Here is a 269511-nt window from a genome sequence, read left to right as displayed (position 1 = left end):
TGTTTTCGTTTAAAAAAAGTATCTTTCTTGTCACAAATAGAATTTTAAAAACAGTATTAGTGGCCTGAATCAGGTTGAGCAATCAATCTGAGTGATGGATCTGTGTGTGAGATCAACAAAATAGACACTTTGTCCTCTACCACCCAGACTCTAGGATGCTCCCCTCTCCTGTATTTCAAGAATTATTGTGAAGACCATGAAATTGGGTGGCAAAGTGTTTAAAATACACAAAAGGTGAAAACAAACAAACAAAACCCAGTAATTTATTTTAAAAGCTAATATTCCATAAAAGTTAAATTAAATCCCGCTGTAAATAAATCTTAATCTCCAACTTCTTTAAAATATGAATACAAATAAATATTCTTGGTATTTACAATGGATGAGAAGCCTAGATGCTGTATCTATCTATATAGATGTATGTGGTATTAGACTGGATGATGGTTACATAAATGTGGTCCACCTTATGAAAATTCATTGAATTGTATACTATGGTGCATTTTTCTGAATGTATATTTTATTAAGAAGCAAAAAACAAAAAAAATTCAGTATATTTAGGTCACTTGCCACAGCTTTCACTTTTTAGCTTATCCTAGATAGACATTCAACTCTAAACTCTTAAAAAGCTATATAATATATATATTTTACAAAATAATAATCAAAATGATTTAATACTTTAAACATGCAAATCTTTTTTTAAAGGTTTTATTATTAAGATCGCACAAAGCTTTGCTTTGTTTTATGAAAGATGTTTGTTTGCTTGTCTGTTTCATCATTTAAATAAGTTGCCCTATTTTTTTCACACCCACATAGCCCACCCTCTATTGTGGGGAAACATTTTCCCTAGAATATTGTGATCAATTATCTACTTCCTTTTGCCTAATTCACTCTTAAGAAACCCTATTTTTTCAATGAAATGGAGGATTAACCAAGATGTGAGTTCTAATTAGGCCAATGAAATTAATCCAAACTAAATTTCCTTATAAGATGGAAAACTGTTGTGTTTTAGGAACACATTCTACCTGGGGGGTTCATCAGTGAGAGTAAACAGTTATAAAGGCTCTTCTACAATTATAAAGGCTCTTCTGTTTCTTCCTTTAAATTGCCTTAAAACAACAACAACCCCCCAAAACAAAAACAAAAGCAGGTTAAGTGTTCTTTCAACCTAAATTGAGAGGAGGAAATTTCTCACTCTTCTTTGCATTGAGAGCCTAGTTGACAAGGGAGGCCATTGATTAGAGAAGATATACAGTAAATTTTGCACATCAAAATATGTAAATACAATTTTTTTGAAGTGACAAAAGCTAAACCTTGACGTACAGTGTTATTTTTGCTATCATTACTTCTTTTCCTTGAGAAACAACAGTGTGTTTCTTTTTATTTCTTCTGCGAATTCATATTTCAAACATCAAAGGGGTACTCTATAGCTCCAGTCTTTCAGGATTTGCTAAATCCATCTATATTTACCTTACTCAGAACCTTTCATGATTTGCTAGTTAATATAATCTTAGCCTCATCTGGGATTCTTATAATCCCCTGATCAGGTTACACACTTCCCTCTGAAATTTTTCCAGTTCCATTACAATATCCTTGAAGCATGTCAACCAAAACTGCAGGAAGTATGCATTAAAGTCTCTTTATAAGGGTGGGATAGCCTATCCTGTTTCCAATGCTTCCAATGGGACTTGGTGTTTTAACAGCCTTTTTATCACAGCTAACAAATTATGTTAATGAATACACAAAAAGTCCACAGAAATCCCTACATTCTATTTATAGGTTATTACACAAAGGTTAGAATGTATCAACTAACAAGCGTACGCCAAGATAATGTCCCCCCAAATTGCCTTTTTCTTGCCTTATTACAGCTTATCTGCTATTATTCAGCCAACTCACAGTTTTACTAACAGCTCTGGTTGTTAATCCCTCGAGTGTATAGTTTAACTGTGGGACTATTTAATGTCACCTGAAAAAAAAAGTACATTTCTCTGTGTGTTACCTCTTTCCAGGGAATTTATACAAATGCTAAGGATTAATGCCAACATCTAACTCTGAGGAAACGATTCATTTATAATTCTTCAGCATTTATCCCATTGACCCTGCTCTCTGGTCTGTATTTCTAAACCAATCTCTTACCCAGTTATCCTGGTACATTCTCAACAACCGGTTTGGTCTGGGGGTGCGGGACAAGACTGGTGTGTGATTTGTGTTTGCTGGTTTCTGTGATGTAAATACTCCTACAATGACCGATTCAACAAGTGGTCAACTGGCTTGCAAAATTTATGTCAACTGGTGTGCCAAAGTTCTGGAAATTTAACAACTGGCCTGTATGAGCTGCCTCCAGCATAACACCACTTCTATCTTTTACAACATGCTGTCCGACTCATATCATACCATGACAGAATGTGAGCATTCGTTTATGTTAAACCTTCATAAAATACAGACTGACAGCATCTACTGATTTTTTCCACTATACAGTCTAAATATTTTTCAACCCTGGAAAGACCTTCTGTGATTTATTCCCTTACTTCCAAAAGAAATTAAACTGAGTGGATTCCTTAGATAGAACTTCCCCTCCCTGAAACAGGTTTGCCTTTTGAAGAAGAGGTTGTACTCACTGCGAGTTTCAAGCATCTGCCCTATAACACAGATTGCACTGGCTTGTCCAGTGTAGAAGTTATTAAGTTCATCCATCTGGGTACCCAAAGTGACAGTTGCACTTTTCATGGGCGGAAATCACTAGATCTATTAGATAAAAGTTAAAAGCAGACATAAACCTAAACTTCAGCAATTTGTGGGAAGGTCCATTCCTACTAGGTTAGGAGACATACAATGTGGTGGCTAGAGAAGACTGTTTACAATTAGTACACTTACCATTACCAAATCCTGTCACTTAGGTCACCGACAGGCTTTTCTAGTGGCCAAATCTAAGCTTGGAGTAGGAGAAAGAGTGAGATCTTCCTCCCTCAAAGCACAGATCTTATGAATACTCAGCCTGGATGTCTGCTTTCCTATATTCTGCTGGCTCTACTAGGACCCCATTTGGACACACCAGCCATTGGGATGGGGGACGGGGAAGAAGGGTTAGGCAGAGTTCCAGGAGATGAGATGGTGGATCAGAGCAGTGGTGGCCCTTAGCAACAGTGGCTGCTGGTGGCCATGTACAAGTAGATGAAGATTCTCTTAATTGGCACCCTTATTCCTGAACTTGGCCATGAAGATCTAGTGAATTACTGACATATGCCTGAGTAATGGGAATTATGGTCTTAGAAAACCCTCTCCTAGTGTGAAGGAAATGAAACTTAGTAATTAAGACTTAGTAACTTTCCAAATAGGATTTTTAAAAAATGTATTAGTTTGTTTTCTAGATACAATGGTCAGAAGAAACACAAATTCACAGATATCCAGAAGTGTTGTTTTAGCCATTTATTTTCTTTCTACTTATTATCAGATTCATTAAAAAGCAGAAAACTGTCTTTTCTTCCTTTCTCTGATGGAGGTGCTAGAGGGCAATTTTTTTAAATTAGAAGGCTATTTTAACACAAGAGGTTCTAATAATCTGGTAAAAGAATATATAACTCAGAAACTAATAACTGCTGTGCAAAATTTTTTAAGTATCAAGGTAGTTTTTTTTTTCACTAGACTGCCAGTTTTTTAAAACTTACTATCACTCCAAAACTTGGCTATATTTTGTGAAAGTCAGCTTACTTAGAAACATACAACTACTAAAAAGCAAATAGAATCTTACAATTTCAGGTGAAACTTTGTATATATAAATACTGTTTGCTTTTTAAAATGTTACTGTATAGGAATTGCCACCAAATGCTTCCTATGCCTTTCATTTGGACAATTCTGAGAGAGTTTAGCTTTAACTTGTTAATATGCACAAAGGAGAACTTTGGTTAAGAAAAGATTTACAACTTTAGATATTCTAGTTATATTCAGCATCAGTCGGAGAAAAAAATAAACCACATTCCACAAGTATTAGAACAGGAAACAAACCTGTAAGACAGGCTTTTCTTTCCTATTGTTCTCATATTTTTATGTGATTTATTTCCTGAGTCTTTCTTCTACTGCTTACTCGAGCTAAAAGGATTAACAAGATGCCTTGCCCCTGTTTTACCCTGCGTGAGGCTCTGCGGAGGGCGTGGTCTTTTACACGTGTGCTTACTTAGTGACTGAGCTGCATGGCTGGAAGATTTACTCTGGAAAATAAAGACCTCAAGGGGTGGTGCTGGAATTTCCTTTTCCAGAAACTTCCCCCCACCCCAGGAAAAAGAAAGTGTGTAATTGGCTGCTTTTTGTTTTACAGGAAAAATGAATTACTCATCCACAGTATTTAAAATTCTGACAACTGCTATAAAATTAATAATCTTTAATTTACTAACTGCAATCTATCAAGAACATTCCTTAAAGACATCTTTAATAATTACTGCCCAATTTACAGAAAGTGATTGCTTAAAGTAAGGTCCGTATCATTGCTTTATTAACCATTATATCCATCCCTAGAGCCTAACAAAATGTCTGACACACAGAGGACACTCAGTTCACGTGTGATAAACAAAAGAATAGCATTTACATGATTTCTTTAATTATAGCAGCTTGAAGCGTAAATGAAAAAAAATCCACCTAGGAATAAATGTATGAGTTTGGTAATAGTCTGTGGACGCCACACAAGATGACATCAAGTCTGTCAGTGACTGTAAATTTCCTTTTATATGTCATCCTATTAATAATCGCCCAGTCATTTAGCTAGAATTAACTGAGGAAATCCCATGGGCCCAGCACCTCTAGCCCATGGGACACGAGAGTAAGCGAGGTACACACCACCCCCTGGAGGAGTTCATAGTTTATATACGGTGGAGGGCAGGTGTTGTGGCTTACAGGGAAATGATCATAGTAGTGAGTGCTACGTCAGAGGTTTGTTCGACCAAGCGTTAAGGATGAACAGGGATGGCTCTGAACTGTATTAATTGCTAAATCCGTTATCTTTCCAATATAGAGCCAGCAACTCATTCTGAAGATGACTCAAGATTGTGAAATGCTTCCTAAATCAAAGAAAGATTAAATTCTGCGAGTATGCAGTTAGTATTAACCATATTTGTTTATAATTTGTGTACAGCTTTTTGAGGAATAAGTTACAAACCCTAAATTCTACCTATTTTAAGTAAACAATTAAATGAGTTAATATGTGAGCAACCACTACCACAGTCAGGTTTTAGAAACCTTTGAGAACCTTAACGAGTTCCATCATATCCCACAGTTAATCCTGTTCCCTCCCCCTGGCATCAGGCTACTACTGACCTGATTCCCATCTCCAGAGTTTAGATTCTTCTAAAATTTCATATAAATTGAATAACAGCATATGCAGTTTTTATATCTGGCTTTATTCCCTTAATGTTTTAGATATTCACCCATGTTGTGTGTATTGGTTTTTTATTCCTTTTTGTTCTGAGTGGTGTTCCATTGTACAGCTATACCAAAGTTTATCTGTTTACCCGTTAATGGGCATGTAGGTTGTAACTGTATTTTACTGTATTCCTATTCTGTGAAAATACATAAGCTCTATTAATATATATGCATACACATATATATGATAGTTCTATATAAATAAGAATTAATTTATTGGTTCATCAGTCATCCAACAAATACTTATCATGCATCTCCTTTGTACCAGGTTCTGTTCTAGGTATTTGAGATATAGAATTAGATAGAAAGTAAAAATACTTGCACTCAGAGAATTTACATTTTAATGAAAGGACAGAAAATAAGCAATGAACATAATAAATCAGTAAATTTTATAGCAATTTAGAAGAAGAAAAGTGCTACGAAATGAATAGGGAAGGATAAGGGAGAGAGATTAGCATGTGATGGTCACAGTAGTCCTCACTGAAAAGGTAATAACTGAGCACAGACTCGAAGGACATGATGGCGTTAGCCATGTGGCTCTCTGGAGGAAGGGCAATTCCAAGCAGAAAGTCCCGTTAATGTAAAGACAAGAGCATGCTGTATGTTCAAGCACCACCAAGGGGCCAGTGTGAATGGGGTATAGTAAGGGAGGGGGGTGATGAGAAGGGGACTGTAAGCCATGTAGGGCCTTGTAGTTGACCATAAAGACTTTGGCTTTTACTACAAGTGAGATGGGAAAACAATGACAGTTTTGAGCAAAGGAATGACAGGATCCTGAGTAGAGGACAGAGGAGACAAGGTTGGAAGCAGAGAGACCAGGAGAGATTAAAGAGTATGCCTGACAGGAAATGATAGGGGCTTGGACCAGTTTGGTAGCAGTGGAAATGGTGTAACGTACCTGGATTCTGGATATATTTTTATGGTAGAGTCAAATTTCTTCATGGGTTGAAGGTAGAGGATAGGAGAAAAGAGATGAATTTTGATCACTTCAAAACTGTCTCAGCAACTGGAAGGATGGAGTTGCCATTAATTAATCTGAGGCAACACTGAGTGAAGCAGGTTTGGAGTAGAAAATTAGAAGTTCAACTGTGAGATTAGACATCCAACTATAGAATGAAAACAATCCTAGGTGTTGACAAGGAAAAAAAAAATCTACACCTAGATATATCCTAGGGAAATTAAGAATCAAGAATAAAGAGAAAAAAATTTAGAGTAGGTTGTAGAAGAGACAGATGCCATCAACAAGGGCTCACAATAAATCCAAGAAGACAACAGAATTATGTATTCTTGGTGCTATGGGGAAATAACTGTCTACTTAGAACTCCATACCCAGATAATCATTCACTAAATCAAACAATCACCCACTAAGTGGTTAACCACTAAAGGAACTTATATAGAATATTTCTGAGCAAGAAAGAAAATGAGCCCAGAGTAAGGGTGGGGTGCAAGAAATAAGAGTCAGTACCGAAACTGATAAAATTATGGTGAGTTTAATAAACTATTGGCTGTGCAAAATGGAGAGGTAGTCAGTGAATTTTTTTTATTTTACTTTTTTTTAAATTGAAGTATAAATCAGTGAATTTTTAATATAGATTAAGGTTATGATTTTGACCAGAAGGATGGACAAACTAAATATTTTTGACATCATTAGAAAATTTTATTTTTTCAAATAAATAAGAAAAATACAAGTTTCCAATCAGCAAATAAAAGGAGAATTTCTAAATGTTTCACTAATCCAAATAATAAGAAAATCAAATGAGAGAAAATTTTGAAAAGAGCAAGCTGAAAAAGATGACACAAATTAAGATGGTCAAGTTCAGTCCAAAACAGTAACTGCAATAAATGTGAAAGGAGTATTCGTAAGCAGTGACAGAGAGGAAAAGATTGGAGGGAGCAGAAATACAATGCATCTCCCTATCTGCCAATTTAAGGAGGTCCATCCAAAACAGCAAAAGCTGAAAAAAAAAGCATGAAAAATACACATTTAAGCAAATACTTACCAAGGGAGAATTGGCATATCAATATTAGTAACAGATGAATTAAAATTGAAGTCAAAACAATAAATAGCACAGAGGGGCTGATTATATAATGAAAAACAGAATAATCTAACAAGAAAATAGATGTATAAATTATCAGCTAGTACATCCCTACCATCAGAACTTTGAAATACAAAAAGCAAAAACAGAATTAGAAGGATAAATCGACCAATCCACAATAAAATGGAAAGATTTTAACATATACCATCGAAAAGTAATAGGATCAAGCAGACAAAAATATGTTTAAGGTTATGGATTTGAGCAATCCAATTGACAAGCTTGGTGTTACATATATTTTTAGAGACCAGGACTCAAGAAATAGCAACACTATACTGAGTACACATTGGATCTCAATACATTTTAAAGAATACCTATCACATCACCCACAACCTCTGACCATAATGTCATGAAATCTGCTGATTTCCTAGAAATCAATAAGAAAAACAGTTAAAAGCAGAAACAGAAATCCCCTCCTACACTTTTTTGGAAACCAAAAAAAAAAAAAAACAAAAAAACGCTCCTAAGAACACAAGGAAATCAAATTGTGACTTATAAAATGTTCAGGACAAAACAACAGAAGTACTACAGACGACATGTGATGGTGGTGATGTGGTAATCAGAGGTGTACTTAGTTGCAATTCAAGTCTTAATTGAATTTTTAGAAAGAGGTTTATTCAGTGAGAAATAATATACTTACACAAATAAATTAGGTCAGTATTAAACTGATGAAGCCAAAAAGGGAAAGAAAAAACAAGAAAAGGAACAGAGTACGAAAAGAAATAATAAAAATAAGGGCGCAAATGAAATAACTAAAAATCAAGAGAGGTGATTTACTGCTTTGGTACATTCAGAACCTTCATTCATCCATTTGAAAAGCAGGAGTTGACTTAATAAATTATGAGAATGCTTTGCATTTCTGAATGGGAAAAAAAAGATAATCGGAATGCAGGTGAAGACAAATTCAAGATGAAAAGCAGAACTATCTGGTAGTTATAAGAACTTAAACATCGTTGGTAGAAAGGTGAATTTAAAACGTACCATTTTGTATCCAGGGAAAAATACAGGTGCATATTTAGTGTTATTTAAACCACTTCCATTATTAAATAGCTCAGTATTCTATAACTAAAAACAGATGAAGAACTCCTATCTACTGCTTATTTTTGTTTCCTGTAGAGTAAATATCTCTCTGTAGTATTTTTTATTTACAGTACAATGGTAACTTTAAAACTCCAAATGACATCTTAAGGGAGTCTCAAACAAAGTAAGTAGTTTCTCATATTTACCAGGCTTAACTTCAACTGTTCTTTACTTTCATGCTTCCGGTATTTTGAAACAGAAAAAAAAAAAAGCTATGTAAGGTTGGTTTCTAAACACATATTTAGTTTTATTAGATCTTAAACCTAAACCTGAGATGCCTCCAAGTAAAACAACCCTCTAGGGAAAGCTGTATATACTGAAGAAACTTTCGAACATAAAATGGATTTTAGTAACTGCAAATTACTTCTCAATTAAGAAAAGTTGACACATTCTCCAAACAGGTGATAAAAATGGGAGCCATGAAGGGGGATGAGGCAGCTTGCAGGTGTTCAGACTTAATCTTTCATCAAAACAAGATTTATTCAGGGAGAAATCATATAATCACACAATTAAGAAGTAGACACACAGAATGGGCTTGGAATATTGCCATTTTAAATCCATACACCACTCACCAAAGCAATGAGGTTCTTTCACTGGAAGGTTTTCATTCCCCAACTTCTCTAAGCAGAGGGCTTTCAATTATGAGAAGGCACAAGGGAAATTTTTACTAGGGAGAAAGAGGCCCAATATACAATAAGAAGCAATCTTTACATGAAAGATTTATTCTTATACTTTAAAACAATATTGTTGTTCTCTCTCTTCCCCTATTTATTTAGCAGGAGAAAATGCTGTGGATTTTGCTTTGCTATAAATATTCTAAAACCCACATAAAGCTCCAAAGATTTCACTGTTTCTACAGATTATTTTATTTCTTCTTTCTAGGTATGTATGCTATATTGTTTTGTGAACCAATGACACACCCAATAATTTGTTTCTGTGAACCAGTGCTGAATACAATATTCAGCTATATTTATTAATAAAATAGTCAATATTAACATACATTTCTCACTTGAGTCTGTGATTTTAGGGTGATAATTCTTGCTTTGCTTCTAAGTTAATATTAGCCTATTTCAACTAAAGTAATAAAACTTTCATTTTATGCAAAAGCATTATGAGTATTTAGTTATATTCCATTATTTCTGTCAATATAGGAATTTCTAGAAACTTATTCTGAAAACTGTTATTACTGTTTGAAGAATGAGACTTTATAGCCTGCCAAAACTGCCATTACTAAAAATTCATGGCTTATTGTTTTCCCATCTTCTACCTACATTTACCTAAAACCTTGGTTCTCAAACCTCTTTTCATCTCCCTCTTTTATTACTAGAGGACTCATCCTTCCTCAGGTTTTATTTTCTACATCTACATGGATTGATTGATTCTCAGTATCTGGCCTCCAATTCTCCTGTTTTTTTTTTTAATTAAAGTATAGTTGATTTACAATGTTGTGTTAGTTTCAGGTGTATAGCAAAGTGATTCAATTATATATATATACATACACATTCTTTTTCAGATTCTTTTCTATTATAGGTTATTACAAGGTATTGAATATAATTCCCTGTGGTATACAGTAGGTTCCTGTTGTTTCTGTCTATTTTATTTACAGTAGTCTGTATCTGTTAATCCCAGACTCTTAATTTATCCCTTTCCCATCCCACTCTCCACTTTGGTACCGCAAGTTTGTTTTCTATGCTGGGCTGAACCCACTGACACCTTGATTGCAGCTTTGTGAGATCCTAAGACTCTAAGCAGACTTAAGCAGCACCCTAACTCCTGACACACAACAACTGAGATATATGTGGTTTCAAGCTGCTAAGTTTGTGGTAATATTGTTACGCGGCAATAGCTAGCTAATCCAGGTGGGAATATAGATTACTTGAAAGGAAGATCTCCTCTGTCTAAATGAAAGACACGAGGAAGTAAGACACAGGAGAAGTTGAACTTGCACCAAGGGAGGGGTGTAGTGTGAAATAGGAAGAGGTCTTAGCAATGAAGGAAGAGAGCCAGGTAGTTAAGCTAACACTTTCCTTTCTGAAGAGTGTGGAGAGAGCCAGCCAGAAAAACAAGACTATAGACATTAGCTGGGGAGAAGTGTAGTTTGTATATCAAAAAGTTTGGCATTTATGAACCAATGTAATATTTCATTCAAAAATATTACACTGGCATAGCCAATTGTCCACCCCAACCTAGCATACGTGAATGCAGAAACAATTCTTAGAAGTCACTGAAATCGGTTAAAGCCTGAAGTGTGAGTCCAGTGACTGTGATGTGTGATCCATGCTCAACCCTCAAATTATTATCTGGACTCATATCTGCAACTGTTAGACAGCCAGCTGCAGGTGCCTGTTGTGCAGCATAATGTCTAGCATTACAATAGTATGTTGTACTGTAGCTGCTATACATTCTAGCATTCTCCCTTTCTAATTACTGTCCCAAATAGAAAATACGGACTGAAAGCCCACGAAGAGTAAAACTGCTCATATTATTTATCTCTCGCCTACTCTTGGAATGTAAGCTCCGTAAGGAAAACGCGTTTCTTTGTTTAATACCTTGGCTCCTTGCAATCAGTGGCAATCAATAAATATTTGTTGAATGGATAAAGCGTCTCCATCTTTCCCTATCCTTCCCTCATTTGTAAAATGGGGATGAGAATAACAGTACCTCTCTGAATCATGTGTAAGGATTAACTCCCGTAACACGTGAGATGATTAGAACATAGCTTTGCATGTAGTACCTGACCAGTAAAACTTAGCCAGTATTAAGGCATAATATCTAAATATACTGCATTGAAGGAAACTGTCAGGGGAAAGATCCCGAGTGCTGTGACTCATTTTCCAACACAGGAGAATCTTACCACAAAGGATGTTGAACTGCAGGTTAAGTTTTAAGTTCACATTAAGTTTAACCTGAACTTCAGAAATTTAAAATAACTTTGAAATAGTGTTGGATATGGCAGTCCACCTTGAAAATGACAAAGGACTTGAAGTGAACAGGTTAAATGTGATTTCTGCTATAGAAATGCATATGAAATTGTGCTTATTGAATATCATACATTCAGAATCTGTCTAGTCCAAACTCTAAAGCAGGAATCCCTTCTGATACTCCCATGTAAGTGACCGGGATACTTTTTAAGTCTTTCCTATAATTAAAAAGATTGACTATACCAAGTGTTGGCAAGAACATATAGCAACTGGGACTTTCATATGTTGTTGGTGGGAGTGTAAAGTGACAACGTGGAATTTGGAAATATGGTCTGGCAGTTTCTATAAAGTTAAACATACACCTATCCCATGAGACAGAAATTCTACTCCTAGGCATTTATCCAAGAGAAATGAAAACATATATCCGTAAAAAGACCTGTTTAAGAATGTTCATAGCAGCTTTATTCATAACAGTTCCAAACTGGAAGAGATCAAATGTCCATCAACAGGAGAAGAGGTAAATATATTTTGGTACATCCATCAGTAGAATACTACTCACCAATAAAACACTGTGATGTGCTGCCCAGAACCCCCTCGGAAATGAAGGACTTATTTCCCCACCTACTACGAGTGCTCTTGGAACACAGCCCTCAGCAGTCAGCCCTTTTGAGGTGGGGAGCAGATTTTCTCGCTGAAACAAACAGCCTTACCCAAAGTACCACCCTCTTTTTAGAGAAGCAGCCCACATCCAATGTCCGATTAACACGGGAGTGAGACCAGGCAGCTCCTGAGATCCCACTGGCAGATGAGAATTCTACCACCGACCCGCCCATGCGCCCATGGCAGCTGTTACCGAGAGCTCCCCACGGGATTGGCTGGGGCTGCTGTCAGGGCTGCCTGGCAGCTTCACTTCTCCCTCTGCTCAGTCCTGCCTCTTTCCCTCCCTTCCAAAGCCGTAGATCCCAAGAGGCCTCCTTACTAAATGCCCTGCATGCTAATCTTTGTCTCTTTCCAGGGAATCCAACCTGTGAGAAACCACTGATAAACTCAACTAAATGGATGACCCTCAAAACCAGTTTACTGAGTGAAAAAAACCAGACACAAAAGGGTATATGGATGATTCCACTGATAAGAGTTCTAAGACTGGAAAAACTGATGAAGGGAGAAAGTAATCAGTGTTTGCCCCTGGGGAGGGGTTGACTGTGAGGGCCCGTGAAGGATATTTCTGTGGGGTTGAGAATATTCTATATCCTGATAGTGGCATGGGCTGCAGAGATGTATACAATTGTCAAAACTCACTGAATTGTTCTCTTAAAATCTGTGCGTTACACTCTATGTAAATTTTACCCCAAGCCAAAAAGAAAAAAAAAAGTGAAAAAAAAAAGTAACCACATCAAACTTGGTTCAAAAACTGAACTTGTCTTCCAACACTCAATATATTTTAAGCTTCACTAAAGTCAATCAAGTCTCTATTCATTTGGAGCCTGGCAGCTAGTTTTTGAAACCTAAGTTTAGAAATTGATACGTCCATTGTGCTCATCTTTTTGTGGACTGCAAAACTAATAGGCATGCTCTTTCTGTTTGAGTTACTAATTTAAAATGCTACACTAGTCAGTTATAGCTCCAGAGGTCTGTGAAAAGTCAAGAGATTGCTTCTTTTATGACACTTATTCATTACTTGAAATATTGGGTACCAATATTCTTTCAGCTACAGATTCATCTATCTGTAAGCTCATTTAGCATTGATCTTGCAGAGAATTCCAGATCAGATTATGAAATCATAAAATCTAGATTTTTAGGGCTCGGAAAGACGAGATCCCTCAGTTCCAGGACAGAGAAGCTTAGTTCACAGGAGATAACTGAGTTGCCAAGGTCAGTTGCCCATATCTAGGTGGGAGCAGACTGGCATCGCAGGGCACAGCCCACAAGGCAGCCCAGCCAGATTCTCTGTGTCTGTGTTCCCCTCCATAGCTCAGCTTAGAGAATAAAACCAAAGGATATATTTTATCTCACGATTTCCTCTTCCCTCCACTGATGCTCCTGCTTTATAATTGCTCCCCAGCTTAGGATAAGAAGTTCGGTTGATGGAATAAAGGACTCTTCTTTGATCTTGAAAGAGACCTAATTTTTACTATAAGAAGGAGAAACAGCCTAACTGTTGCCTCTCTGCTTTCTTCTACCTCTCATATGGCAATTTTGGGGAAGCAAGTTTGGTGAAAAGTAAACTATATTTGATTTTCAGGAAACAGGTTTCACCAAGAAACTGAGGACATTTCATCAAAAATTCCGAATACCTTCCTGCTCTATGGAGAAAGAAGAGCTACTATGTGGTAACAGGTGCAAAGTTAAGAACTAAGTCTGAAACGTGAACAAAAAGTAAATCATAAATGTAAACACTGTATTCCAATCATCTCTATTTCAAATTTTTTCTCACAAATTCTGTGGTTTCCATACAATGAATTATAAATCTTTGCTTCAGATGGTTTCTAAGAAATATCTGGAAAAGCAGAGGAGGACCAAGAAAGGAGAATGAAAAATAGAGAAAAACCTACAATTAATGATAGAATCTGTCCTCTCTTCCCATCTACTTCTAATGGTTGTTTTATTATAACATCTTAATTGAGATATAATTCCAATAGCATACAACTCACCCATTTAAAGTGTACAACTGAGTGGTTTTTAGTATTCACAGAGTTGTGTGGCCATCACTGCAATCAATTTTAGAATATTTTCATCACCCCAAGGAACTCTGTACCATTAGCATCACTCCACATCTCCCCACAATACCCCCAGCCCCAGGCTGTATTAGTATAACCACTAATGTACTTTCTGTGTCTAGGAATGTGCCTATTCTGGACTGTGGCCTTCTTTCACTAAGTATAATGTTTTCAAGGTCCACCCATGTCGTCGTGTCTACCAGTACTTCATTTCTTTTTACTGCCAAAGAATATTCCACTGTATGTAGATATTGCATTTTATTTATCCATCTATCAGTTGGATGGACATTTGTATTGTTTCCACTGTAAGGCTATTATGAATAATGCTGCTATGAAATTCACGGACAAGTTTTTTGTGAAACATGCTTTCATTTCTTTTGTGCATTACCTAGGAGTGAGCTGCTCGACATAGTATAACTCTACGATTAATTAGCTGAGGAACTACCAGATACTGTCTTCAAGATATCGTTTGAAGCACAGAAGTTTTTAATCTGATGATGTCCAAACTAGCTATTTCTTCTTTGGTTTCTTATGCTTTTGGTATCATATTTCAGAAACAATTGCCTAATCCAAGATCGTGAAGATTTACACCTATGTTTTCTTTAAGAGTGTTACAGTTTTAGCTCTTACATTTAGCTCTAATTTTAAGTTAATTTTTTTGCACATGGTGTGAGATTTGAGTTCCCATTTCTTTCTTTTGTATGTGGATATCCAGTTGCCCTAGTAACTTTTGCTGAAAAGATGGTTCTTTCCCCTATTGAATTATCTTCGCAATCAATTTATCCTTGTTGAAAAATCAATTTCCCATAGGTGTGAAGGTTTATTTCCAGACTCTCAATATTCTTCCATTTGTTGCGTGTATAAACTACTCCCCTTCAAATAAATTTGGCATGTGGAAAGCTGCATTAATTCTTTCAGACCATTAGTAATCTAGTAGTCCTCAAAGCACTCTAACAAACAGCTTGGAGATTTTAGCTTCACCATCTCCACAGGCTATTAAGGTAAGCGGTTTAGCAATGGTGTGGAAGCATCCCATTAACTCATTTCAGGCAAGAACGTGGAATTCACAGACAAAGGGGTCAAAGCAGCCTTCATTAAATGCAGGTGGAAACACCAACTCACTTTGTGATAGCTTTACCAAAACCCAGAGTGAAATCTCAAAGCAGCACGAGTGTCTAAGCACGAGTCAGCTTCCTGATGTGCCCTGTGACTGGCCTTGTCTCCAAAGGACCAAAGCTGAATTACACGGGACACCTCTGAGACAGCTGGGGGCAGAGGTGTCCAGGGCAAATGCTCCTGTGGTGAGGCGACAGCCACACCGTGTGCAACCAAGAGTGACTCTCCTGTTTTGGGATACTTGCCAAACACAACTTTTAAGGGAGAAAAAGGAGGCTGCTGCGAACACCTGGTGCTTTTCTATTGTCTGCCAGGCGCTTCCGGCCTAAATCTTGCCGGAAATAACAAGGATGTTCCTGAGATGGGACTGGATGCTGTGCCTGCACAGGGCTCGGGAATTATCCCACTTAGAGCAGCTGCCAAAAAGCAACGGAGTTTCACATGTGGTGAACTATTACAACACAACACACACACGCACAGAGTCTACCAGTGGACAGTCCAGGTGTGCCAGCCGAGGCTTAGTTCCAGGTGGTGCCCAACATTTCAGCCCTGGGTGTGCATGTCACTGCTTCTGGGAATACCACCCCCGGCTTGATTGACCACACAGGTTACTCAGGAATTGTGAGGGCTGCTCACCCTCATCAACAGGAATTAGCAGCGCAGTTGGATGCTCGAAACTCTGAGCTTTGTAACAAGGACTGAAAACTGACCCAGCTTAGAGGGGATCTCTCTGATCGGGAAACAAAAGCCACACACACACACACACGTATACTCCCAATATGCACGGGTAATTCATGTATCCCACAGGGGAAAAAGCGGCCTGAGTCACTTGGAAGAGATTTTCATTTGAGAAATGATGGCTTGAATGCCCCCCTGCTGAAACAACCCAGCACATAAAGGAAAGAAGCCAGCGCTGAAGTATCCTTGCTGAGCTCAAGGCTGGAACCCGATGCTGTTAGGTGAGATTTCTTTTCTCAGAAGAACTTAAAGTACTTTTAACTGAGGATTTTACATTTAATCACCGAAAAAAAAAACAAACAAACCCCAAACTCACCTGTGCTTAAAAAATACATTTCAAAAAATGCATTTCATTTTGTGATCATTTTGTAATATACAGAAATATCAAATCACTATACTGTGCACCTGGAATTAATCTATTGTTGTAAGTCAGTTATACTTCAATTTTTTTTTTTTAATGGGAAGGAAAAGACACATTTCAAGACTTGAATGCATCAGGAAGTGGCTTTCATTCCTTTTTGGTCAAACATCCTAAAGTTCTCTAGTAAACTCTTGGCTCCCAAAACACACACACACACACACACACACACACACACACACACACCCCTTTTTAAGTACGAATGAGAATCAACAAAGCTGACTGACATTTTAAAACCGAGGCAACACGGAAGCAACCTAAATGTCCACTGACAGATGAATGGATAAAGAACAGTACTTATATACAATGGAATACTATTCAGCCATAAAAAGAATGAACTAATGCCATTTGCACCAACATGGATGGAACTAGAGATTACCATACTAAGTGAAGTAAGTCAGACAAAGACAAATACCATATGATATTACTTATATGTGGAATCTAAAAAAAATACACATAAACTTATTTACAAAACAGAAACAGACTCACAGACATAGAAAACAAACTTATGGTTACCAAAGGGGAAAGAGGAGGGAGGGATAAATAAGGAGTTTGGGATTTGCAGATACAAACTACTATATATATATATAATAGATAAACAATAAGTTCCTACTATATAGCACAGGGAACTATATCCCATATTGTAATAACCTATAATGAAAAAGAATAGGAAAGAGAATGTGTGTATGTGTGTGTATATGTGTGTGTGTGTATATATATATATATATATATATAAATGTATAACTGAATCACTATTTTTGTACACCAGAAACTAACACAACACTGTAAATCAACTATCCTTCAATGAAAAATAAATAAATAAAAATAAAACCAAGGCAAAAAACATCATTCGTGTACTTCTTAAATTTCCTTGATTCAGGCTCATTTCACATTCTCCTTACCCCTTGGAGCTGAATGTCACTGTTTATAAACAAACACACAAAAAGAAAGGTAAAAATAGTTGACTGAAACAAAATGCACAAGCTAAAAACGTTGAGAATTACATTTTATTGGGCAGATATTTTTGAGGACTTAAGCCTGGGACGACAGCCCCTCAGATCACTGAGGGAGCAGTCCAAAGTGGCAAAGCAGAAGCCAGGATACATGAGTTTTTGCCACAAAGACCAGGTGGTTGGAACATCAAAAGATTACTGTTAATTAAAGAAAATCAGACATCTTAAGGAATTTAGCACCTTTCTGTGCATGGGAAGGTGCAAAGGTCTGGGTTCATTGAAATCATTCTTTTGATGTGCACCTAGCTCTCTAGGGCCAGTACCCTGTGATTTCCCATCCTGAGTCCCCTCAGGGGGCACCGTTGAGGGTGGCTGCCTGCTTGTCTGCAGCCTGAGTTCCCTCCACTTGCTGTCAGGCGGTGGGGTGGAGGTGGCGGGAGCGCCTGATGACTCCATGGCCACAGCATTCTTTGTTTACTGATACGGCTTGTAATATTTTTCATTCACAAAAGGAAGGAAAAGCTGTTGACTGTGGTTGGTGAGGTACAGGATAGTTGGAAGCCAGGAGGGGAGGCAAGATCTGGTCAGCTTTATTTAGCTGACACGTACCCACGTGCACACGCACACACACACACACGCACGTGTTCTGGGGAGGAGAAGCAGTTGCAGGAAACAGGCTCCCCAGTCCGCTCAGGGAAGTGAGGCACTGGCTTACCCCTTCCACCACGCCAGCACCCCCCAGTTAGAGTGTTAGTGCCTCAGAGCCTTTCAACACCCACCCGCTCTTCACGCCTTCCTACCTCAGGCTACAGCCCCACAACTGACTTCAGATTTCTGTACCCCTCAGAGTCTCCTGTCTTTCCTTCCCTGCCCCACTGATGGCAGCCTTCGCTCTAAATCAGCCCTGCTTTGCTTTTTCTGTGCCTCACTTCCTCCTCTTCCAGTTACTCCCAATTTATAGACAATCAGACCCATTTACTAACCTTTTGTCCTTTGGATTTCATTCTTCTGAGAAATCTATCTAGAATTATGATGAACTCTTACTAATTAATAAGGTAAACTGATGACTAAATGAGCTCTTGGGGAAATGCAAACGAGGCTATAACAACCTTCCCCCATCTCAGAATACCCACCACTGTGGCCAGTCCTGCCTTCTCCAAACAACAGGCAGGAGGTACGTGGGGGAATTTGCAGCTAACAATGCAGTTCTTCATCGGGCACTGTCTTTATTGTTCCACTACTTTGTTATGAGTTTCATTCATATTCCCAGAGGAATAATGAAGCCCCTGAATTCTCAAAATAGACCCGAAATGCAACCACTCGTCGGTATCCACATCCTGCTCCCCACCTCCGACTGCTGCAGTATCTCAGCCACCACCTCTCCCTCACAGCACAGCAGCATCCTTCTAATCGTACTCTTTCCACATGGCTCCTCCACAATCCATTCTCCACGTAGCCAGGGTTAACGAAACTAACCTGCACTGGGTTCCTGTTGCACATTTTAAAAACATTGCAAATCCTCACTAAAGCCTATAAAGCTTCTGTGATCTGGCCCCAGTAGGCTCTCTGTCCTCATTTCTGCTCATATTTCTTTCACCCTCCCCTCCCCAGCCACACTGACCATCCTAATGGTCTTCACACACCAGCATATTCCTGCCTCAGGGCCTTTGCACTTGCTGAACAGCACTTGCTGTTCCTTCTGTGTCAAATGCTCCTGTCCCCAAATATCTGCATGGCTTCATCCTCTCTCACTTCATCCAAGGTCTCCCTTCAGCTAACGAATTGTCAAGGAGGCCTTCCTTGCCTCTAGATAAAGTTGTCTTTCTATGACTGTCTATTTCCCTTTATTCCCCGCTCCCTATACCATTTAACTAATAGTAAGGGTTTATACATTTCAAACAACTACATGTTTGAAAACATGGACCTCATGTGAGTGCAGGGACCTAGCCTGTCTTTACCATTTTATTCCTAGAGACAGCCCAGGGCCTAACACACTGAAGATGTGAATGAATGGACACATGTTACATTGTTGCCATTAATCACAGGAATTTTGAGATGATCATTGCTTAGGAGTACAGTTTGGAGTTAGGTTGTTCTGAGCTTGAAACTTGTTATTTATTAGCTGTGGGACCTTAGCAAATTTTTTCGCCCCTCTGAATCTTGCTTTCTTGTCTGCAAAATGGAGATTACACTGCCTATGTGACAAAAAAGATGTAAAGTTTATATTGTGACATATGACTTCATACTGGTTCAATAATTTGTAATGTTTCCAATTATCAATATAGGTCACCAGCAACTGGTCACGATAGAATGTTCTACATTTTAATGGAGACCTAGAATATTCTGCTCTTTTTACCCCTAAAAAAATGTAACTGTTGATATCATGGTAAAAACTCAATCTTTAGAGCTTTGCTAAAAACACCTTTTTAAATTTCTTAGCAGCAAGCCTTGCCCCACTGTAGGCGCTTAAGAACTGTTGACTATAGAGAATAATGATAATAATCACAAGACTGTTATTTTAGCACAAACATTACAAAGACTGGGAAAATGTTGTTCTTTGCTGTTCTGAAGCTAAGCCCTGGCCTTATGGTTAGCATGCTGAGCATAACTTCACGTCAGGAGAGACGAAAGCTTTTCTTGCATATTTTTTCAAGCTATTCAGATATTAGTGCTCGGGGGGAAATTCCTTGCGAAGCACGTTGAGCAGCCTCAAATCCTTCCATGTTCTTGGTTAAATTTAAAGCTGAGGTTAGAGTCCATCTGCCCCTCTTGACATTTTAAGAAAAGTGGAATTCGAATTATCTCCTCTATTTACTCCATGAACACAGAAAAGGGGGCTGTGGTTCAGTGATGAATCACGCAAAGTGGGTCACCTTCTCAGTTGTACTGGGAGGATGAAGTTACACCTACGAAGTGATCACACTGCATTAAAATACACATATATGTGTCTGTGTGTGGCTGCTGAATAAAGGTGAAAAGATCCTAGAGGTCTGTCACTCATATCACAGATACTTGGAAGCTACTTAATTTAGTTATTTTAAAAAGTCCTTAGTCTTTAAAGAGCTATGTTATGACACTGATGTTGGATAATACCTGCTCTATTTAAAGGTTTTAAAGTGGGATATAGTTTTATAATTTAAAAATAATCACTTATTGGGGGGAGGGTATAGCTTCAGCGGTAGAGAATATGCTTAGCATGCACAGGGTCATGGGTTTGATCCCCAGTAACTCCATTAAATAAAAAATAAAAATAAAAAATAAACCTAATTGCCTCCCACCTCAAAGAAAAAAATTTTTTTTTAAATTACCATTTATTGACAGACCCTCACAATGGAAATGAAACTCTAGGTTTGGGGCCCTTTGAAGGACCCACTTGAGTCTAATCTGTGTCTCTCGATGCCAGTCTATGACTTCAGACATTTTAGATGATTATTTACATACTTGTTAAAGGACTGAAGAACATGTATTTTAATATAAAAGGTTTAAAAAAGTATGCCATTGTTTCTGACACGTTTATCTCTGCATAAATATTTTCCCCTGGTTTATTTTAAATTTGTATTTTCTATAGAGCATTGTTTTACATTTTTAAATACTCAGACCTTTCAATCATTTATTTTATGGTTTCTGCATTAGTGTTTTATTAAGGAATGACTTTCATATCTCATGGTATATAAAAACACTTTTTTCATATTTTCTTCTGGTACTTTTTATTTTTTACATGTACACCTTTCTTTCATCTGTAATTTATTTTTGTGTGTTGGGTGAGATGAGATACATATAATCTCCTCCAAAATGTTCATTAATAATGCCAAACACTACTAGTTAAAATTTTTGTTTTTCTACTGATTTAAAAGACATTACCATGAAACAAAAATTATGTCATGTCCTGTATCTATATTCTCAAAAATGGGAGAGGTGGAGAATTATAAATGCCAGCACAATCATTCTTAGTATATTCACCAGAAGTTTTTCCTTCCTGTGACAAATTCACCCCTCAGTAAAACAAATTTGAAAGATGCTTTCACTACATTCACACTTTTCTTTCAGCTGGGGGATACTGGACCTATAACATAAACTCAGAAAACACACCCTCTAACACTGAATCTAACTTTAAATAAACAACCCATATCTTCTATTATGAAAACAAGAGGAGACTAAAATATTCAAGAGTCCAAGTGAATGTCATTAAAAGTCATTTGGGTCTAAATATGTTATAATAACACAGACTGATTACAGTACTAGAGTGCAAAATTTCAGTTTATTTTAAGCATCTTTCTACAAATAAGTTGACTTTTACTTTCAGTACAATGGAAAAAGTATAAATCTTTAATAGCTTGACGTTTCAGCTGTTAAACATTTAAGGAACATTACTTAGTTCCTTAAATTTGCATTTTACTTAGAATTCTGCTGAGTTACTTTTCTTTAACGAGACGGAAAAAAATTTAATTGAAAACCCTAGGGTAGGCAGATGCTTATTCTTTCATCTGAAATCATGCTGCCTCTAATCTACCTGATACCCAGCAAACAACATGAAGTGTGTGTAGGGGCTTGTACAAAGGAGAAACAAGTTGCAATACATTATTTCTTTCCAGTGCTTTATTTTAATGTCAATGCATCATGGAACATTAAATTGCTGCTTGTAAACTCAATGTGCATTTCAAGTAAAACATTTAACATTCTAAACAGCTAGATTAAAGATACTTAGAGGTCTGATTTCAAATGGTAAGTAAAGGTGAAAATTAAATGTCATTATCTAGATCTGAATATTTATGAGCCCTATACATAGTGAGGTTAATATTTTTACCTCTGTTTATCTCTAGGGATTTGTGGAACTAAATTTCAAAATTCACTGTAGGTACATTATCCTGCCTTAGTGTCCGTGACTTAAATATAGATGAATGATACAACTCATTATAATCAATTGTTATGATCAGTTGATAATTAGAAATTGTTATGGTCACTAACTTGACTCCACACTCAAAAAGGTTACCAAAATTTATTGAATTCCAAACTGAGTTAAACCCAAACATTAATTATTCTTGAGCTATAAATCAAAATATTTCTAAATTGGGCCATTAAAATAGTCTCCAAATAGAAGCAAAGTTAAATTTGGTTTGAGATTATATCTAATCGAATACAATTCTGAAGCCATTCAAGGAGTCAGTGGGTAGATTATCTGCGCAATATTTTGCTCTTAAAAAAGACCTGTTTAAGCAGACATTTATATAAGTCGTGTGCCAATGATGTTTCTGCAAAATAATGACATATTCAGTTTATTATTATACATGCAATATATATTAATACAGTTAATTCTAAAGTAATTTAGAATGAAGTAATCTGAAATATAATATAAAAGTTTTTCCCTTCTGTTGTCATGAGCTGTCTTGATGCTCATGTATAATTATCAAGCAAATTAATATGGAACAGACCAAGTGCACTAGTTTACTGGGGATGCTGTACCACAACGTATCACAAACCGGCAGCTCACACAACCTAAATGTACTGTCTCACAGTTCTGGAGCCTGGAAGTCTTAGAATAAGGGCTCCTAAGAAAGAGAGAATCTGTTCCCAGCCTCTCACTTAGCTTTTGGTAGTTTGCTGGCAATGTTTGACATTTTTTGGCTTGTAGAAACATCGCTTGATCTCTCTTCACCTTTACATGGTATTCCTCCCTGTGTGCCCTTCTCTGTGTCCAAATTTCCTCTTTTTATAAGAACATCAGTCACATCAAATTGGGGCCCACCCTAATGACCCACCTTCACTAACTCCATATGCAAGAACCCTACCCAAATAAAGACAGATTCTAAGCAGGCGTTAGGACTTCACCCTATGAACGTGAGAGGGACACAAGTCAATCCATAACACAGACACTCAAACAAGTCATGCGCAAATCAGAACCCCGGGTTGCAGGTTTAATGAGAGTTGACGATAGGAGGGTTCAAGCCCTTGACTCAAATGAAATGTTTGTTTTATTCATGAATTTTATTTACCTGTGTTAACATAGTTCTTCATTGCTCTGGCCAATTGATCATTATTTTAAGGTTTTTAAGTGCTTCCAAAAGCAAGCCTGTTTGCAATTCAGACAATAAAGAACTGCCTCCTAATAAAAAAGTTTTATAGAAACTAGTATTTAAAAATAATAGGACCTTAATGTGATCCATATCAAATTACCCATGACATTTTTCACAGAACTAGAACAAATAATCATAAAATTTATATGGAAGCACAGAAGACCCAGAATTGCCAAAGCAATACTGAAGAAAAAGAATGAAGCTGGAGGAATAACCCTCCCAGACTTCAGACAATACTACAGAGCTAAGGTAATCAAAACAGTGTGGTATAGGTGCACACACACACACACACACACAAACCAGGCATGGATCAATGGAACAGAATAGAGAGCCCAGAAATAAACCCACAGACTTATGGTCAATTAATCTTGACCAAGGAGGCAAGACTATACAATGGAGAAAGACAGTCTCTTCAGCAAGTGTTGGGAAAATTGGACAGCAGCACATAAATCAAGGAAGTTAGAACACTCCCTCACACCATAGACAAAAATAAACTCAAAATGGCTTAAAGACTTAAAATATAAGACAAAATATGATAAACCTCTTAGAAGAAAACATAGGCAAAACATTCTCTGACATAAATCTTAGCAATGTCCTCCTAGGGCAGTTTACCCAGGCAATAGACATAAAAGCAAAAATTAACAAATGGGACCTAATTAAACTTACAAGTTTTTGCACAGCAAAGGAAACTATAAACAAAACACAATGATGACTTACAGAATGGGAGAGAATATTTTCAAATGATGTGACAAAGGCTTAATCTCCAGATTATGTAAATATTCATAATAAGAAAAAAACAAACAATCCAATCCAAAAATGGGCAGAAGACCTAAACAAGCAATTCTCCAGTGAAGACATGCAAATGGCCAACAGACACATGAAAAAATGCTCAATATCACTAATTATCAGAGAAACGTAAATCAGAGCTACAGTGAGGTATCACCTCACACCAGTTAGAATGGCCATCGTTCAAAATTCCACAAATGATAAATGCTGGAGAGGGTGTGGAGAAAAGGGAACCCTCCTACATTGCTGGTGGGAATGTAGTTTGGTACAGCCATTATGGAGAACAGTATCGAGATTTTTCAAAAAACTTACCATATGATAAGCAATCCCACTCCTGGGCATATATCCAGAGGGAACTCTAATTCGAAAAGATACATGCACCCCAATGTTCACAGCAGCACTATGTACAATAGCCAAGACATGGAAGCAACCTAAATGCCCATCGACAGATGAGTGGATAAAGAAGTTGTGGTATATTTATATAATGGAATACTACTTAGCCATAAAAATAATAAAATAATGCCATTTGCAGCAACATGGATGGACCTGAAGATCGTCATTCTAAGTGAAGTAAACCAGAAAGAGAAAGAAAAATACCATAAGATATCACTCATATGTGGAATCTAAAAAAAAGGAAAAAGAAGACACTAATGAACTCATCTATGAAACAAAAACAGATTCATAGACATAGTAAACAAACATATGGTTACCTGGGGGAAAGGGCATGGAAAGGGATAAATTTGGGAGTTTGAGATTTGCAAATATTAACTACTTTATATAAAAATAGAGAAAAAACAAATTTCTTCTGTACAGCACAGAGAACTATATTCAATATTTTGTAATAACCTTTAGTGAAAAAGAATATGAAAATGAAGGTATGTATGTATATGTATGGCTGAGACATCATGCTGTACACCAGAGACTGACACATTGAAACTGACTGTACTTTAATAAAAATAAATAAATAAATAAATAAATAAATATTTAAAAAAAAATAGGACCTTGATTGAAACACTGTTTATGGTATAACTGAACCAGTACAATGCCAGTGTGTCTGACCTCTTCCAGGGTTTGGGGATACAGTATGTGAAATAGAAAGGACGTTCTGAATCAAGGATCCTGTGGCAATCAGAACAGTGCCACAGTGCCCCTGACTCTGGAGCTGATATACACAACTTGCCTTTATATGGCTTTGGCCACACATGGGTGGGAAAAACACTATTTCTTAGTCACATACATAAAGATCTAGAGTGTGCTTAGTGTTGTAAGGAGAAAATATAGAACTAAATTTCATTTAAATAACTTGTATTTCGTTTCCTGTGGCTGTTGTAACAAATGATCACAAGCTTGGTGACTTAATACAGCAGAAATTTATTCTCTCACAGTTCTGGAGGCCAGAAGTTCAAAATCAAGGTGCTTGCATGGCAGTGCTCCTTCCGAAGGCTCCAGGGGAAAACCCTTCCTTGGAGCTTCCAGCTTCTGGTGGCTCCCGGAGTTCCTTGGCATGTGGTCACATAATTCTAATCTCTGTCTTGGTCTTCACATGTCCTCTCCTCTGTGTGTCTGTAGCTTCTCCTCTTCTGTCTCATAAGGACATTTATTATTGGATATAGGGCCCATCTGGGTAATCCAGGGGGATCTCATCTCAAGATCCTTAACTTAATCACATCTGCAATGACAGTTTTTCCACATTCACAGGTTCTTGGGGTTAGGATGTGAACATGCATTTTGGGGGCCACCTTTCAACTCACTACATAACTGTCCAAGAATGCCCCTTGTATTTTAAAAATATCTTTAATATTTTTCCAACTAAGTAGTGGTATAATAGCATATTAGAAGTAGTGTATTAGCTGACAGAAGAATAAAGGGAAGTGTTCATTTTAGGGCTAAATCAGGAGAAATAGAAAATCCAGTAAGCTTTTACTGGCTTTGACGAGTCCGGCTAGGTCTGCCTCATCTTTTGGCTCATCTCTCTTCCATCTGTGCACTTCAGCCAGACAGCAAGCCGCTCTCTGGTGTCTCTCTTCAGGGTTTTTGCCTGAGGATCTTATTCTGTTCTGTTGGACTCTGAGTCTCCTGGTTAATTTTGCTCATCTGTCCATCCTTTGGGTTTCAGCCCAAGGGTTACTTTTCTAGGAAGAGCTCCTGACCTGGATGTCCTTCCTATGGGAATTCATGGCACCATGTACCAATCTACCCATAGAGACAAATATAAAGTAAGAATCAACGGAGTAAAGTGAAGGTGTTAATAACAAGTTCTCATTCAGTCTAGAAACCAGAACACACTATCTGTATGGTCGCCATATTGGCTTCTAATTTAATTGCACTGTGGTCACAAAATGTTTTATGCATCAAGTCAGTCTTCCAAAGTTCTTAAAATTTCTTTTGTGATTTAGTAAATAATCAATATTTATATATGTTCCATGTGTGCCAAAAGGAATTTATGTAGACCTATTTAAACAATTAGATCAAGCCTGTCAATCATGTTACTCAAATCCTCTCCATCCTTATTCATGTTGGATTCTCCATCTATTACATGGTGGAGATTTAGTCATCTCTCTCACTATGATTCAGGTTTTATCACCCCAAAACTCAAAGATCTTTTCCCCAGAACAATTTGATTATTTTTGAAAGGACCAAATATTATTTAGATAGGAAAAGTAAAAGTAGGTTAGCTACATGGACATAAAACAAAGTGTGAATTCAAGACAATAATTCTCTTTTCCTTTTGTCACTTATGAAGTGGTAATGAATACATTTTTAACTTAGTAGTTTTTGGAAATATTTTGCATTAACAGTAGCCTTGTTGGCATAAATATAAACTCCCAGTGTGATGAGGCTAAAGATCAGAGCTCTTTTGACTATATAAAGTTCTGTTATGTTTGTTTTACAATGTCACATTACTATAGGCACATCTCATCCATTAGTTTATTTTGAAAAGACATACTGTACTTCAGAGTACTTTGCAGCCATAGTCATTTGATGAGGCACAGCACTGATGGCTCATAGAATTAGAAAAATAAAATGATTCAAAAATCATTCAGTTAAAAAGGGACACTATTTTAAAAGCCATTCATAATCATGTACATTTAACAGACCCTATCAACCCTTGGCTGAGGTTTTTTTATGCTACACAGAATAAATGTATTTCTTGACACCTTGGTAAAGAGAAAATTATAATGAAAGAGATGGTGTCATTCATAGTTGAATTTTGGAACAGAATAAATTATGTAAACTACTGATTATTAAAAACAAATATGCAGTTGAACAAGAAAATGGAAAGAGGAGGACAAAGGGATTTATTCAAGCTCCTACAAAGAGCAATGCACAATAGATACTTACACTTATGTGCAAAAACATTGTGGGTTAGAGATTCTTAATGTTTGAATGAAAAGTGTGGCGAATCTGCCTGCTAAGTAAACTCGTCTTTTAATTTGTCTGTTCTTTTTTTAAAGCATGTACAGATGGCCCCCAACTTAAAATGGTTTGACTTATGATTTTTCAACTTTATGATGGTGTGAAAGCTATATGCATTCAGTATAGAAACTATACTTTGAATTTTGAATTTTGATCTTTTCCCAGGCTAGTGATACGAGTTCCCACCCTCGTGTGCCAGACAGCAGCAGCCACCGCAGTTCCATTTGGCCGTGTGATCACAAGGGTAAACGACCAATGTATTTACAACCATTCTGTATCCAGACAATCATTCTGTGTTTCACTTTCAGTACAGTGTTCAATGGATTACATGATATATTCAACACTTTATGGGAAAACAGGCTTTGTGTTAGATGATTTTGCCCAACTGTAGGCTGAGATAAGTGTTCTGAGTACATTTAAGTTAGACTAAGCTATGATATTTGGCAGGTTAAGTGTATTAAATGCACTTTAGACTTATGCTATTTTCAACTTACGATGGGTTTATTGGGAGGTAACCCTATCATAAGTTGAGGAAGATCTGTATGTTGTATTTTTTCTGAAGTTAATATATATTTGAGAGGATTACTACTTAATATATTCTAAAAATTAACTCAAAATTAGTATAATTATATTAATTAAAGTTTTATTTCTAGAATTTGAGACAGGGACCAAAGATATATGTCCTACATACCCTGGTGCATATTCTATTAGTTTTATGTAAGAATCTATTATAAATATACACTACAATTTAGGAGTCTTTTTGTTTGTTTGTTTGTTTCTGTCATTTATTATTGCCAGAACTCTTAGAGAAACACCTTATCAAAACATTGCAATGACTTTCCATTCTACTCAGAGGAAAAGTCAAAGACTTCCCGGTGACCTGCAAGGCCTTCCATGAACCCCCAGCCCTCTATCTTTTAATTCTCATCCTCACATCTTTGTTCCAGCATTGGAGGCCTCTTTGCTGTTCCTCAAAGAACAGATCCTTCCTTCAGAGACTTTCTACTTGTTATATTCTCTATCTGGAATGCTCTTCAAGTTAATAAACCACCATCACCACCATCACCATCATCATCATCATCAGTGACAGGAGCGATCTTTTTGCAAATTTTCACCTTCATCAGTATAACAAGACTGTTATATTTGAGCAGTTGGTCAGGGTACACATTCAGGAGTTTCCTTAATTTCTGTTTCTACTTGGTCTGCAAGCTCACAAAGGTAGATCAGGCAAGTCTTTGGGCGATCTTCCAGATGGTACTAGATACTGAAAACAACCAGAGAGCCAGGAATTTTGAGATTTCAACCTCTCCACCAAAGCACTGTCACTTGATAATTTTGATAAAGGAATTTTTAAATTAGCTTTTCCTGCTTTTCTTGATTTACCATGTAAATGTTCATTATTTAACGATCCTTTTTATAGCACCAACTATATGCAAATTATTTTTCCTAGTATTTTTCCTCTGCTTCTTTTCAAGCCATAATAGTGATTACTGAATTTGTGACTAGCTCTTAGAAACATTAGAAACCATGTCTCTTTCTGCTACAAAGAGGACCATTGTCAATATTTGTGTTTTTTCCTCCATCTTTACTGAAATAATTCATCAGCTATATACTGAAAATATTATTTTGACCTTGTTCTGGAAGCATTTGATTGTTTCACCAGAAATGTCACTGATTTCATTTGAAATTGACAGCCAAACTTTGCTGGCTTGAGACTCCTTGTACTGGACAAATGCTAAGGGGTTCCCCATGATGGCTGCCTCCTGGTGTTCACACCTTGGTATAATGCCCTCCCCTTGAATAAGGGTGGGACCAGTGACTTGTTTCTAATCAACAGAACATGGCAAAGATGTGTGACATGGGATGTCACTCCCAAGACCATGTGATCTAACACCACAAAGCTGATGGAATGTTTCTCCTATGGTTATGTTATGTGGTATAAGACTCCTGCCTTGACAGCATATTTGCTTTAGAGTCTCGCTCTCCTTGCTGGCTTTGCAGAGCAAGCTGTCATGTGTCCTAGAGCTGCAGAGAACTGGAATTTGGCCAAAAACCTGAGTGAGCTTGGGAGCAGACCCCTCCCCATGGGAGCCTCCAGATACAAACCCAGCTCTGACGGACACCTTAATTGTAGCCTTGCAAAAGACCCAACTAAGGTATGCCTGGACTCCTGATGTAGAAAAACTGTGAGACAGTTAATGTGTGCTGTTTTAAGTTGCTAAGTTTGTGGTCATTTGTTACGCAGTATAGAAAACAAATACTGTACTATTTTGCAAAAATTTATCACTGAGAACACTTTGAGGGCTAGGAATAGACAGACTACCAGCCCAAGAAAATCTAAGTATCATTATTATGTGTCCTACCCCCTTTTCTTTATTTTTCCTTCTTTTGTCCCATAGATATTTTTAAGTGAAGAACGATCTCTGAATATGTGTGCTTTGTGTGGCATTTTTGTAACAGAAAACACACACACACACACACACACACACACACAGGAAGAGACATCCTAAATTACCCCCCAAAATGAACTGGCTAAATACTTTTGGGTACGTTAAAACAATGGAACAGTATTTAAAATATTCATACATATCAATATAGATAAATAGCCAAGAAATATCGTTAAGTTAACAATTAATGACACATAACAATAAGTATAATCCAAATTGAGCTAAAAAAAGTTATACTCTATGTAAGTGAGATAACATTTGCTCTCTGCAAACAACAAGAAGGTAGACAGGGTAGAGATCATACGTTTGAATATAAGACCATCTTAATGTGAATCTAACAGTGAATCTAAGAAAGGTTTGATTTCCTTATATTAGGTAAATGTGCTGTACACATAAATTACTTCAGTTCCTAGGATTATCTAAATTAGCTTGTCCTTCTTAAAACAATGACAAAATTTAAATATTGGTGCTGATTTTTAAATTGGTAATGGCCCTAATTTGTGGCTAAGAGATCCTAAGGGGACAAAGCCATGTTTGCTATCTGCCGCAATTCCTGTTTCCTTTGCCAGCCAGATCCAATGAGCCAATATTTGTGGCATGCAAATTACCCAGGATTTGCCTGCAGCAATCTGCACATGCCCAGCTGCACAGTCATCAGCTTGACACCTTATAGCATAGATGTTGTTGGCTTTTATCATCTTTGGCGTGAATCCAAGGCCCATTCTCCAATGGAACAGACAAGAGATGCATCATCTAACTGACTCGGCCTCACTAGCATCAGACTCCTTTGTTGTGAACACTTACCGCACAATGAACACAAACTGATCAGTAGCATGAGTCCCAGCTGGCCCCAAGACTTCAATTTAAAAATTGGACCAGCTCTTCTTCAATAGCCTCTGAGTGTATAAATACCATCTTCAAATATATAGAATACTGCATGTCAAAATGAAAAAATGCAAGTTTCATTTTCAGCAAAACTGCTCTCTCAGAGAATGAACAAGACTAAGTACTCCTATTCTGGCGAGATCAGACAGCAGGAAAATTTATTTGTTTAATTAACCCTTTGAAGAGAATGGTACATCCTTATGCTGCAACTTTCTAGAAGAGAATGTAGCATGTGCATCAGAACCTTCCCTGAAAGGGGTTTTAATTCAATAGCAGGTGGCAACTTTCTGCAAGAGAACTTAGAACATATACTAAGACCTGTCCTGAAAGAGGTTGCAGCTCAATAATTATATTGTTATTGTTGGATTATCTGCAAGGAAAAAAGTAGTATTATTCCAAATTATCACATAGAATAAGGTGAATATGGAAGCCGGAACTTTAAATTTTCTAGGCCATTTTCTACATGAGATCATTTTACTTTCCTAGTGAAGACTCGTTGTAGTAAAAATAAGGTGTGTAGACACATTTGCACTGACTAGTGTTTTCTAAAAGTAAAATGAAATGTAATTGTCAGAGTCATTTCATGATACTGCCTTGACAGGTAAAATATTTGCTTCTAAACCAAGACTGTTTCTATTTCAATCTTAAACCAATATTTTAAAAATAACTGGATACCTGTATGCAAAAAGAATGAATCTAGACACAGATCTTATCACAAATATTAACTCAAATGGATCATGGACCTAAATGTAAAACACAAAACTATAAAATTCCTAAACATAACACAGGAGAAAATCTAGGCGACCTTGAGTAAGGCGATGATTTTTTAGATACAGCACCAAAGGTCTGATATGCAAAATAAATGATAAGCTAGACTTCATTGAAATCAACACCTTCCGCTTCACAATGTCAAGAGAATACGAACACAAGCCTTAGCCTGGGAGAAAACATTTGCAAAAGGCACATCTGGTAAAGGACTGTTATCCGAAATATACAAAGAACATTTAAAATTCAATAATAAAATGAACAACCCGATTAAAAAATGGGCAAAAGAGCTGAACAGACACTTCTCCAAAGAATGTATGTAGGTGGCCGAAGAAGTAAGCATATGAAACGATGTCCAACATCATATGTCATTAGGGAAATGCAAATTAAAACGATGAGACACCCTACACACCTATTAGAATGGCCACAACCCAAAGCACCAACCAAATGCTGGTAAAGATGAAGAACGGCAGGCACTCTCATTCACTGCTAGTGGGAAGGCAAAGTGGTGCCACCACTGGAAGATAGTTTGGCAATTTCTTACAAAACTGAACATACGCTAACCACACAATGCAGCAACCATGCTCCTAGGTATTCACCTAAATGAATTGAAAACTTATACCCACATAAAACCCCATACCTCGATGGTCTACAGCAGCTTTATTCACAGTTGCCAAAACTTGGAAGCAACCAAGATGTCCTTCAGTAGGCAAATGGATAAACAAACTGTGGTACATCCAGACAATAGAATATTATTTGGTGCTAAAAAGAAATAAGAAATCAGCTGTCAAGCCATGAAAAGACATGGAGGAAACTTAGTTACTAAATGAAAGAAGCCAATCTGAAATGACTACATACTGTATGGTTTGAACTATATGACATTCTAGAAAAGGCAAAACTATCAAATTAACTACACTTCAACTTAAAAAAAAAAGGAAAACAAAAACTATGGTTGCCAGCAGTTAGAGCAGGGAGAAGGAATACTAGGCAGAGCACAGAGGATTTTTAGGGCAGTAAAACTATTCTATATGATACTACAATGGTGGTACACGTTTGTCAAAACTCAAGAGAATGCACAACATCAAAAGTGAACCCTAATGTAGACTATAGACTTCAGATGGTAATGATGGGTTAACATAGGTTCAATGATTGTAGCAAATTTACCACTCTGGTGGGGAGCGTTGACTGCAGGGTAACTGTACATCTCTACCATCTACTCCTGTGGAGACGGGAGTATGTGGGAGCTCTGTTTCCTGCTCAGTTTTGCCTCTAAAATCACTCTAAAAAAATTCATTAACTAATAAAGTCGAACATTCAAAATTATTTATTTGCCAATATTTATAAATACTAGCTTAAATCAATTCTACTAAGCTGAGGGGGCTCTAAATAGTTTTTTTTTAATATAACAAATATTTAGGTAAAATGTAGGTACCTAGGATAAGGTATAAAAACATACTGATTGTCTCCAAAGTAGAAGCAGTCTGAAGAACAGTATCACCTAGACCAGAGAGAAGCAGCCGTCTCTGGGTGAGTTTTAGCCAGTGCTTGAGGTGGGGAAAGGAAACAGCTTAAGTTTCCCCACTTGGTGGTTAAGGGACTTTTGCTTCTGCAGTTCCGGAAGGATGCACACTGCGCGTCAGCGTAGCATCGGATGGAGGCAGGGTCAGGCTGAAGTGGTTTTGGGGGTGGGAGCAGGCCTGGGAAGTGAACCACCCCAGTTCCTTTCCTGGGCTTCTGTGTCCAACTATGCCAGTATGTTTCTGGCTTAGTTCCACCATTACTTATTTTCACACTTTAGTTTCAATTTTCCAGAGTAAAGGGCATTGTACCATAATTGAGAGAGATTCATAACCCTAGAAATGGAACAGATTTGACCAAAAACAGCCCTACGGAATGAGAAAGAATCTTAAGGCTTCCATCATTTTTGTTCTTATCTGTCTCTTAATGATAATTTTCAGAGTACATGCCCTTTATGAGAAGCTCACCATTTCTCAGATGTAGACAGAGTTCCAAGCAGCAGGCTCTAAACTTGCCTTTGCTGATGAGACCCAGTCCGTGGGGTTTGGCAATGAAGCTAGACACTGTAGGTCAAGAACCCAGCTAGATTCATGGCCTTGTCTCTTCCCTATCAGAGTGAGAAAGTCTTCAATTCAATTCAGTACGTACTCAGTGGGTTGTCCAGACAGAGGACCACTGTAGGCCACACAGATAGAGCCAGCAAGGGTTCTGAAAACTCCTTCCCTTAAAGAAACTTAAATCTTGACGTGACACCATCGTGAGGGTTAGATACCACAAAAACAAACGAACTGCCCTTTTATTAAAGCCTAATGTGGTTGCTCAATTTTTGTGTGAAGTTCTTTATTTTTCTGCCTCATGACTTTCAACAAGGAAGGCTAAGTTGAAGAGAGAGAAGAAAGGATTTGTGCTACAAGGCGTTCCTGTGGGTTGTGCTGCTTCAAGGAACCATTAAAAGCACGATGCGCAGGATGCACTGGCTGTTAGGAAGACCTGTGAGTAACTTACTGTGAGAGACACTTAGAGTAAAAAGATCCCCTCGTTGCCACTCCAAGTGAATTAAGTGTGACCCAGACCTGCTCTCTTAAGTTCCGTTAAACAGAGGAATTCACCTTGTCCTACCAAGAGTGTTGCACAAGCGGAATTCATTCTCATGATCTTCATTCACTTTACAAATAACATGTCAGGAGTGGCGCGTCACTAATGTTAACTCACTTGACCTATGTAACAAGCCCATGAAGGGGTTATGATAGTCGTCAACTGAGCCAGCATCAGTTGTTACAAAACTTTTAATTTTGAGCTATAATAAGGGGACAGATGTTTAGCTTAAAAAATTGGGTAAAATTAGTTGGAACTGGATATACAGTGTTTAAAGAGACCCTACCATTATAATTAACTTAAATATGTCACCAAATTAAGGATTTGATATATTAACACGTATTTCTTCAATTTCCTTTAAAAGTATATAGAGTTGATGTGATTGTGGCTTCCTAGACATACCTCATTTCCTGAATGTTTGCATCCATTCAAGCCAAGGAGATTTTTTTAAATGATAGTAAGATAAAGATTTTTAATTATTTGGGCTTAAATAACGAATATTTATAAACACTCATCTAAATATCGTAAGAAAGGATTCAGATCCCGTGACTGAAGTTATTCTGGTCTTGTGTCCAGGATTTTCTCCCTCCCCTTATCACAGAGATCACCTTAACCGAAAACACAAACCACAAGCAGGTGGAAGTGCCCCTGAGGAGCAATACCGTCGATCATCTCCAGGGCTCAGCCGGGGTCACGCTGTCTGCTCGCTGTCGAGGTCTGCGACGCCACATATGACAGATAGCGCATTTTCCAGGTTGTTCCCAGCAATGAATAACACATTGCAGAGAACACTCCAGATGAATCTGAGCAGCAGCCTGAACACTCCTGTAATTTGCATTTCATTATCTCAGGGCTGAGAGTTCTCATCCTGGAAGAGCAAACTGCTCTGTTTTGGGCTTCCTTTCAGTAAGTGTCTCCTTGGAATTTTTTCCTCCCCTTGGCTGCACATTGAACAGTCAACAGCTCCACAGGGCTGCCACGACATGACACAACGCCACGAGCTCAAGGCCACCTGCCCGGTGGGGCCTGTTCACGCCCCATAAAGTGGCCGGTAAAACCTTCAGCCTCTGCATGGCCACGGCTCTCACTGGTTTGTGTCACCTTCCATCCCAACACTCAAGGTCATTTTGTGGAGGTACCATCAGGAGGCCAAAATGTATTTCTCCATCACAGAGAGGTACTGGTTACTTTGGAATAAAGCCCAAATTACCTAATTTAATATTTAGCTGACTCCTTGCCAAAAGTGGGGCTTGACATAAATTCAAATGCTGAAACTTCACTTGTTTTTAAAAATACCACTGAAAGGAAAATTTAGACTGGGTACCAGAAATATGTTCTTCTCTTTCTGAGATCATAAAATTCTGTCCTTTCAGCACATGCGGATGGCCACTCTCTTAACTGTTTTTTCCCCCAGAGAGCTGGAATGTATGATCCATATGATTTTCATATAATAGATCTGTATTCATTCTTGGTATTGGAGAATCTTATTATTTCTATGGGCATCCTTAAGAAAACTACAAAATGACAGCCTCCCTCATTTCATAATGTAACCATCACCACCACCTTCTGTACTGATTGAACATGTCCTTTGACCTCTATTAGGCACTGAGATTAAAGAGATAGCAAAGACCATCTTTGCCCTCACACATCTGCAGTCCAACAAAATTCTAACGCATTTAAACTTTTATCTCCTTCCCCATTGGCCAGAAAGTGAAGGGAAAGAACCTGAAAAAGTGAGATCTTCAGTAATGAAAACACAACCTGGCGAGGCTTGAGACCAGCACTGCGAAGGAAATCAGACTTAGCTCAAGCAAGAGAGACTACAGTGACAGGCTGAATAACGCTCTCCCATCCACCACCCTGCCCCCAGGCATCCACATCATAATCCCTGGAATCTATGAAGCTGTTACTTTACATGGCAGAGGAGACTTGGCGTGATTAAATTAGACCTTGAGATGAGATTATCCTACATTATCTGGGTGGGCCCAGTCTAACTATGAGACCCCACAAGAGGAAGAGAAGAGGGTCTGAATCAGAGGGAGAAGACGGAAGGACAGGAGCAGATGTTGGAGATGAGAAGACACTAAACTGCTGGCTTTGAAGAGGGAGAAAGGGGCCCCGTGACAAGGAGTGTGGGTGGACTCTACACACCAGTAATGGCAAGGAAACTGATTCTCCCCTAGAGCTTCAGAAGGAAGGCAGCCCTGCTGGCACATTTTAGATGTCTGACCTCCAGGACTATAAGATAATAAATTTGTGTTACTTAAACCACTAAGTTTGTAGCAATTTGTTATAGCAACAACAGGAAACTAACACGGACACTCTTTACCCCACCAGCAGCTAGGACACAGGGACAGATACACTTGGGCATCTTTAAGAAAACCATAAAACTTGATCCTTGCATTTCCAAGTAAATCTTCAGCACAGGCCTGTTTTGTTTTGTTTTTTAATTGAAGTGTAGTTGATTTACAACGTTAGTTTCAGTTGTACAGCAAAGTGATTCATTTATACATATACATACACATGTATTTTCTTTTTAGATTCTTTTCCTTTATACGTTATGACAAGAAATTGAACATAGTGCCCTGTGCTACACAGCAGATCCTTGTTGTTCATCCATTTTATACATAGTCATGTGTGTCTGTCAGTCCCCAGCCCATCATTTATCCCTCCCGCCCTTCCCCCACCCACCAGCAACCATAGCTGCTCTCCATGTCCGTGAGTCTGTTTCTCGTTTGTAAACAGAATTTACATCATTTCTTTTTTTTGGTTCCACATATATGTGACATAGCACAGGTCTATTCTGGACTGGCTACTTCTTTGAACTTGTTTTTCTACCACTCTCCTTGGAAATCATGTCACTTCAGCCATACTGACCTCCAAGCTATCCTTCAATGGGTGAAGCCCCCCAGCCCCTGTCACATGTTCTTCCCTCCTCCCGACAGTCACAGTTTCCTCCCATGTCTGCACTTCCTCAGAGGTCTCCCTGGACCATTCTTTCTTCAAGCAGCCCTATCATGCCCCTGACACCTTGTTCTATTTTGCTTCACAACTCTTACAGCGACCTCATTTCCTTGCTCATGTTTTCAACTCCCACAATAGAATGTATGCTCTGTTTTGTTCACTGCTATATTCCCAGAGCCTGGACAATGCCTGCAATATTGTGGGTGCTCAATGCAAAATTTCTGAATACACAAAATTACTATGGGAGGTATTGATGGGCTCAGCCAATAGTGTTGGGGTATCTTTCTTTCTCTGGATAAAGAACATTAACTCTAGGACTTCCCTTGTGCTGAGTATCCAATCTTTGTATACTTATGGAGTTAATGAGGAATAATGAGTGGTAAATTCCCTTGGAAATACTAAGAAAAATGTCTTTCACTTTCTAGAGTTTTATTTCTGGTGAGGCAATAGAATAAACTCATTATATTAAAATAATTAGTACAATATCCCTCCTAGTCCTAAGATACACACTCTCGCTCTCTCTCCTCTTGTATATACTTAATATACACTTTATATGGCAAAAATATGTATTTGGATAGTATAGAATTTATGATACTTTATCCCCAAAGCAAAATCTGTACCAACATCTCAAAAGGCTATGAAGAATGGGTAGATCATAGATCCGCCTCAAACTGAGTAATCTTCTATAAGACCTAAACTATTGCATAAGATAAGCTAATGTTTATGACTGAGAAGACACCCACAAGTTCATATTATAACCAATATAACAACAGTGGTGTGTAATATAATTATAAATATGATAAATATAAAATAAGATTGGTTTTTAAATAATCACACCATAATTTACAGAGCCAAGTGACTATTTTCCACCTAAAATCAGTCTTTTTGTGAGGTAGTTCACTTATTCTAACAAGGCTATCATTGTCCAGGTTATTTTTATAACTTCTTTTGTTTGGAACTGTGGAAATGCAAATCAAAGCCACAGTGAGACAATACTTCACATTCACTAGAATGGCTACCACTAAAAAAATGGAAAGTAATGAGTGTTGGTGAGGATGTGCATAAACTGGAACCTCCATAAATTCCTGATAGGAATGTAAAATGGTGCAGTCACTGTGGAAAACAGCCTGGCAGTTCCTCAGAAGTTAAACACAGAATAACCACATGACCTAGCAATTCTGCTTCTAGGTATACACCACAGAGAATTGGAAACAGATGCTCTAATACCTGTACACAAATGTTAACAACATTTAGCATCATTCACAGTAGCTAAATGGTGGAAACAACATAAATGTTCATCAGTTGATGAAAGGATAAACAAAAAGTGGTATAGCCATACAATGGAATATTATTTGGCCATAAACAGGAGTGAAATACGATACATTTTAGTGTGGATGAACCTTGAAAACCTGATACTAGTAAAAGAAGTCAGACACAAAAGGGCATATATTGCATGATTCAATTTATATGAAATATTCAGAATAGGCAAATCCATAGAGATGCAAAGCAAATTGGCATTTATAAGGGGTTGGGAAAGGATTATATAATGGGTACAGAGTTTCCTTTTGTGTGATAAAAATATTTTAGAACTACAAAGAGGTGGTAGTCATACAACATTGTGAATGTACTAAATGCCACTGAATTGTACACTTTAAAATAGTTAATTTCATGCTAAAATGTCAATTTCACAACAATAAAAACATTTTTTTAAGATGGGAAGACTTTCTTGAATTCTCCAAGGCTACCTACGTAGTAACATAGCACCTGGCGTGTGGTTAGGTGCTCAGCAAATACTTAAGAAATTGAATGGTAGAAAATATTCATGTCCTGCAAGTAAATTTATTTTTTAGAATTGGTCAAGATCATTCTAGGTCAAGTCAGCTGAATAAGACAGGTCATCAAACTGAATCATGCCATCTTAGTTGTGAAAATAATAACGTGTAACTCCAAAGTCAGAGACTGCTGCCAGAAACTCACATGTCCCTATGGCGAGCAAACCCAGCCCACATGTCACCTCCCCCCGGGGCTTCCCCTCCTTGTATGCAGAATTTCCCTCCTGGACCTTCCACCTTACAGTGTTCAGAGCTACCTAAACACTTCCAGTTCTAGAACTCAGCTGGTTCCCACAGCAATGTCAGCTCGAAGGAAAGCAGTAGCTGTATTTTATGGACATAGAGCAAGAAGCACCATGTTGGCAGATAGAAGGCTTCACAAATGTTTGTCTAAGGACAGACAGAATTAACTGGTGAACAAATGAGTCAACAAAGTTCAGTCTGATTTGCATTAGAACTGACTCAAAAATCAGAATTTCCCATTTGTTTTGAGTCCTATCAACATTCTGAAATTAATGTATATCCAACCAACGTGATTGTTGAAAGAAATTCTCTTTGGCTGTTTAAATTCTAATGCCTTTGCTACAATCCATCCCTGTCTTAATTGACAGGCATTCTACATTTTCTCCGGGGTGACTGGTGTGAACAGCATAGTCAGGCAGATGCTCTGAAGTCCAAGTTTTTCAGAATAAACATGTGCTAACTTGCTCTCATAAAAGTAAACAACAAGTCTTTGTCATTAAGGAAGAAATGTTTTAATATTTTTGTAATCAAGCTGCCACTGCAATTCTGCTAGGCCTTTCTTATCTCATGGGAACATCCTCTGATAACAATGCAGTTTTGTGCTAAATTTCAAACAAATCTGGGCCACTGCAGGTTTGCAGGGGTGGGGATGGTCATGTAATTATGTGCCTTTATTCTGCTGTCGCACAAAACAAGATGAAATTCCTAGCATTTTTCTTTGACCTTGGGACACTTCTTGAAACCTGAAACAGCATGAAACTTAAAGGGTTCAAGCAAACTGAAATAAGAATAAAACAGGGTTCACCTGAAACCACACCAAGCTGATAACAAAAGATTTTACAAAGCGAGGCTTACCAATCTCCCAGGTTGTATCCCAGCCCCATTTAAAGCGCCAGTCACTGGGGTGAGGTTCACATTACCCAAAACAGCACGTCCATCAGCCCTGTACAACCACTCATGGTTCTGATCTCCACCTGGCATCACAGCATACATTTATTTGCTTATCTCTTCATTGTCCGTCTGTCCCCATAGCATGTAAGTTCTGTGGAGCAGGGACTGGATGTGTCTTTTCAGTACTGTGTTCTCTGCAGCCAAAAGAGTACACAGTGGGTTCTCAGTTCATTAATTGTTGAACATACCTTTCATCTAAATTATATTCTAAAGTTGTGATAGTGAAAGGAAATAAGAAAGAGGTCTTTTGAAGCAATTCAAAACAGTAAGTTTCACCCAGTCATTTTTAACAATTGCAAAATCCACACACTTGCTAGTGGAATTAAATCATGGGGATGTGTTGCTGTGATACAGAGAGACATAAAACAAAGTGCCTATACCTCCTTGCTCAGGTGAAGCTGAAATTAATATGTAGCACAGACTTAATCTGATAAGTTATCAAGTATCATTTGAATGAACTGTCCAGGTAGCATAGTTTAAACTGGGAGTCACCAAGTAAAACTTTGCTATATATCAAAATAAATACAATTCAGGCACAGAAATTATCACACTGTATTGTGTGTATGTGACCATATTTCTAACACGAAACAAATAATGCACTCAGCAAGTATTTTCAACAGGAGATCAGGGTAATAGGAATAGATCTGCTCCCAACAAGTTCCTTGACTCCTGTTCATCATGGTACTTTTTTCAATTCTTGACTGTGGTCTCCATCTCACAACAAATCCAATGCACTCAACCCTTAGACCCAGTGGTAAACTCAGCGTCACCTCCCCAGCTGGGCCTTTACACACTCACCCTCTGGCTTCCTGGCTCAGCCCTTCTAGGAGGCACCTCACCTGATCCAGCGCACCCCTGGGGTCCTACCTACTGGCCCGGAGCCCCTCAAAGGCAGTCTGAACACAACGCCCCCACCTGGCAGACACAGGGAGGAGTTTCCCCATCTGAACACGACCACATGCTGTGAAAACAAACTGCTTCCCTGCAGCATGGAAACGGACGGATGATGTATTTCCAAACTGCCTATTTTACTCCGAAACCTCAAGCCCACTCTCAACATAGGAAGATAGAAGAAAATCTAATTTCAGTGTTCTCGTGGTAAAGTGACATGCAAATTAATCACGATGGCCGAGTCTTGGTGGTAAGAATTAACAAGATTTCACAGCTAGTTCTGATTAATGAAAGAACAAATTCAATAACAGCTTGTGTCGGGGCAGTGTGGGGAGCGGTGGGGAGACAGAACCTTCAAGCCATTCATCCCAGGTTACTGTGGGGTAGGGATCCGCATCACTGGCACCCAAGGTGTACCCAGGATATTGTGTCCCACAGGACAAGGCAGCATAATACAATGCTGCTTTCCAGTTAACTGATTAAAGCATAATTTATTGGCTTTTAAACATTTCTAAAAGTAGTATATGCTTGTTGTAAAGACAAAACTCAAAAGACTTAAAACAAAATAGAAAAATATAAAGTAAAATATAAATGTTCCCCTTTTATTCCCCAGGGATTGAAAATTGCTAATACTTTGGGATATACTCTTGCCAGACATCGCTTCTGCACACACATAATGTTTCACAAAACTGGTTTTACATGCAATAATCACATTAACTTATTTTTAACAACAGTTCAGAATTATTTGTCTCTCATCTGGGTATCACAACCAAGTTTTTTTTTCCCCTCCACATATTAAGAGCAAGTGATAATTTAAGCATACTGATACATTTAAGGTATTTTGGAAAAAGCATTTCTCTGGCAATTGGAAATGTTCAAGGAAAATGGATAAAAAGTATCACCAGACTGAGTCTTTTCCCATTGAAGGCCAGTTCCTTTTTACTCCTCACTTAACAGCCAAGTTTTACATACCTCATTCTTTTGATATAATCAAATCCTCCTTGAGAAAAAAATTTTTCTTTAGGTATATGGTACTTCCTTCTTGATGAGATAGCAAATTCAACACACAACACTGCAGTTATTACGTATCTTCCCCTGCAAGGAATCCCTACAAAAATATACGTTTAAAAATTCTAGGCTTGGTTTAATGGCAGCCAAACAGAAAAACAAAACAAAACAAAAGAACAAAACAGGACAAAAACCCCAAGATTCCCAGGAACTCTGTCCGGAAGTATAAGGATGTTACCAACATCATCAAGCAGGCAGCCGTGTCTTGCATTTTTGCCAACTGTACTTCCTCCCAGCCACTCTTTTCTCCTTAAACTTTTAAAATTTATATAATAAGAATGTATAAACACACTGTGCTACATAGAACATTTTGCAGCTTGGTAACAATGGCATAAGCAGTGAGTCAGCCAGCATATATTAAGCACCTACTGTGTCCTACATATGATGCTAGGTCTTGATGAAACCAAGGACAAGGTAACTTTGCCCTTAAGAAGTTTCCTGGCCGGTGGGGACCATGGATGTGAAGGACCAATGATCACACAACGGTATGTTGGCCAGGGGAGCGCAGGGAGTAAGCCACCCTGCACTGGGGTGGAGAAGGACTTCCAGATGGAGACAGGTGAGCCACATGTCCTGAAAGACAAATAGGGATCCACCGGGTGCAGAACAGGGAAGGAGGAGGGGACCAGGAGAAGAGCATGTAGCAAAGCAGAGAAGTAAGAAGACATTGTCTTGGGGATGAGTTGAAGGGTCTGAGGTGCCGGGCACTAGGGCTGTGAGACCAGAGATGGGTGATACAGTTGGTGACTCAGATAGGGCGCCAAGCAGACAAAAGCTTTGTGTGAGATCTTCAGTTTTCATTTTACCCTGAGAGCTTGGGCACAATCACTGAAGATTTTGTCAAGAATCAGAAAAAAAAACCAAACCCAAAACCTGAACTGCCACTTAAAGTAAGTGTGAAAAATTCATGAACTCCAGCCCATACACGTAAATCACGGGAAAACCACTCAGGCCCTCACTGGGGTCTGCGTACTATTAATTGGTACGAAAGGATAACAGTCTCAGTTGTATGGTTTTCCAGACCATAAAAGATAAGAAACAGCACATGTAAACACTTTTTTTTTGGTATCTATGTGAGATGATGATATTAACTAAAATTATTGTGGTAATCCTTTCACAAGATACGTAAGCCCGTCATGAGACTGCACACCTTAAAGTTAGTGCTGAATGTCAATTCTGTCTCCGTAGAACTGAAAGAAAAAAAGGAAAGAACGAGCACATAAGAAGGGAGGGAAATCAGAGCCTCCAGAAGCAAGCGCAGGGAAGAGATCAGAAAGGGAGAGCTGAGGGTCTGAAGACACAAGGTCAGAAGGGAGGCACAGCAGGTTTAGGGGGAGGCCTCACCACCACCTGAGAGGTAGCTGTGATGATCAAATGAGTTAGTATTTGTAAAGATTTAAAATGCATGTAGGCGCTAAATGAGTCTGCTGTGATGTTCTGCTCCGACTAGAGAAAAGTGTAACCAGTCCTATATTTAGATGAGAAAAGTGAGGCCCGTGGATGTGCCCAAGGCGCCACGCCAGCCCATGGAAAAGGCTGAGTCAGGAAATGTATCCTCCTTTTCTGACTCTGAGTTTTGTTTCTTTGCAAGATTCCAAGCATGAGAGTATGTTCAGTTGGAGAAGGCAGGTAAATGCAACTAGATATAACCATTTAAGAATGATTCTCATGCGAAACACAAATTCAAGAGTCGGTGGTGGAAGGGTGAGCTTTCTCGTAGCTGCTGGCCTCCTGGGGCCTGTGTGGTCCAGAGAGGCTGGAACTATGGCAACAAGATGCCCTTCTGCCCTGAGGGGGCCCGAGGGGGCTGGAGGTGCCTGGGAACTCATCCCCGAGCTCCTAAATAAGCCAGGCTAAAACCCGTGCCGTCCTCCCAGCACCGTCTGTCCACCTGTTTCATAAACTAGCCTCTCCTTTGCTCTCTCTCTCTCTAATTTGTCCAAATCCCCGACCCAGGACTCCAGTCCCTACTCTGGAGCCGGATCCCTACATTCAGTCTCTGTGTGAAAATGTTAGGGCTGCCCTAGTTTTCTTACTCTCGTCCTGCCCCTGGGGGTTTGTTCTGCCCCCACCCATCTGCTCCCCACCTGCCATATAAACTCATGCCCTTTGTGTGCTTGGACCCCTCATTAATGAACTTGTACTGGACTTTCCAGCTGATTTCCAGTCTCCGGTCACCTGATTACATATCCAAGTACAGACAGCTTCCAGATAACAGATTGGGACAGTTGTGTTTCATGAACACTGTGACCAAAGCCATTTGGCTGTCCTCCCCGGAGACAGCCTTTGTGGCCAGGACAAATATAACCACATTTCCCTGAAAACCAATACTGCATGCAACCTGAAGGGTAGATTGTGTTTGGCTTTCCTTCTGCAGAATAGTCAATGGGAATCAGATTTGGCCCAGCCCATGCCTCACGAGTTGGCAAATGGCCAAGCATGTCCTCACGCAGACATGCTTTTTATACGTCAGGGCAACATTTCCCATGTGCACAAGGCTGCTCTCTGAAAATAAATCAATAAACACACTTTGCCTTGGTTTTATATCTGTAAAAGTAGAACCGATTGTTTGAAATGTTTACATAACTCACTGAAGAACTGAGAGAAATGAACTATATTTATAAGCATTTTTGAAGATGAAAGGGATATTACTGAAGTATGTCCAGTACTCTAAAAAAAATCACGTATTTCTCGTTCTGCATTTAAGACATAGTTTTGTGGGGCTCGATTTTCTTTTCAAATACCCCAGGCACCAAACATTAGAGGAGTTTTTGTAGTTTTGAGGCTCCGTGAAAACCTTCCCTGAAACTGCTGGTGACAAAGCCCGTGTCTGTTAGCCTAGGAGACACCTTTGTTTGTAGAAGTTTAGCGTTGTGACAAAAACGGACACAAGCCAGGAAATTTAAAAGTCAACGGTGGTGCTTCATTCTACAGGGCTCCTGGTTTGCTCCAATGTCTGGATTTTGAAGACAAAGTTGGCTTTAATTTTCTACCCTCTGGCTTTTTTCAACTAGAGTCATAGTCACATAGTTATTTAAACAAATGTCTTTGAACTTCCTTCATTTAAAGAAGTGACCCTTAGGTTAATGAATGTTGTAAAATGCTTATTGTTTGAGCAAATGGGTTGGCTGGCTCCACCTGCTGACGCCAGCTCTGTAAGCACTGTAAGCCAGCAAGTAGGATGGGTGCCATGAAGACTGAAGTTTCGCAGGGGAAACCTAAGGTATTTTCACTAGAGCACCACGTGGGCTGTTCTCAGAGGTCAGGATTGATCAGCTTGCCTTTCATCCCCTTATTTAAAACGTCCTAAGTTAAGCTGCTTGTAAAAATGGCTGGTTGCCAAATTTCCATTACTAAGAAGACAACACCCAAATATATGAAACGCAAACAGAGGTAGGCAGCAGGTGATACACTAAAGGCGAGTTGGGTGGATGAAGTTTTAAGCAAGTCTCAGTGAAACTACAGAACCTAGTGAGTGCTCTCCACAGTAAGAGGGTGAAGAGAGTACAGAATTCACATCCACTCCCAGACAGCAGGCCCCCCGAGAGCTGCTTCTTCGTTCATTTACAGATCGACACAGGCCTTCACCAGGATGTATCAGAGCACGTTCGTAAATGGCACGAGATCTTTATGATTCCAGTAATAATCTGATATCATAACGGCAACAGTCAATTACCTTAAGAACACACAAAGCCATGGAAACTTGCTCTGTCTGAGCAGCTTTCTGTGTCCCTTAGACCGACAATGAGTCTCACCAGGGTGTGCAGTGGAATCACCCAGCTGTATTTTTTTTAAATACAGCTATCCCCTTTCCCTGTGGGAGATTCTAAATTAGTAGGTCTGAATGGGAGCTGGGATGGTGATAGATAGATAGATAGATAGATAGATAGATAGATAGATAGATAGACAGATAGATAGATTTTAATCCCATAAGTGATTCTGATGGCTCCCCACTGCTTGTCCTAAGTGGTAAATGGCCACATCATTCAACTGTCAGTAAAAACGAATTCACAGTGTCTGTATAAGTACTAACACACCTCAGGCTTTATTTCAGCCAGCTAACTCCTTTGCCATCTTATTGAACACATATCTTTTGCCAGGTGCTACACTAGGGAATGAACTTACAAAGAGGATGTGGCCCTGTCCTTAGGCGCAGGTGGCCTAGTCAAAGAGGCAGACACCCAGACTAGCACAACACTGCCCCTGACACGTGTTGGAAAGGGGTAGAAGAGTGTTCCTGGGAGCAGGGGAGAAAGAACACTAATTCGATCCCGAGGCACTGCAGAAGGATCCCCAGAGGAGGGACTCTTGAGCTGGGTCTTATTCAATGAGGAGGCTTTTCAGGGTGGTGATGGGAGATGCAGAGGCCTTGACCAGAGCCTTCCACATAGAAGGATCTGCATGTGTAAACTGTGTGCTTCTGGGGTGTAGTGGGAATTGCAGAGTGGCCAGGCCACAGCATGTGAGAGTGCAGGGAGGTGCAGAGAGGGGGCGGGAGGTAGAGCAGGGGGGGCAGTTGGGGGGCGGGTATGAGGACCACGATGATGCAGGGGTGATGCCAGAGGCAAAACAGGGATGAGGGGCCCCTTGAAGCCTCCAAGTGGCTTCATGTGCAAAAACATTTAGAGTTTAAAACCCTCTGCCACAGTTTTCCACAACCACATGAGATAATTAAATCAAATATTATGAAAGATGGTTTTAATGAATTTTGATGTTTCCATTAAAAGTTCTATATTAAGTCTATATTAGTGTAAAAAGCACCATTTATTAACCAAAATACTCAGAAAAGCAAGTTCCCAAGTCATCTCTATGCTTTAATATATAAGGTCACTGTCAGATTAAAATGATCTGAAACTCATTCTGAGGTGTGTGTGTGTGTGTGTGTGTGTAGGGCAGGGGCGAAGTATAAGGTGAAAGAGGACCTATTTCTCTACCACTGAAAAGCAGGACGCCTGTGGTAAGTCACATGATACAGCAAATATAGCATCGGTGTCTAACAGCGGCTCTGACCCAGCCGCTCGGCACAGATACACGTTAGTGATGATTAAATCACAGCAGTGCTGTTTGGGGTCTAATAATGTAACTTTTCCATTAGACAAAACTAGACAAGGGACACTTAACATTTCTTATTAGTTAAAACTCACATGTAAAGTCTCACCAGAGAACATTTTTTGCTGCTACGGTGAGACTTTACTCAATACTTAATTGCTTGGGAGACACGGGAGGAGAAAACAAGGTTCCCGATTAGGAAGTAGGTGATTAAGTCTCTCCATAACCGCCATCCTTGATCAGGTCCATAAACTCCAAAAGGATGGATCGCAGAAAGCCTGGACCCAGCTTCCTGTGCTCCTCGCCTGATGTGTGGTCCAGAAGCATCCTTTTGTCTCTGCTCTGCTCTCTCAGCTGTGTCTTTGGAGGTCTCATTCACTCTCACAGCCTCACATTCCATATGGAAGCAGATAATTTGCAAACACAAATTCTCAGCTAGACTGGAGCACTCCTTGTAGGAGAAAAGAGGGAGATGGGGAGGAAGTGAGAAAGGGAGAGGAAGGGGACAAGGAGCTGACTGCTTACTTCTGCAAGGTAGGTACTTCCAAGTGTCTGTAATGTTAGTTCTCATCCTGGTTGCCCATTAGAATATCCTGGGGAGCTTTTGAATAAATACCAATGTCCTGACCCCACTCCAGGGACTCTGACCCAACCTGTCTAGGGTGAGACCCAGAGAATGGTATATTTTAAAAGCCCTCCAGACGGTTCTACTGGATGGCCAGAGTTAAGAACTATAACTCTCTGGAGGACACGACAGACGTCTGTGATGCGTCAGCTGCACTTGAGATGCCTAAAGACTGGGAGGAAAGGCTGAGGTAGAGGGTCAGCTCAGACAGACTGCCATTAAGTACAAAGCTGTGTTGGGAAGTTGTGTTAGTGCCCTGGGAAAAGGCAGGGCTTTGAGACCCGTCACGAAGATCTCCTGAGGATGGGATGCATGCTGGGCTTTGAAAAAGAGCCGGGTTTTAGTCAAGTTCTCTCTCCCCATGTCCCCACTGCCACAGCCCAATCTAGAGCCTTCTGGATGGATTTCATTCTTAGGAGCTTCCCTTTCTGCCTCCCTCCCGTCTGTTCTTCCCATGGTTATGCCTTGAAGTCATCGGTCCAGTCGCATCACAACTCTGCCCAAAAGGCACTGAAGTTCTCCCGGGAGCTCAGAGGCTAAAAGCCAGGCCACGGGCTCTTCCTGATCGGCCTGAGGCTCCTTCATGAACTTCGCAGCCCTCATCACAACCCGAGTGCTTCATCTATCCATGATTAACGTTGGCTTTCTCTGCTGGAATAAACCTGCATGTTGACAAACTCTGTCTCATTCACTCATATCCACGCTGACTAGCACAGCTCCTGGCAAGAGCGAGTGATGAGGAAACACATCCTGGATGCACGGAAGAGAGAAAGACTGAATGGAGAGGAGGAAGAACAGCAAGAACAGGGTGAGAAAGGGGAACACGCACATGTGTCTGTGCCTGTAGGACAGCGAGTCCAACGGACCAGCAGGAGCAGAGGATGCCCGGGAAATACCGACAACAAGGGCGAGCACCTCATGTACAGTCAGGTCCTAAGAGCAACGTGTCAAGACTTGAGTTCACACCTGTTAAGGTGTAAAAACTGCCCCAGGACTGAATGACTCAGGACTCAGAAAGGAAATCATTTCTAATGCCCAAAAAGTAATGAGGCATACTTTTACTTACTGTACATAATTAGAAGATTAAATATTTGAAAAAAATTGGTTGATGAGAGGAAATGCAAACTATAATTTTGGGGGGATAGAGAGCTGGTTGTTAGGGAATTATCTTTTATAAAAGAACTATTCAGAGCTACTTATTTAGAAAAATTTCAGATATTTCATACCAAACAGCAGGAAAGCCTGCTAACCTCTCTTTAAAACTATGGCTTCTCTTGACACATATATCAAAATTTAAATAAAGGAGAATATTATCTCACAGCATGTTTTTCAAACCTTGAAGTGGTTCACAGAGAAGTATAGTTTGAAAAGAGGTTAATGTGAAACGTGAGCATTAGCAGTAAAGGCCTCGTCATACACAGGTGTTATGAAACGTGACGAAGCCACCACTATTCTGTGATCTTCCCTCTCTAACCCGATCTCTCTGAAAGAAAATGAACGGCAAAATTTCCCCATATTCCAGAAAAATGCCTCTGCATTTTACATAAACATCATTTAAAACTTCTTTTGTGCCTCTTTCCATAATTTCTGTTAATGATTCTACTATTATCACACCCTTCAAGTGAACATTTTGAATAATTTTTTATAGTGATCACGAATTTCACAGGTGGACTGTATCAAAAAGCATTCTGTTTTACAAATTGTCATAAAATGTATGAATGTTTATGAAAAAACACTTCAACTATCTTTTCTCACTCGTGTACTGACTGGTCTCTAATAGAGTGTTCAGACATATGACCATATTTGACCCTGATATTTAAAAAAGAATTTCCTTTTGGAAAAATTGCTCTGAACTAATTAAATGACATTGGACTTAATGTTAAAATATTTATTATATGCTTCCTGCATCCAAGACACTGTACTCAATGCCATGGAAGATAAAAAGATGAAGAATTCTCACTCTCAAAGCGAGATGACAATATGAAAAATGCTGGGTTGAATTTTGCTAATGTCAAAAAGAGCTGGCCTCGAGTTTACAAATCACCTACTTATTGAGTGAGCTCTTACTTAGCCTCAGCTTCTTCATGAGTAACTTGGAGAAAATAATATTTACCTACAGAGTGGTTGCTAGCATTAATGATGTAGCATATAAAATACTTAAGTTGGTGCCTAGCACATAATAGGCATTCAAAAAAAGTAAGCTCCCTTCCTCTCAAGACATTTAACATTTAGTTAAATAAGATTTGCCTTTGTTATAATGGATGGACCTGGAGATTGTCATACTAAGTGAAGTAAGCCAGAAATAGAAAGAAAAATACCATATGATATCACTCATATGTGGAATCTAAAAAAAAAAGACAAATGAACGTATTTACAAAACAGAAATAGACTCACAGACATGGAAAACAAACTTATGGTTACCACGGGGAAAGGGGAGGGTGGAGAGATAAATTGGGAGTTCGAGATTTACAGATACTAACTACTATATATAAAACAGATAAACAACAAAGTCTTACTGTATAGCACAGGAAATTATATTCAATATCTTGTAACAGTTTATAATGAAAATGAAAAGGAATGTATATCTGTATAACTGAATCACTATGCTGTACACCAGAAACTAACACAATATTGTAAACCGACTATACTTCGATTAAAAAGACTAGAAAAAAATTTGCCTTTGTTATATGTGTTCCTGATGCCTGACTTACAAAATAGAATTTTGAAATTAACTTTTTACGTCAATCTCATCATCATTGTTTAATAATTCATGTGTAATGTTCATTTGGATAAACAAAATCTGCACATTACTCCTAATCTCATAGATGTAATTGAATTCCACTCATTTCCAAAGCAGGTTTAAGTCCTGACTCCCTTTCCTTTTTCATTTCATCTGATGGTGATGCTAATGGCCAGTGAAATGCCCCAAAGCTTAGAAATGAAAAACAAGAGGAGAAATCCTGGACACAGCTGACACAAACACTTAATTTCTAAAGAACCAAGTACTGATATTTATACAAGTGAATAGTGTGCTAGTTCCCCAGATGATGTCCATGTTAGGAAACAGGAGGTTGAGAAGAATTCAGGAGAGAAAGAAGAAGGTGAAAATAAAATGCAAAAACAAGAATGCAAAAACAAATTTGAGTTGTACACCCTGTAACTAGGACCCCCGGGAGGACAGAGAGTTAATATGACTAGGAAACGCTGCCTTTTATGTTCCATCTTGGGAGCTCACAATAAATATGAGCACAGGCTAAGATTTACATGCTATTCTATCAGCATGTTAAAAAAAAAAACAAACCTGTTTAACACTGTTAAACTCAGCAATTCCCAAAATCGCCCAAATACTACATTTTCTCTGGGTGTGTGTTTATGTGCACAGTGTGTGAGCATGTATGTCGGGAATGGGGGGAGGGACTGGGACTTAATTAATATCCTATGGAATTAATATGCAATGTCATATAATTAAGAAAATGGTTGGGTTATTGACTTCCCTTCTCTGCCACTAAAGTGCATTTTTACCAGTTCTTCATATCTTTTCTTCACCCAAAAAAGCCATTTGACAAGAGTTCCTATCTTATCTTAAGGATGTAGAAATACCAGAATTGGTTTTGCCTTTGGAAGGATGAGTGGTTGCAAAGGCAAAAACTCTCAGAACTAATTCCGATGATCTGAGGGAAAAAAACAAACTCCAAAACATTGTCTTAGAAACAAAGACTTTGTTTTGCTTCTGCCAAGACACTCCTAAGCCAAGTCTGCCAGTTTATTCTCAGGAGGTCAATGTTATTCTACAATTAGGGCAAAAACTACCAAGAAAATTTACTGCCGCTTTTAGAGGACTTTTATGGTTTAATATGAACTTATTTTTCCTTTTGGCATTTTCGTTTTAAAGGACAGCGATTTCTATAATGATATTGGCATTTTGAAAACAGATGTTCCAGAAAGCAGATTACTTATCATATTTTAATCTCTCCTTTAGAAATATATCTTTACATGAATCCCAGGTGCTCTTAGAAATACTTATTCGATAAACTACGAAATGCTACAGTAGGACAATCAACTTCACAATAAATACAAAGGAAAATGCTGTAATTATTTATTTTACAGCTAATAAAATGTTCAATAATAACTTTTTTTTCAATATAAAGGGCATTTCAGAGAATAAGAATGAATTTCTTTTTTAATTAAAGGGGAAATCTATTCTAAATTTTTATTAACTTCGTTATCTTACATCAAGGTTGATAATCCCCCACTCAAAGAATCCACACACAAGTACATGATACAGTGTATATTATATGCATGCAAATATATGCATATATATTATATATGTATGGGTATGTATTATATTTCTATAATATAATAGAAACGGTTAACAAAATTATAGATACTAAGATATCATGAAAGTAGGGGTCTAGACGGAAACATACAAACTGCGCCAAATAAAGTTTTCAGTCAAATGTCCTAGAAAGCGTTCATTTTTAAAACAAATTAATTCACATTAAATATCTGCTCCATTAGGTAACCATTCTCCTGAATCACCATCTTCAGCTATTCAGGAACTTTGCTATGGCAGCCTGAGCTGCTAAGGTAAATTCTCCTCTGAAACTTTGGAACCAGTTTGAAATGACATGTCTTTGCGCTTACATTTTCTTATATAACAGCCTGGCCTTTGCTCAAATTACTTCAGTGCTTAGGGGCATGTTTCTCTGGGCCTGGTCTTATCTCCATCTGTGTTGAAAAGATTTTTAAGAAGCATTTGAAAGTGTCCTGTCTCTCCACCACACCATGGAATCTCCCACAGGCTGGCGGGAGAAAGGGCAGGGAAGCGTTCACTGCTGTTGGGTTTACTGGGCTGAACTAAACAAAGCATATGTAAAATAGAAAAGATTTTAAGTTAGTGGTTTAAAAAAAACAAGCAAGCAAACAATCCTGCTTGACCTTAGATCCACGGTTAATAAGGACTTTGTGTGCATGTGTGTGTATGTACATACCTTTCAGTGGATTAAAAGCTCATCAGCAAACAGCTAACTGAGGCAGGTGGGGAGCACAAAAATGTTTCAAATCCAACAATTCCAGATGGAACTCACGATTTTTCCCTTAAAACTCCTCTTTTTGTTCTGTTCTGCAGGACTGTTATTTTAGATTCTCAAACTGGAAACCTCAAAGGACTGCTTTGACCCTGCCCCTTATCCGCTCACCATGCTCTACCGATGCATTTCCAAGGCATTCTTCAATCCCACCCCCACCGCACCACCCACATCAATTTCCAGTCACACTCTTGGGACAGCCACCCGACTGGCCCCGCTGATAACTGCTACCTTTCCACACCATCACTGCACTGCCAGAGCCATCCTGCTAGAGCATGTATTTGTTCATGAAGCAATTCTGCTTCAGTTTTTGGATGGTTCTTTAAACAGTCAACATGCCTTCAGTATTACCATATGCCAGCCATTTGCAACAACAGCTCTGCAGGTATTATCTTATTTGCTCTTCACGATAACCCTGTGAGATGGGTATGATTATTATTGGCACTTATGGATGAGAAAATAAATGCACATAGAATTTATATAGCTTGTTCATGGTCACTGGGGTGGCAGAAGGCAGAGCCAGCGTTCATCTTGGACTGTCAGATGCTCTTGAGTGCTCCATTATAAACCTCTGTTCAATCTGGGTCCCAAATAACCCTCCAGTCTCTTCTGCAAGGAGCTTGTAGACTGTGCACTTCTCACATCTCATGACTGTACGTCAAGGATCAAAAGCCCTTAAGGCCCTGGGATAGAACGTAAGGTGAGGGCTCAGGGCTCTCAGAGCTGCCACCTCCCCTCCAAATGAGTGTGCCTCTTATGACCCACATGGTAAGTGAAATTTCTTGATCTCAAGCAAGGAAAAATTAGCCCATCGAGTGCTGCAGAACTTCACATAATACTCTGTGCCTGTAGGACATGGAATGACATTTCCAAACATTGCTTTTCTGGGATTAATCACACACTACCAATCAACTGTACCTTAGCATCTCTCCCACAACTCATTCATAAGAAGCACTTGATGATGGCCAGGCAGAGAAGGAGCAAAGGGACACAAGGGCAGGGACAGAATAACGTGGACTGCAGATGTAGCCACAGACTTGTTTTTATAAAGGACCATCCACCTGGGTTGTTAAAGAACTTATAAGAAGAGATAATCATATCTTTAAAAAAGAAAAGCTTAGCTGTTGCTAAAACTGCTCTGACATATTCCACATACACTGTTTGATAAATATTTTATTGTTATTCCAGGAAAAGCTCTTAAAGGCATACATAAGCCAGCAATTATGGGGAAGGGATGTCTCCTTCTCAGAGGAGGAATGTCAGCGCTTTGCTGCCAGGGAGAGGGTGGACAGACTCACAATGGCACACTTGCTGAAATGCACATATAGACATTGAAAGAGCCCAAGTCCCAGGCAGCAACCTTTCCTCGTTTATTAATAACAGAAAATACACACAAATGTCTCTGATGCAGCTCTGTGTGATTTGAACACAAATCGGCTTATGCGTACCCACTGTTGTATTTCCGTCTAACAATTACCCAAACCCCAACACAGAAAGCCCTGCTGGAAGGTCTGGCTACGCAACTGATGGTTCGATCGTGAGGACTGGTACCCAGCTCTTAACTGCTAGCCTCTGACATCAGGCCTGAACCTATTTCTGACTGGAAAAATTCAGGCAGGTATTCAACCTCATTATCTTGTTTAAATTAAGCTGGAGAAATTGCAGTACACCAAGTTAATTGGGTGTTTGGGAATAATGTTAAAGATGTTTTGAGGGTTTTTTTTTTTTGGCCACTTACCAGTACTATCTTAAATATCTTCCTTATAGTCAGTACAATTTACTGAAAGGGGGTGTGTGTGTGTGTGTGTGTGTGTGTGTGCGTGTGTGTGGTGTTTACATTGCCCTGCTATACATCAAACATTACCATAAAAAGTGATCACTGACAGCCAATTAACCATTATAAGAAAGATCTTATTTCTGACATATTAAAAAAATGTCATTTAAAAGCTCATTATTCCCTCATAGGTTTACATACCTATATTTGGGATCCCACCTAAAATTTGAAATGATATAGAAATTGTTGCTTTAAAAGCCACTTGATGCAGTGCAGAAATGTTCTTAAACATGTCCAGAGCAGAGGTATTTTATTAATGGCATTTAAAAGCATAAACAAATATAAGTAAAATTATGAAAGCACTTACCCCCTAAGCTACAGTTAACCAAAAAGAAAATCATAACCCTTAGCATTTTTTGAAAACCTACAAAAATACAAAAAGGCTGTTACAGTAGTTTCTCTCCTTTTTCTTAAATGGCCTTTAAATAAATATATGAGTCAGTCAAGAGAGGCATTTACTTGAATTAAAGTGATAATTCTGCCAGGCTGTCAGTATAATTAATTGTGGGTGGCAGAAGTTTTAAATGAGGCTAAATTAGGGATTCCAGTTTATTTATTTATTTTTTACTCACTCTACTGCTGTAATTAGAGAAGCTTTTGGTCGATCTCGAAATTGTGCCTTGTCATGGAATATCATACCTGCGTGCTTTTATGACAAGCCCTATGGCATATTTTTTTAATGATCAAGATGGGGCTATAATGCATATGCATCAATCCAGCCTCTTTCTCTTCCTCCTACTACACACACACACACACACACACACACACACACACACACACACACACACATCCTAAGACTTGTTTTGTTTCTTTCACAATCCTCAGTGTTCATCCCAAATATTATACCGTTCCAATTTATTTCAATGACATCAGTGTCGAATACAAAATTATTTTAGTCACAGAGTTTTACTCCTGGTAAGTGATTTCGCAAAAGAACTCAAAATAACTTCAAAATCTCTGCTTGCCTGCCCTACCTGCCCCAAGGACTGAAACAGCTGCATTTCACAAATAAATATGTTTTACGAAAAATGGGTGGTCTCCTCGTATAGGATGTGTTTTAAATGATGTATCCTCTTCACAAAGCTGACCGTGTCTCAGCACTGCAGGGCATCACTGAAAACTGATGCCAGCTGAGGAAGTGAACTAATGCGTTTCAAGAGGCAAAGAATCCATAACACATTTGGGAGAATTCTGTGGTTAGTGTCAATAACACAGAAGTGGGGAGTAATTCCATAGTGGGAATCTTCTAAAAGTTCAATATAGCAAAGAAGGAAGAAAAAGTTCTGCATGAGAAGTAATTTTATGCTCATCATTTGATTGACATTAGAACACTTCCATAGCATGTATGTCTAGCTGTCAAGTGAAGAGATTAAAAACAAATACATTTTTCAAAGGTATACGTGATTGGCCACTAATGCCTGTGCTCTGAAATTAAAATATTGGAGGACATTGAGACATTTCCCACATTGCATTCTAGCATGAAGACTAAGCACCAGACGTGAGAATTCTTCTGCTATTACTCTCTGCATATTGCAACGTTGGAAAAAAAATTTTTTTTCAGCTCATTAACACCATCTACCTTTTGCCCCCCATCCCTTAATAATAGTTTTATCAATAACTATATGCATTCTCACCCACTGTTCTGAACACAAAGGGATCAAACAGCACACATCCTGCAGCCGAAAAAAGCAGTCTTCCAAAAGAGGAATGTGGAATTACAATCTGCATTCCCAATTTCCGAACTTCAAAGCAAACACTGATTGCCTTGTGAACAATGCAGCAGGGTTAACACGTTACATATCTCCCGGTCTTGAACGTTTAAGTACAGAGTAAGACCAACAAATAGGCAAACCTTCTGCAGCAAAGGATGCAAACTGCAAATGAGCCCGGAGGCTAGGAAGAATGACATACTCGCTTCACCTACCGGCATCGTCCATGTCTCAGGAGTGGCGAGGCGAGTTCTGGAGCCTGGCAGCTGGGAAGCCCCCGCTCTTCTCTTGGCTAACGAAGCACCCTGCCTTTCTGCTGATTATCAGTCCTCGCTGGCACACAGAGCATACTTCATGCACTGTCTGCAGGAGACACCGCCAGGAAATTTATATCTCCAAGGATGACAAACAGCCATTAGCTCCATTACAGGCTGATTAAGAGAGACTGAGCCTATCAAGTGGATACTTGAATCCACTGGGGTTTTCACCTCTGTTCCAAGCAAAGGAGAAAAAAAAAATCACTGCAATGTTGAGTGTATTGTACATTTCAGAAAAGCAGTGCACATGCTATGCAGAACACAGAGCTTTTCCAAAAGATGCCAGAGCAAACACGAGCAGGAAGAGGCACAGATAACTAAAAGGTAAAAAGAAATTTAAAAAATAAGATAAATTATCCCCTTTGTGGGGACTAATCTAAACGTGGTCCAGCCTTTGTCACTGACATTATTGAATGACTGGGCAACTTTTCAATTTAGAATTTTAAAGTTTTTCTTATTTGGATATTGTTGTTGCTGGGAGTGAGCAAGGAATAGCAGGTCAAACATTTTAAAACAAAAGCTACCTTTAATATTTCTGGTCTAAATGAATGCTAACAATCTGAGTATTGTCTCTCCGTATTGCTTATGTTTTCATCATGACTAGCATTCCTATCTTCTGATCAGAATTTCTGCCCACCTGTGATAACAGAGCAATTCAAAGGAATTTCACTAAATGTCACTAACAACACAAGAAGTAACTGTCACAGGATGTTACCATCTGTAGCCATCTAAGTAACAGAAATCTGAGGATCAAGAAAAATGCATTTTCTAACACAAGAAAGCCCATTCCACTCCTTTTTAAAAATTTGACTCTGCAGAGATGATCCTCAAAGACACCTACATCTGCTTCCGGGGTCAGGGCACAAGGATGGGCAGGGTGCTGCAGCTGGCGTGGGCCCGCCCTGAGGCTGTCAGGACACGAGAATCTGGGGACAGCACAACTGTTTACTGCATTTTCTCAAATACAGAAAAAAAAATGTACAATGGCCTCATCTGACCTATGACGCAATGAATCCATAGTACAGGAAGGCGCTACAGGTTTTTCATTTTGACAAAATTTTAAAAAGCAGTTGTAGAGTTATCGCAGCCCCAGCATTGTTATATTTTAAATAGCAGTTCATTTATTTAGTATTTCTTTATGCCCCTGGAATTCCTAGTGACAAACAACTTGCGAATTATTTATAATCTACTCTTCCATTTCAACAGCTTCTAACTATTTTTGTTTTTAATGTCACCAAATTTTCCTATAGATTTGAGGGTCCAGTATTGTTTAAGCAAAATACCTCATCAATGATATAACAGAAACATTTTCCTCGAAGTAAAGTTGCATTTCTCAGTGATTTAGCACTGAAGTCTATCCCCATTATTTTAATTCTGTCTCACAAATTTGAGGATATATCATTCTATTAATTTCAGAAAAACATTCTTCATAGGTTTTTGAAAATTGCTTTGATCCCGTAAGACTGAAATCACCGTGCCTTCCATAGCTCATCTACTTGCCCTGATTAAGACTGCCAACTACTCAGAATGAGTGTCAGCATTAAAAAAATCTAGGGCACACTACTCATTAAAAAAAAAGAAGAGGAGGTATGACTGAATTTCTTTGCTGTACACCTGAAACTAACTTTGTAAATCAAATATACGTCAATGAAACATTAAAAATTTTTAAATTAAAAAAAAAGAGTAGTTAGGGAAATACAAAAGCTAAAAGAGAAGATATATGGTGAAGTCAGATTTTGGTAAGGAGCAGCTAAAGAGTGTCATCTCTTGGCAGTACACACTGATGAATGTGTATGAATTCATTTTACCTTTGCAAACAGTTCAAAATGTGACTCTCAATTATTTTTATTAATACGATCAGTCCCCAAATGACAAATGGATTGTGTTCCAAAAGTTTGTTTTGTTGGTTATTTGAAAAACACTTTTTCTCGTAAACACTGACTAGGTTTTAGGGACTGACCATTAAACGCTGCTTAACTCATGATATGATTTATATAAGATCCATAATCTCCTATACACAATGATAAAATCCAGGAAGTTCAGAAAATCTTAATTTTTTTGGTTTACATTTGGCTCCAAAATGCATTTGTTGTCACAACCTGACTTGAAGTGACGCCAGGCCATTTAAAATCTTCACTCATCTCAGAGTGAATGACATGTTTTGCTTCAGAAATTTGAATGTTACAGGTATGAGGATCTGTCTAGCCCCCACTGTGGATGGTGTACAACATACAGTATATGCATTATGGCACCTTTTAAAAATGTTAATTCTGAATTTGGAAACACACCTGATTTCAAGAGTTTCGGATGAGGGACTCTGGTCCTTCTGTACATTTTTGCCATTTAAAATGGTAGATATAATGCTTTCTACTGCTTTACCACAGGATCATCTTCCTCACTTAGGAACTCACCATCAGCCCCCGCACCTGCGAAGTACCGGAACCACTCTAACTACTGCTGTTGTAAGAAATAAACAAGGGACAGGCAATACAGAAAGATGTTGAGAAATCATGAAACCAATGTTGAGTGTCTACTAAAAATGAGACCATTTAAAAACTGCATCCATTGCCCAGGACATCTGCTCACATCTTTCCCCCTTGCCGCCAGCACCACCAGTGTCCCTCCTGTGCTCCTGCCCAGCTCAGAAGAAACCAACATAACAACAGAAAAGCACAAGCAGTGGAACTTCTTCCACAAGCTCCAGGGAGAATCCACTTCTTCCCTTGGTTTAATTCAGGCTCACAGATCACATGGTCTAGCTGGGGAATGCCTGAATACAAACGTCACCGGGCCCCTTCTACTTGTCCCAGAGATGCTGGATAGAAAAGCACAGCATCAGTAAGCCTGATGCTCTACATCATGCTCTAAAACAGACTTGGTGCCCACTTTTATTAACCTTCTCGTATGTATACTCCACAGCTTTGCTAGAATCAGACTAATTTGCTAGAGGGCAGGGGTGATTTGGAAGACTTGTACCAGCATACCCAAAGTGCTAGCCCACCTGCAGGACAAAGGCCAACCCTGTCACCAGCCAGGTCTTCTGAAGAACGGCATGCCTGAAGTTGGCTGTAAGGTGTTGTGACTCCAGGCCTGGCCAGCTAAGGCAGCAACGGCAAGGCTGTCAGTGGCGTCCAGCACCTTCAAATGTGTCGCCAAGCACCTGCTGATAACCTGGCCATTATCTCATCTTTCTCCAAAAAACTCCATTAGCAACTCTCCCTCTCACGTTCAAAGAAGAAGAGAACATTTTGGCTTCCTAGAAAATTTCTGTTTATTTCACATTATTTCTCCCCTCTCCAGTTTTATTGAGATACAATTGACATATCACTGTGCAAGTTTAAGATGTACAGCATAATGACTTGACCTACATATATTTTGAAAGGATTACCACAAGAAATTTAATTAACATCTATCATCTCACATAGACATGAAAGAAAAAAATGTTTTTCCTTGTGAGAATTTGTGATCTACTCTCTTACAACTTTCTTTTTTCCCCTCTTTTTAAAAAATTGAAGAATAGTTGGTTTATAATGCTGTGGTATTTTCAGGTATACAGCAAAATGATTCAGTTATACATGTACATATATGTATTATTTTTCAGATTCTTTTCCATTATAGATTATTATAAGATAGTGACTATGGTTCCCTGTGTTAAACAGTAGGTCCTTGTTGTTTATCTATTTTATATACAGTAGTGTGCATCTTAATCCCAAACTCCTAATTTATGTCTCCCCCCTCTCTTACAGCTTTCAAATACACCATTATAACTATAGTCACCATGTTGTACTTTACCTTCCAGGGCTTACTTATCTTATAACTGGAAGTTTCTACATTGTTCCACATTATTTCTCAATTTTCCTGGGAGATGCTTTCGTATGTTAGGGACACAAAAAATGGTGACAGTCATGCTCTATCTGTTCTGACTGGAATTCAAGCCCAGGTGGGCCAAGAGCAGTTCAAATGGATGTTGCGGAGAACAAGAGGCAGAAGTGCTTTTCCACAAGGTGGAGCAACTCCAGAACCATAGGTACAAATATCATGGTCTGGCTTTCAGGGGGCCAATTGGGAACCTGCTCTACAAAGTTAGACTCTGTTCCTTAGAATGGAAGGATTAGAGAATGAATCGACCATGCTGTTATATTGCTTGGCCCAAAAGACCTCCTGGACACCCTGATCAGTCTGTCACTTCTTCTAGATTCATCCAGAGAAATAAAGAGGTGCTGAAATATTGACTATCAATTAGGAAGTAGTCAGGCTTGTTCCCAGTCTCTACTGGAAATCTGTTCTGGAAAGATTTTGGCCAATGCTTGTACAAGAACAGCTGCGGGATTCAGATAGTTTCGATGAGTAAAGTGCTTGGATTTGTAACTCTCCTAAGAACTAAACCCAAACCCTAAACATTTAAAACAAACAAAAAAAGTTCACAGGACAAAATTCTGTAACAGACAGTATTTACAGGAAGATTTTGGCAGAAAAACATTAGACATTTATCTAATATTATATATCTGGATTTTAGGACAATACATACTTGTCATACCTATGTTTTTGATTATTCCTAACCAATCGCCTTTTGAGATTTCTCTTCTATTGTAAGGTGGAGGAGGTGGGGAGGGGCCTCCTGAAGAATTACTTGTTAACATTTGCTTCTCTTTCTTTATACATAGTCCTTAGATCATGACTTCTATTCACACAGACTTGGATAACATCTTAATGCATAGGCCATGAAACTTTTCAGGATACTCAGAACTTCACCTCGCATCTAGACCTTGATGAAGCTATAGTCATCAGACAATCATGTCTGGACTTTTGGTCAAGGTGGTTTGGTGTGTCCATGCTTGAACACCACACTTCTGCTCCAAACACCTAGCAATCATAGATACAATATTAATTAGGTAAGTCACAGTTGGGCTTGAAAAGCTAGATAACCATTTCCATGAATTAGAAAGGAGTGGAAAACTCTAAGTACTGAATGAGATTCTGCTAAGCCCTGCTGTTGTTCAAGAGCCCAAAACAGAGGCTGGAGGACAGGTGTTTGGCTCCACTGTGGTGATGGACTTAAAAGAGCTCCACTTGAGAAAGGAGGAGTCAGAGTCGGGCTCTGCTTGAATAGGGCTCCCTGACTCAAGAAAGGAAGTTGAAAAAATATGGCCATGACTTCTTTCCAGAAGCCAAGACTTTCTAAAGCCAAGATGGGCAGGGGAAGATTAAATCCTTACAACCAAGAACAAAACAAGCTTCATGCTGACTTCCTCAATATCCCCTCAAAATAGAGCAGGAGCCCCCAGAAGTCATTAGAAGACCTGATTCTAAACTGGAGGACCAGAGTGACAAGGTGGAGCCAACCTCAAACCGTAAAACTATTAGAGAGGAAGAGAATCAAAATCAAAACCAACGAAGCAGACGAAGACCTTCTACTCAAAATAACAAACAAGCTGAGTTCCAAATTTAAGATTGCTAATATTTTTAAAAACAAGTAAATAAAATAACCAACAAAGATGACTTCAAATCTTGATGATATCAATGTTATAGAAGTCTCACAGATTTTTTTAATAACTATGGTTATCAGAGGTAAGTGAAGGCATGACATCTACCAAAACAAACAGAGAAAGAAAACAAGGGGCTATGAGGCCAGACCAGATGGATATGGAAATAACTTCCAGGAAATTTTGGAAATGAAAGAGAGTCAAGACACTTAGACCAACACAGACTCCTCATCAGAATCACAGATGCCAGAAGACAAGAGGCTGAAAGAAAACGATGTGGACCTTGAATTGTATATCCAGCTGTACTACCGTTCGTGAGTAAGACTCTGACACTTTTGTAGATACAGATACAGAGATGAAACAGCACTAAAGGATGCAACTTAGTAGGATGAAAAGCAGACCCAGAGAGAAGGCACAGGATAAAAAACAATGATGAGCAAGAAGCTGATAAGGGGTATTGGTATATTTAACTATTGATAATGTAATTATTTACATTTAAGTAACTACTGATTATGAAATAACAATTTTATAATTCACAGAAACATTTGCAAAGAGGTCAAACTGGATAACCATAACAAAATAGAGGGAGATGTTTAATGAGAACTTAGAGTGTGAAAGGAAAAGAGAAATACTGAATAACTTTAGATTTATACACAATAAATAGTTTTAGATTTTAAATTGGTAGACAAATTTATAGTTACATATGTTTTTTTAAAAATCAAGAAAAAAACACTAAAATGATAGAAATGATTTGGTTACTTAGATCAAGTCTCTAAAATTGACTGAATTGCATAAAAACGAGGTACGGAGATCCACTGTTCTGAGGGAAGAAATTACTAGAATTTCTATTAGCATTTCTTTTTGTATAAAAGATAAATTATTAAGCTATAATAATATTTAATTACAGGTTTTCTTGGCACCTTTGCTTTTCTATATGTCAGACGCGAAACATATAGTAAATAGTCCCATATCATAAAGTTGACACAAATTAGGAAACTGAATTCTTAATCTGGTTTTAGAAGCTTCCAAATGAAGAATTTTGGTGGATTTTCAACTTTGCAGAAATACAAAGATGCAACACATATTGGCTAGTTTTCAAGAATAACCAATGACAATAGGGGAGAAGCTATTTACTAGATGAATTTCAACCAAGAGTTTTCCATGAAAGGTTGACGGGATTGAATTACGATTTAGCAAGTTTGGTCACTGATGCACTTCTTAAAAGAGAGATCTTTTTCAACCCTGATTGCCATTAAAACCAGGTATCACAATAAACTCAATGAGAATCAAACAATGGACTTGGTATTTCTTGAAACATTAAACCAAGATTTAAAAAAATAATGATGCATACTCAGTCATTGGCTCCATTAAGAACTAACAATTTCTGTCCTTAGGAATTTTATCTTTTTAATATATTAAACTTTAATTGTTTTTGAAATATTGCTTATTTCACCTTGATCTTGGCCTTTAAAGTGTTTTGTTTTTATGCTACATAATTACATATTGTCATAGTAGTCCACATATGTAATTTCTAAATTAGTAGATATACATGTACTGAGAGAATATGTTAATTTTCTCCGATTTAGATTACTGTAGCACACGGCTTGCCAGCCATCTGCAGCACAGACTCCTTCCATGCAAGTCCTGTTTGCTCTTCCTAATTCTCTGCGTTTTTGGGGGGTTTTTGGTTGTTTTTTGATGTCCTGCTGCTGTTACCATGGATGAAATCTGTATATGTTCTCTCTGCTGGTCACTGAACTCTCAGACACGTTTACTCTTCTATTCAATCATTACACCACCTTCCTTCCTTCATTCAAGGAATTACATCATTCTCACCTTGTCTATGAAACTTTCCCCAACAACCTAGAAGCACATGAAACTTCCAGGACTCTGCTTGCACTGATCATTGTACAAAATATAACTACTGTTTGTCCATACTAACATTTTACTTAATTTATTTTACATTCATTGTAGGTAAAGTTCTTTGTGTTTATGATTATATTTTTTTCTAGATTACACAGACGCAAAGGGTAGCACTCGATTATTCTCAAGCACAGGAATAAGGTATCAGATGATCTCCGTTAAAGTCCTGATTTTACTCACAAGCCGGGCATCCCTGTGCAAAATCTTAGATACGAAAGAGATAATTGGCACCACAGTAAATCTGAGGTAACCAAGATCTTCTAAGCCCTTCACAGTCCTTGACATATCCTTGCCCAGTTCCCTTGCTAAGTCTCCTCAGCTCCTCTTCCTAACCTTTTCTCCCATTCACTCCCCTTCCAACCGCTCCCCTGAAATCTCAGCAGACCCCTGTCCTCCTTTCTCAGAGGAGAGATCATAGGTGTGAACTCCCTTTCTTTCATGAACCCTTACCTCTTAACATGATCTACCAAGAGGTCCCCAAACTTATTTCCCTGGGCCTCCCCCAACCCCTGCTCTTTGTGATATAGCTCTTATGACTCCCAATAGATTTAGTGCTCATCTGACCACATTTTGGGAAAAGCTGATTTTTAAAAATGGGCATTTACAGAAGGAAAAAGAAAAATACCATATGATATCACTCATACGTGGAATCTAAAAAAAAAAAAAGACAAATGAACTTATATATAAAACAGAAACAGACTCACAGACATAGAAAACAAACTTATGGTTGCTGGGGGGAGGGGGTAGGAAGGGATAAATTGGGAGTGGGAGATTTTCAGATACTGACTGCTCTACACAAAATCAATGCACAAGTTTATACTGTATAGCACAGGGAACTATATTCAATATCTTGTAGTAGCTTATGGTGAAAAATCATATGAAAATGAATATATGTGTATTCATGTATGCCTGAAGAATTGTGCTGTACACCAGAAACTGACACAACATTGTAAACTGACTATACTTCAATTAAAAAAAAATGGGCATTTAGTACATTTTTTTTTCTTGAATGTTTCGGGCACTTAATGTCTGTTGCGTAATTGCTACTATAGTATGAAGAAGACAGGTTTCCAAGTGCGTCCCCAGGGAGGTGACCCTGAACAGAGAAAATCCCCCTTCAGTCACAAAAACGAAAGCCTAGGAGTGTATTTCTCTTACAGCGACAACGAAAAAGAAAGAATAAAGGTCAACAGGGACCCAGCGGTACGCATTGGTGGGACTTACTTACTCAATGATGAATCTCAAGAGTGAACGCACTAGGGGCTACAAAGCTACAATGAACCACCAACCAGCCCATCTCAGTGAAAGAAGGAAAAACAAACATGACAAAGTCACAGGGAGATGGTCTACCAATCGTAAGGTATATTTAGTTTTTCTAATAAAACCTATACACCTGGGGATGCCCTCAGATGCAGATTCTGCCATCTAAGTGGGATATCTCGGGTGTAGTCAAGTGAGCCTGTGCCCCAGAACTGCAGCCCGACGCACGTGTGAAAGCAGACCTCCGAGAGGAAGCGGGGCGCTGGCCTGACCCTGCAAAGAAGTGTCCGGGGAGGCTCCAGGGATTGCTGTGAAAAGCAATTCATCAAACACTTTGCGTCTCAGGTCGCAAGGAGGCCTCTCCCCAGATGATTCTGACTTAGGGACACCACTGATTGGCTTCCTTCTTTCCCTTCCAGTCCTGTAACCCAGAGCTGACACCTGTGTCTGAGTCCGGGTCTTACTGATTACAACAGCCGCTCCCCTTTTTTGAGCAGTGATCATTTATCAGGCATTGTGGCCTAATTCTTTCTTACGCATTTTCTCAATTAACCTAACAAGAAGACTGAGTTTGGTACTATTATTATTACCATTTTATAAGCGAAAAAAAAATGAAGGTGCAGAGAGGTTAAGAAACTTGCCTCAGGCTGCACAGATAGTAGATCTGGATTCGAACTCTGGTCTCTTCTGTTGCAGCATCTCTGTAATCTCCACCTTCCACAGTATCTGTCAGGGGTGTCAAGGCTCAATGTATGGCCCAAGTTCTCATGAAATCTTATTTTGTTAAACTCTCAACTTTAATTTCAAAGAATAATTTCTTTTTGAGGGACATTTTACTTTTTAATAACCATGAAAAAAAATCAGTGATGGTAGTTTTATAACAAGATCTAAAGCCGTGTGTATACATCTAACTGATGTTTGAAGAATATGGTCATTTTCATTAGTTCCTTTTTTTAGTATTAAACTACAGTTGGCTTACAATATTGTGTTAGTTTCAGGTGTACAGCTTCAGATTCTTTCCACTATAAATTATTACAAAATATTGAATATAGTTCCATGTGCTATACAGTAAATCATTGTTGTTTATCTATGTTATATATAATGGTGTATCTATTAATCCCACACTCCTAATTTATCCCTCCTCCTCTCCTTTCCCCTTTGGTAATCATAAGTTTTTTTTTATGAATAATTTCTTTTAAGGCTGCAGGTTTCTAATAAATATGACTAATAAAAAGTTTAAGGCTAATCTTTTGTGCCTTACCAAAAAAGAAATCTCTTGGTCTTCAATTATACTCAATAGTGTTGATGTGAAAATAAACATGGTAGAATTTCTGCCTGTAAAGAGATATATGAACCACTTTCTAAATTCCAGGAGAGAGCTGCATTTAAAAATTACTTCTGAATGGAGGCTAAATTATAAATCTATAAGTTATAGCAAAATGATATATGCTTACCATTATCCAGATCATTTTACTTATCACTTTAAAGAGTTTTAAAAATAGTTTTCAGGAACTTTCCGTACACTTTATTATGGCCAATTAAAAAAAAAAAAATGACTGAGTCGGCAGCAATATAACCAGGTCACTGGAATGAAGGGGAAGCGATCTGTCTGATTTGGTGCTGAGTAACCGGCAAAAGAGCGCTCCTGACTTCACCCATCAGCCGAAAGGGTGGCTCGTTGCTTAAAGGGCAGTTACAGATACTTGTGGATGAGTCTGCTGTTATAAAACCAGCAAACAAAGGGAAAAAATGATTCACAGACTCTGCTCCAGGAATATACAGCCTCAACAAGTTCTCTCCACAATTCATCACTTAGCTGAAAGTGCAATGGGCGCCCACTCCAATCAGATAGCAAGTTCCCCTCAACTGGCAGATGAATGGCAGGTGCACACTGGCTGACCGGAGGCAGCCTGCCACCCAGACTCACAGAGATGATTGTCTTTGGCAGGCTTGAGGAAAGGGTCAGACTACTGTTTTCTTAGATGAGCAATCGAGGGCTGCCAACTGGCAGTCTAATCAAATCGGGCCCACTAACATGATCATTTGGCTACACCAGACCTCAGAAGCTTTAGCTGAGGTACATCCTCTCAGTTTGTCAAAGTCCCCACCACTCCCTATTGTGCCGCACTGAACTGCACACACCTATGTGACCTGTCTGGCTCCTGAAAGCATTTGTGCCTCAGTCAGCAGGATGGACTGATGCCCTCTCAAATCCTTTTCTGAATCATAGTTCTATAAAGAAAGGGTAGGATATTTTAACTACCTGCACAATTTGGAAAGGCAGAAATGTTTAGGCTGGATCTTATTGAGCTGTTCCTACAGGCTGGCAAAAGAAACAACACTTTGCAACCAGATAAAGTTCCCTCATGGGATACTTCCCTGGGATTCACCCAACAGGTTGTCCTGGGCTGTAGGTGATGTAAACTTAAATGGCTATCCATTAGTTTAGTGACAAGATGTTTCTTAACTTGGACAATTCCTTAATGTTCATAGCAGCGCTATGTACAATAGCCGACATATGGAAAGCAACCTAAATGTCCATTGACAGAGGACTGAGTAAAGAAGTTGTGGTATATTTATACAATGGAATACTACTCAGCCATAAAAAATAAAATAATGCCATCTGCAGCAACATGGATGGACCTGGAGATCATCACTCTAAGTGAAGTAAGCCAGAGAGAGAAAGAAAAATACCATATGATATCACTCATATGTGGAATCCAAGAAAAAAAGAAATAAAAAAGAAGACACTAATGAACTTATATACAAAACAGAAACAAACTCATACATATAGTAAACAAACTTATGGTTACTGGGGCAAAGAGGGTGGAAAGGGACAAACTGGGAGTTTGAGATTTGCAAATATTAACTACTATATATAAAATAGATAAACAACAAACTTCTTCTGTATAGCACAGGGAGCTATATTCAATATCTTGTAGTAACCTATACTGAAAAAGAATATGAAAATGAATATATGTATGTATACATGACTGAAATATTATACTGTACACCAGAAACTGACACATTGTAACCGACTACTTCAATTTTTTTTTAAAAATTGGACAATTCCTTATCAAACATGTACTGATTATCTTTACTTTACATCGATACAGTCCATGAAAGTTAGGAATCTAGCCAGTCTTCTTTTTAGCTCCGAAAACAGTTCTAAGTGCTCAGCAATTGTTCTTAGAATTAACACATGACCAGATAAGTGATGGGTGTAAATAAACATGGTGGCTCAGGCAAGCCTCTTCTCACTGTCGCCCATTTGACATTTCACCAATAGAAGAATCCTACGGTGCCTCAAACGCAGCGGTCACTGTGTTTCACCCAGTCATCAACTCTGCCTGATATCTTTAAAGAGCCCAGCAAACATTTAATTTCCACCTACAAGGGTACGCTTTGCCATGTGAGTAAAAAGTGTGTAAGTACTAATAACTCACTTAGCCCTCAGATCAATTGGGGAAATGATTATTTTTCTCCATGCTACTTTATCTCCTTAACCAGACACTCACTGAAAACAGAAGTAGACTGCCTGCAATTTTCATATCAGCCCAGGACACCTAGAGCAAAGTGCTGAGTACACAGAAAGTAATCAATAAATACTTGGCTGATTTAACTAAGGACTAAGTTCTCAGACTTTTCCCACTGAGATCATTGTTCTAAGGGAATGAGGGATGTGATTCTACCTAATTACGAGGGACTAATTTCATGTGCTCAGTATTCATGCCACTAAACCCGGCACAGATAACAGCGAGGATCAATACCAACAGTTCTAGAAGGACCTGTTAGGACCACAGCTAACATCCAGCTACAGTCTTTGAGGAATGTAAGGCCTAGTGATTCCTCCAAGGTGGTTGTAGAAAAGTTCCTGGGAGCCGTGGGGTAATAAGGAATGCACATGTATCTCTGATACGAGGGGCAAGACCAGGAAAGGCACTGGATAACCATCAGGCTTTAATCCGGTTCTAACAGAACAGCAGGGAAATGGGCCAAGAGCAGGAGCCCGAGCGGTTATCCTTAGGAAGGAAATTAGCCGTCCTCTGACTGTTTTCTCTACCTGACTCACAGCTCTGCTTTCAGTTTGCTTTCTCCACTGTCTTTTCATCTGTATGAGTTTCCTGTTGCCCCTGTAATAAATTATCACAAACGTAGGGGCTTATAACAAACTAAATTTATTCTCACAGTTCTGTAGGTCAGAAGTCTGAAATGAGTTTTATGGGACTGAAATTAAAGTGATGACATGACTGGAATTCTGGAGGCTCCAGGAGAGAAACCATTTCTTGCCTCTTCCTTGGCTCCTGGCCACATCAATTTTTTTTTTTTTTCTGCCGTCAGGTTGCTTTCTCCTCTCCTGCCCTTCTTGCCTCCCTATTATAAGGACCCTTGCAACTACCTTAAGCTCAACTGAATAATCAAGGATAATTTCCCCAACTCATGATCCTTAATCACAACTGCAAAGTCCCCTTTGCCATGTAAAGTAACACATTCATGGGTTCCAGGGATCAGGGTGTGGACCACTTTGAAGGGGGTGGGTATTACTCAACCCACCACATCATCATCATCTTAACAAACTATATGTCATCAGGCAGTCATCTTATAAAAGTTCTCTCTCCCTGGAAACGGCTCAAAGACAGCCAGAGTCCCTCCTGCTGGCCCTCTAAGCACATCTGAGGTCCTGAGTGTCAGGTAATAGGTAGAATGTTTGGTAGATGGTGGGAGGGGTATCAGAAAGGGCACCAGTAGTGGGATTTCAGCAGGTGATGAGAGTGTTTAGAAAGAGAAAAAAATAGAGGAGTCACAAAGAAGAATGTCAATATAGTGGGCTCGGGGGACTTTCAGGAATCTAACTGCATATGACATTCAAAAAGATGAGTCCAGGATGCCCCCGAGGCTAACACCAAAAATGTTTAGGCCAATGCTAGATGAAGAATTTAAATACTTTTTTGCAAGAGCTCAGCTGAATGTACGTGTTAAAGGAGGGAAGATGGGGGAATCAAATCCCCAACCCCTGTATCACTGGCTCCCCATCAGGAAATACACAGAGGGGGAGAGAAATCCAAGAGTCAGCACTCTGCAAAGGTGGTGTATGTAATACATCTTATTCTGACCTTCGTTGCCCTCATTCGGTATGGATTGTAGGGAGTAAGGATTTCACCTTATTTTTAGGACGGTCTATGGACAGAGGATGTTATTCACCTGGAGTCAAAGAAATCACCTTTAACCATTTAATGAAAATGCACGAGGACTTCACCACTTTCTTGGAAGCCAGTATTATGTTTTGATACAATTGCTGAAGGTGAAAAGGCAAAGCCATGGAGGTACCCTTGACCTCCACAGCACTCCTTAAAAGAGGGCTCAGCCATCAGCTCGTAAGTGCCATTTCTCTCATTTCCTGGAGGCCAGGGTGAGTAGCTGTCTTCCTGGAAGTCATTCCTGTCCCTCTCCTACAATGGGTTTTCCCAGATGAAATCAGATGGGTTCTTTCACAGTATGGACAGTGAGAACACCGAAGGGGAAAACACGCCGAGAGAAGAGAGGAAGATCCAGAGTACAGAGTAGAACGATGTGGCCTTGATATGGATGCTGGGAGCAAAAACAAAGGCCGGAAGGATACAGGAGCCAGAGCATCCTGACAGCCGTGGGACCTGCTGGCACAGGACACAGGGTGGAGTCAGAAGGGGTGTGGACCAGCCGAGTGAGTTCACAGGGTTTCAGCAAGTGCTGCAAAACCCTAGGAACAGCCTCACAGGCGGATGCTGTGATTCTTACAGCGAGATTTGGTATTTCTACAGCAAAATCTCACTTGCTTAAAACCTACTATATTATCTACTCAGAAATGTCTGCTTTAAACATTTATTACTAAGACCCTGACACAGACATGACCTGGACAGCCCCTTTGCTAGTGAAGCTCAGGTAGATGGGAGCCTCCGCACCAAGAATAAACAAGAAGTGAACCTGAGGAAGGCTGACCAGCTTAGTCAGTCTCCGTCAGCTTGTAAAACGAAACGTGCTAAAAGGACACAGTATCGAGACTGAGAGGCCACAAGTAATAGAATGGTCCATGGATCTGGTTCGCTGGGGACAAGGACAGTCTTTTCCACTGCCAATTCTGCGGGACCAGCAATCAAGAGTCAACGACCATTCGCACAGTGATACCTGAAATTCATTTGAGAGTCAAATTATTTAGTACATGTGATGATTAGTAAACTCTTCTAACTTTATAGAATCTCTACAAACTGGACAATTCTCAAATATGCTCTTACTCTTTAAAGTACTAGTTTTAAGAGCTCCCAGTAACTACTGCTTATACCAGAAACAGTTGAAACCATGGGAAACTTTTTAAGTTTTAAAGAGTCTGACAGGAACAAAACTTCTCTAAATGAGTCCACCTATATAACCCACCTACTCAGAGACAGGAAAGCAGTGGGGAAACGGGACAGAATTAACGTTAAAATAGTAACATCAGCTTGCAGTGATTCACCAGTGTGTTTATCTTTGGAGGGCTAAATTAAGTAGAACATTCTGGCAACATTCCTTTTCTTTATTCTAACAGGATTCTTTCTCCCCTTTAAAAAACGACAACAACAAAACAAGTTCTAGTCCTCTTCGTGACAGCCTAATGTAGGGCTCTGTTCCCCTGAACTTTGGATAAAGTCTGAAACTCGTCATTTGAAATGTGAACGTCAAAATAAAATGCATGGTATGGAACTTTCAGTGAGCATGAGTTTTGTCAAGGCCTCCTGTGATGTTTGCTTTCCGCACATCTTCCAGCTTGCTCTGTGAAGTCTGAATTAAAAATATGTTAGCTCCTTGGTCATTCGAGTCTGGAAACATTTAAATAATTAAGCTCTAAAGCCAGTTGGCATCACAGAATGCTCGTGACCCCGGAGACTGTGCTGGGCCCTGGGCACTCCACTCCAACAGATCAAAAAACCCCCCCAGGGCCAAGTAAGCGTAGCACAAAACCCTCCACCTCGTAAATGGGGCACAAAACCATCTATTTTCATTTCATGCTGGATAAAGCTAGACTATCAGAAGCCTATCATCCAGCTGCTTTCTTTTACCTAATTAGCCTTTCCTGTGTCATTGGACAGACGTACCCTGGGTCATATATATTTCAGTGCCCATTATCTACTTGACTTCTTACTGAGCCACGTCTTTCCTTGTCCGTCTATATTTTGCATCAAATGCGTCACACCTTATAAAGGTTTCTAAATTTGTTCTTACTATGGGATTCTAAAACGGGCTCGCTCCTGAAAACCTGAATTGAAAACGTAACAGAAAAAGACCAGTTTTAGGGAGCTGTACGTTATTCATAAAATCATTATGTAACGGTCTTCCTTTCAGAACGCCTTCCCCTAGCTGATGTGTTTGCAAAGAAAGCCTGCTAAAACCAGCCGAATGGAAGAAGAGAGCACCTACCCCAGGCCTGTCCACCCCACGACGGCCTGGTTAAGGGGAGCAGCGCAGGGCATGACTTCCATGGCTCCAGCACAGCACCAGGGACAGGAGCAGGGGCCCAGCCCTGCTGCCCAGAGGCACGGGCCATTGGCTCCAGACCGGCTGGCGGTCAGCTCCCGAGGAAGCCCGTGTGCTGGTCCACTCGGTCTGGCCAAGGGCCATGCCGAGGCAGAAGCCGGGGCCCGCTCCCTGGATCATAACCAAGTCACATTTATTTTACAGATTCGCTCCATCCACACTCACGGAGCACCCATGTAGTCGGGCATCAGGCAGAGGGATGGGCGCTCCGCTGGGAGCAGGCCGCTGCTCTGAGAGGTCACGGTAGGGGAGATGGAGAAGACAAGGACAAGGGTACACGTGGGAGTCCACGTCCCGTAGGTCTAAATACTGGAGTTGTAAATCGAGCCAACAAACTGCCGATTAAACTACATTCTTTCCTCCACCTTCCTCATGACCTGGGCCACGGTGGGGGCAGCTGGGAGGCCTGTCCCTCTCAGCCCGGCCCCAGGTTTGTGCGGCACCGTGAGAGCCGCTGCTCCACTCGGATCTGGAAAGTGACAGGTGCACTTTCTGTCAACACATCGCACCAACAGCCACCCTGAGGCTACCCCTCTGTTCCCGGGGTACAAACACTGGCAGTACAGTCTGCCCTCACCCTCAGAAAGGTGGGTCTAGGGAAGTAGCCCAAGCAGGCCCTGGAAGTGGCCAAGGGCTGTTTGAAATGGGAATTCCAGGACCCCGCGTACACAAGGCATGGCCTCAAAAAGGTGGGGCTGGGCTCCGGGCAGCACGCTCCCTGCCCTGTGACATAGGCGGGAGTGGAGGAGGTGCCTGAGTCTAAGGGGGGGCCCTGGGGTCAGCATGTGCTGTATCGGCATCCTCTGGGAAGTCCTTATTCCCATTCGGCCCTCACTGACCTCAGGCTGGAGGCCCGCGGAGGTCACTGCTGTGTGCAGCCTCCTTCCTGCTCTTGCAGCCTCCTCAGGTCTGTGCCTCCCTGTGGCTCGCTCACGCCTCTCCCGGTGCTTGGAGACCTCTGTGGCTTCACAGAACTCTGGGCCGGGGAAGGCCTGCCTCGGGGCCCGCCTGGTCTCCGCCCATTCTCTGCTCTCGTGGGGCAGGGAGCTGGTGACACTCTCAGACAAGCGGCCCAGAACACCAGGCAGACGCTTTCCTTTCTCAGTGTGCTTCACGCGGGGGGCCCTCCAGAGTGTCCTAACTGTGTGGGGGTCTGTCTGCCTCCATGGTTATCCTCAAGGGATTCTTCCCAGTCTTTCATCGTATGCCAGGCCGAGGCTCTGGAAACTCAGAAGTCCAGAACTGGCTTTGCTGTCCTCTGTGCCTGCTGCCACCCTGTCCTGAGGGAGTGCATGCGGGATGCGCCGGCCGCCTGCACTAAAGGAGATGTTAACAAAGAGTTATAAAAAAAAAAAAACCTGCTACTATTGCAAAATATTGTCTCCAAACATACATAAAATTAGTGTAAGAAATGCTGCCCTTCACGTACAGATCTAACTGCACTGGCCGGCCATCAGTAGGATCTCGATATTGTTTTTCCAGTAGTGGGGATGGGTTTGTTCCTCATCTGTGGTCTCAGGAATCCACCTGGTGACATGCAGGACAGCATTTGGGTCTGGGGGACAGGATGAGGCCACACAACAGAGCAAACAAATCTGTCCACACGAAGGCTGTTCTTGTGACCTGAACGTCTTTACCACAGGAACCTCAGCTAATAAGGCTCAACATTTTTTCTTGCTTTGATCTTCAGATACAGCATATGCGACAGATTGTTCCTCTTATGAAGTAAATAAATAACAAATAAGTAAATAAATAGAAGGTCACTGAACTCCTGGAGTGGCATGTAAACCTAAAAAGTTGACAGAACGGTCTTTGCCTGTGGGTATTCTCTTCCTCTCTCGTCTCCAATAGCACCGGCTTGTGATGGCAAGTGCCTGTTGACTCTGCGCCTCGCAGAACGCTGTAATTAGCCTTCTAACACCGGCTTTCTATTAAGGCACACAAATAACATGGGGGAGGCGACATGCTCTGTTCCTCTTGATTAGTGTCTTAAAATAACAGAAGTAAGCGGCCACACGCTGATAGACATTTGCCCCAAAAGTACATTTAAAGCCGGAGACTGGCATTCGCCTCTGAACCACTCAGCCAGAAGCCCCTTAGGACTTGTGTGAAAATGATGATGATCTGGGGGATTTGGATCCTTCACCCTCAAGGTGGTGAGCTCCTGAAAGGCATCCGCTGCACATGAAAAGTTGTTTAATGATGGTAAGACCAAATACAGGGAAGATACCGCAGTAAAAACCAATCTTATTAAAAAAAAAAAACTATAGATTTCAACGAATGTAAGACCACCCGAAATTCCAATTCTAACAAAAATCAAATGTACTTTCAAGTAAGCACATGTTCTTAATCACAAAGTATCAGTAACCTAAACAGTTTTAAACTCTGTTACCATGAATTTTAATTACTGAGCCTAGAGTTTTAGTGACTATAATGTTCCGAAATAAACTCAACATCGGCATGATTATTACAGTTTTAAATACATTGTCTGGTTAGGTTACAAACACTTTGTTTAGGAATTTTCTGTCTACTTTTATGAGTGAGAGTCATCTGTCATTTTCCCTTCTGGCTTTAGAATTAGCTGGGATGTGTTTTATCACTTTCTATGATATGAACCAGTTTATGTAAGATTAGTGTTATGTGCTGAATTGTGTTCCTCAGATTCGTATGTTGAAGTTCTAAACCCCAGTACCGTGGAATATGACTGTATTTGGAGACAAGACCTTCAAAGAGGTGACTGATTTAAAAGGAGGACCGTAGGGTGGGTCCTACCATCCGACTGGCGTCCTTATAAGAAGAGGAGATTTGGACCCAAAGAGACACCAGGGATGCTCACAGATAGACAGACCTCGTGAGGACACAGCAAGAAGGCAGCCTCCTGCAAACCAAGGTTGAGAGGCCTTAGAAGAAATCAAATCTGCCGACGCCTTCATCTTGGACTTCTAGCCTCCAGAACTGTGAGAAAATAAATTTCTGTTGTTTAAGCCACCGGCTGGGTGGTATTTTGTTACTGCAGTCCTAGCAAACTAATATGGTTAGAATGACTCGTTCTTCGGATGCTGAGTTGAACTCACTAATAAAAGCTTTTGGGTCTCGTGAAACATTTTGATCATTGATTCAAATTAGTTAATAATTACAGGAGTTCTCAGTTTTCTATTTCTTCTTGAGCCGGTTTTGGTAAGTTAAATTTTTTAGGAACTTGCACATTTAGTCTGTTTGTAGAAATCAAATTATTTGTAACATCTCCTTTTGAATCCCTGCAACCTCTACAGGCATATTCCTTTCTATTTCTACTGTTGTGTATTGTGCTGTTCCCTCTCTCAAGGATATTTCCATGAGGGTCATTTCCATTAGCCTCTTCATAGAACCAGCTTTCGGTTTTGTTGATCCTCACATGTTGGTTTTCTGTTTCATGAATTTTTTTTTAATTGTGGTTGGTTGATAATGTTGTGTCAATTTCTGGTGCACAGCATGTTTCAGTCATACATATACATACATATATTCATTTTCATATTCTTTTTCATTATAAGCTACTACAAGATATTGAATATAGTTCACTGTGTTATACAGTATAAACTTGTTGTTTATCTATTTAATACATAGTTGTTAGTTTTCGCAAATCTCGAACTCCCAGTTTATCCTTTCCTACCCTCCTTATCCCCCGGTAACCATAAGTTTATTTTCTATGTCTGTGAGTCTGTTTCTGTTTTGTAAATAAGTTCATTTGTGCTATTTGTCTAGATTCCACATATAAGTGATATCATACAGTATTTTTCTTTCTCTTTCTAGTTTACTTCATTTAGAATGACGATATCCAGGTCCATCCATGTTGTAGCAAATGGCATTATTTTATTCTTTTTTATGGCTGAGTAGTATTCCACTGTAGAAATACACCACAACTTTTTTATCCACTCATCTGCTGATGGACATTTAGGTTGTTTGCATGTCTTGGCTATCGTAAATAGTGCTGCTATGAACAATTGGGTGCATGTTTCATGAATTCTTACACATATCTTTATTGTTTCCTTCCTTCTGCTTTCTTTAGGTTGATTCTAGGAAGGTCTTACTCTGAGAACTGACATTTGGGACATTTGTTCAAAATTAGTGGTTTTCAAACTCTGCCGGGCAAGACCCTGGGGTAGACTTCAGTGGTTCTCAGAGGCTCCCACTGAGGGCCACCCACTCCCACTCACTCCATTTGCCACAAAGAAAGCTCAGCTGTTTTAATCAAAGCAGCTCTACTTTGATCAGTTTTACATGTAGGATTTTCATAAAGTTTGGGGGGAAAGTGGTTGCATTTTCTAAAAAAGAAAATGTTTTTAAAAATTTGAGGACTATAGATGGACTGAGCCAGTGAGGTCTATTTCTCCTATATCATAACTTTTTGTACTCACAGATACACATACTCCTATTGACAATGTAGTGAGTTAATATATAAAGTACCAATTTATAATGAGGGAGATCTCTCCACATTTGTCAACGCCAGAACCCTTCTAAATTGAGATCCTGTAATTCTATCTATACTTATAAGATCAATGATCTTAAGTATAAAAGGCTTTGGAAGACTGTTCACTGCCAGTAATGTTTAGAATTTGTGCTGAGTATTGGACTAATTTTTCACTCTAAATACCCCTTCAGGCAGAGTTCCTGTGAGATGAGTGAAAGAATGGCATTTCTCAATTTCAAAACAACTTTCTTGCCTTCAAATATTTCATTAGTTTGCTGAATATGTTTATTAAAAACTATCCCAGCTTTTTTCTCAACAATCTCCTGACTTAATTTTTTAAATCTTGCATGAGGTGCTAACAGGCTTTTGGTACAATTATTCTTTTATTGACTACTGCCATAAACTATTTCATGTTACTGAGAGATGAGTTAAGAATAACATCAGATTGTATTTTTCAGAGTAAAACTTTGGATAAAACTAATTCATCTAATATATGCCTTTGATTCCACAGGCAGAAATAATTTATAGACTTATCTATATGATTTGGCATAGTCTAAAAATGTTTCTCTAATATCTGTGTCACATTTCATCACCAAAAATCAGTGTGATGGTTTCTTAGAAAAATAAAAACTCAAATCCTACAGAACAGTTTTGAGTCTTAGTTGCATTTCTCTCTCTCTTTTCATACTTGCAGCTAAGTAATTTGATTAAAAATTTATAATAATTATCATGTCTTTCCACCATGGCAAATGGATGATTATCTGTCTTCATGCAAATGATGTGGATTTCACAAACCAGGGGCAGTAATTAGTTGAACTTGCTAAGTAATTACCATCAGGGAAAAAAAAACTCAACAATAACAAAAATATCAATTGCTGGTTTAGACAATCTTTAATATTGTAATACATGGTACTAAACGTCATTAACTCTGTGCATCCTTTCAGAACTCTGGAGAAAGATACAGTTCACGTAATGCAGCAGGATGGCCAGGGCAGGTCTACTCACAAGTAGACATACCACGGTTCCTTTGAGCTGTGTGGCCACTTGGTATGATTTGCTCTTAAAATTATCCAAAGTAAAAATGTCTCTTCCATTCTATATGATGCAGAAGGCCTAGGTCTCAGCCAAGCACATGATAAATGGGTTTTCAAGGTTTATGATTTGTTTTAAAGAAAAAAGAATCTGTCCCCTCCATGAAGCACTAGCAGCCCCAACTTAAAATCCGCTGCTGTTGGGCTCATCAGAGGTTCTGCACATTAATTCCCTGGCCAGATGTACTTTGCATCAATTACACAAGAAGCCTCATTCTTCCCCATCATTTTGAAGGCCTTGGGGGACAGAGTCACTCATGTAGTTTATTCACCTACAAACATTTTTGAGCACCTATCAGATGTCAAGCTCAGTGATAACCAAGGAAGATCCTGCCTTCATGTAGCATGCTCTCTAGTCTTGGTGGGATTTCTTCAGAGCCCCGGATTCCCAAGATGCTGCCATCACCCTCTGTATTGCCGCCTGAGCTGCAGGGCTCCCCTGGGGCATCCCGCTTGGCAGGAAGTGCTAGCGACTCTGGGTCTGAATCCAATTTCCCCCTCCTTAAGCCCTAAACTAACAGTGAACCTGGTTCCCTCTTTCCAATGAGTCGTCCTTGCCCTATCTGGTACCTCAGTTTCTACTCTGAATAGAGATGTTGCCTGGGTTAAATCAATCTTACCCCAAGACTTGAAAGTCAGCTTCCAACCCCATTCTAGTGGCTGGAATCCAGCTCTAATGGACAGACCTGCTTCCTGACAGGAACTACTTAGCTGCGTTTCCAACATCCTCCCTCCCCCACATTCCCTTTCCCTGCATCTGGCTGAGCCCTGCTCTCACTCCTTGCACCCTCTGAGGATTCTTCCACCAGTCTCCCTTGGTGCAAAGGTCTAATGCAGGGTCCTGGACCTGTCCATCAACCGCACCTTAACTGCTGATTAAACAGTCATGTGTTAAACAGAAACAGACTCACAAACATAGAAGATAAAACACAAACAAAGGGGAAAGGGGGGGAGGGATAAACTAGAAATTTTAGAGTAACACATACATACTACTATATATAAGATAAACAGAAGGATCTACTCTATGGCACAGGGAACTATATTCAACATCTTATAATAACCTATAATGAAAAAGAATCTGGAAAGAATATATAACTGAATCACTTTGCTGTACACCTGAAACAAAGACAACGTGGTAAATCAACTATACTTCAATAAAAAGCTGTTTGTTTTGAAAAACAAAAAACAAAAATAGTCGTGTGTCTCCCCTACTTGAGTAATGAGTCTGGACAGGTGAGCTTCCTTTATTGGGCAGGAACAGTCAGGCTCCTGGTGTTCAGAGGAGAAAGCCAGCCTCTCCCTCTCCATGGAGTCCTAGTCTTCACTACCTGCCCACCACTCTGGTCCCAAAGAAGGAAACTCCTGCCCCCAAAGAAGGAAACTCCTGCCCCCAACTCAGCCACTCCCTCTTGCCCTGTACCCGTCCCTCCCAGGGAGCAGAGGCACATATGATCACCCAGAGTCTGACAGTCACTGCGCCAGGTTTTGCTAGTGAAGAGGTCACAGTGCTGACAGACAATGCACCTTTGCCCATTTCTTACATCACGTGGTAGAAATTGGCCAAGGTTTGCTGAATAATTGCATCAAACCCCATACATTTTTTGAACCTTCTGAGGTCTTCGTGGCCAGATGAAACTCTGCTGTAGGGTCTCCGGGAAATATCATTAAGTAAAGCCAGCCTCTTCTGGTGCCATAACTAGAGGTCATGTGATGCTCCCCTTCATCACACACTGTTTATTCCACTCTTCGCCTTTTTTCCTCATTACTTAACTGCTTTGATCCCATCTGAACCCCAGTTCTAATAATTGGTTCCTGAGACCAAACCCCTTTCTTGATCACCTGCCTAATACTGTAATTTCCAGAACTGGTGGCCCAGTTTTGCTAGTTCCCCACCCAGTGGCTTTGAACCTTAGTCCGGAACCATGTGCACTTAGCATGTGTTAGATGCACAACAATCACTGATTGATTCATTGATTTAAAATACCTGGACTACTGTAATAGATGGGAGGCATCACACCCAGAAGGGGACCCAGAGTAATCAGAATTCACTGAACTGAGGACTTCTGGGATTCTGAGGGGTCTAGGGGGCAGGGACTATGCCTTACTAATCAGCACGACGTCTCTGCATAGCACCATGCCTGGCACCCAGGATATTCTTTAAAATTTGACAAAAGGACAGATTTACAAATGGCAGCTAAGGCTCTTTAACCCACCAGCAGACTATCTCCCTGAAGCTGCCCATCTTCCTGCCTGCAGATTAGCTCTAGGTACCTCCTGCACCAGGATTTCCCGTGCTGTGCTGTGCCAAACTGCTCACCCATCCATCACCACCTCCAGTGAGCAGTATTCCCTTTACCTTCCGTCCTTCTGAAGGTGTTAACCGGAACCACCCCCTGTGGTTGTGGTCATTATCTTTGGAGGCTGTGTGCTGTCAACCCTGTGAACTGACAGACGCTCCACTAAAGTATGCGTGCCCTACACCTCACCACCAGCCCCTCATCCCCCACCCCCACGTTGTCCCACCACAGACAACTGGGCTGAGTCAAACTGTGTACAACTGGTTGGCACCAGGAACCATTCAACAATCTCCCCCAAAGCATCACTGAGCCTCCATGTCTTACACTTCTTCAACTAATCCTCATGTAGCACAATTTCAGAAGGCTTCAGGATTCTAATCTGCATCTTCTGAATGAACTTGTTTCTACATAACATTCGTAGGATAGCATATCCAAACCTGAATACATCAGATGTGACTTTATTTTTATAACAATCATCAATCTTCAGCCACAAACTTTTTTAAACATTGAAGTACAGTCAGTTACAATGTGTCAATTTCTGGTGTAGAGCACAATGTCCCAGTCATGCATATACATACATATATTCGTTTTCACATTTTTTTATTAAAGATTGTTACAAGATATTGAACATGGTTCCCTGCGCTATATGGCAGAAGCATTTTTAAAATCTATTTTTACATACAGTGGCTAACATTTGTAAATCTCAAACTCCCAGATTTATCCCTTCCCATCCCCTTTCCCTGGTAACCGTAAGATTGTTTACTATGTCTGCGAGTTTGTTTCTGTTTTGTAGATGAGTTCATAAGTGTCCTATTCATCCACAAACATTTATTGCGAGCCTGTTAGGTTCCAGGTGCTGTAAAAGGCCAGCAGCTAGTAAATGTCTCGTTAGCAAGGGCAGTGTTTTGTTACTTTTATATCTACCTCACACCCATCACAGTGCTGGCCCACTGACCACAATTATTCTTACACTGAACTAAGCAAGAGTCAAAACAAGGGAGAGTTCTTCTGCTTCCTGCACAAAGCAGACATTACAGAGAGGTGCGATGGGGCTGCCTTCGCTGTCACCGTTGCCGAGCTGGCACTGAAGGTGAACGGGATGTCAGGTTAAGGAGTTATAAGACGGCCTAGACCCATCAAGCTGTTTGAGGAAGCCCATTCCTACTGTGAATTCTTACATAAACTGGGTAAACAGAAACAATTCAAAACTCAAGCCTTCTAAGTAAAACTCCTATTGTACAAATAAGCAAACTGGAGCTGATGATTTCACTTCAGCTCTCATCCTGAACCACCAGCAGAGCACACCACGGGATCCAGAGGGCCCAATTCTGCGGGCAACAGTTCGCTCAGAACTGTCCTTGCAGGCGGGAAACACGGACAGGCTCACTCTGCTGCTCTAGGAGTTCAAGCCACAAATGAACAATGATCGAAATCAAAATTTGCAGGAGAAGGACAATCCACAGTGACCCCTAACTATATCTGATTATAAGCGATGGTGTACAGCGGCTCCCAGAAAAAAGGACACGCCACCTCTTCCCAAAGAGCCCGTGAACACCAAAGCATGGGAAGGCCTTGTTTGGAAGGAGGTGTTTGGACCTGTATGATTGCCATCCTTTTCTGTGCAGGAGAAGTGTTTGCAAAATAACCTCACCCCTCATCCAAAATCCTGACTGAATTATTAAAAACAGTAGCTAACATTTTAGGGTATTCCCTAAGTGCCAGGGAGTGCACTAAACTCATAAACCTCACAACAACTCTATAATGAAGGTATTATTAGACCCATTTTACAGGAGAGGAAACTGAGGCAGAAAGATGTACTAGCTTACCAAGGATTACACAGCTAGCACAGAGAACAGCCAGTATTTGAATGGAGGCACCTGGATGACAAAGTCACACTTTTAACCATTATGCTCATGTCCCACTAAGCTCCATATTAAAAATGTGTTTTTTATCCTGAAGGGAAAAGAAACTAATCTTCATTGACCCCTTACTACCTGACAGTGTCTTTACATGTATGGCGACATTTAATCCACAGTATAATCTCCTTGAGATCAGGAACCATGTCTTTCAAAAATTTGTATCCATAGCATTTAGCACAGTGTCTGAAATGTATGAAGTTTCCAATCCAATCAGCACTCGCTGAATGAATGAATGAAGCTGCACAGTAGATCTGAACCCACCACTATCTGCCTTGGCCCCCACTCTTGCCAGTATGACACTGCTTTCCAATCAAGACAGGAGCCTTATAGCTCAGTATTATTCATATTCTAGAGATCGCTTTGCATAAGTTCATGCCAGATTCCCTGCTTTGGTGATTAAGCAAAGTGCAAACATATCATTGTGTCACTTGGCAACTTTAAGATAAACCTCGAGAGTGCAAACCAACGTTCTTCCAACCTGGAAAGCGAGAAAGGGCTTGTGCTTTCTCTGTAGATGGTTTGTGCAGATGCACCCTGAGGACGGTCGTGAGCATGCATTTCTGTAATCCACCCCTGTGTGGTTGTGACAAGAGCTGCCATTAACTAAATCACTGTTCAGTAAAAAAAAAAAAAAAAAATTCCATCTTCTCAATTCAGAGAGATGGAAGTTTGTAGAGGAATGTTCATTATTGCTACTGTGAGTCATGGCGGAATCATTGGTACCTAAGTGGCCCATATTTTGGCTCTTATCACATAAATGGTTGCTACAAAATTACATTCAAAGACAGGAACAAAAATGTACTAATTCCTAAGTTCTCTGTGTTTTCATATCCAATATAGGAAGATTTGGTATGGTGCTTCTAATTCAAGTATGTGCGTGAAGGTTGACTGCATGTTTTAAATGCATCAGGGTTGAAATTAAAGTCTATGTGGGAAAACTATTATTTATATATTTTTATACTTAAATTCTTTGTAGACTTTTCTTTTTCAGTGCGCCTGAATCCTTCAACAAATCTTGGCAAGGCTTTCAATCTTCCTGTGCCCTTTCTGCCACTGCTGAATACATCAATTACCGATTTAAACAGTGTGAAATATTTTTATTTAGCTAAATAATTTAAAGAGTTGAACACGGCCATATTTAATAAGTAGTTTTTGAACTTGCTCCTATCTCTTACTATTATATTGTAAGCACATTCCCATGTCATTAAAACTGTTCATGACTATCAATAATACTCAACAGTTTCTATCATTTACTTATTTGTTGCCCTATTCTTGGATATGAAGATTGTTTTGAAGTTTTTTTTAAACTATGATAAATAACACTATGATGAATATCATTATATGGCTACATCTGATCATTCTTTAGTGAAAAAATTGCAGGAATCAAAGTGCTAAATGAAAGATAATGAAAGTTTTTAAGGTTTTTGAGTAGACAGCCAAATTGTGTTCCAGTTACCTGCCATGGAATCAAATTATCTGCCTTCTCTCCTCCTCCTGCTGGTATCCATTGTCTGTACCTGACAATTAGGAATCTCATTTTCTGTTCTCTTATTTTTCTTCTGACTCCCTCTCCATGTGGCTTGCTTCCCACTGTATCCTGTGATTTTGGTTTCTGAGCTCACGGTCAGCTGAGCATCATGTGCAAACGCCCTGAAGCTCGGGGCTGCAGTTCCACTTCCGGAAAGAGTTTGCCATGGATTGTGCCAGGACCCCATGGAGCTCCAGCCCAGAACCAGTGTAAGGTATCTTTTTGGCTTGGCATTTACAGACCTAAACAAGTAGCATAAATTCTGGGCCCAACCCGCATGAAGGTGAGGTTAGAGTTACGAATATTTATGAGAGGTCTTTTTCTGTTTACGGCCAAAGAGGAAACAGGTAAGTTTCCTATTTCCCTTTAGTGACAGATTTTTTTCCCCTAGTTTTCCCTTTTACTAAGGGCGCACCCCTTTGTCTAGGGTTCTGTGACACGCCTAGGCCTTAAAACCCAAGGGCCTGGTTCCAGTGGCCAAGAAGCTGCCTTGGCACTTCCGTGACTCATTTCAGAGACAAGCTGAGCCCATTTAAAGGGGCTCCAGTGGTCAGGCGGATGAGGGGAAGAAGGTTTATTCCAGTCTTCACGCCTCCCGCCCTGACTTTCCAGGTCAATTAGAGACAACAACACAGCCAACAGAGGAGAGCCAGATGACCTCTCCCCTGTCCATCTGGACACCAGAGGCCTTTACCCAAGGCCCTAGGACACTGATAAAAGCCCTAAGTTTGGCGGTGGCTTCAGTTCCTCTGGTGTCCAACTTCCTCTAGTTTTGGTTCTGAGGAATTTCCCACTTTTTAAAAAAATTTAACTAAAGGATCGGGGAGGGTATAGCTCAGTGGTAGAGTATGTACTTAGCAGGCATGAGGTCCTGGGTTCAATCCCCAGTATCTCCATTAAAAACAAACAAATAAATAAACCTAATTACCTACCCCCCCAAAAAAAACACAGAGAAAAAAATGTAATAAAAGAAAAAATTGAATGTTAAAAAATATACGATTAAAAAAAGAAATTTACCTAAACATTTAAAGGGAGGTAACTGTTTTTGACTCTGATGTGTAGGTGCTCTGCAATGGAAGAGTCTTTCAGAACATCTCATCTGCCACATTGCCACGTGGTCCCATCCGGCATCACTCCCGTTACTCTGCCCTCACTCCCCAGAAGCACTGGTGCCCAGCTCACAGGTCTACGTCCCCTCCAAGTCTTCTCATCATTCTGGGCCCCTTCAGCACGGAGTGGTGACCCACCCAACATCAAAACCTCTCAGTTACCTGAACTTCTCCTCTTTAGTCACTGTCACCTTCATGTTTCTCCAGCCACCCCCACTATGGCGCCACTTCAGTGGCAACACCTTTAAAAATCTTTTATTCCATCATGGTGCGCTTAGACCACAATCTCGTGTTTCCAGTTCTCCTGTTCAGATACCTCTTTGATAGTTCCTCTGGTCTCCCCTTTCCTTCCGGTCCAGTTTGCATCCCAGAGTCTGCACCTCACTATTCAATCCACCTCCCTCGCCCAGACGCCCTTCAGCTGCGCCTGCCTGAACGAAAAACCAAACTCTGCCAATCCAACAATCGGCCTTTTCCACCCCTGCCCCTGAGCTTCTGAGAAAATCCACATAAACTATTTAGATCATGCCCCTTCATTCAAGTCCTGCATCTGGTTGCTCTCAACGGCTCAGCAATTCTTATAAGTCTCCAGAGTTAATCCTCTCTTCCGTGATACCCAACAATCATTTCAAACCTTCTCCAGCAAGCTGTGACTCTCTCCACAGCCCTTTTCAAAAGAATTGGCCTCCTACCTCACAGAAGAAATGGAAGCCTTCACAGGAGAGCTCCTTCAGCCTTCCTGCCACCAAATTTCAACCTGACCACACAGAGGCAGGTAGCTAGTTAATGTGGTCCCTAATGATCCCACCTCCCGGTCTTCACACTCTTGTACGATCACCTTTGAGTGTGGGCTTGGCCACGGGACTCCCTTCTAATGGACGGAGTTCAGCAGAAGTGACAGGATGTCACCTCTGAGGTTACGTGGCACACGACAACGGCTTTCAGCTTGCTGGCCCACTCTTGCTTTCTCTCCAGCTCACTCTGCCAGGTTGTGAGCTGCCCTGTGGAGAGGCTGACGTGGCGAGAAACTTAGGGGTTGTGTGCCAGCCAAGGGCCAGCAGGGAACTGAGATCCTCAGTCCCACAGCTCACCAGAAACAGACAAGCTCCTCCTTCAAGATCTTGCCTGACTTGCGGCACCTTCCACCTCCCCATTGTACTCATCCACTAGCTTCTTCCCTTGTCTCTTGGCCCCAAGGGTATAAACTGAGTGAAGACAGGAGCCATGCTAATGTGGCCCATTGTTTTAGCCATCAAAGGTTGATGGTATTTATTTACCACCATCCTCTGAACATAAAGGGCCCTTGATAATTATATGGTGATAAGTATTTCAGGAGTGGATATGTTAAAAGCTTTTGGAGATCGTCTATTTCTTTGCTGTGGATTAGCATGACCATATCATCTGTTTTAAACCTTAAATATGAAAATCTAGTTTAAAACTATACAAATAGTTTGCTGAAACAGTAATTGCTGAAACTGGTGTTTTTGCTGGGTTTTGGTTTTTGTTTTCTACTAAAAACACACTTCCCCCAAATGAAAATATTTTCCTTTCTTCATCCAGGACCTTCTTTAGCCAATAAGGCTCCCTCGTGCAACATTTTTTAAAGGATGCCTTTTCTTCTTGGCAGCTTGTAGTGTACAGGCTGGATTTCAGGCCACACTCTCTTCCATGGCCAATGCTCTTGTGCAGTGAACAACCTATACATCCTTATACTGCTACCCTGCTCAACCTTTCACACAGGGAAAGCCTAGGGCCAGGTATTTGCTCATGGAGGATGATGTTTTGTATTGAAAAGGGGGAATGGGTAAATCTGGCTATGCCTGTCCTACCCTAGACTGTGAGGATGGCAGGTCTGGGGGCCCAACTCCAGCAGTCACAGAGCCCCACAAACTCAATGGTCGGTGAAGGAGCAACAGTAATTGTGACCAGAAGGAGTAGGGAAGGAGGCCCCCTACCCTTTGTGTTGGCGCTGCTCCTGTTGTAACCCCCAAGAGGGGAAGCGGGCCTGGCAAGTAGATGGGTGATGGCAGTCTCACCAATCTTGGCAAATAAATGAGGGATCGGGTGTCTTAGACCAGACTTGGATTAATTCAGGAAGATAAATAACCAGACCTCGCCTGCAGAATTATCCACATCCAGATTTCCCGCACTAAACCTCCCTCGTTTCCATTTCATCTGCACTCCTCACACCCTTGCTGAGGCTCTGACTAATTCATATTTAAGCTAGTTACATAGGTGCTTCATGGCTCTCCCTGCATCTCTCTTCTCTCTCTTTTCCCATCTATTATATGAGGACCAGAGTAATCTCTTTAAAACATGACTTTCAGGTTATCACTGTGACGCCCAAACATTTTCAACTGCTCCCCATGGGTTAGAGGCTGCAGCTCAAAGTCTTCACTTGGGTTCAAGGCCTCACCCAGTAGGGTCTCAGTGCACATGTTCTGCATCCTCTCCTATCCTGGAACCTGTGATTCCAGCCAAACTGAAAATTCACTTGGAGCTCTCTCATCTCAGTGCCTCTGCCCATCCCATCTCTTCTGGCTGGAGTTTCTTCCATACCTTTTTTTTTTTTAAATCAAAATCTTATACAACATGTAACACATTAATAATTAACACATTAAGTTCCCCTTTCCCAAAGCCTTTCCTAACTCCTTTAACCCCTGAAGTCCCTTCTCATCTTTTATATTTTTTGTGATTGTAATTTATGTAATGTTTTATTTTAAAATGCTGTAGCCTTTGTCTGGAACCAAAGCAGTTTGCCACCATTCTGCATCTTCCACGTTGCCCAGCACAGGGCTTTGCATGAAAGCAAAACCAAAATGACTGATGGATTGATTCTTCCTTTCACCAGAAGATCCACCATAACAAAGTTCCCGGTGGACTTAAAGTATGCTTTAAAAATGAAAAATTATTATTATATTCTATATAACCTCTCAAAAAAAAAAAGCTCACAATGGGCAGAAGATGTAAATAGACAATTCTCCAAAGACGACATCCAGATGGCCAACAGGCTTATAAAAAGATGCTCAACATCACTAATTATGTAAGAAATGCAAATTGAAACTACAGTGAAGTATCATCTCACACTGGTCAGAATGATCATCATCAAAAAGTCTACAAACATAAATGCTGGAGAGGGTGCGGAGAAAAGGAAACCCTCCTACGCTGTTGGTGGGGATGCAGTTTGGTGCAGCCACTATGGAGGACAATAAGGAGGTTCCTTAGAAAACTAGTTAGCATCTGATCCAGCAATCCCACTCCTGGGCATATATCCAGAGGAATCTCTAATTTGAAAAGACACACGCACCCCAATGTTCATAGCAGCACTGTTTACAATAGCCAAGACATGGAAACAACCTAAATGCCCATTGACAGATTAATGGATAAAGTGTGTGTGTGTGTGTGTGTGTGTGTGTGTGTGTGTGTGTGTGTGTGTGTGATGGAGTATTACTCAGCCATAAAAAGGAATAAAATAATGCCATTTGCAGCAACATGGATGGACCTAGAGATCAGCAGGTCCTGACTGCTAACTGAAGTCAGATAGAGAAAGACAAATATCATAAGATATCACTTGTAAGTGGAATTAAAAAAAAATGATACAAATGAACTTATTTATCAACAGACATAAAAATCAAACTTCAGGTTACCAAAGGGGAAAGAGCAGGGGGATAAATTAGGAATTTGAGATTAACATATATAAAATAGATAAACAACAAGGGCCTACTGCATAGCACAGGGAACTACATTTAATATTTTGTAATAACCTATAATGGAAAAGAATTTGAAAAAGAATATGTATGTACTTTGCTGTACACCTGAAGCATTGTAAATCAACTATACTTCAATTAAAAATGAAAAAAGTTCAAACAAACAAACAAACAAAAAAAGGCCACCCCCTCTCTCTTTGGAGATGGCCCGCATTCTATGGAATGTGTACCTACTTTTAATCTGAGCACCCAATCCCCACACCTCGTGGCCTTTCTCTTGCCTTTCAATGTGTCTCTCTGAATAAACCTACCTTCACTCAAAAAAAAGAAAAAAAAGAAAAAAAATTCACCTAATTAAAGAGTTTAATCACAAACTCTGAAATATGCATCTTAACAAAGTTAAAGAGCATAAATACATAATCTGATACAGAAGTTTTTTGTTTTGTGTGTTTGTATATATGTGCATGCACGTTACAGACTTTTAAGTAGAATTTGCCTACCACATAAGCTGTGGTATAGAAATCTGGCCCTCTTAAAGAATTTCAGGTTACTAGTTTAAAAAGAACAAATAATCCCCCTTTCAACTTCTGTTTTAAAACTGAAATCAGCTAAATATTAGAAACAAACTTCTCCCTTGAAGCCGTTTAGGTAGTAATAAACATTATTCTAAAAGTTAATAAATGTAAAGTCTGTTAAACATTTGTTTTTTCCAAAACATCTCCTTTTTGAATGAATGCAACTCAGCAAACTTTCTTTTACAGGAATAGAAAATTACCTCGTGACTTGTAAAATATGTAATCCAGAAAATGTGGGAGAAGGGACACTTTCCAGAGCTAGGTCCTGAGACCCTAATGTCATTCATATGACAGCCCTAGGAGTAACTAAGAAAATTGGCTTGGGTCAAAAATCCTATCACATGAAGAGTAATTTAACGTGAAGACACCAAGTTTGGAGATACTCCAAATTTCCAGCCAGCATAAAGGAAAACCCCGTGGATATTCATATTATAATAACATCTACGTTAGCTGTGATGGACATCAATTTAAAAGAGATTCAATTTAGCCAAGGGCATTGGCTTTCTCTGACATGTCTCGTTCCAGAAATGTGATTATGCCCTATTAGCTGAAAACAGGGACTCTTTAAAAGTTTCTAAAAACTTTTAAAACAATTGTTCACAGCCTGGACACAGATTCTTTTTTCTAAATTGAAAACAAATGTCCACTTAGAAAGACTTAATGTACTTAAGAATCAATTGTATTATGAAAACAATTTACCCCAAGAGGGACTGGATTTTTATTTTAACAAAGCGGTCCAATAATGGTTTTAATAGACTGGAAGATAAATAAACATTAAGTAGATGAAAACAAAAAGTCATTCATCTAATATTGCTTCTCAAGGACGACAGTGCTTTACAAGAGGAAAAAACCTCAAAGAACACATTTACAGGCACATCTGCCTTTTCAATAGAAGCTGTTGAGTGCAAATAGCAAGTCTGTGTCTGACTGAATTTGCTCATCAGTATAACTACTATGCCATCTAGTGGCCAACCTTTAAACCTCAAATAAGGAGAGATTTTTCTGCAAGCCCATCTTTCTGAATGTCATTTTGTAAACTGGCGTTTTGAAAGCAGTTTATCACCAAAAATATTAAGAACAGATTGTTTGTATATGAACTATTCTGTACCATAACATTTCCAAGTATCTTAGGAAATTAATATCTGTTGTCATACAAACTATACAGAACAATTTTTTTAAACACAGGTAAAGATAGGAGTAAGTTAACCAACTTTTATTTTTAAGAGTTTTTGTATACCAGAAAGCTAAGCTGTCTTATTGAACTGTGGCTTGGAATTATGACATTTTATAGACTCTGGGGGGAAATACTTGGCAGATACAAAGTCAAACATAAAACTATGAAAATACATGCAAGAGAGTAATTTAATTTATTGCTTGGAAATGCTTTCAGAGTTGTCAATGATTATTTATTTATTTGCCTAATTATAGCTCGACATAATGTTCCAAAAGGGTATTTGTTGTAGTTAACTAGATAAGTAAATATTGAGAAATCTAACTTGACAGTCACACCTAACCATTCTGTAAAGAAAAATCTGGCCAAATTTCACAGGTCCCTATTAAAAGTGTCAACTTTTACATTCGGGAAAGGAGTTTGGTTTTTCGTTGTTGTTGTTAACATCATTCTATTACTGAAAAAACAAATGGCAGAGGCCAGTTGTTAGATTTAGAACTGAAATGAAATATCTATAGGAGACAGTGCCTCATCTTTTGGGGTTCTCTTCAACACTATTATTGAGGAAGTTTCAATTTGTCTGAAAAATATTTACATTAAATTTCTAATGCAACCAACTCCAGGAGCTCCTGCTTTTTTAATGCCATTAAAAGAACATTAAAATATTTTGAAATTTAAAACATATCCTAAAGAATCATTTTCTGAGTATTTATAAAATGATTCAACCTGAAGAAAATGCAGGTGATCATAAAAAGAAACTTCAAGTAAACTCAATGTCTCTCCTGACGTGAAAAACAAAAAGTACCTATAATTTTAAAATACTGAATTCTGTACGAGCTTGTATGTTGAGAGATCTAAAACCCTCTTATGGAGCTAAAAGAAGATACCAGCAGACCTCGTTTTACTGCACTTTGCTTTATTGTGCTTCACAGATACTGCTTTTTTTTTTTTTCTTTTACAAATTGGTTTGTGGCAACTCTGTGTTGAGCAAGTCTATTGGCGCCATTTTCCTAATATTTGCTCACTTCATGTCTCTGTGTCACATCTTGGTAATTCTCATGATGTTTCAAACTTTTTCATTATTACTATATTTGTAATGATGATCTGTGGTTAATGATCTTTGACGTTACTATGATGACTCACTGAAGGCACTAGTGATGATAAGCAATTTTTAAGCTGCAAAGTACCTTTTAATCAAGGTAAATGCATTGGGATTTTTGTTTGTTTTGACACAATGCTATTGTACACTTAACAGACTTCAGTATAGTGTAAACATAACTTTTATATGCACTGGGAAACCAAAAAACTTCTTGTGACTCACTTTATCACAATATTCACTTTATTGTGTCAGGCTGGGACCCATATCTCCTGTGCTTTAGACATGAGCATTTAAGGTGGTGCGGAGGACAGACCCTAAGGTGACCCACGGTGATTTCCCACCTCCTGATGTCCATGTCTTTGTGTCATTCCCTATCCTTGGGTGAGAATGGGAGCTGTGATTTGTTAGCCAATAGAATGTGGCAAAGTGGACAGGGTGTCACTCTGTGATTATGTTACATTATGTAAGACTGTTTCAGCAGACAAGAGCAAGAGCTTCTCCTTCCTGGATTAAGGAAGTCAGCAGCCAAATGCAGGAAGCCACTGTGAGCAGCCTTCAGTCAACGGCCAGCAAAGAGCTGGGGCCCTCAGTCACACAGCCCCAGGAAATGAATTCTGCCAACAAGGTGCACGAGCTTAGAAGTAGCCCTGGCCCCAGTCAAGCCTTCAGATAAGAACACAGCCCACTGACACTTTGATTGTAGCCTGGCAAGACTCTGGGCAGAGGGCCCAGCTGAATTGTGCTCAGGGTTCTGAATCAGGGAACCTGTGATTTGCTTTAGCTGCTAAGTTTGTGGTAATTTGTGATGTAACAACAGAAAACTAATACAGGTAGAACATTAAATAAAATTCACAATTCTACAAATACATACTGAGACCTAGATCCAAGCAGAAGCCTGGCATAGAGTAGACTTGAGAGCATAGTTAAATGGATGGGCTATGCCCTGCACAAAGATCAGAAAGGCAGGTGAGAGTTTAATGCACAGTTCCAAGGACATGATAATCTACTTGAGGAAAAATGGGCATGTGATTAACACAGGTCCAAGTAACATGACAAAATGCACAGAAAAGGGCCTGTATCAATAGAAATCTTTACAAGCTACAGAAAACCCAAATAAAAACTACTTAGCAAAAAATAAAAAGTCGGCGGGGGGGGACTGCGGAGGAATTCACTGATTTACAAAACGGAAGTCTGGGGGTAGTGCCAGCCCCCAGCATAGTGCATCCATCCTCGAGACTCAAATTCTCTAGGCTCTTTCCTCCTTAGTGTGTCACTTTCACACATGGTCAGTCTCCCCCCATGTTGACAATATGACCACCGGGGTCACAGTGTACCAGCCAGGGGCTTCCGTGGAATACAGAAGAAACTTCTCTTCCATAAGCCCCAGTGAAAGTCTCTACACATCTCATTGGCCGGATGGATCATACACACCCCTTTAACCAAGATCCAAACTAGACCGCAGCCCTGGAGAAAACAATGGGTCATTCCCTCTAAACCACACGGACCATAATCCTGCACAGAGGGGGTTTCTTCATAGGAAAATCTGAGGATAACTGTGGGAGTCAAGGGAAGTCAACGCTAAGGTCACCACCCAATGCTGACCACAGGGTCCTGCTAACTCTGAGTGGGAAGATCATGGACGTAACATATAATGAAATATAGCCTGTCAGGAAATTATACGCATGCCTGAGTGAAGGGTGTACGAGCACACTAAGTATACCAGGTTCCCCACAGTTTGCAAAGTATACAGTTATTTCAAATTAGAAAGTTAAAAAATCTCGTTTCATACTCTGGATTGGATGTGATGAAGACCAAACTTCCACAGATTAAGGAAATTAGGTTTTTAAAATGTGACAATAAAAAATAGATTTGTTGCAGTCAGATTTGTGAATTTCAAAAGAAAATAAACCACTTTCTGAGCCCCAAATCAATTTTTATAAGAAACTTTCTCTCTCTTTAGAAAAAAATTATATGATTGGGTTACATTTGATGGAGGCATTTTGACCCTCCAGTTTTGGCCAAGAAACTTTCCAGTCCACCTCAGTGCTGAGCCATATGTATTGATTGAATTGACTAGAAAATTGGCATCAGAGTCAGAGAAACAGAGATGCTATACCAGGAATTCAGCAAAGGGTGAAGGTGTCATGATAAAAGATGAGGTGAGAGGAATTTAGGCCAGTGAGGAGCTAAATCGCAGACGAGGAACATCAGAGAAAATTTATATGAGGGAGAAAAGAATTTTTTTTAGCAAGAACAGAGTCTAAAAGCAAGGAAAAAAATCTAAAAGATATCAACTCCATGGTTAGGTACAAAAAAGAAATAGAGAACCAAGAAAGAGCATAGCAGATCTTTTAATGAAAAAACCCTAATTGTGTGGCTTCCCATTTTATTTAATCATACAGAACAAAGCAGAACATGCTTTTTTGTAATCTGACTTGTTGGCAGATCAATGTTTCATAATTAATCAAGCACTGTCTATGGTAGGAAAAATATCTAATATCTCCTACATTAACACCCCACAAGGTAAATACGATTTTTCAAGGAATATGAATAGAAAGTTATAAATATAACATTAAAAAAAATACTGAATTGAGGGCTCTTAGGAGGAGTGGCTGATTCTAGGATGGGACAGGGAACACAAGATGAGCCTGGAACATCCTATGGTGCCAGAAAATAAAGAAGTGCTTTTAAAAAATGATGGGGACAGGTCAAAAGGATACAGGAGGCAACCTGAATGATCTCTCAATAGCCAAATATGCAACAATTTGGGCAATAAAATAATAATAGCAATGGATTATAACATACAGAATAAAATAAATATTCATGAGTCCACACTGAGACAAATAAATAATTGAATGAATAATAAATAGCTCAGAAGAGACAGCCCTTCCTTATAGTGGGATTCCAATTAATAAATGTAGAAGAAATAATAGAGATAGAAAACCGCCATGTGGCAAGCACCACAATAATGACTGGTGCAGACAGGAATGACTGAAGGCCCTTAGAGGGCTAACCGGCTAACTTTGAGTAAGTCCTGTAGATTAGCGAGTAGCTTCCTATCAATGTCCCCTCCCTGCTTTCAATAACTTGCTATGGTTTTGTAAGATGTCATCCTTTGGAGAAGCCAGGTGAAGGGCATATGAGAACTTGTGCACTAGTTTCACAACAGTTTCATAAGACTAATGTTATTTTAAATTAGAAAGTTTAAAAAAATTTGTGAAAAAAATGAATATAATTTGCCTCTTCATGTCTATGCTATTACAATAAACATTGACCACTACTGTCTAAGCCATTGCTTAGGTTAGGAAAACCAAGGCAATTGTCCTCAACCCGAACTATGGAGGAAGGGGAGGAGTACAGGGCTCTGGGGTTGAGCAGGGACGCAGAAAGACATCTAGCCCAGCAATGAAACTGTCAGCCTAGGGAAGTGCCTGGAATGACACTTACAGAGTCAGGGCAGAAGTCCCTCTACTGGAAACAGTGGATGAACTGCTACCCTCTCCACTTGCAAATGCACCGCCCTCTGGCCACCATTTGTGGATTCTTTTTCTACTGTAGACATCTCTAAAGCTGCTGCTAAATTGTTTAAGCTCCCTAACAATGTGCCGGTCTTAGGGAGGAGAGCAAAGGGAGGGGCTTAGTGGGGAGGGTCTGGCACACCTAGCGTGGGATGCCAGCGGTGACCTCAGGAACAGCTCTGGTGGCCGTACTGAAAAGGTATCAAAATGATAATCAAAAGACAGCTATTGCTAGAACATCTTCTTGGCTTCATTTGAAATGAAATGTATGATGTCACCCAAGAACAATGTTTACTACCCATGTCGCTGACAAACATGTTACTCCTCATCTCACACTTTAATATCCAGCAAGGTGAGAGATGCCAAGGTACCACACTGGAGGGTATGACCAGGAACGCAAAGCCATGTGTGGTTAGAGTCCAGGGGATGGAGCAAAGAAAGAATCAATGGGGCCACGTTGTGACTGCAGTCAGATCAAGAGCAATTTATATCCCCTCTGAATATAAGCTCAACAAACTGTCATTTTAAAAATGTCAACTATGCTTACATATTTTAAATTCTTAAATGTCATAATGCCACAAATGCTAATCTTTGGTTAAATCTGATTTGAGCCTAATATGCTTACTGCAAACAGAACCTCAAGAACAGGGGAAAATGAGAAAAACATTGCAACTGACCTCAAAGGATTGGGTTGGGGCTTGTATTAAGCATAATGATTATTATTTGATTATAATAATATTCACTCTTTCAAAAACATTTATTGAATCTGATGCTAAACACTGAGTGTCAAAAACGAAAGTCTCCCTGTCTGGTGGGCATCTTCTTTGACAGATATGCCTTTGAATAATTTACCATATGCAGCTTCCCAACCCTTCAGTCATTTGAAAGCCATCTCTATTGATTTTTGCCATATCCACATGGCGATTATAGTGTTATCTATTGGATTTTTCTCTTTAAATCACTGCATTTTCTCCAAGGTTATTTTAAAAGAAATATTTATGTAACTACTGTGAATGGAAAATGGGAATCACTTGCCATAAATAGAAGCAAATTATAAATGTAAATAAATATCTAAAATACATACAAGTCTATGTCCCACGTAGGATTATCTCACATACCACACTAGTGGTATGCACTCCCCAGTTTGGAAAATACTTGGATATTAATTTAAAAAATGTAGACACATCAAAATTTTAAAGATTTACTATCTACATACAGGAAAGACTTATCAAAGAATAGGCAATTTAAAATCAAAGTTGATGTAATGTGGTTACATAAGAGAGAGCCCTTGTTCTTAAGAAATATACACTGAAGTATTTAGCAGAAAGGGCTATAACGTCTCCAATTATTTCCCAAATTGTTCAGAAAAATTAATATGAAGATGTATATAGAAAGAGGAAGTGATAAAACAAGTGCTGTGAAATGTCAGCAATTGGATGAAAGGCAGATAACAGTTCTTTTACTATTTTACAACCCTACAAATCTGAATTTATTTCAACATAAAAGAGTATAAAAAATGGGAAAATAAACCACTTCAAAGGAAGTAAAAAAATAAAAAAATAAAATCAAAGCTGAGGCATTTTTAGAGATGGAATGTGCAGCAGTCAGCATAGACTAGATTGTGCCACCGTAACAAAAAGTTCCCAGGTCTCATTGGCTTGACACCACCTAAATTTATTTCTCAGTCACACAAAGTCCAGCGTGGGGCCAGGTAACTCTCCAAGGAAACTGTCCTCATGCGGTGATTCAAGGTGAAGGCTGATGGAGACTTCACCATCATGCAGCTGCAGTTTTCTGAACTTGTGCCTTCCTCAGTTGATGGGTGAGGAAAGGAAGCTGGGAGAATTATGCACAAGCTGAGCTTCTCACTGCCTCAGCCTGTGAGCAACCCATTTTTCTAACCCTAATGGCCGAGTGGCCAAAATTAATCACACAGCCCCGCCCAACTGCCAGGGAGGCAGGAAAAGTGCAATCCTTTCTCATGGACATGAGTGAGCACTTGAAGTCTCTACCAAATACGGGATGGGAAGATTAAGCGACTGGGTCCAGAAGGAAAAAATCTCTAGGGAGAAATAATTTGGGAATAGGAAGCGAGACAACAGCGAAGGGCGCAGAACCGAATGGACAGGAGGTATTGTCAGATCACATGTGCAGCTCCGACTGAACAAACCTAAAAGGTGCGCATGGTTCTATCGTCCTGTAGAAAAGCTGTAATCACCTCTTCGGTGATAAAAGAAATAGAGATAATTACCATATCTGCATGTATAATTCTCCTCGACTTACGTCTTAATTCAGGCCAACACAGGTCTACCGAACTCCTACAATGTGCAAGAAACACGCTAAACTCTAAGCACATTCATTTCAAAATATAAAAATAAAATAGCCTAGAAAGAGAGAGGAGACTCCACAAATCTTCATCAGAAATGTGTGGTATCAGAAAGGTCTGAAATTCTCAGCTCCATTTAGAAAGAAATCAGAGTAACCTTTTCCAGGATGTTCCACATTCTAGGTTTAACACTTCACCTCTGCTTTAGGAATGCACCGCCGCTCACCTAAGGGAGGGAGGAGAGGAGGACGAGGATGCACGTCTTTCAGAAAGTGCCACCCCGCGGCTACTGACTGAGCCGCCTGCTGAGCTGGCTCCAGGAGCCCAGAGGGAACAGGCACGTTCTCGCCCCTTAACTGTCCGGCTCTGGTCTCAGGGACTCACTGTCTTTGATCAACAGGAACAATGAGTTTCTACCTTGCGTGCTGCACCTAAACAGAGATATTAGCACATTGTTTCTAAACATTCATTTCGAGTGCACAAAGGCCCTAGAAACTCATCACTTCATTTCATCTCTGTAACAATCCTGTGAAATAAGAACTTGTGTCCCCACTTAATGGAGGAGGCGGGCACTGGGCCTTTGGTCCTATTTCCAGTTAGGGGCGAGCCAGGCCTGGGATGCTGTCCTCCTGGCTCCAGGTGTCCCTTTCACTGCCTGGTACATTCATCTTTCCACCAAGAAGTAACTTCTTGGATATTACAGACGTTTAAAAAAATTAAGGTAAAGGAAAATCTGTAATAACAGAAGTGTTTATGATATCATGGGGAATGAAAGAGTAAACTGTGTATGTGATTACAGTTCTGTGAAAAGGTTCGCAGCAACTGCGCCAAAATCCCTCTCCACGGCACGGAGGGAGCAGGGGCAACCGCTGAGCCCCTCCCAAAGGTGAGGCCTGACACTTGGTGCTTCTTTGTTTGGCTTCAAGGCCCCCTTTCTTCTCCCCTAGAGCTTACCTTGAACCTCAACGGCTCTGAGGGATCCACTGACAGGTCAAAACCCCAACACACAAACCACAGAGAGGGAAGTTCATTCCGCAGCTCAGCAACTTGTCTGCCTTAGCAGGTCCGATGGACCCACTCAGTGAAGGCTCTACCCAAAGCAAAGTGTCTGAAACTACAGGGCAGAATCCTATACGGAGAGAACGATGCGGAGGCAACATCCCTGTTTCCATCTCCAAATGGGAGCCCACGGGAGGAAGGGCGGTGTGACCGCCATGCTGCCTAACTAGAGCTCTGGGGGTTTTCAAAAGCTAGACTCACCCAAACCACATCTGCTGCTTTCAGAATGACTCTGGAATACCTGCCGCGCAAACACCGCTCTGGTGCTGAGAGGCGGTGGATTTAAAGTGAAAGTGTGAGAGTGACAAGAGAAAGGCAGCTGCCCTGGCAGAGACAGCACCGTGCCCAAGTGCACGGACGAGGAGGCACACGGGACAAAGCGGGTGTTCACGAGTGGCTTTAGACAACTAGTCTACAGATATATTTCAGAAGGACATTCTGAAACCAAATGGAATGGATCAACCTCATTAGGATCCTGACACAAATCATCATTTATGAGACGAGTGGGGAAATTTGAACACTGACTGAATGGTTGATGATATTAATGTTAAAAAAAATTTAGTGCAATAATTGTATTGCAGCTTTGTTTTTTCAAGAGTCCTTACTCGTAATGTAATATTGACAGGAAAAATGATGATGTCTGGAATTTACTTTAAAACAGTTTGAACTAGGGGTTGGGGAGGAGTTAGGCACATGGAAGAAATAAATTGAATTAGAGTTAGTAACTGTTGAAACGCAGTGATAGGTCCATGAGGGATCGTTAGACTAACCTGTCTGCTTTGGGTTGTGTTTAAATTTTCATTAGAAATAATCTTAAACATCTGCAGTATTTTTAGTGTAGCTACAGTTTTTGTTGCACCAGCATCTCTTCCTCTTTTCTAGAAATAGCCCTGCCCACCCTTACTCTGAGAAACTGACCCCTCCCCAACCCCGGTTCCCTGTGGTTCTCTTGGGACCAACAGTCACCAGTCACGGGGTGACACCAAAAGCCCCATCCATCTAGCGTGCAACTTAGGCCCTGTTAGAGCCCTGAGGGATTTTATGTGCGGAGGACCCCGCAAGAGAGAAGCTCTATCTTTTCTCTGGGGTTTCTCACTAAGATCATTTAAACCTGGAGTTACTGACAACAATGCTTGATCCTGCAGTGGGAGAGAATGAACCCGTCTCAGGCACCCAGAGCAGAGAGAGTGCGGAGGAGGGTTGGAGAGTGGAGTAAAGGAGAGAGAGAGTAAGCACTATAAAGACAGCTTTTCAATCTAAGGATCCAGTGTCCAATTCCTCCCTATCCTAAGTTATGGGAGCCACCAAGTTCCCCAGTAAGGGCTTTAAATGCCGGCGGTTTCCTCTAGCCTGGGTCTCTTACAGAACTCCAGAGTCAAATAACTTTGCAGATGTGATTAATTTAAAGATCTTGAGAAGGGAAGATAATCCCAGCTAATCCAGGGGGGTCTCATAGACTCATAAATGTCCTTATAAGCAGGAAGGCAAGAGGGTCAGAGAAAGAGACATGATGATAAAGCAGAGCTTGGAGTGATGCACTTTAGATGGAGGAAGGAGCCACAAGGCAAGGAACACAGGCAGCCTCTGGTAGCTGGAAAAGGCAAGAAAACAGATTCTCCCCTAGATTCTCCAGGAGGAACCCAGCCCTGCCAACACCTTGATTTTAGGACTTCTGACATTCAAAACTATGCAATAATAAACCTGTGTTATTTTAGCCTCCTAAATTTACAGTAATTCATTCCGTCAAGAATAGGAAAGTAATAAACCAATTACCTACTCAACATCTCTACCTGGGTGCCCAATAGACATGTTAAAATCAATGTGTCCAAAGTGAACTCCTGATCTTCATTCCAAGCCTGCGATACTCACAGCCTCCATGCTTTCAGCTTATAGCAACACCATCCTTCTGCGGCTTAGGGCAGACACCTTGGAGCCATCCTAGGCTCCTCTCACATACCACGTCACTGCCACCAGAAATTGTACTAACTCTGCTCTAAGTCTTTGCCCATGTCTCCGTAAAGCTTGCCCAGACCACCCGACTGCAGCCACCTGCCCCCACGCCCACCTCCCTTTGGCACTCTCATGTTTCCTGTTTCTCTCTATTTTCTCCTTTTTCTGTAACACCATTTTCTAGTACATTATATAATGTACTTACGTATAAAGTGTATTCTATATTTTCTGCTTTTTCCTTCTATAGCATAAGCTTCATGAGGGCAAAGAACTTGGTCTTGATTTGCTTCACTGATGTATTCCAAGTACCTAGAACAATGCTTGGCAGATAGTAGGTGCTCATTAAATGTGAGTAGCATGAAAGGACGAACACACAAGAGCTGATTTCAGTTCTGTTCCAGCCACTTGCAATCAGAAAACTCCTCATACACATCTGTTGACTCGAGTTGTCATTCTTGCTAGAAAACTCTGCTGATGGTGATCGATGTTTTAGACCACCCTCCTTTGGAGAAAAGGGGAGCATATCTGCTTGTGATCACTCTTCACGCATCTGGACAAAAATACCAATCGATACATTTCCCATTATACTTCCCACACATAAGGACTTGCATTTTTGCTGGGGTTGCTGTTGTTATTTTTAGAGCCCTGAGACTGTGACTTTGCCATTTAGGTTCTGCCAAAGCCTCTGCGTCTGCTCAGCAAGCCCTCCGAGAACCACCGCCTGAGCGTTTAGCAGGCACCTTCTCTGGGCACTGCGCCCCTGCGTGATCCAAAGCACAACCCCGGCCTCATCATCGGCTCTGACGTCAGCAGCTCTGACGTGCTTCCTCGTGTCCCACACGATTTACCTCTTGTTCTCTAAGTCTTTCATGGAGGGAAATTTTAAATACAGGCTTCTCCTTCTAATGAGTTCCCATAAATGTGTGTGAGTTCACGACACAAAACCCAAGCAAAAGATTAATCTGACGTAACAGAGGGCTCCGATCCCACGAAAGTAAAACTACAAGGATGAGTCATGTTATTACACTTTCCTTAATTTTCACTCTTGAAGATGAGCTGGATACATATGTAATATTAAAACACAGATTAAAAACTAAAATGAGCCAAGGAAATTAATTTTCTAATGCACTTCAATACTCCAAGTTTGATTTATCTCAAATTTGCAAAACAATTTCATACTAGTTTAATTAAATGTTGGGGGGAAAAAAAACAACACTTGCTGTCGATGACATCGGAGAATAAGAGAAGACAGTGCTGGCTTTGGTGGAATCTTACTGACTTCCCTAAAAATAGCATCAAGAGAAAGAACAGATTTTCTTCTCTTCATAAGGAGTCTGTAGTAAGCTGTATCACATTTAATTGATCTACGTACTTTTGAACTACTTTACATTTGTGTCTTTGGAATATTTTATTGTTCATTCTTTCATTTATTTCTTCTCTACTCCTTGCATTTGTTTTAATTGTGGTAAAATACACATAACATAAAGTTTATCCCTTTAACCATTTTTTTACACATTTAATTCAGCAGTATTACGTACACCCCCTACTATTTCCAGAAGTTTTCATCACCTCAAACAGAAACTCTGTACCTGTTTCCTCCTTCCTACCACCCCCAGCCCCTGACAAACTCAAAGCTACTGTCACTGAATTTGCCTTTTCTAGATATCTCATATAAAAGGAATTACACAATAAATTTGTTCTTCTGTGTCTGGCTTATTTCACTTAGCATAATGTTTTTAAGGTTCATTCATGTTGTAGTTTGTATCAGAACTGTATTCCTTTTGATGGATGAATAATATTCCATTGCGTGTACACACCATATTTTGTTTATCCACATACCCACTGCCTCTTAGAAAAAATTGTAGATGATCTGTTTTTAACATTCCAAACATGTTTAAATTTTTTTTCTTTCATAACCAGATATTGTGATATGAAGATAGGATAAACAGATTTCAGGACAGGATTATTACCCTTGAATACTCAGTCATCCTGAAGAGACAGTTGAATAAACAGATTATTCTAACACAATGCAGAGGCACTGTGATGAAACGATGAGACCACAAAGGGGAGAGCAAGCAACTCTGGCCAGGGGAGCTAATTAAGTTTTTAGTAGGGCAGGAACATCTGACCAGGGTTTTGAAGGACATGTGGAAGCTCTCCATCATAGAAGGAAGAAACAGGAGGCCCTTGAAGTGCAGAGAATCACACATGTCAAGACACAGGTGAAAAGAAAGGGAGTACTTGGAGAAAAGGACATAATTGAGAGACCAGGCTCTACACCATGGAGACATCAAAGGAAGAGAAAATATGCACCTGACCCTCAACTAGTGATAGTCTTGAGGGAGGTGAATGTGAAAACACATGAATTTCCTCAGACTTCACGAGCCAGTGGTTAAGGATGAGATGGAGTGAGAGGTAATAAAGCAGCTCTCTCTGGCTCCCTCCCCACTACTGATGCAAGGCTTCTGGTCCCCAGCAAAGCTGTCCCATGAATCTGGGAGTCTCCATTCCTCTTCTTCGACTCCCCTCAGATGTCCTGCCCTCAAGGTCACGTGACGATGTGTCTCCCCAGTACACCTGTGCCAGGGGACCATGGATGAGCCATTCCCTGTACATCATGCTGTGCTGGGTACACCAAGTACCGATCAGTCCAGTGGCCCCTGGAAATAGAGCTCATTTTAGACTCACAGCTCCTTTCTCCAAAGGACTGAGACCTAAACTATGGGGCCTGATTGGTGCCCAGCACAAAATTCCTTCCAGAAAGTTCTTCTCCAGTAATCTCCCCCATTCAGTTATTCATTCAACTCATTTATTGAGCAACTAATATTCTAGGCACTGAAGACAGAGTTAAAGAGAAGACGGCAGGTCCCTGTTATCATGAAGCTTATTTTCTAGCATGTTTGTGTGTGTGTGTGTGTGTGTGTGTGTGTAGGGGAACACAAACAAAACTCAGCAAGGCAATTTTAGCGGGTGACATATTTAATTGCGAAGGAGGGTGGGGGCCAACAGTACGTGGAAGAGGAGGATGCTGGCTGTGTTAAGTAAGTGGCCAGGAAGGGTGCAGGCTGGAACCAGCTTCGGGTGCCCAGGTGAGGTGTGGCCAGGCCCTCCCATGAGGGCTGTCTGAGAACAGAAACCCTGAGAAACCAAATTCTCAACACACTGCCTTGTCTCAGATGCATAATTTTGTCTTTTGACCAGGACCTCCACAAAAATCATGAGTGGATAAGAGCAACTCAACACTTTGTTTATATGCATAGCCTGTAAATGTCATGTTCTGAGAGCTACAGAATGATCTCAGAACAGAGTTAGGAAACTCTTTTAAAATGGTATCTAACATTAAAAAGATAGAGAGACATGCTATATACTAATAATGTTTTATGTTCAAATTAGATAAAATTTTTCACATTCATTTTTACTTCTATATGTAATAAAAGCAATAATATGTAACTATCAGGAGGAAAAACTTTTGGTGAGTCATCTTTCTCATGGGCAACTCCTTCCTTCCTTCCTACCTGGTCTGTGTCTGACGTGAGGTCACCCAGTCCTTCTGGGTGAGGCCCCCTTGTGGAGCAGCCGGCATGAAGCAGTAGGGATTTTGGCCTCTGTGGTATCCTGCACATCCAAGGACCCGTTGCAGTGCTGGAGCTTCTGAGGGTCTTCACACCTGCCAAGCTCAGAGGGTCTGCAAGCACCATATGGATGTCCTGGTTGAACAGCACTGAAACAGTGCCCCTCCCCCTCATCACTGGCAAGCCCAGCATCCCTAAGCACTAAGACTATTGTCAGGTGGGTAAGGAAACCTTGCTGGGAAGGCCAGACCTCCTGCGAGAGGCAGAATGGCTCACCAGCAGCACGCACATCATGTCAAGGTTAGACAGAGGTCAGTCCTGCCGCAGCTCCTTCCCCTCCCATCCTTGCCTGTGTCTGAGGTCTACTGGGCCTGGGCCAGGCTGGCCCAAGACTGATTAACCCAGCCCGGCGGCCAGGTTCAGGAGTCTGGCCAGATCATCACTTAAAGCTCCCCAGAGCTCTGACTGGTCCTAAGCCTGGAATTCTTACAAATCTTGACCTCCCCCTCCTTCCCTCCTCACCCCTGATCTCTCACACACACACCCCTACCTGGCATTTTACTTTCTAACTTTCCAGAGTTTTTGCTAATTCTCGTATTCTCTACACTCCCTCTCCTCTGTGTACCCACGCTGCTCCCCTTGCCTGGAATGACCTCTTCCCCCTCACCTGGTGAGCGCCTGCTTAATCTTTCATGGCTCAGCTCAGGGTCCATCCCCTCCTCTGGGTGGGTGGCCTCTCTTGACAATTCCAGTCTAGCTCAGATCTCCCTCCTACGGGAGCCTATACCGCACTATTTGGAAAGGGAACAGAAATGAACTAGTCAGATGTTTGTTGATGCCACAGAAATAAGCTCTTAGATACAGCGACTAAGGATGTCTTACTCATATTTGTGCCTCCAGCACCTTCCACCCAGTAGCTTCGCCATCAGAATGGATCAAATGCATAAACGGATAAATGATAAAATCAAAGTGAGAGCACTCAAGACAGCATACCTAAACTACCTGGGCTTTTAATTGGCTACTAGTGACAGGGTTTGCAGATGAATTTGCCTAATTTAAGACACAGTTAAACACTTGCTTCAGTTTCCAATCAACGGATTGATTAGATCAATCAGAACTGCAGTGCCCTTTCTATAAAGAGAAAAATTCTGCAACATACTTTTCCCGCAAATCTCTCTCCAAAAGTGGAATTATTTAATTTAGGGGTTGGTTTTAAGTTTTAAAACTCAGTGGATTATATTTTAATAAATAATACTATGTAATATTTACTAAAATTGTCAAAAATATCAAGTATTTGTTTTCTTCAGATAATTCCCATATGTATAAGAACTCTACATCTCGAGAATGTTTTCATAACAATCCTCATAATCCTTGTCCTAAATTTTTTTTAAATACTAGAATCACTGGTTACATTTGCTATATGGCAGAGTAAGAGAGGGGGAGGGGAAGGAGTTATCTTACGTGCTCATGAATGAATTATAATCAGTTCCTTCCTCCACTGGATCTTCCTGCTTCAGACCCAGGAAGAGTGAGGGGTGGAGGTGGGAGGGAGGGATGTCAGGATATAGTTACCATTGATAAACATGGTATCACCAACTACTAAATAACTTATGACTCTGCCCCTTCTCCCTTTCTTCCACTCTCCTGACATTTCCCCAGGAGGATCCGTGAGGACGATTCTGAAATGGACTGGTCTCACACTAGATCCAGGGGATTCTGACTCCGAATTCATAATGGTCCAAGAGACATGGTTGGAGCTGACCCCACGGGATCAGATGCAAATAAAAAGCAGATGCCTGCAATGAGAATGTTTCAGCCAAGATCCAAAACTACCCCCAAAGGAGCAGAGTACAAGGATACTTGCTCTCTCAGAACAGTCATCCATATATCACAGTGCGGGGAAGCCTAGACCCATTCCAGGAAGTCTTCACAGATCATTAAAGATGAAATCACTCCTTATTTGGCCCAGCACCCCTCCAGTCACCCCATATGTGGGAGAAAGTCAAAGATGGGCTGGGAGGGGCTGAAAGCTACTGTAATCTGCCAAGCAGCCCTTTCTTTCACTGGTCTTTGTAACAGCACCACCCTCCCCTCCACCCCAACCCGTAGTGCATCCCACCACGCAGCTATCTAATCACCACCACTGGCCCACAGTTTGCAGAAAGGTCTAAAAATCCAAACAGACTTATCTACTCAAGGGCTAGTTCAGAAACAAACAGCATTAACTAGATTTTGTAAGAAAATCTCCACCTCTTTGCATTGTAAAAGCAGCATGAATCTACCTTGGAAATATATAATTCATTTACATATCCTCTTTACCTTCCTCTGTCTAGAATGTTACTAAGAACAAATGATAGAGGTGATAAGAATAAGTGAAATAGTGAGCTTCCTGGTCTCTCCACCATGTGGCCTAAAAAGTGAAAATAAATATGAAGACATTTAATGTGGGCCTTAAAACAGACCTGACACTCATGACTTATTTTTTAAAACCTAGCCTAGTACTACATGTGAACTTGGCAATGGAAGATTTCTAATGCTGATAGAACACTGCTTATATGGTAAAGGGAAGAAGTAGATGAAAGGGAGATGTGGACATTTTGGAGGAAAGAAAAAAAAGGTCGATAACTTTTTTTCTCCCTATAATATTGTTACATATAAATAGAGGGAGACTTTTATGTTTGATTGTATGATGCTCTCTTAATTCTCTTTCAATCTATGGGTTCCTGCACCCAAAGTAATAAAATACCTAGGAATAAATCTAACCAAGGAGGTGAAAGACTTATATGTGGAAAACTATAAAACACTGATTAAGGAAATTAAAGAAGACTCTAAAAAATGGAAAGATATCCCATGCTCCTGGATTGGAAGACTCAATATTGTTAAAATGGTCACACTGCCCAAGGCAATCTACAGATTTAATGCAATCCCTATCCAATTACCCAGGACATATTTCACAGAACTAGAACAAATCATAATAAAATTTGAGGAATAACTCTCCCAGACTTCAGACAATACTATAGAGCTACAATAATCAAAACAGCATGGGATTGGTACAAAAACAGACATATGGACCAATGGAACAGAATAGAGAGCCCAGATATGAACCTACAAACTTTTGGTCAACTAATCGTCAACAAAGGAGGTGAGAATATACAATGGAATAAAGACAGTCTCTTCAGCAAATAGTGTTGGGAAAACTGGACAGCAGCAAGTAAAACAATGAAGCTACAACACTCCCTTACACCATACACAAAAATCAACTCAAAATGGATCAAAGACTTAAACATAAGACAAGATACAATAAACCTCCTAGGAGAAAATATAGGCAAAACATTATCTGACATACATCTCAAAAATGTTCTCTTAGGGCAGTCTACCCAAGCAATAGAAATAAAAGCAAGAATAAACAAATGGGACCTAATGAAACTTATAAGCTTCTGCACAGCAAAGGAAACCATAAGTAAAACAAAACGACAACCTACAGAATGGGAGAAAATCTTTGCAAACAATGAAACCAACAAAGGCTTGATCTCCAGAATATATAAGCAGCTCATACGACTTAATAAGAAAAAAAACAAACAACCCAATCCAAAAACGGGCAGAAGACCTAAACAAGCAATTCTCCAAAGAAGAAATACAAATGATCAATAGGCACATGAAAAAATGCTCAATATCACTAATTATCAGAGAAATGCAAATTAAAACTACAATGGGGTTATCACCTCACACCAGTCAAAATGGCCATCATTCAAAAACTCCACAAATGACAAATGCTGGAGAGGCTGTGGAGAAAAGGAAACCCTCCTACACTGCTGGTGGGAATGCATTTTGGTGCAGCCACTGTGGAAAATAGTATGGAGATTCCTCAAAAGACTAGGAATAGATTTACCATATGACCCAGGAATCCCACTCCTGGGCATATATCCAGAAGGAACCCTACTTCAAAAAGATACCTGCACCCCACTATTCATAGCAGCACTATTTACAATAGCCAAGACGTGGGAACAGCTTAAATATCCATCAACAGTGACTGGATAAAGAAGAAGTGGTATGTTTATATAATAGAATACTATTCAGCCATAAAAATGACAACATAACACCATTTGCAGCAACATGGATGTCCCTGGAGAATGTCATTCTAAGTGAAGTAAGCCAGAAAGAGAAAGAAGAATACCATATGACCATATGAGATCGTTCATATGTGGAATCTTAAAAAAAAAAAAAAGAACATAAATACAAAACAGAAACAGACTCATGACATAGAATACAAACTTGTGGTTGCCAAGGGGGAAAAGGGTGGGAAGGGGCAGACTGGGAGCTCAAAATTTGTAGATACTGACAGGCATATGCACAATAGATAAACAAGATTATACTGTATAACACAGGGAAATACATATAAGATCTTGTGGTAGCTCACAGTGAAAAAGAATGTGACAATGAATATATGTATGTTCATGTATAACTGAAATATCATGCTCTACACTGGAATTTGACACAATATTGTAAAATGACTATAACTCAATTAAAAAAATGTTTTAAAAAAAATCTATAAGTTCCTGATCCCAAACAAAAATAAAGACACAGGCCATGTGGTAAAAAGGAGGAAAGCACCCGGGGCAGCACCAGGGCTGGAGTCCAGGGGAGGCTCAGAGGAGAGAGCTCACGCTGGGTGTGGGGGTGTCTCCTGAGGTTGGTGAGGCTAGAGTGGACACGAGGGACCCTATCCGTCCTTCCAGTGTGCTTCTGAGGGAGGGATGAGAAAAATGAAAGCAGCACTGGGGAAGGAGTAGCAATGTGCAGGATGTGCTCATGGATGGAAGATGGTTCCAGCTTGTTCCGTGGACCGTTGGCCTAAATTTGACCTGTTCAAGAATATCACTTGCCTTGTGTTTCAACTCACAAGGTGTCACCTTTATGCTTCTTTCAGAGTCCAGGCCAAAGAAGCTACATATCTATGTTTCCAAGGTTGCAGCATGCTAATGGGGTGGGGACGTGGGGAAGTGCAAGGAATGGGTACCTCCAGGTACACAAGGCCATTAGGAGGGAGAAGTGGCCACGGTAAAACAATTGGAGTCTGGAGGAGCTGGACCAGACCCACATGGTCAGGTCAGTCCATCGAACATCAAGACCCTGTGCAGTAGGAGTGAGCTATCTCACCCTTGGGCCGCATCTCCCACTGCCCACACTGCCCCCACCACTCCCATACCCTTCTTCCTCCTCCCTCAACCCCCAACATAGTGCCTCCTCCCACAGATATGAGAGTGGAAATTATCTGATCATCTGGTGTGGTGGCAGCAGCCTAAACCTGGAATCAGAAGACCTGGGTTTGAATTCTACCTGGTGTCCACTGGCTGTTTGACCCAAGGCCATCCCTCATTTTTCTCATCTGTGAAATGGGGTAAATAAGAGTCAAATGGGATTCTGAAATTATGAGGATCAAATATGTTAACACTGAATTATGAGGATCAAATATGTTAATTTGAACTTCCCTGTAATCCATAATTATGATGATGATTAAAGTAATTTACACACTTACCAATGTGAATGACCACTAAATGGCCATTCTCCTTCAGGTCATGTTTACCTTTAAATGGAAAGTTTGTCAAATCAAATGAATCTCTTATTAGTGAACTCTGACCAATTCTTCTGGCCCCATTTAAGTGAGTCTGGGGCAAGTCCGCCCTTTCATTCTGGCCTCAATTTTATTTCAAAGACGAATGTGGTTTTTAGGATAGAGGTGGACAAGCAAGCATCACTTCCATCAGTTCTTGGAACATTAGTAGTTTTTATACCTGGTATCTAGGAGCATTGGAGATACCCAGACCAAAAGTCTAGACTTAATGTCTTGAAATGAATAACTTTAAGGACTAAAGTCTGGAGTGACCTGGGATTGGATTATATAGCACCTGGTGGTGTAAAATTCTGTGATGAACAATTCTAATCAAAGCTGGGGAATTTGGTAATTATCTACAGAGAACAGAAACCTGCCTGAGGTCCCTGAAATATGCTCCTTCTTTCATTAATTTCTTAAACACTTTGAGTTTTCATTGTCCCTTCTACTGACTTCCATGTAACACTACAAATAGATTAATCAGTAAAAGGTTTGGTCTCCTTCCTCCCTCCCTCCCTTCTTTCTTTCCTTCTTTTTTTTTTTTTTTTATAATTGTGAAATATCAGCTTAAAAACATCAGTCTAAAAAACAACAGTTAAAAAAAAAACCTAAATATCAAGTGCAATAAATTCTTCTGTGCCTGTGATTATATTGCATCATAAAAAGTCATCCTGAGGTGACAGTTAGATTTTACCTACAAATGGCGGTGGGAAGATGTGAGTAGGTGGTGGTATCAACCTTTGACCAAAACCAGGAAATTCACATGATTAGTTAGGGAAAAAAATTACTCAGACAGGTGACTGGGATTGCTATCTAATCAAAGAAATTCTGACACTCCGATGCAGTGTTCATACATTTGATTTGCCCCTCTATGGCCAGAAACTTAGGAACGCCAATTGGAGCAAGAGGAACAGCAGAAAATAAACTGATAAATGAAGTGTAAAAGCATTTCTGCTGGTGATCATCATGGTAGAGGACAGAAGAGACCAGAAAGAGCCCCCTCCTTTTTTTCTCCCACAAGTTTTCACAGATGGTGTTATATATTAGTTGTTTCAAAACTTACACAAGGATTGGGGACTAGAGGCAGTGAAATTTAGCAGCAGTGCTGGTGTTAAAGCGATAAGGCTTTGGCTCTAAGTAACGCCTTCCAATCTGTACAGCAACAGAAATGGAAACTTGCTACAGGCAGGGTGGTGTCCCACATTTTAACTTGCCCCCAGAAAATATCCCGAATTTCACAGATGTTCACAGTAAGCTGACCTGATTGTAAATATCTTCTCTTCTGTATTTCCCCGCTGGTTAAATGAAGTTATGCAAAGGCGTAGACAAAAGCAAAGCAGGAAGCCTCCCACACTAGAAATGGGAGATAAGAATCACAGAAGCCGGAATGGCTCTTACTGACGGGCATTTCAAAGCAAAGGTCGACACACAGGCATATTTGTAAATCCTCTGTATGTGTGTATAAACGTGCCCCTTCACACATCAAAGCTGGATTTGTTCTTGAGCAACAGAAGGTACTGAGAACAAAGTGAAAGCAACCGAACAGTAAATACACACTTTGAAGGTATTCAACAGACAAAGGAGTATTACCTTTAATACACCAAGAGCTAAGACAGCGACGCACCAGAAAAACGGGCAGAGGTTGTACATAGGAAGACCACGGAGGGAAAAAAATACGAATGGCTAATAACATAAAATACTTGTTAAGTTCAACAGTGATCAGGGACATATAGGACTAAAGACACAGTTCATATGGCTTAGATTAGCAAAAGCTAATATATGCCAATAGTTTTCGGTCCTGGGGCGGGGAAACAGGCCCTCTCATGCTCTCCTGAGAGTGTAAATTTGTGCAGACTTTAGGGGAAAATACAGTAATGCTTAAAAACTGGTACCTTTTGATTTGGAAATATTCTCATGAAAACACACCCACATATTCAGAAAGATACACTCAAGGTTCACTGAACATTGTTCGTAATAAAAATACAGGGGAAAATGCAACGTTAATATTAACAGGGAAGTGCTTATACAAAATATGATACAGCTAGACTGTAAAATTTTCTGCAAACTTTAACATGAGTGAGATAAAATTGTATATATTGACAGGAAAGAATGTTCAAAACATTTGAACTAAAAAATGCAGTGTGCAGAGACAATGCTATGCATAATCCCAAATTTATGAAAAAAATTATTCCCATATATTTTTGTGTATCTCCACTGAAGTAGTCTGAAAGGATATTAGTTGAAGACAAGTGAGGTTGCGGAGATGTGAGAGGAATTACACTTTTTCTTTCATAAACATCTGTATCAAGAATGTATTATTTTAATGGTGGAAAAGTAGAAACTGATTTTGCTGAGGTTAGAAAAGTGGAAAATTGTTGTTTTGGTTGTTCTTCAATCTCAATGTGAATTATTGGGGTTAGATGCAGACATTCTGAAGGTGGTTGATTAGTTTAGCTGACTCCACATGTCAACTGGAAAAAAAAAATGCACCACCTAAAAGTTGAGAAGTAAAAACTTAATTTTCAACTTTTAGGTTCTTTGGCAGACTTACTGAGGACTTCAAGCCTGAAGACTCCCTCTCAGATCGCTCTGAGGGACTGCTCTGAAGACACAGAGGAGGAGCCAGGATATGAGTTTTTGCAACAAAGAACAAGTAATCAGAATATCAGAAGATTACTGTTAATTAAAGAAAATCAGATCTCTCCAGTTAAGAAATTTAATGCATTTCTATGAATGGGGAGATGCAGGCGTCTGGGCTCACTGAAATCATTCCTTTAATATGCACCTGAGCTTTCTAGGGCCAGTACCCTGTGCTTTCCTGTCCTGTGTCCCCTCTGGGGGCACCACTGGGGGTGGCTGTAGTGGCTGAGGGCTTGGCAGCAGGTGGCCTGCTCGTCTCCATCCTGAGTTCCCTCCCGCTCACCTTGGCGGGGGTTAGGGGCGCAGGCTGGGGCAGCAGTGATGATGGCTGCTGTCTGCAGCATCCCTCGTTTACTGATAAGGCAGGCAATATTTTTCATTCATATACATGACGTTAACTTTAGAGTGTCCACTAATTTACTAACTGCTACCCACAAGGGGAGTGGGAAACAGGCAGACATCACAGCCCTGTCACACCTCTGGACTCACTCTTCCGTGGATGTTGGTATGAAACAATTACCTCCCCGACTTTGCTTTCCACGTTAACTTCGTCAGAGAACATGGCAGCCCTCTGCCCAAGCCCACCCCTCCGCGGACTTACTTCCCACCTCACTCAGAGAAAAAGTCCACATCATTACAGTGGTCTACCGAGAGACAGGGCCCCCAACGGCTCTCCCCAGCTCACTCTGCCCTTCCGGCCTCTTTTCTGTCCCTCACACAGAAAACATCGTGCCTCTGAGCCTTGGCCCTCGCCATTTTCTCGGCCCGGAAGGCTTTTCCCTCAGCTGTCCCCAAGGCGCTCACCCTCACTTCTCTCAGAGCTTTCCTCAGATGGTGCCTCTGCAGTGAGGCCCACGTTGACTACCGTATCTGAGGTCCCAACCTCCACACCCGCACCCCGATACTCCTTGTCCCTCCCCCACTGTATTATCACCATCTGATACTCTTTATTTCATTTACTGTCTCTTTCCAGTGACAAAGATTCTCTCCACGACCAAACTTCAGCCAGGCTCCTCTTAGGCCCCTTCCTGACTAGGCCTCCAACTTGGCCTATAAATGTTTGAACAAACACTAACATAGCTTCTTACAAAAGCTCAAGGCTGCTTCCCTAAGACCACCCTAGCCCCCCTTAAAGTACCTGCGTGGGCAAACGCAAGGCTGCCAAAGAATTTACTGTTTATTCCAACCAACACCTGAAGACAGGGCCCCCTGACTCCCAGCCTCTGTGGGAGCCAAAGGGCCTAACTTCCTTAAGTGATAAGCGCCAGTTAACAAACCCAAGTGGGTTTCACATGGACCAACGCTCCCTCTTTTTTTTTTAACTTTTTGTAATTTTTCACTTCCCTGCCCTTACTGAGCCCCTGCTTACCCCTCTCCCCACTCACCCCCTCCCTACTCCCTCAGTCTTCCTTTGAAACACCGAGTCACCTCTGCAGAAACCAAAGTTGCGTGTAGTTCGTCCCAGACTCTTCCCCTACTCCCGTGGCACATTACTGCTCAAAAACCTGTGCTTTCCACTCTCAGTAGCACCAGGCTTTGTTTATGTGTAATATTCCCCACTCTAACGTAGGCCCCAAGGGCTGGATTTTGTTTTCTCACTGGCACATAGTAGAAACTCAGTAAATACTTGCCGAACATCACTGATGGATCGACAAACGTGCCTGGGTTTTAGTCCCTCCGGTGTATTCCCAGGCTGGGATAAGCCTGTTCACACATTGGGATGAAATATCATTGCTCACTTCACTCTGTAAACACCTGACAAGTGACAGGTGCCTGAATATCATAGATCATTCCAGTCTTCTTACACTTATCTTCGATGTGCTTTTAATCCTAACAGAGCACGATCTGCTACACGCTTAACATCCCCCAGAAACGTGCATGACTGAGCACAGAACACTGTGCTGATGAATGGTTATTGAAAGATACTGTACAAAACGGATTTGCTTCCCAGGAAGTTCTGTATTGATGGTTATTTTCTCTACTCCCCACCCTTTACTTCCATCCATGGCTCCGGTTTTGAGACTTCCTTTCAGCCCAGCTTCCCCAGTGCCTCTGAGTTTCCATGCCCCAAACTTCACTTCAGGAGCTTTGGCTGTGAATTCCAGTAACTTCCTTCAGATGCAATCCACTGATGTCTTTTCAGCGTTTACTGTTTAGGCTCATAGATGATTTGACTGCTGCTAACCTCCCCCGCTGACTCTTCCTCCCTTATTCTTCTCATTTTTTCCAGCTGTGGCTTCTCCCCATTTTTAGGTGACTGCCAGTGGTCCCAAGTATAATCTTTCACATCCAACAAATGCTTTGTAAGTCACTAGTGTAGGTGAGGCACTGTGGAGGTTACAAAAGCCTAACACTCGAATCCTTCACTCAAGGAGAGCGGAGGCAGTCTACACTCATGGGAAAAATTAGAGTTTACTGCACAGTGGTTGCTTTAATAATTATTGGTTGAATGAAGTAGTTATATAGGAAAATTCTGATACTAGCCTAGGCAGTAATGAACTGTTCACATGACTGTCACCTTAAGTCAAAGTTCTCCATTTAGAGCTGTAGTCTTCCCCATTATTACACTTCTTGATCCTACATGGTAATTTTCATGGGTATTGTAACATCAATCACAGTTGACAAAACTAATGTATCTTCTTATCACATCCTCAAATCTGCCTGCTTTCCAGCAGCCTCGTGATTCTCAGGCACCACCACCTTCTCATACTCAGGTGCATCTTAGCACCTGCAGTCCCCTTAGAAGGAGGCCTATGCCCCGCCCACCCAGGCAGTAGGTCCTGAAGCCTCCCTACTCATGCCCGTGGGAAGTCTTGGTCTGGGAGTCTAACCCCAACTCCAATCTCCTTCAGCCTCTCCCTCCTCTGCTCTACAAAAGGCAGCATAGACACTGACAAATAAGGAATTAAAATGCTCTGCAAATGTAAAACTTTTCAAAAGTGTATATTCATCTTCTACTCTTGTCTTTACATGTTTGGGGTAATGCCATCTCAAAAAAAAATAGATTTGAGTCCTAAGTTTCCAGTGAATAAAGTGTTTTCATCTTCAGTAAAGAAAAAAATTATGGGTTAAATGAAATTTCCAATTATAAGATAAATAAGTCCTGGGATGTAATGTAAAACATGGTGAATATATATACTGTACTGTATATTTGAAAGTTGCTGAGAGAGTAAATCTTTAAAATTCTCATCACACACACAAAACTTTTGAAACTGAAGGCAGGGATGGATGTTTAAACTTGTTGTGCTAATCATTTTGCAATACAGACATACACCAGTCACACTGTACGCCTAAAATTAATGCAATGTTAAATGCCAATTATATCTCAAAAAATTCTATCTCCACCTCTGAACCCTACTATTTGAACACCCTCTAGACACTAGACACATAGAGCCTTTACCGATAAAAATCCCAGGAGCCAATTCACCTGGGCACTCTTGAAGCAAAATACCCTGCCAGGGGGAAGTCCTAAAGGCTCCCTCTGGCTAAGTATTTCAGCGCTTCCTTGGATGGAATTTTAAGCTACCCTAGTGCCAGAAGGAATCCAGCCTTAAAATAGTTGATAAGCCTAACAGGAACTATCCAGAGAGGCTTGTTCCTCAAAGTGTGGCTCACAGGCCAGCAGCACCAGCAGGACTTAGAAGCCTAGAAGAAAACACAGAAGCCCAGTCCCACACCTAGTGAATTCAACAAGGTCCCCAGGTGCTTCAGAAGAACAGTCACATTTGAGAAATTAGGTAACACGACTCTGTCACCTAAATCAGATGTAGACTCAGGTGAGAGCTCTGGTCAACAGGTCATTACGGTTGATGCGAGTTGTCCACTGATGCACAGAAACGTCACCCCGATACCCACCTAGAAGAGAATGGAAGACAGGGTGCTTTCCGATGAGGCAGTCTAGGTCTCTAATTTTTCATCCTCTGTGGCATGCCTTTGTTGCCTGCTGACTATCAACAGAGCAGCAAGGTGACGATGGCTGAAAAACCACAGCCCGGGATTAAGGGCTTCCTTGCTGGGGCACAGGGACCAGTTGAATCATATCGAGACACCTCCACCCCCGGTCCTCAGTAAGAGTTAACACAGGTGAGGGCCTGCAAACATGAACTTCAAGGGAAGCCTGGGAGGGAGAGGGGGCGCAAAGAGCAGCAGTTACAAAAGGTGTGTGCTGGAGGACAAGAAGGGAGGGTGCCAGGCAGCCCCAATGGGGAGGTGGGCCAGGAACATTTACACACAGGTTTTGATGGGCAAGGTAGGTTTCTCAGAGCTAGAAAGTTCAAAACAACATCTTTATCCTTCTGCAGCTGCCTGGCAGCTGCCAGTCCCTCCTGGGCCTGGGCAAACGTTCCCATCTCACCACTGCCCAAGGCCATGGACTTCTTTCAGATCCCAGCCCTCTGGGAATTTGTCCAAAGAGACATCAGACCAGTAAAAAACTACCGATCTTGATCTGGATAACTGCATGTGACCTAATGCCAACCCTCAGCCCATGCTGAGAAATAGTTAATGAGAACAGGCCAGAGGAATGCTATCCCACACCCCAGACGGGCCCCACAAGCCAGGGTCACCAGCTGGGGGAACAGAATCCCCAGAGATCCAGGCTTTGAATCAGCCTCACTGCCACAGGTTCCATCTGGGAAGAGGCACAGACTGATCTGCTGTGTGAGGCCCACTAGTAACGTACCTCAGGGAGTAAGGAGGTCTGGTAAGTGACCCACTGAGGGCTGAATAGAAACACAAGGGCCTAGATTGCACCGTGGCAACGTGCATCCTACAGCTGGCGTGGTGGTTGTGGGGAGTATCCTGTCGATTGGCCCAGAGAAGAATGTCTCTCTTCATGACCAAACCATCTGTCCCAGATTCTTCACACTCCTCAGTCCCTGAGATCTGCCCTCGGGACCCACCCTAGGGACCCACCCCTCCAACATGTGCCCCCATCCTTCACCCCAGCCTACCACCTCCACCATCCTTGCTATTCTGACCTGTTTCCTAGGAAAACCCCTCCTTCTTGCTCCCTTCCCCATAACTCCAAAACACCCACTGCGCTACAGGACATCCACTTCGTTACAAACAAAAAGACTTCCTTATTCTATATAATTGTATTACCCCACCCTTTTTCTTCTTTCTTACCTTAACGGGCATTTGACTTTTCTCAGTGGCACTTTTGCTTCCCAGAAGCCCAGGAATTCCTCCCCTTGCCAGTCCTCTGGTACACTGAGGTAGCGGATACTGTTGGTGGGTGTTCCCATTCTAACCATCTCTGTCTAAGAACTACCCTCTCCATGCCTGTAAGAGTTCGTGCATCAGCCTTACCTGTCCCACGTGAGGGATACAGACGGTCACAGGAATGGCTACCTGGCCCAGGCCCGGTGTTTGGAATTGGGATCCAAAGACACGGAGGGGTCTCTGCTTGCTCTGAGGATATGTGAATGTGGGAACTCTGAGGGAGCATGTGCTCGTAACAGCAGAGAAATCGGCTATGGGTGGGGGGGCAGATGGATGGATGCAAGGATGGATGGAAAGATGACAGACAGCTAACTAGACCCCTAGAAAGAACAAGTGATGGAGAGTTGGAGAAGGAGTGCCTTCCTTGGCCACAGCCAACTTATCAGTTTCCGGTTCTAGGTCCTCATGACACTCAACTCTACTTACTGGTTTTGAACTGCGCTTGTATGCTTATAAAACAAAAACAAACTCTCTCTTTCAAACAAAGGAGTCTCCATTACTGGTGACGGAAATGTGTTCATTTTGATCAAATCCTCACTATCACTTAATAATCATCTCATTCATGTCTCATTCTGAGTCCCTCCCACACACATCACATTGTCTTCTTTACTTTCTTAACCTCAGAGTCACTATGTCAACAGTCCAAACTGACCTGCTTAGTTAGCCCACACCACCTTGCATGGTCATATATTTTTGAGGTATAAAATATTACTATAAAGTAATATGAATGACTTAGGTGTCCAAATGAGCATTATTCCCACCAAAATAACCATTCTGGGGGACAATGTGGCCGCTATCCTGGCCATTTCTGGAATGTCTCTTCAGATCTTCACCACTGACAGTAAACTTTTGTCTCTGAAAGTTAGACATGATTTTCCCAAAGAGCTGCAACTGTGCGGTAATCAGAGCAAGGGGATAAAATAAGGGCACAAAACCTTTACTCATAAAACTGTGTTAAACACTTTCACCCAGTAAGACCCTCGCTGGAGTAAGCATCTGACAATTTTAAAAGATAACATTCATTTGAAGACATAAGTTCTACTACATTTATTAAATGTAAGTCATGTTCTTTATCATCATCACATCTTTCTGTTATCTTCATCCAGGCATTCGGAGCAGAAATCCAAGCTTTATAAAGCCCAGTAGGTTGGAGAAGAGGGATTTAATAACTGTTTGTTATTGATGTTAGCTTCTTACTTATTATTTGATACAAATGATACCTGTAAAGAAGGCATGCCGTTCAGGTAGGTTAAAACGTAACACGAAGGCAAACGATTACAGACCAACCCTGATGACCTGAATCACGGCCATAAATTATCTGTCACTCATTTAAAAGACGTGAGCTGCGGACCCAAGTTGAAGCATCACACCGATGATACTCTTGCCCTCGTCCCAGTCCTGAGCTCTGGGGATAATGTGCTTTTCTTTAAGTCACACGTTTCTTCCTGTTGTGAGGGATAAGCAGTAGCTACTTTTTCTCAAGCCCTCACAGAGGCATCGAGAAACTGCTAAGTAAGGTATATAAATGTCAAGCGTTAGCCAATAGGTCACGCAGTAAGCCAGGTCTCAGAAACCTTTCTAAGGCAAGTCGTGCAGCCCTCTCTCCTCTGTGCAGACTTCAGCGAGCGTGATCAAAGATAATGAGTCACCCGCAGGGTGTTCTGAAAACACTAACGCTGCCTCAGTGTGTGCTTCCTGGGCTTCACTGTAACTGAAACTACACTCGTACTTTGAGACAAGATACACACACGACTCCAAAACTGAGTAGTTTTAGGTCAGAAGAACACAACTAAGTAATGATAACTGAAGCGCGCTCGCCTGGAAATACGGGATCCCAGAATCGCGTCACGGTTTAAACCAGATGGGTTGTTTACGCTAGAAATCTCAAGTGTTGGATATACCTTAAAAGAGACAGAAAGTTGACTGGGGCCTGAAAACGACCTTCTGACAGAAACAGATGTTCATTCTGATGATCTCAGAGTAGTGTTTGTACAGTAGGACGTGATTCGACGTCCTCCCTGTTGGTGGGGGCACAGACGAGTTGTTTTCTACGAGGGCGATGGACATGCACTGAAGTCCTGCCAGGGAAGGAAAAGAGTGTGAGCGGTGAGGTCCTAAAGACGTGGGTGTCAATCCGACCACTTCCCTGCTGTCTGTGGGACAGAGGGTCACTCCATTTTTCTTAGCTAAAAAGTGGATTTGACACAGAGCTCCGTCACAGGGTTGCTATAACGGTGAAATGTGATAGCTTGTGTAAATAATGCAGGGCTGGATTAGCATGAGAGTTCACTCCCTTCTAAGCCCTCTTGCCTACACTCTGGTGTCCAACTCCCAGCAAGGCCCAGCAAGGAGGCTACAGAATCCTTGTTCCCTGGAACCCACCATCACCAGCTGAGGCTGGACTGACATTCACAACTGCCCTTTCACAGACCACTTCCATAGACGCTGTGAAGGGTGGCTGGCACGATCCTCCCGAGGAAGAGCTAATAATCTCGTGAGCAGCTCTTCAAAAACACTCCAGTTAATTTTGGAGGGTTTTTGTTTGTTTGTTTTGTTGTAAACATTTAGAAATCATAGCTTCTACCCAACTTTCCACTTATATTTTTATCACTTTGCCTAATGTTTTAACTTATGTTTTGATTTATGACTTGATGTCAAAAGAGCTGACTTTTAGGGAATTCATGCATTAAGTCTGTAAGTATTTGGTAAGCACCTACCACATACCAGGGCCGGTGTCTGGCATTGAGAAGGCAGAAGTCAAAGAAACACAGTTTCTGTTTTCAATGCTATGACAACATGAAGAAGGACACAGTGTAATGTATCACAGTGAGTCCTGTAACAGATGTGCACCCAAGGTGCCACCAAGTTCATGGCATTTTAGAGTCCAAAAGCACTTCTCACAGTCTCAGCCTCGCATGAACCCTATGAGCTAGGTGTTACTGTTACTAATCATTTCCAGGTCAGACAGAAGGAAGCCAAGCGGAGGGAGAGGAAGTAAGCTGACCAAGATCGCACCGATAGCAACCGTGATTCTGTGTCTTAAATCTCAACCGGCTGTGTTCTCTTCACCACTGCCCCTCAGCGTCCATGTCAGAACACACTCAGAACATGCCCCCATCAAGCTTGCAAATGCCTTACAAATGTCACCTGAAATGTATCTCCCTTCAGACACAGGAAGTTCTCATACTCTGGTCCTGGCCCAGCCTATCTCCCTCTCTCCCCCAGGACCCTACTGAGAGCCAAATGCACTACTGAGTGTTTTCTGAAGATGTCCGTTGCTTCAGGCCTTGGTGCTTTTTCTGTACTGTTTCCTCTCCCCAAATACTCCTCCACCCCACCCAGCTCCACCTTCCTCTTCCTCCTCCTGCCTGGAGATAGTAGAGGTTTTACCTCCTCCAGGAAGCTCTTCTTGATTACCCTCCCCCCAAGCCATTTCCTATAACAGAGGCTTCTGGGGTCTCCCCAAGGCCCAGGACAGGGCACTAGTCATAGCTCAGACTTCACTGCACTGTAGTCATCTGTTTATTTGCCCGTCTTTCCTCCACTAGGCTGTGAGTTCCTCAGGGATATTTTTGCAGCCTCTGTGTTTAGCCCACTAGCTGTCTGTTGATTGAATGAATGAACAAGGAATCAAAATATACTCCCTTGCCTAGTGTACCTTCTGCAGTAGCTGGAGCTCAAAACAAATCTACAGCTTTGCCAGCAGCCTCAGGGCTACCCTTGAACTGCTGATGTCACCTAGAGCTTACCAGTTAGGTATAATGAGCTCTTTGTGTATCCTCTGAAAGTAAGAACAATGGTAATCATCACCATTATCAGTCATTTTTTGTGCATAATCATGGAAAATCACAATAGCTTAGACCACTAGACATGCTGCTGTTAGGATGCTGAAAGCAATCCATTCTGCTTTTAATCTTACTCCCAAAATTGCAGAACCATATCTGCCCAGCTCTGTACACCCAGAGCCTAGAACAGTGACTGGCACATAGTAGCCCTTGCCTCGATAAATATTAATTAAATGAGTGAACAGAAACTGCCCAGGTTCAGTGCTTTCTAAAGGGCCTTATTGGCACCATGTGATGACTACGCTCTCCAGGTTACAACTGGCTTGAGTTTGGGTGGGTATCAGATCAAGGACAGTGTCTCTGGGACCTCGGTGTGACTTCTGACCTAGGCTTCCAACAGTGGATCTTTTCTAGGGACTTGAACTAAAAGCGATGAAGAACATTTTCCAGGTCAATATATGGACAAGATTGAAGAGGAAGCAAAGAGAAGTTGTGGCAGGCCCGGAACTATGACGTGGTGTTTGTGTGAGTAGATAGATGAGGACGCACCTGCCAAGGAGTATCTGTTCAGATGGGAAAGCAGAGAGGCAAAGAGAAGCTGAGTGTCGGGGAGGCTGGGCCACCCTGGAGGAAGCACCGGAGACAGAAAGGAACTGGTCCCTGGGGCCGCCTCAGTTCCTGACAAGTCTCCAGTCTCAGCTCCAGGTCAAGTGCAAGCTGACTTAACAGGCACATCCTTACCTAATAGGTGAAGATAACTTTCAGAGCTTCAGCCTCTGCTACAGGGTAACAGGTGACGCTGAATTTTAAAGTGTTCACCTCGGGAACAGGACCATCATCAGCCTACATCACTACTTGCCTCTGTGAGCATTAAATAAAGGCACCTCTTCTGGGATAAAGCCTGACCAGCAGTCAGCGCCTAGCTGGATGAGAAGCCTTTGCACAAAGAAAAGGCTCCCCTCCTTGGGGGAGGTGGGGGCGCTGTACAGCTTGGCCAGGGCAGGGCACAGGCTGGATTTGAGCCTCCCTTGTCCGTTCTGCTCAGCACGTTTTGTACCACCCAGGCTGCCCCGCTTTTCCTGGCAAGATGGCTTTACTCTCTTGTGAGAAGGCAGAGACAAAGTAAACTCAGAGCCAGATGGTCTTTGGTGAAAAATCACTCTGAGTTACATGATTGGAAAGTGAGCAGGCGTCCAAGTTCCTGCCTGGGAAACACTGTGACCATGCCCAAGAGCCCCCAGGACTCAGCCACCCTGGCACGGCATGGCATTATGCTTTGGGGAGCAATGGCTAAACATGCAAGCACCAGCTGGAAGAGTTATAACCTTAGAGGGCACTGGGAGCGCTAGCAAGATGTGGACAAGCAAGAACCTCCCCCAGAGGGACAGGTGACCATCAGGTGCAGAATCCGCCTTGGACAGTGGCACCTGGTGGCCGTGGCCAGTCAGCAGTGGGTATGGACTGACAGAACTTCCAGGCTGGCTAGATTTCTCACTCCACTCAGCACTGAACACACTAAGGATGAAAGACTCAAGAAAAAGATACTGGATTTGCCATTACCTATACACCTATATATATAATGAGGAGAAGGGGATGGCGGAGGCATGCATCAGGGTACCAAAGGAGCAGAGACTGTGTCTGGACACCAAGCTGATAAAGTTTCCCTCTACTCATACTGCCCTTTTTGAGGTGGCTCAGATGCTCTCTGTTCTGTGCAGCCCTAAGTGCAAGACTAAGAGTCATCGCTTAATGACAGCAAATACCTCTTGGTTCTCCCTACAGCCCGATGAGTCCAGCACAGCATCTGGCACACAGCAGGTCCATAGTCAGTACTTGCTGTACTTGCTGAGCGCTTACAACAGGAATAAGTCCTGGGCTGTGTCTTAAGTTTCTTTATTCACAAAACATTGGGCTTATCAGAAAAGCACATCAGAATCCACTGAATGTATTAAAGCTCCTAATGCGGAAAAACTTTGGCCTGAAAATTAAGAGAAAACCTGTCCATCTACTATGCAAAGCTTGTTTGGGGACTTTATTCTTTTAAATGGATAAAACATCACCTTTATTTACAAAGAACGAAACTTTAAAAATCCAGAACTTTTGTTGAATTTCAGAACTGCGAGTTCAAAACTCATAAAGCAAAACCAACCCCCGTTTTTCTAAGCTCAGTAAAAGGGCTGATGTATCAATTCCAATATAACCTGAGTTATATTTGTAAATGTGCTTATTTGAAAATATGTGGCTTTCTTCACATTTTTTGTACAAATTTAAAATTTAAAACTAGAGTTTTTGCTGGCAAAGCAAGTGCATTTTTATCACGTGGAAAATTAACCATTCAAATCACAAGTTAAATAAAAGCCGCTGAAGCCAGAGATGCTTTTCTTGACAAAAATCCAATAATAAAGCACAGACAGAGGAAGTGGATTCTCTTGTGATATCAACACATCAACACAGTGCTAGCACAGAGCTGGTCTTTAAAAAAAATTTTTTTTTGTATTGGACTGTCTTTTGTTGGCACAGTAGGCAAACTTTTCGAGTTTCAAGTTTTTATTATTCTTTCGTGGAGAGAAAGGCAGAGAGGAAGTAGGGGTGGGAGGTGGGGTGACAGGTGGGGGTAGCCAAGATGGGTGGGTGTTCTGGAGTGAGGCTCTATTCTGATAACCCTTGAAGGATACTTTCTAGTCTTCTCTTCCTGCCCCTCCTCTTCTTCCTCCCGGCCACACGCCACTGCAACATATGATGTCCCCTACCCCTCAACACTCTCCTAGGGTCTCATACCAGGTAATTCACTCAATATCAGAAATTAACTCTTAGAGGGGAGGATATAGCTCAGTGGTAGAGTGTATTCTTAGCATGCATGAGGTCCTGGTTCAATCCCCAGTACCTCCATCAAAAAAATAAATAAAAAACCAATACAACATAGTAAATAAATAAATAAGCCCTCCCCCCCAAAAAAAGAAATAAATTTTTTTAAGGAAATTAACTCTTAGGAACGACTTCTTGACAACTAACCAAAACCAAGAAGCAGGGTGGTAAAAGCCACTTGGGAGGTGGCAGCAACAGAAAACAATACCAACAGGGATGTGAGAACGTACTAAATAAGACTCTTCAACCTCACACTTGCTCAGGCCAAGCCTGGTCACAGTGTCACAAGACATATGGCAGCGAGCCGTGTGGACATACAGGCCATAGCACAGTGGCTCTCAAACCTTGCTGCACACGAGAATCACCTAATGCCCAGGGTGCACCTGATGCCAATAAAATCAGAATCCCAGGTGCTGAGACCCAGCCACAAATTGTTTTGTTGTAGGGTGGTGGGATTTTTTTTTAACTCTCCAACTGACTCCTATGCGTAATCAGCTTCGAAAACCAGTGGCAGAGAGTAATGTTTCTTAAATGTCAATGTGCCTAAAACAATCTGGGGATCTTGTGAGATGCAGATTGAGATTAAGCAGGTCTAGGGTGGGGTCCAAGATTCTGAGGTGAGGCCAGTGCTGCCTCATATGACCCAGCTTTGGATACCACCCACTTGTGTGCCCAGAACCTCCGGGGAGGGCCTGGGAATCGGGCTACCCTCCATCAGGCCACAGAATGTTTTCCCAAGATGTTGTAATCTTTCTATTGTGCCTCTAAGACAATTCCGTTATCCAGCCCAGTCATCTGACTGATTCTCCATCCATCCGGCCTGGCGGCAGAGGCTGCGGGGTTCTGGGGGAAAATACTGTGTGTGTGTCAATGAAGGATCAACTCATTCTTTTTCTCTCTGATTCTTAAGAAATGTGGGGATCTCCTCATCACCTTGAGCCTGCTCTTAAAGAAATCCCAGGCTCAGTTCTGAAGACGAAATACAGTCACATAGAAGTTCACTCTCTCACACATGGTCAGCATTCTGGGGTGCAGCTAAAAGCTGTCACTTCCTAATATCATTTAAGAGTGCACAGAAGACAGAGTCCTTGAAGTAGAACAATTTTATAAATTGAAGCCCACAGTTCGTGTGATGTATGCTTTGCACCATCATATTTAAAAGGTTTTTACTGCCCTGTTTCTGCACGTGAGCCTTAACTTCCATCTATGAAAGGGAGAAATGGTGATACAAGCTATGCTTCGTTTATTGACAGTGACAAGCTGGACGAATTTTCGGTTGTCTCTTTAGAGTCATCTGTACGGTTCATCTTTCTAAAAAATCAATCAAGATTATCCATGGCTAGAGTTCAGTTTGGCCCAGACAGAAACACCAGGAGGTAAAATGCATTCAACTCAACACTTTCTACAACGTGAACCTGACAGAAGACCCTTGATGCACGTCTCATAACCACTGCTTGTACTTATCAATTCTGACCTGCTTTAACCAAACTGATCTGCAAAGTCAGATCACCAATATCTCTGATGTTTTCTAAGCATACACACTGTGTAACAAAAATGATGTTAGAAGAATAAGAAAGAGGGCTTTGATGGAACATGGAGCTAGCTTGGGGGTGAAGTGGAGTCAGAGACATGGAAATGTACCTTTTTGAAGGGGAAACTAGGCTTCAGGTAGGAGTGAGTTGCCAGGGCCTGACCCCTGGGCACAGAGCCTGAGGTGGGTAATGGCGGACGGGAGCGTGGGTGCACTGGCCTGTCGCGGCTGTTGGTAGCTTTGATGTTAGCTTCAGTCCCAGCTTAACCAGCTCCCACTCATCCTCCCTAGACTGCAAATCAGAAAACAATCTGTAGAAACTTAACAAGTCCTGTGGACTTTTTAAAAACAGTTCTCCAGTTCTCAAGATAATGCTTTGCTCAAAAGCATTTAAAAGCGATTAATTATTTAATCCCCATAACCTTGCCACGTGGTGGTTCCACATTCTCATTCCCACTTTAAATACCGAGATATGAGGGACAAGGTTAAGTGACTGGCCCCACGTTACACAGCTCGGCGCTGGCAGCACCGGCTCTCAGCCTGGTTCTGCCCGTCGGTGCACAGAGCAGCCCGAGCTGGTGGCGCACACCGCGCAGAGGGGAGCCAGGGCGCCAGGCAAGGGCCAGAGGGCCGGCGCTACCGCAGAGATGCTGGCTCCAGGCTTTGTCAGACACTGAAGGATCAGATGAACCGACAGCACGGCCACACTCTCAACACCACCTGTGTGGGGTTTTATAGGGAAGAAAAACTCACACCCCGGGTCCTCTGGCCAGTAACCGCCCTCCGCCTCCTCCCCGCAGAAGGCTTCATTTCAGAAGCATGAGCAGTTGAGAGGGTTTCAAGATTTGCATTGGCCCCAACACCGCCTCCCCCTACAACTCGAATAAGAGGACCGCACCCTTCCGAGGGACCGAAGTCGCGCTGAAGACCGAGAGAAGGGTCCTCTTCCTGATGGACAAGCCTAAGATCCAGGGCAGCCAGTGCTCCCGGCGCCGCACGGCAGCGCTCCCCATCGCAGAGGCAGCATCTCGCCCCGGAGAAACGCGCGACCACCCGGCGCCCCGGCTGTAGCCGCGCTGGAGCATCTTCGAACGAGGATGCCGAGCCGCCCGCAGCCAAGGAGGGCAACGGCGAGGGCGGGGGAAGGGGACTTCGGCTTTGCACCCCGCCCCCCCACCCCTGCAAGACGCTTCTCCCTTCCCGCTGCCAGCCGGCCCGGCCGCGCTGGCCGGGTCTCCGTCGCAACCACCTGCCCCCGCCGGCCCTCCCTTGGCCCAGCGCCCAGCCGCCCTTACCTGAGCCGGAGATGTGGACCCGGAGCGGGCGGCCCCGACTCGAGCACGGCGACAGGTCGCTCTGAGAGCGGCCACGGGGGCTCGGGTCCCCGGGCAGCCTGCGCAGGGCAGGCGCCGGCGGCCGAGCGGGCGCCTCGGGCTCGTGGACCTCGGCCGCCGCCTGCCCGGCCGGTTCGCCCGAGGACTCCGCGGGGCTCCTGCCCGCCTCGGCCATCGGCTCCCGGCGGCCCGGAGCGCGGGGTGGGGCCGGCGCCGAGGACCGCGCTGCCCCGCGCGCGGCGACCCCGAGGCAGCGACAAGGGCGGGGAGGCTGGACGCCGGGCGCCGAGAAGCTGGTGGGGAGGGCGGGAGGAGGAAGAGGACAGAAAAGTTTGCACAGGAAGGAGCCGCCTACAGCCGGCTCCCGCTCCCGCGGGCGAAAGCCGCAGCGCTCGGAGCTGGGCCGCCTTCTGTGCCCGCGAACCTGCCCGCTGCTCCTCCCCCGGGCGCAGGCACTGCCCTTTGGAGGATGGCAGCAGTAGGGTCCCCTCTGCTCGTCGCCCAGGTAGCAGGCCTCAAATTACCAAAGTTGGGGCTTCAGGAGCTGGGATGCAAGGTCAAGATTAACAGTGCAGTTTTCATTTGGGGGGTGGAGGGGATGGAACCGAAAGGATCATCCCTAGTTTACGGGTAGGAAATTGCAGTGCCAAAGCACTAGACTTGCTGGTGGGTTCGTGGGAGATCCTGGAGTTCCTTAAGTCAAGGCCAATGACCTTCCCCTCTCACCCCTTGTCCTGGAAGCCCTCCCTACCTCCCACCTATGCCCACATCCCCGGGTTTCTGTCTGCTGGGTAGGCTCCTACGTCATGTTTAAAGGCCAGTCTTCCAAATATCTGAATAAATAACAGAAATTTTAAATCTGAGTCGGTGCTTTCTAGCGGAAAGACGGGTCTCCCAGCTCCATCTGCTGTTGGTTGGGAGTCACCTACTTTACCACCATGCCTTGTAGGACTGTGCAAAATGGGCAATGGAGATTCTGCGGATTCAGCAGATGATTTTACAACCTAAGCTTTATCAGTTTCATAATTAGGCCCCCAAGTTGTGACTTGCCCCAAATCAGACTCAGAAGTCACCATTCCTGAAAGCTCTTTTTGGCAAGGGGCAAACGTCCCTGGGATCACCCACAGGCCATAGTCAGGCAGCAGGAAGAGAACGAGAAAAGATGGGAAGGGTTAGTAATTAACATTTATTGGCACACACATGCCCATGTTCCAGGTGTGATGTCAGACACTTTACACACATGATATCTTTTAATGAAAAAACCAACCCAAGCAGAGGGGGTAAGAAAAGGGAGAGTAGGGACAGAAGTGAGGGATGCAAGCGAAAGAGGTAGATTAATACCCATGGAGGCCCTTATAGCAACTCGATCATACAGCTTGCCCTTAATAATTTAAAAGGGCTTTCACCAATGATTCTCACAGCAACCCTGTGGGGCGGGCAGGATGATTCCAGTTTTGCTGTGAAAACTGTCCAAATACAGGTCCATTTCTCCAAAGTCAGCCATGCCTTCCTGGTTCTGCTCTAAATAGCTCCTAGTTTCCCACCTCTTCAATTTCCATGACTCCAGGTGTCACTTTACTTCCTTGATATCTTGTGTGGTTTAGGACAGAGAAAAGATGCCTCTGCTTTAGAGCACTGACTTGCATTGTTTCGGAAGATAGGTCACTGGTAGGATTGAAAGGGCCCTTGGAAGGATTTCCCACTTTCCATGAATAATCCACAGTAGATTACTATGGTATTTGTCATCATCATTTGCCATCCTGTGTACCGTATCACCTGGTGACACTGTCCGTGCTCCTCATGTCCACTTCCTTAGCGGGTAGCTCCCCTTGCCAGCTGCCATCGTGCTGGGGCACATATGCCTCTTCTCTGCACATGAATCTCAGCCCACTGGACACTCTCCATCGCTTACAGCCTGAGTGCTCCCACCATCCTTCCAGGCCTCCTGTGCCTCCCTTTTGGGTTTATCCCTTAGGTCATCATCTTTTCTGAAAATAAGTAAATGAGTAACAAAATACTTCAGAACACATGAAATCTTCCCCTGCTCATTATTAGTTATTCAGCAATTCATCATTTCAGCGTTCACTCAGTGAATATATATTGGAGTGCGTTTCATGGGCCAGACACTGTGCCAGGCACTCCATGCCCTCAAGGAAACCCTCAATCCTATATCCCTCCATGCATTTTCCTTTCACAACCAAGCTTCTAGAAAGAGTAGCATCCACTTGCTAGTCCTTTGTCCTTAGAGTCCTCTCTTCTCACTTATATTTCTTTACCATCTACAGTAAGACTTCTACGCCTACTGCTGCGTGGGGCTGCTTTGGCCAAGGTCACTTTTGAGTACTTAGTTGCCAGCTGTACTGGTGACCTCTCAGGTCTGACTTAGTCTGACCCCTGTTGCAGCCCTTCACACTCTGAATGACTTATGCCTTTTCTGAGCTGTTTGCCTGGTTTCTAGGGTAGTCCTCTCACTGGCTATTCCTCCAGCCTCTCTGCCTCCTCCTTACCCTCTTCTCAGGATCTTTTATTTCCATCTGTTCTGACCCAGTGCTCCCCAGGGGTCCAGTCTCTTGTCTTCACTCAGTTCACATAGTTTTTCCTTGGAAATCTCATCTTCAGCTTTAAGCTGTGCACAGATGCCTCCTAAATTTCTACCTCCAGTCCAGACTTGTTTACTGGTCTCTCAGGAATCCAATGGGGCTTGTTCTTGGTGTTTCCTTGACACTTGGCAGTCAGCATTCCCAGAGATGAACCCTTCCTCCCCCATGAACCTCTTCTGTCTGTTTTCCATCTAAAATAAATACCTCCAGAACGCATTTCATCCCTGCCCTTCCACTGCCACTTGAGCTTGAAACTTCACCTTCTGTTTTCCCTTAAAGGGACTCTGCTTCTAGGCTCACTCTCTTCCCCTGGACTCCCTGTCTCATTCCTAGAATAATCTTTCCAAAATGCTCACAAGACTCTGCTGCTCCCCCATTTACATTCCTTTGCAACAAGTACCCAGGACACATGTTCATGTGTACACTTCTCGACGTGGCTCATCAGGGTTTCTCTACCTGTCGCAAACGCTTTCCTGCTTGCTGTTATTCACACCCTGCTCTCTTGTGTGCAGACCTATTTGTGGTTCCCTGTTCCTCTTCTCACAGTAGATTTGCACCCCTGTCTCCTCTGCCTGGAGCGCCATCCTCCACTTTTCCTAACTTGGCCAAACTCACCGACCAGCACTGATTGTTCAAACCTCAGGTCAAATGTCTCCCCTTCCTGACTCCTCCTCAACCTCCAAGCCAGGCAAAGGCTCTCCCTGAACAGGGCTGTAACATCCCATGTGTACCTCTGTTATGTGCTTTTCACACAGGATTGTAGTTGGTGGGGCGCTCATCTATCTCCCCCACTCCCTGTGAGCTGCCTCAGGGCAAGAAGTACCTAGACTGGGCTCTGTTCTCCCAGCACCACTGTGTTGGATGAATGAATCAGTTAATGAAGTCTATTTGAGGAGACAGATATTAACAAGTAATTCATGACAAGTGACAAAACTGAGATGTATTTGGAAGATTGTATGGAAACCCAGAGGAGTGGGCACCCAACCTGTCTGAGTGGGAGGATCAAGGAAGGCTTCCCAGAGGAAGTGGTACCTGACATGCAAAGGCACCTGAGAGAGGGCATTTGAAGGACACAGAAGCTTGAGGAAGTGGGGCTCCTCAGGACACTGTCATGGCTGGAGAACGGGAAGTAGCTAAATTTTGAGCCTGAAAAGGTAGATAAGAAGTAGATTAGGATTCACATTTCAAATACCATTTTGTCTGTGCAATCCTAAAATTATGAGACATCATATCTATTGGGGGTTCTGTTTATTTCCGGTTTTGTTGATCTTATCTCACCCCTGATATAAGATTTCAATTTCCTTAGCAATGTCCCTCAGCACCTAGGACAATATTTTGTCCAGCACTTAATAAATGTAAGCTATTTGACAGACTGATAAAAAGAGAGACAGATGGTTCAGTTTTTCAAACCAAAATGTTTCTCAATGCTATTACTGTATTTGTTTGTTCAGCTCTTTTCATTAAATCTCGTTTCTGAAAGGTTAGCAGTAAAGATGAATGAAGATGAAAAAGGAATTACTTTTAATGACATAGAGTGTGGTAATTGATTAAACACACCAAAAATATAATCTTGTTTTACCATTTTACTTAAAATTATGACTTAGATTACAAAAGATATAAGTGAAAATCCGCCCAGTAGTGCTCAGTACACACTGCTTTCAGGAGGAGCTTATGGATTATTATTATAATTGCAATTTTATGTTGTTGTCTTCCTTTCCCCCACATATACACAAAGTTTCATTTATCAGACTTTATATGTAAAACATACACCAATACAGAACCTGTGTTTTCTTGGGAAATACTATTACAAAATATGTGGCATTAGAAATGAGTTCCTCATGGACAATATTGTTTCTTTAATGCAGGTAGATAAAATCTCCATGAGTGAAAGAAAGGAGACCAAAGTAATATCAGAAAAGAAGTGGTCGAGATCAGAATGTATGATACACAGTCAAAATGAAAACAAAAACAAAAACAAAAAAACCAGAAAGGCAAAGAATCCAGGTAATAAACAGAGTTGTTAACAAAGGAAGTGAGGGTAAAGGACTATAGTATAGTGAAAGTAGGTTTGCATTTAAGGTCACATTAAAAAAAAGAAAGAAAAAAAACAAAAAATAGGAAACTAGGTTTTGTTTTTTGTTTTCATTGACATATAGTTGATTTGCAATATTGTGTTAGTTTCAAGTACTCAACAAGGTGATTCAGTCATACATCTATCTATCTATCTATCTATCTATCTATCTATCTATCTATTCTTTTTCAGATTCTTTTCCATTATAGATTATTACAAGATATTGAATATAGTTCCCTGTGATACACAGTAGGTCCTTGTTGTTTACCTATTTTATATACAGCAGTATGTATATGTCAATTGCAAAGTCCTAATTTCTCTCTCCCTTCTCCTTTCCCCTTTGGTAACCATCATTTGTTTTTCCATGTCTATGAGGAAACTAGTTTTGATGACCTCTAATTTTCTTCTGGTCTGAGATCTGGTCTGGTTCTATGAAAATTTTTATTTGTATTCATTTTACCTTGAAGATGGAATTGTTTTATGAGAGGGGCCAAAGCTGGTTCATAGTTTTGAACCCAAACTACCATTTCTCTTTATGGTACTAGGCTGCATATGCCTCCCTTTCTCCCTTCCTCTCTTTCTTCCTCCCTTCCTTCTTCTCATTCTAAAAATAGCTGCTCTGTCCTAAGATGCCCAGGCTCTGTGCTGCCCACACAGAGGTAAAGGAATCTCTCTAATCTCAGACTAACAGCCTAGGAGACAGCAGAGGGATAAGGAAGGGAATCATTGACCCTTTTTGGATGGCTCAGAGAAAGCTTCAATGGAGGAACACAAGAAACGGGTCAAAAAAGTGAGAAGGAATGAAAAAGAGAAAGAGGCAAGGAAAGCCTGCTAGGGGGAAGGAACACCCTGTGCAGGGCCCCAGGGTGAGAAACTGTAGAAAGGAGTATGGAGGTGAGTCTGGCTGGATTCTTGGAGGAGAGTGGGGAAGCGATGCGTTGTGAAATGGAGGGGTTGTCAAAGGATTTAAGCAGAATAGTAACACGATCATAGTCATTATCTTTTGCTTCAATTTTGATACCTAAATCTGATACCTAAATGATGCATATACTTAATTTGTTGGCTTGTTTTAAGGATTGAAACATGTAGATAAGGTGCTGAGTGTAATGATTGGCATATGCTGGGAACTCAATACAACGCTCTAAGACATTTGGGATATGCATTTTATTTCTTTATTTCCATTAATCACACCCAGCTCAGCTCCATCTACAAAGGCTGCCCAAAATACATTTTCCAGAATTCCTTCCTTCTTCTAGGATTAAATAAGAACCTTGGTGCTTTCAGATTTAGGAAGATAGGAGAGGACTGTCTTGGTTTTTAGTCCAGTGGTCGTCTTCACCTAGACTTCTGTGGCATCAGCATGTTGTGTCCAGGATACCCAGTCCATACAGAAGCCACCCCTTCCATGTCCTGACTTCTTGAAGACTGTCAGAGAAGGCGCTAAGGTGCCCATCACTCAGATGTCAAAAGTCTCAACCCCATTCCCAGTGGGGGTGGATGTGTCCAGAAAACTGAGAGATTGGGTCCTTCTCAATTCAACTCAATTCAAACCAGTTATTGGTGGGAATGCAAAAGGGCACAGCCACTTTGGAAACTAGTTTGGCAGTTTTCATAAAGGGAAATGCACATTAAACCTTGACCCAGCAATCCCATTCATAAGTCTTTGCCCAAGAGAAATGAAAACTCATATTCATGCAAAAACCTGAAAGCAAGTGTTAGCTTTATTCGTAATCTCCCAAAACTGAAAACAACCCAAGTAAGTACATCATACAGTGGAATACTGCTTAGCAACATAAATCCATGGGCTACTGGCACATACAGCATGGAAGGACCTCAAAAGCATTACGCTAAGTAAAAGAAGCCAGACTCCAGTGGCCCTGTATGGTATCGTTCCGCTTCAGTGACATTCTGGAAAAGGCAAAACGATTGGGACAGAAAACAGAGCAGTAGTTGCCAGTTGCTGGGAGTAGAGAGGGGATGACCTTTCTGGCTAATGGAACAGTTTGAGTCTTGATTGTGGTGGTAAGTAAATAACTGTATTTGTCAAAAGTCATAGAATTATATGCCAACAAAAGGAAAATTTACTGTGTGTAAATTACACGTCAAGGAAAAAAAGGTGGGGTGGGGGGAACCTACCAAGTTGCCTTTCCTTTCCTTCCTTTGGGGACAATCCAGCCTAATTCTCTTAAATGGCCACGACTTTCAGCAAACAGAGATGTGCTTAGGCATTACTCTGTGCTTAGAAACTTCTCCCATCTGGAGGCCTTGTACTCACATATAAAAACATTTTCTTTTTTTAAGTTAAGATGCTATTATTATATGGCTCCCAGGAAGCACAGGTCTACCGTTTTGGGAGACAGAATTATCTCTTGTCCCTTCTGAATGCATCTCCAGCTGCCTGGTAGTGGAAGTGGGAGGTGGGAAAACAAAAAAAACAAACAAAACAAACAAACACCAATAATAACAAACACCAGAGGTCAGTTTAAGGGTAGTCTTTGGGATCAGGTAATTTTTGGTTGGTTTGATTTTAAGCTTGAACTCCCAGAAGGGGGAGGAGTAGGTGAAAATTTAATTCCTAGATAAGACTGCCCTGCAGAGAAAGAAGATAAAGTAACTTCCTCGATATGTTTCCTGCTACATTTTATCTCAGAATAGCCTCCCATCCTAGGATTTGTTCTGAAACCCGGCTCTGTGGGAGTGAGGGGGCAAGAGGCTGACTTTAGGGAGCTCCCAGAGAAACCTGGAGTGCAGCAGGCGAGGCTGAAAAAACTAAACCAACAAGGTCATTTCTCACATGTGTAATACTTTAAAGAAAATTAATCGGGTGATCTGATAGGAAACAGCTGGAGGAAGGGATCCTTTAACCAGGATGGCCAGGGAAAGCATTTCTGAAGATGTGACTTTGTACAGAACTAAAAGATGAGGCAACGATGGTACCAAGAACACAGAGGGCACCATTACAGGCTGAGGGACCAACAGATGTGAAAACTCTACTGGAAGAATGAACCACAGAAAGGCAGCCAGGGAGGCTGGGAAAATGAACAAGGGGTGGTGACTGTGACACAGAGATGTAAGGGAGTTCTGGACCCTCCACTAATTCAAGTGGAATGAAGTCCTTGAAATGTTTTAAGCAGGAGAGTGACATGGTCTGAATTACATTAAACAAATCATTCTAGGTATTTTTAAAATGCAAATACTGATGCATTGAAGGTGGGGGATGAGGAGAAGCAGTGAATCAGAGCTCACTCCAAGATCTTTGGCTTGAAAATGTGGTAAAATTAGCTTTCTTTTTTTAAAGGAATAAAAATGAGGAAGACTTGTTTTATTCAATATTTAAAAAAATAAAACAAAGTTGTAATAATTAAAACAGTGTGGTGCTTGTGTATTAGAGTTATTTAATATGTACAATGTATACACTAGGCATCACTCTAAGTGCTTTAATGTGTAATACATTTAATCCTCACAAAAACCTATGACAGGGATCTACTAGCACTATTTTAAGGATGAGGAACAAAGGCATAGAAAGGATAAATAAAATGTCCCAAGTTCAAAGCTCCAGAGCCCATGCTCTAACTACACATCACCACCCCTGGCCAGGCCAATAGAACAGAATGTGGAATCCTAAAAAGTCCGAAATATATCTAAATTTTAGTGTTTCATAAAGGTGCCATCATATATCAGTGGGAATTAATCAATGAAGACAGTATCTGAAAAATTTCCAAAGTCTTTGGAAACTATTTTTTAAATCTGACTTTGGCACGTTCACTAATAAAGATACACAACATAAAGATAGATTAAGGAGTTAAATATTTTAAAAAACACACACGCACAAACCATAAAAAGAAGAAAATATGAGGTAGAAAAGTACTTTTTAGAAATGAAAGTAATGAAAGAAATCACAAAGGAAAAAGTAAGTCCGACTTCATAAAAGTTAAAAACTATGATGCAAAACAATTAAGAAACAAAGTAAAAAGTAAATTGCCTCACAGAAATATTGTATTCAATTTACATTATGGTTCACAGATCGTATCAGTTTATACCCTTGTCTGTAGTTTTTGAGAGTACCCATTATACTTTGCCAGCATGGCCATAAAATTAAAGAAAAAAAATCTAAATTGACAAGAAGATGGTAAGTGTCTGTTGTTATAATTAGCATTTTTTTCTGGTATCTTGAACACCTATTTGATCTCTTTAGTGGGCATTTGCATTTCCTGTTTGTGAAATGGTTGTTCATGTGCTTTCTCTGTTTATCTGCAGGAATTTTAGCCTTATTGATTTCTATGAGCACTTTTTAGGTCATGAAGAGTACAATTTTTTTTCATATTTCTAGAAAATATATTTGTCCACTTCATTGTTTAACTTTCAGTTTCTATTTTACCTTTTTTTTTTTTTTTGGTTGCTATTGTTAATGGAATATTTTTTTTCTTTTTCAAGCCAGTTGTTGTGTATACAGGAAAGCTATTGATTTTTACATCTCTATAACAGTAACTTATTGAACTCTTTTTCGCTTTAAGAGTTTTTAGTTGATTCTCTCTTGGGTGTGAGATATATAATAATAATATCGTTTACAAAAAGAAGGCAACGATGGAGTAAGAAAAAGAGGAAGGAAGAGGGAGAGTGCATGTTTTCTCCTCCTTGATAATAATAAAACTCTTATTTAGACATGATCTGTTTATTTTTTAGCCAGAATTTCCAGTAAATTTGGTGATAATGAAATAGAAAAGAACAAATCTGACTCCATATGAGATCTGTTTCTTTGGGGCTTTAACCCTGTGCCCTGTTTTCTAGGCTTAGTCTTGCTTGCTTTGCACCTTTTGTAAAAGAATGTTGCCTTTAGCCTAAAATATACAGGAGAGCCTATTCTCAAGGCTCTGACCTTTAAGAATATTAACATTTTTGCACTTATATAAAGATAACAAGTTGCAGAATAGAAAACATTTGTTTTGTTGGAGGTTTACAGGGGCACCATGACCTGACCCACATAGACAGCTGCAAGAACAAAGGATTCCAAGAACAAAGAATTCCTACACCAAGAAGTTTGCAACAACCAACCACACCCCCTCCCCTTTTAGTATAAAAGGAGCCTGAATTCTGACTTGAATAAGATGATTCTCTAAGACATTAGCCTGCCATCTTCTAGGTCTGTCAGCTCTCCGAACGAAGTCACTATTCCTTGCCCCAACACCTCATCTCCTGATTTATTGGCCTGTCGTGAGGTGAGCAGAACGAGTTTGGACTCTGTAGCAATAACAAATACCAGTTTTTTCCTTATTCTAATGGGAATGCCTCTAGAATCTTACTCATTTTTTTCTCCAAAGAAATATTTTTTAATAAATTTAAAGTTAAAGCCAGACTTATGTTAGGGTTTGCAAAAGTTGATATTGCATTTTACTGTTCAGTATGAAGTTGGCTCTTGATTTGAAATAGATATTAATGATTATCGTAGAAACCGTCCTTCTATTCCAAGTTTTTCTTAAGAACATATTGTGGCAGGATATTATTCTTATCTATCAAAGATGGTAACAGGAATGAAATAAAAATTTTAAATTTTATGCAGGACGCACACCAGTAATACCATATATTCAGTTTGAGGGCAAAAAAATCCTCCTCAACTATATTCTCTGTGTTGTGGACAATTTTTTTTTTAATAGTCAATTGATTTTCCTTTGGGCAACACTCCTCCTCCCTCTCCCTGGTTTAATTTACATACAATACATTCTGTCTATTTAAATATACGATGTATTCAATTTTGACAGATAGACACACCAGTGAAACTGCCACAATCATGATACTGACATTTCTGTCACCCCTAGAAGATTCCTCCTGCTTCTCTGCAGTCTATCCCTCCCTTTGCCCACAGCCCTGGATGACCACTGATCTACTTTTTTGTCATTGTGGATGACCTGGCATTTTCTAGAATTTTGTATAAATGGACAGAGTGTGTGGACTCCTTCGTGTGTGGCTTCCTTCTTACCCACTTCTAGATGGGGTAGATGTGGCCCCCTCGGAAGGTAAGGAGACTCAGTCTCCCTCACAGTGAGCCACGGGGTCTCCTGGAAGCACTGAAGACACTCTTGTTTTGGGAAATTAGTGAGTAGCTCTGATATCCGTGTTTGTTAGGCCCTTTGTGTTTTGAGGATTTACAAGGAAATGTATTTCTACTCCTGGCACTGAGTGCTTATTCCCTGGGAAGGAGAGAAGAACAGATGTTCTGAATCCTACTGTATACAGCACAGGGAACTATATGCAATACCTCATAATGGCCTATAATGAAAAAGAATATGAAAAGGAACATATATAGATAAATCACTAAGCTGTATACCAGAAATTTATACAACATAGTAAATCAACTATACTTCAATCAAAAACAAAAACTAACAAACCAAAAAAAGGTCTGTCACTTTGAAAATCCAGACATGGGCCCCTAGGCCCTCTGGGAGACATCTCCATGTGCAAGCCAAAAGAAGGGACCATGGAGAGCTACCACCTTGAAAACCCAGGGACCAGTACCCTAGGAATTTAGGGAGGTCAAATGTGTGATTAATTTCCTATTGCTGTTGAAACAAATTACCACAAACTTAGTGGCTAAAAACAACACAAGACTATTATCTTACAATTCTGGAGGTCAGAGTCCAAAGTGGTCTCACTGAGCTAAAATCAAGGTGTTAGCAGATCTGTGCTCCTTCTGGAATCTCTAGGGAGCCTTCAATTTTCAGCTTTTAGAGGCTGAAAGATTCTTTGGCTCCTGACTCTTGCCCGTCTTCAAAGCTAGCAATGACCAGTCAAGCCTTTCTCATGATACCACCCTTCTGGTTCTGACTCTTCTGCATCTCTCTCCCCCACTTTAAAGAACTTTGTGGGTTACACTGGGCTCACCCAAATAATCCCAGCTAATCTCCTTATTTCAGGGTCAGCATAATAGCAACCTTAATTCCACCTGCAGTCTAAACTCCCCTTTGCCATCTAACGTAACTTCTTTATGGGTTCTGAGGATCAGGAGTGGACATCCTTGGGGGAGGGGTGCTGTTATTTTGCCTACTACAGAATCTAAACTGAAAGAGTGGACTACAAAGACCTACCACTTTGAGAACCTGTGTACAGGTATCACGGGCATACAAGAGATGGCCATCTGTGTGAATTCCATGAGCTAGCCAGGGAGAGCTAACCATCGTGAGAACCAACCTCCTGAGCACCCAGGAAGATGACCATGTGTGGGAAACAAAGAGCATGGGAGCATCTTCTCTTGAAGAACCCAAAGGGCCAGCACCAAATGTGCCACAGCACAGAACCAGAATTGTTTCTTTTACTCCGGAGTGCAGTTTGCAACAAATTTCACATCAGCACAGGAAGCAGCAAGAAGGAGTTCAGTTGCAGACAGTCCAACAACAGTGCTCACCCCACCGGGACATGGGAGTTAGGCTTCCTTCTTTTGGAATATTCTGAGTGCCTATGACAGCTCATGTCGAAAGAGGGAGATAAGAAGTTTTCTGCCAAGAAGACAAATGGGTATCAAGGCAAAATTAATACAGACAAGCAAAACACTATGAACAAAATCACAAAAGTTTAAACAAAGACAGGATCTAATCCTGCACTGGAGGAAAAAAAAAAAGAATAAATGAAAAAATCCTGTTATTCTGAGGATGAATCCATACATGTAAGAACAAGAGTCAACATTTTGGACAAAAGTAAGGCAGTCCTGGGAGCTCCTCATGTGTTTCATTGCTCAGTGGTGGATATAAGTGTTCAGCTACGGATCTTGCCTTCAAAAATAAGCAGGAAGACTTCATAGTAGTTTCTGGAAGACTGTCCTGAATGTCCATTTTTATAATCCCATTTTACTTGTTAATGACTAGCTACGTGGTTTACATTTTAGATTTCCTGTGAAGAAAACTAGGAAAACATAAAAAGAACAAAACTTATACAGATATTCGAGGGGCTCTTTTATTTTTGGGGACGAACATTTGAGCAATGCTGGGGTCAGTTCATGTGGGCTTTACTGAGATTTAGAGAATGGATGAAGTTCTTTCTGGTAGGTTCTCAAGGCATCAATATTCATGGATGAAGAGAATGCATCGTGAAGGGAACTGCGATGCGGCCCCCATCTAGACGACTTCCAGGGGCTGCAGTCAAGTGTGTGACGTATGCCACCATCTTTATTCCTCCATAGGAGATTCTACAGATAATAATGTGAGAAAGGGGTCTCTGCTGGATGCCGGCCCATCAGGCAGGACATCTCTTCAGAGGAGCCAGCACCTCAGCACTGCGCACACCGGCTCGTGTACACTGACCACTGTGTCGTGATGTAATCCTCCGTAGCTCCACGGGTCTCACCTCTGCAGCCTACCGCGGAGGTCTGGTCATCTTTTCAGACGATCATAGCAATTTCTTCTTTGTTAGATTCTGTCTGCAGGACTGACTCTGGATAACTCTAACATCTTCAGCTCCTCCAGCCCCCAGGGCTCTACCATGGTTAAGACCCCCCCACCTGCCTCTCATGAAAATTGCTTGAGGCTTCTCGAGTCTTCCTTAGAGGTCTGCCCCTTAGATTATTGCTTGCCATACTCCCACCCCGGTGCTCTCCCTCCCATTACTCAGACGCTCTACACCTCCCTCTCACAGCAGCACCTCATCACTGCTTACCTCTGTGGGTTCCTTCTCTCTTCACTCTTGAGGGCAACAGAGTCTTGGAAGCTTCTAAAGGGCTGGTACCCTGGCACCTGACTCGTGCTGTTGGCCTCTGTTTGAAACACCTTTTCTCCCTCTGTCTGTCTACCTAATTCACTCATTCATGCTTGTGAGACCTCAGTTTAAATTTTAATTCCCTAGGGAAGACATTTCTGACCATCAGACTTGACCTAGGTCCCATGCCATATGCTTTCATAGTATTTTGTACTTCATAGCATATACCCCAGTTTGCAGTCTTTTCTTTGGGTTATTTGTTTAATGTCCATATTTCGCACTAGAGAGGAAGCCATGTGATGGAAAGGACTGGGTCTGTTTTCTTGCCATTGCATCTGCTGGGCCCAGCTCAGTGCTTGGCACAGAGTCAGGGCTAAATAAATACATCTCCATCTAATGAAATAAAGGAGTAATAACTAAATGAATGAAAGAGTGGATGCTGTGTTTCATTCACACAATCACCGGAGTCCAGGTGATTCTCCTCAGTTTAGTTAAAAACATGGGTCCTAGTCAATTTAGGTAAGTTATTTAGCCTCTCTGGGCCTCTTGTCCTCATCTGTAGAATGGGGATAATAAAAGTGCCTAATAAGGATGTAATGAAACTATATGTACGTAGTTACATAGATAGATAGACAGACAGACAGACAAATAGATAGAGATACATACTGTGTACATATCTTTAAATACTTAGAAGAAGGCCCAGCATACAGGAAGCACTTAACAGCATATACCCACACCTTAAAAACCCTCTCCCTGTGATCATGGAATTCTCATGATGGCCACATTCAGTCAGGGCTATTCCAATGCACTTAGCCTGGCTCGTATTAATATCAACACTTCATCTAATCTCTCTGTATATTTTCAGTGCTTATTACCCTGTATCTCTAGTTTCTCCAGGTCTGACTTGTCCATCGGTGGAATAGGCACAGTGCCCAGGTCCATCATGCTTATAGAGACCCACAAAATGTTTTAATTTCTTCAAAAATCTGAAGGGGGAAAAAAGACCTTTTAGGTTAAAGAAAAATGTTCTAATACATAATGTTAATATATTTGCCTTTACTCCAACATAGTCATAAAACAGTATTTTGTTTGCTTGTTTGTTTGTTTTCATGGAGGAGGAAATGGCCCAGGAAAGTCAGAATGCAGCCCGGCAGTTCCCATCCAATGCTCTGCATCAGAGCCTTCATTCTTCACTTAAAAGAAATGAGAACGGGGGCAGGGGGAGGGGAGTATGGCTCAGTGGTTAGAGTGCATGATTGGCATCCTCATTTCAATCCCCAGTGCCTCTGCCAAGGAAATTTAAAAAAGAAAGAAAGAAAAGAAAGAAACGGGTTTTCTTAGATTAACAAATGGGAAAGGCTTAACAAGTAGGAAAATAATTATTTAAAAAAAAGAAAGAAAGAAATGAGAACAAAAATGCCAGTGTGGCACATCACAGCTACGGACGCCATCTGAATAGTTCCTAGTGAGAGCCGGCAGCGGCAGCGCATTAAGAAAGCACAGCCCTGCCAGGCTGCAGGTGGTCTATGCTGGGTACTCCCTCCGAAAGCAAATGCGCCCATCTAGAGCCGGACTGCAGAGAGGACTGCGCTCTCTCTCCCTCTCCCCGCACCTCCTCACCCACACATTTTCGGCCCACACTCCCCTTTCCCCATCTTTCCCTGTTCACTCTTTCCTGCCCCCTGCTGGCAGGCTTGCTCTCACACACTCCTAGCCTCCTCCTAACTCGGCCTCCGGATGGATGGTCCCGTGTGTTTCTCACATTGCTTTGCAACGTTGGCATTGCCTTTGGGTCCCTCGACCACATCCCTGTCTTCCTTCTCATCGCTCATCATTCTTGCACATTATTTGCTTTTCTGGGCATTGTAGGTTTTTGTTTGTTTGTTTGTTTTTTTATTCCAAGCTCAGAACTCGTTGTTTCTTCTGTTACCTTATTTATTCAGCTCTGTGCTCTTAAGCTTTTTTTTTTCATGTCTTCTTTCTCTCTCTTGCCCAGCCCTTTTTTGGTTTTCTGTTAGTTCCTTTTTTTTTTTTCTTCTGCTTCCCCTTCCTCTGAGGACCTGGTCCCTTCCCTCCCACTGCTAACCAGGGCTGTGAAAACTCCACCCTCTGTGCTGACCCACATAGTCACAAAGACCACAGGAAAGGAGACTTGATGTGTGATAGAGACCTCTTCTTCCTGAATTGGGCCTCCATGCACAGACACTATTAGATCATTAATTTTTCAATGAAGACATTGGGAAGGACAGAAAGAGAAGGCAAGTGGATTGCACATTCTGATGCTTGGCTCCATATCACAGTCATAAAATTACCTGGGCTATCCAGTCATCCAGAGAAAATGTGGCTCCTTTGTTTTGTTTACAGTCAATCTGCTTGCTTTGCAGACCAGCACATCTGCCTGGCCCAGACCAACTTCCTACCACCACACACACACCATCTGATTGGTAAGCTAAATTAATTGTTCATTCTTCATTACATGTAGGACAGAGCCTGTAAATTAGCCTCTTTAGCAAATATTTGGGCTCTCCCTTGGGCAAAAAAGCTCAGGACCTCAGATGCTTCTCCATCCCTGCTTCTCCCTAAGGTGCCAGGCTTAGGTGCTGTTCTCCAGGTGCTGGAAAGGACATGGTGCCCCTGCCTCTTCTGGTCCAGGGGGGATGATATTTGACCTGTTGATGTTCCCAGATGAAGCCTGAAGCTGCTACAACTTATAATCTGGTCTCTATTAGGCCCACCTCTGCTCTCTGGTATCCTGGAGTCCTCTGAGGTATGGCTGAGAACACATGATCCTTGGCCCCGAAGCCCAGCCCCAGGGAAGCACTGGAGCCAGTCTTCCTGTTAGGTTCTCAGCTACTTCTGGGTCTTGTCTGTATCACTGGAGTGTTAAGGTCACTCAGGAAAGCTAAAAGCAGCTTCTCCTTCCATCTAACAGGGCTCCATTTAGTTAAATTTCGCTGTCAGCTGAAGAAGCTTCCTCTCAAATTCTAAATGGGAATCAGGACAGAAATGCCCACTGCCCCCACACCCCTTACTTATCTGCACATGAAACAATACTAGTCTATACTGAGATGAGGCTTAGTATGTGCTTCACATGGTTTAAGTCTCACAACAACCCTATGAGGAAGATGTACTATCATCATTCACATCTAGGAGGTGTGGAAGCTGAGGCACAGAGAGGTTGCATGTCTCACTCAGGATCACACAGCCCTGTAGTAGAGAGTGGAGCCAGTACAGGAGTCCTGGTGCTCTCAGACTGTGCTCTCTTGCCTCCTCTGGAACCCCTTGGCCTCTTCCCTTCACTCTTCCTTCTTGTCCTCCCCGCCCCCAGGCCAGAAAAAGGCAAGATTTATTTTCCCTATGTCATACGCGGTCTCTACCATGAAGCTGGTTTATTTACTATATAAAGAACAGCATGGGTTCAGGGGTTTTTTGAGTGCTTTTCTTCTGCATTTCCAGAGAGAGACTGTGTGTGGATGTCAGACGTTAGGCAAATGTTTCACTTCTTCCATTGTCCCCTTCAGAGGAATTCTGGGAACTGCTGAGACTGGCTGGTGGCAGTCATCCAACTCCCATATGGAGATGCAGGCTGTGTCCTCGGCAGCTGACGACATCCCTGAGGACATCAGCCACCAGCAGCGGGACTACGTCCTCTGGCAGCAACAGAAGTTGGCCAGGGCTGGCTGGCCTCCTGCCTTCCCCCGCCAGGACATCGGGAGAAGTGACCATGGCGAGCACCCTGTGTACCCGCAGCTGCCCAACCTGTGACTGCTGGCCCGGGGCTCCACACAGAGGCCTACCTCTTGCTACAGGGACAAAGACTTTCTCCTTTTACTTTCTTCACCTGGAGGTCCTCATGAAGGAGGATTACTAAAATGGCGACATTTAGGCTAACAGATGGCCTATTCTTATGCTTGCCCTTTAAACGGTCAACTGACCTGACTGACCGGTTGCTACTCATAGCTCCAGGCCCATTGTTAAAATAAAACTATTAATTTTACTGTTTCTCCTTTATTCCAGTAATCGAAAGTAATAATCATACTTGGTTTCTGATTTGTTCTCCAGGGAGAAGGTCACAGAACTGTCACCTTACAAAATTGGCTAAGTACCAAGAAGACCACGCCTTGGGCGCTTACGAGATAAAGAGATGTAGAAAGTGACAAACACCGGTTTCTACAGAATTGATCACCTGGAGGCATCATGACGCCACTCTAAGTTTTATGATGAAAAAAATGATTCTACTGATTGATTACTGTTTGAGCTATGGCAATATAATCACCCTGACCCATCCCCAAGGTGGGCTCACAGTTTTGAAGGCACTAGCCTGCTCTGAGTCCCCTTTGCCTGGCAAAGTAACAAAGCTATGTCTTTTCTTCTGAGCTCCAAGATCATGTCTCTGAGTTTCAATTTGGCTTGTCAGGGACAGGGGCTGATGTTTCGGCAACACTCAAACAGGATGGGATTGGGGCTCCTTTGACCGTGTTGACAGTTTAGGCCCAAAGCCCCCCAAAATGAGCCGTGCACATTTGGAGAATCTTTTGTTTTTCGGGTGTCTAGATCCTCTATCAAAACCTTTAAATACACCGTCTAAGCCTTAGGGTGGTGTGACTCTGTTGCTCAATTAGCAGTAGCTTTAAGTGGAAGGTCTGGTTTTGTAAAGTGTTATCCTGTAAAATGTGAAGTACAATCTACTGCATGTAGGTCTTGCCATAGATTTTGAAATAGTTCATAGATTTCATTCCTTCAGTCATTTAACAAGCATGTTTTGAGTAGAATCTCTTCTCCCTCTGCATTTCCAGATAAATCTATTCTCTATTCATTCCAAATCCTCTATCAATGTTTCCCCTCCTGAATTTCTAGGATTCTATGTGTCCTCGGGGCACTAAGGAAGATGTTTCATCTATTTTCAGTGCGGCATTCTAGGACTCTTATGTATCCTCAGGGCACCAAGGAAGGCCTGTCATCTATTTTCAGTATTTTCTACAGAAAGTGTACTTTTATGATAAGGTTGTTCATATTAACTGAAAACATTTTCTCTGCCTCCAAGCGAAATGATAAATGACTCAGTGGCATTTATGCTGATCAGAAGGTCTGATTAGTACTCTTTAATGAAAATACATGGAAATATAAATAACTTCATTATGAAAGAAATTTGTTTGGAAGATGGAAACTTTGGAAACGAGGTTCATATGGGCAAATAATGCTTGATAAGACAGGGCCCACTACTACACTGTCACCTTGGCTATGTCTACTGTCTCTCTGAGAGCTCACAACTCACAATCTCATTGTCACTGTGAAAAATGTCTTACACCTATTACATAATTGTCTGTTTCAAGGGATGTCAAGATGCAGTGACTAAAAGGCCATTTTTTGGTTCATATGTGGCCTGGAATTTCAGGAGCCACTGAGGTCCTAGATTATTCTAGGATCAAAGACTAGATAATAAAAATTGTCACCCCACTTTTTCATGAACTGGGGCTATTGCAGTTGATAATGATGTTCAGTGGATTCCCTGATCTCCGTCTTCCAGGAGACCCACGCTGGAAAGACTGCAGACCCTTATGGCAGAGCAGTGGTCCTGGGAAGCCATCAACACTGCATCAAGGTGGTGAATGCCCTTGTCCCTGGGGTGACAGTCACTGCTGCTGCTCCCATGTCCTTGCAGAGATAGGGAGTTAGGGCAATAGCTACTTAGTTTCATTTCCTTCTTGATTCTTTTACAATACTTGTTAAAGGGAAACAAGCCCCAAATTGAGTCATTTGTGCTAAAACTCATCAAGACTTAATTTCTAACCTAACTGCAGTTTCAGCCTCTCCCAGAAGTGGAATAAACCAACCAGTCTGGAATTTCCTGTTTGGCACTAGTAAGGCAATCTGCCCAAGACCCCCTGCATTCCCCTAAGGGAAGGTGACCTTACCTGAAATAAACCAGTCTCTTGAGTTTCCTTGTCCTTTTTTGCCTATAAAAACCTCCTATTTTGCACGATTCTTTGGATCGCCTTTCTACTTGCTAGATAGGATGCTGCCCTTTCATGAGTCATTGAATGAAGCCAATTCAATCTTCAAATCTAGTCCACTGAGTTTTGTATTTTGAACACACTCAATAATTAGAACCCCAGTTCACTGAAGGATTTCAACAAACTTGCTTTGAGTGCTGCTCCATGCCAGGCTCTGCTATAGATTCAGGGACTACAGAAAGAAAGGTCACTATTGCTGTCCTCAGGATGCTCACACACAGCCTAACAGCCTGAGATTTGCATCCCAACCACAAGACAATCCATGGACTTCTATATTAGTGGTTGGAATGAGATGTTAATGGGAACACAGGAAGGAGTAAGACATCTGGGAGGGAAGGTGGTGACAGAAAGCGTCACAGAGGCGATGACATCTGAACTGGCCCATGGAAAGATGGGAGGTGGTTTTCTCCAGGGGCAGAAGAGGTGGGGATTCTGGCTTTACTCTGAAAGCACTTAAAAGGGGGAGACACGAGCTTCTGGTGACATGCCTTGATTAATCAATCCAAATTTCCAGCTTCTATCTCAAGCCTACAGATTTCTTAAAACATTCATTTCACTGGTTTCACCTGTCTTTCTAAGACCTTGTTTTCTAATGCAGCGGTTCTCCAAGCCTGGTGCCCAGATCAGCAAAGGTCAGCATCACCTAGAACTTGGTTAGAAATGCAAATTCTGGGGCCCCAACCTGAACTGTAAACGCTTGGAATTTCACCCGATACAGACTCAAGGTTGACAGCCACAGTTCTAAACACACCCAGGACCTTGGGGACTGGAGAGGGGATGTAAAATGCAGAGGCTGAGAATGATCTGGGTTTTTCTGTGCCACCAGCCTGGGAGGGGCTGGATGACCCACCTGGGAGTCCACCCAGGCTGGTCTGTCCCGTGCCTTCTCAGGTGGTTTCTGGAAGGGTCCACTGCGTGAGGGGAGAGGCGCTCCCATGGGTCCCTGAGCTAGACTCATTTTCTCCCCCAAAGCGGACAGGCTGGGAGGCTTAGCTTCGCAGCCTCAGGGCTGGCTTTGGGGTTGTACTGGCCTTGGTCTTGCAAGTGAGAGATAGGGGACTCCTGGGACCATTCCGCTCCAGAGCCAGAAGGTGGCCACTCCCATCCCAGGCGGGGCGGGTGCCTTTCTACGCCGACAGCTGCGTCAGGTGGCTGTGGGAGGGGAGCAATAAACAGCCCGGGACGCGGAAGGACGCGGGAGCGGCCCGGAGGGCGGCGGGCGCGGGCACATGGGGTCTCCGGTGCTGGCCGGGCCCGCACTCCCGCTGCTGCTGCTGCTGGTGCTGCTGCCGCCAGGCCCTGCCCGCGGCGCCGCGCGCTTCGACCCCACCTGGAAGTCCCTGGACGCCCGCCCGCTGCCCGCCTGGTTCGACAAGGCCAAGTTCGGCATCTTCATACACTGGGGCGTGTATTCCGTGCCCAGCTTCGGGAGCGAGTGGTTCTGGTGAGCGCGCCTCCCTGCGTCGTCTCTGGCCCGGCGTCGGTTCCCCGCCCCCACCTCGCCCCCTCGGCCGTTTCGCGTCCCGCTGTTTCAACCGCGTTTGTAGTTCCGGGTGTTAACTGCATCGTTTATTGTGTAAGTGGTTCGAGCTGGATGGACCCTGACTTCTTCCTGCGAGTGACTCTAGAGTTGTCGGACGCTTACTGCGGCTCTGGCTTCTCGGCTGCTTGGTAGTTGCACTTACCAAGTCGGGGCTATCGCTCTGTAGCCACCGAGTGACTAAAGCAGCAGAAAGTAAGGACTTGTGTGGGGTCATACGTGAAGCGTGGGCCTCAGCTGCCGTCCTTAGAGATTCGGAGGCGATGTCTCTTCGCCCTTTTGCAGCTGTCAGTTTTCAGTTGTTTTGCCATGAAAGATGATTAAACATATATTCATGGATATGAGAAACTTCTGTGCATTTGGGCATCCATAGGCTCTTTAACGTTAAAATGTTACCATCTGTGGTTCAAGGAACAATTTTTTTTTAAAGTTCTAGAATGTTAACACTAAAAACAAAACAAAACAACCTAATTATTAATAGACTACTACGTGAAAAGTGCTACACACAAAAAGTGCTCTTTAGATTTTCCCTTGAGATCTATGTACAAATGTGCAGGTAACACCTTACAACTTTGAACTGTCTCACATCCCTTTCCTGATTTAACACTTGAAGTATTTGAAGTTCTTTGAGACAGAAATGTTATTTTTTATACCTTTATGTACACATACACACACATAGTACTATGTATAATACATTCCTAAGTAAAATAAGAAAATAAACAGTACTGTCAATTGAAAAAAAAATGCACAGTGTGAGAACTGTGAGTTAGGCTTTATTTGGGGCAAAACGAGGACTGTTGCCTAGGAGACAGCCGCTCAGATAGTTCTGAGGAGCTGCTCCACAGAGGTGGTGGGGAGGTCCGTGTGCGTGTGACTTTGGTGAAGGGGGGCACTTGTAGTCAAGCACACACTTTGGCAGAGGGTTGCTGCTACTCACATGAAGGTTGCTGCTAGTCACAAGGAGCAGATTTCTCTGGTAATGACCTCTAGATATGAGAAGATGCAAGAAACCAGGCTCATAAAATCTCCTCCTGAAAATATCCATCAATCTGAAGTGCTGTTCTACCAGTTTTTCCCAGAGCACACAGAATGCCTCATTTCTGATCTCCACCCTGTCCCTTCTGGGTGTGTTGAAGGTCAGTGACTACTGCAGTGGCTGGTGACTTCTTCCTTGTAGAACCAGATGGCAAGTGACAATTTTTAGTTGGCAAATATGGGTATAAACCATATATTGTATTAACATCACGCTGTATATATTGTACTGCTTTCTACAAAGAGTGACTTTCTGTAAAATAACTTTTCTTACTCAGTTAAGCCAGTTGATGTAAAAGAACTGTATATACTTTGTTGAAATTTTGTACAAGTTTGAAGAACGTATACAAGGGACTCTTTCCTCCCATAACGTGTATTACCAAACATATTTGCTTCAGGATGTTATAAATCTTTCTTTGCGAGTTTTGTGCTGTAAGGCATTTTAAGTTTATTTTTGAAATGTTTCAGATTAGCTAGGTAAATAAATTTGCAGATTTTCTTTGTCTTATATTAAGATAGAATAGAATATATTTTAAATTATCATTTTGTTCAGCTGTGAAGGGTAGGTAAATACCCATTTGGTTCTGGAAGATAATTTGATGTTTGTTAACTGAAATTAGTGCTCTGCCCAAAACAGCTAGTTTTGAGTCATATTATTCTTTGCAGTGGTTAACTTTTCAATTTCTACAAATGAACACAAAGTTGTTTTGACCTAGATCAATGAAGATAATTTTCATGCAAAAGAGAGTGTATTTCTGATGGTCTGGAATTGCATTAACCCAATGGAAGATTCTTTATTTATGGTGTCCCTTTGTGTCCTGTCTAAACCTCTGCTCCCCATCCCAATTTGACTCGGGAGAATCAATAGTAGAGATGAGTATATCTGACTGTCCTTAATGGCAATTCAAACCCAAATATAAATGATGGACTGTTTACTGTAAGTGCCTCTTCTCATCTCTATTAGTATGAAATTTGAGAAGTGACTCTAGACCATAATAGAGAATGCAGGTTCAAATTAGACTCTATTAAGAAAAAATAGAACTCCCTTATCACTTTGACTGTCCCAGTTTCTCCTTTATAGTTCAATTTAAAAGATAAAAATGCATCATAGATCAACTAGGAAACTTTCACTTTGAAGCACAGAAAACCCAAATAAAAGATATAATAATAGGGGCTTGTTACTATACATAATGACGAATTTAGAGGTAGGTGGCTCATGGATGAAATCAAAGACGTGGGCTCTTCTGTCATTCTCAGCCTGTAGACTCGTCTCGTCATGGTCATGTGTTGGTGGCCAAGCATCACTTTACACAACCTTGTCCAAAAACATGTTGTATCTCTCTCTATTAGAGAAGAAACCATTCCCAGAATCTCCCAAGTTGGCTTCCCCTCAAGTTCCATTGGCCAGCATGGGTTGGGTGTCCATGTGGTAGCTGTGATGGAAGCTGGGAAAGTATGTGTCTGACTTTTGGGCAGACATATTAATGTCCTTCAGTGAAGTCTTCTCAGCAGGAAGAACCTCCTAATCATCTTTGAGGAAGCAGTGCCCGTTATGAATTTGCTCATCCCATAGACACTCTTATGAAAGGAGTGGTGGAAGGAAAAGTAGGTGAGTCAGAGATGGTGCTTGCATCTATTTCACGAGGACAGGATTACTGCTACATGTATCTATAATGTTTATCTAAAAATTGTGTTTTCGGTGTAGTTTTCCTCCTGAAGCTTTGCTTAGGCAGTTTAGGCCCCATTGTTCAGAATAAATGCACATAACAAGAATTTTTTGAAGGCTGAATCAATATAGTCAATAACAGCATCTTCTTAATTTTACTGTCATCTCCTCCCCCACTTGTTCTCTGCTGGTAAATATAATAAATTTGTGTTATGTTTTATGCACTTCATCTTCCTTTTGAAGCCTTACGTTACAAAGGACTAATTATGTAAAGATACTACATGCTGCAATTTAAAAATGAAGAATTAAGAGCAAATGGGTGGTTGGGTTGTCTAGAATGTTCTGGTTAATGAGTTGAGTGGAGTTTACAGAGGGAAAAGTGGAAAACTACAAAAGTTTATATAAATTTTCTTTAAGGTGAAGTCAGACTAATTGGGAAAGTGAGGAAGAGAATCTTGGTAATATCTGAGTGTGGGGATTTAGTAAAGGAAGCTGAGGAAGTTACAGTTGACCCTGAACAACATAAGTTTGGCCCACTTTTATGTGGATATTTTTTCAATGAATATACAATTGGCTGTCTGTATTTGAGGGTTTCACATCCCTGGATTCAACCAACTTCGGATGGAAATTTTCTATCCATGGTTGGTTGAATCCACATATGCCAGGACTGTGAATATGGAGGGTTTACTGTGGAATGCCATTTAATATAAGGGAATTGAGCATCCACAGATTTTGGTATCTCCTGGGGCTCCTAGAACTGTTAGTGGAAAGAGGGGCCTCTAAATTGGGAAGTCCACCAAAGTGTGGGTCCTTGCCGCTGGCTGTGAAAGAATTCATACAGCAGAGGCAGAGGGACAAAGTGAACAGCTGCTTTATTGCTCAGAAGAGGAAAAGGAAAGAAAGATGCTCCAGTGAGGAAAAGGCACTCAAGCAGGGAGCCATCAGCCAAGATGGCCAGTGAAGACAGCTCCAGCTGTGGCTTGGGCCATGTGGACTTTTATGGGAGGCTTCGGCCAGCTGGAACCAATCATCTTTCTTTTCTGTCTTTGTACGTGGGCTTTTCTGGTTATTGTCATGGCAGTTGTCAACTGTCATGGCACTGGCGTGTCACTTAGCATGCAAATGAATTACAATGATGGTATAATGAGGCTCAAGGTCCACTGGAAGTCAAATCCTCCACCATCTTGGGCTTCACTGGTTCTAACCAGTTCTTGTATCTTCTCTTTGCAGCTGCCTCCAGAGACTTAGATAAGAGTAACTGGTTTATTTTCAAGGGAGGGCGGGGGTATGGTCCTGGGGCCACAGCCTTGGTAACCAGGACCCTGCTCCAGGGCTGCACTAGTGTTTCTTGATTGTTCCTCCCTTGTTTCTGCATTTCCTTTCTTCTCTGATTAGCAACTGTTTGAATCTGCCCTTTGGAACTCAGGGAAGGTCAAGGAGGCTGAATGAAGCCTATAAACTTCGAACAAGAAGTGGGGAACATGGAAAGATTTGTTCCAGAGAAGACCCTACAGGGTCCTCCTTGGTATCAGAACCATTTCTCCCATGGATACCAAGGGATGACTATACTTTAAATGCTATTATACTTTAAATATGCTATTTATGTGCTGTTTCCTTCCTCTTAGGTGGTATTTGCGAGAGAAAAAGATACCAAAGTACGTGGAATTTATGAAAAATAATTACCCTCCTGATTTCATATATGAAGATTTTGGACCACTATTTACAGCAAAATTTTTTGATGCGAACCAGTGGGCTGATATTTTACAGGCTTCTGGTGCCAAATATGTTGTCTTAACTTCCAAACATCACGAAGGTAAGTACAGCGTTTGCAAACATTGACAGTGGTTATGAATTGTAAAAGTAGTTCTTTTGGAAGAAGAAACTAAAGCAAGGTCATCCACATGAAATCAGAATTTTCTCTTAGGAGCAACCATAAGTGGCTACTGATATTTTGCTTATAATTTAAGAGACCACACACATGTTCCACCCAATTAAGAAGCATCAAGTATGCAGAAAGATCATACCCACCACAAAACAGAGAAAAAATGAAAACGGGTCACATTTTGTTATATGCATATTTAACAATTTTCAAAGAATCCAAGATTTGATTAAAGCTATTTGAAGTGGGATGTGGGTTGTAGGTCAGTTTCCATTTGGAATTGCACTCTTTCCTCTCATTCCACCTCTGTAATGTATTCTGAGAAGGCACCATGGGAGTTATTCCGCTGTATTCTTGCATCATGACCTATACACATGGTTGTGCTTTTGGTTAACTCTTACATGGCCCAATGCCTCCAATTTGCTACAGCTTGCTACCAATGAAAATAACATGGGTCACCTGGAAGGAACAGGATTTTAGAACTGTAATGGTGCTCAGAAATATCAGAGATGGTGGAAGAATATCTAAAGGAAACACAGTGGTTGTATTAGGGTTCTCCAGAGAGACGGAACTAATAGGAAGTATAATATGTAGAAAGAGATTTATTATAAGAAATTGGCCTCTACATAATGGAGGCTGAGAATTTCAGACCCAAGAGAGCCAAAGGTTTAGTTCTAGTCTGAGTCCGAAGGCCTGAGAACCAGGAGACTGAATGATTTAGGTTCTTGTTCAAGTCTGAGTCCAAAGGCAGGAGAAGATTGATGTCTCACCTCAAAGATGTGCAGAGAGAAAAAATTCTCGCTTAATCAGCCTTTTATTCTATTCAGCCCTTCAGTGGATTGGATGAGGTCCACTCACATTGGGAAGAGCAATCTGCTTGTGCAGTCTACCTATTCCAATGTTAATTTCATCTAGAAACACCTTCAGGAACACACCCTGAAGATTGTTTAACCAAATATCTGGGCACCCAGTGGCCCAGTGAAGTTGACACATAAAATTAACCATCATAGTGATCTTACATTAATAGGATAGATTCCACCCATTACCATTCCTGTATCTACAAGATCAAGGAAGCATCAGCAAATTGTTATTGTTCAAACAGCATGTCGATTACACCATTTCCTTTGTATAACCATATTACCTTGGTATAAAAAATTTTGCCTCATTGTTTTCTCCAGAAGTGGGGAGGGGATTAAGAGGGAGAACCAAAACCCCAAATAAGAAATTGTCTTTTCCCTTTGGCCTCATTTTTCCCTTTGGCCTCATTCTGGTGGCTTAATGATTTTCTGCTATAGATGTTTTTCAGGCTGAGATGGATATTTATGAAGCATATTTCCTTGTGAACATGTTGATTTCCTGATGTCTAGGAACTTCTCCAAGCTGCAGGGCACAAAGTATTACATAGTGAGCTTATTTAAAAAAAAAAACAAAACAACTCTTAATCACACTGTGAGGACAGATGACGTAGCCTATATTTATAAACTTTCTAGGACCCATGTTGTCAGATGTTTTCATGCTTATGGAAGAGACCCCGCTGAGCCCAGTTAGCCAGGAAGACCACTGTGTGAGCTTCTAGTGGTGCTACTGAACCGAATACCCGTGTGGTTTTAGCGCCGCCAGGCATTAGGTCCTGTCAAGTTGAAACATTTTGAATGAGACTTTAAATATCAATACTGCTTTGAAGTTTATTACAAATATCTTTGAAACCAGTGTGAGCTGTTTTAAAAGCTTCTTAAAAATGAGTCTCAATAGTATATCCATCTTAATCATGTCCTAATTTACAAGAATAAACTGTTTCACTGAAGGCACCTCATGTATGTCTGTTCTCAAAGATTCTTTTAGATTTCAGTGGGGCAGTAACAATGTACTTATGTTCTTAGGCACTAACTAAAAATTTTGAGACTTGTATTGTTTATTTATTGCATCTATGGTTTTTATTTAGAACAACCAGCAATCTAAGTGCAAATTCCTTTTATTTTATTAATTATTTTTACTGAAGTATAGTTGATTTGCAATGTTGTGTTAGGGTGTGTAGCAAAGTGATTCAGTTTTATGTGTATATATATGTGTGTATATACAGTTAATATATATGTGTGTGTATATAAAAGTTATATATACATATATATAACTTTTCAGATTCTTTTTCATTATAGGTTATTATAAGATATTGAATATAGTTCCCTGTACTATACAGTAGGTTTGTTTGCTATGTCTGTGAGTCTATTTCTGGTTTGTAAACAAGTTCATTTGTATCATTTTTTTCAGAGATTCCACAGTAAGTGAAATCATATTTGTGTGTCTCACTTACTTCACTTAATGTGATTATCTCTTTGTCCATCCATGTTGCTGCAAATGGTATTATTTCATTCTTTTGTTTATAGCTGACTAGTATTCCATTGTGTGTGTGTGTGTGTATATATATATATATGTATATATGTATATATATACACCACATCTTTATCTGTTAATCTGTTGATTCAATTAGGTTGCTTCAGTGTCTTGGCTATTGTAAATAGTGGTGTTATGTACAATGGGGTGCGTGTATCTTTTTGACTTAGAGTTTTCTCCAGTTATATGACCAGGAGTGGGATTGCTGGATCATATGGTAACTCTACTTTTAGTTTTTTACGGAACCTCCATACTGTTCTTCATAGTGGCTGTACCAATTTACATTCCCACCAACAGTGTAGGAAGGTTCCTTTTTCTCCACACCCTCTCCAGCATTTATTGTTTGTGGACTTTTTAATGATGACCATTCTGACTGGTGTGAGGTGATACCTCATTGTAGTTTTGATTTGCATTTCTCTGATAATTAGTGATATTGAGCATCTTTTCATGTGCCTGTTGGCCATATGTCTTCTGTAGAGAAATATCTATTTAGATCTTCTGTTGTTGTTCCATTTGTTGATTGGGTTGTTTGGTGTTTTTTGGTTTTATTTTTATTTATTTTTTTATATTAATCTGTATGAACTGTTTGTATATTTTGGAAATTAATCCCTTCTCAGTTGCATTGTTTGCAAATATTTTCTCCCATTCTATAAGTTGTCTTTTCATTTGTTTATGGTTTCCTTTGCTGTGCAAATGCTTTTAAGTTTAATTAGGTCCCATTTCCACAGCTAACATTATATTCAACGGTGAAAAGCTGAAAGCATTTCCTGTAAGATCAGGAACAAGACAAGGATGCCCACTCTCACCATTCTTATTCAACACAGTTTGGAAGTCCTAGCCACAGCAATCAGAACAGAAAAAGAAATGAAAGGAATCCAAATTGGAAAAGAAGAAGTAAAACTGTCAGTTTGCGGATGACATGCTCCTATACATAGAGAATCCTAAAGATGCCACCAGAAAACTGCTAGAGCTCATCAATGAATTCAGTTAAGTTGCAGGATACAAAATTAATGTACAGAAATCTGTTGCATTTCTGTTCACTAACAACAAAATGTCAGAAAAGAAGAAATTAAGGAAAAAAATCTCATTTACCATCACATCAGAAAGAATAAAGTACCCAGGAGTAAACCTACCTAAGGAAGCAAAAGACCTGTACTGTGAAAACTGTAGGACACTGATGAAAGAAATTGAAGACGACACAAACAGATGGAAAAATACACTGTGTTCTTGGAAGACTCAACATTGTTAAAATGACCATACTACCCAAGGCAATCTACAGATTCAGTGCAATCTCTTGTCAAATTACCAATGGCATTTTTCACAGAACTGAAACAAAAATTTTAAAAATTTGTATGGAAACATGAAAGACCTTGAATAGCCAAAACAATCTTGAGAAAGAAGACTGAAGCTGGAGGAATCACACTCCTTGACTGCAAAATATACTACAAATCTACAGTAATCAAAACAGTATGATGCTGGCACAAAAACAGATACTTAGATCAATGGAACAGGATAGAGAGCCCAGAAATAAACCCACTCACTTATGGTCAGTTAACCTATGGCAGAGGAGGCAAGAATATACAATGGAGAAAAGATAATATCTTCAATAAGTGGTGCTGGGAAAACTGGATAGCTACATGTAAAAGAATGAAATTAGAACATTCTCTAACATCATACACAAAAATAAACTCAAAGTGGATTAAAGAACTAAATGTAAGACCGTGTACCATAAAAATCCTATAGGAAAACATACTCAGAACACTCTTTGACATAAATTGCAGCAGTATTGTTTTGGATCTGTCTCATAAAGTAATGGAAATAAAAGCAAATTCCTTTTAAAATATGAATTATTTCTAAGTGCTTATGTAAAGGCAGACATTTTTCTTACCCATTTAGTTGGTAGGTAATTCACTTTTAGGTTATTTAAAGAACAACATTCAAGTTTATGATTTTAGAGTAGGATGAGATTACAAATGGTGGGTATATTTCAAAGTACAAGATTACTGGGGGAATAGTACACCACCCCCACCTTGGTTAAATGAATCATGAGGCTAAGGGAGATTTACTACTACACGCAGATCACCAGTGTTCTAAGAATCATACTATAATAAAATAAAATAAATCCTAAAGCACTTTAATCTTTGATTTAGAAGACAAGAATCTTGTAGGAATGTATTGCAGGATCTTCACTTAAGTGGTAGTAGTCCTTGTGTAGCGTGGTAGATGTGGAAGATGTTCCCACCTTTGCTGTGGTCTGCTCATGTTGATTGTTGATTTTGTGCTAGACCCTGTGCTGGCCGTTGGATACAGCAGGGAACACTGCAGACATGATGCTGTCCCTCAAGGAACTTACAGTTTAAGAGAGAGAATGCAGGAGATATGTCAGACTATACAGACCTCATAGGGTACTCTGAGAATTACTGTTAAAAATCTCGGTTCTACTTTATCTAAATTCTCATTTGTTTCTTGTATGAAAGCAAAATATACACTATGAAAAAAATTGCCATAAAGCAATTTGTAGAAACAGTGATTTTTATATCATGTGTAGTGCCTGCATAATTTGTTCTGGTGTTTGCACAGGTGGAAATTTACTAAAACTGAATTGATGTACTTAACAGGTTTTTTAATATAATGTTTCAGGCTTCACCTTGTGGGGCTCAGAGTATGCGTGGAACTGGAATGCTGTGGACGAGGGGCCGAAGAGGGACATTGTCAAGGAACTTGAAGTAGCCGTTAGGAACAGGACAGACCTGCGTTTCGGGCTATACTATTCCCTTTTTGAATGGTTTCATCCACTGTTCCTTGAGGATGAAGTCAGCTCATTCCAGAAACGACTATTTCCAGTGTCTAAGATGCTGCCTGAGCTCTACAAGTTGGTGAACAAGTATCAGCCTGAGGTCCTGTGGTCGGATGGCGATGGTGGGGCCCCAGACACCTACTGGAACAGCACAGGCTTCTTGGCCTGGTTGTATAATGAAAGGTGTGTGCTTTTGATTGGATTGCTGTCATGACCTTAAGCATTCCTAACACATGTGTAACAGTTTAATTTCCTTGCTTCTCGAAATATTTTTCAGGCTCATTTGTGTTATGGGGGAGGAAACCATTGTAAAGAATGCTTATCAGACATATCAATATTTACTCAAAATAATCAAGAGTTACAAATCAGGAGTCTAATACAAATCAGGAGTCTGGTTTTTAAAATCAGACTTAAAGATTACAGAATCAAGGACTTTGAGGATATTCATTTTGTGGGTCCCCATTTTCATCTCCTATTCTGGGGACAACGCTGTTTATTCATCATCCCTTTCTCATTATGTGCTTTTCAGTTCCTCTAATTGCTTCTTTTTATCCTTATTACCTTTGGTAATCTTTGCTTCTCGGACAATGTCATCTTTCTCTGTCTCCTCTTTTCCTTCATCGACAGTCTCTTCCTGTTCTTTCATCCAAGCTGCCCCATTAGAACAGGGAGTTCTGACTTAGTTCTTCTATAAGGCTCACACTATATGGACCACACTTATATTTCTGACTAGAAAGTATGTGGCATTGGGCTGTGAAGTTAGGGAGTGTCTTGCTCGTGTTCTCTGGGCCCACAAAGGGTTTGCACAGGCAAACCCTTTGAAGAGCTCTTGATATTTAACTGCAGTTTCTCTAGGTACTCCTTCCAAAAGAAAATATTGGTAGCCCTCTTCTTCATTTTGTGAACCCAAACTGTCCCCTCTACGTGAAGAAGTGCAGGAAGTTCCACCTGCTACGATGAATAATGTCGTGGGGATGTTTCATGCCACAGTGAATTCCATGATGACAACAGTCCAATTTCCTGAGATTTTTCTTTTTTTAATTAATTAATTATTTGGGTGGGGGGAGGTAATTAGTTTACTTATTTATTTATTTTTGAAGGAGGTACTGGGGATGGAACCCAGGACCTTGTGTATGCTAAGCATGTGCTCTACCACTTGAGCTATACCCTCCTCCCTGAGATTTTTCAATATTAGGCACAATTGTAAGAGAAAGGCTAGAATATATGTATAAGATTATTCAGTCATAGGTGAAAAGAATGTCTTGAGTGGCCCTCGGTCTTGCCTATCACTCATGGCACGGGGGGTGGGGAACCTACAGATAATAGCATAATACTCCTGCAAGTGTTACGTGTGTTGGGCACTGGGCTAGGTGTTTTACATAACTTAGTTCTGCTGTGGTAACAGATGAGGAAATTGATTATTGAGAGGAGTTAGGTAACTTGCTCTAGGGCTGGGAGCTTAGAAAGTGACAGAGCCAGGACTACAGTCTCTTCAGGTCTGTTTGACTTTGCAGTCATGGGCTTTGTGTTATATTCCACTGTGGTTATTTTTCAGGAGTGAATTTCAGTCAGACCCCTTTTCAGTGGTGTTTGCTTTTGTCCTAAAAAATTTTTACCTTTTGCTTCAGAAAAATCATCCGTTTCATTTCAGCCCAGTTCGGGACACAGTGGTCACCAATGACCGTTGGGGAGCTGGCAGCATCTGTAAGCATGGTGGCTACTACACCTGCAGTGATCGTTATAACCCAGGACACCTTTTGCCGCACAAGTGGGAAAACTGCATGACGATAGACAAGTTTTCCTGGGGCTACAGGAGGGATGCTGGGATCTCTGACTACCTTACGATTGAAGATTTGGTGAAGGTACAGTAAAATGTCTCATCACTATTATAGTAATACTCTTACTAGTATGTGAGAATTATTTTTTTAATTGTATAGCTCAATGACCTATAAACCCAGAATATAATTCTTTTCTCTATGTTCTCCTAAATAGTGATTATATATGTATGTCTAAGTCCACAAATACAATAGGTTAACACATCCGTGATGGAGTGGTTTTCTTCCTCTAAGAACTATATATTTATTCTTAATTTTTTTTGAAAGCAACTTGTAGAAACAGTTTCATGTGGAGGAAATCTTTTGATGAATATTGGGCCCACACATGATGGCACCATTTCTCCAATTTTCGAGGAGCGACTAAGGCAAATGGGGACCTGGCTAAAAGTCAATGGACAAGCCATCTATAAAACCCAAACTTGGAGATCCCAGAATGACACTGTCACCCAAGATGTGTGGTAAGTACTGTTATACAGAGGAAGACATTTAACATTTCTCAGAGATGAAGAGGAAAGTAGAATAAAAAAGGAAACTGGATGAATGCCTACTTACATGAAACACTTTATTTACCCTAGAAGAAATAAGCATATTGTTAAACACTTATTATTTATCAAATTGAGCTTAAATCAGCTCTAGATTCCTCCTAATGGTGGACAAATTTGAGGGAAAATATTCAGCTCTTAACAAAAATTGTAAGCCATTCAGAAGAATGGAAAATGCCAGCTGGTTAATCTAAAGGAGACCTGGTTTAGTCAGTTAAGTAAATTCTAACTTTTGCAGATGTTACATTACATCAAGTTACCAAGAGGTGATGAAGGGCAGAAAAAATATTAAAAATCAGCCCAAATAACAGCCTTATTTAAATTGATTAAAAATCTTGTAGCTTGTTTCTATTATTCTAATAAATCTAAACCTGGAGTTTCTTTAAAATTAATTATCTTAACTGGCTAACTTTTCTTTTAACTAGTGTTTTCTGTAAAAGCCTTGCCATGGGTTCCGTCTGAGCTTTGGAAGGTTCTGTGGGCCAGTGAGTATTGGGAGTCAGACTGCACATATGGTGGTTTCTGATGTGGGATTTTAACATATATAAATAAGAAAAGTACTAGCGAACCTCTAAAAATTCACCTTGTATTGCCACCAAAGTGAATGCACCCTGATTAAGCATAAATCAAAAAGTTACATTAAATAATCTTCTTTGAACTTATGTCCTTAGACAAATTATCAATTCTTTGAAGAAAAGCAAGGCAGTTTAGACAGAAGCAACTAAGTGTAGAATTTTAGAATGTTAGGAGGAGCCATAATGAGAACTCAGAACCAATCTTTCATTTTACAGAGGCTAGTTTAAATTTGGTTAAAGCCAAAGTTTGCTTCTGTGCTTACGTTTGACTATGAGGGTGTCTGATCTGGGACTTCACAATTATTAACCATTATTCCATTAAGTTTTCTTTTAATAAGTAAAGATAAAAAGCCAAACTATTTACCAAGGCGTGTGAAGCTGAACTCTGGCTGCACTGCCCCGGCCCCAGGCTGCCGCTCGCCCCTCCCCACCAGGGGAGCTCTCTCCCCTCGGTTCCTGGCGCCTGCTGCCCCTCCCTTCTGCAGTTATCTTCAGACTCCCAGGTCCAGCCTTAAAAATCCTTTGAGATTTTAGCCCTGGCTCACTGTCACTGTCCCCAGAACTACTCTTCACATAATTCGTAGTGATTGTAATGTCTGTATTCAGAGCTCTTCTAATTTGCTGGCTCCTTGGTTCCTGTGCCTCCTCCCTTCTAGGGATCCTGTCCCCCTATGTTTGTAGCCCTTCTCTTGGTCGTACCTTAGACCTTGCATCACCAATAACTGCGCTCCTTCCATGATCTCAGTCTGAAGTGTTCTCTGTCTAACTCCCACTTCCTGTATTTCAGCTTACCCCACATAGCACTTCGGCTCCCGAAGGGATCTGCCATCTTGGATTCTGTCACTTTTTCTCTGTTCCACATGCCTCTGCGCTCTCATGTCTTTTCTTCTTCCTTTCCCAGGTGGCCCATCACTCTATGGCATCCACCCTCAACTCCTTAACTTTCTTTCTGTCACCCTCAATACAACTGAACTTTGATTAAACTCAGCTCTGCTTATTCCATGCCTGCCCCTGGGCAGCTAAACATGACTAGACACACACACACACACACAAACACACAAACACACACAGACTCACACACACTCACACTCACATCAAATGGTCTCACTTTCGGCTTTACGGCCAAGCCCCGTATCCTGGATCCCATCCCAGGTTATCCACTCAAGGATATTGTTTTACTAGTTCTCCCCATTTGCTCCTTATCTTCAGTTTGCCCTCTTTTTTAGATCCTTTTCTATCAGCATACAAACCTGTTCTTTTTTTCATCTTAAAGCACTTTTTCAACCCTACTTAGATTTCCAGATACTTTCCCATTTCTCTACTTTCCTTTATCGTAAGACATCTTGAAAAATGGCTTTTACTTGCTATCTCCAATATCTTGCTCCAGCTTTTCTCTTGAACTCACACTGGTCAGGCTTCTACCCCCAGACTCCTCACCATCACTGTTACCCAGGCCCACCGTAATCTCCCCACCCCCAGTCCAGGGTCAGTCCTCAGTCCCTATCATCTGAGCTTATTGGCAGCATTTGCCTCAGGTGACAGCTGTCTCTCTCCCTCTTCACTTCACATTCCTTCTTTGTTTCCTTTGCTGGTTCCACCTCAATTCCCGACTAGACCTTGAAGTCCCCTGAGGCTCAGCCCTTGGACATCTGTATCTACCTTCATTCCCCGGGTGACCGCATCCATTTCCATGGCTTTAAAGTCCATACCGTTCACTGCTCCAGGGCAAACCTCTTTCTTGAACTTCCTAGTCAACATCTCCACTTGGAAGTATAAGCATCCTAAACCTGTTATATCTGAAACTTAGGTCCTAATTTTAACATTTGGCTCTAAAGCAGCTCATTCTGTGCTGTGCAAGCTCTCTGCAGGGACTTCTGTGCTCACGGTCCCTCTTCCTCCAGATACTCACAAGGCTTTGCCTGACCCTACAGCCACCTTCTCAGAGAGGTCTTCCCTGACTGTTCTATTTAAAATAACACCCAGGTCCCTTTTTTCTAACCTAGTGTTGACCTAAATAGATGTTAGTTATTTCTCCAGCAAAAAAAAAAAACGGTTTTATTCGAGATCAGCAAAGAAATGTAACTCGGGGTCTGCAAACTCGGTGAGCCCCGTGCAAGCGCCTGCACCGCCAGGGAGAGAGAGCTCTTTCATCGAGGGGAGGGAAGTGGGAGGGTGACGGTAAACACAGGGTCCACAGCTGGCTTTTCTTTGGTTGAGCTGTTGCCAGCAAAGAAGAGGAGTCTTTCTTCTTCCTGTTGGGCTCTGCTACTGTTGCAGGGCATAGGAGTTCCCCCTGCTGGTCTCCTGACTCTATTTTAATTGCGGCTTCTGTGTATTAATTTTTTACACTAGCATGCTCTATCCTTCTTATGGGGCTTCTCCACAGCACTTAATCGTTACCTGACGTACTTTTTTGCTCCTTCTAATATTTTCCACTACAACATAAGCTCCACGAGGACAGGGACTGCGTTCAATGCTATGCCTCCAGCTCTGACACAGTGATTAGCATTTTAAGATGTCGATAAATGTTTGTTGAATATTGGAGTGAAAAAAATCAATGAATTCTGTTTTCTTTGTCTAGCCCTTACTCTTCTAACCTTTTCTTTTTTTCTCATTCATCCTGTAAGTCTCTGATTAAATGTCATTTTCTTGGACAGGCTTTTTGCTGATGGTCTAACCTAAAAAGATCCCTTTGTTATAATCTTCCAATTTCCTTTTTTTTTCATAGTGCTTATCAAAGTTCACACTTACATATTATTTGTATGATTATTTAATGTCTTCCTCACTCTAATCTAGGAGTCACAAGAACAAGAACTAAGTGTGTTTAGTTTTCGATTGTATCCCTAACACCAATGCTTGGCTCAGCGTTGACACAAAACACCTACTGAATGAAGGAATATGAAGTAATCAGCAGGTGGAAAGCCATCCATTCTTGCATCTTGCCCTCTTTGCTCACACTCCCCACCTGTTTCTAGCTCTATGAGAACAGCCTGATGAAGAAGAGTAGTACTAGAAAAATCTATGTTCCAAAACTTCCTTTTAGTATTGGGGAAGTCGGGGAGGGAGGTCATGTGATAATTGGGATTTGTAATAAGAAATATATATTTGGTCTTTGTCTGTTTCTGGCACAGAGCTCCTGAAACTCTTGAAATTTCTTGAGTGATGAGAGCGATAAAGGTGTCTTCTGTTATGTCACTGAAGTGATTTTTGACTGGGGGGCTGGTGGCCAGGAGACCCAACCATGTGATTAGAGGGTTGGAACTTTCAGTCCCACCCACAGTCTCCAGGGGGGCGTGAGAGGCTGGAGGTTTAACCAGTCATCAATTGCCAATGATTTCATCAATTTTAACTATGCAATGAAGCTGCATAAAAACCACAAAGGATGGGCGGAGAGCTTCTGGATTGGTGGAGGTGCCGGGAGAGAGGGGTACCTGGAGATGGCGTGGAAGTTCTGTGCCATTTCCCACATACCTTGCCCTGTGCATCTCTCCATCTGGCTGTTCCTGAGTTACATACTTTTATAATAGACCTATAATCTAGAAAGTAAAATGTTTCTATGAACTCTGTGAGCTGCTCTAGCAACTTAACTGAACCCAAGGAGGGAGTCATGGGAACCTCCAGTCTATACCCTATGGGTCAGAAGCCCAAGTGATGATCTGGACTTGTGACTGCTATCTGAATTTGAGGCTGGAGGGCAGTCTTGTAGGACTAAACCCTATCCTGTGGAACCTGACACTATCTCTGGGTAGACAGAGTTGTAGGACACACAGCTGGTGTCTGAGAATTGCTTTGTGGTGTGGGGAACTTCCCGCCCCCACCACACTGGAATTGGGATCAGAACCCTTCTGGGTGCTTTTTAGACTACCATAAGGCTATTATTCTTTCCCTCTACTAATAAAAACATTGGTAAATATTTGCTAAATGGAAGTATCTCGGTAAAATAATTCTAGACCTGACTCATAAATAATGAGAAACATTACTATGCTTTTCCCCTTTTTAACCAGGTACACATTCAAACCTAAAAGCAAATTGGTCTATGCCATGTTTCTCACATGGCCCACATCAGGACAGCTGCTTCTGGGTCAGCCCAGAGCTACTCCGGGGGCAACAGAGGTAAGAGGAAAACAATTCTTTATTGTTCCTTTAAATTGCCGATGAGACTGTCCTGATGGAAACATAACTTTTAACTTCAAGGTGAGCCTTTTATGTGCTCCTCTTATACCTCATAAGAGTAATTTTAAAATTAGCTTTATCAATGGCAATGTTTGGCAAAAACCTTTGAAAATTTTCTTTCATTTCCCAGAAAACTAAAATTATAAAACAGCTGTATTATCTCCATGCAAATCAGGATGAAATGTCTTCTTCATGGTCATTCTATGCTGTTCAAGCTGCCCTGCATGTATCCAAAATGACTCTTCGTAAAACTGGAGCTCAGATTCTTCCCAACATCCCATGCCAGAACGCATCTGAATAAATATGTCATGGCCTTACTATTTTAAGTTCATAAAAAATCTGGAGAAAGTTAAAGGTTAATCCGACAGTTGTTACCATTAGCTCTGATATTGAGCTCATTTTGATATACTTATAGCTTATTTTTAAGAAATCGAAAATTTCCTGGGAGGTGAATTGTCCATACGCTTCTCCTTGCATCATCTTTCCATATTTCATTTCTAACACTTGGGCTGATCAGGCAGAAAAGGACTAGAGTTCAAATCTGAGGTTAATTACAGCCTAGTGGCCTGGGCATGGCATTATCTTTTTATTTTGTCCATGTTTTCTCTGGCCGCCATTAATACTGTTATTTAAAAGTTCATATGTTTTCATATTATTCTACATGATAAGCAAAGTTTTCTGGTTCCAAATAACCACAGATATGTTGAAATCTAAATTCATTTTGTGTAAGACTAAGCATATAAAACAGTCACAGTAGTAACGGATCTCACTCATGCATGGTTGGCTAGTGGGGATTACTGGAACATCTGGGCTGGGGAGAAAGGTGAGCCTTTCTCCAAACATTGTGTGTAAGAGCTGAGCTCTTTGGGCTCAGTTGGGCAGTCTGGTTCTAGACTCACCTTCCCCACTCTGACACTATTCAATCTTCACAAATCTTCCTCAACTTCTGCACACTTTTGAAAGTAATATAGGAGCAAGACAGATGTATGCACTCATTTGGATCAAGAATTGAAACAGCTTGTGACCTACTAAATAAAAGTAAAAAATACATTGCTTGCCTATATTGCTTTTTAAGAAATATCAACCTCTCCTTCCCAATAAAGTGAGTAAGTCAGATATATTTGGAGACATCTGTATGTATGTTTTTAATTTCAGGTTAAACTGCTGGGACATGGAAAGCTACTTAACTGGACTTTTTCCAAGCAAAACGGCATTATGGTTGAACTGCCTCACCTAACTGTTCATCAGATGCCCTGTAAATGGGGCTGGGCTCTAGAACTAACTCATGTGGCCTAATGTACAGCAGAGGGCTTTATGCTGCTGTAATATCTAAGACTGAAAATATCAGGTGTCTATAGTTGTAGCACATGAGAAATCAAATGTGAGATTGAACAAGAATTTCCTAAATCACCCACATCACTGTTTTCACTCTTCAATGCACTTTGCTATTGATGTCTCTTCACATTGAATTTATTTCTATGTGTGATTCAGAGGTGGGGGTTTTTATTTTAGGGTAGCTAGGAATTGGTGGTGTTAAGGACTGAATCGTGTCTTCTGCCAAATTCACATGTTGAAGCCCTAACCCCTCAATGTGACCGTATTTAGAGATTTTAAAGAAATAACTAAGCTTAATTGAAGTTATAAAGGTGGGACCTTAGTCCAGTATAACTGGTGTCCTTATAAGAAGAGGAGGAGCAGGAACGCGAGCGCACAGAGGAAGGCCCACGTGAGGACGCAGAGGGAAGTCGGCCACCTGCAGGTCAAGGCGGGAGGCCTCAAGGGAAACCAGACCCGCCACCACCTGGGGCTTCCGGCTTCCAAAACTGAGAAGAAATAAACTACTGTTGTTTAAGGCACCCAGTCTGTGGTATTTATCATGGCAGCCCTAGCAGACTAATATAGGTCACAGGCATATAAGAAATTAGGCTTAATACTTATTTTCAATGCTCTTGTAATAAAACTGATACGTTCACTATAGATATTTAAAAATACACAGAAATGCTTAAAGGTAAAATCACTGTTAAGGTCACCACTACTATTATTTTAGTATATTCTTCCAGGTTTTTCTGGGGGGGAGATGAGGGCATGGGATTGGAGGTGTGAGCCTGTTTTTGTAGGTAGGCTAATTTGAGGTCCAATTTAAATGAATAAATTTGCTTCCTGTATTTGCCTTCAAACAAACTGAAGTTGAAAGCCTAGCTGAAAATTAGGAAATATATTCAGAGTTTCCCTAAGAATGAAGCAAAATAATGAAACAAAAATAATTGAGATACTGATGTAAATTTAAAGAAATACTGATTAAAGAACTCCTTCCCCTCAACAAAGATGTCCCACGTGGCCAGATCTTTGAAGTGCTGTGGGTTCCATTTTGTCACATTAATTAGTCAAATGCAGACATCTCATTGTTCCCCACAAATGCTTCAAGTAGAGAGGGAAACGAAACACTATTTGTATTTATTTTCTAAAATCATGCTTAAAATTATTCATTGCTGAAGTTCCTACAACTATCAAAAATTTGAAACCACGCCAAAGTATTTACATGAGTAAATACTTTAATAATTCTAAATCCCAACTAACACTTTATTAGAGATCCAACACGGACAGATTTACATGATCCCAAATATTAGACTAAGAAAAGACAAAAAAGAAAAAAGGAAAAAATACTTCAAACAAACCCAAATAAACAGGGTTACAGGATATGAACATAAAAGTAGGGTCCATCTGTCTGTTTGAAAGAAGTATTTTTGAGGCCAAAACCTGTCAACCACTTAAATTCCTACCTTGTCCACCTTGACCTTTACAAATAGAGGATATAGAGGAAAAATGGAACTATTTAAGCAAATTAAGTTAAATATAGGGTTTAGTTAATAGGAAGCTGTGAGGGAGCGAAATGACAAAATATAGCTGAACATTCAGAAGTACTGAGTAAAATGCTTTGCTAAAAACCAGACACTATATATTGAAAAAAGTATGAATACCAAATTTTATTTAAGGTATATCTTGCTTATATGTGAAATCTACACGTGGGACTCATAATAAGGATCTTAAAATAGTCCATCAAATTCTTAGAATTATCACTGGTATGGAGGGCAAGAATTATAGCAAGGATAATTAACAATCAGATCTCTTATTACCCACTTTAAGCCAATAGTTCTTACCCTGCCAACCAACTAATCCTTTTCCCGGAGTTACTTATAAGTACAAAATTGACTTGTTTTGAATTTCAGTAACTTTGGATTTTTCTTTAATGACTAGAGAAATACTGAAGGCAAGTAAAGCTAGATTATTAGACTGAATGATTTAGACATTGATATTACAAATATGGATATTGCTTTAATAAGATTCCACATCTCATTTTCTTATGAGTGCCATTTTGAAGCAACACAATTACTTTAAAAGGTCAGGTTATTCAAATAAATATGAATTAGCACATCAGAAAAAACATGTTTTACTTTCTGTTCAATTTTGTAAAGATGTGGTTAGATAAAAACCTTCCTGTCTAACTTCCAAACAAAGAAAACAACTGTTCATATCAAATTTTTGTATGTACACAGTAACAAACACATTTATACAAGTTTGAAGGAGAAGCTATTTTAAGTAATATCCATTTAATCAACTCACTAGATTAACGGATGCTCTTCATTTCCTTGGAAAAGCGGCATACTGACTGACGCCTAGGCAAGCTGCAGGCTTTCAGTTAGTAGGCTTCTGTCTGGTACGTGCTTCCCTTCGATTTCCACTTGCTGCAGCATACGTTTACCAAGGATTAGCTGAGTCTGTTACTATAGTGGGTTGAATGCTGTTCCCCAACATTCATGTCTACCCAAAAGCACAGAATGTGATCTGACTTGGAAACAGTGTCTTTGCAGATGTAATTAAGTATTGAGATAAGATGGGGGACACACAGAAAAGATGACCATGTGAAGAGAGAAGCAGAGATTGGAGTTATGCTGCTATAAGCCAAGAAACACCTTGGCTTGGAAGGGTCAAGGAGGACTGACTGGAAGGATTCTTCCTTAGAGCCTTCAGAGGGAGCACGGTCCTGCTGATATCTTAATTTTGGACTTCTAAGTGTCAGAATGATGAGAATACACTTTTGTTGTTAAGCTACAGTTAGTGGTAATTTGTTATGGCAGCTCTAGTAACTCTAATACAATAACCAAACTGATTATGCCAGTTGAACTTTTTATCATGAGTACATAATCAGATGACGTGAGTGTGATGGGTTGCAGTTTCTGTGAAATTGGTTGAATACTTTGGAAAGACTAGATAAAAGGGTGTTGCTTTTTTTTTTTTTTAATTTAAAGGTATTGGTTAACTAATTATGGGCAAAACAGTTCTAAAAGACTGGGGGGAAATATAGTAAAAATTTACAAAAATTCTGTATCTCTAGTTGTGATGTAATGCATATGATCTGTGTAAGAAAGATAATTAGAGAACCTCTGTAAGCAGACCTGTATCTAAAAGGTAGAAAAGACCTAGGTCCTACATTAATAATTAGCAAATAAAGGCTACTTATATTTTAAGTTAAAATATCTAAGAATACATTTTTTTTGTTGATAACCTACTTTAAATGACACTTTGGATTAACCAAACAACTAAGGGTCCCAGACAAGAGGGCTTCAGCTGTACTCCTAGAAGACAAATTTGTAACATCCAAGGCCAATTAGCTTCAGATACATGTGATTTTTACCTTGTCATCTCTTCAACTGTCACAACCCTACAGATGCAGATGATTCCAGGTAATAATTTTCAGCTGATCAGCTTTCTATCCTTCCAAGGTCACACCTGTTCCGTCTCAAAATCTCCTTGGATGAAATCCTGGGTTAATATTGCTGGAAGAGATGCATGCCCTATTACTTACACATTCGCTAATTTCCAAAACGCAGTTTTTCTGTCACCCTTTTAGAAATAACATCATTATATTCTGTCAAATTTTGAAAAGAAGAATTTGCCCTCCTCTCTACCTTTACATCTGTTGCTGTTTTTTTTTTTTTTTTAAACATTCTAGACATAGATTCCCTAGCAGTTTTGCTTCAGGCCTAACCTGCCCTTAGAAGAGACTTCGCAATTTGTTTCCTACCTTCTATTATTTAGCTATATGTTATGTGTTGGAAGAATATAAAACACTGATACTGAAAATATACTATTGAAAATATATCTAATATAATGATGATACATGATTGATTTATTTCTGCCCTAATTAATCTTATAAAAAAGAACTATAGATTTACAATGAATTATTTTTTAAAACATTTTTTGTTAACTATTTTTTATTGAAGTATAGTTAATTTACAATGTTGTATTTCAGATATATAGCAAAATGATTCAGTTATACATATATATATATTCTTTTTCAGATTCTTTTCCATTATAGGTTATAACAAGATATTAAATACAGTTCCTTTTTCTATATGGTAGGTCCTTGTTGTTTATCTATTTTATATATAGTAATGTGTATATGTTAATCCCAAGCTCCTAATTTATCTCCCTCCAGCAATTATTTCTTTTCAGAAGGAAATGCTATTTATTTTTTCTAAACAAGTAAGTTAAAGCTTCAATTGCCAGATAAAATTAAACTTGAAAACTTGCATAATCTCCAAAAATAACAGCAAAATATCTATGGGGCAAATAAATTAATAGCTGTAAAGTATTAACTCAATAAAAGCGTTTTTTACTAAAATATTTTATTGCAATAAGATTCACTGTGCTAAAAATCAATACAAAGGTATTAAATTTACATATAAATGAACTTGAAACTATGTACAGTAGTTAATAATAGCTGCGAATAGACAGCATCAACACAATTTTAGCCTCTAAATCAATATGTAGTTTCTTAAGGACTGTTAACAACAGTAAAGAAAAAAATCGCTGATCATGGTTGTTAAATTCACTGATTCCATTTTAAAAAAGGTCCTCAATCACCTGATATTTAAGACAAATAATTTATCCCTTTGAAGACTAACTGGAGAAAACTATAATTCACTCCTGTATACTGCACTCTAGTGAGCTTTAGGATTAATCAAATAGCATATTTTCCAAACTTCACACCTACCTCCCAAAAGATTTTACCTCAGTATTAATGTCAAACTATACTGAGTTTCATATAATGTAAAAAAGTATCTACATTAGTTTTTAGTCCATTTGGAACTAATATCCATAGTGTAACAAATTATTAACAATTCTGACATTTGCACTGTGTACACTCAGATATGGCCCCTGGAAACCAGTCTGTTGCTGACTTAAAAAAATATATTAAGATGCCAAATAAATCTATTTTATTATGAAATGAAGACTTTGATTAAGAATATATTTTATTAGGCATTTCGGTAACAAATCATTACCCCATATATAGCTGATTTATTCAATTTTTTTTTTAAGTAAATGGATTCCACTGTAGTTTTTCTTGAAGGAAAAAAAAATCACTTCTCCAGTTGTTGAGGAGTACTAAACGCTTCGTACACATTAGCAGCAAAGTCTTTCACTTGCTCCATCATCAACAGATCCTAGCAAAGATGACAAGAAAACACTACAGTTTGTAAAAGTATAGGTAATTTAAATTGCTTTCTGCACTCTAGCAACAAATTAAGCTCTAAGTTTTGTGGCGTTAAGACCAAAAAGAAAACCATTTAATGAAATAAGTAGTTTTTCTTATAATAAATTCCCAGAGATAGTTATTGTTTAGGTTCTTAAAAGAGGGATGGTGGGTATGGTAAATATTCAAGAGGGGCTTTGAGGAGAAGACCCAAAATAGTCTTCAAATGGATTTGTGTGTGTATCAAGTGATAGATAAATTATCTGTTGAATAAATGAATATAATACTAAAGATACAAGTCTAAAGGTATTTTTGTTGGAAGCTGACATAAAATGGTTGAAATATATTACTTCCTATAATATAGCATATTTATAGCACATATGTAGGATGTCATGTATTACATATACAAACATACATAAGCCACACATATGCATCTGAGAAAAGGAGTTCTTAAGGGATTTGTGAATGCAGATAAGGAAAAATTACATCTTTATTTTCATTAACGTTTAACTAAAATCTAGCATTTTAATTATGAATGTAGGCAACAAATCATGATATTATTAACAGAACCTGTTGAGTTTAGATAGAAATGAGACATCTTTATAACATTTGATGGTTGTGGAAGTTACGTGAACCACTGTCACATCGTGTTGTGGAATGCATGAACAAAGCAGCAATGCTGCTACATAGTAAACCTGATTTTAAAAAGTATTTTGAAACTGTATGAGAAGGCACCCACAGATTCCCCAGATTGTGAAAGAACCCATAACAGCAGAAGCTGTCCTGTGCCCCTGCGAGCATCGGAGAAACAGGAAGTCAACCCATCCTTAAAACTCAACTGAGCTTTGGTTTGATCTCACAAACTCATAGTTAAATTGTGAAGACCACCTGGTATTTTAACTCATAGAAATCACACTTAAAAAACTTGGTGAAAGTCTTGTCAATTAATGGTCTAGTATATAAACCTCATCTACATCCAGTAACATTAAAAAAATTTACTAAGCATTAGTATCAATGATGTTTTTACTAGGTTGAAACCTTTCATTTTCATTCTCAATTATACAGACTTTAACTGAAGCCACAGACTTTCATGAAAATGAAGAAAGGTAGTTCAAGTTTAAATGTCAGAAATTACCACCTTTTTTTCTCACACTAATCTACAAGTAAAAATTAGATTAAAATTAAACAGAAAATTTAAAACTAAGTTTTTAATTAAAAATTTTGAGCTCAAATTAAGTTTAAAATTAAGTGAAATGAGATCAGCCTTATTCACTCTTCTGCAATATAAATGGCTGACTCTCAGGGGTGAGAAGGATGACACAGAAGACTGAAGAGAACAGCACAGGAAGCTAATGACACCACACAGAGAAAAGAACTACAACCCAGAGTCTCAGGTTCTTCATGTCCCTGAGCAGAAAGCCACAGGGATACTCTAATTTGGGACAAATGGTGCTGAGAAGATGCCATCTTTACACCTGGGCCTGAGGGTCTCTTCCCATTGCGTACTGGGCAACAGTTTGGAACTGAGATGTATTTCAAGTAATTTATTACTTACAATACAATTTCCAAGTTTGCAAATGACTTGAGGGAAAAAACTACAGATTCAAAGTTGTCCTTTTAATAAAATCAGTCAATGTATTCTAGAGGGCTTTCTTGAGGAAGGGGCTAAGAGTTATAGGTAGTCTAGTGAAAAATTTCAATGAGTAGATTATTGGTGCACTGTTAACAGTTATATTAACCATTAAAATATTTTACTCCCCCACTCACAAAAATGTTCAGTTTTCCTCAAAATCTGAGGAACTGGTTCACTGATTTGCCACAAGGCTCAATCTTCTTACTAGCACAGTTTAATGTGAAACATAAACACTGTAAATTTAACTGACCACTAGAATGCATCTGAATGAAAATACAATGTGTAACGGATGTTGAACTAGAACATGGAGAAAGATATTCCCAACCTCATAAATTTGCCATGATATGTTATTACTCTCATGGTACATTCTAGAACACTCTACAGGTGGTTTCAAGTTTCTGGTTTCTTTGAACAAATATCACAGGAGAAAAATGTAATTTTAGGTTAGACAAACAGGACCACACCAAAAATACAATCTGTTTTGTTTTTTTAAAATACAATCTGTTTTTAATAATACCCCCAAGCTTTCCTCTTACCTGAACAAAATGACTAGGTGTTTCACTGCAAACTGAATGGATCTGTCCATTTATTATTGGTATTATTTTAGCTAAAGGCAGGCTGACACTGGAAAGACTGAAAAATTATCACAATAATAATAATTTTCTGAAATTATCTTACAGGAACTTAACATTTAAATTATAAAAGTAATAGTCATTGAAAAGTACTTATGGAAATGTATTAATGAGAAAATAAAAATCACACATAATTCTACTATCTACAAATAACAATTATAATTGACATTATGGTTAATTTCCTCTAGTAATTTTTATACATTATCTATGCTTTTTGTGTGTGTCTTTTAACACACAACTACAACCTCCCAAGCAATACTGTTTTGCAGTTTTATCCATATAAGCATTTTTCAGTCTTATTAAAAGTTCTTCTTAAGTTTTGTCTGTTTTTTAGTAACAATATAGTAATCTATCCTCTAGTTGTGAGAATTTATATCATCAGCTCCCTAGAGTTAAGCATTTAAGTTTTTGCCTAATTTTCCTTAATATAAATGACTCTTTCTGTTTACATGGTAAATTATTGGGCTGAAGGGTATGAATGTTTTTAAGCTTTAAAATGTATATTGCCAAATGCCCCCTGCTTCTCCAACAGTGTGAGAATGTCTGCTCAATCATGCCTTCTTTTTACATCAAGCATAATCTGTTTCCTTTAATCTGTGTATGTCTGATAGCTGAAAATGGTATCTCACAGTTTTGGTCTATATTTCTCTTATTAATTACTAGCAATGCTGAATGTTTTTTCCCTCTACTTCAGTAAACTGTAACTGGCGTCTATCCAGCTCTGTAAGTAGGAAACCTGGGCTTTATCCTTGGCACTTCCTTCTCCTGCCTACATCTAACCTCACCACAATCCTAAGTATTTCTTAAATGTGTTTACATCGCCCCATTGCCAAACCTTATCCAAGCTATGCATTATCTCTTCTCTGGACTACAGCAAAGAACTTCTAACTTCTAAGTACTCAATAAACATTTCTATTCATAAATAATAAATGTTACATGTGATTATATAATGACTGTTAAATAATGAAACTAATTTTTATGTATGGGTTAAGGACTCAGGTTTAGTTCATAAATTTCATACTTCATACATTTAAACCTGGGGCTACACTTGACATTTTCTTTCAAATATTATGAAAATACTGAAGCTATGCTATCTAACCAGTATGCTAAGCTGAGATTTGATGCAATGCTTAAGATGAAAAAAGAAAGTGGGGCGATTTATGTATTCCTGAAGAAATCAGGCATTATTCTCCTTCATAGTACCTCTGTAGGATTTTTCAAAAACTGTCATGATTTTGTTTGCTATGTCTCTTTATGTATCAGTGAATGTGCCTTCACTAGAAACTAGAGGACACCACGATCACGCAAGGTCCATGAGGTTAGGCACCATGTCTACCTTACCACTGTATTATCACTGGCACTTAGTAAAGGGCTAGGTGCTAGAACAAGAATGCCTGGTTATTATAATGATCAAAGTATTGAATTATGGAGGCCAATTATGGCTTATATATACCTGGAATAATACAAGAGAAAACATCAAAACTCAAATATGTTTTCAGTTTTGTATTCTAAAGAGGTAAAAAAAAAAAAGCCCAATAATTGAAATTTGTCCTATAGAAAAGTAGTTACAAAGCTTAAGCACTTCTACATAGTGGTAAAATTTTTGTTAGAAAAGGAAGTTTTAATACTGAATACTGAAAGAGCTCCTTTTAATGAAGGAGTCATTGGTTTAAAGAGTTTGATTTGTTGAAAACAAGCATTCAAATTTATCCACTAAGATTTTTTTGTTACCTGAAACAAAAAATAAACACATCCCAAGCACTATTTTATTAGAACATTCATTAAACTAATAACACTTTTATATGTCATCTTACCTATTCATGGAGTTACCATGTTGCAAGTCCTGTTCAGTAGGTCGAAAGAATTCCGCCATATTGTCCAGCAATCTACTAAATCCTCGGTTTAAACAGGTGCTCAAAACTGTACTAAAATCTGGACTACACAAAATGAGACGAATCACTTTTTAGATTTTAAGTGGAAAAAGACATAAATTCAATAACTACGTGGTTACCTTTGACAGCCAACGAACATTTCTAGTTATAATTTAGTTTTTATAGACTAAAACACTATAAAAGTATATCAAGCAGTCAATCAAATATTAAGTGTAAGTGAGCTTAGTATTTAGTAAAACACAAGAATATTCATCCATTTTGATAGATTTTCTTACATTAGGCAGCACTTTATGAGTGTATTTTAGTAAGTATCAGTAATGGTATTACTTCTCTTGAGGAAACTCTTGAAGAGGAATCCTCTTGTATTCCTTTCTCTTATATCCTCTTCTAGATTACTGGTTTGCTTTACATAATCTATCATGACATCCCAGTGAGACAGAATACGTTATTAACATGTACAGATGAGGAAATGTACTTAAGGATACTTGAGGGATAAAGAAATTTGTCCAAAGGTATGTAATTAGTAAATGAAGGAATCTGAATACCATGTTAGTACCTCACTAAAACTGTTTGAAATAAACCATAATATGTGTGTGTGTGTGTGTGTGTGTATGTGTGTGTGTGTGTGTCTGCTAAGAGAGTTAGAAGATGCCTAGGGGAACAGATTAGTTTTATCTTCAACATGTAGAAATCTCAATTCAACTCGTAGGAGTGGATGGCTAGGGCTATAAATTTGGGAATTATTAGTATACAGACAGTAAAGTAATGGGAGTATATAAAATTGCTTGGGGAAGTTGAGGATGAAATAAAAACAAATACCTGGGAAACACTAATGTTTAAAGGAAAGACAGACAGAGAGGAACTCAAGAAGAAATGATCTGAGAACCGGGAGAAAAATTAGATTACAGAAGCCATATGAGAAAAGAATCTCAAGAAAGCCTTGATTAACAGTGTCAATTATCAGAGAACGGTCAAGTAAGATGAACATTACAGGTTGACCGGATTTGGCAAAAGATCACTGATGACCTTTTCTAGAGCTTCATGGAGTGATTTGGTGGAAACCTGAGTAAGAAAAAAAAGTGGAGATTGCTACTGTAGAAAGTTAAGGGACTAGGACTTGATGAATTTAGATGGTGGATTCAGTAGATAAGCTAAAAATTTGCCAATTTTCTTCAAGATCATGACAAAATAATATAAGTAGAGAATACAATTTGCTCAGAAGAAAAACTAATGATAGGAGAGCCAGCCTTGAATCTGCATTCTCTGGTCTAATACATAATCTGGTGCTTTTTCCATTTTAACACTCTGGCTCTCTTCGAGATAATCCAAAATAGTAATACTAATTTTAGGGAGGATGTGAAATTTTTATCACTCAAAGATGTAGGAATATTTTAGTCTATCCTGAAAGGGTTAGGGGAAGGAGTTCTCAAAATTGAGTATGCGTGTGTGTGCATGCGTGTACATTAGCATGTGTGTACATGCGCGCACGCATGACAACTACCTGGAGCTGGTTAGCTCTGGCTTGGCAAAAGCACCTCTTCCTAACTCCCTAAATCAGCACTGAGTGACATCAGGTTGGTAATCAGCACTGTTGTGGCTACAATTTCAGTTTCTGGGTTTTTTTCTTTATAAGTTGTTAACCATTGACCAGTATACATTGGGCATATGAGAATTACCCGTAAAGGCTTTCCTCAAAATATAAATGCTAACTATCTTCTAGTCCCTAAACTCGTATATCAGAATCTCTAGGCTAGGAAAATAGGTAGGCATGGCATGGGTATCTTGAAAAAAAATCTCTGCTTACCTTCCCACCCTAATAAGAGAGGTTTAGGTAGGAAATACTACTTAAAGCCAGGGGAATAGATTTAAAATTTAATTTTAATAAAATATCATGTTGAATATGTTATTCAAGACAAACTAAAAAATGGTCATAAGTACATTCAAAACAGAAAAACATGTTTTCTGTTACATGCAGTATACGTACCTTTCCAACATGTCCCTAGTTTCATTGAGTAGTTTAATAGTGGTAACATCTCTAGGAGAAAGCCCACAGGCCTGTAAAATTTAAATGCCATACTTCAGAGTTTCAAATATTAGCAGGGTTTTAATGAAACAAATCATATTAATAAACTTAAGAGTTCAGAAAATCGAAGTCTATGGTTCTATCAACAATCAAAAAATGTTAAACTAAAAAAACCCTAAAGGTTCATTTAAAACACAAGTCACAGTGAAATTATTATACTTTCTAAGATTTTTGTTTATCTGACCCCTCTTGGACACATTTCTAGAATATCCTTACAAGGACGAAAATAGTCTTTGAGGTTACAGAGCCCTGGGATTTTTTTCCCCTTTATTGTTGACATTTTATCAGGATATGGATGTACCTTTTTTCATCAACCTAGTTTAGTCTGAGGCTCTGTGTGTCCTTTCAATCTTAAGCTGCAGGTTTTATTTCAATTCAGGTTAAGACTTGGTCCATCATTCCTCTCTTCACCTGTTATTTTATTTTATTTTTTTGATTAAAGAAATTTGGCAGGGGGAGGTAATTAGGTTTATTTATTAATGGAAGTACTGGGGTTGAACCCAGGACCTCGTGCATGCTGGGCATGCACTCTATTACTGTGCTATACCCTCCTCCCTGACCTGTTGTTTTAAATTGCTTTCTTAATTCCACTGTTCAATTTTAAAATTTGGCAATTGCTTTATCATCATTCCAGAAAGCTTTTTTAATACTATTATTGCATCTCCTTGAGATTTTAATTTGTAAGTAAGTTTTCTTCTGTTTCTTTCATTAATTCTGTCCAGTCTGTTCTGCCTGTTCAGTTTAGACTCCATCCTAGAGGTCACAAGTTTCCCTTAAATGGACTGCAACTGTTTTTGGCCTACTTATAAAGGTAGGGTCTCTCAGCACCCACACAGTTCTATCTTTGGGGTCTCTAGGGGAGAAGAAAACCTGCGGGCAGTGAAAAATATGATAGTCTTTGTTCTAATAGGGCTTCTACATGAATCATGGCCCAGGGACTTCTCTGGTCTAAGGCTTCTCCAATTGCTAAGTGCGATACAGTCTTCTCTCAACTTCAAAGAATGGATACAATCCACTTACAAATGAAAAAAACAGTAAGTATTTTAAAATGAGGTCTATAAACTGCAATCTTTGGAATTTTATTACTCTTAGTTAATGAATAACTTAAATCACAACTGCCTGGGGCACACCAGTGTGTAGCAACACCACAGTTGGTAATTGTTATATTAAGCCTCTTTGCTTCTCATCTGGATGACTGCAACCTCCTTCAGTCCACTTTGATATTGCCATCGATTTATCTTAAAAAGCAAACGTAACTGTGGTACTGGCCTAATTAACATGTAACTTTGTCTATGAAATGAAGTTCAGAGTCTTTATCTTGGCATACAAAGAGATTTACAATCTTGCCCCAAATACCAGCTCTATCTTCTGTTACTTGATCTCAAACAAATACACTCTGGCCACATGAACTGAATTTGTCTTCTGAGTTACTCAGGTGTACTGAATATGTCTTACTCATTTTATATCCCAATCTTGTATCATAGTGTCTGTCACATAACTAATAAAATTTTGCTGAATATCTAAAATTGTCTCTTAACTAGGAATCAGTCAGATTTTCAGTTTTCTAAATTAATGAGGTTTTATTTGAATTACTGAAATATATGTCTTTTAATCATTTACCTCTCAAGAGATTCAGAAATCTAAATTTCAAGATACAATAAAAATTTTTATATTTCAAAAATACAAGACTAATTGGTTTGGTTAAATGGTTATAAATTAGGCACCTGAACTGCTAATGGAGTTTCTTCATCTGGCATCATATAATGGCACAACAAAGACTTTGATCCATCATTATTAATCCAAGAAGAAGATTTATGCTGCTCAACGAGATCTCTGACTTCTTTTAATTTTTGCTCCAAGTCCAAAAGGGACAAAGAATGTTTAAGAGAAACACTAGAAATACAGAAAAAGGAATTGGGATGAATTGAAACTATTTAACACATGCTATACACACTCTTAGCCTAACAGGTTACTACCTGAGATCCTGCTTCACCCAGTCAAATCTGAAACTGCTGGCTACGAAATCACTCAAGTAGATTAAGTAGATTAAGAAATCAGCCACCAGCTAAGAGCCAAGAAAAATCACAGAGCCAGGTAAAATCCTGCTGCAGATTTCACAACAAAATTCCCACTGCAACTAAAGATATTATGAATATGAATGGGAGAGAAAAGCTTCAGAGGCAGATTTTAAGGCAGGTCTTTTATCTCATGACTGAAGTATTTCTGGTTTGTTTGGAAATCAATCAATAAACAATAAAACATTAAAACTCTACCCTTAGTATCAAAAGGTTGATATTAAGAAAATAAATTCCACAATGTAACCCCAGGGCTGTCTGAACTAGGTTAAAATAATTTAACAGATCACCATTTGTCAAGTCACCAGTGTCACTAGAAAAATCATAATTTTTCTTTAATTCATCAGAATCAGGAAACCAGAAAAGCCAAAGCAAAATGCTTTACCTTCCTAAAATCTTCTGCACAGCTTGTTTAATGACAGTGATCAATTCTGTCAGGCCTATTAAAGGAGAAACAAACATAAAAGCCTTGTTCACTTTTTCAATTCCTCAATAATACAAAGGAATGAATTACAATTAGTTTACAGGTCACAAACAAGAATCTTACCATCTCCAAGAAGGTGCTGAATACTTGATAAATACTGCTGCTGGACATCTGGGGGAGCAAGAACTGTCTGCATAAAATAGAAATAAGGTTAAAAAACCCAGATTATTAGTAAATAAATAACATTTTCAGTATAACGTAAGCTAAGATTCTTCAGAATCTGGAACAATAGGAAAAATACTATTATTTCAATAACAAAAAGTGTAGTTTCAAAATATGAAAAATAGTAATGCTAAAACTCTACAATCACATGAAATATAAAGATATTTATTTTATAGAAATTATCATGATAAATAATATTTGATTAAAATTTCAACCTCTGGAAAGAAAGGGTGATATCTGTTTAAGTCTATTAAACTTACGGTGCCATTTCTGGCAACTGCTGCATTATCCAGGTAAATATATCCTCCTATTATGTTTAACTGGACTCGCAAAAGAACCACCAGCATACAAGTACTATATACAGCTACGATACTTCTTGTGAAACCTTCAGAAAGAAAAGAAAACCATTTAGTATTATTAAAACACAAACGAATGTGTAAAATTACAAACCATCCCTATAGTTATTTTTTTCATAAGATAACTTTAAAAATACATCTGTTAACTGTCTCAACTACAAAAATATATCAATTCAAAATGTTTCAGTTTATCTACTTAAAATTTGTTTATTGTAAATTAGGTATGATCTCTTTATTGAAAAAATAATCAGTAAAAACAATAACCAATATATTCAGTGAAGGGTTATACAGTATTAGCTTAGAAAGGAAAAAAGAAAGAACTGGGAAGCATTAACAGTTGCAGCCTCAACTCTGCATTGTCCAGGGAGCTAGTTCCAGGTAAGAGAAGACAGCTGAGCATGGAAGAACTCCAGCCGTCAACGTCAGGTAAGAAGATAAACCCACTGAAAGGCCGAAGGGATATATAGAAAGTGTGAGAAATACCCAGACTAGGCTTCACAACAGTCTTACTCAGAGTGTTTAAAACAGAGGTGAGAGAAAGATGTTGACTCTTGCCGAGAGGTCTAGTGGGAGGAAAATGTTCAGTGGATTTAGCAACACAGAAATTAGTACTGACGCTTGTGACATCCGCTTGGGTGGAGACACAGGACCAGAAACCAGGTTCTAATTTGTCAAAGAGTGAGTGGCAGTGAAGATAAGAAGAAAGGGACTGTAGAACTCTCTGGTACTTTTTCAAGGGATGTGAGAAAGCACAATAGCTGAAAGGAAATAAAGGTACTACAAAGGCTTAATTCATTTCCAAACAGGCAAAGCTAAAGCATGATCCAGTTGATAAGGACTAGCTGAATGGATAGGAAAACACAGGAGTAAGTGACAGAATATGAAGTTCTGAGACATGGGGATTATCTATCCATCTATCCCAAGGTAGTTCTTTTTATCAAATTTTTATCCCTAATCAACATTTGCATACAATACCAAGTCAAGTTACTATCTGGGTGGAGTAAAAATTTCCTTTAAAGTATAATATTGTAGGTATCAATAACTAAGATATGCATATGTAGCTTAGGACAGGTTTACATATGATCCTAACAGTAATAATACTACCACCACACTGACATTTACTGCGTAGTTTCTGTGACCAATGGTCTACTTGCGTCATGAGAATTATTTAATCCTGACAACAACTCTATGAGGTCAGTAAAGAAGAGTCATCTACATAATAGAGTACAAAAATTTCCCATTAACAATATTTTAAGGCTATGCTGTCACACAGAACATGTGGGCTTACTTATTATCTTCAGATCTTCCCATATTTCTAGCTTGTTTGAAGGCCTAGAGAAAAATATCAGAGAATATGAAAATAATAATCTAGATAATCTAATAGAAAACTCTAAACTTTATAGCTCTATGCTTACTTATGTTTTATTTTAGAGTAACTGCAAAAAACAAAGCCCATAAAATATAGTAAAAAAAGACTGTAGTTTCAGTAATGGATGATAACAACCATTTCCACCAGTATATTGGTGTATATATCCTTCCAGTTCTTTCTCCTCCTTCTAAGCATGCAAATACAGATTATAAAATCATACAGAAAAATCAGGGAAAGTATTTCCTTCCCTTATTTACAATTTTACAAATAATGAAATAGGTTCTATAATTCTTCAAAGGTAAAAAATGAAGCATTTTTTTGTTAAAAACTATCATTACAAACAAATGCATTTAAATATATGTTCAATGTGTTTCAACCCACTGCAGTTTATTACCCTTATTGACATTCAAACTGCTCATCTTTGACCACAAACTAGAGGCCACAACCAGAAACAAGAAAATTACAAAATGAGAAATCTCACTGGTAAAGAAACTGAAAATTTTCAAGCTTTGCGCAGTGGCAGTATTGTAGCCAATGAGGTTTATCCGAGGCGCGATTATTGCTAATTGAAAATTTTCAGAAAATCTGCTTATGGCACAATCTGCCTCAAATCCATTTCAAGTTGTGTATTTGTTTTCCAGGAAAAAAATTACAACTGCACCCCCAATCCATTTGTGAATCTATTATTACTTTGGTAGGTATTATCTGAACACAGAAAATGTTTTCAAAGAAATTTTCCAGCTTGTTATTTAACCTGCCTGAACACTGAATTCCTATTTGTACAAAGGAGATGATAGTGTCTGCCTCACAAGGGTATTGTGAAAGTTAAAGAGGAGCAGCATGTAAGGTACCGAGCACTGGGCCTGGCACAGAGACACTCCAGAAATAGCACCTTCTTTCCCCTGGCTATTGGAGGACAGTTGCAAGGAAAGTGGATATTTTTCAGTAAGGCCACAATGATTAAATTCTATTTAGTGATATCCCCTTTCCCCATCATTCTTGTTCATGAGAAGAAGCCATTTATTTCCTCCTGGAAGGTTTCTCAAACCAACACAGTATCGCACTAAATCACAATACTCTAACACATACTACAATCCATATACAAGATTGTACCTGTGAAAGTGCTTTATACACAGTGCACTATCTTGGTAAGATAAATTACAATTATCGTATGTTCATATTGTATCTGTACTTCATTATGTTAATGATATAAAATCTAAGTTCATATGCTTTATTTATTTAAAATGTATGTTCATACGCTTTATCTATTATATTGCAAACTCTTTAAGAAGCACAGTATTTAATGTAACTATTAGTTTCATAACAACTGGTTCAGAAACACATTCCATAAACACTCAATAGTTAAAATTTCTGAAAAATGTCAAAGTGACATAAGATCTATTTATATGCAAACCAGAATACATACAAATATTGTTGATCTAAATACTTTGTGCATCAAGGTAGAGCTTGAACAAATGTACAAAATATGAATTCAATGGTATTGTTTGCAAATATTTTTTTCTAAGTGAGCCTATATATTATCACAAGCTTTAGTTAGAAAGAAAAATAAGGAAACAAAGACTTTTGAAAAGTATTTTAGTTACATTCTATAAACTTTAAGTGTAGCGTATAAATGAGAAATGCTGTAACTTGCACTTACCTGCTTTTTAGCAGAGCTGTAAGGCTCTCAGAATTGAGTTGCTGCATTAAGGCCTCTCTCAGTGTGGGAAGCATGGACAGCACTGTAATACAGAATATTAAAAAGGTCACAGGTGACATGACTGCCTTGATAAATGCACATTGTTTTAGGCTACACGACAGGACTGGCAAGTAGCAAAGGTTGGGAGGGAAGGTCGGGGCTAGAATTTTCAAATTATCACACTAATAATAAAAACTAATTATATACTAATAAATCATTTATCTGCTTATGTGAAGTGAACAAAATTATACATGCACATATTATGATCACAGTGATGCAAATAAGTACATATAGAAGAAACAATGCAAAGAATTATTTCCAGGTGTTAACAGTGGTGGCCTTTGGGCTATGGATTATGGGTAATTCTTTCTTTTTCCCCGCTGTACTCTCCAGATTTTTCTTATAATAAATCTTTATTTCTGACATAATAAAATGATCAAAAACATTTTTATCTTTAGCTATACTTTTTGCTTCATAATTTATTTTTTATTTTAGAATAAAGTTTGTTTATTAAATACTACAAAGCAATAAACACTTATTATAACCCAGACAAGAGTACCAGGCTAGGAATTAAGAGCTATTTGGTCTTGCCAATGGCTATTGCCTGTAACTCCCAATAATAACATGAAGATAAAATAAGATATAGTACTCTATGGAAAAAGATTGCATGTGATTTATGGGAGTTACTTTACTTATGGCTCCATGTATGGTATAAGAAATAGAGAAATGTACAAATATAAATTTAAAATGAGTTTCTAAGTAATGATAACAAAATGAAAAAATATTAAGAGGTTACAAATGCTATATTCTAAAAGGGAAAAGTTTAGTGTTATGATTTTTACTTCTTGACTAGGCAAGACATTAATCACAAAGTCCATTCTATTTTTTTCTATAGAAAATTCAGGTTTTAACTTTCTTTAAACATTTATTTTAATGCTGTATTATGCAGCTTCAGACTGTTTCCTTAAACTGTAGGATTAAATCACCTAATTTATTTAGGCCACTAACTAAAGTAGCAGCTCTTGGTCAGTATGAAAAGTGGCTTCTCTCTTAGTGTCTATGCTATACAGCCTAGCCCAAACATGTTATGTTACCTTACTAAGAAAATGCAAAGCTAGAGTCCTATATTCAGAAAACGGAGTATTTAGGGAACTTTGAAGATTAGGTGCTATAACAAAATGATTTAAGAGATGTCTCTTCAATAATTCTCCTGACAAAGAGCTTCTTACTTTCCACTTCAGCATATTCAACCAAAGGCAAGCCGCCTCTCTTCTCGCCATCTGTACTAACACTGAACAAGTATATTTCTGTATGGAACTGAATATAGCATTTATGTCTTACTTTAGCCATCTGGTCTCCACAATAAACATCCCCAGTCCAACCACAAATCACAGGACAACCTTTCACCAGCCTTGAATCTGTGTGACTCTGAGCAGATTATAACTTATCTGTGCTTCAGTTTCCTTAACTGTAAACTAAGGATAACAGTGGATCTAACTTATAGGACTGTTGGAAGATCAACTGAGACATAAAAAGCATTTAGAACAGTGCTTCATATACATGGAAATGCTCAGTATCAGCTCTTATTATTACCCTTATTTAGCTTCTTCTGACACTTTCCAGTGTGTATCTTCTGTGAGAGGCAGAACGGGACCTGTGCTCTGTGTACAGCTGGAGTATGATTTCTAATGTTTGAAATAATTATTACTTCATTCTATAAAGCAAATAGTAACCACAAATGCTGTCGATGATGGTGACAGATGGTCCTGTAACTGCCTCTGATCTGAACTAAGGACTCTATTACTGCAGTCTGAGATTAAATTAGCATTTCTAGAAGTCACATCATATTGTCTGCTCAAAACAACTTTAGGCTGAACTAGAATTCCCAATCCTTACTCATACATCCTGTTTCTAATAAGCAAGTTGTATCAGTACAACTGACTTTTAATGCAGAACAATTCTTTTATCCTAGTCTAGCAGTTAAATGGGACAAGAGTATTTTGCATCCGAAACTTCATTTGTGGTGTCACTTATGCCTTCAAGCATTATGTCATGTCTAAATTTAATAAGCACTCCTCCCAAATCTTTAGTAAAATCATGAAGATAATAAAGCCAATGGGTAGAGCACAGAAACATTACATTAGATGCTCTTTTTCAAGTTGGGACCAACTTCTTGGGTGAAAAGACCAATTATATTTACCTAAAAGTACTAAATTTTTCTAGTACATCTATTACATCTTATTCAAAAGAACAGAAATTTAACCATATGATTTGTAGCCCCATTATCCATACATACACTAAGCTAACTTAGAAATTTTTGCAGTGAACGTATATTTGGGCTTTTAGTGAGCACTATATTTTAATTTTATTGCCTATATCAGCTATTTATTCATTTGAGGGTTGTGATGGTCATGGAAACATGCCGCCCACAACTTCTGCTGGGCGGAGCATAATTAACTGACAGGCCCAGCTGCCACCCCTCTGAATCTGCACTGCTTCTAGCTTGGTGGGGATACTAAAGCAGGCCCATTCCTGTGGGACTCCTCCACCAGGCAACTTAGGCTTCAGGACTCCCTATTGGTCTACCAAAAGTTTCTTAGAACTGTGCTGTAGTCGACAACTCTTCTTACCTAACCCTCTTTCCTTTGCCCATTCTATTTACAAGCGTCAGACCCGCACTGTGGTCTAAAGGCTTTCCTTGCTTCTGCTCCCTCTCCTTTGTTCTTCATGGGTGTTTCCTCTAAAGGAGTCTCCTGCACATCTGATCCCATCTTAGCATCTGCTTCCCAGAGCACCTAAACTGACACAAGGCTCATGTCAAAATGAGATATATTCCCAGAAGTCAGCTTTTTCCATTTTCTGAAAATTTGAGCAATAACCAAAACTGGACTGCTCTTATTCTCTAAAAATTCACTAGTGTCCTTGGTAGCACCAGTACACTGAATGCTAAATATCGATTTGAAAAATGGCATAATTTTTAAAAAGCTATCATTTACTAAGTGTTTATTATATACCAATCACATTCTCACAAAACATTTATGAAGTGGGTTTTATGAAAATCATTTTACGGGAGAGAACTAGATTTATATTTGCCCAGAGACACACAGACAGCACAAGGCAAACTGGGGCCTGAACCAGAGCCGCTCACTCCTGAGCCCGCGCTCTCACTCGCTGTACCTGACCCGAGCTGCCATCATCGACAGCATTTGTGGTTACTATTTGCTTTATAGAATGAAGTAATTATTATTTCAAACATTAGAAATCATACTCCAGCTGGATGTGACTCTTAACTATCTTAATGCCAGCCTCTTTATCTGTCAAATGAGACTGAACTAAAAATAAGTTCTTTCAGCTCTGGAAAAAACTCCATTTTTTAGAACTGAACAAAGAGAACCTACTTACCTTTATAAATTTTTTCTAAATTAATTGTTCTTAAAAGAACTGATAGAGAAAGGATTAAGCTTAAACAATCCAAAAGAAAAACAGGTTTGACATGGATTTAAAGATTAATTCTTCAAGGAGTTATTCTGGTTATAACATAACACCTTGTTTTCTTCAAATACGGGCAGCTTATTTTGTTACAGTAGCCTCCCAGGAGGTTTCCAGCTCTGGAGATTAATTATTACCATTGATTTAACGCTGATTGAGTATACACTGCAGTGCTAGACTTACAGGTCTGTAGGTGCCTACTGTAAATGTAAGAAACCTGTGACTCTTTCCTATGACACACAAGGCCCAGGGGCCTCAGGCCCACCCCTGCAGCCTTATCTTCCATTGCCCATGCTACTCTAGCTACATAGCCTCTCTGCTGTTTCTCGAATACGCCATGCTTGTTCCCACCTCAGGCATTTTGCATGACTCTCTCCATTGTACCATCTGATTTCTCCTCAAACATCACCTCCTTAAAGAGGCCTGACTCTCCTGGCTGCCCTGCCTTAAAGAGCATCCCCACCCCTCACAGAGCACATTTTCCTTTTAAGCAGTCATCACTGCCTAAAGGTATTTATTCGTTGTTTATCATCTTTTCCTCTCACTGGCATATAAACTCTGAAGGGCAGGTTTTTTGTTTTTGTTTTTCTCACATTGCTCACCTTCTGTTTCCCTAGTGCTGAGTGCTCTGAGTATTTGTTGAACGAATGAATAAAGTAAATGAACAAGCATTTATAGTACATATTAATTTATACTGATTTTTAAAATCCACATTAAATGATGTATTTCAGTTAAATCACATGAATACTTGCTAGAGTTATCTTCTTTTTTTTTTTGCCTTTTCCTCTAACTTTGGTCCTAAAGGGATGCAAATCAATATAAACCATCAATCAACCTTAGACACATATAAGCATCTCCTTTTGCCTTACCTGTCATATTGCAAGTTCTCTGGTTACTTTCAAAATGGTACTGTCGTCGTGCTTGGGCAATGTATTCTGCAGCCTCCCTTTCTTGTATTTCTCTGATTTTCTTCTGCCCATATTTCCCCAAGATATATATTCCTAAAATTGTTTTTATAAAACGAGCTAGTGTATTAATCCGGTTAATTAGAATATTAAAAATACCAAACATTATATTAACCCAATTTATCCAAATATAAGGCTTTATATTTTTGAAAGGCTAACAATTACAACTTCTAAAAACCTAAATTTAAGGATTGTATAAGACTTGTGATCTAAAAGTAAGGAAAAGGAGGCTGACATTTTAAAAGCCAATGACAGATGGGGACATAAAGATTAGGTCTGAACAAACAGAAAGGAATTAAGCCTACAAAGTCAGGCAGCGCTGTTAATAGTGAACTGGAGATATTCTAAATGTTTAGCAATAGGGAATTATTTAAATACATTATCGCATAGCCATACAATGGAATCTTACACAGCTATTAAAAACCACATTGCTAAACAGTTAATAGCTCAAGCAAATATCCATATTGTATTGTTAGATGATAAAGTAAGATTCTGTAAGTTTTAATTTTTAATGTAAGTAGATATACATAACAACAGACGGGTTTTAATTTCTAACATACATTAAACAATGATCACTGCTTAACAGTGGGACAGCAGATGATTTTCTTCTTTTGCTTGCTTCTCTATGGTTTACATATTTTCTTCAATCAAAATATAACACTTCTTAAAAATACAAGAAAAATTTTGAAAGGAAGAATAAAAGAAAGGTAGGTAGTCAGACAGACATCTAAAACTAGAAACTTAAGTGAAAAAGGGAGGGAAAACAGAGTACAGAAATTCCTAAATTATAACACTATAGTATAAAAATATAGGTGGGGTCATGTGGCCTGTAATTTAACACATTTCAGTACAGACAGTATAATATAAATGTGTGCATTTTGGTCATACCCTTCGGGCAGTCAGTTGTCCTAACTGGGAATGTGAATACTCCAGTGTGGTTGGTTAGCATTTGGTCAAAAGCCACACTCCGAGGTTTAAGCACTTCAAGTAAATTTTACCTAGCACAATGAATATCAAAATGGATTTTCACAGATTAAACAAATGGTGTTTAAGATACTGGGTTAGCTAAAACATTTTAGTAATATTTTTGAACAAGATTATACGAATCTAGCAAGTCTTCCACCCTTAGGAATGGCTTAGATCATTCATTTAGCTGCTAGTTTGAAGGATTCTCAGTCAAGAGACTTAACCAAAAGGCTAGCAGCATTCTACAGCTAAAGTACTGTTGCATTTGCTTCAGGTAAATCTTTTATGCATGGTTCTGCTGCAGCACCAAGTAAGGATACTGGGACTTCAATGAGCTGATGGAACAAGTTATGATACCCTTTTACCTAGGTTTGCTAAAAGATGTTTTAATGTGTGCCAGAATTTGTTTCATTGTAACCTGGCAACAAGGTTGCAGGGAAGTAACTAATCCTCACCTACCTCCAACTGTCTGTAGCCTCCAATATCTAACAAAAAGAACATCATAAGAACTGTACATGACCTAAATAATTCAATTTAGTCTATCTGTCTGTTGCCGACGAAATGAAACACACTTGCTGCGTTGCCAAAATGTCCCCCGAGGGTCGGGGTCCTTTATTTTTTATTCCATCTACACAAAGGAGTAACTCTAGCCAAGCACAGTGAGTAAACATTTTTTAAATTGACGCATGCGCACTACATCTAAGGCTTCCTTGTCTTAATTACATTCAGACCCTCCTGTTCCCAGGACTGTTCCTTTTGAGGAACTAATAAACATTCTTGTTTGCAAGCAATGTTTCCCCTGGGAATGGGCACAGTCACTTGGCAGGAATTTCTGTTTGCAGACAAGTCCGGCCACTTCTGTGAAATGTCCCGCGTGCAGGCACACCCACAGTTTCTATGCTAAGTTTCCTTCACTGTCACAGGTGGGGAAAAAGGTAGCCCTCCAGGACCACAAGGTAAACACACATCCTGAATTATTTTCACTAATGTAAGCAATATAAATGAACTGATAACATGTTATATAGTCTTAAAAATTACAGATCAGTGAAAGGGTAGGTGCTACAAATAATTAGACAGAAATAAAGTAAGCATGCTATTATGTCTGTATGCAAATAAATGTACTATAATCATGCTTAAAGAACAAGTAAAAATTCATATAAATGGCCTCAGGGCTACCTTTCCTGTAATCCATCCTCAATAAACTGACGACAGTACAATAATACTAACAGAACGAAGAAATCGACTTAAATTTCACAAAGTAACTCATTGACAGGTGACTCTTACAATAACAAGTATTTCTCAATGAATTGTTTTTATCTGCTTTTTTGCACAACAAATGGCTAAAAGTTATGTATAAAATGGTTATTATTTCTCAAATAATAATAGTGTAAAATGAAATGCTGCAATGATGCCCTTGTATAGCTAAGAATTTTATGTAATAAAAGTAAATTTGACTGGTTTATATGTTTTCCTGGGGAGAAGGTTCACTATTTTCATTAGATTTTCAACAGTGTCTGACAAAAATATTTTAGGAACTGTGGTTGACCTTCACACAACACCAGTGTTAGGGGTACAGAACACTCCCTCCCTGGGTGGAAAATCTGCATGTAACTTTACAGTGGGCCCTATCTGCAGTTCAGCACCCTCGGATTCAATGAATTATGGATCTGTAGGGCTGTAGTATTTATTGAAAAAAACCCGTGTACAAGTGGCCCTGCACAGTTCAATTGTGTGTTGTTCAAGGGTCAAATGTACTATTTAAGTGGTCCTGTGGAGTTCAAACTCATGTTGTTCAAGGGTCAACTGTAGCATGTTTATTTGGTAAATGTAGTATATTCTAACCAAAGCTAAAAGAATAAATTACTATGCGTTGAGGTATATTCTACCCCATATCAACAAGTTGAAGCCCCAGTACTTCAGAAAGTGACCTCAGTTAGAGAAGGATCTTTGCAGAGATAATCAAGTTAAAAGGAGGTCATTAAGGTGGGCCTAATCCAACATGACTAGTGTCATCATAAGAAGGGGTAATTTGGACACAGACATATATAGAGGGAAGATGATATCAAGACACAGGGAGGAAATGGCTGTCTATAAGCCAAGGACAAGAGCCTGGAACAGATCCTTCTCTTATACCCCTTAGGTGGAACAAACCCTGCCAACACACTGATCTTGGACTTCTGGCCTCCAGAACTATGAGACAATACATTTCTGTTGCTTAAGCCACTCAGTTTGTGGTTCTTTCCTATGGCAGCCCTAGCAAGCTAATGCATGGTTAAACAGGCTAAAATCCCACAACCCATGATTTTTCTTGAGCTAGCACTGAAGGTAAGTTCCTACACAAGGACTAATTTACCCCAGCTCTCATTCCCAAAATTCATAAACTCTGATTTTGTCAGATTTGTCTCCCTAGGAAAATAAGAATGAAGGCAGAGAATTCATTACCTAATATACAGAGCTCAGGATTGTCAATATGCCTGACCTGCGGCCTGAATTCTGGCCTGGAAGACAGCAGATGTTGACGGCTGTGGCACCAACTGGGTAGGTAACTCAAAGAGCAAGTTCCTTCCTCTCTCTGGGTCTAAATTTCTTCATTCATAAAATGAAAGGCTGGAATTATATGAGTTTTCAAGTTTCTTCTTTAGCTATGACTTTATTTATGGATAATGAAAACATTCACTAAATACCTCAAAAAATAAATGTAAAATGTTTTGAGGTTTCCTTTCAGAGCATTGCTGGTAAAACAAAATATCTTCTAGTTTTTCCATATTATAAATTTGGTTTTTTAAAACCATCTCTCAGTGTCTTCATGGATGAAAATCCCCACAATGTACTAGGTTAATAAAATTTCAATAAAAGTTTGAAAATAATCTATTAACTTCACTCTCATCCAAAAGGCCACCGAATCCTGCTTTTCCAATTCTATTTCAGAAATGTTTTCTAAATTTTGCCATTTTAGTCCACTCCTTTATCATTGTCTTCATTCAGACCCAGATTATTAATGTTCTTGAACTGATGTAACAGCTTCCTAACTCTCTTCGTTTCCAGTTTCACACCTTTCCGATCTATTTTTCATATGCAAAGTAATTTTCTAAAACTTAAAATTTGATTATATTACTCTCATATTTAGGATTCTTCAATACCCTGGCATCATTTCTTAATGTGGGTTCCCTGTTCCACTGACATCAGAATTACTTGGGGTACTTGTTTAAAATGTAGCCTCTAAGGAAGTTCCTTGAAAACATCTCCAAATGTCTTGTATGATGCTCCACCTCTAATACATAACATTAGTACACAATCTGAGCACAATAAATATTTGCTGAATGAATTAAAGAATTAATAATAAACTGTACTCCAGGCATAAAGAATCAGAATCTGGGAAAAAGAATTCTATATTTTTATTAAGCCCCTCAAGTGACTTTTATCCATGTTAAGTCTGAGAAGCACTGGTATACAGAATAGAGTCCAAATTTTGTAGAACGGAGCAATAAGGAAGGCCCTTCCCAATCTGTACTCTAGCTAGTTCTCCAAATTTATTTTTGCCACTCCCCATTTGTTCCCTGTGCTTAGCCACAGCGAAATACACTTTGATTGTCTCTGAATCTGCTGAACATCCCCTTTACCTGCTGTGCCCTTCTCCTTTGTTAGCTGTAACTTAAGTGGTTTCTTGAGTAAAGCTTGCTGGATGCCTCCATGCTTCTCCCTCTCTGCTCCCACAGAGCCCTGCTCTATTATGGTACCCTAGTACTATCACTGTACTACTTTTGTTTATTTCCATTTCTGTTTTCAGGACTGCATTATGAGTTTCTTAAAGTAAAGAACTATATCTTATTCTTTTGTATCACCAGAGCCCAATACAGTGAAAGTAGACACTCTCATTAAAATGTTTGTTGAATGAATAAATGAAAAACTGAAGAGAACAGACATTACAGGGATTAAAATATAAATTATATGTCAATGCTCTAAGATTTTTAGAAATCAGCAAGTGAATACATATGAATCTGACTGTTCTCTGCTCTGCAGCACTTTCTCTAGTGTAGTTGTTCTCAAAGAGTGGCTTGGGCACTCCTGGACGTGTTCCTTTCAGGGGTTCTGTGAGTCAAAACTGTTTTGTAATGATACTAGAGCATATGTGCCTTTTTCATTCTCATTCTCTCATGAGTGTACAGTGGAGTATTCTAAAGGCTATATGACAAGTAGGTATCTCAGTGACTAAGTGTAGAAAGAGATATGACAATCCAGCTTTCTTCAATTAAGCCAGGCAGTAAAAAGATTTGCAAAAATGTAAAACAATGCCACTCTTCTCACTAATTTTTTTGAAAATGGTATTTATGTTAATGTGCAATGGGTTTATTATTAGTATTTTAAACTAATATTTCAAAAATATTTTGGTTTTAATTTTAACACAGAAACTATTATTAAATACAAATTTTATAAAGCTCTTTAGGGTCCTTAATTTTTAAAAGTGTAAAGGAGATCTCAGGTCAGAAAGTTTGAGAACCACTGCTCTAGTCTTTTCATAAACTTACCAAATTGTACAAATTGGTCTAAAGTAGTTACTCATCCAAAATGCAGAAATTCCTGCTTAAGAAGGCCTATAACTCAAAGTTTTTACTTTGTTTTTTTCCCCACTGAATGGCCAAACTTCTTGAGCATGCATTTTGATACCTAGTTTGCAAGATGTCAATATGTGCCACTTCTTCCATGAAGCCCTTTCCTGATTTTTTTACAACTGCACATGCTACCTGCCAGTTTGATATGTACAGCATTTTTCCAGCTCTTATTGTTTTATATTTTAATTATTTGTATACTTGTTGCTATGGTCTGAATGTTTGTGTCACCCCTAAATTCCTATGTTGAAATCTTAATGCCAGACGCAATGGTATTAGGGGGTGGGGGCCTTTGGGAGGTGTTTAGGGCACGAGGGTGGAGCCCTCATGAATGGGATTAGTGCTTTTATTAAAGGGACTTCACACAATCCCTAGCTCCTTCTGCCATGTGAGGATACAACAAGAAGTCTACAACCCAGAAGAGGACCCTCACTTAACCATGACGGCACCCTGATCTTAGATGTCCAGCCTCCAGAACTGTGAGACATAATTTTCTGCTATTTATAAGCCACCCAGTCTGTGGTATTTTTGTTACAGGAGCCTGAATGAACGAAGCCACTTGTTTTCATTCCTATCAGACCATAAAGTCCATGAAGACAGAGTGGCATAGTGTGGAAAGAGAATGTGCTTTGGGATGTAACACTGGTTTGAGTTTCAGCTTCTGTATTACTAACTCTGAGACCCTGGACAAGTTTTTAAAATTTTTAGGACTCTGTTTCCTACATTTTTGAATTGGGGAACAATAATTATCCTGTCGTCATCCCCACTGAATAGAAGAGCTTAGTACAGTGTCTACCCCCAAAATGGAAGCTATTACTATTAAAAATGTCTGTAAATAGTGTATTTCCAATCATATTACCTTCAACACTACAGGCACTGGGTAAATATTCCTTAGATTAACTGATAACGTGCCATGTTACAGGGCCTTTTCCTTGAAGGAGAAAGACTGTGAGGCTCTAATAAATGCCAGTCATGGTAATTTACTTTTTTCCCTTTTTAGACTGATATCCTCTTTTTGTCATAAAACACCAGGATTATTTTCTCTTTCTGTCCTTCTCAACCTCCCTGCCCCTGCACCTTCTCATTTCCTCTTAATCTGTAACTATAAAGCTCTCAACAGATTTTTGAAAAAAATCTATAATTATCTCTTAAGTATACTGTTTTGTTTTCCCTAAGATTGTTTCTAATCTACCAGTAGGTTGCTCCATAAATCTGAAAGGGTATGCTATTTTTTCTGAGATTGTTAAAGAGACACTATTTTCTTTTTTTTTCAGTAGTGGCAAAAATATTTTACTTATACTTTTTCCATTACACATAAATCATTAGCTTCTACAAATAAATGAACTCAACAGTCTTAGCATAATTTAAACATACATTAGATATCAGTGGCTGAAGATATTAGGAAATACATTTTATCTATAAAGGATTTCTCAAAGGATGTGATAAAAATTCACAGATGCTTATTACTTATAGACGTCAGAGACAAGGGAAAAACTCCTTGCCTCATCAACAAGCTTGTTTCAAATTTTCAAGAATCAACAGAGCTGAATTATTGATGCTAAAAGTATTGTTAATTTCAAATTGTTTGGGGGCAACAGAATATAATTTAATAGTTAAGAGTAAAGCAACAAAATTCTTTGGGAAATGTCTGCTCTTGTTTTTAATTACTTCTGTAACCAAAGCATGTAGTCAGTGATAATATTTCTCAAAAAACTCAAATTCTAAAAATTCCCTCTTAACATTCCTACATTTCATTCTCTTGTATCAAAAGCAAGACTTTTTATTCTCTCCTTCAAATCCCTGCATATAATGACATGATGGTCTTATGAGGAAACCCTTTCTCTAGATTGTTATCTAATCTGTTTCTCAATCTCTTCTCAGGCCATGTGTAACTCAATTTCATCAGATAGGTGGGAACTGATCTCAATATTGAAGATCCTGAGGAAGATTGTACAACATCCTACAAGCACGTTCCTACTGCTGACTTACTACACAGTTTGTATTCTAAAACAGCAGAAACAGAGCAAAAATACTGATTTGTGTTTCTCTGTCCAACATATACCGTCCAGTCCTTCAGTACAATTGTGCTGTTTTCAAAAATTCAAATTAACTTTAAACAACACGGAAAGTGCCAGCTTTAGTTAAGTCCCCTCGAATATTACGAAACTTCTGAGAGGGCTGAATGCCAAACAAAGTACAGGGAGGGCCAAATAGAAAAGAAGAAATCTCACGGGAAAACAATAGAACAGAATGAAAAAGCATGTGTCTCTAAGAGAACAGTGCCTTGAAACAGAAAACAAGTAACAAAAAAACTGGTGGGTTCTCCGTAGGTCGGTGAGTAAAAGGCGAGAAACAGAGAAAGGGGCAGTGTTAGGGCAAAGGGCACAAATTTCACAATTGCAGAGGCGGAAAGAACCTTGGAGGTCTGTCACGCCGTTCCCCATCCCACGGTTGAACGAATCCCGGACCACGGTCCCCCGGCCTCTATTTTAGAGGACAGTTACCTCTCTCCCACCCTCTTGTCCCTATTCCCCTTTCCAAGAACTCTGTCACCCACCTCCGAGGACCGTGCCCAGAAAGATGCACTTCTTTTTGTGACGTTTCAGAAAATTCCACGTAGATCTCAGCATTTTCGGGCCCTGGGGGTGCAGGCTGCCTAGGGGTGGTGGGGGATGGTTCACAGGAAACCGCTTCTTTGACTCTTGGCCCGGACGAGCCCGCTAGACCGCCATGGTCCTGCTGGGTGCTCTCCTGAAATCACAATTCCGCAGAGATTGTCACCGGGGCGGGAAAGGGGAGTGGACTATCAGCTGAGCAGCTGCACTTTCTGTCGCCGCCGCCGCGCCGCCGCCGCCGCTCACTGGTCCTGGGCGCCGAGGTCCGTCCGGAATTCGCTCCCGAGTGCTCACCGTTCGCTTCCCCCGGAAACGGCGGCCCGCACCCGCCGCGTTCCGCCGCCAGGGCTCCTGCGCCGCGGCCTCTGGCTCTGAGCGCGGCGGCCCGGGTGCGGCATGGAGGCCAAGCGCGGGTCCACGCCGGCTACCGGCGGCGCGTGGTCGGTGTCGGCCGAGGAGACCGAAAAGTGGATGGAGCAGGCCATGCAAATGGTAAGGGGGTAGGAGGTGGAAGCATAGTGTGGGAACTTTCTCCGGCGCATCCCGACCCGAGTATTTGAATAAATGTTTCCATAACCGTTTCCATAATCTCAGTGGCGCTCACATTCTAGGTAAACAGCTGGCTTTACTGTCCTGAAATTTTCTTTGGCTCATTCTTACAGTGGCTCCGGGGAAGGAAGAAAGGAGATACAGAAATTATTTCTTTTTCACTGGCTTGAAATGTGCGCCAAACTTATCCCTGTTCAGGGGCTGATGGCACGTGTGTGCTGCGTCCCCTTCTTTTCTGTAGACACACTCGTAGGTCCACGAAGTTACATCATTTTGTATTTAGACCCCTTGCACCTATACACTAGAAGAGAGGAAGCTGAGGATGTTTCTGGGAGAGAGCAGTGTCAAAACAAGTCCCTGTACAGTCAGATTCTACCATTAATTCACTCATCCATCCACCCTAGCTGCCTTTTGTCCTTGTACTTCTTTCCGTTGCTCCCTTCAGGACTCCTGATTAAGGAGGGCTCCAATCAGTTTTGTGTATAATCCAAGCTTTACGCATAATTATGTGTGCCAGGGAACTCTTTAATAGGGCTAAAAGTGTGTCTGTCATATATGTATATAAATCATGCACATGCGCATATATGCGTATACTTTCTTTTAAACTTGTTTTTCATACTTTTCTGAAAGTGACTCACAGTTAAAAAAAATTCTATTTTGTGTTACAACTCAGGAAACACCGTTATAACTGAAACAAAAGTTTCACAAAACAGTACTTCACCTTCTTAGGTACGGTTTTCCTGGTATTTCTCTTTTATTGCATCTTGGAAAAAATGCTGGTCGTGACCCACTGATTCGATTTCATGACCCATTCTTTAAAGCCTACTTCAAAATTTATTTTCTCCATTAAACTTACAGGGTACATAACTTTCTATCTGCTACTTTAATTAATGTTCACATATGCCTTAAAAATTATGTAATTTGTAATAAAGATTTGTTTGTCCTGAACTCCTTTTATGTTACGAAATTCTCCATGTTGGAGACAAGGAGTATACATGTGATATCAAAATCTCACTTTCCTCCCCCCACCAGTTATTTTAATAATGTCATATGCTAGACAGCTTCTTAATAAGTAGTGACGATAATAAATGCACATGAAGGCTAAACTATCGTAGATTAAGCTTCATTTATATCTTTCTATGGGTGAGAGAGCTGAGGGCAGGGGATGCCAGAATGCCGAGAATTTGGTCTGTTCCATTTGTTTTCATTTGCTTCAGGAGCTCTCAGAGTGTTTATGTGGAGCTTGCTTAGATGAAATGTTGAGAGATGCTGCCATGGAGGACTCAACAGTGGTTTCAGAAACAGCTAAGTTTAATCAGTCATTGAGCTTTTCCATTTTGTGTATCAGAAATGTGTTCTCTTTCCATCCTTTCATATTTGGGGTCTTTATTTTCCTTTAAGCATCTATGGTCCTAATATATTGGAACATTTCACTCACTCATCTCAGCACTATTCTCTAGACTCCTGGACTAAATATATAAGTCTTTTTACTACCTTTTGGTATGACCTTGGGCAAGTCACTTTATCCCCCTAGGGCATCACTTCCTACTGTGTAAAATGAGATGGTTGAACTCCAGATAGCTTCTAAGGATCTCTCTGGCTTTGCCATTTTTGTCTCTTAAGTGGATTATAAACACCTAGGGGTGTGATTACCTAGTTTATCTACACAGAGTCAAGGAGGTTCTTAGTTAGAACTTTTTGTTTTGTTTTGTTTTTTGTTTTTTGTTTTGGCCAATAGTATATGCTTCTTCCAGGCCTTAAACAAAGGGGAAAAAGTGCTTGTCATAAGTCTTGGGCTTTGTCCAATCATTCCCTTGCCATAAAGAAACTTCAGATCTTAAATTACTTCAAAGAACTGTTGAGGTAATTGAAAGTGTATTATGTACTTCTGAGTAGAGTTTACGATTAGACCAGAAGCATAGCTAGTGCCAGATCTGGAGGCAGCACGTTAATCTCTGATGAATGTATACTGAGGAATCTGAAAGTGAAATGTCCAGTATACCTGTAATAGGGAGGATACTAGCATCCTTCTAGCATTTGTACAGAGTTAATGCATTTATATGGCCAATTCAAATAACTGGAGTGTTTGGCCCTGATGTTAGCATTCGCTGGGAGAAGGCCTGGAGGAATTGGAATGGAGATGGACTCCTTAAAATTTACTAGCAAAGGCAGAAGACATAAAGGAAAATGGATAGATTTTGTTATATGAATATTGAAAAAGTCTACATATTAAAAAGATAAGATACAAGGTAACACAGCATATGACAAAGAGGGGAAAATATTTGCAACATATATAGAAGGACAGGTTTGATAACGTTAATATATAAAGAAACTTTACAAATGAATAAGAAAAGATGTATGTCCTAATGTTAAAAAAAAGTCAAAGGATAGGAACATGCCATTTCAAAAGGAAATACAAATAGCTAGCAAGTAAACAAATGTGCAATTTCACTAGTAATAAACTAAGTTCAAATTAAAAAGAGATACAACTTTTCACCTAAGTCGGCAAAGGTGAAAAAAATTTGTAATGCTTGTTGTTGGTAAGGGTGTGTATGTGAGGAATTAGCTAGTTGGTTGCTGAAATTGGGGCAACCTTTCCAGAGGGTGGTTCATATGAAAAAGCCTTAAAACTGACTTTATCCTTTGATCCAGGAATGCCTTTATGTTTTTTTTCCCCAATGAAAACATTATAATGTTTTCTTTTTCTGATTATATAAATAGTTTGTAGTCATAAGGAATTCAAACTGTAAAAGGGATTTAACAAATTAAATAATAATTACCTAAAAATCTGCCATCAGAGATAATGTTTTAAACGCTTCAGAAACATTCTTCCCCATACCTCTCTGCCCATATGTAAACAGGTATATATACTTTTTTCTTATGTTAAAACTCTGTGGTGGGTTTTTAAAAAATTTATTTTTTGATATTTCACACTATTAAATAAATGGAATAATATATTCTCTTTATGACTGGGAATACCTTTAAAAACATATATTTAAATTAAAAATTATTTTTGAATTAAATATTTCTTATTTTGGCTTATTTTCCTCTCACCCCCATCCCATAGTACTTTAATTGCTATGGAATAGATTACCAAAAATGGGGCAAAGTATGTATTTTAAAATCACCTAGACATTCTTAGATTGCCTTTTAGAACCATGCTACCCAATACAGTAGTCACTAGCACTTGTGGCTATTTAAGTTTAAATTAATTAAGATGAAATAAAATTAAATATTCAGTTCCTCAGTCACATTAGCTACATTTCAAATACTCAGTAGCCACATATGACCAGTGGCTACTATATTGGACAGCAGATCAAAGGACATTTCCATTACTGCAGAAAGTTCTGTTGGGTAACACTGGTCTGAAATGGTCACAATTCTATCACTGATATATAAGAATTTTCTGTCCTACCCCTGTTCCCACTAGTCCTGGAATTATCACTCTTTAATATTTGGCAGTGTTATAGATGAGAAGTAACATCTGTGTTGCTTTTTTATTGCTTTTGATAAAGTTATTATACTTCATATAAGGTTATCTACATTTTATTATTGTTTTGTAAAAATCACTATTTTTTATGATGGTTTTCTTTTGGAGAACTAAGCATGTAATAAAGGTTATTGGTTTTATCATCACAGCATGTAATTCTGCGGGTGTAGGTTTAGAAACAAATAGAAGAATAAGTAACAGTATTGCACTCTCATGTTCCAGACACAGTGCTATGCACAGTGTTTCACACTGGCCGTAATAGGTAAGCCCCACAGTAGCCCTACCGTATGAGATATGTCTTATTATTGTCCTCTTTTTCAGTTGGAAACATTGAGGCTTAGAGTTAAGTAAACTTCCCAAAGTCAGGGAGCTGCTAAGGATGGAGCTGTGATTGGAGCCCAGCCACTTGTCTTTATCACCCGCCTGTGCTGTGCTGTTTTTGGATGCTCATTACTCTCAAATATATGGAACTAGATCTCTCTGCCTTTTCCCTGTCATCACACTGACTACTGTATATTGAACATCCTAATTAGACATTTGGATTTTTTTCTCTGTGAATTGCCTAGACATACCGTCCTTTACCCAATTTTATTATTGGTTTTATTTGAAAACATCACAATGCAAGAACCCTTTATATTTTATAGCTCTTTCTAGGAATAATTCACAAGGAGGTGATGGAGATATTATATACTGAAGATATGCAATATTCAAAATATTGTATATTGAAGCTAAAGGGAAGGTCTTCACTTTATTTATAATAGTGAAGAGTTTGAAAAATAGCCACATGTGCTAGTCAAACAAGAGGGGATCAATGAAATGAAGTATAAATATTCATGCAGAGGAGCACTATGTAATCTTAAAAAAAATCATGTGCTGAAAAAATACTGCTCAACACAGGGAAAGGTTTATAATATATTTCTAAATGAAAAAGACAGACTGCTGACCTATATATCTATAGTGTACATCTATTTGACTTTTTAGAAAACTACAAATATGTGCATGGCAGGCATAGGAAAAACCTGAAAAACTTCTGTCACAGAATAACAGTGATCATATTTTGGATTTTTTTTTACCAAGTTTTCTGCCTTGAACACACTTACTTTATATTTAGGAAAATAGAAAAATTGAGACTATATTCTTAGAGAGGCAGAGAGAGAGAAAAGTTGCAAATTTTCTAAGAGAAATCAATTGTATACTATTATAGTATTCCTTTTCTGGGTGCCTCGTATTAGTAGAATGTTGTACTAGTTCTGAGGGAAATTCAAAAAGAAACACAGACACATCTGTTTTAACAAATGTGGCATGATTGTTTCCTATGTGTTAGGCCTTGTGGCATGTGCTAGGCTGAGAAGGTGAGCAAAACAGGTTTGCTAATGCCTGGATCTAGGGCTTGCCTCCCCAAGCCATACTGTTTAATTGATTAAATTAAGCCACGTGCAAATGAAAAGGTTAGTGGTAACAAGTCCAGGGTCCAAAATAAGAGACAGATAAAAAGTGCTATCAGGTAGTAGGTGACCAAGTCCTGAACAAGTCAGTGGAGATAAATTATAGGATGCCTTCTTAACTTTAAAATGGGAAAATGGCATGTGGGTGGGCGGAAAGGAAAAGAAAAGTTGATCAAAGCAGAGGAAAGGTCAAATACAAAGAAATGGAGGACTTGGTCTTGGGTTAGGAGGTGATCCAACTGTCTGCCTAGAACAAGGCTTCCTCAGCAGGGCCCAGGTTTTAGGGGAATCTATAAACCCTGACACTATAGATGAAAATATGTGCTTGCACTTTCTTCATGTGGGAAAGTCCGTAACTCTCATCAGATGCTCAAAGGGGTTCCGAAAAGTTTAAGAACCAAGGACCTGGGAGATTAATGAAAAGCTAGGCTGGTTCAGTTGGCTGGTGGTTGGAAGGATCTCAGTGCCAGGATGAGGAAGTTAACGTTGTCGGGGGAAAAGAGAGCTTCTGAGTCATTAGCAGTAACAGCTGTAGTGCAGTTTATCTTTCCTGTGTTGTTATTTTCTACCTAAGAACTGTTCTGGCTACATTGTCTTTCCCCCTAATTTTGTTCTCTTTTTTAGGAAATATATCAAGAGCCTGTGCACACTGCTGTCTGTCTCCCTCTCCCCTCCTTTTACCACCACAGTCACTAGAAAGTAGTTCATAGGAGTGATGGCTTTAGAGAAGCTACGTGTCGTCCATCTTTGAGCTGTCATTATCTGTAACCGGTGGGCCCTGCCTAGAGGGAAGGAAATGACATTTAAAGAGCAAAAGAAATGACATTAAAAGACATTTAAAGTAGAGACAAGTGTTTGGGCTGGGAACAAGAGAGATTTCATTCTTCAATTGTGAAAGCTGATAATTTATTAATTTATGAAAGACCAAGTTGCCATTTTAAATAGTAACTGAGCCTCGGCCCTTCTCACAAAAGATGAGGTAGTTAAAAACCTACCTGCACACACTTCAGACCCGTCTTGCCTGAGCTCTTGTGCATTCCTAAAGAAATGGTCAGGCTTGACAGAAGAGTTGGTGGGAGCGTTGGGAAATATGAGATGGGAGGGATCGAAAATTCTTTTCAGTTTAATTAAATCTATTTTGAACTTGGCAGTAAAGCAAACATGTATATTTGATATGCGCATATATACACACATATTTTATATACATGTAAACACATGTCTTTTTTTTTTTAATTGGAAAGCATTTCACCTAAACTCACTTCCATGGGGTTTTGGGTTATTCTCACCACTTGCTCCCTAACTCCCCGTTCCAACTGCTCACCCCCTCAGCCTCAGCTTGGCAGGTGAGGCCATGCCTTATCAATAACATTATTTTCCCTTTTAAAACACTCCCATCACTCATATTTTCTCTAATTTGGACAGCAGTGGAAGGCACTTCACAAAAAACAGGTTACCCTGGGTAAGTAGGAAGATAATATTGAGGGGTGGGAAATAGAGTTAAATGGAGATGCGTTTGCTGGAAGGAAAAAAGAAAATCCAGAGGAAAGAATGAAAGGCCAAGCGGGGGCCGCTGGCTGGCGGCCTGCGTGGAGGGGCTGCCAGGCCCTGCAGCGTGGCCCCCTGCTGCCCTCCAGGCAAACAAGTCAGGACTCTTCCTGCCACCTACTCCCTTTACCTTTGCTCTTGCATTCTCTTCTGCACGTTTGAAACAGCCACACAGCCTCACATAGGGTTCTTTAGAAGATGGTTTTACAGAAAATCCTTGTCACATGGCTCCCCATCTGTTTACTCCTGCAGTTATTCTTGTCTTAAACTTTCTTCCATCTCACTCTCTTGCTCAGTGTCCCCTCTCCTTTTGTCCCTTGAACTAGACCTACAAAGAACCCAAACAGTGATAAAGTAGCTGAGCAGTGGGAACTGGAGCAGAAAATAGAGGCGGAGAGGCCAGGGACCTGACACCTGGTAGGGGCTCCACAAAGATTTGTTGAACAAGTGAGTAAATGGAGCCAGGCTGCCTGGGCCGTAGTCCCAGCCTCTCATATTGGCTAATTCCATAACCTCCCCATGGCTCAGTCTCCTCATCTGTAAACTGGGGAAGATCTTGGAACCAATCTTATAGGGTTAAAAATGAAATGAATCAACACTTACAAAGTGTATAAAATAGTCCTGGATCATGGTTAAGTTTTTCAATAAGTTGTAAGCTCTGATTTGCAAGCTCAGAATCAGAACACTTGGGATGTAGACATAATAGACTGTCTCAATAGTTAGAACTAGAAACGCCACCTGTAGATAGGCTGCTTTTCAGGCCCCTGGTTTTGCTTCCCTCAATTCCACCCAAACTGTGTCTGTACCACTGACCCTTCTTTCTTGGCTGAGTTTTTTTCCCGGGTCTTAAGTAACACGAGACACTTCTGGTTCTCCTCCTGTTTCACTAGGGATCTCTTCTTAATTGCCATAGTAAGATCCTTCTCATTTAGTCCACTTTTATTTACATATTTTTAAACTTGTCATTTTGGAATAATTATGGAGTCACAGGAAGTTGCCACAGAGTATACAGGGAGGGTCCAGGCACCCTTCACCCACTTTCCTCCAATGGCAACACCTTACGTAACTGTACACTGTCACAGCCAGGAACGTGATATTGACCCAATCTGCAGAGCTTGTTCAGATGTCATCAGATTCTGGGCCCCTGTGTGTGCATGTGCGTGTGTCTGTGCTTGTGGTTCTGTGCCATTTTGTCACATGTTTAGTTTTGTCTAATCACCACCAGAACTGCCCCATCACCACAAACCTCCCTCGTGCTACCCCTTTGCAGCCACCCTCCCTCCTAAACCCTAAACGCTGACAGTCACTGATCTGTCTTCCATACCTGTGGCTTTGTCATTCAGGACTATTGTACACACGAATGTGTCACCTTCTGGGATTGGTTTTTTTAAATTATTATTTTATTTTTATTCAAGTGTAGTTGATTTACAATTACAAGTTACTTTCAGGTGTACAGCAGAGCAATTCAGTTATATATATATATATTCAGATTCTTTTCCATTGTAGCTTATTATAAGAAACTGAATACAGTTCCCTGTGCTATACAGTAGGGGTTTTTTTTTAATTCAACATAATTCCCTTGAAAGCCATCCAAGTTGTTGGGTCAATTAATAGTTCATTCCTTTCTACTGCTGTTTTCTGTGGACGGATGTAGCACACTTTGTTTAACCAGTCATCCCTTGAAGGACACTTGGGTCATTTCCAGTTTGGGGCTGTTATGAATAAAACTCCTGTGAACACTCATGTCTCTGTATGAAACTACATATTGTGTGGACATAAGTTTTCATTTCCCTGGATAAATAGATGCCCAGGAGTATGATTGTTGGGTCATATGTTTAGTGCATGTTTAGCTTTTTAAGAAACTGCCAAACAATTTTCCGGGTTGGCTGTACCATTTTTGCACTCCTACCGGTGGTACATGAGTGATCCTGTTTCTCTGCCTTGCCGGCATTGGTGTCATTACTTTTTGATAGCCATCTGGTAAGTGTGTAGTCATATCTCATTGTGGTTTTGATTCACATCCCCTAATGGCTAATGATGTCAGCATCTTTTCATGTACTTATTTGCCATCTGTATGCCGTCTTCGGTGAAATGTCTGCTGACATATTTTGCTCACTTTCTAACAGGATTTTTTTTTTTTTAACCGTTGAATTTTGAGCATTCTTTATTGAGTCTAGATCTAGACCTTTGTTGGATATGTGGTTTGCAAATATTTTCTTCCAGTTTTAGCTCATCTTTTCTTCCTCTTAACAGGGTATGTTAGTGTCCTATGGCTTCTGTAAAAAATTACCACACACTTGGTGCTTAAAACAACACAAGTTTATTCTCCTGCGGTTCTAGAGGCCAGGAGTCTGCAGTCAGTTTCACTGGGCCAAAACCAGTGTTTCAGCAGGGCTGTGTGTGCCTGGAGGCTCTAGAGGACAATGTGTTTCCTTGCCTTTTCCAGCTTCTAGAGCGACATTCCTTGCTTGCTTCATGGCCCCTTCCTAGGCCAACAGCACAGCATCTTCAGATCTCTCTGCTTCCGTCGTCACGTTGCTTTCTGCTTTCTGTGTCACATCTCTCTGCTTCTCTCATGACTGGTGATCGCATTTAGGGCCATCTGAATAATCCAGGATAACTCTCCTATCTCAAGATCCTCAGTAGATATCTGTAGAACGAATAAATGACTTGTCTCTCTCGTGCACCTGGGGCTATGTAATCCTCAACTGGCTTTAGACTTCATTCTCTGTGTGATGCTTGCCCTAACTGCACTGTTATCGGCCATCCCCACCCTCCCCAGCTGTCAGTCCTGCTCCTGGCTCTCCTTTCTCTAGGAGCCTGTGGTACGTTTGTATATTTATTTGTCTGTATTCAGCAAACCTTGGAACTCTTCAGTCTTTCAGATTTTGCATAAACTGGATATGCTTTAACCAGTTTTACAGAACTGGGACAGAACTAGCCTGTGGGTAACTCATGACACGGTTCTGAAGACTGCAGTCCTGTTGCTTCAGATACTGTCTCCTTGCATCTCCCCACACCCCGGCTCTATCCCAGGGCTCCCGGGGCGGGGGAAGATGTACAATGTGCTCCCACTACATGCCTCTCCTTTCACTACTGTTGGCGAATGAGCATGCTTGAAGCAGCGGAGGAACCCATGCGACCATTATGACAGGAAGTTACTGCTACTATCAGTGGTGTAGCTGGGAGTAAGAGGCCAGTGCAGGAGACAGAACACACTTGCTTTCAGCATCGCCTTCAACTTTGCACTCTGTGCCCTATGGTGTGTGTGAATACCTACGCTTAAATAGGGATCTAGTCTTCCCAGGTTATCTTCGGCCTGCCAAAGCAGGAAATTCTATACCTTTCTAGAAACAGCTGTACTTGGGTTCTTTTAACTGAAGTGAGGTGGAAATGATTGTATACTAGTCCAAGGGCTGTGCCCTTTTAAAATTCCCTCTCACCTGCAGTATCAGGGCGTCCCAGAGATAACATGCCTGTTCTGCTCTCCTCCTGAAGAAGTATCCTCTGGCTGGCCTGGGCCCCCAAGCTGCGGGGGTTCACTCAGCCCTAAGGCTGGAAGACAGCTGGACAGCGGGGGGTGGAGGGGAGACTTTGCGAATGCAATCCCTGGTGTGCTGTTCCCGGGATGGTGGTGGGGGACTTGTTCCTAAACTTATCTTCCTCAGTTGTGTTTTTCAGTTGAGGTGTACTTTACATACAGTGAAATGGACAGGTCTTAAATGTATCGTTTATTCAGTTTTCAGTGACGTCACTCACATCCCTATCAAGGTAAAGTTGTCACCACCTCAGAAAATTTCCTTGTGTCCCTTTCTGATCAATCTACATGTCCTCTTGCATGAAGCAGCCACTGCCCCAATTTCTATCATTGTGGTTTGGTTTAGTCTGTTCTAGCTCATCAAGTGAAAGGAGTCATCGTGTGTGTGTGTGTGTGTGTGTGTGTGTGTGTGAGAGTGACTGCTTTTACCTAGGTGTCTGAGATTCTCCTGTGGTGTTGTGTGTATCTGCAGTTTGTTTCTTTGTATTGTGGAGTAGTATTCCACTGTGTGAATATGGCACGACTTGATGATCCATTGCTTTGCTGATGGACACCTGTGCCGTGTCCAGATTTTGGCTATTGTGAATCAAGCTATCATGAACATTCTTTTACAAGTCTTTTTTTTTTTTTTTGGTGGATGTATATTCCCTTCTCATAAATAAATATTTAGGAGTAGAATAGGCTGTATGTATGTTTACTTCTTAGAGAAACTTCCAAATTGTTTTCCAAAGTGGTTGTGCCATTTTTGTCTTGGGAACTTTTGTTGTCCACTTACAGCAGAAATTTTGGGCACAGGGAGAGATCTAGTCTGGTCATCTTTATGCTATTGGAACTCTAGAGGATATTTTCTGTTATTTTTAAAGAAACCAAAAATTAAGCAAGAAGAATTTCAGTGAGGGAAGAATTTTAATGAAGTGTTTATAAATGTTATTTATTCTTCTACCTCTTTGCAAATGTATATACTATCTCCAAAAAGGTGCATAGACACCGGCAATTTAAGAACAAAAGCCAAGAGCAGCCTTTTGGTCACTGCTGCTTCCGATGAGAAGAAAAAAATCAGGGGGTTCGGGACCTGTGAAGGGGATTTGTTCTTGAGTCTCCTTTAATATGGACACAGCAGAAAACAAAGGCACTGATGCCGGAGTGTGTTTGAGAAAGGGAAGGCTGAGCCACATTTCTTTGCTCCGGTGTTTTTATCTGTGGACGCAGCTCAGTCTGCATCTCTTTCTGTCCTGTCATCTTTTCAAGTATTGAACATTGCATCTTAGATTTTCCACTTTGCCTTTCAGGCCAGAGAAGCCCTAGAAAATATCGAAGTTCCTGTTGGTTGCCTTATGGTCTTCAACAATGAAGTTGTGGGGAAGGGAAGAAATGAAGTTAACCAAACCAAAAATGTATGTGAGTCGAACAGTATAATTGCAAACATGTGGCAGTGATGGTGGGCATGGAGGGAGTTTATTGTAGTTGGCGAGAAGAGGGGTCTCTTTAGAGTCCCATAAGTATCAATGGAAAGATAGTTACTCTAAGCATCTCTTGTTTTGAATGCCTTTTTTTCCTGATTATAGAAGTGATACATGTTGATTTTTAAAAATTTGGGTAATTCAGAAAAATTTAATGAAGCAATAAATTCTTCAGGTCTGATTTTCTGTTTTATGGAATTTTACCTTAACACTTAAGTGGAACCCAAGAGGGGATTTTATCACATCAAAGTGTCCATATGGGAGAAAGGAGTTTATCTCCATCTTAAGCAAATCCAATGTATGAACATTCTACTTTACAAGACACATCAATTTAATGCATATCATATTCCTTAGTGCCTTTAAATAATGTGCTCCTTCTAGCAAATTAAAAAGATCACACTCAGTTGATAACTTTGGAGGTATAAAAGGACTGTACAAAGGAAGCTGTTCCTGTATCATGTGATTCAGTGAAACACAGTCTCCACCACCGGCTGTCTTTGTACCTCCACGTACACTTTAACAGTTCATGTGATTTTTATGGTGGGTAGGTTGAGAAGTTCATAAATCAAGGTAACACCTCCTGAACATGGTATCACAGCACTGTGACACAGTAAGTGTAAATGAAGTATCAAGTTTTAGGATTATAAGAAGTGCTAGGTGGACTCAAGGATAGCTTACAACTGTAGCACCACTTGGATGGACTTTGATCTTGCTTGGGAGCCAGGAAACATGCTGGTGTTGGTACTGGGGCTAAGAGGACTTTTAAGTTCATTACATCTATCAGAGACAAAACTGAGATTTAGTGCACAAGCAAAGTAGGGACCCATATTCACGAAGCGATTGTTATGTGGATATCAAAATGCCTGTGAGATAAGTAATGAACCATCATGCAGTGATTAGTGGATAAACAGATACTGATTTGGGAGTGGAATTCTGTATTTTATATCCTTATTTGTATTTTGTGGTTCAGTACGATGTTTTTTAACATGAGAACACTGAATGTCCTGTCAACGTCCACCTAAACCCCCAGTGACCTGGGTTTCTTCCATACCTTGAAATTAACCTGCATTATTTTTACTATTCTGCATTCTATAGAAGATTACCCTAGAATCACAGTATGGGAAGACTCTTGACCCAAAATATGGAGGCCTGAGTCCTACTTCTGGCTCTGATACCATCACCCCCGTGACCACCACCATCACCTCTCCCAGCTGTGTGTCTTTAGTACCTCCTAATTTAGCTTAGCTTCTGGTTCTTCAGCAAGTAAAAGACAGAGTTGATTGAGATGATTTAGGCCAACAATTATTTATTGAGAACTGTGGAAAGATTTGATTCAGTAATTCTGAGTCTGATTTTTAAAAAGCATCCACTTTGGGGAAACTTTAGCCACTGTGCCAGCACCTTGCACACCCTGCCCTATGTCACAGGTAAATGAACACCTTTCTGTTTGCCCCACCAAATTTTATGCTTGTGGAGGACAGAGACTTTTTATCCCACAAAGAGTTTAGCACAGGGAGAGGGTATAGCTCAAGTGGTAGAGCACATGCCTAACATGCATGAGGCCCTGGGTTCAATCCCCAGTACCTCCATTAAAAATAATTAAATCAATAAACCTAGTTACCTCCAACATGTACCCCCCCCAAAAAAAAAACCTTAAAAAAAAAAGAGTTTAGCACAGAGGCTTGTACCTAGTTGACACTTGGTGTAAGTTTGTTGATAAATGTGATTATCATGAGTGTTACAAGTAATTATCACATAGCAGAGCACATATATAGCATTATGTGGCACTGTGGTTCATGTAATTCAGGTCACTTTATGAGATGTGGCTACCAGTATACCCTGTTTTACTTAATGGGGAGACCAAGGCTTAGAGAAGCTGTGTACCTTGCCCAAGGCCATATGATTAGGAATGTCACAGTCAGGATTTAGATTGAAGTGGGGTTGATTCCAAATGCTGTGTGATTTCCCCTGTACTCTACTATTCCCAGGAGGTATCTGAGACTGAAACCGAATCTCTGCTTCTCTCTAGAGTCTGCCAGTACATAAAATCTCATCCCAAAGAAAGTCTAAGTGATGACATTCCCTTGATGACATTCTAAATATAGATTTGCTTAGAGTGAGGTCAGTGACAGCCTTGAAAACATATTTGAAACTGGAGCACATGCTTCTGAAAATTTTAAGCTTCCTCTTAAAAATTCAGAAACCATAGACACATCTCTTTTTTTTTTTTTGAGACTTATCTCTCTATGGCATTTTAATTGAAAGAGTGTTTCCTAAAGTACCTTAGGTACTTAACTAAAAATACCGCATAATTCGTGTGGCATCTCAGATTAGGTATCTCTTGTTGGCAAGGTACTTGAAGTGGGAAATAACATTGTCAACTGCTAAGGGTGTCCTGAAACCTTTGTTTGCTAAAACATTGGCAGAAACGGTAGGCTCATTTTTCATATTTTTTAAAAGAATATTTTATTTATTATTATATTATTTACATGATTTTATTTTGGTGGTGGGGGAGGTAGCTAGGTTTATTTATTTTTAGAGGAAGTTCTGCGGATTGAGCCTGGGACATTGTGCATGCTAAGCATGCACTCTACCACTTGAGCTATACCCTCTCCCCTGTATTTATTTTTGAATATTTGTGAAATACAGTTACATGTAGCAAATAGGGTCAGTGCAAGCACCTCTCTTTTCAGGCAACTCGACATGCAGAAATGGTGGCCATCGACCAGGCCCTAGATTGGTGCCGTCGCAGTGGCAAGAACTCTTCCGAAGTGTTTGAGCGCACTGTGTTGTACGTCACCGTGGAGCCGTGTATCATGTGTGCAGCTGCCCTCCGCCTGATCAGTATCCTTGGACTTCGTGGGTTGATGTCTTGTACTCTTCCTGTGAACTCGAAAATGGCCAGACACGTAACCTATTTCTACTATGTGAAAACAGAGATTTATGAACCAAATGATAGGAGGTACATGTTACAAAATATAGTACCTCTTGGCCAGAAAATTTTTAGGGAAGATTTTTGAATAATAAAATTACCTCTTTGTTAATATCCATAAACATATAACTATTAAATATCCTAGAGCAAGAAAAAGCTTAGAATTGACTTAAACTGTCATGTAAAGATAAACCAGAAATTAAAGTTGATTGTAAAGCAGTGTGCATAGGAAAAGATCTAAAGGATACACACCTGTTTTGCTTTGGGTAAGTGATCAGAGGTGATTTAAAATTTTTCTTTCTCTGTTTATATGTTTTTATTGGGTTTTTTTTTGCCATGAATACCTATTACATAGGATGTATGAAAAATTTTAAGTCATAAGTAAATACAAAGTAAAAAACAAATCACTTATGATATTATAATTGTAAATGAATGGGAGACTGATAAATTACAGCACTTTGACTTGTGTCTTTCACAGAGTGACACAAAAACTGAGTGCAGCAAGTTAGCCTCTACAGATCTTTTAAAAAATTATTTGGTAATTCAACGACTCGCTTCCATACCTGCATATTTTTATGTACTTATTTTGCTCTGTATGTGAATCATTTCATCACTTTAAAAATAATAGAGGGTTTTGAGTATGATCAAGTGCACAATTCCCACTTGATAAGCTCTGCCCGTCCTGCCTTAGAGAGTGGCTCTGGTGTAGTCTGCTTTATGCTGGACCACAGGTTATATTTTATTTGAAGAGAGAACAAGGGGAAATCTGTTTTTAAGAGGTAAAAATCCCTGGACTAAATTTTTGCCTCCTTTCTGGCTCCAATTCTCTAATGATTAAAAAAAAAGTCATTTAGGAAAGACCAGAGAGAGCACCACGCTGTGGACATTTAGCAACTGCTCGTTCAGTTTCTATTCCATTTGCATTTGTGGGACAGTAATGTCTAAATCCTCTAAACCTCTTTCTTTTGTGTAACTGGATTATATGACTTTTTTTTGGAGGGGAGGTAATTAGGTTTATTTACTTATTAATTTTTTTAATGGAGCTGCTGGCGATTGAACCCAGGACCTCGTACAAGCTAATCACACGCTGTACCACTGAGCTACACCCTCCCTCCCCTGGACTGTATGACTTTTAAAACTAAGCGCAAATGTTAATTGTTTTTAAGAGTGGCATGAGCTTTCTTCTCCAGGATGACTGATATAAAACCACTCTAGTTTTGTCACGATATGCACTTGAACCTCACATTCCCTGCAGGACCTTAATTCTTTCTCAGAAATCCCGCTGGTTGTCTACGGCTGTCAGAATGAACGATTCGGTGGCTGTGGCTCAGTGCTAGACATTGCCTCTGCTGATTTACCGAATACTGGGAGGCCGTTTCGGGTAACATGAACCGTGATGCCTTTTCTTTCTTTCTCATTACGTTGGTCCCATCGTGGGCTTGCACGTAGTCAGCGTGTGGTCAGTAAACCAGGAAGCCACGCTGGAACCAGATGGGCTCTCGGGGCCTCTGGTCGAGTTCACTGATACCCAGTGTAAGATAGGCGATCGTTTCCAGGTGAGTGCCTCGCTCTCTTAATTAACAGGATCCCTCCAGAAGGAGAGTCCCAGCCTTCCGAGGATTCTTCTGATGGTTTCTTCACCTTCCGCCGTGTTTGAGGACATTTCCGGGGTGGGCGTTCTCCCTCCACGCGTGTTCCCGGCTGCATGCTGCCCCAAGCTTGTGCGAAGCTCAGCCCGTGTCAGCGACAGTAGATGCGATGACAGTGAACGCACAGTATTTTTGCACTAAGTCAGTCATTTTGCTTGATCGCCCCGTGTTATTTTTGGTGACTAGCAATCAATCCCTGTGTTTTCATTATTTTTCTTTCCCCTACCATTTTAATGTTGAAATTTACCCCAAACCCAAGAATCCGCTTAGAAATTCTACTTACCCTTTAACCTCACCACTTCTCCCAAAGTTCTTATGTTTAAGGCTATGAGCGGTAGGAATTTACATGTCAGAGTTCAGTTTGTGGACAAATACCAGTTTCCATAAACTGGTTTCATTGTTTTTCTCTCCAAGATGTAAGGTTAATCCTTAAAGTATCAAGCTTTGAGAAGAAGAGTACTTAACAAACTCTGGACATAATGGGCAGTTAACTTCAAAGACCTCAGATACTCTTAGGAGAATATTAAGTACCTGTGAAGGGCTAAATTGGGCTGAATCCCACTGAGTATACGTTTTGAAAAACATTCTATTTTGAGTTTTCCCAGCTGAACATTGGCTCTCCTAACAACTCCTGTACTTTTGAAAATAGATGGCTTTTAGCATCACGTCAGAAAAGAAATTGTATTAGAATGATGGAGAGTAAGCAACATGATTAGCTTGATCATTAAAAAATGTCTGTAAAGTGATTTTTTCCTGACACTTCTGTTAGTGGCTCAGATTTTGCTTACCTAACTCCTCACCAGTGAATTGCTAACTCTGTACTTCATATATGAGAAAGGTCTAAAGAGTTTCTCAAAGATTCTGGGCAGAACAAAGATGAGCCCTTGGATATCAGACACGGGTGGAACTTTCCTCTCCAACACTCCAGAGACGTTGAGTGCACAAAGACAGTCCTTTCCTGCACATCCCTGCACAGAATTAATCTGGCTGAACCAAAAGATAAGTTCATTTGCAGCGTGTCGACCTGGCCAGATTGGCTCCATCAAAATAAATGGCCACAGTTTGAAGCCACATCTCTAGGCTTGATGTTAAATTATGTTTTTTCAGAGTATATTGAGATTCTAAAGAAACCATTGCTACCCCGCCTTCTAGATACTGCATGTTTTTCCCTTTTATGTGGTTGGGCTGGGTGTGGGGGGTGTTTATGGGAGATGGGATGCTGGTTTTGTATTGCAGAACTATAGACTTTTAAAATACTGTATTATAAGCAGCATTAAAATTCATAGAGACCCACAGAACTATTCTTTTCAAAGAAGATGGTGATTATAATACCTACCTGCTCCCTTTAAAAAATATATTTCAATAAGAATACGTGCCTCTTATTAAAGCCACAAATTTGTAGCTATAATAGATGCTTGAAAAGATTATCTTGGTATCTTAGAGGGCTCCAGTTTCCTTCTCCACCTGTAACTCAGTGGGTCTGGCCCCTGACTTGCACATTAGAACCACCTGGAGAGCTTTGAGGCGTGCCTGTGCTCGGTCCCCACCCCTGACAGACAGAGTCAGAAGCCTTGGGGGGAGGGGGAACAGGGGTATTGTTTTATAGAGCTCCCAAGTGACTACTGAGCAGGGAGAGGAGAGCCCCGGGGACAGGAACAGTGAACACAGCAGAAAGAGAGGGACTGACCGATGACGGTTGGAAGATGAAGTCCTGAGACGCCAAGGGAGGAGAGAGTTCTAAAAAGAAGCAAGTATGGTCAGCGGTTGCCACGACTGCAGAGTTGAGGGTGAAAAGAGCAGTGTTTTGCCACTAGGGGCTCTTGAGGCATCTCAGGGCAGTTTCAGTGGAGTTCTGGGAGCACAAGCCAGGGAGGATGAGGTTGAGGAGGAACTGAGAGCTGAAAAAGTAATGGCCACGATTCTGGAATGTTCCCAGGATCAGGCTGGCAGCTCACCTGGGGGGCAGGGTAGAAGGAAGGTTATTGGGTTTTTTTTTCCGCCAGCTTTATTGAGATATAATTGACATACAACACTGTATAAGCTTTAAGTGTATAATGTGATGATTTGATACTGGTATATATTGTGAAATGTTTACCACAATGTTAGTTAACACATCCTTCACTGTACATAATTACCATTTTGTTGTTACGTTATCGTGAGAACATTTACGCTCCACTCTCATAGCAACCTCCAAGTAGACAATACAGTATTGTTAACTGTAGTCACCATGCTGTTCCTGTGTCCCTGGAACTTAACTCCTTTTATAACTGAAAGTTTGTGCCCTTTGACCAGAGTCTCCCCATTTGCCCCACCCCCTCCGCCTCTGGCAATCACTGTTCTACTCTCTGCTTCCGAAGAAAAAATACGTATTGTGTTATCCATATGAATATTATTCAGCCACAAAAAAGAAGGAAATCTGCTATTTTCAACAACATGGTTGGGCCTCGAGGGTATTATAGGAAGGGAGATAAGTCAAACAGAGAAAGACAAATGCTGTATGATCTAACTTACACGTGGAATCCAAAAACGTCGAACTTGTAGGTTATTTGTTTTGATGGAGATGTTTAATGTGGGCTTTGCAGGCCTAAGAAAGAGCCGACTGAAGGCACAGGAGAAAGGGAGGCTCACCCGGAGAGTGGACCACGCTCCCAGGCCCTGCACTGGCTCTGTTTTCTCCTGGGTGCTGCTTCCGGATGGCAGATTCCCTGGAATCGCCATTCATGACATCACTTCACACACTTCCAAAGAGCGCAGCGTTGTCCAAACTCCCGTGACAAGCCTGCAAAGCCCTGTACATTTTGACTTCGTTTTATTGCTTTTCTTTCTTTGCTTATACCCCCTTAATAGTCACCGCCACCTCCGTCAGCTGGTCTCACACACGACCTACTTACACTTACTCTTTCCCTGACATGATCTGCTCAGTCTCCTTACATATTCTCTATCGTTAAGGCAAGTTTAAGTTTCATCTCCTTACCATTATCACAATTATTCTTTCGCATGTCGATCTCCTCTTGAGTTATATACCAAAGACAGAACAAACTGAATGCGTCAAGAAAGTCCTCTGTAGTAAGGATTGACTGATGTTTTCTGTAAAGAGCCTGATAGTAAATATTTTAGCCTTTGTGAGCCACTTATGTCTCTACCATGTATTTTTTTTAACCCTTTAAAAATATAAAAATCATTCTTAACTGACCACTTTTAGCTGTGGACTGCCAACCCTCGCTCTACAGAATCAGACACTTAATGCACCACCAGTAAATAACAGCAGATAAAAATAGCTTAATGCTTAATGAGCATCTGTGATATGCTAGGTATTTATCAGGGGTTATTTTACTTAATCTCATTTGATATAAAGAAAATCCTTAGGGGTTGATTGCTAGAATTATCTTTATCTTACCTATGAGGGAACTGAGGCATAGAAAGCTTGTCTTGCCCAAGATCACATAGCTAGTAAGTTGTGCTATGATCATGTAGTAGTTGATAGAGAAATAATAATTAGTTGATTGAGAGTGAGGTTTAATTGAGGCTGTACGCCTTATGTTTTTGGAAATATACTTATCCATGTTACTAATGCCCACGAGATGTATTAACGTTATCTGAAACGTGTTTACATAATTATGTATATATTGCTGTTTTTATGGATACAATGCATTTTCACAGACCTATGTTCATTCTCAACTTTCTCATTTCATCAGTGCATTCCTGGCTATCGGGCTGAGGAAGCAGTGGAAATGTTAAAGACCTTCTACAAACAAGAAAATCCAAATGGTGAGTTTTCCCCTACTGTCTATAACGTCCTTCACTTACAACAAACCAGTATGAAGAGAGTCTACATGGGACTGCCTCTTCACTTTCTCTTTCTCTTTTCTGTTCTTTTCCCAGCACCAAAATCAAAGGTTCGGAAAAAGGAATGTCAGAAATCTTAAACTTGTTCTAACGAAAGGCTCATGCCCCCGGACGACAGTCTTGGACTGAAAGCTCTTGACATCGTTAAATCATATATTTCTATATTGCCCTTGACCCGTGGGAAAATCGTGTCTTATCATTTGCTTTGCAAAGGGAACAAATTAGCACTTCTAAAAAAGTCCGACAGTTGTAAACGACTCTTAGCTTTTCCACAAGCTGGAAGAATATTTCAGGAAGGGGAAAAAGTAGTGAAGATTGAGGTTTTGTAAATTAGTAAGCAGTTCATGCTCTTCCTGCCAAAATAATTATGCTCAGTCCAGGGAAGTGCTGACTTTCAGAGGATGTGCCCAGACTCGGTTACCTGACGTGTCTGGCCTGGAGTGTGCCACCCTGCGGACACCTGCTCCAGACCTGGCCTTTCAGACTCGGACTCTTCATTCTTTGCAGCCACTGTGTTCTCCCAGGGGGGCCTGTGACTGCCTTGGAAATTGTATCTGAATCGTATGCATATAGACCATGATTATGTGGTCCTTAGAACAGATTTTTCTTTTATAAAGCATTTAGAGAAAATATATACTTTTAAAACAAGTGCTTAAGTATCATTTTAAAATTACAGCACTTGCTATCACAAAACCTTATTTATGCCTTCTTTGAAGATGAACAGTCTTAAAAATAAAAGCGCATAAATGGAACAATTCCTTCTCTGTTACTGAGCAGCTGTATTGTGCTGGGCTCCGTTTATTTACTGAATCAATGAGCAAAACAAAGAGTTCTGCCCTCATGGAGCTCCTTTTCTAGCAGGAGGAGACAGACAGTGAACCCAGCAGATTCCACAGTACGTTAGAGGGTGATAAGAGTCATGGCAAAAAGGCAAAGAACTGGGTAGATGGGTGTGCCATTTGGCGGTGGGAAAATGCTGGTTGCAGAATTGAATGATTAGTTTAATCTGAAATTAAACAGTTATATCTTTTTATAAAACTCCAGATTTAGAATTTAAAATGTTGAAGTGTGCACACCACCCTGGAAAGGGTATCCGCAGCAGGAAGTTCCAGATATTCAGGCTCCCTGACTGAAGGGTGGCCTCTGATGAACTGAAGCTTTGCAGAGCCTTGCTGGGATGCTCCGCGTCTGCCCAGAAGGGGGCCTCGCCGTTCCACCAGAAGCCCAGCTCCTCAGTTGCATTTCTTCAGTGGATTCATTTCCTTGATGCAAAGCATCTGTATTTGTTGGTTCTGCCATTTGAGCAATGTCTCTGACTTGTTTGTTTTGAATTACATTACAGCCTGGAATGTAATTGTGGTGAAAGTATTTTTATATTGCCGAGGGTAGCAGCTAATCACAGTTATATGCTTCAGAGGATTTATAATTGCTTGGTTTGGTACGTGTGTTTTCTGACTGCATTTGAGAAGTTTTATGGAGAAGAATATACATGATTTTAAATCTATAATAATGTTATATGTACCTTCTCTTCAATTTCACCTACTTTAAAAATGATCTCATTAAATTTTAGTGCTTTGACTAGTTTATTCCTTTTTGCAGTTGTTCATTATTCATTTCTGCTCCTTATGCTTTTCTGCAGGCAGATTTCACTGCACTTTATTGTCTTCATGTCATTTTCTCAGGGATTATTTGTAGACAGAAGACCTGGAAACTTTTTCTGGAGAGTACCACCCAGTAAGTCCAGCCAAGCATCTTCTGTCAAGTAGGTTCTCGGTAAACACTTGTTGAAAAAATACTTACTGAAATTCAGGGGAAAATGAAGAATAAGGAGATTATGTGGGATAAAAAGCCAATGCCAAAAATAGTATCTGGGTATTTAAACTCAGAGATGATCACTACTAAAAGGATCAAGGAAATAATAAAACTATAAAGAGGGAAGGATAGAAAAGACTTACCAATATACCTATGTTCTGTCTTTGCTGTGTTTTGGAGAATGGACAAGAATTCTGAATTCCTAAGCATGGCTGAAAATTATTTTTTTGATTCTCTCCCCAGTGATTGACTTGCAGAACAGTCTCTCCTAAATTTTTGGTCTTAGGCATGGTCTTCAGCTCTGTTGCTTTGGGGAACAGTTTGGATGGAGTACTGAAGATTGGAGGTCAGCGTCTCCCGCACTGATCCACGACCATTGTGGGGTCACGGACATGAAGGCTGTGGGATCTTGACAGCAGTTAAGAAGTGGTGGTAAAGGGCTGAAGCTATATTATATGATGAGGTGATCTTGCTTCCTGAGTCATTCTCAAGCTACCTAGACATGGCTTAAAATATTAAGATGCTCCAGATCGAAAAGATTGAATCCAAATGATTGATACTGGGGGAGCGTGTCTAAGAGACCAGCTGAGAGGCTTGTTTAGTGTGAGGTGATTCTGCAAGTTGTAGGATGTGCAAAGGTTTTAGAATCACAGCCTTGTTTAGAGAAATTAATGGGAAATGATTGCATCTAAGTTGCTGGAGTATCCAGTGTTTACTGGTGTATACATTGGACTCTGCTGAGGATGGATGGTGTGTAGTGCTTTGGCAGGCTTCAATCACCGATAAAAGATCATGTTAACATATCTTTGTGCTTTCTTGTGACTTGGCACAAGCGTCCCTTCCTGTGTTGTGCTTGGAATATCATGGAGAGAAAGTAGATAGCCAAGAACTCCAGTGTAGGCAAGAACTGTTCATTTTTCTTTAAATTCTATTTGGAAATAATTTCAAACTTAGGGAAAAAAAGTTGCAAAAATACCCACACATCCCTTATTCTTTAAACCTATTAATATTTTATATCTTTAGCTTTATCAGTTGATCTGTATTATTGTCTCTAAAAAATATTTTTCTGTAAGTTATATATCTCTTACATTCTTAATTCATATATAATCACAGTATAGTTATCGACTTAAGTAAATTTAACATTGATATAATACTTCTATCTAATATACCATTTGTATTCCAATTTTGACAGTTGACCCTATAACATGCTTTAGAGAACCCCTCCCATAATATCAGATCCATTCTAAGGTCAGATATTGCCTTTGATTGTCATATATCTGTAGCTTCTTTTATTCTGGAACATTTCCACAGCTTTTCCTTGTCTTTTGTGACATTGTCATTTTTAAAATAATACAGTCCTTCTGCACCACCTCCTTTTTCTTTTTTTATAACAGTGTTTCCTCGTAATTAGATTTAGGTTATGCTTTCTAGGTGATGTTCTATTCTCAGAATATCAGACCTGGAGGCACCCAAAGGCCATCTGCCCCTCGCTGGTGATGTTAATTTTGGTCACTTAGTGAAAGTGTTACCTGATTTCTTTGCTATATAATTACCGTTTTTTTTTTTTTTCTCCCTTGCAGTGAATATACAGTCTGGGGAGAGGAACTGTTAGCATTTTAAAAAGAAAATGTATTTAACATAGAAAGGAGGGGAAGAAAATTCATGATATGTATTTCAAAGCAACTGTTACATTATTTGACTGTGTTCTTCTTGTATCATGCCTGCCAAAATTTACAAAATTCTTTTCCTAATATTTTAAATAGGGATGTCTTAAAAATCAAAAGGAAGCCTCAGAAATAAGTTCTCTCCTGATCTTTTCCTCAGCAAAACTAATAATTATATCAATTTAATTATACATCTGAGGTAGAGTTTTGGAAAAATAGGTCTAAGATGTTTCTGGTATCACAGAAGGACTGTTGTGATCCAAGAGGATGTATAACACTAGGTAGGTAGTTATTTGGCCATAAAATGTGAGTTCTCTTGAGTTTCCATAGAGATATCTAGACTTAAAATGTTTTAAGCACTGCTACTTTCAAAATGTGTCTGTAAAAAAAGCAAAAGCCAAGGCTTTAAAAAAATTATTAAGCGTTTTTTTTTTTTTAAATAGTGAGGTTCCTGGTTAAAAACTCCACGTGGAGGCCAGCGTTTGTCCTTCCCAGTCGTTTTGCATCAGCTGGCCTTGAATAGCCCTGGGGAGAAGAGGCATCAGGAACTGCTTTCCCTGCCTTTTGGCTGAGGAACGAGACTACATTGACTTCATCTGTGAAGACAACTGCCAGCTGTTTTCTTACTCTGTAAATTGTTAATTATGTGTGGTGAGGAAAGGGGTGATGGGTGACGTTATCTTTACGGGTGAGACTGGCATAAGTTCTGGTGAAAGTTTGACATCTTTAGGGTCTTATGTCTTTTCAAATTGAGCTAGTAAAAACAGGCTCATGGGATTATTTCTCACCTGATCTTTAAGTGACTGTTGGGCTCCATACCACGTATCCATGACTTACGAGGGAGATTTTGTGGGGTGGTTGAAGAAAAGCTTGAACTTGCCAGTCTGGAGCAGGAGTTGGCAAACCCAGCTTGCTGTCTGGGTACCACTCACAAGTCAACAATAGTTTTACATTTTTGCATGGTTGAAAGAAATCAAAAGGAGATTTTAGTGACCTGTGGACATATGAAATTCAAATTTCAGCGTCCATAAATTAAGTTTCATTGGGACGCAGCCAGGCTCGCTTGTTTTCACATTATCTGGGGCTGCCTCTGTGTTTGAGTAGTGGTGACAGAGACCTGTGGTTCCCACAGTCTAAAATATTCCGTGTCTGGCCCTTTAAGAAAATGTTTGCTGCATCCTTGTCTAGAAAATGTAAAATGTTGAGGCTGGATTTCTAAGGTGCTTATTCAAGTTCTTGACTCTGAAACTGAATCATGTGGTTCATTGTTCAGCTGTGGTGAATTGCTTCAGGACCATGGTTCCTTTTTTAAAGTCGGTTTACACATATGAAAGAGAGATCCAAGACACTAAAATATTTATTCTGGCTTAGAATATTTTGTTTCCTTACATACACTTTCAGAGAGTGGCAAGGGGAAAAGATAATTTACCATTTTATTTGGGTTTAGAATAAACAATACATTTTATTCATGGTCATCATATGAAAATGTTTTCAAGTATTTTTCACTGTTAAGAACAGTTACTGTAATGTCAGAAATCTATTGGACCCTCTTAAAAACCAGGACTCAACAGAAATGATCTCCGAACCATCTCCATCACTGTGCCTTCCCCAGTTTTCTTGGGGATCAGGTTTGGTAATGGTTTGGTACTGGGATCACAATACACGAAGTCTGAGGGAAAGACAAAAACACGTATTAGGTATTTGGTGGTGGTGGGTTTTTTTTTTTTTAACCCAGCGTGGAGTTCAGAACAAAGCCTTATGTGTAATGGACAAATACTATGTCTCAATTCTAACTTGCGTCGTAAAGAAGTATTGGAGGCAAACTTCATGGAGAGGGAGGGACGCCAGTTGTGCCCTGAGAAGCAGGTAGGATTTGGGAAGGCAGGTGAGAGTGAGGGGCAGCAGATGCAGTATTAGAGTAGGGGAAAGGCGGTGATGTGAAGACCCAAGCAAGGGATGCTCGGGCCAGGTTGTAGTTAAGATCCCCGACTTATTTCCAAGAAGGAGTCTTTCCATTCCCTTTCTGATGTGAGTGACTTCATACGCATTCCTGGGGTACATGTGGTTTAGGGTAGGGGATTGCCAGGGGCAAAGGTTCTGACCCTACTGTCACCAAGGTAAGGAGACAGGAATCACACATCACTAGGCAAGATTTGTGTCAGTAATGGAAACTGACATTTACATCGCATGTGTGCCAGGCACTATTCATGTGTTACCTCATTAATCCTCATACCCACCCTTGACTCAGTGGTGTTATAATCTCCCTTTTACACCGAGGAAACTGAGGTACGGAGAGGTCAAGTAGCTTGCCCAAGGTCGCAGAACACTAAGTGACCGCGTTTGTCAGAATGGGCTAGTTTGTGCCTTGGAAACAGCCCTCGCATTTTAGTGGCTTGAAACAAAGGTTTAATTCTCTCATGCTTCCCTTCTTGTACATCTCAGGGCAGGGCAGGTCAGGCCAGGGGCTCAGCCACCATCTGAAATGTCATCAGTCACTGTGTCAGGGAGAAGATGGCAAGGAGTGCTCTCAGCCTTAGGGCAGGGCTTCCCAAACTCGGGTGTGCACAGTAATCACCGAGGGCTTGTTAAGTGCACATTGTAAATCAGGAGGTCTGGGATGGGCCTGAGATTCTGCGTTTATAGCAGGCTTCCAGGCGATTCCTATACTGCTGGACTTGGGCCATTCGAGTAAAGGAGGGCTTACTGGCTTTTGCCCAGAAGTGACTCATCTCTCCTCATATAGGAATTCAAGTAAGTCACACAGACACACCTGACTTCAGGGTGGCAGGAAATGTAACCCACCATCCACCTTAGGAGGAGGAGAAAGGGAATATTTGTGAACAGCCCTAATGAAGAGCCAAAAACGTGAAGTGGGGATTGGAATTCAGGGGAGCTGTGCCCAGAGTGCGTGCTCTCAGTCATCACTCCGGACGGTCAGAGATGTTGGTCCGTTCGCGGGAGAGAAAGGGCAGCTCGGTGGCGGCAGCCAGGCGGGGTAGCCCTCGAGACCGATCAGTTGCAGTCGACTTGTGTGACAAGTGTCGGGTGTCCCGGGCAGCTTAGTGTCAAAGGCAGCAGTTCTCAACATGGTGACACAACTCTGTGAGATGTTTCAATCCATTTTTTCCTTAATGTGCTAACATCTATGAATTATTTATTTTTGTTCAAAATATACCTTAGAGTAGATTCAAATCTTTCCCTATTCCACTGTCTCTCATTTAATATTCTGCCATCCTGTCTTGTTTAGGAGAAGGGGTGGGGTTCAAGCCAGCATTTAGGGAATCGTGCAGGATCGTGGGAACGCCCATGGGTGTGTGCCCACACCATTCATCATGCGTGTTTGCTGCAGAGGGCTGGATTGCTGTCTGGAGGAGTCCTAGGCTTGTGGTCAGCATAACAAACTCATTGGCCAGCTGATGGTGGCTGAGAAGCAGCTTCTCTGAGCCTGCAGCCTATACCCATACCTGGGACGTGCCGATGCAGTCCTTAAAACTGGAGTTGTGGGAGGGAGTGGTGGAGTCCACATTAGAGTCTTTTATATATATATAATATATTATGTATGTATTATATATGTAATATATAATATATATATTTTAATTGAAGTATAGTTGGTTTACAGCTGTGTCAATTTCTCGTGTACAGCATAATGCTTCAGTCATACATGAACATACATATATTCATTTTCATATTCTTTTTCACCATAAGTTACTACAAGATATTGAATATAGTCCCCTGTGCTAGTTAGAGTGTTTAAATGGAGAGAAGAGGCTGGGCTTCCTGACAGCACAGCGCTGAGTGACCATCCCACCTCCTTCGACTTTCCAGTGCTTTGCTGTCGGTTCCCAGGCTGAAGCGTAGAGCTATACAGAAGCATCAGTTTAGGCAAAGCCCCAGTTGCCTTATGGAAAACCTGACCTGCAAATGATACTTGAACTGCAGTAAGATTGTTCTTCCTCCATTTAAACAAACAAAACCTCCCAAAAGGGAGATACAGATACATTTCAGTTTTACATAATGGAGATAAGATTTCAGATGTTAGCTAACCACGAGGGAGAAGAAAATGGGCCATGACAGTTTTTCTTCTGGAAAATCAAGTTTGCCATGTTGAAAAATGCTTTCACCCCTGCCCACCTGTTCTGTTGTTAATCATGGGAAGAACTGGATAAACAGGATTGTCCCTCCAGAGACACTTGTGTCATGTAGTGCACGTAGTTCAATTAAAATATGCAGATGAAGGCAAAGTTAATAATTAAGGGAACCTAAGAAACAAAGTATTGTTATTTTTATTAATTACTTAGACTGAAACCTACAGTATGACTTTTTTAAATTAATGGAACAGAATTCTACTGCTTGGTTGTTCTGACCCTAATCCTAGAAGGTATTACTAATGATCTCTCTTGGCTGTTAGTACTTTTTGGGAAAAGACCTATCACACCATCAGTATTCCTGACGTCACGGGTGAAGACTTTCAGCTTTTAATCCCACTTGTCCTGACGTTGCTAGAAAGTCACTTCTTTCAATGACGTTTCTATGTTGGCGGCCTAAGTTAAGGATGTCAGCTTGACTTGTATGTCATATGGGCAATGTCACCATCCTGATTCAAATGCTAAACATTTTCAGGGAGGGTTAAATTTCTTCCTGACCTGAGAGGAATCCCATTTTCTTAGTGGGATGGTGCAGGGAACCCAGTGCATCTGCTGTCTTTGCTGGTGGATCTCCTCCTCAGGTGATCTTGAGACTTCACAGTGTTGTGTTTTTTTTTTGTCTTGTTTTGTTTTTTTGTTTTGTTATTAATCCTAAGCACATTTTATCAACTTCATAAACCTCAAGCATTACTTTACTCTTCCCTTCAAAGTTTTGCAGGCTCCATGAAATCTTTCCACAGCTACTCCAGCCCACAATGACCGTTTTCTTCAAACTCCTACTTAGGGTCACATAGTTTAATACTCAATTGGTCTCTAATTACAGTAATTAGATTGTAAGCTCCTCAAAAGCAAGGATTTAGCCCAACGCTAGGCCCAGAGGCGGGTTCAGTGAAGGCTTGCTGAGTGATGGATTTGCAATTCTGGATGGTTTCCAGCCAGCAGGACAAACGGGTGAATTAGCACTGCTGAGAGAAGCCCGCGTCAGCTTGCTGAGCAGGCCCTCAGTCTTGGGGCGCTTTGGCAAAGGTCACTGACCGCCATCAGGCAGCTGGGTGGCCAGGGTGGCACGACCTAAACCCCTAGTCATTTCCTCCAGCTCCTCTCTTCTCAACTGGAAACATACATTTTGGACCGGGGCTGGCGGTGTCCCGTTTCCAGATTTAAGGAGTCAGGAGAGGGGCAGAGAGGCAAATGTTTTAAATCTGCTTTGCTAGTTCCTCACTTTTCTGTGGAGGAAAAGTGTTTATTTTATATAACAAATAAAATGAGGACACGTTGCACATTTTACAGAGAGTAAAATGCTATGTGGAGATTGATTTATAATTACTTTTTTTTGCTAGATTAGTCCAGAAGCTGGATTAATATTTTAATCATATTCTCTTGAGAGGAAAAGGCAGCTGGTGAAATTGTTGGAGGTGACATGCCAATCTACATGGAAACCAAGTGTGGTTTGGAGACCACCATGGAAATAATAACTTCAGTCATTAAGTGGGGAATGAAAGGAAGAAAGAAACCAGATAAGTTTTCCAGGATCAAGAAATTATTTTTATTATAAACAAACCTTAGGGAGACCATAGGCTTTATTATTATTTTAACATTTAAGTTCAAATACTGATGGCTTTATCTTTTCACTCCTGATTACTCTTGGCAACAGCAGAGTTAGCAATGAGGGCAACAGAACATCTTTCATCTTTTTTATTTTTAAGTTGCTGTTTTGACTGTGTCTCTAAGCTCAGTTGTGCAGGCAAAGCATGGCGAGAAGCACACAGTGTCACAATTGGTGTCCTGAGACAGGATTTCTCCCTCCTAGCTTCCCAAGGCCTGAATTCTAACAGTTGGTACAAATTCACTGGCATCCTGAAATCTAAAAAAAGAGGACTTTCTCTTTTTAAAAAAAAATTTTTTTTGTTTCCTTGTAGACCTGGATGACAGCAAATCTTTATAATGGTCTGCAGCTGGCATGGCAGTAAGTGTCTAGAGGAGGAAGTGTTGGGTTCCGGGACATGCAATCTTTTGCTTGGGACCTGCCCTTGGATGGAAATTGATGTTTAGATTATTGCTGGGAACTTTTGTTTGTACATTTCAATTTTGTGGGATTAAGGCCAGTGCTGTGATACTCTCATGTGTTCTGCTGATCCTTAGGTATTTCAGAAAAGAGGGAAATGAAAGTCTTAAGGTTGAAACGATCAAACTTTGGCAGTGCTGAGGCCCTGCGTCAGTTATACCAGCAGATGGCCCAGGTACAGCTGCTAATGAAGGATCTCAGGTTCCACCCAAAGGCCCGCAACACCACCTCTTCTGCCTGAAACTGAGTTAGTAGAAGAAAACAGAGTCAGGCAGAGTTTTGGACTGAAATTTCCCTGTGGCAGCAACAGATTGAACTGATAACAGGAGAATGTTTGTATTGTTAATTTTTACAAGGTAGCAGGCAGTTTCAGGAATTTCACAGTGCTGGCAGGTTATGTGGGCCGTACTTCCATTTGGTGCTTATTGTTTACCCTGCTGGGCTGGATAGCATATCTGAGCAGGTTCCAAGAGGAGGAAGGGAACTGGGGCTGACTTTGGCACTGGGGCTAGTGTGGTTAATGTCCTGACCTGTTCAGCAGCTTTTGGAGGCCACCACAGGGAGGCATCCACAAAAGCCCTGAAGGGATGAAGTAGTGGAGGAAGAGAGGATATGGAGCAAGTGGCGCCGTGAAGAGGGTAAGACTTTTTTTGGCTTCTCTCCTGATCTCCTTTCAGAGAAGACTGCAGTTCCCAGCAGTTACTTTCACTGGGTTAATAAGAGAAATAGCCAAACAAAGGAAGAATGTTGGTGTCTAAAGGAGGGAACGTCGCTTCTGTTCATGCTGTTGTTTGGGTAGGTAAAGAGCATTAGATTTGTCTTTGCGCTAATGGACAGAGCTACAGTGCTAGCTTAGAAGTCACTTTGGACCCTTTCTCATAAGAGGCCAGGTGAGATGGTTTGGGGGCTGCTGAGAGCATCACTGTTGGCATTTGTCCGAACCTTCTGTCTCCTCTCTCGTGTGTGTGGCTTCTCCTCGCACTGGAGGGTGAAATCTGAGATTCAGGTTTTGATCTGTACTTAGCAGGATTGCAGGTAGTGCGACACTAATGGGCTGTTTTGCATCAAGGCCGACTGGGCTCACCTGGCTCACATAGTGATGCTCACTCCCACCTCGCCTAGTTAGAAACGTAGCCGACAGAACACAGACGTTAGAAGAAGCAGTAGTTGCTGATGTTTATTGACTTTATTGTGTGCCATGCACAGCTGTAAAGGCTTTGCAGCGATCACACAATCCTTGCAGCTACCCCCGGAAGTTACGGCTCTGTTTCCCACTTAAGGAGTGAGTTAATGTATACAGAGTTTAACGTTTAACGTTCATCATACAGAACTGTTTTGAGAAGATTACTCAAATAGGAAAAGGACCAAAAGGATGAGGGTTGTTCTTCCCTGTCCAGCCCTCCACTGGAACAAAACCCCATAACTCAGGTTTATTCATGAGGCCAGCCTTTGGCTTCTCTCAGTAAGTTGTGGATTTGGGTGTTTTTCGCTACTCTCTCTTTTTTTGGTTTTGTTTTGCTTTTTTAAAATTTCAACAAGGTAAATCTCCTAGAAGGAAAAGAACTGTTTTACTCACAAGAACAGATCCCAGAATACTTATAAGCTTAAAAAATACAATTGGACCATCTATCTGGTTCTTGACAAAAACTAGAAGTAAAATTGCATAGTTTTGTAAAAACTTTTCAATGAGACAGGTCTTGTGCAATATCCACAGATGAACTGCCAATACCTTTGCATATTCTGCGCTTGTTTCTTCAAAATGACAGTACATATTATCATTTTTATTGCTATAGTTATCATTAGGTTCTGTACTAAGTGATTTACATATATTTTCTCACACTGATATGTATGTGATAGGTACTAACATCATGTATCGGTTATCTGTTGTCACAGTAGTGTTACATAACAAAACCCCACAAAACCTCAGTGGCATACAATAAATATTGCTTATACATGTTGGGTGACTCACTAAACAGATCTGCCAGTCTCGGCTGGACTGGCTCATGACAGGTAGGGATTGGCTCACTGAAGACCGATCTAGCCTGGTCATGGTTGGGATAATTGGGACAGTTCAGCTCCTCCATTTGTCTCTCATCTTCCAACAGGCTGGGCTGGGCATGTTCTGTTGTTGATTGCAGAGCTGCAAGCTCTGATCGCAAGCTCTGAACAAGCCTAATTGCCTAAGTCCATCTCAACCTTCTTGCAATGTGTCTCTTAATATCTCATTGGTCAAAGCAAATCGCATAGCTAAAGATAAGGCCGTGTGGACTTGTGCACTCCATCCCTTGGGAGCGCACTGGCAAACAGCATGGCAAAAGGGATGGCTATAGGAAATGCTGGACAGTCGGGTCCATTTTTTGCAATCGTATATTCTCTCTTTACAGATGGAGAGCCTGAGACTTAGATGGTAAATGTCATGCCTAGGGTCACATAGATATATTAAGTAACAGAGCTTGAATTTGAACCTGAGTTTGTCTTTTCTCAAAGCTGGAGCTCTTAATGACATACTATAAATGCAAGATTTAGGAGCTAGTTCTGCCTCCAACTCCTTTCCAGATATTTGCAATCCTTTAACTCCCTTTTTATGCATCTTCACCAATGAAGACAAAATACAGCTGTTGATATTATATCATGAGAAGGTTGTGAGGAGTAATTAATGTTAGCAAATTCTCTGAAAATGGGCTAGGTATTATGATCAAATAAATAGACAGACTTTTAAACCACTGCCTGACCTCATTTTGTATTTTGTAGTTTTTCAGATCTCTCTCACCTACCATAATTTAGAAATGTACTGCATATAAAATTTCTTAATACTCACTCCTCTCCTTCTCAGATCATCCTAGCAATGCTCCAATCTGCCTATATTAGCAGTAATTATAAATGAAAACGATACCCTGTACAAATTACTTTTCCAAAAGTTATAGTAATATCTTTAGGATTGTCCAGAAAGTTGTATATTTTTACAATTGACAAATATGGGCTCTTAGCTGATGGAAAATTTAGTCTTTACAGCAATTGCCCTTTCAACAGATGTGCCCTAGCCTAGCTTTGCTTTGTAACTTGCAGCTACTGTTGTTATTCCTTTTATTAAGTCAATTTCATGGCACATGTCTCGAAGAAAGTTGAAACGTTTTATATACTTCTGTTGACCCCAGAAGCAAAACAGCAGAAGGGCACATCCAGATATGCTGCTTGCCAGAAGTGCATTCCTAAAACAGAAATTTCATGGTTTGCCCTTTGCCTCCTAGTCTTCTGGTCCTGTCCTGGACCATTGACAATATAACAGACAATTTTCTGCTTCTCAGAAAAGGAAATTTTTTATAGGGCTCTGAGGTCCTCTGAGGATCCATCAGGGTCTTTGTGAATATCCTGTGGGTCAGAAGGATTTTGGGAATCACCTTAAAAATACAGAATGGGGAAGGGAGGCTTATAAAGAAAAGGGAAAATTTGGAGAGAGGTGATGCTGTGAAGATGAAGGGACATTGGCTCTGGAATGAGGGGAGAGAAACAAGGCTCATAAGTTTCAATCAACATACAAATGACTGGGGGAGACTGAGAAATTCAGTTCAATTCTTTGTGAGTATAAAGATTTGGGGAACTTGAGTATGGGCTATATCTCCTCATTCTAGCACTTACCACATATATGGCATTCCCCTGCTCGCCCCCAAGACCATAAGCTCAGTGAGGGCAGGGATTGTGTATGTCTTGAGTAGTGTTATCACAGGATAGCCCAATGCATTGCCCTTCGCGTGCACTACATAAACATTTGTTAGACAAATGTCCCAGAACCAGCTAATACTTCTATTGTTTTCCTCTAGGAAAAACTCAGAAGCTCCCTTTATCTTGTGCAACAAAAGAATAACGCATGAGTCAGATGTAATGTGGGAATTAAATAAAATATACCACTGTTTAATTGTATCCTAAAGGAAATGTTTCTCATTGTGGAAGAGAAAGAAGAAAAGAATGTCACTATAAATCAGGGCGGGCCTCTCTTATCCTTGTAGCTCTGGTTTTGAGCTTGGTCACATGACCCATCAGCAGCTTTCTCATTTATAAAATAGAAATAACAAATGGTACATTGCATTTGAAAATATTTTAGAGTTAAAAGCATCTTGACCGTAGATGCTATCATTGTATAAGACACAGGTTACACTGGGAAAGAAGAATTCCACATACAGGAACCATGTCTTTTGTCTTTCTCATCTTGCGCACAACTCCAGTGCCTAACTTGGTGCATGGTCAATAGTTGGCACTTGTGACGTATTTATGGGATTAACGAATGATCCTAAACTGTAGCGTAGAATCATAAAGATGATCTCAGATAGTTATTCTTGTTTCTTTGTTTATAGATGGAGATTTTCATATGTGATTTTTATCATGCAGTTGAATTGTTAAAAATTTAGGTAAGATATATAGAGTTGTTAAGCCAGAGTTTCTACTCTCCAGAAACTTCCTGTCTTATTGGTTCACAAGACTTAATGAGCTCCTCTCCCCTTAAATTAAACAGTAATAAAAGGCAATAGGAGAGTCCTAGATAAGTATATTTGGATGTAGGCAAAGATATTCACTCTCGCCAACTTAAGAAGGAAAAAAAGCATGGCTTATGGCAATGAAGGAAATGTGGAAGAGCCAAATCCAGTAAGATCAGATCCTGTACCTCCCAGAATCTAGGAGGTGGGGCTAGGACACAGCCTTAGAACCTGCAACCAGGATGGTTTAGTTCTCTCCACTTTCTCCTCCAGTCACTCCATTCAAGATTCATATTCCTGGGTGAGAGAATCCAGTTGGCATGATTAGGGATACATACTCACTCCTTGGCCAAGAATGAGCAGCTAGGCAAGACTGCATGAAGTGGGCACTGTTTAGTTCCCTGAAGCATAATTCGGGTGCGCCTCTGGGATGCAGTAGGGGTCCTGTTGGCAGTATTACAAAAGTTCAGAGAAGGGGGATTCTGGTGAGACTTAACATGAAAAGGGGCTCAAGCTGGACATTTATGGTTGGGTAGGAAGGGCACAAAGTTAAGAGGAAAGATTTCAGGGGGGGTCACAAATGGGGCAAAGTTTTAGAGCTAGGAATGAGCCCTACGTGTTCACCAAAGTCAGAAGTGGCAGAGACAGAGAAGATAAATGTTAGTAAAAAGTCCTCGGATTTGTTTCAGTAGTGGAGTGAGGATACATGCCAGGTTTAAAAGATGAACCAATGATTTGGGCAGGGAAATAACTAAATATAGAGCTAACTGGATAGGAGATATTAAGGGAGAATATTATAAGAGAATAGGAGATATTAAGGGAAAGCAGCATGAGGGAAGCCTATGTATTTTTGAAAGAAAATCAGAAAAATGAATGATAGAGGAGAAGGGAGGAAAACAAATGGGAAGGGCTTCTAGGTATGAGATTAAGATTCCATGTGAAGGGGTGAATCATGAAGAAGGAGGGGGTCACCATTTGTTCAGAGGCTGGAGGATAGGAAGGGGGCCTGGATGAGGGTGGAGCTATCAGCACAGTGATTTAGATGGCACTTACTCTAAATAGACCAAATCTTAGCAACAGAAGGTAGAAGTCACTGCTGCGTGAAGGGGAGCAGTGTTGGATGAGGATTCAAAGATGAAGATGCTTTGGAATATCCAATGTGACCAGAGCTCTTAGCAATCAACAAGGGAGGTCAGATTACAAATATCTGTGCCTCCGTTAAGGTTAGCATGAATTTGAATCACATTTCCAAATGACTGGATAGAAACTCTTTTGGGTTTATACTCAAAAGCTAGGGTTTCCAAAACTTTAGAGTTGATTTTAAAGATAAGAAAATTTATTCAGAAATGTAGTCTTTGTTCCTACATTTAAAGGATTATTGGAAGTATTTGGAAGACAACAAATTGACATATTTTGTTCGTGATGGTTTCCCTTGTTTATGTAGGAAATAGTTGCCACAGAAGTCCCTTGGTCTTATGTTCTTTTCATAAAATGGATGTATCACTAGAAATAGCAGACCTTTTAGTGTTTGACTTAGCACTGAAATAGCACCAAATAGAATCTGTTTAGCCATTTTCAGCCTTCTTCTGTGCTTGCCCATTATTTATGCTGGAGTTATCTCAAAAAATGGATTAAAGAAGAAAGCATGAACCTACAAGCAGTCCTTAACCTCAAATATTCGATCTATGTCATCACATTTAAGTAGTTCACAATCTACTTAGAAAAGACAAACCAGAGTCTGGCTTCTGTTCACCCCTTTGAAAGAGTCAACATTTAAGACTCATTAGTGAGCCAGATTGTCCCCATGCCCAAGTCACCTGGTGGTGGTCCTTTCTCTGTCTGCTTATGTCAATGCACCAATAATTGTTTTATGTCATAGATGTGTATCTACAGAATCAAGTGTAAACCAAAATCTATTTGCTCCAAAAGAGGTCTGTGAATCATGTTTTGATTTTAAAAAATCACCTTTTATTTATGCATTTTTGTAAGTTTAAAAATGTACCTACTGGTATTTAATGTACTGTGTATAATTCTTCACAAGGAATTATTTGGCTAGTCCTAACAACCACAATAACAACTACGGTGACTTCCACTGATTGAGCTTGTACTAAGTTCTTTACAAATACTGTCTATTGAATATAGAGAATCTTAGTATAGATTGGAATATAGATAATCAATCATATGAAGTATGTATTATTATGATGACCCATTTATGTAAATGTGTAATGAGGAGACTGAGGCTTAGGAAGACTGTAACTAAAAGAGCCATAGCTAAGCACACATTCTGGATGGTTTCAAAGCCCACACTTTGACTATGCATTATAGCTTCTTTACTTAATATGTGCCCCCATATGTGACATTATGCAGGGTTCTTGAAAAGAAACCTGTACCCTTACTTAAGTTTGACTTTGATATTTTTAATTAAAAATTTTTAAACTTTTCATTTTAACTTAATCTTAAACTTAAAAAAAGCTGTGCAAATGGTACCAAAAAATTCTGTATATCCAGATTCTTCAAATGTTAATCTTATATAATACAGCACAACGATCAAAATCAGGAAATTAACATTGATACTGTTGTATTATATAGTCTGCAGACCTTATTCAAATTTCACCAGTTTTCCCACTACTGTCCAGGACCTAAACCAGAATGGCATACATTCGTTTGTCATGTCTCCTTGGTTTCCTCCAGGGCCAGCCCTACACTCACATGACCCTGGGAGTGAGCGCCTCTACAGATTTTGCGTCCTAGCTGTTTTGCTCGCCTCATCCCAGCCCCTTTGATCAAGAACAGTTCCTCAGTATTTCTCTGTCTTTAATAAACTTAAACCTTTAAAAAAGTACTAGCCATGCTGAACACTGGAATTTGACACAACATTGTAAAATGATTATAAATCAATAAAAAATGTTTAAAAAAAAAAAGTACCAGCTAGTTTTTTTTTTTTGCATAATGTTCCTCCATTTGGATTTGGCCATTGTTTCTTCATGAATAAATTTGTGTTGTGCCATTTTTGGTAAAACTGCTATAGAAGTTATGTTGTCTCCTCCTCAGTGCATCATACCAAGAGGCACATGATGTTGATTTGTCACATCACTGTGACACTAACTCTGATCGTTTGGTTACGGTAGTATCTGCTAGATTTCTCCACTGTAAATGAATTCTTGTTTCTTTTTTAACTAGAAGTATTTTGTAGGGGAGCTACTTTCAGACTATGTAAATATCCTGTTTTTTCTAATGCATTTGCCACTGATTTTATCAGTCATTGATAATTCTGTTCTAAACCAGTTATTATTCTAGTGTTTGGAAATGGTTACATTCTTTTTCCATCATTCGTTCTGCATTTATTAGTTGAAATTTTATTTTAAGGAAGAGCTTTCTCTTCTTCCCTGTTTATTCAATTATTTATTTGTATCATTGTATTCTTATTATATTCTGGGATTTATAGTCTATTGCTATCATTATTCATTTTGTTTGTTCAATTTTGGCCAAAAAAGCCCCTTCAGGTTGGCTCCTGTATCCTTTTGACATGTTCCCATCATTTTGTTTTAAAGCACTTACTTTCTGGCACCCCAGGCTGTTCCAAGCCCATTTTGTACTTTTGCTGCCTAGCCATGGCATGGCCACTACCCCAAGGAACCCTGGTTCCTTCGGCTGGAGAGTGGTATTCAGAAACCAAGATCTGGGCACTAGGTGTACTCACCACTGCCAGAGTCGCATTGCTTCTGACTTCTTTCAGTGGAGAGAGCTAGAAATAGATGAGTACACACTCTTCTGTTTCTATTTGTATATCTGTTTTCTCTCTCTATTTTATATATATAATAAAAACCATTACTTCAAAGTGGTACCTCCACTTCTATCCGCGTGCCACAAAGTTTATCCTAAACTTTCTCTGACAGTGATAAAACAGGCTGTCATTAGTCACAAAATATTCACTTATTACTCAATACTAGAATTCACAGAGTAGTTTCCCATACGCCTGTAAGTACATGTGTGCGTGGTTCATTTTATCTTTAGTTTTAATGTATATAGTAAAAATACTGTTTTTCAAAGTACCTGAGGTTGGTTCCTTTTTCTTCACTTTCTGCATGGTTGTGTTATTCATTTGTTATTATACAGGTAGGTTTATCTGTTTGTTTGTATTCTCTGCCAGTTATCAATTTATTGCCCTTTATCTCCAAATTCACCCTTCGTCGCCTACTCTGCAATAATGGAGATGGAGCCTTTAAGCATTTCTCCTTTGCAGTGAGCACAGGAGATTTGCCAGTGAAGGGCACTGGAGGGACACTGTGGGGAAAGGGGCTTCTCTTCTGGTTCCAGTGAACTGCTGTTTTGTTATGCTCTCACTCCTACCCCATGGCTGCCAGCAGTGTGTGCTTGTCCAGACCACATAGTCCTTTGGTGAGCTCACTGCCACGGCCCTGGTCCAGCGACCACCTCACTGTGGCCCTCCCAGCATGGACATCACACACTCTGAGCCTCGTGCTGCCCTGCTGGTGAGTAGGCTTCCACTGTCCCTACTTCTTTGGTGTGTGTGTCTGCTAGTCTTGGCCACTTGTAGCCCAGAGGAGTGCTTTTGGTTTGCTGGCCCTGGCTGTGTTTCCTTCCTGCCAGCTTTGGCTTGCCCGCACCCCAGAGGGTTGTTTCCTGCTGTCTGGTAACTGTGGAACCGCTCTGGCCCAGGCAATGCACTCCTTTTCAGCATTCACTGAATGCCTCCTGCTGTCACACCCTCTCCCATGAGGACTGAACCTCATCCTCCGGGAGGGGCCCCTTCCAAGTTTGTTCATTCCTTAGGCTCTCTCTCTCTCTCTGCCTTAGAATATTTTTTAGAGTACTGTTCATACCTTTATAGCTACTCCCATGTTATAGTTTATATTATATTTCCGTGTTCAAATTTCTGCATGATTTCCATCTCCTGATTGGACTCTGATACATATTTCATTTGGATTCCCTTTCCCATCCTTGTTGATTTTATCTGTCTATATGCCTTGAGTTAGTGAATCACTGCCGTGGTTGCCAAAAGTCAGAGCTTACTCAGGAAGGGCACCCCCTGCCCCCATCAGTCCATTCTATCCTGTTCTCATTTCCCCACCCTTTCCCACCCACTCCTTGTATGGAACCAATCTCATAAGTTTCTAGTTTATGCTTGCTTTCTGCACTTTCGAGCAGATACATATATAACTTCTTATTTCCTTTCTTTTTCCACAAAGGGTAGCATTCCGTTGGTACAATTCTATACTTTGCATTTTTCACTTACTATATCCTAGTAAACATACCATACCAGTTCACAGAAACCTTTAGCATCCTTTTTTTACAGCTGCATAGAACTCCATTGTCTGGAGAGCCTATTGTTTATTCAGTCACTCTTTTAAGCTTGGTTATTTAAACATGGTTATTTAACGTGATTATTTAGAAAAACATGGTTGTTTTCAAAGTGTTGCAATAAATAATCTCTGCAGATATATTTTTGTATTTTTGAAGCTGTATCTTCAGGGTAGATTCCTAGAAGTGGGGTTGCTCAGTGGAGAGGTAGGTGCACGAGTTGTTTTGTTAGTCATTGCCAAATTCCCTCTCAAAGGGCTGTGCTAATTTGTATTCCCACCAGCAATGCGTGAGAGCGCCTGTTTCCCTAACCTTGCCAACAGGATGTGCTGTCATGCTTTGTAAATTTTTTGCTTATCTGATAGATGAGAAACGGTATAGTTCCAACTTGCATTTCTTTAATTATGAGTTATTTGAATATCTTCTCATATATCTAAATGACATATATGTATTTTTAAATGAATTTCCTGTTCCTGGTCTTTTTTCCTGTTTTTTTCTTGATTTTGGTCATCTCCCCCTCTTTAAGAATTCTTTAAATGTTGGGCATATTACCCTCTTGTCTCTAGTATAAGTTACAGACATTTTCCCCAGCCTGTCAGTTGCCTTTTGACATTGCATGTGATGCTTTTCCAATGCAAGTCAACCTATTATTTTTTTCTGGATTGTGAGCCATGGTTAGAAAGACTTTCCCTGTACCAACGTTAAAGAGAAATGCACTCACGTTTTCTTCCCATACTTATTTAGTTTAAATCTTTATGTTCAGATTCCTGATTATTTAGAGTTTATTCTTACATATGGTGTGAGATACAGACTTTGTCTTTATCTAGTAATTACCCAATTTTCCCTGTCTTTGCCCCAGCAATTTGAGATGCCCCTTTGTCACACACTAAATTTCCATAAGTACTTGGCTCCCTTCAGGAAAGTTTTATTCTATCCTGCCCGTCTGTTTGTGTAATCATATTCCAGTACCTGACTGTTTTGGATATAGAGGCTTTATAGCAGAGTTTAGTGTTTGGTAGAGCCAAGTACCCTTATTGTTGTTCTTTTTAATTGATTCCCTGGCTATTCTTACATGCTTGTTTTTCCATACTAATGTTATTGACAACTTGTCCTTGATAGTTAATATGATTCAATTATGTGATGCCAAACTGAGGAAGCAGTTCAGGAGCCCAGAGGTACATTTGCATCAACAGTTAATAATTCAGCCAGTGGGTGTCCGTGGCAGAGACTTGGGCCCTGGAAGAAGATTGAGGACCAAGCATAGTAGCCCAGGTGGAGTGAGAAAAGTCATAGTGGTAGGAGGCAAACCCCAGGTGAGATCCATGTCCTGGAAGTCATGGTTGGCTAGAGCATCAGATCAGAAGTTCAGAAGCAGCAGCCAGGTCCAGAAGAGGCTGGGGTATCATGAACTCACACAACTGTGAGAAGGAGCCAAGAGGCTCAGCGTGGGAGCCTGTGAGTTCTGAGTCCACTGGTGAAGTGAACTTACATTACCCATTGGGTAGGAAAAGATCAACTCTCTATTCAAATAGCCAACAATGTGGCTTTAAAGAGTTTTGCTTAAATGTATTTATGCCTGGCATATTTATGGACTAAGCTTTGTTTCATTTTGTTCCTGGGAAATCTAAGTTCCTTCTAGCAGAGTTTAATAATTTGAAACTAAAAGTTTTAAATGCATTTTAAACAGCCACTTTCCCTCCCCTACCCACACATTTACCAAAATAAACAAGGCCACCCTACAAGCCGCTCTCATTTGCATAGCAGTGAGAGCTGATGCAAATTCTCACATTTGGGGCTATTTCAGTTTGTGGAGATGGCAAAGGGTTCCTTTCCTTAAATAATCTTGAGCATGGCACCCTTTCTAAAGCACTGTTACTGTAAAGTGAAAACATTTAAGGAAATAAAATGTTAATGATAAAAGAAAAATTTGAGATGGTGTTGGGTTTCATTTTTGCAGTAAGAAAACATCACAGCCCTGCGTGGAGAGTTAGAATTTGTAGCTTGGCGGTTGGCTGTGGCTGTGACCTCACTCCCACCTGCTCCCTGCCACATAGGGCTCCACCAGTCCTGCCCTCCACACACACATCACTTCTTCCCTTTAAAAAAAAGCAGGCTCTGAAGCCCCTTTGCTCCCCTGCTTCATAAGTCTTTTCTTCTTAAAAGCATACACATGCTACCTGCTGTGTTTCTCTCTTTCCTAAAGTAAATTCAAGAGCTTTGTAATTTTAGTCTCATGTTTGTAAAGAATCCAGCACAGCATATGCTTATAAACAAGTAAACAATAAACCCTAATTTATCCCACCCAGTGATAAGACTGTGAAGTAAGCACAGTTTGTCACGTCCTCACCTCTTTCTTTCTCGGCACCACCTCCTCCTACCTGATAGCCTGGAGCAACCCAATGTCCCCAGTTCTGTGTTCCAGTTCACGAACCTTGTTATACTGACAAGGATTGATAATGACAAATTAACTGTGAAAAGGAACTGGAGGAAAGGGGGAGGGAATTAATATCTATAGCACATCCACTTTGTCTAAGGAAGAAGTGCTTGAAATACCTTGTATCATGTAATTATCATACCTCTCCATGAAATGGGCATACTAACCTCATTTTTCACTGTGTCATTTGTGAGCCAGATTTTTCTCTCACCTCTGCCTGACCCAGAGCCCATGCTGAATGATGTTGCCTTTTGATTTACTCAATGCCTAGGACAGTGTCTGGTGCATAGTAGGTACTTAAGAATCTTGTGCTTATTTTCAGCTAATCATGAACTTTCAAAGACTCAAAGCCCGGCCCCCAAGCCATTACTTCCTTTCAGAGTTGTGGGTGCTAGCAAGGAGACTGGTAGATGAAGGCCTTGGCAGTATTACTCTTTGATCTCAGCCACACAGCTTAAACACACCACCTTGTCTGAGCCTGAGTAAGATCTCTCCAGCTTCTCTGAATCTGTTTCTTCTTTTTTCCTGTGCCTTTGGCTGACCCCAAATTTAGAAAACCTCATAACATAATTTGGCCCTCTAGGTTTTCTCAAAAGTCAGTCTGTTCCTGATGACTGAGCTTACTCTACGCCGTTAACATGCCAGCAACATCTGACCTCAAAAGCTCTGAGTCTGCTTTTTTCTCAATTGAGAGTGTCATTCACATTTTGTTTTAAGGATTCTTCCCAGCACAGGAGGATACTTCTAGATGTGGCCAAATACACATGGCCAGTAAATATGTGTAAACATGCTTGACTTCACTAACCATTGGGGAAATGTTAATTAAAATTGAGAGAAACCATTTTTTTTTCCACCAACAGATTACCTCAAATTTGAAAGATTGAAAATATCCAAAATTAGCATGGATGTAGGAAAACGCTCATATATTTTAAGGGGAGTGAATACTGATGAACATCTTTAGATGTTCATCACTGTTCCAATGAACAGTGTTGATCAAAATTTGAAATGTGCATTTTTGCTAGTTTACTTTTGACTGTTTTATGTTGTTTGCTAATCATTTTTGAATTTTTGTCTCTCTCTTTCTCTTTTTTAATGTGTTAGGGTTCTCCAAAGAAACAAACAACAGGAAAGAAAAAGAAAGAAGAAAGAAAGGAAGAAAGGAAGAAAGAAAGAAAGAAAGAAAGAAAGAAAGAAAGAAAGAAAGAAAGAAAGAAAGAAAGAAAGGAAGGAAGGAAGAAAGAAAGAAAGAAAGAAAGGAGAAAGAAAGAAAAGAAAAGGAAAGAAAGAAAGAGAAGAAAAGAAAAGAAAGAAAGAAAGAAAGAAAGAAAGAAAGAAAGAAAGAAAGAAAAGAAAGAAAAGAAAAGAAAAGAAAAGAAAAAGTAGAAAGAAAGAAAAATAGCTCACTAGCTACAGCTATAACTAAAGGAGGAGGTATATTACAGGGGTTGACTCACATGATTATGGAGGCCAACAAGTCCCATTACTTGCCATCTGCAGGCTGGAGGATGAGCAGTGCCAGTGTAATTCAGTCCACATCTGAAGTCCTAAGAACCAGGAACACTAAGGGCAGGGGAAGATGGATATCCAGCTCAAGCAAAAGGAGTGAATTCCTCTTTCCTCTTTCTTTTTGTTCTTCCAGGCCTTCAACAGATTGAGTGAGGCCCACCCACGCTGGTGAGGGCAATCTTCTCTACCTAGTTTACAGACTCAAATGCTAATCCCTTGCAGAAACATTCTCATAGACACATCCAAAAATAATGTTTTACCAGCTATTTGGGCATCCCTTAGCCCAGTCATATTGACAAATAAATTAACACATAAAATTTCTTAATTCCTTCCTTCCTTCCTTCCTTCCTTCCTTCCTTCCTTCCTTCCTTCCTTTACTTCCTTCCTTTCAAGAAATCTTTCTGGCTGAAATTTGTTTCATTGGGAGAGTCTTCTTGTGATGCAGGTCCTTCACTGGCTTTCATCTATGTTCCTTTGATCTTTACTCACTTAGTCAGAGAGAGGGAAGCCTGTCACTGGGTTGTTTTTTATTTAAAGGACTGTGTTGAGAGTCACCCTCATTCTTGGAGGGCCAAAATAAACAGGAGAAATGTCTCCAAGGAAAGGAATCAGCAGATGTAGGGGGTAAGTCAAACACGGGCTGGCTCCATGCCATTTTAGAGGGTGGAACTAGGTTCTGCTCAGACATCCTCCTCTTCATCCATAGCCTATTGGACTCCTGGAGCTCCTTTCTCCTTTCCCAGGTATGTCATTAGCCCACACGGGGCCCTATGTGAATTACAAGAATCATCACCTTTGGGTGATGCTTGCCAGCTAATGCTTGGTGAGCAGATGCTACCTTTGGTGATTTAGGGAAAGGATTTGGCTCTGCTTACTGAATAGAGTAGAGGCTTGACTCTAGCGCCTGCCACCCCTTCTCTGGGCCAGGCATCCTTTTGCAGGGCCCTGCATGCACAACCTTTCCTTAAGCCCTGCAAAGGATGCTGGCTTTGTTTTTCAGATCTGACATTTGGGAAATTGGCATTTTGCCTGAGCTCTAACGATGTGGTCCTCAGCCTCCTCCCCCACCTCAGTCCAGGCTTTGGAGTTTTTGGCTGTATGTTCGGTAGCTTTGTTTGGGGTGTGGTCATTTCTTTGTTTCAGTGAAGACAGAGGTTTTTTTCAGTGAGTTTTAAGAGAGGAGAGTAAAATAAAATGCCCGCTTCCTCTACCATGTTTAACTGGAAGTTTAATTTCAGAAACATAACTTTATAACTTGTTTGAAATTGTCTTTCATTTTACACTTCTTTTCGATGCTCGCTCACTCAGTCATAATTGGCTTGTGTTAGTCATGTCCACTCTCCGCAGGGAGAATAACTACTTAGATTGCTAAAGTGGCATAGTATTGTTCAAAAACACTTTTTTTCTTGACTGTTGTGCCAGAAAATCGTTCCCAGTCATCTTGGGTTCTTGTACTCCCCTACGTTCTCTTGCAGCTTTCCGAAGAACACAGCTGTCTGGGAAGGCACGCTAAAGGGGTCAACACTTAGATCATGGAATAATTCACCCATTTCCAAGAAACAGCACCAAACAGTGCATTGGTTGGTTTCAGAATTCCAGTTGACTATGATGGTCATTTTAGCCCAGCTCTCGGCGCTGGACTGGGGGAATGGTCCGAGTTAGGCTGTGGCTTTTTGTGCGTCCACTTTGGGGTGGGGAGGTAGGGAAAGAAACAACTACTTGATGAAGAAAGGCTACTTTGGTTGAGGATTTTGTGTGTGTGTGTCTTTACTTGTTTTTAATTTTTAAACTGGGTTGTTCAGTCCAACTGGAGAAAGACCAGTTGGCCAGATAGGGAAATAGTTGGGTGTGGAAATCCAAATTAATCGGTGCCAAATTTTTTTCTAACTCATTCTGATACCTTAGGGATTGCCACCCAAGGCCACTGGTTTTGCTTGTAGGCAGCCACTAGTGAGGAGCGCTCTCGGGTAGCTCTTTTTTTTTTTTTTTTCCAAATGCTGAGTCTTCGACCTTAGAACAGTTGCTGATGTGTCCACAGCCCTTCCGCGAGCCCCCCCACCCCCGACCCGCAGGCCAGGACCGCCGCTCCTTCCCTTGTGCATGGAATTGTCTCCCACATACTTGGACATGTGACTCGGACTCCAGGGTTCGAACAACATCCCTGTCTATAAGTAGCTTCAAAAGAACACCTCAGTGCCCCTAATGTTATACTGAGCCATTATTTCCCTGTTTTGTAACTTTGGGGGAGGGGGGGGATAGGGCAACATTCTCCTCAGAAGAGAGTTTTTTCTTTTAAAGAGTCTTTGTTTTAAAAATAGTATTCTTTGCTCTCCAGTTTGCTTTGTATAAGGAGAAACCATAAAAACATATTCATTTATGAGGAAGAGATGGGTAAAGAATGCATACATTAACAAAGCAGCCGTGACAATGCCTTCGTCTAACCAGCATGGTCCAGGACGTTGTGGGAAAAAAAAATCCTAATGCCAAAGAAATTACTCTTCAAGGAGAGGTCATTGAGGGCAGTGTGCACAGAAGGTATCCGGTTTGTGTAGAAAATGTAAGGGACTCGGCCTCCCTGTCAGGATTTGCTGACTGTTGTAGGTAGAGCAAGGATTGGGGTGAGCATCGCCTCAAAAATGCTCACAGTCCAGGTCATCTGTAATTTGCACTGAGGTGTAACTGAAGCTGTTTTCCAAAATGATCAACGTCTCCTTAGTGTAGAAATCGGAGGGTCAGCCCATGACCTTCCGGGCTGGCCGGGGCTGGGTGTTCAGGGGAAGCTGAAGAGAAGAGGATGGAGCGACAAGAGCATCTGAACCACGCGAAGCTGCTGGCGATCTCGCACAGCTGAGGAGTTTTGTGTGTTTATACCCTTCAAACTGTACAGTTTTAACAGTTTTTGCCACGTTAAATCATAGTCTTGCCAGCCTTGCCAAAGTGTACCGAGCTTCTCTGTTTCTTCAAAGCGTGATGAATAAAAATAAAATAAAACCTTCTTGACGTTTAAATCAGGGATAGCTTATGCATCAGTCGCCGTCCTGAGCTGTTGGCAGAGTTGGTTCCAGGGCCCGTCGAGGTCTGGGAGCCCATCCATTTGAATAGCATGTTGGCTTTTGGTGGACGCTGGTAGAGTGTCCTGCCTTGCAGGACCTCAGCGCCGTCAGGTCTGGCCTGCAGCTCCTGACCCAGCACCTCCTATTTACTTCCTTGCTGATCCCAGTCTTTTAGGACCTGAAAACCCCTCCAAAAGCTTGTTAAAAGTTATTAAACTGGATTTAATAACTCCAGCCAAGGCCTGAGAGGACTCAGCACGCACCATCTTTACGGTGGACCACAAGAGAGCTGTTTTTGCCTAAAAGGTGCCTTTCCTGATTCCTGTATGTGTTTTGTATAGGTAAGGGTTTGGGGTAGTTTAGTTGAAGCTCAACTAGGAATCACTGTGATTTGAAGGAAAAGAATGAATAGAAATATGGTAAGGGCCACATGGCATTGGGAGGTTGTGTTCCGCCCTGACCGTGCTGAGGCACGGTCCCCTGTAACCGCGTTGCTACCACGTGGCTGAGTGCTAGGAGGGCTGTCGGTGAGCTAGACAGCCGGGGGACTATAACACAGAAAAGTGGCTCTGAATGAGTCTGGCAAAAGGAAATGTAACTTCCTGTCCTGGTCCTGTTGCTACCTCAGAAAATTAACCTTTCAGCTGAGGATCTATTTCCTCAATTGTACGTTGAAAGATTTAAAGCAGAAAATGAGTCTTCTAAGCTTAGAATTTCGAGTTGTGTGTGTGTGTGTGTTTCTATTTAAAGTCCTTTACAGTAACAGGACTCGTGGCAGGTGGCCAAATGGTGACTACCACATCAGTGCCATCCTGAGATCAGATATCAGGACAAGAGCAACAGAACAAGTTACCTGGGCCTCCCTCATCAGCCCTGACTGGGTGGAACAAGGCAGGCAAGGTTGGTGGTGGGCGCCACTTTTCTGTACAGTAACCTCTTGACCAGCATCCATTAGACAAAGGAGAACAGAGTGACTTCTCTGCTGGGGTCCCAGAGCCAACAAAACTGAGAATACAGCTAATTCTGACACACTCCAGGTTGGCGTTTGCTGGGCTGCCGGAATTTGAAAATCCTCTTCCTTTTTCTAAAAATGTTAAATCTCTCTCTGTCCCAAAATGATCTATGTTTAATACTTTTCCTCCCCTTTAGATCTTGCAATGTGCATGCGGATGGGTGAAGGGATATCTCATACTGAAAATCTCAAGCAACTTCAGAATTTCACAAAAACTGCAAAATCCATAAATTTTAAAAGGAAGGAGGAGGGATGGGGAGGTGTGTTTCACTTTCAACATGTTGTCAGAAATGAGTGAGCCACAGCCTGGAGACAAAATCTTGGCCGTGAAATGATGACTGGATACCCATGGTTCTGATCTGTCACAGTGATGAGAACAGACAGATTGGTTCTTCCCGAGGGTCCTGGGGCTTCCTGAGGATGGCGGCTGGTTTGGGACGAGAGCTGAGATTTCCCTCTCTCGCTTTCAGACTGTGTTGGCAACATGTCTGCCAGACACAGAATCTTAGACGAGCCACTGAGAACACTAGATGCAATCTGTAGAAGTCATTGTATTTTTAATTGGAAGATCATTCACGACAACACGCATGCTTAGGAAACGGAGTATACATATGTTATTCAGATGCTCGGGGTATAGGGTGTATACTTGTGAAAATATATCTGTGTAAGGCAAGATATGGAGTTTCTTATAAGGTCCCAATAATCCTGTGTGGACCTGCCCACTTTATAGACCCCAAGGACTCCTCTCATCCCCAGTCAGGCACCCATCCACCCACGTCCCCACGTGCTCTGAGAGCTTCTGGGATAGCCCGCTATGTATTTACGTGCTGAATTAGAAGCCTACGCTACCTAAGTCCCTGCCTTGCTTTCCTGTACCTATAACCATAGTTACGTAAAATGATAATAAAATGAAACAATAAGGTAACAAATTCCTTGCTTGAGTTCCAAGGCCCCCTCTCTCTGGCCCCTGCCACACCTCCCACCTCCTCCCCTGTCACTTTTTCTCCCGAACACTCTCCTTCTTGGCCACTCTGGCCTTCTTTCTGTCCCCAGAGCCCAGTCTCATTTCCTTGGGGCCGGTGCACTTTCTGTTCCTTCTGCCTGGCATGCATGTCCAGCTCCACAAGGTTATCTGCCTCTTGACGTTTATTGAGTTCTCTGCCCAAATGCCCCAACCTCAAAGAGGTCTTTCCTAACTCCCTTATCAAATGCCACTCCTTCTCCATGACTTCATTGCATGAATGTTTTATTTTTCTCAAAACACTTGTCACTCTGAGAACAGATCTCTGTGTATGCATTTGCTGTCTGTCCGTCTCCCAGGCCAAGCTCGAAGGCAGCAGGGACATCGCCGGTGTTGCTCAAGGCCCTAGGTCAGCCCTGAGAAGCCAGCCGGGCACAGAGAGGTGGCTGGCTCCACGTGTGGACTCGGGCATGGCGCATGCGTTGGCTGCAAAGTGTGCTTCATGTTTTGAGAGTCAGAACAACAAACTAAACTAAAAAAAAAAAAAAAATTTCCTTTGAACAATCATCCCAACCATGTGACCACATCATAAATCTGTGTTTCCTGCTGGAGTTACATCATTTGCTTTTGGAGAGATGAAAAAGGACAGTTCTATGATCCCAGAGACTTTTCCACACCCTCTTGCTTGTTTCCGTCCCTGTCCCTTTGGAACTTGCTCTCTCTGCTGGCCCCGCTGCCCTGTCTCCTCTAAAGCCAGATTCACAGTTCCTTCCAGCCTCTCCTCCGGCCCCCGTCGCACTCCTCAGCTTGCCCTGGGTGCAGGCATGTTCCCCGGCGCCCTGTGTGTGCATTTGCTGATCTCTTTTTCTAGAAGAGTTATTGATCTTTTGGTGTGTGAGGTGGCGGGGAGGGGACAAGCAAGGGTACTTTGCAATCGTATTTTCAGTTACTTGAAAATAAAAATTTGTGATATTTTTACCCCCTTTGTGAAAACTTTTCTCACGCTATTAACTGATATGAGAAGCCACCTGGCTCTTCTGTTGAAAGGGCCTGCTGTCATCGTCAGACAGGTAGTTCGTTGCCTGAGAGAAACAACAAAGGCTTGTTTGTCTACTGAATAATACTGAAACCCCCAACAGGAGTGTGTCCAATCAGAACGGTCTCACCCTTTCCCATAATGACAGCGTGTCCCTGGTCCCTGGCAGCTGGGCATCACGAAATCCACTTGCTCCTATGTATCACGGTTGCAGGACTTTGGAGGTCACAGCTGACCTCCCAGCCCAGGATGGACCCTGTGAGGCCACTCAGCACTGAAGCAGAGCCAGCGAGTGATAGGGTTCCTCATCGCGTTCTTTCTCCTGCCTCTAGGCGGCAGCAGAGCTGACCCACCCAGTTAAACAGGGAGCTTCCACAAGATACACACACACTTTTCTTCAGTGTTTCCAGAGACAGAACTGCGCTGTGGGGTGTGAAGTGACAACACAGGAAATCAGTGGTGGGGCCAAACCAACTGGGCTGCTCAGCTCCCCCTCCCAGGCTCAGAGGCCAGCCCGCCTGCCTGCGGTTTCCATGGAACCAAAACGTTTGTGTGGGTTTAGTCATCTTCAGGAGAAGCTGGGCATGAGGTGACGGCCTTGTCCTTCACCAGCTCCAGGGGATGAACCCAGTGACCTCATACAGCAGGCATCTCCCTCCACCCATCCCTGACCTGATTTGCTGAACCTTAAAATTTCATAACTCAACCAGCCTCAGAGTGAGGTGCTATTTCATGATGTGATAAAACAAGGGTGAGAATTTTACCGTGTTCACACCTGTGGGATTTTGAACTACCGAAAAGCAGGAATGGAAAGGAAAGGGGCCAGGGGAACCTTCTAGAGCATCTCCATTCCTCACCACCCCTGTTTCTCATACCCAAGCCTTTCTTTCTTCTACCATTTTCTCCTCCCTGAGTCCTCACAGCTCAAGTAGAAAACAAACAAGGAAAAGAACCAATGAGCATAATTAAGGAGAAATGTTTGCTGGGAGGTAGGGAACAAGACCGGTTCAGACTTCCTGTGTTGGTCCCATTGGGGCCTCGTAGCCCCGTCTGAGTGCAGGCCAGCAGCTCATACCCAGGCTGAGCACGTGCTCACCTGGGATGGAGGGTCTGTGCGTGTGCATGTGTGGCTTGTGCAAGGAAGAGGCCCGTGGAATAGGGTGGGTGTGAAAACGGCTCACAATTCAATCTCCAAAGAGGAGTTTTAAGTCAAGAGAATCCTCACTAAAGAATTTTACTATAAAACTACACACAAATGCATCCTTTATTGAAAAGTGTGGCCAAGAAACATGTCAAATGCTTGTACTTTTCATTCAAACGTAGTGTGAAGTCACAGTTAATTCCCTCATCCAGATGGTTGGCCAAAGATTCCAGCCAGAACAGAATTATCTAGAGCTCCAGAAGACGTCCGAGTGCTGTCTGTCACTGGCTTTGAGAAGCCTGGTTCTGCTGGTTCTGCTGATGTCACCATGTCCTGCATGTCTCTCTGAACTTGTTACAGCCTACCTTTCGCTGCCTCTCCATCCCTCATCCTCAGCCAGTCATTTTATTTGAACAACCCTACTTGTCTCTTCCAAACAAAAAAGGAGAGATATCACCAGTGCCCTCTGATGGAGTGTCACAGAATCATGGCTGTGACATTTTAATAGCAGCACTCCATGACAGAGCCACAGTTGTCCCTGCTTTGCTAAGTGACAGGTTAGGAGGGGCACAAAAGTGACTTGCTCTCAACTTCCAGCTGTTCTGTGCTTTAATGCATTTTTAGTCAGATTACCCCCGTATTATGAACATTTTATAGCGTATTGGGAAAGTGATGCCAGGTGATTTTCTAAAGCTGGAATCTTCCCGCATTTTATTCCTAGCTCAGCTTTTGAGCTGGTAGCACAAAATCCCCCTCTCAGTGAAATGGGCCTTCTGTGTGCTTTCAAGAAGGCATGATTTTTCAAGCCACTTTGAACAATTTAGAAACAAGCACAATTGCTTTTTCAGTCTCTCAGCAGGTTAACAAAGAAAAGAGTTTCTCAAACTAAGATGGAAATGTCTGTAAGAGTCATGAGCTCCATGGCTCTAATTGTCTGTTTTTAATAGGCAACTCAGGTCCGGGGGTGGGATGGACAGTTAAACGCCAGCTTAAGTCAAACGTGGTAGTGGCGGGTGGGGTGGGCACTCAGCACGTGGTTAGGACAGTGTCTGAAATAGGACACGTGAGCTCCAATTCCAGGTCCAGCACATATGTGTGACCTTGATCAATCACTTAACATCATTATGGATCAGAATGATATGTAACATCATTATGTTATCAGTTGGGATAACAAGAGTAGCTTCCGGGTAGGAGTATTGTAGGGTCAGATGAGCCCATCCGTTCTGGTTATATTCCTGTATATAGTTGTTGTAGGGCAGAGAGGAATTTATTAATCACTGAGACAGTGGGAGGACGAACAGGTTAAAGAAATGTAAAGGCTTTGGAGGAGGGCAACAATTTTATGGAATTAATGTCACATTTTTCCTTTACTTTACAAACCCCTTTGGGTTTTGTGTATGGACAGGTGTCTCACCATCTCTGCCATCCCAGACCTTTAAGGCTAGAACAAGGCAGCTTCTCCGAGGACTGTATTTTATAATTAGGGGTAACACTCACTGTCTTTAAAACCAACTTGATCCATTTTTGAGCTCTTGGATTACACTTCACTATTTACAAAAGCTTAGGGGAAGTTCTTACTCAAAATGCCCCAGTAAATTCTAGAATTACAGAAATTTCTTCCTAAAGTACATCCAAAGAGCCAATTATACGAACTGTCAGTGATAAGATGAATAAGGTCTGAGGATCTAATGTAGAACATGGTCACTGTAATTGATAACACTATACTGTATAATTGAAATTTGCCAAGAGAGTAGAACTAAAATGTTCTCACACGCAAAAAAGATAAATATGTGAGGTGATGGATGTGTTAATTAACTCCACAGGGGGATCTTTTTACAACAATATGTGTGTAAAACTATCATGTTTTATACTTTAAACATCTTACACTTTCATTTGTCAATTATACCTCAGTAAACCTGGATAGATAGGTAAATAAATAACAAGCGGTTCCACCTCATCTCAAATGGAGAAAGGTCTTTTTTTTTTTTTTTTTTGGCCAAGAGGAGGGAATTTCTTTTCCTCACTTCTTTCCCCAACACTCAGTGCAACCCCGAATCAAAATTATTTAAATTCTCAAATTTACTTGAATGGTCTCCCAGTGCTAGAGCCAGCCACGCTTCCGTGTTGAAACACAGCCAACACTTTTTGTTCACCCATTATTGAACTTCTTTCTCCTCAATGCCTTCAAAAGATGGGAATTAAGTTGGGGAGCAGAGTACCTGCCTTTGAGTTCTCCCCACATTCGAGGTCAGAAGAGGGATGGAAAGTTGAGGCTTCAGGGGAGTGCGTATAGCTCAGTGGTAGAGCACATGCTTAGCATGCGCAAGGTCCTGGGTTCAATTCCTAGTACTTCTATTAAAAAAAAGAAAAAACCCACAACATTGTAAACTGACTATAGTTCAATTAAAAAATATGCTTTAATTTAAAAAAGAAAAAAGAAACTGGAGGCTTCTGCCCCTTGGGGCAATGGTGTGAATGTCTCATTGTTGTCAGCTTATAAGAAGGTCTCCAGCCCAGAGGAGCCAGAGGCTGGTGCTGGCACCTTTTCCTGGCCCCAGGATCAGGGGAGTGGCTTCTGGGGCCAGTACTTCATGCCCTCATCACTATATGGGTTCCAGGGAGCGAGCCTGGCCCTAGGACTTTGGCCCTTGCTGTAATGGCCCTTCCTCCAAGTCCTCCTCCTCCTCCCTCCCCTGGGCTGCGTTGTGTTTCCCTGGTAGGGCTCCTTCTGCCCAGTGGAGACCTTACTCTCCACCCTTAATGCAGGAGGAGCAACACCAGCCTAGCGGTGGGGGTGAACTCAGGACAGGCTTTTCCCCATAATTCTGAATTTCCTAGGCTTTGTCAGTGTAAGCCAGACTCTTAATGCTATTTTAATGTAGTTGTTTTGTGTGTGAATAATATGCTCTTTTTGCCAAACCTCAAGCCCTGGAACTAAGATCTCATAAAAATGCCTAGAGTCCAAAGCTAATAGCTATTATGGGGTAAGTTCTAAAAAGTTTCACATTGATGTTATTCTCACCAGGGCAGTGGGGGATATGAAACTGTTGAGGGATGGCTGGGGCTCCAGTTGCCCAGGTTGTAGGAAGAGATGTGTCCCATCAGGATGTCCCAGTCACTCTACCACGTGGAGGTCTCTGGTATAGATTTTTAATGTTCATTTCATCCTCAGACCCTATAACTTCGTCATCCTCAACTCAGTGTATAGCTGCACCCACTTCGTCATCCTCAACTCAGTGTATAGCTGCACCTCCCATCCAAGCTGAAAGTTCTGGAAGTCATCTTTGACACCTGCCCCCAACCTCTGTCTCCCACCATACACATCTGATCATCACCAACATTCATTCAACAAGTACTTCCCAGGGCCAGTTACATACCTGGCACTCTGCTGGGCAGGGTGGTAAAACAGCAGCTTGCTTGTAACAGGGGGCATAGGGTCATGGTTAAGAGCGTGGACTCTGAAGCCAGAGGTCACAGGCTGGCTCTACCACCATTAGCTCTGTGACCTTGGGCAAGGTCGTTCTGTCTCCCTGTGTAAAATGGAGATGACAGTATCTGCTCTGTGGTGACTTTTGACACCTACATGAATAATTTCTTAGGCACTCTGTGTCTGGCACATGGTAAACACCATGCCAGTGTTTAAAAAATAAAATAATGGGAGAGAGAGTGGTATCAAGCCTTCACACAAACATGGAAGGGACATCTGGGCGAGGTGGCCCTGCAAGATCTGAGGAGCCTGGGCTGGGCGTTGGAGTCCCCTGGGTGCCACCTCCTGCCACTGTCCCAGTTCAAGCCATGGTCATCTTTCACCTTGACCACAGAAATGTCCCTCGCCGTGGTCTTCCTTTCTGCTCCCCTACCTCTCCAGACCGCAGCCAGTGGGTTTTTCTAAATGTTAAATCTGATCGTGTCATTTCCTCAATGGCATTCTTCAGTGGCTCCCAAGTTCCCTTAGGTCTATGTCCTAAGTATCCTCAGGGAGCTTACAAGGCCCTGTGTTATTTTCCTTCCAGCATTATCTCTGCCCCCCTTTCCTCGTCTCCTTAACCATGGACGCACCTCGCTTGCTATACTGCAACCCTGAGGCATTCCTTCCAGTCCTCTCTGCAGGCCCCAGCCCTTCTTCCCTCTGGGCCTCTGTTCCACCCTCAGCTCTTGTTGTCACCTCCACCTGGCAGATCTGTTTGCTCTGCCCCGAACTTTTCCCCGGTGAATTCCTGCCATCCTTCAGGCTCAGCCTCAAACTCACTGCCCCAGGGCGGCCTTCCCCAGCTCCTCGGCGGGGTTGGGGGCCCCTCCAAGGGCCCTGTTGCAGTGTTGATCACTTTATCTATCGTGTAATTTTCCTCTTTACTCTCCGTACTCCCACCAGGCTCTGGGAGAGTAGAAACTGCCTTTCTGGCTCAAGTGTATCCCCTGAATTCAGCGCAGTGCCCGGCGTGTGGGGGCTCACAATATATGTTATGGGTGGACCCGTGTCCTTTGCCAAATCCATATGTTGATGCTCTGACCTCCAGGACCTCAGAACGCGACCTTATTGGAGATAGTGTTGGTGCAGATATAATTTGTTAAAATGAAGTCACATTGGAGTAAGGTAAGCCCCTAATTGAATCTGACTAGTGTCATTAAAACACACACACACACACACACACACACACACACACACACACACACACAATGTGAAGAGAAAGACACACGCATTGAGGGATGATAATATGAAGATAATACAGGGAGAAGACATTCATCTACAAACCAAAGAAAGTGGCCGGGGGGCTGATCCTTCCCTCACCACCCTTAGAAGGTAGCAATCCTGCAGAGACCTTGATCTTGGGCTTCTAATGTCCAGAACTGTGAGACAATAAATTTCTGTTGTTTAAGCCACCCAGTGTCTGGTATCTTGTCATGGTGGCCTGAGAAAATGAAGACAACATATTTCTTCACAGACTGGGTTTCCAACTCTTTTCTACGTGCTCCTACAAGTAAAGACTTCTTGTGAGCACAAATATACCCTCCATAGCTCTGGGTTCCACAAATAGATGGAGCCACCAGAAAGGCAGGCCCAGGTGGCTGTTAGTCATCGCAGCCAATGGCCAATTTTAGCTTTGAACGACCCCCTCTCCCCGGGTATTCCAAGAACTGCACCCAAGTGAGCCGGGGAGGCGCCCCTCGCAGCAATCCCCACAGCAGGGGGGATGTGAGCTGATGGGCCAGCAGGTGCCTGTTTTCCTCTGCCAGCCAGGAGAAGCAGCTGAGGAGGACCGCAGGAGGTGGGGGTGGGGCAGAGCAAAGCGCAGGGGAGAAGAGAAGTCAGAGCAGGCATGTGGGGCCAGAGCCGCGTTCATTCTGACTCCAGAACCACACCACGGGACTGCAGGGCCGGCTGTGCAGAAGCCAAGATGCCAGGGAGGAATTTCCCCCTTTCTTCAAGAAAGTCCTCCTTCTCCATTTGACTGCAAACCTCTAATAAGCAATTCTTTCCAATTTCTTCTGACTGAAGAAGTTCAGAGTGCGTTGAGCTAAAGAAGCACCAGGATCATAATTACGGTTATTACAGGGAGCTGTGTGTGCCATCACCACAGCATCTGGCTGTAATCACATGCTTAATGGAATGCAAGACGATCCACGGCTCATAATGGGCACTTTATGAGCCAGGCAGCCACCAAGTGCCCACCCTCCCACTTGGAGGCCCAACAGAACAGATGTTTGTGGAAAGAGAAGAGGCTTGTGCCTGTCTGGAGGGTCAGTGACCTCCGGGCAGTGCTTAGGGGGGGTCAGTTCCATAACCAGGTCTTGGAGCTCATATAGTTCTGACCAGCCAACAAGGGCACGAAGTAGGCTCTCCCCTAACTCTGGGTAGGAGGAGGTGTGTGTGTGTGTGTGTCTCAATACTCACCTCTGATCACACTGAGTCTCACAGATGGTGCAGTGGAGAGGTGTGACTATGGGATGGAGCTGCTCCTGGTAACCCCAAGCTCCTGTCCCCATTCTTTAGCAACCAGGAAGCCCCAACACACCGAAAAGGCAGAATGACAACCCCTCTAGTCAAACAATTCCTGAGGCATAACTGTCTTTGTCTGCTTGAGCTGACATAACAGAGCACCATAGACTTGGTGGCTTAGCGACAGCATTTACTTCTCAGAGTTCTAGGGGGAGGGAAGTCCGAGATCAAGGCGCCGGCAGATTCTTTTCTTGGTGAGGAGTCTCTTCCCGGCTTGCAAATGGGCGCCTGTGCCTTCTTGCTGTATCCTCACATGGTGAAGAGAGGGGGCTCCGGTATGTCTTCTTATGAGGGCACCAATCCTGTTGTGGGGGCTCCACCATCATGACCTCATCACCTTCCAGGTGCCCCACCTCCTAATGCTATCACATTGGGGGTTAGAGCTTCAACATATGAACTTTAGGGGGACACAAACATTCTGTCTATAACAATAATTAAACTTTCTGTCTCTCTTTTTTTGTGCCTCCCATTTCTTTCTTCATATCTCCATTCTGAGAGCCAAGAAACCCCCTAGAGTCACATGTGCCTGAGCTGGACTCACTCCTACATATATGGCCTCTGACCCCTTTTGGCCTCAGCCTACTGACCCCTGACCCTGACCCAGCCTACTGGGTGCCCCATGCTGGCTGCACCAGTTTTGACTACAGTGGAATCTTAGCTCATGTCTTCAGGAGTCCCTTTAGACCGGTGCTATTAAACCCCAAAGCCATGGGGTTGTACTGAGCCGCACATTCCCGGTCTTCGTTAACTTCCCCAGCCATAAATCCCTGTGGTCGTCTAGCCTCTCCTCAGTCATCATGCTCAGTCTCTGTGCTGCTTCTCTTTTATTCTAGTTTTCTGTGGTTGTCTTGCCTCTGTGGTTTCAGCGCAAATAAACTTTCCCATTTCCTTAACCAATTCCACATCCAAAAACCTTCTGTATGCCCCCATGGGCATCTCACACTCAACACAGCCAACAGTGAATTTTTGGTATCCTTTTGCCCAACTTACTGTTGTAAACATATGTCTCTGCCATTGTCTAGTCCAGTGGTGGTACCACCACCCACCCAACTGACTGTCCTTCTCTGTCACCCAACATCCTACCTATCAAATCCTACAGGGTTTACTCTCAAAATACTGCATATGTCAAAATAGAAGTCATGAGCATTTAGAATAGAGCCCCCCCAGCTTTTTCAGTTAGAAGATATTCTTCCTTTAAACTCAACCATTTTTTTTAGGGGGGAGGGCTAATTTAATCGATGGTCAAATGTTTATATTTAAATTATTAATTTAGCCACACACACATATTTAAAGTAACACAAAATATAAGATACTAATTTGGAAGTGAAGATCCTCACTCATATTTCATGAAACTGTTTTACTCAAACTCCTCACGTGCAGTTTTGACGTCAGGGTTTCTTTCATCGCGGAAGCCACTTGTAGAATTAATAAGGTTTTCTAGAGCAAAGCATGGTCAGTTCTGTGTGTCTGACACAAAGCATTTTTAGAATCCAAATGTGATTCTGCCTCTGGAAACATTTCCTAAAGTCATAAGAACCCATCAAAGAGCTGGGTTTCTTTTTTTCAACTGTGTGTTTTTATCTTCACTGTAATCATTTAATACATTCATTTAAAAGTAATCTTTCAAATGCTTGTTTATAACACCAGGCAACACTTGTAATTGTGAAGTCATAATCCCAGGAAAAATGACTGTGGCTCTATTAATTGATTTTGCCTTTTTTTTTTTTTTTGACTGAAATCAGTCAGGAGACCTCTCTAACACTCCAAACTGCCTTGATTCAAGCCATTACAGGCCAGTGTGCTTTCTCCAAACACAGGGTGACCATATGCCCAGTTGGCCAGGGACAGTCCTGGTTTACCATGTTGTCCCTGTGTAATTATCAATAGGACCATCTCAAAAGTGTCCCAGTTTGGATAATTAATCATATCATCAAGTACTGATTTGTTGTTCCAACTAAGTTAATTGAAAGAACTCCCTAATAAGGATTTATAAAAAATTCAAATGTAAGTTCCCTTTATCTTTTCTGAAGGATTATGTGGGGATGGGAAAGCACTTTGTCTAACATTTAGGCATAAACAGTGTTTCTCATTAACTCTCACAGTAGCCTCCCTCCCAAATGGTTTCTCTGCTTCTCCTTCAGTCTAGCTCTCTCTGTGCTGTCTCTCTTCTATTTATGACCCTTCGATGGTTCCCCGCTGACTACAGGATTATAGCCAAGCTCCCTACATGGCTTATACCACCCTCTTTTTTGAATTCCCTTTTGCTTCCTAAAGCTCATTTCCTGCAGACACTAACTGCTATATATAAAACAGATAAACAACAAGGTTCTACTGTAGAGCACAGGGAACTATATTCAATATCTTATAGTAACTTATCAAGAAAAAGAATATGAAGAGGAATACATATGTATGTTCATGTGTGCCTGAACTATTATGCTGTACACCAGAAATTGACACAATGTTGTAAACTGACCACACTTCAAAAACAAAACAAGACAATGATCATCTAAAAATACTTACCTGAGTGGACCTGACTTACTTACAGTGGTCCTGATGAGAGGCAGGCAAGAAGGTCAATGAGGAAGTGGGAAAGGGAGGGAAGGCAGAATCACAGGAAAATGTGATATGATGACAAAAGCGGAGAGTGGAGTTACTCACTTTGAAGATGAAAGAAGACGAGGCCACAAGCCGAGGAGTGCAAAACAACAGCAGAAGATGAAAAAGGCAAGGAAACAGAGTCTCCCCTAGAGCCTCTGGAAGGGACCAGCTCCCTCAACATCTTGACATTAGCCCTGCAAAGCTGAGTTTGGAATTCTGACCTCCAAAGCTATAAAGAGAACAAATTTATGCTGTTTTAAGCCACTGTGTCTGCGGCATTGTGTTACAGGCGTCATAGGAAGCACTACCCCTGACTTAATGCTTTATGTTCCAGCAACTCCAGTCTGTCTGACGCTCACCACCCACATCATGCTCCTCCTGCCTCTGCTATTTTGCTGCCGTCCCTTCTGCCTGGAATGCCCTTTCCCTTCCAGCCACCTTCCTTTTGCTTGGTCAAATCCTGTTTACCCACAAGGCTCAGCATGGGCATTCCCATCACTGACTTCCACACCTATACCCACCTAGGTGGGGTCAGTTCTCTTCTTCTGGCTTCCATGATTTCATTCACATTCCTCCAGAATTTCTGTTCCCCTAGTTCACTAAAATTGTCTGATTGTCATCTCCAACAGTCCTAGAAAAGGCTGTGCTTTGAAGGGACTGTGTCTGATTTTTCTATCTCCATATTCAGTAGGTACTCAATGATTATTTATTGAATGCTTGAAAAAAATGAATGTAAAGAATTTAATCAACAAATATTTTTATAAGAAATATTGGGTTATTCCTTGCCCATTTCCAAGTGATCTGAGGACGAGCCACCGATGTTCAATATTGGGTATTATCCTAGAAGAAACTGTGATTGCTGCCAGTTGGAGAGATCCTAGGAATAAAAATGGAAGAGTCTCTTTCAATCCTCAAGAGAGCTTTCTGGAATCCTGGCTCAGGGAGAGATGTTTAGTGTATCAGAAGAGGCTTTTCCCTCAGATGGACTTGTCCACAAGTGTGCAGGGACCCAGGCTCTAAGCTCCACCGGGTAATGGAGTCTCAGCTCAAATGGTTGTCTCATCCCAACTGGACTGTGCTTCTTCTTGGACTGGTCTTCCTGTCCTACACCTTTGTTCACTCTTTTTCCTCCTCTTAGAATGCTGTTCTCTCTCACTTTGCGTATTTCAACCTATTCATCCACTGAAGTTCAGCTTCTAAAACCATCCCAACTCCTGGTTGGCCATTTCACAGTTCAGATGAGAGAATATGAACAATTCAGCCCAACCCATCACTACCATGAAAGCAGCTGATCAAGTTTCTCCAAAATGGAGCCAACAACGTCTTTCTCTAAGAAGGAGAGCACATTTTCAGAGGACAGCAAGCCTATGTTTAGAACGGTGGTGAAATCTGCCATACAGGCCTCTGAGCATTCTCTTGTGTATATTCTGGCCCACTATGCTAATTTCCTCTCCTCTTTACCTTCCTTGTAACTGGGAGGTTATACTGCAGATCCTTGGGGACTCTCATTTGCATTGCAATATGAGGCTCCATTTGATGCTTGCAAATTATGGGCCCAGGGCTGAAGCTCTGATGCGGGATTTGCTTCCACATCAGTCCAAAGAAGGTAACGTATACACGAGTGCAGCTCTGGGGATAAAGAACCTTTTCTCATAATCACAATTTAATATTTAAAACTAAAATCTCAGTTACAGAAAAATCACAGGAGCACGCCCACCATAAAAGGAGCAGGAGAACTGAAATGAAGTGCTCTCATAAAAGCTGCATAAAATACAACCATGCACATACTACACACTTGGGGGAAATGCCATAAAATTTCTACACCTGAAGAGCTAATGTTCCCTCCATCTCCTTTCCTGTTCGGCAAGGATTCATTCGGAATTCTAAGTCCCCACAGGTGGATGTTCACAGGCGTCGCAGCATTTCAGAGGAAAACAGTTACAATCACTGGGTTGGGAAGATGGGGAAAGAGAAATGAACTCCACCCAGGGAACTCACAGCTATTGGTATCCGAGGACAAGGATTTTCATGTAGATGTGCTCCTCCTAATACAGGTTTTACAACAATACTTAGTTTCTGTTTGTGTCGAATTCAGGAGAGAGAAGGTACGGTGTGTCAGGCCGGAGCAGTTCCCCTCCAGGTAAGAAGACTTGACTTCCGGTCTCAATTCACCTCCTAACCACTTACAAGACCTTAGTGTCTTCATCTATTTGTCATGGACATTGAATGAGGATAGCTTCAAGGTGCCCTTCTACAGTAATATTTTAGTTCTTCTGGTTGAATAATCTACTTCTGTTCCCCAGTGAGGACTAGCTTAGTGAGGGTCCGAGACTTTACCTGGGGAATATTTTCCCAGCGTTGATCTACGTAAAGGAGTCAGTGAGACACCAAATCTAGATCCTGATAATTGTCCCCTGTCTGTTTTGTTCGTCTGGAAAAATGCATTTTCTTCTGTCCCCCAGAATCCTCCACGGAGAGTTAATGTCTCTGTAGAAGACGTGTGTGCATGTGTGAGAGAGAGACAGGCAGACAGACAGAGAAACAAAGAGAGACAAAGCAGAGACAGAGAGAGAGAGTTATGCTCTGAGAAGTACAGTGCTAAAATTCATGGAACTGACAAAACCAAGGGTAGAGAAGTTCATTGCTGTATCTCAAGTGCTTACAGCACTGCCTGTTACGTAGCAGATGGTGGATCAATATTTGCTACGTGCATAAATAAATCAACAGAGGAGCAAGAAACTAGATTTTTCCTCATACTAGGTCATGACTTTCCAACTCTAGGAGGCTTTGAATATTTTCCAAGTGCAATTAGGTTTGGGGTTTGAATGGATTTCTGTTTGCAGTCTACACAAGGACACGACTACTTAAACCAGTTCCTTTTAGAAGCAATATAATATTATATTTAGTAGTAGTACGTTTTATTCTAAGTCAAGTTACTCTAGTCTTAAAGCAAGTGTATCTTTAGGTTGGTGGTGAATTCACCTTACAGGTCTCTGTTTATTCTCTAGTGTATATCCTGTGGCCATTATGGTAACTTCTGTTTACCTTCTTTGTAACTGGGTGAATCTTAAAACTGCAGAAGCATTTGGGTTCTCTACTGCAATAAAACCATTATCACTGTTAATAAGGGATATTTAAGCCCAAGACTATAAGCTCAAGGAGGGCAGGAACCATGTTTGTTTCTTTCACTGTCTTACACCCAGCACCTGGCACAGTGCTTGGCACATAATGTGTTGAGAAGCTTAGCAGATGTCATTAAATAAATAGACATGTAACTCTCATTTTTCTTGGATACTTTAGAGATACTTTGGATTATTGTAGACAACTAATGAGACCATTTATTTTGCCTTAACCTTTGCATCTAAGTACTTACCTAGGAAAGTTACTGAGGCATTGATTCCCCATTATCCTCTCTCGTTCCCTTGATGGGATGGATCCTCACTCTCCTTGGTAGTCATTACATTTTGCCTGCTGTCTAGGTGCTTGGTGGCTTCATTCAGTGGATGTTGCTTCTCAGACTACCTCTGTTTGTGTCTCTGTCCCTGTCTGCTGCTACCTTGTGCTTGATAGTTGGCTCTAGTCTCCACAAGGACCTCTGAAGACAGAGGATGGTTATGTCTGAACTCATGAACCAAGCTTTCTCGGCCCAGCTCTGACACTGCCTCATGGTAGCCTGAGATCTTGTCAAGTGACCAGTATGTTGTCTGAACCTTCCATGTGGCAGCACTCCCTTGAGGACCTCAGAGTAATTTATCCAAGATGGCACCAGAAGATGAGTGAAGGCACTATGTGACTCATTCTGACCTCACGGGGTATCCCCAGAAACTCATGTCTTTTGATTCTCTCCTGTTCTAGGGTGATTTCAGTATCTCCCCTACCTGGGACATCCTCATCCTACCCACAGGTGATGAGCAATTTTACTCTACTATCCTGGCCTTAAAAGTCCTCTTTAACGTCTATTCCTAATGCCCTAGAGGCACTCGTGCAAATAAGACCAATATAGGTCTGGAGTTACAGGCAGGTATAGGTTAATTTTCCACTTAGATTTTTGTTATGAACTCTACTTGGTTGACCAATATCCCAATAGGAAGAAAATCAAAAGTGGAGAACTTTATTACAATTCTAACAATTCTTTTCCAAACCTTTCTAAATTAATACTTATTTAAAAACACTTTTCAGGGAAGGATATAGTTCAAGTGGTAGAATACATATTTAGCATGCATGAGGTCCTGGGTTCAATCCCCAGTACCTCCTCCAAAAATAAATAAATAAACCTAATTACCTTCCTCCTCCTCCAAAAAATTAAAACAAACAAACAAACTTTCAGGATCTCCTTTTCTTACAGGAGTAACAAACCAAAGTAAATTTTGCTTTAATGCCATTTTCTTTATATATCATCAAAACTCTGAGATCAGTGAAGTATCTTGATTTTTACTTTATTTCATGTTTTTATTTTTTTTAGGATAAGAGTTCAATGACTTCCTGAATGATATTCCACAATAGCCATATTCCTGACTTCTGCTGCTTCTCTGAGGGTAGGAATTACCAACACCACTTCAAAGCATCAATCTCAGTTAAGAACATCTCTATCCAGTGGACATCCATTCATCAGCAGAAGACCCAAGTTCTTTATAGAGTATAGGCTTTTAATTCATCTTTTTATTATGGAGGATCAAATAGAAAATTTTACTATTAACACATAAGATGAATTTTTTCCAGTCCAGGATAAACAATGGATTTCATGGGAAAAAACAGCATATGAGCCCTTAAATGTTTTAATAAGAAAATATTTGTTTATTGAGTGCCTACTATGTGCCAGAGAATGTGAGAATGCGTTAAGTATTGTTGATGCAAAGAGAATTAGCTCTGTCCTGTGCCTTTAAGGAGTGCAGTGTTTGGTGGAACAGACAAGATTAATTATGTTAGGGCTAAAGGGATAATTTCCTGCTGAATATAATTGATTTGTTTTGGACCTCTGTTGGAATGGGAGTATGGTAGCGTCTCCTTGCTTGCTCTGGTCTGTGGGAGGGAGGCTTAGACCTCCCTGAGGGAGGTGGATCAGACTTTGAGAGTCAAGAGAGAGCATTTCCCTATCCTTCTTCCCTCCCTTTCATTCTTCCTTCCTTCCTCCCTTCCTCACGGAACCCCTCCTCTGCCCTCTGCTAACCCTTTCTTCCCATCTCCCCACCAGTGTCTACTCTTCATTTTCTTTCACAAGTCAGTGGTTTAAGGGAAGAGAGATTCTTTTTGAATCATTTGTCCCAAAATGGAAAAAAAAAAAAAAGTAACACCAAGTCTCTCAGTTTCTTTAAGGTACTGCATCTCAAAAGTGTTTTTACAACAGCCCTTTCATGGCAGCTCACCTGTCTGCTGAAGGTAAGCGAAGCTCTGGAGTCAAGATTCCCCTTTGCCACAGGAGGGGAGGAGACTGTTTTCCACACACTCGGAGGGGAGCCGGTATGTTTGCTGAATTTGTTGCAAGTCTGCTTGAGGGTGCTGTTGTCTCATTCAACTCAATGTCCTAATGTACAGGAAACTTGCTACAACCTGGTAAGACCATCTGGACGGTACTAGGGGCCGTGCTAGCTGTCGATGCCTCCAGATTCCTTACTCTTTAAAATGAAGCGGCCAGTTTCACTCTGACTAACTGTCATATCTCTGCCAGGAAATAGGCAAAACAATTTTTTTTTAGTAGGTTTCTGATCTCCTTTTGCATCGACTTGAAACAGATAGTTTGAAACATGATAGCTTAAGATTTTTATAACATATATTTATACAAAGTAACTTCAACTTAGAACTGACATTTACATTAATAATATCAACTATATACTGATTACCTAGTTTGAGCCATTAGTATATTCTAAATACATTATTGTCACTTTAGACACATGATTTTCATTTCAAACTACAGCCATGTGAGATAGGTAGTGTTATTACTGTTTATCGAATGGAAAAAACTGAGCATCAGAAAAGTTAAGTATTTTTTCCAAAGCCACACAGCTAGTAAGTGGCAAAGCCGAGATTTAAGCATAGATGTGTATATTAATACCATCATATGTATATATTTACAAAGGTCAGGAAATTATATGATAAATCACCCTCGTGTTTTTTTTTTTTTCAAGAGTGGTTGTAATTAAAACACAAGCTTTTCCTTTTTCCATATAAAAAGCTGGCTTTGGGGAGAGGATATGACGATTGATGACAGGTGTCAACAAATTTTTAGGACTAAGAAAGGAGGTTTTATTTGTCATAAAATGTGAACACTGAATATTTATTTAATAATAATTTAATAAAACTATATTAGGATGATAGGAGAGAGAAAATGTCTGGAGGATGAGGAGTTGTAAGTATAAGAGGTCTAATTCCTCATTGCCCATATTAAGAAGTCAGTAGAAAAAAAGTGGGAATATCAAGGGAAAAAAAAAGGTTTAAACCTGGGTTAGGAATATGGAGATAAATATCAGAAGACATAGGCAAAAGATCTGAAAGTCATCATTCGTGTAGCAGGAGTTGAGGATGGGGAAGATTGGAGCCTTACAGTGTACTTGACTTTTAAAATTAAAGTTGAATATTATTCTGATGCAAAAAATGATAAAACAAATGCATGCCCATTGTAAATAACTTAGAAAATGCAGATTAATATAGGAAGAACAAAGATCATCTCTGAATAATTTCACCACCCAAATTTACATCTTAGTGTGTTGTTCTTCAATAAATATTTTTTGTTACAAACTAAATATGTTTAAATATGTTCACACACATATTAAAAAGGCTTTTTTTTAAAAAAATACTTACTATAAGAGGTATTCTCTTACGCGATTAAAATTTTTTCCTAATTTTTTGCATAATATTCAGTTGTTTGAACCTCATGTAATTAGCCATTTTCCTCCTGTTGGACATTTAACTTTTTTGAAAAATTGAAGTATAGTCATGCAGTATATTGTATATGTGCAGTTAAATTATAACAATTCTATCTAATAAAATGGAAAAGTGAAAAAAATAGAGTAGACAAAAAATTGAAATATAGTTGATTCACAATGTTCTGTGGACTTTTAACTTTTAAAATGTATTACTTTATTTCATCATTACAATAGCATTTTGAGTTACTTCTCATTATAATCCTCTTTTAAAAAAAAAAGATCATGATAAGGTTATGTAATGTGCTATTATGGGCTGAGTTATGTCCCCCTCCCCCATTCACATGTTGAAGTTCCAACCTCCCAGTACCTCTGTATTTGGAGATTGGGCCTTTAATGAGGTAATTAAATTAAGATGAGGTCATTAGGGTGGGCGCTAGTCCAATATGACTGGTGTCCTCATAAAAGGAAAATCAGGGCACAAACAGGTGCGGAGGGATGACCATATGAAGACATGGGGAGAAGAATGATGGTCATCTCAAGGTCTCAAAAGAAACCAACTCTGGTCACACTTTGATCTTGGACTTCTAGCCTCCAGAAGTGTGAGAAAATACATTTCTGGTGGTTTAGCCACCCGGTCTGTGGAACTTCATTTTGACAGTGCTAGCAAACGAACACGTATACCTATGGTCATGTCACCAGTGAAGGCTAAATATGGGTACAAAATACAAGTCTTTTGAATCCAGGTTTCAAGTCCCGAGCTCCTTCCCTCATGTGACGCACATGCACAGGCAGGCACGTGCATACGGACGCACATCCATTCAGCTTCCCTGGGAGTCACGAGCTAGCTTGCTGCACACAAGTTGATGCTGTCATCTTCTCCCTTTGCTTTCATTTCCACTCTCCTCTTGATCTCTTCTTACAATGTCTCCATATTGTCCTTCCGCTTCTTTCCTTCCCGCTGTCCTTTCCAGGGAAGTGCTTGGGCAGTTTTTCTGACTATGAACATCTGTTTTGGAATACCCACAGATCTACTTTCTGTATCCTGACTTGTAGGTCTGTAACCACCTTATGTTCCGTTTTCTCAGTTTATTCTTCAAGGCACATCTGGTTAAGAACAGATCTCTCCCAGGGCTCTCAGGTGTGACATGGAACTGATAGAGCAACAAACTCCACAGCGTGATGTGATTTGTAGTAAGACTTGAGACCGGATGTGATCAAAGAAAAACAAAGAATATAGTCATTGGTTTGGGATATTCTTGGTTTGTAACCACCATAGTTTTACCTACTTTCTCCTTGTGATACTCTCAGGACATTCTTCTTCTTATTTTTTTCCACAACAAAATCCCACCTCCTTCTCCAGGATCCTATCATCAACAAAATAAGCAATGTTCTTTGTTTGGAGCAATTCTTGTCTTTATTTAAGCAGGTGCTAAGTAATTATAGACACACTTAGCCTTTAAAGGGTGTGTTCTTTTTAAGTCCTTAAAGCACACGCTCCCATTCATGTGTCCAATGTAAAAGCAAATTTCAAAGAGAAGGAACAAAGAGAACAATAAAACTTGAAAATCTCAAATCTTGACTAGTTCTGGTAAATAGAAACAGGACAGATGGTTTCACTTTCCTGAAATGAACATATTATTCTCGAGACAATAAAGAGATTGGGAGTCACTCTGGCTTAGAATCCCTTAAGAAATGATGAGGGCTTTGAGCTCTTCTTTTTTACATTGCACATATGAGATATGTATATTTTCTAGGGAGTCACACAACTGGTAGATGTGTTGACGTCCAGAGATTAGTTGTGTCATGCATCTATTTTCCAGGCTCACAGATTTAAAATATCTTGACAATGACAACGTGAGTTGATGATGAGGGTTGATAGACATTGAAGTTTTGGGGGAGTTATTGTTATTATGTCCCGGAATCTACTCTCTTGAAAGTCTTAAAATTTGATAGCATCTTATATTTCCCCACTTCTACCTAAAGACAGAGAACTGGATTTCTCAAGTCTCTTTTTAGCCCTAAGGAGTCTGAGTTTGCCACCTGTCCTGCAGGCCACTGGACAGTGTTAGCCATTAACCACAGGAAGTTCTATGGCCCCACAAAAATAGTAATTAATGAGAGACATACCCAAAGCTGCTATAGGATCCATTCGCCTTTTTTTCTTCAGATGCTTTAAATGTGTTAGAATTAAGTTGAGGGATGTCTATAACACTCAGAGAATGGATCTGCAAAAACTCTAATTATACAGGATGTCCTTTTTTTCCCTGATCTTTTCAGGTGTACAATTTCTAATGAAGGAAAATCTGTGAAGACTCATTGATGTGTTCCAAAGATCTTGATGGCAAGAATCTAAACCTCTTTAATCCTGAATTTGCATAAAAAACTACCACCAGATTAGGAGAGTGCAACTCTCCTACTTTTAACTATGTAGACAAAATGTAATCCAGTAGAGTTTGGGAGATGCCTGGGAAAAGTAATATGAAACATCACACTCATGCACATGAGTGTACAAAATAATGAGCATGTTTTGACTTGTTTCAGTTAAGTTAAATTTTTTCACTCCATGGGTGTGAAAGCAAGCTTTGACTTAGAGCATACTTCTGTATTGTATTAGGACAGCTTTTTTTTTCTGATGAAACTATGTCTTTTTTTAAAATTACAATTGTATAAAGATACAGAGAATTGAAACTTGCACTGCAGTACAACTTGAGCAATTGTACGATTAAACAGTTTCCTCCTTCCCTAGAAACTTGTGAATAATAAAAACAGCCCTCAGAATCATTTAACTTAACCTTTGTTCATTCAGGCATTCAATCATGGATGAGTTTGCTTTGCTAATGGATTATTTACGTTATCCTAATTTTACTTCCACCTTTAGATTCTAAATATTAAAGAACAGTTAAAAGCTTTTGGAGGTACTACTTGTGAAATTTAAAGCAAACAGCTCTCTCTTTTCTAACTTTTCTTTTTAGAAAGCACAAAGTTATAATATTTTTATATTTATTCTCTTACTCTTTTTATTTGCTGTCATTTTTATCCACATGATCTCAGGTCCAGATCGTGTGGGTAAAAGGTAATTCAACATCCTTGGACATCCTCTGTGTTCAACTTCATGTTAGAATGCCGAGGCGGGTACAGATAATGTTTGAAGCCCTCTAGTGCTTACCAATCGGCCAAAGTTAATTTCATTCTGTGTGTTCAGGTTTGGATATATTGAGTTTTTGGTGGGCAAAACGTATTGGTAGTACTCAAGGTTTTACATTTTTCCCTTCTAGGCTGGTCCAATTTAGGAAAGAGAATCCTCTAAAGTCGTAAGTGGAGATGTAAAAGCCTTCAGCTGCTTCTATTACTGAAATCTGGAGGTAGAATAGCCTACATTCTGGCCTGTGATTATGTTCTCCTAAATCACTGTGTTTCGCGTGTGCCAAGTCATGTCTCCTCCAGAACACTTGAGCATTTGGGGTTAGAGCTTTGCCTCATGTTTCTTTTGCATTCTTTTATCTGGGTCCCTGATAGGTATCCAAAAATTACTTGTTTGAGTGAAATGAACTGTTAGTGTCTGATGGCAACCACCATGGCCAAAGAGTTTGGAATTACAGTTAGTGTCATTGGGTCATCCTGACCATCGATATCTCCCCACAGCAATTCTTAAAGCCCCAGTGAATTATCTTATTTGGTAAGGTGATTCATTCAATTTTTCTTCAGCAATTCCCTTTTTTTATAATTCAAGTAGAACTCTATATTGGTCTTATTTTCTCCATGTTCACAATTCTCCCCAGACTTCTGTCTGTGTCTTTGTATACTTCTATGTCTTCCCAGACTTCTGTATCCTACTCTTCTCTATCTTCTCAAACATCTGAACCTTAGACCTTCAGAGTGTGTTGCCTTCATTCCTCCAAAACAGTTGTTGGGTGCTATGTACTCATTTGTCTGGAGTTCCTGACCACAAGGAAGCCTCTTGTATCTGTTATGGATGCCCAGTTGCCCAGTTTCCCAGAATGACATGATTATTATACTTATTCCCACCTGAGTATACCTTGAGGAGGAGTTGGTGGGAAATGGGGGAACATATTAGTCCTCATGTGTATTCAGTTAAGTCAGAGAACTCACTCTGGAACTTAGCCTAACCAAAAAGGGGAAATTATTGGAAAAACCCAGGGTGGCTCTCAGAGGAGAAGAGCTGTGTAAATGAGGAGTCCGACTAGGGGCATCAGGTCAAGAACCAAGGGCTAGGTAACACTAGGTTCCTTTCACTCTCTCCTTCCTACATTTTTTTTTCTCCATTTCTTTCTCTGCATCAGTTTAATTCTGTACTCCTACATACAGGCTTTCAACGTGTAGTAAAAACATGTGGCCAAAATATTGCTGTTCCAGATTCATAGCCTTCCATTTGTATAAAATAAAAGGCAAGATCTTGTTTTTAAAAAGTTAGAACTTAGAGAGGGGAACTCTAATGGCTTAACATGACTTAATTGTTCATCTGTGGCTAATGTTTAGAGTCAGAGGGATGGACTGCTATCAGAGGCCCTGCCTTGGTCACAAGCCCACTCCAGTGGCCAGGGGAGGCGCGCAGCACTGTAACAGACAGATCCCACCAGAACTGCAAGCTGAGAGGGAGGGGGCAGTTCCCCCACGCAAACAAGGTTTAACGTTGACTGTCATGGACTGAATTGTGTCCTCTGCAAATTCACAATTTGAAGCTCTATCTCCTAATGTGACCATATTTGGACATAGGGCCTTTAAAGAGGTGATAAAGGTTAAATGAGATCGTTAAGGGCGACCCTAATCCAATATGACCAGGGTCCTTAGAATAAGAGAGCGAGAAATCCCAGGGATGTGTGCACACAGGAAAAAGGCTATGTGAAGATGCAGCAAGAAGACAGCCATCTGCAAGCCAAGGAGAGAGGCCTCAAGAACTTATAAAAGGAAGTTCTAGTCTCAGGAAATTTGTTAGCTGGTTTTATAAAAAGATGCTCACAGATTGGTTGGGGCAGTCACTTGACCCAAAAGCAGCCCACTCCTAGGCTGGGAGGGAACCTGGTCTGCATGTGTGTGTGTATGGGGGATGGGTTGGGCAAAGGTTATTTGCTAAATCATTCAGATTGGCTCCTCCTAGGATTTTGGATCATAGAAGACTGATTTATTACTAGCAAGAAGGGAAGAGAGAAGACTTCTGAATAACTGCCATGAGAAAGGGAAACGGAGAGTAACAAGATCCTCCTGTGACCCCAGGTCCTGCTGCTCCCATTGGGGGTGACCAGCTTATCTGAGTTTTCCTGGGACACCCTGGTTTTGGCTCTGAAAGTCCCATGTCCTGGTGGGTTTTCTAGTTTCTTATGGTGGCAAAGTTAGTTCTTTAAACCCTAAGAATCCAATTATGATTCCATCTGTTACAATTTTTTCTGACTCTATTATCCTGGGGAAATTGATTATAAGTCTTTTTTTAAAAAATAAAAACAAAATAGTGTTCTCTGTGAGTGAACTCTGTGTCTATCCCTGAGGAAGACAGGAGCGGAGAGAGACAGGGACAGGATGTGAATGGGCAGCCGTGTGTGGTGGTGGTGGAGGTGGGGTGAGGTTTTTGTGCTGGGGGTGGGGTGAGGTTTTTGGGGTGGGGGAGATCAGCGAGGGAGTGGGAGCTGGTGATGTCAAGGGAGACAGGATTAGAGAGAATAAGTATAAAATGAAATTAGAGGCCAAAATGAGCTCTTGGATTACCGCCCCCTTGTGCAGCACCTGTGGGTAGACATGGGGGCTGTAACAGTGGAACAGCGACTGCAGGACACACTTGTCTCTCCTTCCTCTGAATTCACCATTCCTTGATTCAAAAGGAAATTCGGGTTAAATGAAATCATCTTCTACATGTGTCTTCTACATGTGAAAGTTTTTTTTTACCCTGGGTTTCTGTTTTGCAAATCTTTTCATCTGTAAAATATTTCTATACTTTCAACACATTAAAAAGCAGAAAAGCTACTTCTTAACTCTCTTCAGTCTGGCTTCTACCTTCACCACAGCTCTGAAATCATCTTGTCAGTCTTTACGCTGACCTCCTACTCCTTTGTACGGT

General features: G+C 40.6%; 3 protein-coding genes, 2 long non-coding RNA genes, 1 other non-coding gene and 1 pseudogene across 12 annotated transcripts; 5 read left to right on the top strand and 2 right to left on the bottom strand.

Annotated features, from left to right (window-relative positions):
• The first annotated feature begins 148086 nt into the window (after nucleotides 1-148086).
• FUCA2 (alpha-L-fucosidase 2) lies at nucleotides 148087-169885 on the top strand. 2 transcript variants are annotated; one of them, XM_006197759.4, is made up of 7 exons: nucleotides 148087-148369; nucleotides 152789-152976; nucleotides 158071-158410; nucleotides 159879-160089; nucleotides 160330-160520; nucleotides 165184-165292; nucleotides 166508-169885. In XM_006197759.4, exons 1-7 carry the CDS (start codon nucleotides 148155-148157, stop codon nucleotides 166646-166648), a joined length of 1395 nt encoding a protein of 464 aa, XP_006197821.3. In that variant the 5' UTR covers nucleotides 148087-148154; the 3' UTR covers nucleotides 166649-169885. The 2 variants fall into 2 exon arrangements, with proteins under 2 accessions (XP_006197821.3, XP_072822056.1); XM_072965955.1 differs by lacking the exon at nucleotides 166508-169885 and adding an exon at nucleotides 165483-166402.
• Nucleotides 169886-171632: 1747 nt separating this feature from the next.
• PEX3 (peroxisomal biogenesis factor 3) lies at nucleotides 171633-197184 on the bottom strand. Of its 2 annotated transcripts, XM_006197760.2 has the most exons (12): nucleotides 196857-197182; nucleotides 188631-188762; nucleotides 184234-184315; nucleotides 182493-182536; nucleotides 181109-181233; nucleotides 180750-180816; nucleotides 180588-180642; nucleotides 179852-180020; nucleotides 178029-178099; nucleotides 175967-176089; nucleotides 174057-174153; nucleotides 171633-171858 (listed from the first exon to the last, which is right to left on the bottom strand). In XM_006197760.2, exons 1-12 carry the CDS (start codon nucleotides 196927-196929, stop codon nucleotides 171775-171777), a joined length of 1122 nt encoding a protein of 373 aa, XP_006197822.1. In that variant the 5' UTR covers nucleotides 196930-197182; the 3' UTR covers nucleotides 171633-171774. The 2 variants fall into 2 exon arrangements, with proteins under 2 accessions (XP_006197822.1, XP_072822057.1); XM_072965956.1 differs by lacking the exon at nucleotides 188631-188762 and having other exon boundaries at nucleotides 196857-197184.
• On the top strand, nucleotides 183079-183227 carry LOC116281663 (U4 spliceosomal RNA; annotated as a pseudogene).
• Nucleotides 197185-197216: 32 nt separating the features above from the next.
• On the top strand, nucleotides 197217-242759 carry ADAT2 (adenosine deaminase tRNA specific 2). Of its 5 annotated transcripts, none has more exons than XR_012075061.1 (8): nucleotides 197226-197406; nucleotides 208771-208875; nucleotides 211635-211785; nucleotides 213148-213254; nucleotides 217218-217290; nucleotides 219008-219102; nucleotides 219467-219643; nucleotides 221288-222319. XR_012075061.1 is itself a non-coding variant. In XM_072965958.1 (6 exons), the coding sequence occupies exons 1-6, from the start codon at nucleotides 197311-197313 to the stop codon at nucleotides 240932-240934; spliced, it is 1086 nt and encodes a 361-aa protein (XP_072822059.1). In that variant the 5' UTR covers nucleotides 197217-197310; the 3' UTR covers nucleotides 240935-242759. The 5 variants fall into 5 exon arrangements, 3 of the variants coding, with proteins under 3 accessions (XP_072822059.1, XP_072822060.1, XP_006197823.1); XR_012075060.1 differs by having other exon boundaries at nucleotides 219424-219643; XM_072965958.1 differs by lacking the exons at nucleotides 219008-219102; nucleotides 219467-219643; nucleotides 221288-222319 and adding an exon at nucleotides 240381-242759 and having other exon boundaries at nucleotides 197217-197406.
• Nucleotides 210455-210530, top strand: TRNAV-AAC (transfer RNA valine (anticodon AAC)). The gene has a single exon. It is a non-coding gene; the product is annotated as a tRNA-Val (tRNA).
• Nucleotides 242760-252690: 9931 nt separating the features above from the next.
• On the bottom strand, nucleotides 252691-253982 carry LOC140697889 (uncharacterized). Its single transcript, XR_012075271.1, has 2 exons — nucleotides 253882-253982; nucleotides 252691-253504 (listed from the first exon to the last, which is right to left on the bottom strand). It is a non-coding gene; the product is annotated as an uncharacterized lncRNA (long non-coding RNA).
• Nucleotides 253983-261057: 7075 nt separating this feature from the next.
• Nucleotides 261058-268722, top strand: LOC140697888 (uncharacterized). Its single transcript, XR_012075270.1, has 3 exons — nucleotides 261058-261119; nucleotides 261888-261960; nucleotides 268561-268722. It is a non-coding gene; the product is annotated as an uncharacterized lncRNA (long non-coding RNA).
• The last annotated feature ends 789 nt before the right edge of the window (nucleotides 268723-269511 follow it).

This window comes from Vicugna pacos, chromosome 8 (assembly GCF_048564905.1).
Source record: "Vicugna pacos chromosome 8, VicPac4, whole genome shotgun sequence".
Lineage (NCBI taxonomy): Eukaryota > Metazoa > Chordata > Mammalia > Artiodactyla > Camelidae > Vicugna > Vicugna pacos.
The sequence above is the reverse complement of the archived record's forward strand: the minus strand, read 5'-3'. Positions and strand labels throughout refer to the sequence as shown.

What these genes read in the sequence shown, in the direction of transcription:
- ADAT2 (XM_072965958.1), top strand. Translation starts at nt 197,311, where the DNA reads ATGGAGGCCAAGCGCGGGTCCACGCCGGCTACCGGCGGCGCGTGGTCG. An exon ending in AAGTTAACCAAACCAAAAAT is followed by an intron (nt 208,876 to 211,634) that starts GTATGTGAGTCG and finishes CTCTCTTTTCAG; the next exon opens with GCAACTCGACATGCAGAAAT. An exon ending in CAAACAAGAAAATCCAAATG is followed by an intron (nt 217,291 to 240,380) that starts GTGAGTTTTCCC and finishes TTAATGTGTTAG; the next exon opens with GGTTCTCCAAAGAAACAAAC.
- PEX3 (XM_006197760.2), bottom strand. Translation starts at nt 196,929, where the DNA reads ATGCTGAGATCTACGTGGAATTTTCTGAAACGTCACAAAAAGAAGTGC. An exon ending in TCAGCACCTTCTTGGAGATG is followed by an intron (nt 180,643 to 180,749) that starts GTAAGATTCTTG and finishes CTCCTTTAATAG; the next exon opens with GCCTGACAGAATTGATCACT. An exon ending in CATGGTAACTCCATGAATAG is followed by an intron (nt 174,154 to 175,966) that starts GTAAGATGACAT and finishes ATAATTTTTCAG; the next exon opens with TCTTTCCAGTGTCAGCCTGC.
- FUCA2 (XM_072965955.1), top strand. Translation starts at nt 148,155, where the DNA reads ATGGGGTCTCCGGTGCTGGCCGGGCCCGCACTCCCGCTGCTGCTGCTG. An exon ending in AACTTCCAAACATCACGAAG is followed by an intron (nt 152,977 to 158,070) that starts GTAAGTACAGCG and finishes ATAATGTTTCAG; the next exon opens with GCTTCACCTTGTGGGGCTCA. An exon ending in CGATTGAAGATTTGGTGAAG is followed by an intron (nt 160,090 to 160,329) that starts GTACAGTAAAAT and finishes TTTTTTTGAAAG; the next exon opens with CAACTTGTAGAAACAGTTTC.